The sequence below is a fragment of the Myodes glareolus genome, chromosome 21 (genome assembly GCF_982192425.1).
Source record: "Myodes glareolus chromosome 21, mMyoGla1.1, whole genome shotgun sequence".
Classification (NCBI taxonomy): domain Eukaryota; kingdom Metazoa; phylum Chordata; class Mammalia; order Rodentia; family Cricetidae; genus Myodes; species Myodes glareolus.
This window is the reverse complement of record NC_142046.1, coordinates 19,339,429-19,567,937: the sequence shown is the minus strand read 5'-3', so window position 1 is coordinate 19,567,937 and position 228,509 is coordinate 19,339,429. Positions and strand designations below refer to the sequence as shown.

Sequence of the window (228,509 nt, the reverse complement as noted above, 5' to 3'; positions counted from 1 at the left end):
ACACCCCACTGCTCCCCACCCCAAGGCTGGGGTGATGCATCTTCAGCCTGGTCCAGAGCTCCCCCCCCCCCCCCCGCCCCGCCGGGGTTTTGATGTTGACTCAGCTCTTGTCCCCCACATGTTGCCCACTGCCTCTGGCAGCAGCAGCCTGGAGACCCGCACGACCCAAGATTGCTAACCCACGACCCAAGATTGCTTCTGAAATGCGAGTTCAGGCAGACTGGACACAATAACCAGGCCTAGGGAGCAGCCCGGGAACCTTTCAGAGGAGCAGACAGACACACGTAGCCCAAGGTCCCAAGACTCCCTGGGCCTGATAACACCAAACTCAAAGCCTGCAAAGCCACCTTTGTAGCTGGAGTGGGCATCTTTGGGTTCAGTGACAGGAGGCTGTTGGGGCGACAAGCAGCTGGACCCCGGCTCCGCCTACACACTGCCACTTTGACTCTGCACGTGCTAGATATCTGGAGTAAAACACATTTTTCCCCAAGGCTGCGTCACTTGAACTTTCAGCTGGGGTGCTAATGTGTGGGAGCTATGAGCCCGACTTCCGGTCCCTGCTCCTAGAACTCCAGGTAACAAACCGTTCTGATGAAGGTCCTCTCCAGCTGCAACTTCCAATGGTGCCAGTGGGTGGTGCTGAAGAACTCAGCGTTCCTTCCACCCACAGCCCCACTTGCAAAGACAGATACCCCTCTCATCCAAAATGTACTCCAGGAAAATAGAGAAAAATTCCAATAGGTGTTCAAAAAAAAAGGGGGGGGAGGGGGTTGGGGCAAAGACTGGGAGACGGCTTTGCCCCTGGAATACACAGGGCACTCCTTGTTCCCTAGAAGGAGCATGGCAGGGAAGTGGGTAGGTAGGGACTCAGAGCTGCCCAAGCATAGCCTCACCGTCTGCAGCAAGACCACACTCTAGGTTGCTCAGACAGGGCACTAGCCAGGCAGTTCTGGAAGTGTGATTTCTGTAGTCCATAGTTCTAGAGTTCTGGGGACACGCCGACGGCCTCCCCAATCATTATCTAAGACCTGGTCCCAACATCTGAGGTTCGTTCCTGTTCCTGTGCACAGGCCTCAGGTGCGTGCTGGTCCCTAGAGATGAGGTGACGCTGAAGGGACACTAGACAGCCCCAGCATGGCAAACATGACTCTGGCAGGCTTTGCTCTTGCCCCATTCCCTCTGTCTTGTGAAAAACCGTTAGGTTACGTTCCTAAAGCTAGCCCCCAAGGTCTGGTCCTTTATTTGGTCATTTCCCCATCTTGAGGCTGACTACCAAGCTCCAGCTACCAAAGTACTGAGTCCAGCAATGAGAGTCCCCTTTGGCTACCCTAATTAACATGTCCAATTAAAATTAAACACCTCATCCTAGCACAGGCTTCCCCCTTTTACCGTTATAAATCGCCATTTCCCTATGGCCTGCACCAGTCTCCTCTTTGCCCCGTCCACACCCACCTCCGGAACAAATAACCCTTCCCTTCTCCCTTGTTCCTTTTCCCTTCTCCTTGTCCCCATCTCCTGTCTTTGTCTCTTATTCCCTGATTTTTGTCCCTCTGGGACAAACTAATCTCCTTTGTGTTGAGAACTTGGTCTTGCATCCTGAGCCAATACCGATCCCTTTCAGACTTTTTGATGTCAGAAAAGCAAGAAGTCCTCTGACCCAAATGCTAAACAAAGCTTATGCTGGCTAGTTTTTTTTTTTTATGTCTTCTTGACACAAGCCCAAAGAAATCCTACCTGGAAAAAAACCAATCAATCAATAAATAAATAAAATGAACGAATGAATGAATGAATGAATGATTGTTGTGAGAGGGATCAGCTCATATGTGGGCAGTGTCACCCCTGGACAAGTGGTCCTGGGTCTAAAAGAAAGCAAATGAGCAAGTTATGAGGAGCAAGCCAGTAAGCAGCATCCGTCCATGGCCTCAGCATCAGCTCCTGCCTCCAGGTTCCTACCCAGTTTGAGTTCCTGCCTTGACTTCCCTTAATGGACTGTGATTCAGAATATGTGAGCCAAACAAACCTTTCTCTCCCTAACTTGTTTTTGGTCATGGTGCTTCATCATAGTCGTAGAAACCCTAACTAAGATAGAGGCCAATCTGTGAGGAACCAAAATATTCCTGAGGGAGATCCTGGGTCATCCCCACTACCCCCTACCCCCCCCCCACCCCCGCCAGCAGCAACTCTCTCACCATGGGCGAAGTCCCCAAGTCAGCAAAACAAGATGGAGGCACCTCTCAGGGTGGCCTGGGTTCTCTGGGGCTCATCTGCAGCAGTCCCAACTCGGCCCCCTGTCTCACTTCCAGGAAGTAATGGTCTTTATACCATGTTGTATGACAAAACTTCCTGGGGAGGCACAACACGCATGTCTACTCGTGACAGAGCACCAAGTACAGATACCACCAAAGTCCAGCGTGGTGAACCAATGAGTTTCACTGGGGCTACTTATAGGACTGTGTGGAAGGGGTTATTTACAGGCCCGGAAGTGCCTCACAGAGAGCTGCATCACCAAAGCCCACACCAGCACAGGTGACTGGTCACAGGAGCTAGGGAACCTGGAGCACGCTGCACAGTCTTGCAAGCAGCTCAGCAGGTTAGAAAGCGACTCAGTTGGTTTAAGTCTCTTGCCAGCAGCTCTACTTGTTTCAAGGGCTTGGAGACTGGCTCATCTGAGAAGGACTCTCTTAAGTTTTATTGCTTATTCTGGGTCTGGTCAGGAAGGGGTCTGGCGAATATGTTCAGTTTCAGGGACTTCCTGAAGCTATTTTGAATTGTTTAGCTTCCTGGCTAAGAAGCTTCCGACAGGATGGAACGTTTAAATCTAGGAAATCTAGGAGGAAACTCTTATACAACATGCCAACTCTGCAGCTGGGCCACCGGATAGTCAGGGCAACTCGAGAGCAGCCTCATGGGTATTAATTTCCATGTCACAGGCACTGGGCAGAAAGGATGATACCACCATAGGTCTTGGCCAAAGTCAGAAGGCTTCGGGTTCAAAAGCACAAGGTTCTTTTCTTTTAAGATTTATTCATTTTGGGGTTGGAGAGAGGTCTCAGCAGTTAAGAGCACAGGCCATGAGTTTAATTCCCAGCAGCCACATGGTGGCTCACAACCATTTGTAGTGGAATCTGATGCCCTCTTCTGGCAGGAAGGTGTATATGCAGATAGAGCACTCATACATAAATAATTTTTTAAAAAGATTATATTTCTTAGCCAGGCGGTGGTGGTGCATGCCTTTAATCTCAGCACTCGAGAGGCAGAGGCAGGCGGATCTCTGTGAGTTCGAGGCCAACCTGGTCTACAAGAGCTAGATCCAGGGCAGACTCCAAAGCTACAGAGAAACCCTGTCTCAAAAAAAAAAGATTTTATTTCTTTATGTGTATGAAATTTTTACATGCATACATGTATGTGTACCATATGCATACCTGTGGGATCCCCCAGAAATGGGTAATGAGAATAGAACCCAGGTCAACTGTAACATGAGGGCCGGCTTGTTAGGGTTCTGTCCCACCCAGTACCCCACAACTGGCAACTCCCAAGGAAAATCACACACAGGACTCCATAAGATTATAAACTGATTGACCCATTAGGTCAGGCTACTTATTAGCTCTTATAACTTATGTTACCCCATTATCTTTATCTACGTTAGCACATGGCTCAGTACCTTTTCCAGTGGGGCAGCTTACATCTTTCCTCTCTGGTGGTCTGGGCAGAACTGCAGAGGGAGCTTCCTGCTTTCCAGAATACTCCCAGTCTCTTTGCTCCACCTCTACTTCCTGTCTGGCTTTCCCACCTATACTGCCTGCCTGGCCAATCAGCGTTTTATTAAAATATGATTGACAGAATACAGACAATTCTCCCACACCAGCCAACTGCAAGACCATCTGTCCAGCTCCCACAAAGTTATTTCTTTTCATTGACAGGTAAGGTACTCAAACTACCTGGTCTCCTAACCTTTAAAAGAACTCCCAATCCTATTCCAGACTCCCCTGCTTTGCTTCCTATCATTTTCTCCTCAGCCGGGCCTCCAGCCTCCCTTGCTGCCTTGTCTCTGACCTGCAACTGCAGAGACATGGCTGTCTCTGTGGAGTAGGAGAAGCCCAGCTGGAGCAGACGAGAGCCTGAACCTCACCATCTCTACGTAACAGTCAATATCTTCTCCTAAGCAAACAGAGCCAAGAGGCTCAAGGTTCCAAGGGCAGAGTCCAAAGATTTGCTTCCAGGATGCTTTGCTTCCAGGGCATGTTGCACACTGGTTGCGTGACTTTAAGGCTTCAACAGAACAAAGAAAGATCCCAGCAAGTCCAGCCTGACAGAATGAATGAGTTTGCTGGGGTTGTTTTCAGAAGTGAGTGATGCATGAGCAGGTGGACCTCCAAGGAGGCCCATCTGTGTCAGCCTAAAACCCACAAGACAATGTGCAGAGGGAGGGAGTGGTGGCTTGAGTCTCACATGCAGGCCTAGTGACCTTCCTCTGTCCTTCTGGAAGGGAATGCTAGCAGCCTCATCACCATAGACCTACTAACTGTACCGTTCTGCTTATTTTATTTCTCTGACTGGGCCAAAGTCTCCTATGGGTCACAACAGCACCGCTGCTTCATGAGAGTTACCAAGCTTGGAGGAAACAGTCATGCCTCAGTACCCATCTCCAAAATGGTTGTCTGTAACTGTATTCCCCAAGCCTACCATTGCTCTCCCATCCCTACACTCAGCTGCTGTATGGCCAGGAGGAGCAGGTTCCAAAGCCCCGAGAGTTTGAGGTTTGCAGGACTTATAATACTACAGAATCTTCTTATTTGATCCACACTGAATTGTAGCCCTCTATCCCAGACATAGAGCTGGCACCTCAGGATCTTCCTGTACCCCGCTCATTTGGAAGGTCCCCACACTTCTGTGAAGCCTTATGCTTCCTTTTTCTAGCTCTTCTTTCTAGTTGGCCTCTTAAGGTTTTGGGACCCATTCTGCTAGTGGCCTCATGAGAACGAATGCTCTTCTGATGTCTTTGTCCCATTCTCCACCTGAACGTTAGTTAGCTTGACTAGGTATAGAATTCTGATATGAAGGCATTTCCTGTGACCTTCCAGCTTGCAGGTCACTTTCAGAAATCCAAGGCATACATCAATTAGAAGTCCAGGAAAGCTGAATCTGGTTGTGCACTCTTGTAACCCCAACACTTGGAAGATGAAATACTTGATTGCCGCAAACTCAAGGCCAGCCTGATCTATATAACAGGTTCTGGACCCTGTATTAAAAAAAAAAGTGTCCAGGAAAACCTGTGTAAAGTTTATACAGGTCATGTGGACGGCCATAGTCAGTACATTAACACCTCTAACGAGCTGTGTACACACAGTGATGGAGATGAGGGGACCTTAATATGGCAGAGGTCATGCTTAGCTGCCAAAAGTCATGTTGCGAATGCCATACTTAAGGGCAGGGACCAATAGAGAATGATATTCCTCCATGGGCATCCTTAGCAGTTGGTTTACTGCCCAAGTGAACCCTTGGTCTCTCTCTCTCTCTCTCTCTCTCTCTCTCTCTCTCTCTCTCTCTCTTTTTTCTTCAAGACAGGGTTTCTTTGTAGCTTTGGAGCCTGTCCTGGAACTAGCTCTTGTAGACCAGGAGGACAGCCTCGAACTCAAAGAGATCCGCCTGCCTCTGCCTCCCAAGTGCTGGGATTAAAGGTGTGCGCCACCACCGCCCAGCTGAACCCTTGGTCTTTTGGGGAACTGTGTCACGACTGCAGTGAGGGTTTAGGAGGAGACCACGGAGTCACACCCCACCTAGTCAAAATATGAAAACCACCTTCGTGGACTGGGACGATGGAGACTTATCTCCATCCTTGGGGACCTAAAGATGTAGGGACATTCGTTCCCTTCACACCTCTTACCACCAATCCTGCCCCTGCTAGAGCAGAACAGATGGGAGAGTGACGGAGAAGGCTGCCCAGCTGCCCAGCAGCCGGACCATATCCTTCAGGCTGATGCTGCCACGCTGCTCAGGTTGACACGGCTCCAAGGCATCCTCCAAGCTATGCTGTGTGCGTGGCCCATCTGGCACGCTGCTCTCAAGACACATCACAGCAAGAAGCTAGGTTCCATAAAGCCCTGCTCAGACCGGGCTTCGTTCTCCTGCCTAGTTGTATAAGCCTTCTAAGAGTCACAGCCGCTGGCTTCCTCAGTGAGCAATGCTGCTAGGCCGGTTGAGCAACAGGCCTCGGTGAACCGCACACACTAAGAGGGTGGTGGCCTCAGGTGACAGATCCACGTCTGACACTCACCAGCTATGATGACTGCAAACTCAGAGATCCTGAAGCTCTGACCGTGCCAATTCCAGAGCCAGTGTTCAGGAGTGTTCCTGGGCGTCCCCTCTCCAGCAGAAGCCATCGTCCATGGTGACAGAGGAGACTGGCATCTGGCGACCTGCTCAGACTAGGCAGGCAGTACAGTCCACACCAGTGATGTGCTCTGACCATCTGCAGAGTGACAGAAGCATCCAACTTTGAGTATGTCCCTAGCACAGGAAAAGGCTCCCAGCAGGCCAGGCTTCTGTCTGAGTGGCAGGTGGATACACGAATACAGCAGGGATGGGTTTGTGTCTAGCTCCAGACAGAGAATCACAGCCCAGATTCGGGGCTCACATGAGCAATGAAGCCTCACACACCGTGATTGTCTGAATGTATCCCCCAAGTTGATGTTGCAAGAAAATCATTAAAAATTAGATAAGGTCCTAAGGGTGTGATCCCAGTCTGCCAAGGTCAGTGCTCTTATAAGAAGAACTAGCAGGCCTGGTAGTAGTGGTGGTGGTGGTGGTGGCAGCGGCACACCTTTAATCCCAACACTCTCCAGAGGCAGATCTCTGTGAGTTCAAGTCCAGCCTGATCTATAGAGCCAGTTCCAGGGTAACCAAACTGTTACAATGAGAAATCCTGAGAAAGAGAGAGAGAGAGAGAGAGAGAGAGAGAGAGAGAGAGAGAAAGAGAGAGAGAGAGAGAGAGAACAGGGCTTGGAGAGGTGACTCAGCCTGTGAACTCCTTCAGCTTTCCTACTCACAGGAGGAGGTCATTTTGTCCCATCCCCCATTCTCTCTGGTCTTTGTCAGCATATTGTTTAAAAACAGGTTGCACAACTTATGGACTATAAGTTTAAATTAAACTAATTCATTCTTTTATTTATTTTTTTGCTTTTCGAGACAGGCTTTCTCTATGTAACTTTGGAGCCTGTCCTGGAACAGTCTTGTAGACCAGGCTGGCCTCGAACACACAGAGATCTGCCTGCTTCTGCCTCCTGAGTGCTGGGTTTAAAGGTGTGCGCCAGCATGTGTGTGTGTGTGTGTGTGTGTATGTGTAAATAAAAGAATAAATGAGTTTAGTTTTTAAAAAAACCAACAAACTGCTGTTGTGATTTCAGTGGTGTTTCCAGAGTGTCAGGAAGTCTGGCCTGGAAGTAAAATTTTATAGACAGGCCAGGTGCCCTCAGCCTTGTGCATCTCCACTTGGGTTCACATTTTAATTGGCTTTAGACCCTGGGATGTCGTCATCTGTGATAAGAACATCCAGCTCTCCCCAGCTGCAGAATCCCCCTGTAAGCTTTGGTACCCTGGTCCTGCAGGAAAAATGTCTTAATTACTTTTTTATCGCTGTGATAAAACATTATGACCATGGCAACTTATAAAAGACAGTGTTTAATTGGATTCTTTCTGTTGTTGCTGTTGTTTCAGAGGGTTAGAGTCCTTGATGGCAGAGCAAAGGCAGGGCAGCACAACAGCTAGCGAGAGCTCACTTCTGCAACCGGGATGCAGAAATCCCCACCTCCACCCCTAGGACACACCTCCTCCAACAAGGCCACCCCTCTGAATCTTTCCCAAGATAACTGGGTATCAATCATCAAACCTATGGGGCCAACCTATGGTTCAGACCAGTATAGCAAAAGGGGAAAACTGAAGACCAAGCCAGCTGGCCAACTTTGACTTCTACTTTGAGAACAAGCTGAAGGAAAGCGGCCAGGGCCCCCCCCCCCTGCTCCCCCCCCCCCCACGCTGTGAAAAGGACAGCCAGGAGCTTGTCACCAGCTTGTCTCCCGCCTAGGGGTGGGAGAACAGAGACACAGGAAAGAGACCCTCTGGAGGTGAGACAGGGTTCAAGTCCTCTCTCTTGAGGTCAGTTAATCAGAAGGAGCTGCACGGGGACTTAATAAGGCACATGGAACAGCTGAGAAGTTTCCTGTCACGTGACAAGGGGAGAGAACGTCCACAGCCAGTCTCACATTGGGCTTGAATCTTGGAGGTCCAGGGAGGTATAACAAGCATCCCGGCTACATTCTGAGAACCTTGTCTCCTTGTCTCCTGCCATACTGGTCCTGCTCACAGCCCTTCAGACGTCCCTACGGGTCCCCACCAAGCTGAACATGCCACCCTATTCTACACCTATGCCAAGTTCCCATCTTGTGGCAAAGTGGCCCTCTTCCCCACACAGTTGGTGCTAGAGCTTTCATGAGATCAGACAGGCGGTTACGGGAGGACCAGGTTCCAGAGGACTTCCTTGTGTTCCCAGAAGTTTTCCAGGATCTTGACCAAAAGACTCCTGTTTCTCAGCCTGGTAGTTCTAGAGGTGTCCGGGTTCCCTGAGGTTTTCCAGTCAAATGGAGTAGCTGTCCCTGAGGGGGTTGTGACCCCTGAACCCACAGATGAGCCGATGAATCCCACAGAAAGGGGTCTGTGGGTGGGGCTATAGACAAAACCATACGGGCTGAGGCTTCATTGTATAAACAGCTGAGCAGGGTTTGGACCAACCTCCTGATCCGTCCCTTTCTCTAGCAGATAGACCACATTAGTGTGGCCCTGCTCTCTCTGATCCTGAAGATGCCCAGCCTGTTCTCACAGTGGCACAACCTAGGATTTCAGACATCCTGGCCAAGACTTAGCGAGAGAGAGAGAGAGAGAGAGAGAGAGAGAGAGAGAGAGAGGGAGAGAGAATACCCAGGTCATCCTCATGCCATGGTTGAAAAGTGATCCCAGTTATGGCACTGATGCTAAGTCCAGGAATCTGGTCCCCCGCAGCTTAGGGACAGCAGAGACAATAGTTTCTACATTCCATGCAGGACACTGTCCAAACAGAAAGATTGGCTCTGCGCTCAGCGAGTGTTTGCATGTCAGCTCTGTGCTGGGAGCTGCTGTGGTCTGGAATGTACAGTTCTGCCCCTACAGGGTCAGGTGGAGCCAGCCTCAGATCCACCCTCAAGGCTTGGCCGTGCAACCACAGCAGGCACCCACGCAAAGTGCAGAAGATGGCCCCTGTTATTTTTGCTCAGATTGATGAGTCTTTGTCCATTTCAGCTGCTATAACGAAATGCCTTAGACTGTGCAATCTACAAACAACACGAATCTACTTCTTACTGTAGTAAGACTGGGACGTCTGCGTTCAAGACGCTGGCAGATCTGGTTTCTGGCGAGAGCTACTCATTGCTTCCAACACGACATGTTTTTGTTTCACATGGTGAAAGCTGAAAGGTAAAAGCCAAATGATAGTTGCCCCCCCCCAATACTTTGGTGGTATGGCTACGTCCTACTGATGGGGAGGAATCCGTTCTGATTCAGTCATATCCTACAAGCCCCACCTCTTCCTCTATTTTTATTTTATGTGTATTGTATTTTATGTGTATTTTTATTTTATGCGTTTTGCCTGCATGTATGTATGTGCAACATGTGTGTGCACTGTCCATGAAGACCAAAAGGGGGCACTGGATCCCTGGGGCTGAAGTTATAGATGGTTGTGAGCTTCCATGTGGGTACTGAGAACTGAACCAGGTCCCCCTGAAAGAGCAGCCAGGTCTCTTAACTGCTGAGCTATCTCTCCAGTTCCAGGTTCTCTTAGTACTATCAAATCAGTTGTACAGATTTGATCCCAATCTGGGTAAAAATAACAGTATAGTGTAAGTGAGAAAAATAAAAAGGGATACATATCGGTAGGTGCTATGTGACTCAAGTTCTATAATAGCCATTGTAGATGAGTGGGCTGAGCCACTGGTACAGTGGCTAAACGGCATCCCCTGAATGGCACCTCAGAAGACACCCCCTGGAAAAAGGTGTTTGCAAATATAATGAAGGATCTCCAGATAAGATCTTAGATTTGGTTGGCTCTAAATGCAAAGACGTGTGTTCTTACAAGACACAGGGAGGATAGAAGGCCACACGGAGACGTGGGGCCACAAGCCCAGAGATGTCTGCAGAGCCCCAAACTGTACCTGATGCAGATAGCTTCTGCTCTGAGTCTCTGGAAGGAGCATGCCCTGGTAAGCACACACTGTGGGGAGCAGGTCCTGCTGCCATCTAGATCTGGGGTATCTAGCTCCAGCACTGTGGAGACATAAATATCTATTTTAAGCCACCCAGTTTGTGGTCCTTGACTGCACCAGCCCTGAGACAACCATGTGGAGGCACATGCCTCTTCCTGGTCACAGTTAATGAGTATTTACTACCCATTACATCACCACCCTCGTGCACTCCATCTCAAGATTCTGGGAGGTCAGAATAAGAGCTGGGTGGTGCATTAGTGGCCACACACACAGGAGGGCCCGCAGGCCCCCATTGCACAATCCCACTACTAGTAAGCTTCAAGTCCGTACTCCAGCATCCCACTCCAAGCCTGGGGGATCCAGAGCCTGTCTGTACAAGGAGGAACCTACTGAGTTCTGTTTGCTATAGCGGGGATGGGGGGACTGTCCAGGATTTGTGGGGAGAGAAGATGCACCTCCCTGACTCTGCTGGCTTTAGGCACCTGTCAAGTCTTTCCCACCATACACCCCCAAGTCAGGAGCATCTCAAGCAACTCAGGCCCTGGGGAGTGCATCCCTGGGTGTGTTACTCCCGCACTCACATCACTGGTCTGTGAGGGCACAGATCGGCAGGAAGCAGGACAAGGACAAGACCCACAGACAATGAGGAAGTGTAGGCCCACTTTCTGCATGTTCCACCTGCTCCTGCAGGCCCCAGGGACAGCCTAGGTGACAAAGCTTGCAACCGTCAGTGAGAGCCCCAGGAATGCTGTGTGGCTAGGTGTCTCGTGATGGCAGTGGCATTCAGTCTCACGTGGAGCTGGGGCTATTTTCCTGTGTGTGTGTCTGTGGGTATGTCATCTCCCCGAGGCTCTCGTGGGTGGGACAGGCCATTTCCTTCTTGGCTCCTATGGAAAAATAACACAGATCCATCTATCTACTTGCTCCTCCACCTCCCCAAGGCTTTGAAGACCCCAACGAACATCAGTAGGTGATTCTGTCATGGGAGGGTGTGTTTGATCAGGACAGCAAAGAAGAATTGACACCTACATCTTAAAAAAACAAGTCTTTTGGAGCTGGAGAGATGACTCAGAGGTTAAGAGCACTGGCTGCTCTTCCAGAGGTCCTGAGTTCAATTCCCAGCAACCACACAGTGGCTCACAACCATCTGTAATGAGATCTGGTGCCCTATTCTGGCCTGCAAGTATACATGCAAGCAGAACACTGTATATGTAATAAATAAATAAATCTTAAAAAAAAAACCAAAAAAAACACAAGTCTTTTCTCAGACCAGTGCAGTTATTTGGAGTCCAGGGTAAAACTGAGTACATTTTCTTACAGATGAGTCTGGCTCTCTTTTCCTTCCCTCCCCGACACGTCTCCTTTCTTCTCTGCTTCTGTCTTCCTGTCTCTCTCACACACATCCGTTTGGAATATCTAGCAGAGGCTGTCTAGGTGCCATTGTCCTCAGTTAGACTTGGACTTGGGCCAGGCGGTGGTGGCGCATGCCTTTAATCCCAGCATCCGGGAGGCAGAGGCAGGCGGATCTCTGTGAGTTCGAGGCCAGCCTGGGCTACAAGAGCTAGTTCCAGGACAGGCCCCAAAGCTACAGAGAAACCCTATCTTGAAAAACCAAAAAACCAACCAACCAAACAAACAAACAAAAAAAGACTTGGACTTGGTAGCCCAGCCAATGACCTCTGGGGTAGCCACAGCCCCCTTAAGACCCTGCAGAAACAGCTCTGCTGGGGGAGGGGCCTGAGGAAGCAGCAGGTGGAAGACAGGGTCTAGATATCCATCCCAGGGGTATTCAAATCCACTCCTGACCCAGGGTGACAGTCCCAGGACAAGACCAGGTTTAGGCTTGAGAAACCCAAGCTTGGCAGAAGACCTGGAATGAGTCACTACTGCTACCTTGTGCATGACACAGGCCATCAGGTGACGAATCAGGTGACGACCACAGGAAGTCGTCTGGTGGTGTAGTGTGAAGATGACTGGAGCTGTCATGAACCCCCTGGCGCTCACCTGACACGGGGTGATGACAAAGCCACCTGCCATCCACCCTTGGCCAGCATCAGTAAGGATAGCTATTGGTTATTGCCAAATGGGAAATCAGAAATACAAGCATTAGGAATGAGGCAGGATTCTCCATTCTGCTGCTCCAGAATCTTTACGGGTGGAGGTAACTAGGTGCCTAGCTGTGCACAGGCAAGGGAGCGGTCACAGGGGAGGGGTCAGAGGAAGGAGCTCTTTTTCAGGCTGAGCAGATACAGGAGGGGGTACTCAGAGCTAGCAGGACACAGGCAGAGATGTGGGTTGATACCCCAAGGATCCCTCCTGCCATAAGCCCATCTTGCCCTTTTGTACAAGAGTCCCCTACATTGGGCCTATTACCTCATCCCTTACCACATTCCCCATGAAAAGGGCCCTGATGAGAGAAGCTACCCTGGTGTGCCCGGAGTGAGGGCAGAGCTTCCCCAGAGTCCAGTACAAGTGTAACGGTCTTCTGATACCAGCAGTGTGCGTTGTTTACCTGGAACCATAGGTACTACGCAGGCTGGGACAGGGTTGGTCCCTTTGCAGATGACAGACCTGAAACTTAGAGAAGGTAGCTTGTTTCTAGTCACTAGGGACAGAGGTAGCCTTTAAATTCAGGTCTTTCTAACTCAGAGTCAGAATCCTCAGCCATCTTGCTTCAGAGGATCCCTGCAAATATGGACTCTCACAACCTGTGCCCCCCACCCCTGCCTCAAAGAAGAAGGAAATTGGCACCTCTTGACAATGTTGTGGCCCACATATCCCCTTAACTTCAGAACCCTGTAACACTATGTGTGGGGCTTCTTGGTTTGGTCCCTGGCAAAGGAGGGGACGCACAGGGGATTGTATGGCTGTAGTGGCTAAGGGCCTCCTAAAGCCAGGAGCTGGAGACATAAGCCCAGCCTGACCCCAAGTGGGCCACAGCAGACACCTGCATTTAGTGCCCTTTGAGGGGAACCAGGAAGTGCCTGCAGTCCAGAGCCTCCTCTGTCTGCTAGGGACCATGCTGGAGACTTCAGCAACCGTGGGTGGTTCCTGGCCAGCCACAACACCCACCCTGCCTCAGCCAAGTAAGAGCAAGGCCTGGCTCCTGTGGTCTTAGGGGGAGGCGTGGGGACAGCAGCCAGCCAGAGCCTTCTCGCCCCAGGCACAGATGGTTCTCATTGCTCCTGCCTGTTCTTTCCTAGGAAAACAAACCAGCTCGGGGCCAACAGACCAGTTTTATCTCATGTTTGTTTTTGTTGCCGGTTTTTTCTTTGCCTGAAGCCACTGTGGGCTGCGCCTGCAGGGTCTGTCTAGGGTGACCTTGGCATGGTGTCTGTCTTCAGGCCTGGGGCCAGGGCTGAAGAAAAGCTGCCCAGGATGTAGCCATTGACTGCACCCTGACTCATCCCTGTACCACTGAGGGTCACTGCTACTTTTCCAAGAATATTGGGACTGGGCTGGAGAGCAGAGCAGAGAGCTAGGTGAGTCCCAGTTGGGCTGGCTGTCCTGAGGCCTTTGGTGTGTCCATATGGTAGCCCGTGGATGGCTGGGAGTTGGCTGCCGTGAAGGCTCCAAGGCTACTCAAGCATAGATTAAAAAAAATATATAAGATAAAATAAATATAAATAAATAAAATAAATATAAAAAATATAATATAAAAGGTCCAAATCCTCAGGGTCCTGAGGAATTCAGAGGAGGAGAATAGGTAGATGAATGGGTACCAGGCTCCCAGGTGGGCCCCTGGTGTCCTACCAGTATGCTTTCCAAACAGTTGCAATCACAGGTACTGGCAACACGAAGTCTGGTGGTAAAAGCCCTAGGAAGGTAGGGACTTGCCCAGGGCCCCACAGGATCCCCCTCCCCCAAGTCAGGGAAACCATATTCTCCTAATCCTGGGTGCATCTGCATGACGCGTACCCCACAGGAGGTGACAGGAAAGGAACAGGATGTGTGTGTGACAGCCAAGGCAAAGAGGTTTCAACACCTCAAGCCAGAGTGTAGGGTGTAGTGATGTGGGGTGTGTGTGTAGTGTAAGAAATGGGGGGATAGCATGTAGGCACTCCAGGGGCTTACCAGGTCTTCTGCCAACAACAACAACAACAAAAAAGGGCATCCAGCATTGCCCTCACTAAACCTAGGACGCTCCCTGCACTGGACCTCAAAGACAGGGCCCCGCCCACCCCGCGGAAGGCGGGACCGCAGCAGTGGTGGCCGGTGGGCGCCTGCCCCTCCCCACCCTCCCTCCGCCTGGCGGCGGTGACATCACGGCTCGGGCGGGAGGGGCGGTGGCACCCCAGCACATCACTTCCTCGGCGCCTCGCGCGGACGCGCGGACAGGCAGACGGACGCGCGGACAGGCAGGCAGATCGGCGGGCGGACGGCCGCAGCGCGGGGCGGTGCTCCTGCTCGGCGCGTCCCCGACTCATGGCGAGCCCAGCCCCGCCCGCGGCCGACGAGCTCCCGGGCCCGGCCGCCAGGCGCCTCTACTCCAGGTAGTTTGAGTACCGGGATGGGGACGGGGACCCGAGCGGCGGGCGCGGGCGGGAGGCTGCCGGCCCAGAACAAAGACTGCGGCGGTGGCGCGCAACGTGGCCGGGGACGCGCCTCCCTAGCTCTGCGCAGAGAGCGGTGGGGACGTGGGGCCCAAATATCGGCCCTGCGGTAGAGGGGCTGGGGGCTGGGTTCTGCCTGTAACCCCCGTCCCGGTGCCAGAGGGGCTTACGAGGGGGGCACTCCTCCACCGAGCTCTGCGGGCCCCTGAATAGCCAGAGATGGCAGGGTTCGTTGCCAGAGGAGTTCGCCTCTCAAGCCTGAGACTGCCATGACCCGGTGCTGGGGTGACTTGGCCACGATCCAGGCTGTCATGATGGGGCCCTGCCTTCACTAACTATCCCCAGCCCCAGGCCAGCAGGACCTGGGCCTGGGCCAGGCAGGTGGGTGTGCCTCCTCACAAAGGCTTTTGCCTTCCAGGCAGGTTCACAGGTGATCCAGCGGTCTGTGCTCTGTACCCACGCCCACTGGGGATGACAGGATAGCCATGCTTCTGGCTGCGTGCCTCCCTGGTGACTCCGTCCTGATGAGGGTATTCCCCACGAGGTATTGGTTCCAGAAGTGGACAGTAGCCGAGGTGCCGCCAGTTCACTCTGGCCTCAAGCTGAACTGGAAGGGCCTGAGTGCTGGGCAGGGTCTGCAGATTGTCACTAGCCCTAGAGGAAAGCCCGACTCCCTGCTGTGAGCTTCTGATTCCCGCCTCTTCTAACCCTTCCCCAGATCTGGGGCCTCCCTGCTAGGGGCCAACCCTGAAGACATCTGCCCCATGTGAGGTGCCCCAAGCTCTCTGCCCATTCCCCCTAAAGATCAAAATGAAGGTTTGGTGGCTGGTGAAGAGAGGCTTGCCCCTCCCCATTCCACTCCGCTGCAGCTCAGAGACAGTATCACCATTGTGTGGTGTTGAAGATCAAGCCCGAGCCCTAGTCTCTGCCTCCTGGTTATAGTGCAGGGGTAAGAGGTTTGCTGGCAGCTTCTTCCTAGAGTCCCCTGGGAATGGAAGCTGTACAGGGTCACATTTACCTCAGGACCAGCCACCTGTGAGAAGGAGGTGCTATGAGGCAGTTTGTGTGTGTGTGTGTTTGTGTGTGTGTGTGTGTGTCTGAGAGAGAGAGAGAGAGAGAGAGAGAGAGAGAGAGAGAGAGAGAGAGGTTGAGGGGGGCACTGTTCAGAGTTCAGGTCTCCAAGCCATGTCAGTTGCCCCCAGTTCTCCCTGGTGGTGACTCACTAGGCAGAATCCAGGCCCTGGGTAGCTCTCACTGGTTAGGGACAGTATTCAGGATACTGGTTGAGGCCCTGAGCTCAATCAACCTGGCATCCCTCCAAGCTGAAACCCAAGCTGAGCTCAGAGGGTTGAGCTGGGACCAGATTTAAGCTGAGCAGCCAAGAGACCTTCCCACAGGGCCTTCCAGGAGGCCCATGAGCTCTTTGGTCTCCATGTAGGGGTCACAGCCAGGCCTGGGCAGCCAGTCCCTGGCTTTGATAGGCTGGGCAGATGTGAAGATTTGAAGCAGGTTTTAGAGAGGGGTCTGAGAAGAAAAGTCTCTGCCATCAGGCCCAATAACCTGTGGCCACTGGAACTAAGAAGGAAGAAATCCAAGCATGTCCTGTCCCCACGTGAGCCCCAGGGTGACCAGGGAAGCTGCATGCTGACATAGGAGCCAGGACTGTGGCTGCTCAGGTACACGGGTGCCTAGGTGAACTGGATCCACCGTATCTAAGAAGTCCTGTGGCTTTTCTGAGCTGATGCATCCATTGTCCTGGGAGCATCCCCACTCTCACTGACATCTGCCTGAGAGGGTTTCATAATTATGAGATGGGGCTGCGGAGCTGAGAAGAGCCACAAATGTGCCACCGAACTACCAACTCCGCGTGGAGTGTAGAGAGGGGCAGGCCCAGAGAGGCAGGGACACTGGGAGGGGCGGGGTAGAGGAGGGAGCCTCTCTGTTGAGACTCCCTGGTCTGCTAACACTGGGGCCAGCCCAGGGGCTTGGCATAGGGGGTCCCAGAGAAATGAATGGGCAGCTAGGAAATCCCTGCAAATCCTCTTCTGGCCTCCCAGCCCCAGAAGGCACATAGCTAAGTGCCAAGTGAGGCTGGGAAGGGAGGGGTGGCAGTGGAGCATATGGGGTGGCCTTACAAAGGCAGCCCTAGGTATGGGCAAGTCCTTTGTGGCTGCATGGCCAAGCAGTACTAGCCCCACCCACCCTACCACGTCTTTCTGTGTCTTTCCCCCAGCACTGTCCCGGACAGGACCATTCCCTATCCTAGCCCCAGATCACTGCAAACCTGATCCTCAGGTACCTTCCTGAAACTGAGGTCTCCCTTCCCCTCCAGCAGTTTCCTATTCCCACCACGCTCCCTCCCAGCCTTTCTGCTTCTTGCTCTCTCCCTCTTTCCCTGGCTGTTGAGGGGGAGGGGAGTCAGTGGTGGTGCTTCTTTCTAGGAGATACTGAACAGGGGGAGCTGGAACTGCTGTGGGCCATGGTCTCTCAAGCCATTGGTCAGGGACCAGTGCTGGGTGACTGCTCTCCGGTGAAGGAGGCAGGACAAAGATTGGGTAGCTAGAACTGGAGTGCTAAGGGGCCAGCTGGTTGTAGGTACCAGAGGACACCAGGAGCCTTAAGGGGACAGGCAAGTGGGATCAGAAGGCCAGGGCGACATGGGCAGAATGTGTCTGGCCACTAGGGAGTCTATTACTGCTTCAGCGGCTGGGATACGGCAGGCAGTACCTGGTTCCCGGTTGTTGTGATCTGGCATATTTAAGTGGAACAGCACAGGACTGTGATCTTTTAAAGTGGCTCGGTTGGTGACATGGCTTGGGATCAGGACCTCAGTGTGGAGGTGGATCCGTTGCGGTGGTGAGGTGAAGCATTGCTGTATACTTGTTCAGCAATAGGTCTGTCTAGCCAGACGACAGACCCCGGGGAGAAGTTGCTCACTGCCAGGGTTGAGGTGGTGAGGCTGGTGGGAGACACTAAGATCCGAACCCCTTATAACTTCGATCCAGAACTTCAAGGGTAGGAATTCAGGTAACCCTTGGAGCAGGCAGGTCTTTCAGAAGCCTCAGATAACCCAGTGTCTGTTCAAATGGCTGTAGCCCTTGGGCATATGGACACCTTGACAGGTGACAGATGAACCGTCCCTTATGGGTCTGCGAGGTGATGTGGGAACACAGGGGTTCCAGGAACTTCTCTGCCCAGCCACATCAGACTGGCTGGCCCCAAGAGGGCAGGAGAGGGTTAAAAGGGGAGATAGGGAGGCCCGGGGGGGGGCAGTCCAGGCTGTACCCTGATACTCTTGGCCAAGGCATTCCAGGAATGGAACCCCTGTCTCCACAGAGCCTCAGAGCAGAACTTAGTTACCTGGGGCCTGGAAGCCCTCTCTACCCACCCTGGAGTTTGTGTCTCCAGGACTAAGAGCCCAAAGTGCTGTCCAGTCTCCTGTGATTGCAGCTTAATCCCCTCATTCTCATCTCTGCGTTCCACAGCCAAAAGACATATAGCTTGGCTGGAGGGCTTCCGGGGGTGGTCCTGTCATCACTGGGATGAGGCCAAAATGGGGTAGTGGTCTAGCGGAAGGCCTCTGAGAACCCACCAGCACACTGCCCCCAGGCACTGGACTGGGCCCTGATCCTGTGGGCCTCTGTCCATAGGTGGGCATTGGTAGCTCCCCTCCATTCTTGGAGCCCCTCCCTTTGCCCTGGTTGGGCTGGGAAGGGGTCTGCAGACCCTGAGTTAGACCTGGAATCTGGAGCCTACCTTAAAGAGTTGGGCGAGTGTAACAGCAGGCAGGAGTCCTGCAGGGTGAAGAGGACTCCGTGTTCCAGGTCAGATGAGTTTGCCCATGCCAGGATCCAGGGCAGAACAAACGCCAGGGGCTGGAGAGAGTGAAGGGGCCAAGTACCAACCTTGTCCAGAGTCCTAGCTTTGCCCAGCCGTGGGACAGTCTCTCCATCCGGCATTCCGGGTTGGAGGCTCCGGCTTCCTGCCAGTCTCTGTCAGCACCAGGTGGGGTGCAGAGCTAGATTTGGGGGCTCTCGTGCGCTATCCCTATCCATCTTTTACCCCTAGTGTTGCCAGCGGCAGCTATGTGCAATCCTAACACCCCTGAAGTCCCTGGGTCCTGGGTCTGACCTGCATAAAAGTTTACCAAAGGTTTGGCGCCATGCTCCCTGCCCAACCCCCAAGGAGGACAGAAGGGCAACAGAGGATTACCTCAGGCTCCCCACCCCACCCCCATCTACCATAAGTGCTCATCCGTCCAGCCTGAGCTGCCCTTGATCCTTAGATCCACGTCATATCCAGGGAAGGCGGGAGGGAGCTGTTGAAGAGCTTGGGGTCTCCTGGAACCCAGCCTTGGAGCCTGAGATTGGCACATCTCCTGGGACCATAACCAGAGCTCTGTGATGCAGGCTACCACCACGGAGGGCCAGCCTTTGGCCCTCAGCTTGGCAGAGAAGGCTGTATGCAAGGTGGTCTATGGTGCCCCCCGCCCCCGCCCCCTGCTACTGCCTGTGGGCCTGGAGCTGTGGCTGTATGTGCAGAAGATGCGCAACCTGCAGAGAAAGAGGTGGGGACCAGGCAGGCGCCAGGCTTCAGGGCTGGGTGCCTGGGTGGGTCCAGGCATGATTTGGGAGTGTCTTGGAATTGGGGAGGGAAAGGAACCTGCAGAGAAAAAGGTGGACAGGTGGGTGCTTGGCATGGTTCAGGGGTGTCTCGTGGGGAGGGGCTCTTTGTCAGTATTCTGTCTGGTACAAAGTAACCACATTGATGCCCCTCCCGGCATATTCTCCAGGGCTTCAGCCCCAAGCTTCTTCCAAACTTTTGCTTTCTGGGTGCCAGATCTCTGGACTAGGAGGATGGCAGGGTGGAATGGCAGCTCCCCCCAATCAGCAGTACCCCCATGTAGCAGACACTCCTGTACAGTCCTCTTCTAGAGGACTACAGGACAGCAGAACGGAGCCGTGTCTGGCTGCTGACAACCATGGGGCAGGGACAGATAGGCCTTAATTAAGAAGCCAGAACTTGGCACTGGCCACAGGAGAGATGATGTCTTGTGGCTGGTTGCCACGGTAACCATGCCTCTTGTGGCCAACGTGGCATCTGATGGCCTTTCCCAGAGGGCTTGGTAAGGTGGCTGTTGGGCAGTTCAGCAAGTATGGATGGGAGTCCCTGAAATAGCAGGGTAGGTGAATAGCCCAAGGGCCTGACTTCCTGGTATCAAGGCCACATGCCTTTCCCTGACCCCTGAGAGGCCACGTGGCTCTGCTGGTCTCTGGGAGGAAATAGAGAGGAGGGGGGATCCTTGAGCCCTGGTTCAGCCAGAAGCCCATTCTCCCTGATGCCAGGTGTGTTTGTAATGCCCTGCATACCCCTTTCTGATTATGTCTGATTATGTAAACAGACAGAGATGACTCAGAGGTTAAGAGCATTGCCTGCTCTTCCAAATGTCCTCAGTACAATTCCCAGCAACCACATGGTGGCTCACAACCATCTGTAATGAGGTCTGGTGCCCTCTTCTGGCCTGCAGGCTTACATGCAGACAGAATGTTGGATACATAATAAATAAATAAAATATATTTAAAAAAAAAGAAAATAAAAATTAAAATGTCATGCCTAGGCCTCAGCCCTGGTAAGAGATGTCTGGACTGTGTGTAGAAAGGGCAGGCCTCCACAGTCTCCCTATGGCAGACAGACCTGGCAGACCCAGAGAGTGACCCTCACACTGAACAGGTTCCTAGCTGGCACAGCATGGGTGTGTGATGAGCAGACTGGGTGATAGCCAGAGGTGCCCTAGCAAGAAAAGCCCAGACTGGAGCACGAAGGCAGGTACCAGAAGCCTGAGAGTCAGGAGACAAGCTCTTGCCCACCCATCCCGAGAATTCATATTCCATTCCCTGGAGAGAGTGGAGGCGCCTGATCTTTTGGTGTCAGGAGAGAAGGGCAGGACAGCCAGTGGTTGGCTTCTGGAAAATCAAGGACCTTGCAAGTGGTGGCCGTACTGCAGAAAATAAAGTCATAGGTGCTGTGGGCTTTGGGATAACACTAAAGGGACTTGATGCCATGGCGTGGTTGGCAGGGTGGAACTTAGAACACTCTGAGCCCAGGGATGGAGATGTGTGGGCCAGCTTCTCAGGGGCCCGTTGGCTCCACCATCTAGTCACATGCCACTCTTATCTTAGGAAAGTTTTCTTGATAACACGGAATACAGAGACTGTGTTTTGCAGTTTGTGTCAAAGAACCTTAGGTTAACACGCTCGCATCTCTGTCCTTGATTTTTCATCCCTTCCCTGCACTGCTCTGGATTTGACCCACTCTTGTGACACAGAGGAGGGGCAGCATCTTGGGCAGCAAGGCCCTTGAAGTTGACTTTAAAATTATTCAATCAGGGCTGGAGAGATGACTCAGTTGTTAAGAGCATTGCCTGCTCTTCCAAAGGTCCTGAGCTCAATTCCCAGCAACCACATGGTGGCTCACAACCATCTGTAATGAGATCTAGTGCCCTCTTCTGGCCTGCATACATACAGACAGAATATTGTATACATAATAAATAAATATAAAAAAATTATTCAATCAATCCTGGTGGTGGTGGCGCACACCTTTAATCCCAGCACTCGGGAGGCAGAGGCAGGCGGACTCTGAGTTCGAGGCCAGTCTGGTCTACAGAGCAAGTTCCAGGACAGCCAGGGCTGTTACACATAAAAACCCTGTCTCGAAAAAACAAAACAACAACAACAAATTATTCAATCAGAGCTGGGTCAAATGCTACGTGTCTGTTATTTTAGTTTTTGGGAAGGTTGAGGCAAGAGAATTTGCTTGGGCCTGGGTAGCATAGAGTGATTCTGACTCCAACAAAGTGAAGCCCAGCAGTGGTGGCGCACGCCTTTAGTCCCAGCACTCGGGAGGCAGAGGCAGGCGGATCTCTGAGTTCCAGGTCAGTCTGGTCTACAGAGTGATTTCCAGGACAGCCATGATTACATAGAGAAACTCCGTCTCAAAATAACAGAAACAAAACAAAAAAGATACAGTCAGGGCGAGCTGAACAGCTGGGGCACTGTATCTGCACGGAGGCATGAATTCCCAGCAGGCATATCGGTGAACAAAGCTGTGGTGTGGGCAACAGCTGCTGAAGCACACTGTCTCTGTTGTGACCACAGAGTGTCCCAAGGGACGGGCCGTAATACTCCTTCTTTGCCCAGGATGGAGGCTTCCTGTCTGGAGCTGGCCCTGGAAGGCGAGCGTCTGTGCAAGGCTGGAGACTTCAAGGCAGGTGTGGCCTTCTTTGAGGCCGCCGTGCAGGTGGGCACTGAGGACCTGAAGACCCTGAGTGCCATCTATAGCCAGCTGGGCAATGCCTACTTCTATCTGAAGGAGTATGCCCGGGCCCTGCAGTTCCACAAACATGACCTCCTGCTGGCACGGTAAGTACTGGGGAATTGTGACCTGATGGCCTAGCCTGGTACCCTGCCCTTGAGGAGGTTAGAATCTGCAGGTCTCTCTGAGCCTGGAGAGCCCAGCAGGTGGCCCTGACCTGGAAGGGGCATCTGGGGGCCTCTTAGAGGTCTGTATTCAAGTCAAGGTGTGTGTGTGTGTGTGTGTGTGTGTGTGTGTGTGTGTGTGTGTGTGTGTGCGTGTGCACGTGTCTGTCCATGCGTTCTGTCTAGCCACCTATGCCTGCTGGGACTCTTTCCCCCTGAGACTATGTCTCTACCCCCATAGCTGTTCCTTTTCTGTGGTCTTGAGTTCAGACTTACTCCTTCCTTGCCATCTTCTCTGTTAGTGGTCTTGCCCCCAGGGATCCCCTGTTCTCCCTGTGAAGTCTAACCCCTTAAAGGTTTATGATCTCCCTCCTGCACACACCCTGCTCAAATTTCCCACCATTCCTGAGTTTCTACCCCGATGTTTCCAGTCTTATCCAACCTCTGACTGTTTTCTACTGTGTCCTACAGGGCCCTTCCCTTGTTCCACATTCAGCCCAGCTCCTTATTGGGACCTCGGAGCCACCCTGCCTTCCTACATTGGCACGGGCGTGGGGGGAAGCAGGGTTGGGAGAGCAGCCCATCCTCCCAGCCCTGCTCACCAGGGAACCCATCCTGTCCTCAACACTCAGTCCAGATCTGGTGCTAGTGGCCTGAACAAGGGTTCGCTGATGGGTGTGTCGAGCTAGCACCCCATTGCCAGGCCTTCTCTAAGGCTTTTTTGGCCCTTGCTCAGTTCAGGGCCCAGCTCGACCCCTGCCTGCTCTTCACTCCTTGCTGCCTTCTAGGGCCATTGGCGACCGCATGGGGGAGGCCAAGGCCAGCGGGAATCTAGGCAACACACTCAAGGTCCTCGGCCGGTTTGATGAGGCCATCGTCTGCTGCCAACGACACTTGGACATTGCCCAGGAGCAGGGGGACAAGGTAGGTGGTTGGCCCCTTGTGTCTTCTGCCCTTCCCATTCCTGCTGGGGCTCTCAACCTCAAACATTAGCAGACAGAACAGTGAGCCTGGCTATCTCTGCCACCCAACTGTCGGAGGATAGAAGGGGTAGGGGGTAGAACTGGGTTTGCCCTTCCTCAGGGACCTAGCAGGCCAGGGGCTGTACAACCCCTGGAAATGTACCTCGGGGTGAGTTCTCTGGGGGACTATAGAACATGCCCTCATACCTTGCTGCTGCCCACAGGTTGGGGAGGCAAGAGCCCTCTACAACATTGGCAATGTGTACCACGCCAAGGGCAAGCAGTTGTCCTGGAATGCCGCGCAGGACCCTGGGCACCTGCCACCTGATGTCCGCGAGACGCTGCACAGGGCCTCTGAGTTCTATGAGTGAGTGCATGGGGTGGGCCGGCGTCGCAGGGTGAGAACCGATGGCGCCAGGCTTGTCTGAACGCCCTTGTGGTCCACAGACACTTGTGACCAATATGTGCCGGGCAAGGACCGGGCAGGATCCCAGGCACAAAATATCCCCGCATACATTAGCCCTAACGCTTTGTGGCCACCCTTCCCCTCCCACACACCTGTCTGACCAAACCAGGCTGAAGCTCAGATGTCATCCGGACCAAAGAAGCTATTCTGAGCCACCCTGTATCCTGGGAGAACCCCTCAGTACTTTCCGACCTCAGCGGGGAGAAGCTGTAAGCTACTTTTCTGGTGCTGGGAAGGGCACAGCTCAGACAGACTTGGTTCCCCTAGGAGGAACCTGTCCCTGGTGAAGGAACTAGGTGATCGTGCGGCCCAGGGCAGGGCCTATGGCAACCTGGGTAACACCCACTACCTACTGGGAAACTTCACTGAGGCCACAACCTTCCACAAAGAGGTGAGCTGGGCCTGGGTGCTGGGGCAGGGATGCTACAACAGGAGAGCTTAGGGTCACCCCTCAAAATCCTCAACAGCTAGGCAGCCCCACTGATCCCCCAGCTCCTACTGTATTTGGTCCTGGGGTTCCCGTTTGCTCCCCTGGACACCCAGATCAAATCAGCACCTTGGGCAGGAAGGCATCCCTGGCTGTGTGTCTAGGGTTCCAGGGCTATGTGGTGATTTCTGGGATTCGGTCTGTCTGCAGCGCCTGGCCATCGCCAAGGAGTTTGGAGACAAGGCGGCTGAGAGGAGGGCCTACAGCAACTTGGGCAATGCCCACATCTTCCTGGGGCGCTTTGATGTGGCTGCTGAACATTACAAGTAAGCCCTGGGTGCAGTGGATGACAGGCCACACAGAAATGCCCACCCCAGGGGGCAGCCCCAGGGTGCACTCAACACCAGGCTCCAGAGGTGCCCCTCCCATGCTCCAGAGGGATCACTCATCACTTAGCATTCCCAGGAGCCTGCTGGGGACTCTGGCTACCCTAAAAAAGGCCAATTCGTGAAGCTCATGGGTGTCCCCGACCTGTACTGCAGTATTTAGTCACTTGCTTCCTGGGTAGAGTGGTGGCCTCTAGACATAACAGGGACGTCTGATTGGGCCTATTGTGGGGCCTATGTGCTCATCTCGTGGTTCTGGGGAGCTGTGGACACTTGGTCTTGGCTCCCCTGTGGAAGTGTCATCAGCTCAGTGATCAGTGGCCTTACCCGTTCCTTAGCCCAACCCACGCACCCACATACATCTGGCGCCACGAATGAAAAGCTGTGGCCACCTGAAGAGAGGCGTTCCCGGGGAGGAAAGGAGACACTGCCACCCGCCTAGGTACTGACTCTCTCATTCTGCACAGGAAGACGCTGCAGCTGTCCCGGCAGCTCAGGGACCAGGCAGTGGAAGCGCAGGCCTGCTACAGCCTGGGCAACACCTACACGCTGCTGCAGGACTACGAGCGTGCTGCTGAGTACCACCTGCGGCACCTGGTCATTGCCCAGGAGCTGGCTGATAGGTGTGTGTGCCAATAAGGCCTTGGCCGGGACCGGTACAGTGACTCCCCTGCTACGACAGCATGGTCACAGCAGCCTCCCACCCAGGCCTTCAGCCTATCCCTCAGGGGGACACAGTTTAAGCAAATAGGTAAATCCAAGGCTTGAAGAGGCCCTTGTCAGGACCTGGGATGGAGGAAGGTTTTTCCATCGCTTAGACCTGCATCCTTCTCCCCGTGGCAACAAATCTCATGACCTCCAATTCTGAAATAGCAGCCTTAGATGCATATCTGCTGTACCAGGCAGGGTCTCAGGGCCACAGGCCTGCGGCCAGCTATAGTGTGAGGGATTCTCTCCAAGAGCTGCCCTATCCCCAGGACTTTCTGCCCCAGGGAGGGGCAAATAATGGACGTGTCCTAGAACTAGATAGAGGCAGTGGTGGTACAACAATGGGAATAGGTTAAGTGTCTCTTTTTGGACTTGGATGAGGGAGCATGGAGCAGGGGATATTACCTTGCTGGCCATTAGGGGGCGAGCCAGGCTTTGAGCAACAGGACCCAAGGGCTGAGCCCTGAGGGCCCTATGGAGGCCTCTGCTGGCCCCAGGGTAAGCTGGTCACAAACTCAGTTGCTCAAGTTAATTCTTTCAGCAAGAAAGAATGAAAGTGCAGCTGGTTGGTGCTTTTCCCTAAAGGGGGTGAACTGGTTAGCACTGTGCCCAGGGCCCCTGGGCCCCTTGGGCAACAGAGGAGTCACTGTGCTGTTGGTACCTTATATACCAGGGTTGGGAGATGGTCAGGGACTTGGGGCCACAGGCAGTCCTGGGAGGCAGGTGTGATTGTTTAACCTTCCACAGGGTGGGAGAGGGCCGGGCATGCTGGAGCCTGGGGAACGCCTACGTGTCCATGGGGAGCCCCGCACAGGCCTTGACCTTTGCCAAGAAGCATCTGCAGATCTCTCAGGAGGTGAGCTGGGCCCACTCCCTAGGCCTCTGCTGGTGCTTCAGCAGCCTGTCGTCTCCTTCTTGGGGGACCCCACTGGCCTTTCTGAACACTGGGTTCCTGAATGAACAATTGCCACTCGTGTGTACAGGGGTCAGTGGGTCTTTGGGGAAGCAAGGATCTGTTTCCCACCCTTGGAGTCCTGGTGTCCCCTGTGTGGGGGACAGTGTTGGATTATGGGGATGCTGGGAGTAACGTCTTGGAAGAGGACCAGGGAGGCAGCAGTTCTATTGTTCAGGAACTCCCTGGACACATCCCTAGGAAGCTGAATCTCCCTCCCCTTTGCTCAGTCCCCTTCTACTGTGGACAGTGCAGAGATATCCCAAGAAACCTCCCTCCCTAACTAAGGGTGGGGCCTCAAGCCCCCACAACATCAAAAGGAACTTCTGGGATGCCCAGGTTCAGGTGGGAGGACAGGACGGTCTAGAGCAGAAGAAAGCCTGTCTGGAGGTCCCTCCACAGGGTGACCAGCCCCACATCCCCATGAGTGCAAGCAGAAGTTGCCGAAGACTGTGGCTCCCTGTGTTCCTCATGTTGGGCTTGTACTCAAGCCCACTGGTGGAGCCTGAGGCTGGTGGAGCCGAAGAGACTGGCCCCTAGGGTTGAGACAGGTATAGCCCAGGGCAGGGACAAGCTGACCGCTCACAGGGTGTCTCCCAAGACCCTGAGCACTTCTAGGGTGGACTAGAGGCCATCCAGAACATCTAGGAATAGACTACTAGAGTCGACTTCTGCTAGTGGGGACTGGAACCCGAGGGTCTAGGGTCAGCCTAGGCTGTCCGGCAGGCCAAAGATGGCTGCTGGAGCCCTGTCACCACCACCAGACCACAGTCCCAGGCCTTACCTGTCCATCTACCCCACCCCTGCTTGCTTCAGATCGGAGACCGGAACGGAGAGCTCACAGCTCGCATGAATATTGCCCAGTTGCAGCTGGCACTGGGCCGGCTGACGAGCCCAGCAGCGGCAGAAAAGCCAGATCTGGCTGGCTACGAGGCACAAGGTGAGTTCTGGTCCTGAGGGCTGGGGTCTTCTTCGTGGGCTCTGGCCTCAGCCTGAGGGTCAAAGCAGCATCCAAGCAGGGGTATGACATACCCTGAAGCTCAGAGGAAAAGACATAGGGTTCGATCAACAGGACTCATCCTTGGTTCAGGGAACAGGTCTGCTAGAAAGGGAGGCACTGACAGCTGCTCTGTAAGGGGAGACGGCTGCCCACTGCCCAGGGGAGCTCACAATGGTAGGAGAGAGACAAGTGGACACAGAACTGTGTTGCACTGTGATGTGGGGATAGGCAGGGTGTCCAGAGTTCTGGGGCACAAATGGACCCCACTGGGGCAAACCAGAGATCAGGGGTAATTTAGTTGTTACTGTTCTGTTGCTGTAAAGAGACACCATGACCAGGCAACTCTCATGGGAAAAGGCATTTAGTTGGGAGCTTCCTTACAGTTTCAAAGGCTTCGTCCTGTTGGGGGGGGGGGGGCGGGATGTGGTGGTAGGCAGGTGGGTATGGTGCTGGGTAAACACCTAAGAGTGCACACCTGACCGAAAAGTTGTGGGCAGAGACAGCAAATGGACTGGGCTGGGCTTTTGACTTGAAGCCCTCGCTCTCTCTTTGGTTTTTTGTTGTTGTTGTTTGTTTCTTTGTTTTTGTTTTTTGTTTTTTCAAGACAATGTCTCTCTGTGAGGCATTGACTATCCTAGAACTCTCTCTGAGACCAGGCTGGCCTTGAGCTCACAGTGATCCACCTGCCTCTGCCTTCTGAGTGCTGGAGTTAAACATGCATGCGCGTGCGCGCCACCACCACCTGACTGATAGGGGCTTTTGAAACCTCAAAGCCCACTCCAAGTGACCACTCCTCCAACAAGGCCACACCTCCTCCAACAAGGCCGGCTCTTAATTCTTCCTAAACAGTTCCACTGCCTAGGACCAAGCATGCAAACATAGCTTTTAACAATAGCAGGCAAAGATAGCCTTTGGGGGCTATTCTCATTTAAACCACTCCAAGGAGCAACTGTGGGGCCAAAGTGGTAGTCAGTAGCCAGGAACACCAATGACAGAGGGAGGGTGACCTGTTCTGCACGGCCCCTGAGACAGCAAGGACCTGTGGCCACCTAGAGCCCCTCCCTCCCTGATCCCGGTGGCACCGCAGGGCTGATGGCCAGAAGGCAGGAAATGGCTCCTTCCCAGCAGCCAGAGTGTCCATCATCCTGTTCTATAGGAGGGGCTTCTGGGAGGCTGGAGGGAGCCAGTCAGCGCCTGCCTGGAGTACTAATCAGGCAAAGCCACTTCAGTGACCTCATTCAGACTGATGATTGTCCCCTGCAGGTCAGACACTTAGTGAATGGAAGGACAGACTGTTCTCCACAAAGCAAATACATTAATACGAACAAAGGAGGGGCATGGTGGATGCAGGCTGCTATGCTGAGTTGGCTTCTGGAGGCCCATAGCTGCCTCCCCCCATGCCCCGCTTCTTGAGTTTCCCAGGAGTGGAGCCCCAGCTATTCATGGGTCTTTTCCCAGGGGCACCCACTGATTCCAGCTCTCAGGATGTCGAGAAGGGATACTTGCTACATGAGAGCCCCTAGTGCCTCAAACCTGGGAGTTTTCAGGGTGGACCTGGTGTGGAATATGAGGCTGGGGACAGAGGAGAGGAGCAAAGGCTTCTGGGACCCTCAGCCATTCCATGTGGCAAGGGATGCAGCAGTGAATGGGGTGGGATGGAGGAATTGGATGGTGTGGGCCCGTGGCTGGGGCTTTCCTGGAGTAAATAGCTCTGTATAGAGCTCTTCACACAGCCCCCAGCCTGTGTACCCTGAGCAGTTCTGGAAGGAGTCCCACAGAGGCAGCCAGCTTCTCGTCCTGACTCTTTTTCCTCCTCCAAGCTAAGGAAAGGGGCGGGGGGGGGGGGGTAAGTCACGAGTGAATGGCCAGGGACAAGGCAGCTCTGTCCTTCCCACATTGGCTTCTCTGCTCTGCCCTGCATGCCAGACCCTTCCCAGCTGGGGCCCCCGGAAGTCTCCTCCCCACAGGGCTACTTGCGGCCAAAGGCCTGGGCCCTGGACACTGGAGAAGTTTAATCCTCCAAGGAGGACATCAGGGAGAGGGAGCTGATTGCCCTGAAGTCCTGGGATGCAGCTGCTGAAGGCAGGCCGGCACTGTGAGAGTCTGGGTGGCCTTGAGGGAGACCCCTACTCAGGTGAGCAAGGAAGGAGCAGGGCAAGGAAGCCAGGAGAAAGCTAGACCCAGCTGAGAGACACTTGAGAAGGGCTGGCCCTGCCTCTTATAAACTGACCAGGAGCTAGGCAGGTGCTTACCCAGTAGGTCTGGTTCAGGGGGCTAAGTGGATACCCCGAAGGGCACAGACCCAGCAGGATTGGGGGATAGGTGGCCTCCTGGGCCTGGGGAATTCATTCTGCTAGGGCTGGAGAGAAGTCACAGCCAGGGGAGATGTGGCCTTCCGTTGTTAAACTCAGTCTGGTGTGGTATTTACACGTGGGTGTGGCCTGTGGGACTTAGCACAAGGCACTCATTGTGGCCTTGCAAAAGCGGAGTGATTTGAGTGGGCCGTGGGGGGAAACGTGCATTTGGGCTTTGGGCAGTGATCCATGTGTGTTTTGAGCTGAGCAGTGTACGTTTGGAACATGGTGTGCACTGTAGGTGTGATGGTGGCCAGGGGGCTCGAGGCAGGAAAAGGTTCAGGTTTTCTCTCCAGAGCTAATGGATGTAAACAGGAAGACAGACCCCTTTACCTCCCCTTGGTGGTGTCTTCTCAGCCAGCAAAGCAGCAGCCCCAGACTTCCCTAGTCAGTGGGGTACTACCTTGCCAGCTGCCTCCCCCTTCCCAGTCCCTCTGGTTGTGTGGCTGTCTGAGACCCTTATAGCACACTTGGCTATTCTGCCCACGCCACTCGGAATGCAGTGGTTTGGGGAGCATGCAAGGAAGAAAGGGAGCTAGCTCTGACCCCTGCCAGGCGTGACGAGCCTGGGCTATCCAGTGCACACAGTGACATGGTGGAAGCCCTCTGCTCTTGATGATCTGTGACCCTTCTCGTCCTCTGGGCCCAGCATTGTGGTATGAACACGGCAGCTCACTTCGGGAAATGCGCTAGAGGTCCTTCTCCACTTCATGGTCAGGGATGTGCTTTGTGCTTGTGATGTCTGAGGGGCAGTATAGGCTGTGGACTCGAGCCTTGGCCCTGTCTACCATAGTCCTGTGTGTCATTGCCCCGTCTGGGAGGCAAACCTGCTGAGAGTGACAGCCGGGCAAATGGCCAGAGTGCTGAGTCTGCTGCACAGATATGTCTGCAGCTGTTGGGGGCTGTGGAGAGGACCTACGGACCTGCAGACTCAGTAGACGGGAAGCAGATCTAACCAGGGGCTCGCTGTGTTTCCTGGCATGGAGAAGACATTAACGGGTCAGACTGACATAGGTTCGCCTGGAAGAAGAGAGCCAGTTTTTATGTCTGGAGGTAAAACTGCCACTAGCAGCCACCATGGACAGGGAATGGGTTGCCTTCCCTTGTAGGGAGGGCTAAGTCGAGGAACACACATACGTTTGGATGACTTTCCCTCAGACAATAGTGGTCAGGAGCCTTCACAAGACAGTAACTGTCCACCTTGTGTGGGTAGACATAATAGAGAAGTTTCGAGACCTTGTACTGTAGGTGGGGTGGATAGGAAGCTGAAGGAGGGTTTAGGGTCTGAGGCCTTGGTGGAGGTGTCTCAGCCAAGGAGACCTGGCCGTTAGTACTGGCCAAACCTGACCTTTTTGACTCTAAACAGAAGATCCATTTAGCTGGGTCCAGTGGGCCTCACCCTGTCTCCACAGGAGGATGCCTGTCCTGAACCAGCTGCATGCTGTGGTTCAGAAGGACTGCCTAGTCGCCACCACAGCTTGGGTCCACCCATGCAGCAGCACAGGAGAGGGCCCTCTCTGCTCTTCAGAGAACTCATCCTGGTAGTCCTATCAGGACACATGGGGACCCAGATGTCTCCATGCTCTGTGTGTTAGACATTCTCCTAACCCGGGCACGTAGTGGGCACCAAGTGGCCCATGGCTGCTGTAACTGCCCCTGTGCCTGAAGGTGCAGGGTGCAGGGGCTGTGTTGAAGACAGGAGAGACAGTGTGTGTGTGTGGGGGGGAGGTTCCTGGATGTCTAGAGCCACCCCTGTCTGTGTCAGGACTTGTTTGTAGCCTGTGTGTGCTCCCCCCCCCGACCTTACATCCCTCTCAGTGGCTTTTCCTCCTGGGATGTTTTATTTCTGAACCACTCGAGAGCAGGACACAAGGCTGTCTCCCTCAAAAAATTCCATCTTGGACAGCAGATGGAGTCACATATCCCTTTCTGATGGCCTTCCCTGTCTCACTGGGTGTGTGATACACTGTGCTTTCACTGAAGGGTGGTCTGGAGCCATCTGACTAAAGGCCTAGGGACCATGCTGGAGACCTGGCTTGCCTTGCACTAATCCCCACTCCTCCCCATTATTTGATTTTTGAGAATATGGCTCAGGATGGCCTCAAACTCACTACGTAGCCAATGGTGACCTTGAAGGTGCTGCTTTCATCAGTGTAGTGCTGACCACTTTGTCACATAATGCAACAGTGGATAGGTCGGAGGGTAGTGACCAGTTCCCCACCCCTGGCCATCACTGGCGTTCACCCAGCATTCGGCGGTGAGCCCTGTAGGGGGATGGCAGCATCAATCCAGGCTGCCGCACCTCATTGCACTCCCTGCCTCACAAGCCCCGCCCTGGGTATGCATGCACTGTATGACGTGCTCATGAGCAGTAGGTGTCCAGCGCCCGTCTGGTGACTGGAGGATGTTTGGCAGACCCAGCGAGGGGTGGGAATGGTGGCAGGAATGTTGGGCTGTTAAAGAGGTCCTGTTCTCTGTAGCAGGCCAACAGTTCCTTTGAGAACTAGTACATCACAGGCAGGAAAGAGGCTGGGTCTTCAAATAGCCAGGCTCACTATACTTCTCTCTCCCCTTCTCAGGGTCGGGGTCCTCCTAATACTGGCCCTTACCCAATGTCCCCCTTGAATTGTCCATTTGTGGCTTGACTGACCTGGCTAGCTCTCCCAAGACCTGGGCCTTGCAGGTAGTCAAAGCAGCTGCCCAGACCAGGCTCACCTTCCCAGCCTCCTTCCCATCACTGCCTGTGCTAGGAAAGGCCAGGGTGAAGTAGCTCCCCACCCCACCTAGAAATGAAGGTCAGGGACCCCTAGGGCTGGTGGTAGCGCTGAGCAGTAAGGGGTCAGGTAGTTGCTCCTTCCCATCCAACTGTGGTTGTGGACTTGAGGGCTGATGATAAGTCTCCTGTGGGAGCCCAGAGCCTACTTCAAACCATCTGCTAGGCACAGGAACCCAGAGGTTCCTCTCTGCCTTATCCCCATGTGGGTGCAGAAGGTCGGCTAGGGAGCTCAAGTGTGGCTTCATGGAGGGAATGCTATGGATTACACAGGCTGCCTTCCAGGAAGAAGGGACGCTACACGGGGCATCGCTTGACAGAGAATCCCTTGTTTGTTGGGGGGGGGCACCAAAGCTACCCCTGCTACATCCTTCTCAGGGCCTCATTTGTCCTCAATCCTTGCCTGCCTCGTCTGGTGCCCACAGCCTAGTTTTTTACATGATCCGGGGCGCAGTACCGCTGTGTTCTTGGTCTCCCGGGTCCCTTGCTTGGCTAGTGGCCTCAAAGCTCAGGCTGATGGGCTGTGATCTCTTCAAGGAGCTAGACCCAAGAGGACACAGAGGCTGAGCGCCGAGACCTGGGACCTGCTGCGACTGCCCCTGGACCGGGTGAGCTGGTGATCGGGACTGGTGGCCCGAGGGCCTGAGGAGCAGATGGCAGTAGAGACATGGTCAGCATGTGGGCTCTAGGTTAACGAGCCCAGTGTGCAGTGTGCAGCGTTTGCTGAGCTGTCAGCACCCTCTTAAGGGCCCTGTGCCCTGGGAGATAAATGTCCCTCCCCCAGCAGCCTCCAGGGAACCCATCTGTCATCGTTCCCCTGGGGGTGATCCAATTCTACCCTCTGGCATGAGCTTTCCCAGGGTCGCAATTCCTGGGTTTCTGTCTGCTCCCTGCCACTGGCCTGAGTCTGGGGCAGGGGACACAGCTATTATTGTTGGAGAAGCTGGTGGGTTTTGTCAAACCCCAGACCTGGGGGCCTAGTGTGGGTGTTATATGGCCCACGGTAGCCTGGACTCTCTGATCTTCTGGTTGTAAATAACCCTAGGGGCATAACATGAGTTCAAGCTCAGGAACACCCATGGTCACCTCTGTTGCCCAGCATTCAAAGGCTGACATCTAAGGAAGCTGGCACTCCTCAAATGTCTGTCTGTGCCCTCTCTGTTTGGTATTCCGCCCTTCAGAGACAGAGTCCCTCCTGTGTGCATCCAGGAAGGTGGGCAGCTGGGCCAGCTGCTGAGAGGGGACTTTGGTTTCCAACTTCCCTGGCTCATGTCCAACCTGCCTTTCCCTCTCCAGGAGCAGAATGGAGATACCCACCACACAGGGGACTGGAGGGGGCCAGGCAGGGACTCACTCCCCCTCCCCATGAGGAGCAGGAAGTACCAGGAAGGGTCAGATGCCACGGAGAGGAGACCGCGGGAGGGCAGCCACTCTCCCCTGGACAGCGCTGATGTAAGGGTCCAGGTGCCTCATACGGTAGGTGCCTCCTGAGTCGAGGGAACAGTTGTGAGCACTGAGCCCTCCCTTCCCTTTCTCCCACCATCCAGCCTGGTAGCCTGGGGTGGGGGTGGGGTCAAGACTGAACCGGTTGCTCAGAGAGGCAGAGCTGCTGGGCCCTCCACCTGGCCTTGTGCAGTTAAGGCACTCTGGAGTACAGAGCTGAGCTCATAACTGTACCTCAGAGAGCCCCCATGGGCATTCCAGATCAGCCTTCCTGTAGACAGGCTCTATCTTTAGGCCTAAGTTTCCATCTTTGACACCAGTCTTCAGGTAACCTCCCTCTGTATCACAGACCCCTTCTTTGCCTTACTGGGACCCTTGATACCTGGCTGTATAAGCTAATGGAGCTGGACTATACAACCTACTTTAGAGATGCCTTCTGTACCTCAGCAGTCACTTTAGAGGCTCCTGAGTGCCTGGACACAGGGGCTCTAGTGGGGGAGTCCTCTGCCTCGAGCACAGGTGGTACAGCCTGTACCCCTCAATGTGTCTCAGAGTCTAAGAGGCCTCCTGGGGAGTGGTGGCCCTGAGCTGAGGGACGGGAGAGGTGGCTGGAGATGGATGGGAAGACCCCAAGCTTGCCCAAAGAAAAGACCTTAGTACTAGGGGCAGTTCAGTGTGAGAGAGGCACATGCGCCGTCCCTAGAGTTGGGGAGTGGCATCATGTAGGGGGACATGCTGGGTGGCCAGTGTACAACTGTAGAGCCAGGTGTGGAAGGAACAGCAGGGAGCTAGCATCTACCCAGTTTCCAGCAGGTCTGGGCTGGGAGGTGCCACCTACTCCAGCTGGGCTTAGCATTGATCAAAGCTAGACTGGAAACCTGGTAGGGGGTTGGTGTGGTCCGGCAGGAGCTCACAGCACAGCCTGGATGCTCAGATCTGAGAGCACTCAGCATTCCTGGCAGCACACAGAAAGGGTAAGATGGGAAGTACAAGACTGGTGGCCAGCAGGTGGAGGCTGGGGCCTTCCAGGGCCAGTAGGTGCCCACTGTGCCTGGGCAGTATCTCCAGGCACTGGGATCTGGCAGAGGTCCAGAGGCAGAGAGTCTGTATTTAGGCTTAGAAGTCCCTGTGGAGGACACTCAGGTCCTGAGGCTCTAGGAAGTAGCTTACAACACCCTCACCCTGCCACAGGCTCTGGCGGCCTGTGCTGCATAGGGGCCTTGGTTATTCTTAGTGCCTGGAGCCCACCCTTCCTGCCGGGGCGGCTGCCTTCAACCCCACACTCCAGCCTACTTTATTCCAATCACAGGGAGGCTTTGGGGAGCTATGAAGGAAACACATAGCCTCTCATCCATGGGGCTTAAAGAAAGGTTGTAGTAGAGCCAAGGGGCCACCCTGCAAATGTCTGGAAGTCCACCTGGGGTAGCCTCAGGAGCAAAGTTAAGGGAAGAGAGACTGCTTCTCCCAGGGGCCCAGATTTAGCTTTGGAAGGAAGCCCAGGGGCCAAGGGGTTGGGTGGGAAAGGGCTTTCAAATAAGCTGTCCACCCCCACAGCCTTTAGCTTGCCCACCCACAGGCCTCAAGGGGTGTGCTCTGTTGAGCTGGGGGAAGCCAGCTCATTGTTGAGAGAGAGAGAGAGAGAGAGAGAGAGAGAGAGAGAGAGCGAGCGCTTGCACACTCGTGAGCTGCAGCAGGGAGGGTGGGTACTAGGAGAGCCCAGCCTTCTCCCTGGAGTGTGTGTGTGTGTGTGTGTGTGTGTGTGTGTGTGTGTGTGTGTGTGTATTCAACCACTTGTGAGCTGCAGCAGTGAGGGCGGGTACTAGGAGAGCCCAGCCTTCTCCCTGGATCCTATTTAAGCATCTGGAGAACACCGTGGGTCCCAGCAGCGGCAGTGAGGAGACACTTGGCACTTTGGGCAGGTGGTAGCGACTGTGCCTGGCACCTTGGCATCCTGCCTGGGTTGCACGTGGCCTGGCACCTATACAGTTCCTGATTGCTGCTGCTGGAGGGAGCCTGTGATTCTGTGTGAGTGTGGGTCCTTGGGCATGCTGGGACTTCGGTCAGCCAGGGGAGGGGTGGGCTGGGCCAAAGCTGTACACGTCTCTAGAACCTGGGCTTAAACTAAAGTAGTGGAGATTGCAGTCAGCCCTTTGGGAAAGAGCCAGAGACTTGTGGGCAGGGAACAGGGAACAGGGAGTCCTTTACAGTCCTCACAGGACTCTCTCAGACATGAGATCATGCTCCTGAGGGGTATGGGGGGAGAGCAGGGCTGTAAGCAAGGGAGCCCCAGTCCCAAGTCTCCAGCCTGGATGTGGTTCTACTCTATCTTGACAGTTGAGTGAGGGTAAGAGGAGTCTCAGAACAAATGCAAGTCCTTCAAGGGCTTCCCTCAAGCGCTCTCTCTCTCTCTCTCTCTCTCTCTCTCTCTCTCTCTCTCTCTCTCTGTGTGTGTGTGTGTGTGTGTGTGTGTGTGTGTGTAAGAAAGGGAGGATAGCATGGAGCCACTTTATAGTGCATCTTGGATCCCGCAGCTCTCCAGTTCTCCAGACATACTGTGAAGCCCCTACTCCTCGAGGAGTGCTGGCTCAGCCCAAGTGCTGCTTGTCCTCTGGCTGGGGCTGTGTATGTTAGCTTTCCTTTGCTTATGGCTCTGGTTTTTCTCCTGGCTCTGACAGTGTCAGGCTGCAGGGCTCATTTAGGCCACAGAAGGACAAAGCCTGAAGGAGAGCAAGGTCAATCTGAGGACCCAGATCCAGTAGGGTCTTTTTGCCCTGTGACTGCCCTGTCCATAGCTCCTGAGACTGGGTTGCGTTGCCTTTGGAGTCTTGAATCTAGTCCTAAGTTGGGGCTGTCTACCCGGTCTGCTTGTATCCAGGTCTCAGTTCTGTTCTTACCTCTGTGTGACCTTGGGGAGGCCATACAACCTCTGTGGCTGTGCCTCTAGGTGCTGGGCAATCCCAGGCGTGGAAAGTGCCCCTTAGGGTAGAAGTCTTCCTGCATTCAGAAGGCCACAGCTGTGCAGAATCAGGCCTTCCCAGGCATTGCTTCCTTGCTCTTTGTGTGGACTTTGATGGGCTAGCGGCAGGTACCAGCTTCTTGCAGCAGGTGGTTCTGGACCCCCATCCTGTCCATTGCTAGGCTAGAACCCCAGGCCGGGCTTCTGAGACCCAGCCTGCAGATAGGCCAGAGTTATAGCCTTTCCGTCCAAGGTTGTGAAAGCTGAGTCTGGGATGGTGCAGCCTGCTCCAGTTACCTGATGCTCAGGATTCACAGACCCAAACTCTCCCTTTGAAAGTAGCCTCCCCAACCCCATGACTTATCTGGACTCAGGACAGTCACCCATGACCTAGGCCTTAGACTAGACCCCCACTCAGCTAACCATATATTGAAGGATAGATCCAGAGCCCAGTACGGACTCCAGAAAGTTTCTCTTCAGTAGTAGGCAGCTGTGTACCCATCCTCAACCCCAGGCCCTCCCCCTCAGCCAGCTCACAGAGGACCTGGGGGTGTTAAGTCTTCCTCATACACTGGCCCTCACACCGCTGCTGTCTTCTGAACTGGACATTGGTCTACCATCTCTGTGTGGCCTAAGCCCAGAAACAGGCAAAAAGACCCTCATCTCCCCACCTGGGTCTCTATGCCCTTGGCAGTAAAAACCTATGGATCCTTCTATCATTGCAGCCAGATTGGCCACTGAGGTCACATAGCTAGTGGCTATCCTGGCTCCATGCTTGCAGAGACCAGCTCACTGGACATTGGAGGGTGACAGGATTGGGGGCCAGGTACAAATGGAGCTCTGTATGACTGACAGGGTCCTCTGGGGTGGAATCCATTCCTGAAGATGGTGGTTTCTGACCTGGGTCAGCTCGGGGAAAGTCCAGGCTGGGGCTGGGTAGGGGTGGCCCAGGCCAAGGTAGCAGCAAGACAGGAAGTGACTGAAGCTGGCTGGAGGGGTGACAGCCACAGAAGTGGAGGCATCTTGTCATGGGGGCGGCACCCTGGAAGGTCCTGAGAGCTTGTCTTGGGATAGTTAGGGTGGGCAGTCCTGTCAGTGGGTCTATGACAGAGGCACCGAGGGCTGAATCGGGGCTTCCCTTTCTATCCAGGGTATTCCCAGGGCCCCATCTTCAGACGAGGAGTGCTTCTTTGACCTGCTGAGTAAGTTCCAGAGCAGTCGTATGGATGACCAGCGCTGCCCCCTGGAGGAAGGCCAGGCAGGGGCTGCTGAGGCCACAGCTGCCCCAACCCTGGAGGAGAGGGCAGGTGAGGACAGATCCTAGGTGAGCCCACCAGCCAGACCCAGCACTAATCCTGTTAGCCCCCAGCAAGCTAGTCTGGGGGCAGGGGAGGTCAGCTGCAAAGTGCCCCCATCACCCAGAGCTCCCTCCACACTTGTCCCTGAAGCAACATCCTGGGAAGTATGTAATTACCCCACCCTGAAGAACACAGACTGTCTATGCATCTCAGCCTTTGAGCGTGTGGGAGGCCAAAGCTTTCTCCTGTCAGCTCCTGAAGTCCTGGGAGGCAGGGCAGGGGCAAGATGGTTAGGAGCAGCCCCAGGCATAGAGGACTTACTGGGGCCATATTCCCTTTGAAGAGAGCTGGGCCAGTTCGAGGTGCCAGCATTCCCAGTGGTCCCCTCTCCAGGCCTCACTTTCTGCTTGTCTCTTGCAGCTCAGCCCTCCGTGACAGCTTCACCACAGACTGAAGAGTTCTTTGACCTCATTGCCAGCTCCCAGAGCCGTCGGCTGGATGACCAGAGGGCTAGCGTGGGCAGCCTGCCTGGGCTACGCATCACCCTCAACAATGTGGAGCACCTCCGAGGCGACGGGGACCCTCAGGAGCCAGGGGATGAGTTTTTCAACATGCTTATCAAGTACCAGGTGGGCCTGCACTCAAGAGACAATGGGTGGGGTCTCTAGGTGGGCCTGCACTCAGGAGACAATGGGTGGGGTCTCTTCTAGGCCAGCCTTCTGGTGGTCCTCTGCACGCTGCTGCAGTATAGACATCTAGCAGGCTCACAGCAAACTCTGGTCTCTCTTTCTGGCCTTGTATGAGGGATGCCTGAGGAAAGATGGCACAGCCAGAGTCAGGGACCACCCACAGGTGCTCAGGCCTGAAGCCCTTCTTCTGCCAAGGGCCTGAGCATGTCCTGAGACACCAGCCTCAGCACATTTTGGTGCTAGAGGTCAGCCTGGGTTGCCAGGTCCCCAAATCCAGGGATGTCTACTTCAGCTTCCACATCTGGGCAGAGGAAGCTGAGGGTCAAGTGACACCCTGAGTCGGGAGGGAAGAAGAGCTGGGGTATTAACAGCTGACTGGAGGGTTAGGGGCAAGAATGGCCACCACTATAGGGTTGACAGGTAAAATGGAGAGCCTGTGAAGACAGAACCAGGGTAGGGCTACCATGGATGGGCTTCGGTATATGGGGTGGGGTAGGGTTAGGGTGCTGCTGAGCTGAGCCACCTGCCCAAGGCCTGGCAGCACAGAGGTGGGTGGTATGTATGTGGTGGGGTTTGGTCAGGCGCAGGAAGGGCAGGGGCCGGCACCCCACCTCTGCCTCAGGCTAAGCTTCCAGATCGCTGTTCATTCTCACAGAGACAGAACCACAACAGCGTCCAGACAACCTCCTCTAAGTCAGCTCCTCCCGAGAAGCCCCGCCCACTCCAATACTTGGGCCATCAGCTGCACCGGCTCCGGTCCCTTCTGCTCCAGGCTCTGAAGAAAAACCAAACACCTTTCAGGCCCACATCGGGACAGGCAGAGCCCGTGGTGTCAGCTGATTGATCCAAAGGAGACTCTTGGCGGGGTGGAGGTTGGGGTGATTTCCAAGGAACAGGCTCTGAGCTGTGGCCCCCAGGTTCCTCCAAGGGCAGTCCAGGGTTGTGCTAGGTTCCAGGGTAGTTTTAGGGGTACAGTCCCTGGATCAACGGGTTCCAGGAGTTTGCCCTAGGGCTGCCTAGAAGCTGCTGGCTTCCTCTATGCCCAGAATATATTATCCAGCCCTTTCTGTTTGGTTGGCCAGCCACAGCTCTGGGGAGATGTCATCAAGAGACATTGCTAGGGCAGGGCTCCTAACACTATCTCAGAACCAGGAAGGCAAGAGGCGACTGAAAACGGGTCCCACTTGGAGTACACTACTCCTCTCGAGCCAGTGTTTGCCACCCTTAGATTTTCATTAAGCCTATTGCCCACCCAGTGCTAGGATAGCCGACCCCCCAAGACCCAAGAAATGTAAGACCATCAACCTACACTGTGTCTGCCCAGTCCTCCAGGATTGATGACCAGCGCTGCCCACCCCCGGATGTGCTGCCCCGAGGCCCCACCATGCCTGATGAGGATTTCTTCAGCCTTATCCAGAGAGTGCAGGCTAAGAGGATGGATGAGCAGCGCGTGGACCTTGCTGGGAGCCCGGAGCAGGAAGCCAGTGGGCTGCACGAGCCCCGACAGCAGTGTCCACCAGGTGCCAGCTAAGGCCTCACCCCTCCAGCCAGGCATGCCCTGCCCTGGACTCTGGGGACTCAGTTGTCCACAGTGGCCATAACCCCTTGATAAGCCAAATCTTCCCAAGGCCATGATGGAGTGCCAGCTCAGTCCCCAAACCCTTCCCACTGAGCCAGATGGTGGGCACCCAGCCCTCAAGGAACCCCCATCCCAGGGTAGTGGGCTCAGGCTAGAGCTGCTATGTGGGGGAGGGCATGCTTCTGACCCCATATGGCCCATAGCTTCCTGCAGACCCTGCCCTACCCTGCTCCAGGCTGGGCCTTCAGCATGTTGGCCCCAAGCCCCGGTGCTGTCCAGACCCTTCTCCCTCAAGCCCTGCCCTGCCAAATGTGAAATTCTGCCAACTCCCCCAAGCTCCCCAGGGGAGCCTCAAAGACTCTTCTGGGAGCTACAGTGGCACGGCATGTTCTGTCCCCCAGCTGGTCCTGGGATGGCTATGCAGGAGGTACACTCTGTATTCTGCCTCACCTCCCCAGGGCAGGCCCTATCCTGGCCTGTCTGTGCCCAACTCTGCTGCAGGAGATTGACAGCTGCAAAGTCCAGACACCCTGACCAAGTAGTCCCCAGTCTTGCACTTGGCCTTTGAGGAAAGATGAACCTTTTCCAGCAGGGGGACAAGGCAAGCTTCCAAGCCAAAAACATAGGCAGGGTCTTGTCCTAGGAGGACTTGTCCTGCTGGCTGGCAGTGGGTATTCATGGGGTATCTGCTCAGCTAGATCCTCCAGTCCCCTCAGTGAACACACACCCCTTTCTACTAGGGAAATGGTACCTTGGCTTTCTCCTCAAGGGGTCCAGCGGCAACATCTGAGTTGGACACAGGGCACTGCAGTTGGGATGGAGATTCAGGCCGGAATGCTGGGACATCCACGAGACAGACCTTTGGGGACTATAGTCCCAGCTCTTGCCTGCAGATCCTGCAAGTAGCCCTACTGGAAGGTTCTGTACAACCCAGGGCCTCTTACCCTGCAGCCTAGGAGGGGGCCAGGGTAAGGGAAACTGAAGGGCCAGCCCTGTGATCCAACTTCTAAGAGACAACAGCACCCCAAGGGCAGGAACAAATACCAGAGCACAGGGTCTCGGGCGGGACGTAGTGGCCGCCTGCATACTTGAATGTACATGCGTATTTATTGCTCACATGTGTTTGCCATGTTATCCACGGGTTCTTTCCAACCCGAGAGGTACGTTTTTTGTTTTACCCAGAAATAAAAAGTCTGCCAAGTGAGTGTGGCTTCTGGTGGAATTTGTGTCCATCGGCCTTCCCAGGACATGGGATTGGCTTGTCCAGTGCAGTGTCCTCCAGCATACAAGCCATCTGAGATCATGAGGAGTATGCCCGCCCCTGCTGCATGTAGCCATGAGGGGCCAGGGCCAGAGCCTCTACTTGCTGCATCCTCTGCCTACTCCACTCTCTGCTGTTCTTCATTGTCCTGGCTTTCCAGAGATGTGGAGCAGAAGCCAGGCATGTCACTGTACATTGGAGAACACTGTGGGGACTAGCCTTCTGAGCAGCCTCACTCTGACTGGATTAGCTCCAGCCACAGGGCTCCCTTTGTTCCTATTACTGGGACTGGATTATGCCAGTCTAAGCAACAGAGAAACTCGGAGAGGGCCTGGCTTGTCCTCAGCGTTCATGTGGTGAGCAGCACCCCATGGAACTCAAGTCCATCCTGATTGGGCCCTTTGGGGAGAGGCCTGACCTAGGCCAAGGGAGGCAGAACATAGGTTAAGACCAATAAAATATCCCAGAGAAGTCGCTGGAGTCTGGAGCACTGGTGGTGGCTCTAGAGGCAGCCAGATTCTTCCAGCAGGCTGGAACTGTTCAGGTGCTGGGAGGCCAACTTGGGAAGGAGCTGCTCTGGGAAGGGCATATGGTCAGAGGGCCAAGCCACTCCACGGAGTCATGCTGAAAGCACTGGGCTGGCCAAGAGGTACTAGAATGCTGGGGTGGAATGAAGGAGCAGGCAGCTTGACCAGCTAGTCAGAACTCAGGGCTGCCATGATTGGGAACAGTGGCCCAAGGTGAGTCTGCAGGACAAGGTGAGGGTATGGACCATGCAATAATGGTCTGTGTGCAAGGTGAGGCTTCAAGTGAGACCCTGATGTCCAGGAGAGGCTCCCTGGAAGGAGAGGGCTCTGGAGCAGCAAGGCTCCAGATGGGGAGCAGCAGCATGAGAAGGCACAAAGATAAAGTCCAAACCGTGGGCTTCGCCTTCCCATCCAGAGCAGGTCCCCGCCATCTAATTCTGCACCATCAGGTCTAGCCGCCTCTGGGCCTCAAACTCTAGTCCAGACACTTGAAGGCAACAAGAAAGCCTGGTCAGGTTCCACTGGCCTCTTGCACTTGAAGGCCCATGAGCAACAGTCAGCCCGCTTTGACCTCTGCGCCCTCCACAGGGAGCAGGCTGGAGCTGGGGGCTGCTTCTGCCTCTAGGCCTCCGACAGTTTGCACAAATGACACAGGAGGCTCTGGGTGGGGATAATAGCAGGGTGTTTGCCAAGGGAAGGACAGGGGGTAATCCAGTGGAGGCACAGCCTGCAAGTGCACCCGGCCTCCCACGGCCCAGAGTGAACTGCTAATCACTAGCTGGGTCCCAGGAGACAGGGCAGCATTGTGTCACTGTCACACTCGACTCAGCTGCCTTCCCCACCCTCCTGTCCCAGGTCTCTCCCTGCCAGATGGGCTGCTGATTAATGTTGAAGGTCACGGGGCCCAGAGACTCCCGCAAAAAGCCTGTCCTGGTCTTGCATCTGCTTGTTTTCCTTAACACAAGAACATCCTGAATGCATGTCAAACAAAGTTGGGAGATGAACCACACACCAAGGCAAGCATGATATGGCCCTCATCACTGCCATGCATGTCTTCTTAGGCCCCAACACAGGAAGGAGCATTAAGAGGTGCAAGCAGCTCATGGGGGGGGGGCTCTTCTTGGATCACTCTTCTTTCTTCCAAGCCTCTGAGCAGAACCCCACAGGTTCATGGCTGCACTGAGCAGCCAGTTCTGCTACGAAAGCCATGCCTCAGGGCTTGACTTGACACTAGCTCACAGGATGGAAGCCACCAGTGCTACCCAGGAGCAGGCAACAGAGGAGGAAGTAGTGTAGCTCTGAGGAACAGAAACTGCTCAGGGCCACAGGGATGAGGTGACAGAAGAGGAAGGAAGCTCCTGAGGCTGGGGTCCCAGAGCCACAGAGTTGTTCTGAATTCAGAAAAGGACAACAGGAGCCAAGGCCCAGCACCTGGAAGTGACGGCTGTTTGCTGACAAGGAGCATGCCAGACTTGGGGTTCCAGGTGGATGGGGTAACTTCTGGGAGACGGGAGTCCACAGCTGCAGGAGTGTACAAGTCAGTGTTATGTCCAAATCTATGGGGTCCCCACAAAAGCAAACATAGGAGACTGAGTCCCATATGTAAAAGCAAAGAGCCTTTATTTTAATCAAGTTTGCAAACTTGGTCTCTCTGCATGTCCAACATATTGGAATATCTGGAGAGCCTTGAGCTCAATTAGAATTGTTTTGTTTTGGTTTATGTATACAGTGTTCTGCTGAAAGACCTGGATAAATCCAGATCCCTCTAGCAGAAAAAAATAGAGCCAAAAATCTAAGCAGGGAGAGAAGAATCAAAAATCTAGATTAGATGGTTCAGTGACTCTGTTTCAGGAACTAGCTGAAGATAAAGTTAGATTATAATCTTGAGAATAATCTTGAGAAACAGGGAGTGATTATCATTGGTATTTTTGGGATTTTTCAATGATCATTGGTATTTTCCAATGACACCCTCCCTACCCCCTTTGGATTATTGTGTTATGGTTTCTTCCCTTAAATACCCTTTCTCCCAGCTACTCGGGGTCGAACTCTCTACCCCTATGTGGAGCACTGGTTCCTGTCCTGTCAATAAACCTCGTGAGTTCCTGGGTGGGTGGGGTCGTGTTATCCTGAGACTTGAGTGAGAGTCTCCCGGCTTGGGGGGGATGTCGTCTTTCACTGCCTTCATGTACACCTGCAGGCCAGAAGAGGGCACCAGATCTCATAGACGGTTGTGAGCCACCATGTGGGTGTTGGGAATTGAACTCAGGACCTCTGATAGAGCAGTCAGTGCTCTTAACCTCTGAGCCATCTCTCCAGTCCTAGAATTGGGTTTTTATAGTAGTTAAGGTGGGGGTGAGGGGGTTCAGGACCTCTGATTGGCTGACATCTGTCTAGGGGTGTCCTGGTGAATGTGTACTGGCAGGTGATCCTATCTACAGCGGTTGGAATGCCAGGCATTTCCTTTGAATAGTCTGTTCTTGGGTGGGGGTCAGGTAATCTCAGTTTGTGGTTCCTCCTGCAGCCAGGCATTGCCTCAGGGTAAACTACTGAGCCTCAGGCCTCTATTAATTTTATCAATGGCCAAGTTCTACTCTGGCAAAGAACTTCCTTTGGGTGACCTGTCCATATTTAGCTTATTATGGCTGGCTCCCACATTCCTCCCTTCACAAGCAGCGAGACAGGACCCAATCTTGGGTCCTGCTTGCCCCTGGCAGCCAGTGTTGCACTGGGTCATCTCACCCAGTGGTCAGTGTTGTTGTAATCCAGGTAGAGACCTCATGGTGTCTTGGGTTACTGTTAGGATCTCGGAGTCTCTGTCTAACGTAATAAGTTTTTTAGTCATTATTTTAAACACCATATTCTGTAGATCTCTGAAGTATGAGGGCTGCCAATGTAATTATTCAGTCACAGATAAGGCTGCACTTCCGGGTTCTAAAGGCAGGCACGTGCGGACAGGCCCTCGGGCACAAAAGGCCCCACGTGACCCATGTGCACGCATGCGTGGTTACATCCACATATGACTCAGCTAAACCCTTGCACACATGTGTGAGTAGCCCGTCATCTGTGTCACCAGGGTGACAGTCACACCAACCCCCTGTGCGCATGTGCTAGGCAGCTTTTAAAAGCTGGACGCACCATCCTGCGCGCTCACTCGCGCTCTCTCCCTCTCTTCCCCCACCGATCCCCAGGCCTGTACGTACCCCCATCTAATAAACTCCTGAGAGGGTTTGTTGCGTGTTGCGTGCTTCCTTTTCACTTGCGCCAGGTAATTTCAGCCTAGGCACATCAATTGGACAAACCCTGCTTTTTACGGCCTGCTTTAAGTTTGACCTTGAAAACATACACAGGGAACTAAGTGAGGCCCATTCCTGTAACCTACCACATCAGCATTTTAAAGATAACTGACTAACCGAACTCACAGAAATCCACCTGCCTCTGCCTTCTGAGTGCTGGGATTAAAGGCATGCGCCACCACCGTCCGGCAAGTTAGCGGCTTTTACAAGACTAGAACTCCATACTCTGTAAAACTCATTTCGAGGGTAAGCACAGAACAAGTTTACTTCTCGCTGTTAATGCTTGTTAAGGCAAGGAACAGGTCCCAAGGTGAACTGGGAAGAGGAGGGAGTCTAATAGCTAGCATTGCCCTAGGGTAATCTCAGCTTGTGGATCCTCCTGCAGCCAGGCATTGCCTCAGGGTAAACTACTGAGACTCCAGCCTCTTATTAATTTTATCAATGGCCAAGTTCTACTCTGGCAAAGAACTTCCTTTGGGTGACCTGTCCATATTTAGCTTATTAAAGCTGGTCCCCACAGTCAGCTCTGCTCAATCTTGCCAGGGAGGGTGACAGGCGGTTCAGCAGCCTCTGGATCAGTATCAGGGCATCCTTCAGGCTTGCGGCGTACCTCCTCTCCTCGGGCAGTTAGGATTTCTTCAATGTTCCTGCAGGACAGGAAGGCAGCCTTAGTTCTGTACTGGGCTCCCTCAAGGGCATCCCATGGTCAGTTTGGGCCTGGAACACTTGTCCCAGAACCTCACAGGTACCTAATGCACCTTCACCAAATCTGTGTGTCAGGAAGTGCCACCTCACAACTCAGCAAGCAGGATGTCATCTCCCCTGCAGTGTAACCCCAGGGGCCTCGGCCATGCCTCTTGCCAGCTAGCCATCCCTGCAGTTCTGTCCTGTTCCTACGAATCAGAGCTGAGATTTTTCTGCAGCACAGGTCCAACCAGTGAACCCAGAGACCCAAGGTCTGCATGCTTATCTCAGGTTCTCTCCTCTGTGGCTCTGCCCACACTCCTGCCACTAATCCCTCCTCACAGGTCGACGCTAAAAAGCCATGAGGCAGTCATAGACTCATCCTCCTGGCCCTCCGCACTGCCCTCCGAAAAGTGGGAGTACCAACTGAAGTCTAGCACCCACTCCACAGTCTGACACATACCCATTTGCCCTGAGTTGGCAAAGGATAAAAGGCCTCCATTAGAAAGTAAAAATGCCCCAGCAAAATTCTTCAAAGACCTCAAAAGAACAGTATTCAACTTCATTTGGAAAAAACAAAAAAACAAAAAAAAAAAACAAAACAAAAAACCCAGGATAGCCAAAACAATCCTGTACAATAAAAGAATTTCTGGAGGCATCATAATCCCTGACTTCAAACTCTACTACAGAGCTACTGAAAACAGCCTGGTATTGGCAAAAGAGCAGACAGGAGGACCAATGGAACTGAATAGAAGACCCAGATATCAATCCACACATCAAACACCTGATCTTTGATAAAAGAAGAAAAAATAGGGACTGGAGAGATGGCTCAGCGGTTAGGAGCTCTTCCAAAGGTCCTGAGTTCAATTCCCAGCAACCACATGTTAGCTCACAACCATCTGTAATGAGGTCTGGTGCTCTCTTCTGATCTGCAAGCATACACGCAGACAGAATATTGTATACATAAGAAAAGAAGGAAGGAAGGAAGGAGGAAGGAGCAAGAAATATCAAATGGAAAAAAGAAAGCATATTTAACAAGTGGTGATGGCATAACTGGATAGCAACATGTAGAAGAATGAAAATAGACCCATATCTACCATCATGCACAAAAACTCAAGTCCAAATGGATCAAAGACCTCAACATAAAGCCAGTCACACACTGAACCTTAAAGAAGAGAAAGTGGGAAGTACACTTGAACGCATTGGCACAGGAAACCACTTCCTAAATAGAACCCCAGCAGCACAGACACTGAGAGAAACAATTAATAAATGGGACCTCCTGAAACTGAAAAGCTTCTGTAAAGCAAAGGACTCGGTCAACAAGACAAAACGGCAACCTACAAAATGGGAAAAGATCTTCAATAACCCATCAGACAGAGGGCTGATTGAAAAAATATACAAAGAACTCAAGAAATTGGACACCAAAAGATCACATAATCCAATAAAAAAAAATGGAGTACAGAGAACTCTCAACAGAGGAATCTAAAATGACTGAAAGACACTTAAGGAAATGTTCAACATCCTTAGTCATCAGAGAAATGCAAATCAAAACAACTCTGAGATTCCATCTTACAGCTGTGAGAATGGCCAAAATCAAAAACACTGATGACAACTTATGCTGGAGAGGTTGTGGGAATGTAAGCTGGTACAACCCCTTTGGATGTCAGTGTGGTGATTTATTAATTAATTGTTAGGAAACAACCTTCCTCAAGACCCAGTAATACCACTTTTGGGTATATATCCAAAGGATGCTCAATCGTGCCACAAGGACATGTGCTCAACTATGTTCATGGCAGCTTTGTTAGTCATAGCCAGAACCTGGAAACAACCTAAATGCCCCTCCACCGAAGAATGAATAAGAAAAATGTGGTACATTTACACAATGGAGTACTACACAGCAGAAAAAAACAACGACAGCTTGAATTTTGCAGGAAAATGGATGGAGCTAGAAAACATTATTTTGAGTGAGGTAACCCAGACACAGAAAGACAATTTTCACATGTACTCACTCATAGGTGGTTTTTAAACATAAAGCAAAGAAAGCCAGTCTATAAACCACAATCCCAGAGAACTTAGACAACAATGAGGACACTAAGAGAGACTTACATAGATATAATCTACATGGGAAGTAGAAAGTATAAAAAGACAAGATCTCTTGAGTAAACTGGGAGCATGGAGACCTTGGGAGGGTTGAAGGGGGGAAGGGAGAGGCAGGGAGGGGAGCAGAGAAAAATGTAGAGCTCAATAAATATCAATTAAAAAAAAGAAAGTAAAAATGCAGCTGGGCAGTAGTGGCACACACCTATAATCCCAGTACTCGGGAGGCAGAGGCAGGTGGATCTCTGTGAGTTCGAGGCCAGCTTGCCCTATAAGAGCTAGTTCCAGAACAGGCTCCAAAGCTACAAAAAAAATCCTGTTTTGAGACCCCCATCCTCCCCCCCCCAAGAAAGTAAAAATGAAAAAAAAAGTGAAAAAGGAAGTCTGGACAGATGGATCAATAGTTAGGTGCACTGACTGCACTTCCAGAGGTCCTAAATTCAATTCCCAACTACCACAGGGTGGCTCACAACTGTCTTATAGTGGGATCTGATGCCCTCTTCTGGCATAAAGTTGTACATACAGATAGAGCACTCAAACATAAAATAAATAAATCTTTAAAGAAAGAAAGTAAAAAGGCCATTGGAGAGATCAGAGGTCAGGCAGGCAGTGGCAGAGGTGGAGCCACGGAACTAGAGATATAGCTTGCCACATTTGGGGGTTATTCATGGTTTATCTAAAGTTCAAATTCAAGTTTCTAGATCCACATGGAAGCTGGGCTGTCTAGTGAAGCCAGGCAAGGCTCCTGAAGGGCCACACTGTAATGATCTATCCTGTCCCTTTAAGAGACAAGCCACGCCCAGTCCCTCTCCAGTCAACTGAGGCAGGCAGATCTTCATCTTCCTTCCTGCTTGCAGCCTGAGTCTCTTCCTTTTTCCGTCTCCTTCTCAAAGAAGCATCTTCTGTCTCTCCCCACTTTTCCACACTTCTCCCCTTTCCCCCTCCGTTCTCCCTCCCTCCCCTGGCTGCTCTCGGGACCTGCTGCCCACTGCCTCTGCTCGGGGACCTGCAGCGTTTCTGCTGCTGCAGCCGCCAGGGATCCGCAGCATTTTACTTAATCCATAACACACAATCCTGCTGCCTCCTATCCCACCCAGCTGGCCTTACCTCTTCCCCTGCAAGTCAGAGAACCAGCCTAGGTTGTCGGCGATGACGTGGTTGTTCTGGCAACCAGGGCACTTAACGAGGACCACAGTTTTGTGATAGGCCAACTTTGATATGTGATGGGATGACCGAGTCCCACAGACCTAGTTGGGTTGGAGAGGTGGTCAGGCCAGGTACACACAAGAAAGCCCCCTCCCGAGGGCTTACCAACCTGAGGGACAACCCAAACTCTGTCCCAGATGGTCCCACCTAGGAGAGATCCCAGTTACTTCCTACCCAGAACGCCTGTCCCCAGGTAACCTTAACCATCCCTGGAAGCTTCTGTCCCTCCATCCCTTCCCAGTCCTTCCGCAGAAGACCCCGGCCCCTTCCAGGCCCGAAGGTTACTTCCAGTCCCTTCTCTGAGAACCACGCTCCTTCAGGAATTGAACCAGCGCCAGGTTCTCTCGGCCGCGCCTACCTTGCAGGTGCAGTCGAGCTGGTAATGGCTCGACTCCACGCGCCCCAGCGTGGCCTTAGGCTTGGGTTCTGGCGCGGAGCTCGAACTCCGCCAGCCCCAGGGCCAGCCCCGCCGGCTCTCCGCGGTCGTCAGGCGAGTCCCGGCATCCCAAAGTCGCCCCGGCCCGAGATTCCGGGTCCGCACACTACGCAGTAGTGCAGGCACACGGCTCAGTGCTGTCCGCAACATCCCGTCTGCGGTCCTCGGCCGAACCCTTTTGCCACCCCGTGCTACAGAGTTGGAACTAGGCGCTGCGGCCGGAAGCGGCCCTCTTCGGCTTCCGTTGCCGCCGGGCGCGCTGCGCTCTGTCGCCCCCTGGTGTCCCTCCGAGTGCACATCCACCCAACAGGTTCGGCTTGGTGGTCATTTTATTTAGCTGTATTTTCCAACACTTGTACAACACATGTGTAACATACAGTAAAAAAAAATGCAGCATCCCTTCACAATTACACAGATGCTCAGCCTCGGTGCGGCCCGCTAGGAGCCCTCGGTGTCGGTATTGTCGCTGCCAGTGGTGTTCTCGCGGTCCCCCTCGTCCTGTCGCCAGCTGTTCTGCATCTTGCGGAGCGCCCGTTTCCTATGGGACCCGCAGTGTGAGCAGGTACACGCCAGTACCCCACCCTTCCAGGTCGTCCTGCCCGCCGCCCCACACCTGCGGTAGTTCTCGAAGCTCTCCTTGAGGCGCCGCCGCTCCTTCTCCGGGGGTTCACTGCTGCTGGGCCCTGTGCCCTGCAGAAGGAACGGGGCCGGCAGCTAGACACTGTGGCCTTCCCAGGGCCGCCCTGGGACTCTAGCAAGTGTGAAGCCTAGCCAGCTGGATGTGGGGCCTGATAGACTCCAGGCTGAGCGAGCATGGGGAAACTACCCCTTTAGCCAGACTGACTAGATGACTTCTTTGTTATGGAATATTACTTTAACTATGTGAAGATGTGTTACGTTTGTTTAGGTTGCAGAATATTACTTTAACTATGTAAAGATATGTTGCCTTTGTTTATGCTGAATTTGTCTAGTTATGTAAAGATGTGTTGCTGCTTTACCTTGTCTCCCTAAGGCACCTAACTGATCTAATAACAAGCTGAACGGCCAATAACTAGACATTAGAGGGATTGGTGGGGCTGGCAGGGAGAGAGAATGAGTAGGAGGAGGAATCTAGACTTGAGAGAGAACAGAGTGAGGGAGAAAGACAGACAGTCAGGTAGCTGCCAGACAGACAGACACAGAGGAAGCAGGAAAAATAGGACATACAAAATGAAAAGTTAAAAGCTCCGAGGCAAGGGGCTGGAGAGATGGCTCAGAGGTTAAGAGCACTGGCTGTTCTTCCACAGGTCCTTCAATTCCCAGCAACCACATGGTGACTCACAACCATCTATAATGAGATCTGGTGCCCTCTTCTGGGGTGCAGGTACACATGCAGGCAGAACACCTTATACTAAATAAATAAATCTTAAAAAAAAAAAAAGCCCCAAGGCAAAATGTAGATGAAGAGAAACAGGCTAAATTAAATTATAAGAGCTAGTGGGACAAACATAAGATAAGGCCAAGCATCATAACTAATAATAAGTTTCCGTGTCATTTGGAGCTGGTTGGCAACCCTGAGAAAGTCTGTTACAATTCCTCCCCTGTAGGAGTGTCCTTTTGTTATTGCCCCACCCCATCCAAGCACCCCACATCATCTAGGGTTCTGTCCACGAAGAGGGCCTCCTCTTCATGTACCAAACACTACCCAAATGTTACACCCCATGCATGCACTGCAAAGACCTTGTGATCTGCAGCTGTTTGGGGGTACAAGCAGAGTCACCTTCTTCCCCAAGATCAGCCATCGAGTAACCAGGACTCGAGGGGGCCCAGTCAGCCTTACATGGGTTTGTGAAAGCGGCTCCTTGCTCTGAGCCACAAAGGGCTGCTCTGGGCTCTCTCTGTCTGCCAGGACACCTGAAAGGAAGAGCTGTACTTGTGGGGTGCCCATCCTGCATGGCCACTACCTCCCTCTGCTAACAATCCAGCTAGCACTAGCCCAGGCCAGTGAAGACTGCATTTTCCAGACAGGCCAAGCCAGCCCTAGGCTGCCAGGAGCTCTCAACAGGGCTCCTACCATCACCCACCCAACCTTCCAAGCTGACTGTCACCAAACATACAAGGATGGATGGGTAGGAAAGACTCCCGGTCCCCAGGATAGTTTGCTCATGCATGTCCTAGGCCATGTCCCTGTTGGCTTGGCAACATTTATGTGTTTAGTGGTTCCCATGGGTGGGGTGGGAGCAGCCTCAGTGGAGAGCTCAGGACTTCTGGAGGTGAGAGCAAGTACACTATATTAGTTAGACCAGACTAGGTGGCCAACCCAGCATGCCCAAGGTCCTGGCTTTCAGGCAGGTGTCCAGAGAGGGCTATGAACATCAAGAAACAGTTATATCCAAGGAGGACTCAGGATGTGAGAGCAACCAGCAGACCCTCCTCCTTCCCCTCTCATTTTCATGGTGTCTAACCCCTGGCATGCCTTGCAGGGAGCTGGCTATTCTTGGGTTCTCCTCCTTTTGTGCCCACATGGAGCTCAGTGGCCTAAAGTTGGGTCTTGGGGGCTGCAGTGGGTGACCCACCTCCACACTTCTCCATCCGCACCACTTGTTCCCCTTTTGCCTCTGGTGAGAGCCTGGGCTGAGACTGAGCTGAGGAAGTCTATTTGACTTCTCAAGGAAGCTCTCAGGGCTCCTTCCTGCACCAGACACTTCCCCCCCCCCCCGCCACCTCCCATCTCCAGCTACTTCAGAACACTCTGTTCTCATCAGCTCCCCCAATTGCCATCTCCAGGACTAATGAGCCAACCATCAGACCAGAGGAGGGTCCTGTCCAGCAGCCTGCTACTGTGACTAGCATACACCCCATCTCCTTGCTTGCTGCTCTATCTATAGCGCCATTCCTTACCTCCTCATTGAGAACACCTGGATACTGGTTATTCAATCCCTCTGCAGGGGGAAGGCTGGTAGGGAAAGATGGGCCTAGGCAAGATGGGGGCTCCACACTCACTGCCGTCTGAACCACAGACCCTGAGACCTGAGCCCCAGGTTCAAATCAGATTCCTTATTTTCCGCCTGTGTTAGCCTAACCAGTTAGCCCTTCACCGCTGCCACTCCCTGCCTCAGTTTCTCTGTCCTTGCAGTGGTGTGACTACTGAGACAGAGTAAGTCACACAGCTTTGTGTGCTGAGGATGGGCCAGGGTTCTGGGAGGCCCAGGAGAGTATAGCCCATGCGCCTCTGGGCTAAGGGAGGGTCTGGCGGTGCATGGTACCCCCACCTGCTCACCTTTGTCTGAGAGCTGGGAATCCTCCTCCAGGTCCTGAGGCAGGGAGAGCTTCCAGACAGAGACAGTGCCACCCAGTTAGGCCATCCATGCTACAAGCCACCATTGCTCTTCCAGGACTAGATGTGACCTACCCCACTGCCCACTTGATCACTGTCACCCCTCCGCACAGAGGTCTTTGGGGGCTCAGTCCCAGTCGGGCCGACAGGTAAAGGGAACCCTAGCATGAAGTTCCTGTCCTAAGAGGCCAGGGTGTGAGCATTGGACTGCCCAAAATGGGAGAGAAGGGACAGTCCAGTTCGGGTGAACAGGACCACGTGGGAGATGAGTGTGGGGTCGGAGGGAGGTCGGAGGCCAGGGAGAGGCCCACTCTGTGCCCGCCCATTGGATTGCACTCACTTCCTGGGAGTTCCTGGGTGAAGTATCCTCCAAGTCAGAGCTCTGAGGCCACAGAAAAGGGAATGGGTCAGTGAGCTTCAGGGTTTCTAAGCACCTGGACATGGGGTGAGCAGGGCATAGGGAGGGCCCCATCCCAGCCCCATCCTCTAGGGAGGCCCTGAGTGTATCCGAGTCATGCCAGCAACCTCTTTAGGACCCTGACCCAGAATGTCTGCCTTTCTTTAACACTACCCCGCCAAGCCACCTGGAGGTTACGCCTGGGTCAGCCCTGCGTGCTAATTGGACCTTGAGTTACATACATCTATGTCTGTCGTTCCAGCATGAGCTCCAAAGAGGAAAAGGGACTCAGGAAGGCCCAGGCATTTTTGGAAGCCACAAGTAGGGCACCAGCCATGCCAGGCTAGGATTGGGGATGCCCCTAGGCCGATGATCCCTCTTGGAGTCTTGCACCGAGCACGGGTCCTCCCCAGCTCCCTCACTGCTCAGACCACCCCAGGCAGAGCAGACGCAGGACCTACCAGGATGAGCATGTCCATCTGTTGCTGCCTGAGCCTGACCTCGGCAGCCAGTAACCGGCCCTCGCTCTGGAACAGCTGCAGCTGCAGCTCGTCCGCCTTCTCGCCCAGCTCTCGAACCTGCTTTCGCAGCGCGTCTTTCTCCTGAAAGCTCTGGGCACACTGTGTGTGCAGTTCTTCCCGCGAGGTCATAGCCTGTAGGGATAGGAGGGGCCAAGAGACCTGACCAGTGAGGCTCTTGGCTTTTATTTGGCAGTAGAGACCCCAGACTCTACCAAAGGTCCCAGCTAGATGTCAGCCACCCTGTTGAGCAGTTGGAGCTGTTGAAATGGAGGGATTCTTAAAGCAGTCAGGGCTCTCAGTACAAAGGAACAGACACTGGGTGGGGTAGCACATGCCCAGTATCCTTGCATTTGGGAGGTGGAAACAGAATCAGTAGTTCAAGGTCCTCTTTGGACATTGTTTGAGTTTGAGGCAAGACTACGTAAGACACTGTCTCAGAACAATCAAAAATAAATAAATAAAGTTAATTTTAAAAGTAAAACTCCACAAAGAAGCAACTGAAAATCTCCATGATTGATACTCAAGGCAGTTCCTAGGGAAGTCCAGCTAAGGCATCAGACATCCCGAGTAGATAGCATGTGTCTCTGTTCCACCCATGCAGCATGTTTTTGTAAGTCCTGGATGCAGCTTGACATCAAGAACACGATCAATGCTTGGTGGTGACGGCACACACCTTTAATCCCAGCACTAGGGAGGCAGACAGAGCTCTGTGAGTTCAAGACCAGCCTGGACTACAGCGTGAGCTCCAGGACAGACAGGACTATACAGAGAAACCTTGTCTTGAAAAAGAAAAGGAAAAGAAAGGAAGAGAAATAAAAAAGAACATGATTGATGACTCTTCTTAAAATGAACACTATTGTTTCCCGGGAGAAAGTTCCATTATCCCAAGCTGGCCTAAAATTTACTGTGCAGCAGAGGATGGCCTTGAATTTCTGATCCTCCTGCCTCTACAAAGCCTGGGGTTACAGGCATGTGCCACCAAACCTGGCTCAGTTGCTACTACCTTTTGTTGATTTTGGCTTTTTGAGACAAGGTCAAACTGGCTCAGAACTCACTGTGTAATCCAGGCTGGCCTTAAACTCACAGTATTTATTTTGTCTCAACTTCCAAGTGCTAGAATTGCAGGTATGAGCTACTACTATTATTGCCTATGCCAGGGAGCTACCACCAGCTCTTCCTACCCAATGCCCTGCCCTCCACCCCCCACTTGTGCAGCTAGCAACTTCCTCTCCCCTACTGAAGTCTCCAACTTTGTCCTTACCCTAACCAGCACAGGGGCCGCTGGGACTCCCCTGCTTCATAAGTTCTTTCTGTGAGAAAGACAGGCTTTCCTGTGTTTGTTGAGACGCCCCAGGTTCTACCTTTTAAAGTTACCTCCAAGTATAAACAAATAAAAACTGCTTTGACCACAGCTCCAAAAGCTGCTACACTGGCACCGCAACACGTCTCTCGCTCTCATCTTCTGAACACAAACGTGGCGCCTACCTGGTCCCGCTCAATGGAGACCTCTTCCATCTGCTGCAGGATAGCCTCGATCCGGTCCTTGTACATCTTGGCATCCTTGCGCAAGGCCAGGCACTGCAGCTCAAACAGCTCCTTTTCCTCCATGCACTATGGGGAGCGCCACTCAGCCTCACCCACTCTCCACTGCCCACCCGACCCCTGCGCTGGACTCAGGACAACAGCTCCAAAGTACACAGGATCAGGCTAGCTGGGATGATGGGAAGGGCGCTGGAGTCCCAGGCCACAGCCGGCCAGCTTGGTCTGAGACCATGGCCTCAGCCACCACTGGTCACATTGTAACCCAAAGGGTGACCCTAGCTGTGGACATGACGCTACCGTGCCCCAGGAATTGGTGAAGGGGAGATAGTGAGGTAGATCCCGGACCCCACCTTCGGTGTACCCAGTGGGCATTGCTTGCCTTCCCTGGTCTCTCACCCGGGTCCGGAGGGCCTCAGCCTGGCGGAGGTCCTTGCGTAGGGAGAAGATGGTGTTGGCCTGCTCCTGGTGCTCCTTCAGGGCCTGGCGCCAGTCCTCCTCCAGCACCTGAATGTAGGGGCTGTTCCTGTCCAGCTTCCCCTCCTGGAGGTGGCAGAGGGCAACAAGCCTGGCCACTACAGTTGTACCACCTGGTGTGCCCAGCTTGAAGCCCCCGCAGAAATGAAGCCTGGTGTGCACTGCTGGTTGCCCTACCTGGACAGAGACCTCCAACTCTTGCACCCGGGCCTGCAACAGGTCCTTTTCCTGCTGCAGCTCCCACATCAGCTCCTGGCTAGGCCGCTGCTCCATGGCGTGCCTGAGCTTCAGCGTGTGTTTCCGCTCCACCTTGCAGTCATCCTCCGCCTTCATGAGGCTGTGCCTCAGCCGGTCCACCTGTGGGAGGTCCAGTCAGTCAGTGGCAGGCTCCTCCAGACCCCACCCTCCTGCAGCCGGGGCCAGCGATCACCTCAAGCTGCAGGTCACGGTTGCGCATGAGCGCGGAGCCCTTCTCTTCACTCAGATGCGCTAGGCGCTTGGCCAGGTCGTAGTTCTCGTCCTTGCAGCGCTTCAGCTCTCGGCTGCTGAGCTCGCACTCTTCCTTGAGCCGCTGGACGCGCTCCTGGTGTTTCCGCAGAAGGCTGTCCTTCAGCCGCAGCTCCTTGATGAAGTCGTCCTTGGAGTTCAGAAGTGCCGTCAGGTCCTGGACCTTCTTCTGCAGCTTCATGACCTCTGTCATCAGCAGCTGCGTCAGGCCCGACTCCCCTGATGCATCTGGGGACCACGCAGGGTCAGATGGAGCCTGTGGCTGTCACCTGCAGACCCTGAGCTTGTCCTCGTCCAGGAGTGTGTGCTTGAAAACCAGCCGTGTGGGGGCAGAGGGAGCAGTGCTGGTCTCCCACAGAGAGAAAGCTGGTGGGAAAGCTCCCTCAGGATGAGTGTGTTCACTAGGCCTGGTCTGCCTTGCTGCCCTCACAGATGATCTGACTGGGACCATTCATGTGCCAGTTTCTCTCTCTCTCTCTCTCTCTCTCTCTCTCTCTCTTCCTGGGACAAGGTCTCACTATGTAGTCCAGGCTGGCCTCTAACTCAGAGATCTGTCTGCCTCTCCCTCCAGAGTGCTGGGATTAAAGGTGTGTGCCAGCATGCCTGGCTCTCTACTTTTATAATGGTCTTTATGAGATGACTGAGGACTGATAGGGATGTGGCTACCCCATCAGGAGACAACACTTCTGTCCCCTCTAGAAACTGTAGGATTCTGCCCTTAACTGGATCCCGTGGAAATGGCACTTTGGAGGGGTCACCGCTTCTCAGTGACTATTCTTGGGATGGAAAAAGCAGAGAAAGGTTCTCTTTCTGGAGACCAGCAGGACCTCAACAAGCCAGGGAGCCCTGACCCTGAGCAGCTGAAAGCAGTCACTTGGTACCACTACCCTGATATACACCGTAGGGCTTGTATCAGACCCATTCACTCTGATGTAACTACAGAAGCCGGGACCCAGTGGCACCCGACTCCGCCCACAACACCAACCCACGGCTTGTGCCTCTCACCAATGATCATGGAGAAGACACGTGCTGGCTCCTTGCCAGTGACTTTCCTGTATAACTGCGGGTAGTAGAGTTCCAGACTCTCAAGGAAGGCTACGTAGCCCTTGTGGCCTGTCCGCTGCAGGATGTCCAGGAGCACACCTGCAGGTGGAAGAGACGGGGTCAAGGCCAAGGTCCGGGTAGGTAGACGCTCTGGGGTCCAGGTGGGACGGTGGAGGACTCCTCTGAGAGAGATCCCAAGCTGTGTAACCCCCACCCCTCACTTCTGGGCCCTATCTCGCAGAGGGATCTGGGCCATCACATAACGCACTCTGCGGGACTCAGTCTAGGCAGGGCAGGGTGCTGCCTTCACTCTCAGGGCCTGAACAATGGTAAGAACTCCCCTTCTCTCTGGGCAGCCCCAGGTAAGTGGGAATGACAAGGGGAGTGGACGCTTTCGCTCATATATCCTACGTGGAGATGGAGCTGGGTGGGGACCAGGTCAGGGCAGAGGAGCATGTAGCAGCCTCTGGCCACGCATCTTGGGGATCATGAGGGACTCGGGCCTGCTGGCACGGGAGCAGCCCTCACCCACTTTCCGCTTGCGGATGACCAGGTTGGGGTCACTGAGCACCTGCTCCTCGTCATCAGGGTTCAGGACTTTGCACTGGCGCAGGTAGGGTGTGATCCGCGAGGGGTCGATGACGGAGATGAGCTTCACCCGGAAGCTCTCCAGGGTGCTCCAGCACTCGTCGTCATTCTCGTAGTCTGACATGTCCTCTGTGGGCAGTGCTGACAGCTGGGGAAGAGCAGCGGAGGAAGTGCCCACCTTCCGTTCCTGCTGGGTCTGCAGCGGTCAGCCTACAAGAGGACCCAGGCCTCTGAGTGCCAGGCCACGGCTTTGGGCAGGGACACGGCGGCTCGTTCTAGGGAAATTTGAGGGCTCAGCCTCATCTTTGTTCCGCGGTTTCTGAGGGATAGCCGAGGTGCACGGATAGCCCCTTCTCAGGCCACCCTGTCAAGCTCACCTTCCCCAAGCAGCTGTCCTGCCCCTGTCACCTCAAGCTTTCTTCCTGAGTCACCTGAGTCAGGGAAGGGACAGGTTGGGTCCAAGAGAAAACTCCTTGCACAATGGCTGTCACTAGCTTCTGCCCTCTACCCTAAAGTGCTCTGGCACTCCCTGAAGGTAGATGAAGGTAGGGGGGAGTTTTTGCCCCTAGTAGCCATCCTACATGGCAAGTTCTTGGGTGGCATGGACTCTGGCTGGCCAGCGTCCAGGTTGGGGCTGAGAGGCAGGTTGGTTGGAGGCTTTCTCACTCTGCCAGGGAGCCAGGCCTGTGGTGACTTCCTCATTCTCTGACAGGCCCCGTGTCTTTCAAGCCTTCCGTTGTAGCCAGCCAGTGATGCAACAGCCCCTGGCAGCTGCCCGTGACATGGAGCTATTCCGGGGGGACAAGTGAGGGTTGGTCGTAGGAATATGTCTCTCTCCCTGCCAGGCTGGGTACACAGGAAGGGCAGGCAATGCCATCCAGTCTCCAGACATCTACTATGACTCCCCTCCAGTTTTTCGGGAGCTGGGCACCAGCAAACCCTGTGCTTTTCTGTTCCAGATGACCTCTGGCCTCTGGTCACATGTTGGGGATCAACCAGGTCAGTTGTTCGCAGTGGGAGCACTCATGTGGGACTACCCACTGCTTCCACCATGGACAGGTGACGTCTCAGTGAGCGGCTTCAATGAGTCCGGGACTGAGTGAAGGCAGCCCAGTCTCCAGCCCAGAGAAGCTGGCACCCTAGCCGTGGCCATCTTCAGAAGCACCTTCTTGTGGACATTCCTCGGAACCTTGGGCCAGTCGCCTGCCATTCCAGCCCCATGGCTGGTCACACACACACACATTGGAGGACCATGCTGGGATGAGCAAGGATTAATCAGGCGAAGAGATGAGAATGGAGGCCCCCTGACGGTAGGCGGTAGGTGCTGACTGACTGTTGGGTATAAGCTCCAGAAGAGTCCCAGCAGAGTCACCACAAGCTCCACCCACCTTCCAGAAGTGATATGCTAGCTGAACTTACCTCAGGGTCCTGTGGGAGCCACCTGCCAGCGGGATGCTGCCTGGGCTATGAGCACACCAGAAGCCTGGGTCTCTGGGAGTGTGGGGATGCTCCCTGCCTGGAGAAGGCTGTGCACTTCCTGATGAGTTCTGGCTGACGCCACAGGCCAGCCAGTCCTCCCACAGGAGGACAGCCCCTTCTGGTCTACCTTCTGATTGGCCCATCAAGGAAGAGAACAGAGGGAAGCAGAAGTGCTTAGGGAGCAAAGGAGCCCTCCCTGCCTGCCCACACGCCTAGGATGAGGGGCCTGGGGCGGCAGAGAAGCTGAACATCTGGCATTGTGTGTGGCTGGGTGGTCCCAGGCTCTCCTCCATCCAGGCTTCTGAAAGATATTTTCCAGTATGGCGCCGTGTCTCATACCCTCCCTAACATCTAGGGACAGTGGTACAGGGTAGGTGCGGCAGGACATGGTCACGACTACAGGGTAAAGGGTTTACTCACAGCCCTGAGCTTACATGCTCTGGCCACACCAGAGCCGGTAGTCCACAATATGGCCTTTAGTAGAGATGTGACGCCCCAATAACCTTCATCTCTATCATTAGAGCATTTGCACCCTATGCCTCCTTCTCTTCCAGGACATGGGCTCAACTCAGAGCTAATCCAGGGAGTTGCGAAGCCAACTAAACACCAGGAAGATTGGTCAAAGTCCACAGGCTATAGGCAGCTAGAGTCCTTTATGGACTGTGTGTCACAGCCTCTACTTCAGGGTGGCCCTTCAAGAGTCTGCTTGAGATGGGTGTGGGGACCTGCCAGCCCTGCTCAGCCAGTGTGGCTGTTTGGCAGGTGCTGCTGCCTGGACGGCTGGATTGAGTTAATAAGGCAAAAGCTCCCAGTGCTGCCGTGAGCCCCCAACTGGTCCCTTCCTTTGCGGCTTTCAACCCTTCTGCTGGCTCTTCTTTCTACCCTCTTTGGCCTTTGGGAGCCACACTGTTAGGGACTGTGCCTTGCCTGGGTTTCCAGGATGGCAAAGAGGGGTTCACGTCTTTGCAGTCACCCCAGGGAAGCCAGCACCAGGCCTCCACAGCTCTGTGTCCCCAAATAGCAAAAACACAGATTATAGTGTCTTAAAGTGTTAGTAAAAATGCCAAGCTCTCGGCCATAAAATTGAGGAGGAAATCAATACTCCAAAGACACCTGAAAAACTCCCAAGTACTCCGAAATGAAGACATCTAAGGCGGAAGCTAGAGAGAGTCACTAAAAAAACTGGTTCCTGGATGCATGATGTCCCTTAAACGGGGGCGGGGGGGGGGGCGGGCAACCACAGCTGGTGCAGCGTGCACGATGAACCACCTGCTGGCTCCAAGAGTGATCACCTGTTGTCAGCTGGCACAAGCACCAGGACCAGGTTAGTCACACTTATCCTTTCACTCTGAGTTGGAAATTTCCCACAACAGAGGATGAAGCACACGTAAGAACCACTCCTGGAGAGCCAAGGGGCCCAGGACTCAGAGAGTCAGGATCATAACAGTGACTAAGAAAAGGGAGAGGCTAGATCCAATTGGGTCTTGGGTCCATGCCAAAGACATGCCTACCATCATGGAGGGGAGCTGCTGTTGTGGCGGATGCTGGTTCTAGGAACCCCACCTTGGGAGGTGGGGCCAGCTGACACATTTTCATAAAAGTGGAAGAAGAGCTGGAAGAGCTGTTTCTCCATTCTCCCTGCTCTCTGGAAAAGTCCTGGGTGCAGGAGCTGCACCGGCAGCCGAGGGTGTGGGAGGCTCAGGACTGGCAGGTGACCACATCCCCAGATGCCGGTGGGTCCCCAGCCCTAGATGACAAAACCCACAAAAGACTATGCATTGCTTTAAAGTAAAAAAATAGACATTTACTTTATTTCTTCAAATACATGGATTCACATTTGTTAACAGTTAAGTCTATGACCATATGGTCATTGTTGTTAGAGTCCCTGTTGCTGGCTGCAGACAGGTTACTCTGTAGGCCTACAGCTTCCTGGCCTCTGCTTCCTCTCGCAGACGGTTGTGGATTTCTGGTCAGGCCTAGGCCCTGCCTCTTGCCTGGTGTAAGAGTGGGTTTCTGGCCCTTTGAGTCCTTGTCCTGAAACACAGGGATACCCTTGACAGTGCTCTCACCCCAGCAGGCCCCAGGACAGACTCGCAGGTGGTACTGCTGAGGTGCTGGCACTGCACCGAGGACAAGCAGCACAACTTACGGTGGCTTCACAAGCCAACGAGAACATCCTCGACACCCACCCCTCACAGTTCCAAAGCCTTCCTTGCTTACCCTGGCCTGAACCCAGGGACTCAGCAATGAAAACAACGTACAGCCTGGAGTTTGTGATCAGAGACCACAAGCAGGCGACCATGCTGACGGGCTGCAACTGAGACTCAGGCCGAGAAAAACTGTCCGAGAGGATGCTCTGAGGAGCTGACACCCCAGGCAGAGGGAGTAGTGCCGAGGCCTTGCGGCACACTGAGCAACATGGGCTTCAGGTAGGGAAGGACGGAGGACAAGGGGCATTACGTGTTCTAAAAGTGCCTCTAGAAGCCTTGTCCTGCCCACATAAGTTCAGCCTTCAGACTTGATATCGCTATCCCTGCCTCAGCTCAGCGGGAGGCAGAGGGAGCCCATAATCTGGATTCTGCCTCTTCCTGGTGGCAGGGTGGCAGCCTCCACAGGGACTCACAGCCTCCGTGTCCGTGTCCGGGAATGCCTAGCATGCCGTGTCCTGAGCACGTCAAGGTCATCAGAAGCATTCAGGTGGGAGGGGGCAGAGTCCTCACCAGAACCTGGAGCTCTCTGAAACGGTAAGAAGCCAGGCCAGGGAAAACAAGAGTGATGACAGTCAGAACTGGGCAGGGAATGGGAACGGGAGGACAGCCCCCACTGCCACCCCAGCCCGAACAGACAGGCAGTTGCTAGCACAAGCTTCCCCAGGAGAGGTACACGGGAGCAGCTAGGTCCTAGCTTTCTGCAGTTCTGCCCCTCGGGTAGGGTCTCCAACCATTAGCCAATCCCATGGTAACCACTCTCCTGCTCTGAGGTACTGACTGAGGGAGACAGATTCCCAGGTCACCTGGAACTAGGGTGGCATGACCAGGTGTGGAGCAACAGCTGCGGGAAGGTTCTACATGTCTAACCCTTGTGGGAAGAGGCCGGGTAGGGCTCCCTGGGAGTAGCCAGGGAGGGCAGGAAATGGGTCCTATGGGAAACAGACTGTCTTGCTAGGCCCAGCTCTGTGAGCAAGAGATGCCTGGGAGGAACTCTGTACCCACGAGAGCACAAACAAGGGCAACTCTCACCTCCACTGTACCCACAGCCCACCCCATGTGTCACGTGTCAGGCCTGCCTCTCTACCTTGAGTTTGGGTGTGTGGTATGTGCGTGGGGTGGGGCTGTCACGGTAGAAGGTTGTCTCCCTCTTCTGCCACAGCCAGCCCAGGAGAGGCAGTTTCTGCTCATGCCTTTCCCAACCAGGCAGACTGGACGAGCTTCCTCCTCCTTCAGAAACCCACAGAATGTTCCCTTGCATAACTTCCACCTGCCCAGCTTAACACTCCCAGCAAGCCAGACACACACAGGCGGGCACGGTACTGCAGGACCCTTCTGCCTGTCACAGCATCCTTACCTGTATGGCGTCTGTGGCTGCTGGGTCTGCTTGTACTCCACAGGCCAGGCAGTCCAACTGCCCGGCCCTGTCCTTGAGTTCCAGGTCACCAAGGTCTTCACTGTCACTTTCAGAATCAACAGTCATGGCTGCTGACAGGGTGGTAGGGACACTGTTGGGAGGCAGAGTGGCCAGGAGCGCGGGAAGGGAGAAGATAGCCAGGAAACGCGTCTTTAGCAGGAGGTAGGCTGGGTTGTCCCGGAATTGCCTCTGTACCAGTTCCACGGAAGTTTTTAGGGCTCCAGGCTTGGGCTCAGTTTGGGACCCAGCTGCCTGGCTGGCCACCAGAGCAGAAGCCTTCTGCTCCAAGTCCTTTTTATGGAGGAGGAGGCTGGACAACGCTCGCAAGCTGCACAGTGAAGGGGGCTGGTAGGGCATCCTGCTCCCCAGTGGGGGCACACAAGCACCTTGGCAGCCTTTCAGCCATGTCAGTGTGGCTGCCTCACTTTCCTGGGAAAGCAGACTTAGGTTCAGGGTCTTCTTTTCGTGCCCAGATGTGGGGGGCGTTTCCTGGCCCTGAGGACCTTTGGGCTCTGTGTCTGCACTGACTGGAAGCTGTCCCTGGCAAACAGGAGTCATGGCAGGGGAAGGTAGCTGTTTTGTTGGTGGTCCTACAGTCTCAGGGGCCATCACTGACTGGGGGAGGCCCACCACAGCTGGTACTGGGACAGAGAGCAGCTTCTGAGTTGTGAGCACCCAGTTGACAGGCAGGCTGGCCTTGGCTGCTAGGGGCTGCCCACTTGCCTGTGGGCCAAGAACTGGTGGTAGACTGAGGGGCTGCACAGGTGGCTGTGTGGGGCTGGGGGCTGCTGGGAGAAGGGGTGGGCCCTGATTCTGGGATGTGGCAGAGGCCTGAGACTGTCCAAGAGTACTCGGGGGGGAGCTTGTGGAGACCTGCATGGGAGTTGGGGCCAGGCTCCTAAAAGTAGCAGGGGCTGCAATCTGGGTCGCTTTATGGGAAGGATTTAGGGGAACAGTTTGCAGGGTGGGGGGCTGCTTGTCTGTGGCTGAGATCCCAGCCACCTGCCAGGAGCCAGAAGGACTTGAACTGACCATCACTGGGGCCACAGGAACAGCGAGTTCTACACTGGACGCTGCAGGGCCTGCTACCGGGGAACCCTGGGGGGCTGCCAGCAGAGGGGGCTGGAGGATCACAGGTGAGGAGATCAGCAACTGGCTATTGATGGCAGCAAGGGCCTGAGTGGCCTTCTTGGCACGGGACTCACGGAGCCGTTTTTCACGAAGCAGCTCAGATACAGTCTTGGGTTTTGGTCGGAGGCCACGTGGGGCTGCTACAGGAACTTGGAAGGAGGCAGCCGCAGGACCGCAGGATCCCAGCTGTGGACGCCCTTTGTGGCTGTCTCTCTTCGCAGTTTGCTGACCCGGGATGCTTGGGAGGAGGCAGCCTAGAGGAAGAGACAACTATCTGGATGAGACCTTCAGGCAATGTGCCCAGGAACACCAGCAAGCCTATGTGTGGAATTTTAGCTCATCTCATGGACCCCAACCCAAGGCACTCTGTTCACAGAGGGCAGCAGATGCCAGAGACAGCCCAGTCTACATTTTTTTAAAAATAATTTTTATTTTTGTGTACTGATGTTTTGCCTGCATGTGTGTCTGCGTGAGGATGCTACACTCCCTGGAACAGGAGTTGTAGACAGCTGTGAGCTGCCATGTGGGTGCTGGGAATTGAACCTGGGTCCTCTGGAAGAGCAGTCAGTGCTCTTAACTTCTGAGCCACCTCTCCAGCCCCCACCCAGTCTACATCTAACAGGCTGTGAGAGAATGGCTCGTAAACCTCAAAGATGCTCAAAACCAGGACTGCTGGCTCTCCCATCACGTGACACAACATAGTGCCTCGAGCCCTCAGTGGCTGCTCAAAGTTGAAAGTCCATGCAGTTCCAGGCCCTTCTAGCCCATTCTCAGGGCCACTGGCTGTGCTGCTGGAGGCTGTGGCTCAGATGCAGAGCATTTCCCACCATAAGAGAGAAAGATGTGGCAGATGGTACCTGTGCTGTTCTTGGCACTGGAGGATGCCTGTGAAGACAGAAAAGTCGGTCTGTGTAATCTTTGCCGGATCCCATTAGTTCTTCCCGCTCACCACCCACTGCAACTCTGGGGCTTTCCTATCTGCACTGAGCTCAGGGGGCCGGGAAAGGACAGCTGATGCTGGAGGCTTTCAGTACAGCTCCACTAAAGGCTACTGGCCAGAGCTCATCAAGTCATCACTGGACAGTGTGGGGCTTACGGGCTATGGGCACCAGAGTGCTCTTTTGGTTTACTGCTTCCCCAGGTGACAGGGCTCCAAGCTAAAGCCTCCCCCAAACTGAACTCATGAGTTTGGTTCCTAGAACAGAGGGTACTAGTGACTTGCAGAGACCAGGCCCGCAGCTGGCAAGCTACCTCCCTCAGACTCTAATCAGGCCTCCTGTGGGGCAGCTCACACAGATGCCTCCCTGAGAAGGTATGGTAAGGGATGGTCTGAGGGACAGCCAACTTTTCTATGGAAATGCCTGGAAATTGTCCTGCCAAGGAAGGGCAGAGACACCGAATCTGGGCCACCATGGGACAGGGGTCGGGTGGGGGATGGAAGCATACTTGTTCTCACTCCTTTTTTTCTTTTTTCTTTTCCAGTCAGGGTTTCTCTGTAGCTTTGGAGCCTGGAACTTGCTCTGTGTAGACCAGGCTGGCCTTGAACTCAGAGATCTACCTATTGTCCATCTCTGCCTCTCTGCCTCCTGAGTGCTGGGATTAGAGGTGTAAGCCACCACTGCCTGGCTTGCTCTTTTTTTTTTTTTTTTTTGAGGTTAGGTCTCATTATGTAGCTCTAGTTGGCCTGAAACTCATTAACAGACCAGGTTGGCTTTGAATTCACAGAGATCCGCCTGTTTCTGCCTTCCGCGTGCTTGGATTAAAGGAGTATGCCACTGTACCGAGCGTGACGTTCTTGTTCCCAGTGTCTGTTACCTGCAGAAGATGTGGTTGGGGGTTCTGGGTGCCAGGCTGGAGCAGTGCAGGTGATTGGGTCTTCCTCTCTCGAACCACCTCCATGCAGCCCGCAGTATCAATCTGCAACAGCTGAAAGATCTGAGACTAAGAACCTCCCTGCAATGATGGCCAAGGAGACTGAAGGCCCCAACCATGGCTGTTCCAGGAGTCGATCCAAACTCCTGAAGCCTCTGACTGCCCAGGAAGGCCATGACAATTTCACAGCCTCCAGCTTGGACCAAGGCTCCATGCATGCTTCTTCACCAGAATAGAAGAAAGCAGACACTGGGCAGTGGTGGCGCATGCCTTTAATCTCAGCACTCGAGAGGCAGAGAGTTCGAGGCCAGCCTGGTCTACAGAGCGAGCTCCAGGACAGCCTCCAAAGCTACAGAGAAACCCTGTTTCAAAAAAAAGGAAGAGAAGGAGGAGGAGGAGGAGGAGGAGAAGGAGGAGAGGAAGAGGAAGAGGAAGAGGAAGAGGAAGAGGAAGAGGAAGAAGAAGAAGAAGAAGAAGAAGAAGAAGAAGAAGAAGAAGAAGAAGAAGAAGAAGAAGAAGAAGAAGAAAGCAGATAGAAATCTGTCTGCTGGGTGCTTACCTGAATAAGTAATGTGAACACCGGAGTGCTGGTCAGGCGGGCACTCTCTAACTGCATCCTGATGCCATCAGCTAGAGGACAAGGGCAAAGCACAAAGTAGCCCCAGTTTTGAAGCTCCCCAAGACAGTCTGGGGCAGAGAAGCCTTAGTGTTCCACATTGCCTCTGAGAGCAGAAGGTAGGGCCCCCTAAGCCTCTTACTACCACCCCAAATCTAGCTGAACCTTGTTTCACAGGGCAGGGAAAAAAGGGTGGCCCAACTGTTCATCTTCAAACCCTTCAGCGACAGTCCTATCTGTGCTTCATGGATCGGCCTCGCCAAAGGTCCCCATCAGGTCCCTCCCCTGTGGTTCCCTCTGCCAGGAGAAGAAGCACTTCCAGGGCTTGTTCCCGCCCCAGCTCCAGAAAGGTCCCAGGAGCCCTGGACAGTACCTTGTGTTTGCACTGCTGCAGGCCTCCTAGGAGCTTGTGTGCAGGACAGGTTGATGTCACCCACCCAGGGTATCACAGCCAGCAGAAGCCTGTGTTTAAGGAGCCTGCGGTGCAAAGCCTGTCTCTTGCGTCTCAGCTTATGCTGTAAAGTTCCACGCCACAGCCGCCGCAGATGGGGCCCAGCCACACCGTCACCAGGGTCAGACTCTGAGCATGAATTAGGCAGGGGTGGCTGCCTTGGTATTTTCTTCACCAGTGTGTGGCTCTGGGTGGTTGGGCGGGTCCTGATCAACTTCAGCATTTTCTCTACGGGCACTTTCAACACACGCTGTATAGTAAAAGAGACCATGTAAGGCTGGCAGCAGCAGAACCTAGTGCAGGTGTAACACCTCCTTGTGAGACCCCATAGCATACATCATACACTTGTTACTGGGAAAGTGCTCTGTATGTAGTAAGACAAGTATGTGGTCTTCAGGAAGGATCTGGCTCAGCTCCCTCTCTATGAGATGCTCTGGTCCACACGGCGGGCAGCGCCATGGCTCAGCTAGCTGCGCCATCCTTCCAGCAGAAGGATCTGGGCAGAGCAGTCTCCGCAGCCCACAAGGCTGCTCTAGTCACTGCCAGAGCTGCATCTGGCTCCAGGCCCCAGCTCTGAGGCAGAGAGAGACAGGTGGATGCATATGAGCCCAAGAACACCTGGACTCAGCAGCTGGAGTGAAAACCGCCCACTCAGATGTGCCCTAAAGAGGATATCATGCCTTGGGGACAATGGAGGCTGCACTGTGAAGGCCACTGCTACTGTACAACTCTGAAACCAGCCCTAAGCAACACATTTTAGCAAACAAGAGAACATGGCTGTGGCCAGGTTAGAAACCAAACTGTCCAGAATGCCAGCATTAGTGACCACTAAGAGCACAGAGCACCCACTACTCCCCTTTCTCATGTTTAGGGTGCACTGAGGCCCACCTTGCTGGCTGGGTCTTCTATGTTTGCTAGGGGCTCACAGAGTGCCTGCACCTGGCTTACCTCAGGAGTGGAGACAGTGGTGGAATCTTCCTTGTGGATTCCTCCTTCCTTCCTCTGAGTGGCATCAAGAGTGTAGGACACAGCACGGTGTTCTAGGTAGCGTCCTGCCCCTTCTCTCTGGGACTGGCTGGGGGTCTGCCTGGTAGGAACCCACAGGTCAATGTCTGGTACTCTGTGCTGTGGAGGAGCCAGTGCTCTGCCGTTCTCCAGAGACTCTTCCAGTTCCATTTCTGAGCCTGAGTCTTCACTGCTACTGCTGCTGCTGCTGCTGCCACCATAGCCCTCACTGTCGGTGCTGTCGCTGCTGCTGCTCGAGCTCCACTGGCTACTGTGATGGGGCCTCCGCCTCCTCCTCCTCTGGAGATGCTGCTTCTTCTGAGGGGAGGAAAGGAGTGCCTCAGGTCTCAGCTACCCAGGTGAGCTGATGACAGGCAGGCAGGCTAGCCTTAAAGAGGTCCCAGGCATGAACACCTCCAGGGTCAGAGCACACTGTTGCTGAGGCATGTTCTCCTGAAAAGGACACGGAAGGGCCAGAACCTGCAGGCTCCCCACCCTCCCCGCCCCTCCGCCCTTGCCCAAGCACTCCCACAGGTCACGGGCTTTCCACCCGAGCAAAGCTTATACACAGAAGCAAACAGATGTCTCACCCTGGTCATTATTTTCCACTTGCTCAGACACTGGGAGCCTGACCGATGGGGCAGTTCAGAAGCTATTCGTGCCCAATGACCTGCAAAAACAACCACACTCCAGCCTTTAGGACTGAGGCTAAGTTATCAGGATGGTCGTCCCTCATGTGCTTGGCAGTTACCACTGAAGCCAGAGCACCTGTGTTTGGCAGGATCTGCATCTCAGGGTTGACCAACCCCTTGAGGAAGTTCTGGCACATACAGGTAGGAAGGCGAAGTCACTCCAGGCCTTGGTGCATCTGATGTACCAAGGTTCTGAAGAGACAATGTCAAAGCTTTGTTCCTAGTGCTGCAGAGGGACACCTGTAGGTTGCATCTATGGGGAAGTGTGACAACAGGTGACAAAATCCTTTGTATTCTGCATGTCCCAGAACTATAGTTAGCATTTTTCTGAGGTGGTATCACCAGTATCAGCAAGATTTAGCTACAAACACCCACTCCTGCCTGCAGTAAAAAGTTAGCAAATACTGCAAACACCAGTCACGAAAGATGCGAGTATCCCAGAGGCTCCTGTGCACAGAGCACCAGAGCAGCCACTGAAGACACGGGAACAGGACCAGAAGATGCCCAGAGGGTAGCACAGCTGTGACAATGTCAGGCGACATAATGACAGCAGGTGCATGTGTGCACATGAACATGGAGGCCACAGGTGAATCTTGGGTAATGCTCCTAAATGGTCTCTACCTGGTGTTTTATAGTTATTTGTGTGTGCTGTGTGTTTGTGCCAGGATGAAAGGTATGTGTCACTTCGTCTGCTTCCCAATTTCCTGTAGTGACTATCCATTCGTTTGTAATGGAGAGCATGGGGCTGGAGCTTGGAGGCAAGCCTGTCTAGCCAGCGTAAGGTCCTGGATTCCATTCCCAGCACCAGCACTAAAACAAAAGAGCATTTGCAATGGGGAGACACACTGCCGCGTGCTAAGACTGAGCATGAGGCAGAAGTTGACATCAGAAGAGCAACCTAAGATCTGAAAAGAGGCAGGTCTCCAGATGGCTGTGGGGATTCCCAGCATGCTCAGAGCCAGCAGCGACAGGAAAGACAAGTGCCCAACAACTCACCGACACCGTATTTTTCTATTAACTGGATCAGCTGCTGCTCTTCCTTTGCATTCCACCGTCCCTTCTTCAGGTTGAAATGTAATCTTCTGATGTAGCTGAAAATGGTGTGGAAACAGAGGGATAGTTTAAGACCCCACCACTGTTCCTCTGTCTTCTCCAATAATTTCTTAGACCGACACCACAGCAAACAAATAAATAAAAATAAAGACAAGCTGGACTTAATCAAACATTTAAAAATTTTTATGCTTTAAGGCAGTGGTTTTCAACCTTCCTAATGCTGTGACTCTTTAATACAGTTCTGCATGGTGTGGTGACCCCAACCATAAAATTATTTTTGTTGCTACATCATAACTGTTATTTTGCTACTGTTATGAATTGTTATGTAAATCCTGTGAAAGGGTCATTCAAACCCCAAAGGGGTCACGACCCACAGGTTGAGAACCACTGCTTTGAGGGCTCTGTAAAGAAAGGAAAGACAAGCCATCAACTGGCATACCATGCAATTCCTGCACCTCATAGGGACTTGCATCCAGAATACATAAAGACGCACAAATAACCCTCACAAGCCAGTATGCAAAGATAAGTAATTTAAACCAGGCAAGGGACTCGACAGATGTTTCTCCAAAGAGACGCACACATGTAAGAAACCAGCAGGCACAGCAGAGAGGCTCAGCCACAGGGGCTGCTGTGAGATGCGACTGTGGGAGGATGCTTCATGGGCACTTAGAAGGTGCAGTTCCGCAGAGCGAGTGACAACAGGAACACTCACACGCTGCTGTGGGAGCACACAATAACAGGGACACTTGGCACAAAGTCTCGCAGCTCCCAAAAAAGCCAAACATAAGAGTCACAGACTCAGGAACATTCCTGAAATAAGCATGTCTTGACAAACACTTGTCCAAATGGTCAAATGTTCAAGGCTCATGCACCTTTGAACCAAATGAACAGAAACACAGCATATATCAGAATGCCCTTCCTTGCAAACTCCAGGACTCCAAATTTGTATCCCTCATGTTCTTATTGACAATGATAAACAATGTTCTATAAACATTCTCGTCCAGTACAAGAGTTCCTGCCTGGGGCACTTGAGTTTTGCAGGTAGAGACTGCAACATCTCACATAATGCTGCCTCATGCTCTGGATTCTCCAAAGGCCGTGCTTTGCTCCCCAGGAACACTTGTTACTGTGCTGTCTTTTTCTGTTTGTTTGTTTGTTTTAACAGCTGCCCCTACCCATATCTGTGTGAAATATTTCACTGTGGTCTTGACTTGCATTCCTGAAATTAGTGACTGAGCATCTTTTCATGGGCCTTCTGGCTACTTGTGCATCTCTGGAGACAAGTCTACTGACCTTTGCCTGTTTGAATGGGGTTCTGTGGGGTTAGAGTGTGGACTGTAGGTGATTTACAGTAACAAGGTAAAGTAAAACATGTCTGAACAAACCACTGAAAGAAAAGGAGAGAACCCTAGTAGCCCGATGGGGACTGTCTCACCAGCCATGTGGGAGGACCCGATGGGGACCGTCTCACCAGCACTGTGGGAGGACCCGATGGGGACCATCTCACCAGCACTGTGGGAGGACCCGATGGGGACCGTCTCACCAGCAATGTGGGAGGGCATCTGCAAGAGTTGCCACTAGCATTTGACTCCTTGTGGACAACAGAAATAGGAAAGTTCTGCTTCCCAACAGCGCCACCCCCAGTATGCAAAGCGCTTGTAGACAAATCACTTTTGGGTCGCTGTCTACAGAAGTGTGACTCAAGCAAGTCGCTCCTTCAGCCAGTGTGGGCAACTCACCGGTCTCTGCATTGGGCATCGCTCCTACCTGGCACCTCTTCCCGGATTTTAAACCAGTCGTGCGCCCCATACTTGGCAACAGCTTGAAGCAACTTCTGCAGGAAAGAAGAGAATTGACAATGTCTCCACCCCGAGCTTAAAAAGGGCACACAATTGTACTTAGGATAGCCAGGCAAACTTCCTGAGTACAGTTTCCTCTGGGTGACAGACTTACAGCATCTTCCTCTGGGGTCCAGAATCCCCTTTTCAGGCTAGGATCCAAGCTCTTGGTCCAACGGTAGATCAGTTGCATGGAGTCTCTTCCTTCCATAAAGTAGACAACTGGGGACAGAGAAGACTGGAGCTCACCCATCTTACGCAGGCAATAAGCAGGAACAGAGGGGTCTCCCAGAAGCTACAGAAAAGAGTCACTTTGGTCACCAGGACCCTCACTCCCCCGTCCACACTCCCTAGTACAACTGTGAACGCTTCTACAAATCTCTGCTTCCAGGGACCTAGGCCTCCGGCCACTAGGGCTTGGAGCAGCTCAAGGGATGAGAAGATGGGGTGTGGTGGGCTTACTCTTGCGGTATGGAATATGGTTCCCAACACGCATCTCCTGGACCAGCTGGGTGAGCATGTGGTCTTCCTCTTCTGTCCACTCCTTGCGTTTCAAGGCTTTGTTGTACTGCTGGAATTTCTGCAGGCACTGGAAGGCGCTGCGGCTTGTCTTCCCAAGGCCAAACAGAAATGAATGGGCATCACTGGGCTTCACCCTGCACACGCAGAGATGCCCAGAAACAGCCCTCCAAGGGCTTCCAGGAGACAGGGGGCCTGAACTACGGGCAGCACTCTGTACAACAGAGCTCTCCTCTTCAGGCTCCTGGGGAGTGATAATTTGCTAGACCATGGTAGGGACCCAGAATAGGAGCAGTTCAGAGAGGGTTCTATGGCTTGTAAAAGAAACAACTGTGTTGCTAATCCCAGCATTTGGGAGCCTGAAGCAGGAAAAATGCCATGAGTCTTAAGTCAGCCTGGGCTACATTGTGAACTCCAGGCCAGCCTGAACTACATAGAGAGACCCTGTATTAAAAACAAACAAGAGGGCTGGGGAGATGGCTCAGAGGTTGAGAGCATTGCCTGCTCTTCCAAAGGTCCTGAGTTCAATTCCCAGTAACCATATGGTGGCTCACAACCATCTGTAATGGGGTCTGGTGCCCATTTCTGGCCTGCAGGCATACACACAGACAGAATATTGTATACATAATAAATAAATAAATATTAAAAATAAAAATTAAAAAAAAAACAAGAAAAATCCTTGTGACAGCTAACTCAGATGTCTAGACGACACTGCCAATTCCTAGAGGGATGGGAGGAGATGCTGTGGGAATGCCTCTCAAAGTCTCTCACAGGAATCCTCTGGCTCTCAAGCTCTGAGGCAGGCTATTTAGAACCTTAGAGAGCAGGGCTGAGGGACACACAGCAGATAAGACAGCCACGTGACAGCGCGTCTGCACCTGCCCATCACTCATCCCTTCAAGGAAAGGCTTCTCCAGGAGACTCACTGTCTGAGCCAGCTCACCACCACAGGGCTCGGGTGGGATGTGGTAGGTGCTCAGAGCCAGCTCACCACCACAGGACTCAGGTGGGATGTGGTAGGTGCTCAGAGCCAGCTCACCACCACAGGACTCAGGTGGGATGTGGTAGGTGCTCAGAGCCAGCTCACCACCACAGGACTCAGGGGTGGGATGTGGTAGGTGCTCAGCTATGATTTGCTTCTAAGGGTTTTCCCACAACAAATAAAAAGCAAAGAAATGCAGTAAATGGTTACATTTCACCAGACAAGATGGAATTTAAAGTTAAAGAGATAAAGTAAAGGGACAAATCACTTGCTTTCAAGCACAATTTACCAAGCAAATTAATTCCTAAAATTGTCTGTACCAAACTATACAGCATGAGACTGAGCTCCATCCCAAGCCTAGAAGTCCATGTCCTCCCAGACTTAAAAGGTTTGCAGGCCTGGTCCTTACCCCTAGCTCCTCTGCAACCAAATGCCACTCCAAGTGGCCATGAGTGGCAGCAATGGCTTTCAGTCGCTCCACCTCCTCTGCGCTCCATTCTTGCTTGTTGATGCTTGGATGCTCAGAACTCTGCCAGAACTTCCGGATCTCCTTTGCACTGCGGCCTCCTTCAAACTGCACCCACGAGAACACAGCCTTTAGAGCGTTACTGATGCCAAGCATATCAAAGACATAGGCCCACCGCAGGGTTGTCACTGTGTGCCAGCCAGTGGCTTTCGTGGCCATTAAGTGAACTGACTTGTTTGTGTAGCCAAAAGGCACTGAAGACTGCACTTCTCAGGAAGAGCACCTTGTCACGGAGGGGCCCATGAAGTCCTATGTCACTTCCGGCAGTGCTAGGCGTGCTTGTTTGTAGTTTACAGTGAGTTATGGCACAAGGGGAGGTGAGAGTTTATCGCCTAGTTCCCACCCACCCTTGGCTTGGAAGCACTGCTGCAGCTGTGGGCACCCAGGGCTGCCCGACTTACATTGATGTTGGAAATCTTTTCCCAGTCATGGTTGTCCAGCCGGTTCCCCAGCAAAGTTTCCTCTGGGAGCTGGCTGAAGGAAAGGACAAGCAGCTGGTATCATGCAAAGCTTGCAGCTCTCCCCTGGACTCAGAAGGCCCCAGCTTACTTGATGTCCTGAATCTCCTTCTCTGCTTCCTTAATCTGCTTCTCCAGGGTCTGCCTGTCCACCTCGCTAGAGACTCGGCTCTGTTTCTCATGTAAGTACTCAAGTCTGCAAGGCAGGCAGAACGGAGGAGCTGTGGATGAGATGTCCTAGGGAGACAGAAGTCCTGTCCTCTGGACTGCGCTTGTGCAAGTCTCACGGATCAAAGTTAGAAAACCTGCACAGGAACATGCTTTCTCTCCTGTCTTGGTCCCTTACCACAAAGAAAGCCCTGGCACCACCTCTGGGGCACCCCTACCACCAGAATACCACCACCCAGGGTAGGAGTTGCCAGGTTGTTTGCAGAAGCAGTCCTCTGCCCAGTCTGGGCTTCCAGGACACAAACATCTCAGGCAAGCCTGACTTAGTTCTGCATCTACTGCTACAGCAAATAGCAAATAGACCTCGTTGGAGGAAAGAGCTGGCTCGCTCACACTTCAGGAAAACCATCAGTATTGAGCACATAAGTCCAGAGATGACTGGCACCCTGTGGTCCAGCTCTAAGAGACACCTCCGATCTGGTTACTCTGTTCTTAACATTGTCACCATTATGTGGCCACTTCGCCCCTTCTAAATGACACAGGCACAGAAGGTGTGGCTCTTTAGGCACAGCTGACACCCTGCCCCAGAGTACCTCTGTTTCCAGCAACTTATCAAAACAACAATGCCCTTCATTGTGTCCTCACATCGGGCACTGCATTGTGGAGGGCCGGACCACATTCTCCATTCTTCAAGGAACAAAGGTAGAGATTGACCTCTGTGACCCCAAGGTGTGGCGGTACACGCCTTTAGTCCCAAAGCCTGGGAGACAGAGGCAGATTGACCTCTGTGACCTCAGGGCGTGGTAGTACACGCCTTTGGTCCCCATGCCTGGGAAGCAGAGACAGGCAGATCTCTGTGAGTTCAAGGTGATGTAGCACACGCCTTTAATCCCAGCGCATGTGCTACCGCTGCGTCCCTGCCTACTCCCGAGGCATCATCTGGGATAATGGGCAGCGGACCAATCCAAGAGTGACACGTCAGAAGCGAGGACTGTTTCCTTTATAAGGGCTGGGTTCCCCTCATTCTGGGTCTCCGCCATGTTGGCTGATGCTCGCTCTCCCAAGGGGCATTAAAGCTTTACTGCAGAAGGATCCTAAGTGCCCCGCGTCGTTCTTGCTGGCGAGAAGGTAGCGCGGGACACTGCATGATGCCCTTTGGCCATGTGATATGTACCCATCATCGATCTCATAAAGCTGGTTTCACAGACAGGCCCAGAAACCCAGAGAAGAGAGTCTGAGAAACTGACTGCAGCATGCAGCTAAACATGGGTGTTCCTTCTGATCTCCACACTCCACACTGGGCCACATTGCCTGGCCACCCTCTTCAGAACAGAGTAAAGGACAGACATCGACGTCACAGTGCTGAAGGGGCAGCAGGGGAATGAAAAGACAGCGCACGCCATGCTGAACCTCGCCAGCCCCAGTGCGGCTGGGCCTTCAAGTGTGGGGAAGGCTACGGCAACCTATTTCCAGACTTACTTTAGCAACTTGGGCTGAAGCAGGCGCTGCAGGCGATCGCTCACGACGGACTTCCTGAGCAAGGCTTTCTCCCAGTGTTTCCCTGAGGAGGAGGAGGAAATAGTGATGTGATGTCATGAGGCCTGGCCTACTCTACACACACACACACACACACACACACACACACACACACACACACACACACGCACACGCACACCCACTGAATCTGCTCTGCAGTTCTAGCCTACCCACTGCATGCCAGTAGGGCGGCCAGCCAGAACACCTTCCGGCCCATGATTCCACCCTCCACCCAAAGCCTGCCTCAGAGTTTTCTTTCAGGGCTAGGTATTCTAAGAATAGCTAGAGTTGGGAAGGGCTGTGTGTGGCCCAGCCTGCACCCAACTCAGCACTGGAGAGGCCAAGGGTCAAGGGGTCAGTCCCAGCGATCAAGGCCTGAAGGAGCCCATGAGGCCATGGGAGGGAAGGCCTGAGAACTATCACATATGTCTAAGAGAGGCCAGGCTGTGAGATGCTGTAGGGTTACCCTCTGTGTTTTCATGGTTGGTGGATGCCCACCCAAAAGCCTATCTGGACTTACACTTGGTCACCAAGAGCTGCTCAAAGGGCTTGATTCCCTGGGCAGCCTTCTCTCGTGTTTCTTCATTGGCAGGAGGCCCCTGTTAGAGTGTAGTGTCAGGACATGGCACACTAACCACATTCACCCTTCCAGGCCCCCACAGAGACTCAGAATCTTCCCTCCTGCCTCCTCATATGCTGTCCACATGCAGGGCCAGGCCCAAGACATCTGTACTACAAGCTACTGCTGAGTGAAACGCTCTGGGCGTGATCCACCCAGCACAAGGGAGTGGCCAGATGCTCCATGAGGCTGACATGCACATAAGGCCATGAGCACTTGCAGATCTATACTACTGACTTGCTAAATGCTGTGATTCTATTTCAAAGGAACACACTCCAAATGGCAATGTTAGCTGGAGGTCTTGACTTTTATCAAAGGATGAGGCAGTTTTAAGGGGGATAGAAAATTTTAACCCAAAAGACCCAAGGGAACTCACAAGTGTGGAAAAGAGGACAGCCCCTTCCTCCTACGACACTCACTCAACCAGTCGCTGAGAGAGGGGTCTTTACTACTTACCACTCCAGTGACCTTGTCCTTGAAGTACGGCTTCATAAAGTGGCCTATGTACATGTATGAAGGCAGGCTTTTGCCATCCTTCACCTTGGGGCATTTGGTCCCAGCCAGATCAAACAGAATCTCTTCCTGGAACAAAATTAAGGCCATCAGTGAGCCAAGAAGAGGAAGAGGGCAGGTAGTGGGTGAAAGGATGATGTGGGATTCCCCTCTGTATGCTGTGAATATGTTTATTTCCATTGGTTAATTAAGAAGCTGTTTTGGCCAATGGCTTAGAAGAGTAAAGCCCGGCAGGAAATCCGAAAAGAGATATATAGAGCTGGCAGAGCTGAGGAGACACCATGTAGCTGCCAAATGAGATAGATCCTTACCAGTAAGCCACAGTCTCGTGATGATACATAGATTAATAGAAATGGGTTAATTCAAGATATAGAGCTAGCTAGAAATGTGCCTGAGCCACTGGCCGAACAGTGTGGTAACTGATACAGTTTCTGTGCGATTACTCAGGTCAGGGCAGCTGGGAAACAAAAGAGCAGTGTCTGTCTACAGACAGATCCACTGTGAGCCCTGTCCTGGGAATCTGATCCTGTGGGACTCTGAGGGTCAGGAGGGCTTAGACAGGCCTGGAGTAGACGATCTTACCTGCTGCTCCTGGTTCTGGGCTAGCAGCTGGCTAACCTCCGCCAGCTTCTCCTGGATCACCTCCTGGTAGACCATATTTAGTTGCAGACAGGTCTCGGGGTCTTCAGGAAGAGCTTTGTCCTTGGGGTCCTCCTCTTCATTGCTGGCCTCACTCCATCTTTCTTCTCCCTGGTTAGGAGCCAGAAATAGCAAATGAAGAGACAGCAACCCCTTTCTTGTTGCCACGCTCAGGCCCAAACCCACAAGGAATACTGAGGCAGCTCTAGTATGAGCCCCTGAATGCGGAACCATGAGCTGATCCTACCGGGGCGAGGGAGGAGTTATATTTGGAAACAAAGCCCATCACCCTCAAGCCGGAGTATGTGTATCCTTTCAAATCAATATGAGATCTGCTTGTGAAGCACATGCTGGGGTTGGAAGCTGGGGGCTGGTGTACCATAGCAAGCAGCTTCCATTTTTGCAACAGACATCTCTGTGAAGCCTGAACTTCACAGCAAGTTTATTGTACTCCCACCCCCAGTACCTCAAGTGTCAGATATCAGCAAAGAAACTCCCTGAATAGCCATAGAGGTCAAAGCCTGGGAATACCAAATGTCTAATGACTACAGGGCTGTGTCAATCTAGTGAGCAGACACATAGTCCTGAAACACTAAGGGACTCTATTCCTGTTCGTTTGGTAAAGAAATAAGAAAACTGTAAAAAAATTCCCCAAACAAAATTCCTAAAATGATCAAAATATTGTTAGCAAAACATGGTTCTTCTGGTATGAACAGATCTCTGCCAGGTGCTTTTCTAAGTCATCCATGGTGACCACTGTCTAGAGGGAAACAGGAACGGCGGTTAAGCTGTGAAATGGGCCAGACATATGGGTTGCTGCCTCCCACATCTGATGTTTTCAGTGTGAGTGCAGGAAAAGCCAGCAGTTACAGTTAGCAGCCTGTCAGAGGGCTTAATTCTGCCGATAACTTTAGCTTTGATAATAGTTTGTGTTCAGGGATGAGCTCAGTGGTACGGGGTGAGCTTAGTGTGAATGAGTCCCTGGATTCCATCACTAGCACCACAAGGAGAGAACACTCTGTGATGCCTTATTTTCACAATAAATGGGCATTTGTTGTAGGAAAACCAGCAGGAGTGCAAACCAAGTCCTCTGGGTTGGTTTGGAAGGCAGTAAGCAGCAGGTAAGCCCCAGCAGCCCACACTAGTAAGCAACAATTACCAGGATGGGGACACCAGCAGTTCCTAAGTCCTCATCGGGCAGGAAATCTATAAGGAACACAAGCATACCATGTTAGAGTATGATCACAGACAGCAAGGGCATGCTGCAGACAGGGACGAGCCCTTACAACAGGGTCCCACTGGAGCGTTATCCACTAAGTCTAGAAAAAAAATCCTGGGTGTCTGGGCCATGGAGATTACTCAACCTGACAGGCTGGACTCTGGGCCCTCCCCTCCCTCCAGGATGCCACTGTTGCCTGGGGGGCCCAGGTCAGATACACATGCAGACCCAAGAGCTAAAGACTGAAGGAATGGAAGGAACTTTCTGAGGTAAAAGCAGAGGACAGTTTGGGCAAGAAACAAGAGTGGCCACAGAGCAGTTCACAGCCTAACGTAGTTAAAGGGTACACACAGGTGCTCCAGCCACGCCATGCTATGCAATGCGAGATACATGGGCATACCTGCTTCAGAGTCTGAACTGAGACTGGATTCAGAGATCTCCAAATGGGTGCTGGAGGATCCAGGATACAAAATCCTTTCGAGTTCTTGGATCTCCTGTGTTATTTTCTCTCTCTCTGCATCGATGTCCATGGCTTCACCTGCCTTCACAGTATTAAGAGACATGAGAATTGCATGTGCCTGGATCTCACCCTCCTTCAGACACAAACTCGCTGGAGATGGCAAGAGCCTGCTCAGAAGCAGGCAATGGGCTACCCAGATGGGGAGACCTAGGCTCGAGATCAGCTTGGGGGTGCTCCGAGGTGAAGTTCCTACAAGGTGACACTTTCACACCCAGGAACTCCTGTTCTTGATTCATCACCTGTCATCAACACCTGACAATGGCCCTGCCTTCCTTGTGGCTACCATCAGCATAGGTAAAAACACAGTCAACCTGTTGGCCCCTGTGCCCTTGTGTCCAATCAGAGTGAGCTGGTTACCAAAGACAGAAGGTGCAAGGCAAAAGACGTTCAGCTGCTGTGATCTAAAAGTACCAAGACCACAGCTGCAGGTGGCCCTGCTCGACACAGGGCTTTCAGAGCGAGGCTTTGCTCGGGCTGTGACCTCGCTTATCAGAACAGTACCTGGCACACAGTGCCGCCCGACACTGAGCACAAAGCAAACTCATGGGAACACTAAGCAAAGTCTGAGAGAGCAGGAAAGTGGGAAGGGAAGAGTGAAAGGCCTTCACAGAAAACACAAGCTTGGGCTGGAGAGATGGTTCAGCGGTTAAGAGTACTTGTTACTCTTCCAGAGGTCCCCAGTTCAATTCCCAGCAACCACATGGTGGCCCACAATCATCCATAATGAGATCTGGTGCCCTCTTCTGGCCTTCAGGCATACATGCAGGCAGAACACTTTTTTTTTTTTTAAAGCATGGTGGGTGAGTAGCTCTCAGGTAAAGGTACTTGCCACTAAAGCCTAATGACCCTAATGACCTGAGTTCAATCCCAGGAACAACATGATGGAGAGACCCTACTCTATGTTTTCCTCTGACAACCTCACCACACATATAAGCAAATAAACAAATACGATAAAGCTGGCTGTGAAAGTTGGAAGCTAGATGTTAAAGTTGGGTATAATGGCCCATGCTTTTAGTTCCAGCACTCTGGAGGAAAAGGCAGGTGGATCTCTGAGTTCGAGGCCAGCTTGATGTACATACAGAGTTTCAGGAAAAGTCAGGGCTACACAAAGAAACCTTGTTTGAAAAAAACCAACCAACCCCCCCCCAAAAAGGTAGTGGCACACCCCTCTTTTCTCTTTCTCTCTCTCTCTCTCTTTCTTTTTGTTTTTCAAGACAGGGTTTCCCTGTGCAACCCTGGCTGGCCTCAAACTCAGAAATCCGCCTGCCTCTGTCTCCCAAGTGCTGGGATTAAAGGCATGTACCACCACCACCCTGCTGCATGTGTTTTTAATCCTAGCGTTTGGGAGAACAGGCAGATGGATCTCTGAGTTTCAGGCCACTAGTGAAATCCTGTCACAAACAAAAATCAAACACAAGTTCACACTCAGATTCAGAAAAGAAGAGAAACATTCTGCTCCTGGCTTGACTTTTTACTACCGAAGTGTTGGCAGCAGCTTTGCCTGATTGCATCAAAACAAAGCATGTCGTTCCTGAACTAGGTGTCTTACTTCAACCAAGTTTGGTTAGAAGCAGCCAGATCTGCAGACCAAGCAATAACCATTGCCTTTGGACCCCTGACCTCCAACGAAAACGCAACGTGCGTTTTGAGGCGACAGAAATTCCATCTCCCACCCCCATCGCGCTGTGAATGAAGAAAAGGTCACATGTTCAAGCCTTCACTGACATCAGAGGTGCCTTTCTGCCTGTCCCTTCTAAGGGCATAACCCGATTCCGGGCTAGGCAATTGAAGGCTCAAGCACTCTTCGTTGCTGGATTCGATTAGCCACGCTTGATCACTGGGGCTGCGACGCATAACCAGGAAGAGCAGCGGCTCGAAGGGTAGCACTGTGCAAACCTGCGGCGTCTCTGGGCTCGGGATGCGGGATTTCCGCTCCGGCAAGGTAGTGGCCACACTGGGCCTCGGATTCCCCACGCTTCTTGCTCCGCCCCTCCAGGACTCAACTCCTGCTAGCTGCAGCACTTCCGTCCTCACCTATTAGGCCGCTCTACACACGCCACAGCCTGTTCCGTCGCCCAGGCGACCACACGCACATCACGCTTCTGGCGGCCACGAAATTCAGCAGGCTCGTACCGGAAGTTCCGCCCCGGGCACGGCGCAGAGCATGCTGGGACCGGGTCCTAGAGAGCTCAGTGTCTTCGGAGTTTCCTGGGAGTTCCGTGGTTCGTCCCTTGATGTCCTGTGGGTTTGGGTGAATGGCCAGTGAGTGGGTCGCTACGTGCTGTTACACATTTGGCGACTTTGTATCCCATAACCTGGTACCGCCTGAAGTGAACATTCATTCATTGAGGAACATTTGCCTGACCTGACTTAGACGCCAGCCCATCAACAGGGCTGGATAGAGAAGTTGGGGGCGTCTTTCTCATGTCTAATAATGCGTGTGAGTGACAGGGGCAGGGTAATGGTTTGAGGCACAAGATGGTAAGCACTTAGGAGGCAGATCTCTGTGAGTTTAAGTCCAGCCTGGTCTACGCAGCAAATTCCAGGACTATATAGATCCTGTCTCAAATGAAAAAAAGTCTGGCCCAAGGTTGGGATTGGTCCTGGTGAGTCTGGGGCTCTGAAGCAGACCTGTAGGTGCCTGGTATTTAATCTTGCCTGTACAAGGACCTGTTTGTGTGGGTCAAGTCTGGTATAAACTGTCAGGCAACTATCGTACTTGTAACTTTAGAGCCGTTTGCCTTTGCTCCATGGACACTTAGCGCATAAACCAGGGGAAGAGCGCACAAAGAGCTGTGCAGCCCCCATCTCACTCACAGTGGTGGGGGCATGCTGAAGTATGCTCTAGATGGCAACTCTGCCTCAAGTCCTGCAGGCAAAGGGAGCACTAGCCCAGTCTCCCTATGTGTCCCTCCACTTCGGGTCTGCTCTGAGTCACTGACAACAGCGGGGGTGGGGGGGAAGGGGGGTGGTGTTCTTTGTACCTGAGTTAAAGAGCCCAGTAGTTTCAAGATATCCGAAGATCTGATGTTAGGCTTCCATTCACCCAGCCTCAAAATGTGCAGCAAGGATGTGGCTCACCCATCATACTGACAATGTAGTGACTTTTGCTATGTGCCTGACTCCAAGGGTCAAGAGCCTGGGGATCTTGACAGTAGGCAGGCAATGACAAAAACGACCTCTAAAGATGCAGACATTGAGGTTAAAAGAGCAGGGTAGCTCTCAAGCATGAATCCCTGACACTGCCAGAATGACAAGACAGTATAAATGAGCTTCAGGATTTATTTAGACAAGAAAGCTGTTGATCTCAACAGGAGGGGAAAAGAAAATTTAAAAAAAAAAATCTATAGGAAAATGGTCCCCAAGCCCCCGCCCCTCAGTAAGGCACAGGGTGCTGATTATGCCTTGCTTGTCCTTGAAAAATCAGAAAGCCCAAAGACCTGGTGCTGACTCCCCAGGATGTGTGTGTGGGCCCTTTAAATTTCAGTCTGAACTGCCCTATGCAAAAGGCTCATTGACATATAACATGAATCAGAACTGACAGCCCCAGATGGCTTTCCAAAGCCGAAGGCTCACCGCAGTGAGTTTACGAAGATTTGCAATATGGAGTATCTGTGACGTTGGTTGGTGCTATGGTCCTGGTGGGAGGGCAGTATCTATCAATTGATGCTGCCTTACTGAGGTTGACAGCAGGAACCACCCTGTGGAGGTCACAACGTCAACCATCAGCTAGTGAGGTACTAAATAACAGAAAAAGGGCTTGAGTCCCTGTACAGGCTGCTCACTTCCACATGGGCTCACTTAGTGTTCAGCTTAACAAAGTTGAGGTTGAGCCCAAGTTTATCCGACAGGTAAATTCAAGAGGATAGTGGAAGAGGCTTCTTATGAAAGTGCTGATTTCAGCTTTAGTGGTTTCTAAAAACTGCTGGATTTTATAAAAATGCCTTCCAGTAAATCTGTGAGTCTATCGACAGTGGGACTTCCCCCAAAGGACTGCATGTAAACCGTCAGTGCAACTGCTGGAGAGGAGCCCACACTGCAGGGGGCCAGCAACACTGCTTAGGCCATGAAATGCTTTGCTGAAGACTGCATAATTAGGGGCATGTTTGGAAGACGTGGTGGCACAGGTCCAGAGGTGGTGCAAACTGGTGGCAGCTAGTGGTTCTCAAGAGTCCGCCTCATCTTTAACTTCAGTAATTCTGTCGATGGACTTAAGGATTTCAGCAACAAGGTTCAGTGTCTCTGCTCCAGACACCAGCTGCCTGAAACAGACAGATACCAGGGCCATTATCCAGCTGTGCATAAGCAGCCAGCAACAGATAGAAAGGCAAGGGTCCCAGCCCAGAGAGAAAGTTCCTCGGCTCAACCAAGGTTCGGCACACTGGGCTTTGTGTGCTTGTCCTCAGGCCAGCCACGCTGGGTCTAGCAGCAGAGCTCAGGGAAGATGACAGGTACAACTGACTGATGCACAGTATGCTCACTGTGGCAGTCTTCTGGACAAGGCGGGAGTTACATCATCCCCTTTATTCAGAGCTGCGGGGTCTGTAGGTAAAAGAGCTAGATTCATCTACCCACATCTTCCAGGTGAGGAGGTTCTCTGGGACAGATTAGAAATAAAAATCGGGGGCTGGAGAGATGGCTCAGTGGTTAAGAGCACTGGCTGCTCTTCCAGAGGATCAAGGTTCAATTCCTAATACCGACATGACAGTTCATAACGGCCTGTAACTGCAATTTCAGGGAATCTGACACCTTTACACAGACATGCATGCAGGCAAAACACAAATGTACATGAAATAAAAATAAATTTTGGCCAGGTGGTGGTGGCGGCGCACACCTTTAATCCAGCAGAGGCAGGCGAAATCTCTGTGAGTTCAAGGCCAGCCTGGTCTACAAAGCAAGTCCAGGACAGGTTCCAAAGCTACACAGGGAAAACCCTATCTTGAAAGACCAAAACAAATAAAAAAAAAATAATTTTTTAAATAAATTAAAAAAAAAATCCTGTCTGGCAGGTGGTGGCCCATGCCTTAAATTTTAGCACTTGGGAGGCAGAGGCAGGCGAATCTCTGAGTTTGAGGGTCAGCCTAGTCTTCAGAGTTCTAGGCCAGTCAGGGCTACACAGAGAAACCCTGGTTTGAAAAAGCAAAACAAAACAAAACAAAACAAAATCCTAAACTAGGCATGATAATGTATACCTTTAATCCCATAACTTGAGAGATAGAAGCAGGGGATCTCTGTGAATCTGAGGCCAGCCTGGTCTATACATAGTTCCAGGGCAGCCAGGGCTATATATATATAGTGAGACTTTGTCTCAAAAAAAAAAAACAAGCCAGGCACGGTGGTGCACGCCTTTAATCCTAGCACGCCAGGGCAGAGGCAGGCGGATCTCTGTGAGTTCAAGGCCAGCCTAATCTACATAGTTCCAGAACAGTCAGAGCTACCTGGTGAGACCCTGTCTCAAAAACAAGAGAATAACCCTGCTTAACTGCCTACAGTGTGAACTGGCAGGCTAGCCAGACCACTTAGCACATTTCCTTTCCTGGTCTAGTCAGGCTGTAGAGCGAGAACATCTGGTAGCCAGGCTATCCAGGGACTCACTCACTTTATGGATGCATGTGCACTGTTCATGACAACATGGAGGTTCTGCAAGGCCACATCGGTGTTCTGCTTCACCACTGTAAGGCTGGCACCCTGGCCTGACCGCAGGGCTTCATTCTCTCGCTTGAAGTTGGAGAGCTGTGTCTACAAAGAGGGTGAGAAATTAGTGTTACAAGCAACCCAGTGGCAAACTGCATCACACCCAAGAGGCACAGACTTGCACATGATGCTGAGGCTGGCCCTGATCTACTCACAACCGGTGCTTCTTGCCCTGTAGCCCATGCTGGTCTTAAGCATGTGACTATTCTTTTGCCTCAGCCTCCTGAATGCTGGGATTATAAGCAAACAGCACCATGCCTGGGGCACATTTTGTTTCTTCCCTGAACTCACATCTCTTGGACTTTACAAAGGAAGGGGCAAACAGTTAAATCCTTCTTTTTACTTACCTGGAGCAAACTTACTTCCTGTTTCAGCTTCAAGACATGATTTTCTGCTTTTATAGCTCGTTTCTGTGGACCCAAAATAAACAACACACATCACTAAGGCTGTATCAGTATAGGACACTTAGAGCAACAGATAGTAGTGAGCTAGAATCTCCCTTCCTGGTTACTCTGCCCGTGGATACCCATCCCTTAGGACCTGGGCTCTACCTCAGCTCACCAAAAGCACTGGGGACCACCTACTCAAAGACACAGCCTGTTTATAGTATCAGGGGATGCTGGCCTACCACAAAACACATACTCAGCATGGTGAGAGTCTCAGGGTCCAGCTGTGGACTCTGGCAACAGCAGCAAGTGCCCTGTCTCAGCAGCTTCATGTCCCCTGCCCACTACCCCAGAGCAGAGCCCACTCCGTACGGTCATCAGTTCGAGGTTCTGTTCGACTTGCTGGACCACTGACTCCAGGTCATGGAAGTCACTCTCCTCCTTGATCATCTTCGCTTCCAACTTTCGTTCAAGCGTCCTCACCCTCAGTAAAGGAAACACTGAATTGAGTTCTCCAGGCCACTGTCAAGGATGCTTCCAATAGCACTTTAGATTGATTAACTAGAGAAACCCACTAGCCCCATGGACGGAGCAGCTGCCTCAGGCAGCCACAAGGCGGCAAGGACCTCCAGCCATTGCTGTTTCATACTCCCAGTGGAAAGCACAAATACCATTTCCTCAAGCTCTGCCAACCAAGAAAAAGTTCAGCTGACTTGTGTCTGGTGCTTAAAAAGACTAAAACAACATGAGAAGTGTGTTTGCTGCTTTAAGGGTTAGGGATGACCAGCGGCTAGGTGCCTCATCCCTTGGAACCAAGCTCTGTGAATGGTAGAGAAGGTCTGTAAGGTGATGCCTAACTACAAGTTTACATACATTTCTGTCTGAGTTTCAGAGAAGCTCTGAACCTCACTTAGCTTTCTTCTGAGCTTAGAATTTTCATCTTTCAGCTGTAGAGAGAAAAAAAAATCCTCATTAGACACCCATACTACTGTGGAGCATACTTTTGTTCTAGAATATTTTCTTTGGTCAGTCTGCAGGTGAAACCCAGAGCCTTATGCATTTGAGGCAGGCTGAGTGTGGAGACAAATCTCACTTGCTCAACAAGTATCTTTTTGAGGCAGCGTCTCCTGTAACCAGGTTGTGCTCTAATTTGTTCCTACATGACCAAGGATGGTCATGAACTCTTGTTCCTTCTGCCCTCACTTTCCAAGTGTTGGGAGAACAGCTGTGTATTACCACACCCAGCTCCAGAACTTAAATACCCTAGGTCAATGGAACCACCTTCCTGCCCTTAGATGACCATGACAGGTGACTAATTTTAAGACCTTCCTTCATGTAGGACACTCAGCAGGATGTCCCCAGGCCAACATTTCCATTCATTTATTCTAGCTCATGCTTGTCCGACTCCACTCACCACAGTACTTCTCAATCTGCTACACTAACAGCACGGTCAGAGTCAACCAAGGGGAGAGTGCTCCACGGAGAACTCCCATTTTTTCTCTTAGTTTTCAGGACCTAGGACCTCTCAAGTGTTGGGAAAAAAATGCTACTACTGAGCTGTATCTCTAGGGGAAATTCTACAGCAGGATACTACATGACCAACTGTCTTGTCTCTGGCATTAAGTCCAGGCTGCCCAAGAAGTGGAAGACCGCAGCTCTTCTCTAGAACACTGCCCAGCTGTGTCTGGTGCCGCACAGCCCTCACTCACCGCTTCATAGCTTATCTGCAGCGTCCGCAGGTGTCTGTCTCCCAGGGACTCTCCGAGAGCTGTAAAGTCTGCATTAGGACTCCCAGCTGGAGATGCTGGAGAGATCCTTGAGTCGGTGTCACTCAGTGTCCATGGGGGCAAAGACTCAGGACCTGCCAGCTCTGATGTGTTGGAAAAAAAGGACAGGTAGGTGCCACAGGGCGATGAATTCTCTGTGGCCCTAGAAGAATGAGTCTGCTCCACAGCGGATGGCAAGTAGGCTCCATTCCACCCATCTTCTTCCTCGTCCTCCTCCAGGTTGCTGGCTCTCGTTGGGTCTTGAAAAAACGGCTGCTGATATTCCAGGCCATACCCCACGGGCTGGGAGGCAGGGGAGCTGTGGTCTAGTCCCAGTGGGTGCCTCGAGGCTTCCTAAAAACAGTGGAGACAAACATTGCGGCCTGCGAGCCGATGCTCAGCCTTCTTTATGCTCAGCTTGCACAAAGGGGCCAAGCAGCTGCTCCACCCAGCTTCTCCACCGGCTGTCCTGCTTTGCTCCCTATACTCAAACATCTGTCTCCAGAGCTGCGCGTTAGAAGAGATGTGCTTCCCAGATAGATGTACCTTCGGGTAAACTCGACTGTTGGTCGTGTCTTCTTTTGACAGGCTAAGGTTCTTGGTTTTCAGGAACTCTTTAAAGGAAAACGGATTGGCTTCTTCAAGGTCTTCAAGTTTGTCACCTGAAATAATGGACACCATAAAGACTGTTAAAGGATCCCACCACATCTTAAGTTACCATCATATTTCAACTGGGATTCAAAGAATGCTACAGAACAAAAAAGATGCCCAAAGAGAGGAGAGAACTTGGATCTCCCCCAGATATTCCTTGTCACCTTAAAAAAAAGAAAATAATGCTGGCCAAAGATCAAATCCAGGGTCCCGCACACATTCAGGCAACTGGCCTAACACTGAAGCTGCCCAGTGAATCTTCCAGATAGTTAAGGCTGACTTCACTCCACACACTCAGTTTGGGCTAAAGGGGACTCCTATAGGAGTTTCACAGCTCCTGCGATGCCACAGTGCCCAGAACTACTCCATGCCATCCCTTCTTCTGACCTTTTCTCCGGATAACCTGGTTGACCAGCCTCTACCTTCTTCCACACCTACCACACTCCAGTTACTTATGTGGGTCTTTCTCTTCCAGGTGCCAGACCCTGTAAAGTGGGCTCCCAGTGACTCGTGTCCCTTTGATGATACTCTCCACCTCCCAGGCACCTCTTGACATCTTAGGTTATTATTTTGCCCTCACACCTAGTCTCTCCAATCCTTCGGTTTCTATCTTCACTGCTCTTTTGGGCTCCAGGCACACTCATTAAACCCTGTCATTCTGATTGTCCACGGCCAGAACACTGTCTGGTACCGTGTCTGAGGAAGAGGACAAGAAGAATCACTGAACTACTCTACCTCCAAAGCGCGTCTCATGGGCTCCCGTCGGACTTTGCTTAGTACATTTCCCCTTTCCATAGCCAAAATCTGCAAAGAGACATTGTCAGCTCACCGTAATCACAGCAAGCCTTATGACTGCAGCATTTGTCCAGGGAGGTGAAGACCGCAGACCGCCTGATTCCCACTGACTGGCCCTCGTCTGGGAATGGGAGGAGGTCTCCTAAAGCTGGGCGCAGTAAACTACACACTCCTGTGCGCTCACTAGGTCCAGCCCCTGGCCTCTCCCAATCCGGTGGGCTGAAGTGGTCTCCGAACTCCACCGGACACTGACCTTCCTGCCTTGGGGCGGGCGGGCGGGCTGTGGGCAGGGCTCCCCGCGCTGTCCGGCTCCGCACTGCGGCCGGCGCCCCGACTCTCACCTGTGTCTCCTAACGGAGCCAGCACCGGGCTGGGCACATAGCACATAAACGTCGGCCGAAAGCCGAAGAGGTGGGGGTGCAGGTCCCCGCCATGGGGGCGCTCACAGTCTAGCTGGGGGAGACAAGACCGGCGCTCATAGAACGCAGGAGCTGTAAGCGACAACGAGAGCGGCTTCACCGCGGGCCGCCTCCGCCCGCGCCCCCCGGCCCGGCCCCGGCCGCGCGCCGCTCACCGTCAGGAACCACGAGGCTCCGCGTCCTCGATAGTGGGGGCGCGCCCGACCGCCGCGCGTAGCCCGACATCGCCGCGCCCTAACCCGGACGCGACCCCATGGCCCACAGCGCCGCTGCCAGCTTATTCCCGACCCGGCACGGCCGGCCGGAAGCCAGCGCCGAAAGCCGCGGGGCGGGGCAGGAAGCGGAAGTGACCGCAGAAGCGCAGCGGCGCGATGGCGACGGCAGTATGGGCGGCTGCGCGGCTGCTTCGGGGCTCTGCGGCTCGGTGCGCGCGGCCCAGGTAAGCCTAGGCGCGACCCGGCGCGAAGAATTGGGAACTCGGGGGGTCAGGCACCCTAGAGAACTGGAAGAGGAGTATGGACCTTGGAGCAGAGCTCTGAACGTTGGGCCTGAAGAATAAGCCCGGGACTGGAAGCTGTTTGGAGGGGTTAGGAGTCTGCCGGCTGGGGTCTTCCAGACCCCAAGGCAGAGCTCCGAAGGGCAGGGCTTGCCCTGGGCCTTATATGCGGCAAATGGTTTCTCAAACAGCCTGCAGTCCAGAATGGGCAATGAAGACTCAAAGATCTGGGGCTGGAGAGGCGACTCAGCAGCTTATCACCGATTGCTTCCTCCGGGTTTGGTTCTCGGCACCCACATGGTGGCTCACAGCATTCATATCGCCTCTTCAGGGGACCCAGCGCTCTCTTCTGACCTCCTTGAACACCAGGCATGCACGTGATGCACATACATACGTGCAGGCAAACCCTCAAACACATAAAATAAGAATAAATAATTATTTTTCTATTAAAAAGGATCCAAAGACTTGAACCAGCGTGCCTGAGATCCTATGGCAGAACCTGGATCCATTCTATCGCTTTACACATTCTGTTGAGGCCCATGGGATAAATTCCACTGAAGACTTCGCTGTTGATTTCTCATGCACACACATATGGGGCACATGAGTGGTCACCACTAGTGCATGTAACTGGCTGCTTGCTCTTGTAGGTTTGGACCTCCTGCACACAGACAGTTCAGCAGTGGCGCCACATACCCGAACATTCCCCTCTCTTCTCCCTTACCCGGAGTGCCCAAGCCTGTCTTTGCTACAGTTGATGGACAGGAAAAGTTTGAAACCAAAATTACCACGCTGGACAATGGGCTTCGTGTGGCATCTCAAAATAAGTTTGGACAATTCTGTACTGTAGGAAGTAAGTTCTATTGACCTATTCAAGGTGGGCTCTCTGTTTGACAGCTGTAATTAGCACGCCCATCATGGACTACTCACAGGGGAGTCTTGTTAATTTTGAAAGTTTATCCAAGATGTGAATGATGGCATATTTGGAGGTGATGTGTGGGGTATTCCTCGCCCCCCATTTTACTTTTCTATAATTTTAGAAGGTTCTGTCATGTATAAATATACATTAATGTGTGTGTGTGTGTAAGACCATCACCTAGGATAGCAGATGTGTTTATTGCCCCCATGTAGTAATGACTGGCCAAGTTACAACCATGGTTTTGAAAGCTTTCTGTTGATTAAATATGTTTTGACTATCTGACATAACCTTTCAATTTTCTTCTTATTACCAGTTCTTATAAATTCAGGATCACGATATGAAGCAAAGTATCTTAGTGGAATTGCCCATTTTTTGGAAAAATTGGCATTTTCGGTCAGTTTCTAATTTGTAATTTTTATGACTTAATTTTTTCTCTATTTAGAACTTGTATTAGTTAATGGTTCTATTGATGCTAAGTCATTGAGACATATATAATTTTGTGTGTTTGAAAGCAAAGGTAAACTTTTCTTAGTATTTCTTGGGTTTTGGATTGCTTACTTAAGCTTTCTTATTTTTATAGTCTACTGCTCGATTTGACAGCAAAGATGAAATTCTGCTTACCCTGGAAAAACATGGTGGTATCTGTGACTGCCAGACCTCAAGGTATTGTGTGTCCATGTGGAGCTGTCCTCTTCATCCTTGACCATACTCTTGGAACCCCTTGAATCAGAGAGGTCACAGAGATTAGCAGCAGGCCTGATGGAGTGCGGGGGACAGAGAGCATACCGTGCTTGTTCCTTCCTTCCCTGCCACCCTGGGAACTTGTAATTGTCCAGGCCTTGACCTGTGAGGGATGCTAAACTAGACAGGCAGGCCCCTGACAGCTGTCTGAAGCTGGCATCTTTCCATGTGGAGGTAGTCTTTATTTCTGCCAGCTAGTTATTTAGCTGGAGAGACTTCATCTATGGAGAGAGGGGAGTCAACTGTATCTGGTCCATTGTATCTTTGGAAAGCCTCACTGTGGGCATTTGTGACTCCTCTGATCTAAATCCAGCACCTTCCGTTATGGCTTATTTCCTTCCAGAGACACCACCATGTATGCTGTGTCTGCAGACAGCAAAGGCTTGGACACCGTGGTGGGCCTGTTGGCCGACGTGGTTCTGCACCCCTGCCTGACAGGTGTGGCTTTGTGACTGGGTGGTTAGGGGGAGCATCTCTCAAAAAACATTAAAGGGTTTGCTGAAATTCTCTTTCATCCTATGTGTAGACACCTAATGTCATCCATGCCTACAGAAATTTCCCTGGCATGGTCTCCATTGTTCCCTGGCCTTGCAAATGGTTGGACCTAGCGATTCCTGTTAGGATCCCAGAGGGAACAGCTGCTGGTCCCCAGCAGCTACCCTTTGCTCAGTGTCACAGCAGCCTGGCCTCATGTCATGGAGCCTGACTCAGTTGGTGTCTGTTTCCTAAGTGCCATCACATCCACCTTGTGTCACCCCAAGTGTGTGTTTTGGAACAGGCAGCAGGTGAGGCAGCTGAGCTTGGAGCAGGTCCAAGGGACTGCAGAACAGAACAAGACAAGAGACCGGGGTCTCTAATATTCATCTGCACGGCTCCCTTTAAACACAGGTGCTCTGAGGCTTCCCCTAAGAGCTGATTACAGCACCTGCCAGGCTCAGCTGCTTGGGCTTAGTGCTGTCCTCTGCCTTGTTGGTTCAGACCAAACCTTTGTTTGGATTATTGCAGATGAAGAAATTGAGATGACGAGGATGGCTGTCCAGTTCGAACTTGAGGACCTGAACATGAGACCTGACCCAGAACCACTGCTCACTGAGATGATTCATGAAGTAAAATAGGAATCCCCATGTGCCTCTCCCTGCTGTTGGCCTTACAGGTGGCGAGGCTTACAGAACAGGCTTAGCTCCTTAGTCTTTTGAGACAGTTGCTATACTGTTCATGTTTGGTCTTGAACTCATAATCTCCATGCCTCAGCTTCCTGAATGCTAAGATAGACGTGTGCCACCCCTCAAACAAACAGGGCAAACCGTAGATAATGCCCAGCTTATTTTGTCACAGATGTGGCAGTAGACCATGTTGGGGAGTCCTGCCTCAGGGGACCTGAAGTTTTCTTTCTCACTTTTGTTTATTTTCCTTTTCCCTGCCGCAGGCTGCTTTTAGGGAGAACACAGTGGGCCTGCACCGGTTTTGCCCTGCAGAAAACATAGCGAAGATTGATCGAGAAGTGCTGCATTCTTACCTGAAGAACTATTACACCCCCGACCGCATGGTGCTTGCTGGAGTGGGAGTAGAGCACGAGCACCTGGTAGAATGTGCCAGAAAGTACCTCCTGGGAGCTCAGCCTGCCTGGGGAGCTCCTGGAGCTGTGGATGTTGACAGATCAGTGGCACAGTACACTGGGGGGATTGTCAAGGTAACTCAGCAGGAAGGCGAGCAGGGCTCGTGCTATGTATTCTCCGGATATATGTGTGTGTGATTCCGCTTAGTGTACCATCCAGCACTAACAGCGTGAGGACATCCCTTGTTCAAGGCCAGAGTTGACAGGGCTGAGGTCACCTTGTGTCTATTTGCTTAGTAGAAGATTTGCTGGTCTTGCTGACACGTGTCTGGTTGGTTACAGGTGGAGAGAGACATGTCCAATGTCAGCCTTGGCCCAACCCCAATTCCGGAGCTCACGCACATCATGCTGGGACTAGAGAGCTGTTCCTTCCTGGTGAGTCCAGGTATAATCCAGGTGCATCAGTAGGGCCATGCCATTGTGACTGACTGCTGTGACTCTAAATTCCACAGGAGGAGGACTTCATCCCCTTTGCTGTGCTGAATATGATGATGGGAGGAGGGGGTTCCTTCTCTGCTGGAGGGCCTGGCAAAGGCATGTTCTCCAGGCTCTACCTCAACGTGCTCAATCGGTAGGTACCGCTGGGCTACTGCTGCTTGTGCATGGACTGTGCTGACACCTTCCAGCCATCCTGCCGCCGTCACCCAGACACAATATATCCCCCCCCACAGGCACCACTGGATGTACAATGCAACCTCCTACCACCACAGCTATGAAGACACAGGCCTCCTGTGCATTCATGCCAGTGCAGACCCAAGACAGGTAAAGACTCATCCCTCTCGTCCCACCCCAGTCTACACTCCAGAGCAGTAGCGCAGCTCTAGGTGTGGCAGCAGGAGTCTGCTACAGCTCACCCTGTCTCGTGCTCCTTTACAGGTTCGAGAAATGGTGGAAATCATCACAAAGGAGTTTATCCTAATGGGCAGAACAGTGGATTTGGTGAGGCCTGGAGCATCCCTTGCACTGGAATCCACTTAACTCACACACCTGAAGGAGCCACAGGCTGGCCATTCTACTGTGGAGTCAGTCTCCTGAGTTCTATCCTAAGGACAGTCTGTCCCTCTCAGTGGTTCTTATAGACGAGCCATGAGTTAATGCAGCAGTATACAAGATGAGCAATAATGTGGGGCCTTTTCTAGACCTTTCTTTGGCTCCATTTTATGTTGGAACCCAAGGTTGTTATTTTTCTTTGAGACAGGGTTTCTCTGTGTAGCCCTATCTGTCCTGGAACTCGCTCTGTAGACCAGGCTGGCCTCAAATTCAGAAATCCACTTGCCTCTGTCTCCAGAGTGCTGGGATTAAAGATGTGGGCAGCCATGCCTGGCTTTAGTTTTTGGTATCTTGATATTTGGAAGTTTAGCACATTTTTAGGTGTTACAGGTTTGCACAGCACTAGTGCAGTGGATGTGGTGGAGCATGTACTTTCCCTTCCCTTCTTTCTGCATAGTGCACGTTTTCTTCAGTGATCACATGCCATATACTGTCTTCTTAAGGAAAAAAGGCAGCATTATTGAAAAATAAAAAGCATAGCAAGGCAAGGTAATACAAATACATGCCTGTGACCCCAGCGGCAGGATGTCATGAGCACAAGGTCAGCCTAAACTAATATATAAAACAAATCAAAGTTTGGGGGTATGGCTCCGTGGTAGAGAGCTTGCTAGGTGTGCTCAAGGCCCTGGGTTCTACTCCCCAGGCGAGTGCTGACATCCTCAGCTTGGTCTGTCCCCTTGTGATCCTGATTCTTTGGCGCCACATTTGAAGTATACACTTGGCCAGAGGCTCGGCTGTTGTTTCTGTTGCCTCCTGTGCTCTGGATTCTGAGCAGCCAGAGTCTTTTGTTTCATCAACATCCTCTGGTTTCCTGTGTAGCTTCCCCATTGCGTGCTGCTTTCCTGTGATTCCAGAGATTGGGCATGTGTCTGTCTCGGGTGTGCTGAAGGCCTTTCCAGGGCCGTTCCTCCAATACTCAGGAGGTGTACCAGACTGGAAACTAGACTGGGAACAGCATCTCCACTCTGCCCGTCTTTGGGTACATGGAAGCCGTTTTACTGGGACATGTTCTAGTCAACCCCTTTGCCAGCATGAACCGGCTGTAGGTGACTGGTGGTGTTTCGCCCTCAGGTAGAGCTAGAGCGGGCCAAGACGCAGCTAATGTCCATGCTCATGATGAACCTGGAGTCCAGACCTGTGATCTTCGAGGATGTGGGGAGACAGGTGTTGGCTACACATTCAAGAAAGTTGCCCCATGAGCTATGCACACTCATTCGTGAGTACACACAAAAGCCTGGGTCCATTGTCTTTTTTTTGTATTTAAGACTGCCCTGGAGTCTTAAATAGACAGATGGGTCCATTGTCTGCCACAGCACAAGCTCTGCCTTTCCCAACAATGTGGCAGGGAAGACCTGGGTAGAACTCAGATTCTGTTCTGAGGTCCATCCTGGACCAGCTAGGCTCCTCAGCCCTGGGAACTAGGTGGTACTAGTGGAGCAGTGTCCCTGGGTTGGATACTGCTCATTGCAGGCTCTGCCCTGTGGCTCTGGCAGTGTGTCTCATGGCTTGTGTTTAGTTTGTTTGCAGTCTTCTGGAATTGGGTATAAAGCTTGGTACAGAACTGTAGGTGGGGGTAGCTTGGGTACTGTCACCTGTCCTGAAGACACTGAAAACAATCTGCATGGGCTTGGAATCCTCATGGTGTGGGACAGGTGCTTGTCCTGCCCTTCTCTAAAAAATTAGTTGACCTGGTTGTAGTTCTGGATGGATGGATTGCTGGGACCCCTTTGAAGACCAGGCTGTGTGTGCATGGCTGCCACGATGACGTAGTACTTAAGGATGTGGTCTGGAAAATAGAGTGGACTTAGGACAACTCATTCTGTCTAAACATGAGACTCCTCTTGGGGTGGCTATGCCCTCCCTTGTTGGATTGTTTTTTAAGTCTTACAGACTCACAGCTCAGATCGACCTCAAACTCTGGGTCATTCAGCTCGGACTGAGCATGCCTCACCCTGCCTGGCCACCTTTGTGTGTGTGAAATAGTGTTTCTGCTGCTGCACAGGGGATTTGAGACAGGGTCTTAATGTAGCCCAGGCTGATGCCAGTCCTGACCCTCCTGCCTCTCCCTCCTAAGTACTGGGATGACAGGTACTCAGCACTCCATGCAACTAAAAACTTGTTTTAAGCCACTGTAGTTCCCCACCTAATGGAAATTTATTGTGACTTTGCTCTGACTCACTCCTGGTTAGTCCAGCTATAGCTGAGTTTCTGGATCCCTCAGCAGCGCCCACCTCCACCCCCAGTTGTGGAGATGTAGTAGATCAGGGCTCCTTGGCCTGCCTTTGTGGATGGAATGCACACACAGCCTGGGATAAAGATGGAGACTCTGCTTTTCTCCTTACTGCCTCTTGCTCTCCGTTGTAGGCAATGTGAAGCCAGAAGATATCAAGAGGGTTGCTTCCAAGATGCTCCGAGGGAAGCCTGCTGTGGCCGCCCTGGGTGATTTGACTGACCTACCCACCTATGAGCACATCCAGGCAGCGCTGTCCAGCAGAGATGGGCGCCTGCCCAGGACATACCGACTCTTCCGGTAGAGTCCCTGCAGGGCCCTTGAGGGCAGGCTGCGGAGTGTGCTTCTGTGCATGGTATTGTTGGTGTGGACGCTGTATAAGGATGACTGGCTCTGTGAGCAGCGCCAACAGTGAGACTTGGAAAGCTTGAATGAAAGTTACTGTTGACACTGCACCTGTGTCTCAAGCACAAGTGGCTTCTCCGTCATCTAACAAGTGTTCTTTACTAAAGAGTGCCTGTCTGGCCACTAGAGATTCTAGAACCAGGAAGGCTGGGGAGTAGGGCGCAGACTTGAGGTCAGAGTAGAAGCCCCAGTGCTCCAGGTAGATAGAGCATTGCAACCTAAAGCATACAGGGTCTCCCAAGTATTAGGATCACTGGTGCTGCCATACTCATTCTTCTTCCTTTAAGTAGGACCTCACAGCAGAGCTCTGACTGGCCTGGACCTCAGTATATAAACAACCAAGCTGGCCTCCATTACTGGGAATCCAAATATGAGTCACCATGCCAGTTGTGCCTTCCAGTTATTTACAAAACCCCATTTCTAGTTTCCCACCTCATCTGCACTGACTTCAGTGTTTGACTCTAACTGAAATTCCCTGGGTAAACATAATGGCCGTCTAAATGTAAGTGGTCGTCACTGCACTTTGCCCCCATCCCAAGACTTGATGTTGTTCATCTCAGGTCAAACCCGGAATATTCAGGATTACCTTAGTCCTTTCTAAAGGGCCAGAGAATATCCACAAAGAAGCACCAAAGGCGGTGGTGGTGCACACCTTTAATCCTAGCAGGAGGTAGAGGCAGACAGACTCTGTGAGTTAGAGGTCAGCCTGGTCTACAAAGTAAGTTCCAGGGCAGTCAAGTGTACCCAGAGAAGCTTTGCCTTGAATGCTGCCCGCCCCCCTCCAAGAAAAAAAAAAAAAAAGCACCAAACCTTATTCAAATCAGCAATAGTAGAAGCAGCTGAGGCAGAAAGACAGCCTGTGGGAGGTTGGGGACGGACGGACATGGGAACATTTTGAGCTTCATTACCACAAATCTCAATGGGAATTTGCAGCTCGCTGATTTGACATTCTGACACTTTCCACATACATTTGAGTGGTTTATTGAAGCAGGAAGGCCTGGCTTTGCTGACATCCCACATTCTAGAAGCTGAAGCTGGCAAGTTTTATCTCATTTGTTAGCATGTTTTACTGGAGTCCCAACTGGCCACTTTTCCCAGCTGTTGCCACTTCTGGCCATGAGCAGGGACAACACCTAGCAGAAGGACCTGGGATGGGGCTGAGTAGCAGGTGACAGGTAAGACTAAAATTGTTGCCTTTGCTGGGAGGTCATAGCACACACATTTAACCTCAGCACTCGAGATGCTGAGGCAGGCAGATCTCCAAGTCTGAGGCCAGCCTGGTCTACAAAGTGAGTCCCAGGACAGCCAGAGCTATCAAACAGAAACCCTGTCTTTTAATTTAAAAAAAAAAATGCTGCTTTTGACTTCTGTTGCCCTTTAAAAACCTGGGGTTGTCCTGAGGCCCTGGGATGCATGCAGACTACTTCTTCGAAGGTTCAGTCTTTGGCCAAAAAGAGCTCACGATTAAATATATGCATTTATTTAAAAATATAAATATGGAAAAATAAATTATTTAGAAGACTAGAGTGGATGCCCCTAGGTGTCTGTACATTCAAGGCTATGTCTCTGGGATGGGGCAAGACCGAAAGCTGTGATGAGTTCTAAGCCGCCTTCAAGGTTTAGTCCACCAAGGTGCTGCCTGTGACACCACTTCTAATGCCATTCTGGGCTAGCAGCACAAAAGCAATGGTCTGAAGCTTCTAAAACCACGAGCTGATAACAGCTGTGGAGGAGAGGCCCCTTTCAACTGGAGGTTGGGAGCATGGAGCCAGGATGTAGAACCCAAAGCCTGCCAAAATGCTGGGTATGTTCCAGAAGTGACTGGCTTTGGCCTCTGAATTCTAGGTCTTGGAAGGTTTTAGGACCATTGGTTATCTAAGCTTCAGAGGTTGCCTGATCCCTCCCCAGAAGAGGAAGGAGCTGGCGTGAGAACAGGGACAAGGGGTTAAAAGGCTGCAGTGCCCCATGGCAGGAAGTTGGCTGTTCCTGTGGGGAGGGTGTAGGGCTGCTTAGGGCAAGCCTCACTGTCTACAGCTTTTGTGTGTGGCTGCTGCTTGGTGGTATATGCCCCGCTCAGAACAAATCCCTGCCATGTGCCTGTGGGAACATGGCGTAAAGAACAGGCCTGCCCCGACATAAGCATGGCCTGGCCAGCCCACTGCTGTCCTGAGGGGTGGGATCTGTAGCGAGAGCAGGAGAGCCCCTAGCCATGGTTTATTAGACCGACCCCAACATGGCAAGAGACACCAAAGCACAAGCCCAATCTCTTTCCAGTGGCCTTGGTCCCCAAGCTGCAGTGGCCAGTACTCGTGACTTCAAGACACCGTGCAGACAGCACTAGAGCTCTGATTTTTCATTGTCTGCTGTTTCTGAAGTTCTTTTGAAATCCGTCTTTTAATTCCTATCAAGTACAGTTCTCGGTCAAACTTGCCAGCGGCTAAAGGGATGCTGTGGAAAAAAGACCCATTAGAAGAACTGGCTCAAACTTCACCCAGCTGCACACCTGCTGAGCCCCATATAGGTGGACTACTATGTAGTTATAAGGTTATGGTTCATCCATCCCATCTAGGCTGCCCTACCCCCAACCACAATCCTGCGTGTGGAATACTGCTCCAGGAGCTTGCTCAACCTCGGGGACCTGAGGTCATAGAACAAGATGCTGGTTCATGGAACCCCAAAGGTTAGCAACTTAAGGGTTACAGGGAAACGCTGAGAACTGCTAGGACCTAGGCTCAGATAAAAACAACTTCATGTTAACCTAGGGGTTTGTTGGCACCCTGTCTGTCCAGTATGTTACAACATGAAACAGTGACCTGCTCCTCCACATCTAAGCCTGTCACCCCTCCCAAAAAAGTCCCCCCATCTACAACTGGTAAGGGCTCCCAGAGCCCAGCCAGCTCTGAGGGTGAGCAGCGACTTACTTGTCTCTCCCTGGCCTCACTTTCACCCGGAACAGGCCATACACAGGACGGTGGTCTGAAGTCTTGATCCCAGGGCAAGAGGAATACTTCATGGGACAGATGTCACCCTTGTGGCGGCTTTTGTATAAGACCCGGTCCTTCAGAAGAGATGGTGAAGCAGGAGCCTTACTGTTAGGAATCTAAAGACTTGTGTGGATGGCATCTATTTCCTTCTAGCCCTCTGAAAGCAGTGGGGACCTGCCTTGCCTCAAGGATGTCCCATGGTCTCACCAGGTGTCTGGTGGAAAAGCCAGGCCAGGTGCATGTGTCTCACTTGTCCTGTCCTAGCACCAGGCAGATGAACCCAGGTGTGAATCCGACTACAACCTGCTTTTGAGGGGTGGCTGGCTTAGCCCTGTAATACACTCAGACTACCCTCCACCCCCAATAAGCTGTGAGTGTGTGGTCACTGGCCTCAGGCCCGGAGCTGAGTTTTAGGCTGGCTAAGCTGGCTGGCTGGCTGCTAGTCCCACACCATTTGACATGAGCTACGGCTGGCAGGAATCCTGAGGCCAGGCTGAAGTTACATACCGTGTAGGAAGGTGTCCTCTGCTTAGAGGTGCTGTCGTAGGTGTCCTTCCCAATGTCAAACTTGTAGGATGGGAGAAAGTGAATTTCCGCCTCCTCGAAGCCCCTGAAGATGGACCCTGTAACACAGGAGAGTTCAGGGAGGGCCTGCCACACCTAAGGAGCTGCTCCCCAGGCCACTTACCTTTCTTCATCTCCCGAGTGAGCTGGTCATGTTGCAGGAGTGCCAGTACATCCACCTCTGGTTCCTGCTTCAGGAAGGCCTCCACAGCCACTCGTCCACCACTCAGGCGGAAGTTGAAGTCCCCAAACCAGAACACCTCATCAAAGCGGGTAGTGACATCCCCTGGGCACATGTGGGAGAATACATTGGTTCTGGCCTCCCCTCACCTGCTGTGGCCTGCTGACAGGTGGGTGAGCTGTAGGCCAAGCAGTAAGTCCTCCTTTGTGTGGGTCCCCTTCCCCACAGAATCAACTGGGTAGCAGCTCCCCCAGGAAGAGGCTAGTGAGGGGAGCAGCCAAGGTCAACAGCTGCAGAGGACTGGGAAGACATCTGTGTCCAGGTGCAAAGGACAGCCTTGATGCATGCAGCAGGCTAGCCATAGCCTAGCAGCTCACAGCTCAGCGAGGGCCAGGAAGTGCTCAGCGGTGAGGACTTGTGGACAATGATGGCCCTGGGCAAGCCACTGGACCTTGCGGGCTCCCATCTGCCCAGGTGCAAACCTAGTAGCTGTTTCAGTAGTGAGGACTTCATGATTCTCAAAAGTCCTCCAGTGGTTTCAGCTAAGCTGCCAGGGGCCAAGGGACAGAAACAGTCACGTGTGGAGTGCCTTGTGCAGCTACAACCCTCACCTGCACTGGAGCGGTAGGGGTTCGTGTCTGGCACATTCCGGGGCAGGGCTAGGGCTTGGATGGTTCTGCTGTAGTCCAGCAGCCGCTCGGCTACCTTCCCATCTCCAGCTATGAAGCAAACAGAGTAGACATCTGAGCTTCTCTGAAAAACCTGCCCCACACCCAGACTGTCCCCCACTACCACCCAGTGGCCGGCTGCAGTGCTCTGCCTCGGAGGACTGTGGTGACAGAAGTGAATGTCCCGAGTGTCAGGTCCTACTGAGGCAGAGCCCACCATGACCCACCCACAGAGGCCTGTGAGGAGGGGAAGCTGCTCCGAAGCCAGCATCAAGACCACATGACTGGTTTGCAAACACTTACAGGTAAAGTGAGATGTGATGAAGAGGAAGGAGGTGCCGAAAAAGGTGAAGCTGACGCCCAGGGCCCCCTTGGTCTTGATCTGAGACACGATGCGTGTAGTTACTGTGGAGCACTCGACCTCTGCACGGCAAGGAACGGGGGTTCAGGGCCTTCACGAGCACAGCTACAGTAGGTGCGCTTGTGTATTCAGACATGGGAACCTCAGAGGCTGGATCCCAGGCATGAGTGCACACTGCCAGAGAGGTTGCAGTTTGCTGTCAGGGGACCCGTATGTGGACAGGAGCTACATGTTATTAGAGCCTGTATATGGAGGTACCTAGATTCCTGGGAGTAGCAGATACAGAAGCCATGGCATGGGCTAGCAAGGCGTCAACCCTGAAGACCTGAACTCATATCTACAGTGGAAGAACTGATCCAGGTTGGCCTCTGACCTCCACATGTGCTCTATGGTGCAGGCACACACATGGGGGAAAGAGAGGGAGGGAGAAACGGAAAGAGGAGTGGTGGGGGAGAAGTCCCGTGGTGGCACCTACCTGAACAGAACCAAATGAGGTCCCTGCGGATAAACAGGGACATGTACAGGACCCCATGTGCTGCTGATGACAGCAACACATACTGAGGGCCCAGTGTCTCCTGCAGGCGTGTCTCCCACTCTCGCCTGTGAGGAGGAAGCAGGTTATATAAGGGCGTGGCCTTTAGCGCCACCTTCTCCCATCTGCTGCCCAGAGAGCCCCTGGAAGCATTCCTAGGGGCCCCTCAAATTGGGCCTTGTACTGATGATAATGACAAGGTTAATGGCATCTATGTGCGCTGTGAGACCCTTCAGACTGGCTGGCTGCAGGCCCAAACCTCCCTCTGATGGTATGTGCAGACTTCCGATCCCACCTAAGACCCACAAGAACTGTCAGAGATCTGCAGGCTGGCAGGCGTGGGCCCCATCACTACTTGGGGCCTCTGAGGACAGGTTCTCTTCCCCTAGAGCATGCAGCAGGCCTGCTGCTCTCCTCACAGGCCAGGGAACCCCACAAGTTGCAGTTAGGAGCACATAGCTATAGGATCACTTCCTAGGGACAGCAGTCAGGGTACCATGGGATATGTGGCCAGAACTGCAGCAGCCCAGAACCTGTGGATTGAACCAGGCATCTTGGTTGCTTCTGTGCTCCCTTGGCCAACTACAGACAAAACCTGAAACACCACTGATTTTAGGTACATTTCAGTGAGGCATGGGGGCTGCTATCTAGCCCCATATGAGGTCCCACCCTTCAGGCTTACAGGTCAATCTCAGTGAACTGTCCACGCAGGATGGTGGAGGCCCCAACAGTGGAGGCTGTACGGTGCCTCACCTGTCAGAGCAGCCCTCCTGAACGCCAATGACATACAAGTCCTGAGTATAGTCGGCCTCCGTGGGGAGCAGAAACTCATCCAGGCTCGCTGGGAGCTCCTGCAGTGAAGAGCCACAGAACAGTCAAGACCACGAGGCTCCCTCAGGTCTGAGGGCTGAAGCTGAAGAGCAAGCCCCTGCACAGTCATCTTGAGGCAGTCACAGTCCAGCCTCTTTTCAAAGAGAAGTTGTGTATGGCTGTGGGTTTGTTCTCCCAGGGAACTGTGACATGTCAGATACCTCAGTTTCCCTCTTTGAGCCCAAATTTGTTCACTTACTACCTTCCAGCCCGGGTCCCACCTTACCAGGTACCCTAGATTGTGCTGCATGCCACCGGGTCTGATTATCCTCCCAGGTGCATGTCCGACCCTGGTCCTTCACAAGGGCTCACAGAGATGGAGGCAGCCTGCTTGGCTATCTTTATGCCCGTGTTGTGACCAGTAGACTGTGCTGGGGTCTCTGGGAATAGGTTCCCCAAGGACATGGAGCCTTACCTCACTGTGACCCCTCTCACCTTCTGGCCCTGCATGTTCCAGGTGGCCACGAAGAGAGCCATGTTCCGGTCTGGGAAGTACCTGGCCAGTTCATCGGCTCCTAGCAGGGCTCCACTGGCCATAAGACTTCCCTCCAGATAGCTCCTGCAAAAAGAGACAAGTGAGCAGCTAGCCTCAGCGACACCAAAGCAAGCAGAAGCTCCTCTGCTCAGGACAGGTGCCTTTGGAGCCACTTTCTCCAAAGCTATCAGTCCTACAAGCCATGTGAACCCTGAGGACAACACTGACATGCCAGGCATCAGTGTCACCTCTGGAGCTGGGAATTCCAGTGCAGGACTGCTTCCATAGCAAGTCACTGTGACATCGCCCCGATTTCAGTGGAATGAAGCCTGTCAAGCTGAGACACAGTCCTAACAGTGTGATGAATCTCTTGACCTACCCAGCACACATGTGTGCACCGTGTACTAGAGGGCCTGCCCAAGCATGCTGGACAGAGATACTGGACATACGCAGTCCTGTGGGTGACTGGGTCTCTGCCCTATCACTCAACTTCATTGCCACAGCACAAAAGCACAAAAACCCTTAGAACTGATGTGGCTGTGTGCCCAGAAAGATGTGTTTATAAGGGCAACGACGTTTGAATCTCAGGGTCGGAGGGATGGACAGGCTAAATCATGGACAGAGATGGACAGTTAAGAGCACAGGCTGTTCTTCCTGAGGATCTGGGTTCGACTCTCAGCACTCATGTGGCAGCTCACAGCTGTCCATAACTCTAGCTCCAAGGAGTTTGACACCCTCACACACACAACATGTAGGCAAAACACTAATGCACATGAAATATAAATAAATAGATCATTTAAAAAAATCCGAATCTCATATAATTTTTCATGCACTGAGAAATATTAGATTTATTCTCCAGACCTTTAAGAAATGAAGTCCTGCTGGGTAGTAGTGGCAACCTCCTTTAGTCCCAGTGCTCTGGAGGCAGAGGCAGATGGATTTCTGTGAGTTTGAGGCCAGCCTGGTCTATAAAGTAAGTACCAAGATGGTCTGGGTTGTCTTTCTAAAAACAAACAAACAAACAAAAAATCAAAATTATTTTATTTGTATGAGTATTTTGCCTGCATGAGTGTATGTGCACCATGTGCATGCCTGGTGCTTTTGGAGGTCAGAAGGTGGCATCAGACCAACCTGGAACTGGAGCTATGATTGTGAGTCACCACATGGGTGCTGGGAACCAAACCCAGGTCCTCTGCAAAAACAGCTAATGCTCTCAGCGACTGAGCCATCTAATTACCCCTCACCCTATTTTTAGTGATGCTAGAGATGGAACCCATGTCTTCATGCATGCTACATGAGCTACCTCTTCCCTGAGCTACATCCTGGGCCTTTTTCAATTTGTTTGTTTGTTTTGTTTTGAGACAATGTGTTGTTGTGCCCAGGCTGACCTTCCACTGGGGAGCTTCCTGCCTCTGTCTCCCAGTAGCCTCTGTCTCCCACAATGCTTAGCCTACCCTACTGGTTTTGCCAAATTTGCTAAGAATGCAAGAACAAAACCATGTTCCTCTGAAGATCAGATTATAACCAAGTCCCTAAGATCAATGGCCGACTGAAGCCTGAACCATGCTCCTGAACCCCACTGGACAGAACATCTGATGGTACAGCTCTGTACACTTTCAGGAGGGAAACCGGGCTGTCACAGTGAGGGACCTTTTTGATCTCACCTCCAAGATGAATCGGTCACTAATGTGCTAGCTGGGTTCAGACACCAGTTGGGGTGGAGCAAATTTCTGAGTCACATATCATTAGGAAAGGACCACTGAACAAAGGCAGGCCCAGGCTAGTCTTCAGTCACTAGCCCCTAAGCCTGTGCCCCTCCTTATAGGCTGACTCTGCTTCCTCCAACCTAGGGAGACACAGTTTGTCCAGGTGGCTACAGAATGTGACTGGATAGCGGCAGGGTAGAAGCTCACTGCTGTGCCCAGCCTTAGGAAACACAGCTTCTTCCCAACCCATTTAGGGGAGGATACCCCAGATCTTCTGGTGAAAAGTGGCATTAATCCAAGGGGGTAGATACTTGTGAATTCATGGCCAGCCTGGTCTATATAGTAAGGCCTTGTCACACACATACAAAGTGGCAGGCGAGGCCTGTGAAATGACTCGGTAGGTGAAGGTGCTTCCCACCAACCCGATGGCGTAAGTTTGATTCCCAGGACCCACATGGTAGGAAAGAACCAACCCCCACAAACTGCGGTTGTGAGGTGTGCAGCAGAACTGGACAAAGTCCCTTGCTGCAGAATAATCTTTTTTGTACACTGTGAAGATGTGTCTTTGCCAAGGTGCCTTCTGATTGGTTTAATAAAGAGCTGAATGGTCAATAGCTAGGCAGGAAGAGGTTAGGTGGGACTTCTGGGCAGACAGAAAGAAGAGATGAATCGAATCTCGAATCTAGGCTTGGGAGGGACGCCAGAGAAGATGGAGAGGAAGCAGGACATGCAAGGGGAAAGGTAAAAGCCATAAGCCACATGTTAGTACACAGATTTATAGAAATAGGTTAACTTAAGTTATAAGAGCTAGTTAGAAACAAGTCTAAGCTAATGCCGAGCTTTCATAATTAATAATAAGTGTATCATGATTTGCGGGTTGGTGGTCCAAGAAAGCCTACTACAGCCCCTCCTCCATTACTTCCCAGGGATGCAATAGGGGCCCACGGACATCACTCAGACATTTTCACTTCCTGTGGATTGCCAAGGAATAATGCTTTGAATGTGGTAGATACAGTACTCTTTAAAAGACCCCTGTGGGACTGGAGAAATGGCTCAGTGGTTAAGAGTGCTTGCTGCTCTTTCAGAGCATCCAAATTTGGTACCCAGCACTCACATCAGACAGCTCACAACTGCCTATAACTCCAGCTCTGGAGAATCCAACTTTTGACCTTTGCAGTCACCTGTACTCACGTGGACATACCTACAAGTCCATGTGTACACATGCACACATGTGCTACACCTAATTAAAAATAATAAAAATATTTTAAATATTTAAAAGGATTGCTGGGGGGCTGGAGAGATGGCTCAGTGTTTAAGAGCAGTGACTGCTCTCTTCCAGAGGACCCAGGTTAATTCCCAGCACCCGCATGGCAGCTCACAACTGTCTGTAACTCAAGTTTCAGTGTTGGCCTACGGATAACTAGACGTGCTAGAAGGGTACTAGGGCGTGTCGAGAGGAGTCAGGTTTGGTGAAGAGGTGTGGCATAGAGGGCCCTACCTGCAGGCCTTCCTAGGGGTGCAGGGAGTAAGGCCTACCTTCAGCAGCTAAAGGAGACTGAATGGTGCTCCCCACCTCCCAGCCCCTAAGAATGCGACCCTCTTTGTAAGCAGTCTGTGCAGATACAAGCACCGCAGCATCTCCAGAAGAGGGCCCTGAAGTTAGCATGGCTGGAGCCACTGACTGGGAAACTTAGAAGTGACCACCTAGAGATGCAGGCAGGAACTACACTGCCAGAGATCACAACACTCTCAGAGGAAAGGTAGGTTCTTTCGGCTCTCTAGATCGAGGAAGCCCTGCTGACACTCCATTCCATATTCTGCCGCGAGGTCTCTTGTATGAAACTTTCTAACCCATAGTCACCCGTTAGTCAACCTTCTAACCCATAGTCACCAGCTCTGCAGGAGCTGTCTCCAGATTCTCCTTGCTCTCACTTCCGCACCCACCTATGTCCCACAACATGGTTACGGGAGAGACAGGCAGGATGCACCTTACAGGCCAAGAACAAGACCCCAGAAGGCGGCCAGCTTGGAAAATGAGGCTCTAGATTTGGGCAGGTCATGCACTGGTCCTGTGCCCCCAGTGGTGGATGTGGCTCATGGATTCAGGAGAGGGGAGTCAGCACTGAGAAGTCATAGGCAGAAAGGGCTCATCTTGCTTACACTCACACTCTTTTCAGTGTAAGTCCATACAAGTTCATTACTGGAGTCGGAAAGACTAAGCATAAGAAACAGAGGTAGGTCCTGTACATTCTTGGGATGTTATGGCATGTTAGAGGCCTCGGTGGACATCAGCAAATCCCCACCACAGACACTGGGACCCTGTGGCTCAATACAGTGTGGAGGCTCTCCCAAGGGCATTAGGTAAACTAGTCAAGCCTGTGGCCTTGGGATGTCACTTGGTCTAGTAGTTTAACTGGTGTCTAAATGTTCTGGTAAAATTCTGACCCATGGTCCACTGTTATGGGACAGTACTCAACCCTCCTTCATCCACTAAGAGTTGCTGAGTGCTCCTCACGGGTAGTTGTTCAATAAAAGCATAGCTAAAGAAACCTGGGACCTTCCACATAGAAAAAAACAAAGGGACCAATTTAGACACTGAGAAAGCTTCCCGACAGGATGCGAGGAAGTACAAACTACGGGAGCAATGATAGCAAGATGGGTGTGTCCTCACCTGCCTACGTACGGGATGAGGTAGAACGATCTACGTTTACAGGTTTGCAGTGTCTGTGGATGACACTGAGCCACGAAGGAAAGGTTCTGGAAAGATACAAACAGAAGGAGAAAGGCGCGATGTCTGAAAGAGGATGGGAGTCCTGCCTTATCTTCCATTTCCAAGTCTTCGGCATCCTCTATGCGAACCTGTTCACATGGTCCCTGTGCGGCTAGCCTTCTTCGCTTACCTATTTACATAGACAGTGGTCCACTATGTAGCTCAGGCTGGCTTTGAACTTGTAATTATCCTACCTCTGCCTTTCAAGCGCTGGGATTACAAGCACGAGCCACCATGCCTGGCTTAGTATGCCCTTGGCCTGATTAGACAGAGGTCTCTAGCTGACAGCCCCACCCCCGAGTTCCCCACCACTCCCTCCAAGAATCCTACCTGCTTCTGATGTCCTTGGTGCGGATGGGAGCCAGAAGGCTGAAGGAAGATCTAGCGGAGTGAATGGAGTGGTCGTCACCAGCCAGGGGGCTCCGGGGCCTGCTAGGGCCCAGGCTGCTGTGGGTCCTGACCAGCCTGGTCTGCATGCGGAGCTTGTAGTCAGCATGCTCGGGGTCAACCTTGTTGGCTGTTCTCAGAGAGCTGGAGGCTATGCTGAGGTCCATGGCGGGTGGTGTGTGTGCAGCATGCAAACTTGCCAACCTGGGGGAGCCCCCACTTGGGGAGGCCTCTCTGTGCAGGAGGTCCAAGGAGGTGCTGATCATTCCAGGAAGACAGTCACTCCACAAGGATGGGCTCCCACCCTCACTGCCTGTGGCCCTTCGGGGCTTAGGGATCTCCTGTAAAGATGTGCTGAGGCAGGGTAGGGGCCGGCTGCAGGCAGGAGACTGGGCAACAGAGTCCTGCATGGAGCCCCTGCAGGGACTGGTCCCATTCTGGACAGTCATATCCTCCTGACTACCCTGGAAACGCCTCCTTCTCCAGCCCTTGTCATCCAGGGACAGGGTTCGCTCCAACTTGGGTCTCATGGGCAGCTGTGGGATGAGGGGGTTTGCTTTAGCTTGTGGGTTCTGGTTGCTTGGTTTTGCTGGAATGCTGAAAGGAGGCACGGGGTTTGTCTCTGGAGTGTGAGGGTCAGTGGCTGGTAGGGAGCCCGGTGTTGGGGTGAGGTTCTTGTCTGTGTTTGGAAGCTGTCCCTGGAGCATTCTGCCCTCCAGCTGCCCAGGTACCTCCGTGTGACGACGCAGGCAAGCTGACTTGGACGGCATAGTCCGGACCAGGCCAGACCTCACCCACTCAATCTGGCCCTCCTAAGGAAAGAGATCCTCTCTCGGAGGTTAGTAAGCAACTCGTGTTGTCAAGGATGCACGTCAGAGGTCACCAGTTGGATGCCAAGAAAATTCGGGTGGTTCCCTTTGAGGCATGGGGCGGTCCTTTTGGAGCAGGGCCTGTGGCTGCATGGCTGGAGTCCTGAGTTCTCATAGATGCCTAAGGAGATCCGGAAAATCTCCCCGAGTCTCTCTTAGCTCCCTGAAACCAGCTTGCTGTTCTTAAAGCGATCTCGTAGGAATTGGCACCAGGGGGTCGGGGCTGCACTTCCTCCTCGGAGCTGTAGAAGTCTATCCCACACCCTGGGTGATCCCTCCACCGACCCTGGCAGAGTAGGGCAGCGCGCTCGCCGTCCTAGGCTCACCTGTGCCCACCGTTCGGTCGCAGACCCGCCGACCGGCGCCTGTTCTGATCCAGCAGGGCCCGGTGCTGGGGGAGGCGGGGCTCACCCAGTCACCGTGGCGGCTGGAACAACGACTGCTGCCCCGTGCCCCGGCCCCCGCCCAGGGTTCGCCACAGCTCAGCCTAGTGGTCACCCTGGCCCAGGCCCCGCTCTGTGGTTGCCTTACGAACTGCCCGGCTCAATATCACAACGCCGCCCACAGCGGCCCCTGGCGGCTGGAGGACCACACCCCGTGCCTGGAAGCCACACCCCTCCCTACACGAGGTCACGCCCTGTCCGACAGAAGCCGTACCCACTCCCGACAAACCCTGCCCAACCCAACAGTAGCCCAAGGCTTTGTTCACACTTTAGATCTCACTGGTCAGCCCCTCAAAACACAAAGGAAGCCATAAATGAGGTTACTTGAGAGCCCAAAATATTTTATTTAACAATTTGAATTTAGGAAAAATAGCAGCTCCCAGGGAGGAAGCTTCTTGAATCAAAAGTGGTTGGCAGTCAACACAGAGCCTGGGCAGGGTTGCACCAGAGGCAAGGATCCTGCCTGGTCCCAGTAAGGACACAAGTTGCTACTGACCCTCAGGGACAGGCCTTTCTTAGTGACCATATGGGAGCGTCTGGGCACACTCACCTATGGAACATTCTGGAAACCATTCTGTGAGTCTTTCTAGATGATGCGGGGAGCCAGAAAACCAGAAAGGGCTGTACTAATTCCACAGTCTACAATTTCTAAATTTAATACCAAACCAAACCATTTATGTTTTCTACCCAAATTACCTGCTGATTTCTATAAATATTTAAAAATCTCTGTCCCCTCCTCTTTAGAGTAAAAGGATAGTTTTAGGAACAGTCAGTGAAGCCTTAAAGCTCTGAGTCTGAGGCAGCAGCAGCTCCTTGAAGAGTGATGTGGCTGAATCAGTGGGCAGCTGCTGAGGTCCCTGATGGGCTCTCGGGTAGAGATGTCAGGTTCCAGAGTGTCTGCTAGGACACCACCTAGTCCTTGAAAGATATCTGTGCAGGTGAGTGAGTCAGCTGGAGGACCCCACACAGCCCATACAGACCCCTCACTAGGAGGGCAGTATTTTGCAGCATGCAGCCAGGTTTTGACCTGGTTGGCTAATCAGATCAGCAGCTTCAGAACATCAGCTCCCTGGGGCTCCTCCCAGTGACTGGGCCACAAGGGGAAGCTCTGAGCAGTAAAATCCACCCAGCCCTAATCAGGCCACAGAAAATGAAGTGAGGCTGGGAATTTCTTGGGGACATGCTCTGGTAATGGCTTTCCTCCCAGCCTGTGAGCCACTGCCATCTGGTGGCCCTAGAGGACCTGGTTCACAGGACAGGGCAGAGCAGCCCAAGTGTAGCTAGGGCTCTTCCTTAGGCCAGGCAGCCCAACAGAGGCAGTTCATCTCTAGTAAAGCACTCACTCTTCTCTCAGCATCCTAAGGAATCCTGGTCGGTTTGCACCATTTCTCAGGTGAGCAAGGCCCTGGTTTCCAAGGAACTGTGCTCTCCTGTGGGGAAGCCCTGTCTAGCCTCACTTCAGGAGTATTCTCAAAAGACTCAAACTATTATATCCTTAATTTGTCTAAAGTGACTAGGAAAGAAACATAGTTCTTTTACATAAAAGACTTTGAATTAGATTCATTCTATCCAGCATCAGAAAGGAACCATGGAATCAATTTTTCAGTAATTCATATACATGAGCTGTAAGGAGGGAGACACACAGTATGACCGGCTCTGGGTTACTGCCAAGTCCATCTGGGATCCACGAGCCCTGAGGCAGCTAGTTTGGTTCTTGGTGGAGAACAGTTATCTAGTCATCTCAGGGTTCCAAGTACAATCCAGCAGCAATCCTAGTTCAATGCCGCGTATTTTCTTTGGCCAATCCTTCCTGGCCTTGAATTCCCCGAGGTGACAGAAGCCTGGAACAAAAGGAACAGCAATGACCTACATGTGTCCATGCCCAGGGACTGTGCAGCAGGATGAATCTGCAGGGTAAGTACAGGGATAACTGAAAACAGGCAAGCTCTGTGTTAGCGTCAAGCATGAGACCTTCTGTGGGTGCCACGTTTCTGCTGCTCAGCACTTCTACCCACAGCACTGCAGACATGCTTTGTTTCCATCCTGTCACAGTTCTGTCAAGGCCAGAGGGCTGAGGCTAGTAGCTCTACAGAGCTGGGCCAGCTAAGGGTTCAGTGAGTCCAAGAGTAGATGTGGCCTATGGCCTTCTGTTGCTGCAAAGCACAGGGATGCTCCATGCCAGGAGAGAACACTGGCATATATTCTTCCTCCCTCACAACACTGCACTGGGATCAAAGCCAAGGAATCTGGCAGAACTACTCAACTACAAGGTCAAAAGAAAAATGAGATTTTGTAGTTGAAAATATGGACATAATTGGTGACTAGGGGTACAGTAACTTAATTAGCACAGGGGTGCCAGGACCCCCAAGAGGACTATGTAGAGACCATGACTGGGTCTAGCACAGCTGAGGGCAGGGTCCCTGTGAGCGTGAGCAAATTTAAGCTACTGTCTGTAACTCCAGTTCCTGGAGATCTGTTGCCTTCTTCTGGTCTCTGTAGGTACCAGGCATGCACATGGCATAGACATATATGCAGCAAAACACATATACATAAAATAAAAATTTAAATAAATAATAAACTTTGTTTATTTTTCTATTAAAAACAAACAAACAACCCACACACATACAAGATGCATGCCGCAGGACTGGGGATGTAACTCAGTTTGCAGAGTACTTGTTTAGCATGTATGAATGCCTGATTCAAGCCCCCTGTCCCCCAAATAAAAATGCCTGCCAAGAGCTTGTCCCTTCCACAGCTCCCCCTAACAGTGGCTAGACTACACTTCTCCAAAAGATATACAGTGCATTCCCGACTCTTCCTGGCAGAAGTACACTCGGGCAATGACTGACCCCAGAGGAAAGATGCCATTTCAGTCTTCAGAAACAGAGAATGAGGACCTGTACTCTCACAGTGGGCACCAGAAAATGGCACTACTACTTTTGATCTGGTGAAAATTTCCACCTAAAAACCGCACCCAGCAAACTCCCAACTCAGCACTTAGGGCAGAGCCAAAGGGTCTTTCCAGAGTCAACTGCTGAGGCCTGAAGCTGCTGGACAGTGTGTTACCCAGACAGAGGGATTAATCAGGAACGAAACAATGAAAGATTCCAAACTAGGGGGTCTCCTTGTTAGAACTCCTCTCAAGGAGAAGAGGAGGGAGAAGGGAGAGCTGAGGACTGGGCTGAGAGGCTGTGGCTAAAGCCATACATCCTATGCAGGAATGGAAGACTGGCAATATGGGAGGCAGCCCTCAGTCCATGGCAAGGAACAGAAAGAAAAGTCCTAAGCCTGAAGAGCCCAAAGCAGTGGGAGGAACAGAAGGCAGCAGAGGATGCAGGTTACGTCAAGTAAAAAGGCAAATCTACGGCATGAAAGAACAGCCAGGCACCTACAAAGGTGAGTTCTAGGACAGCCAAGGCTACACAGAGAAACCACATCTCAAAAAAACAAAAGCAAAAAAGAAGAGTCGGAGAAAAAAAACCTCAACTCATTGAACAGGCAAGCTAGGGCTGTGGGGAACACAGGCAAGGGTCACTCACCTGCACCAACTGAGCAGGGTTGTAAAAGGGCACAGACCCGCCTGGAGTGGCTCCTGCAGGACAGTGGTCTCCAGGAGCCTGTGAAGCACAGAGAAGGAGCTCAGCAAGCCAGTGTTACACAGCAGTTGCTGACCCAGCAGCAGACAAAAGCCACACTTCAGAAAGGACCATTAATGCGCCAAACAGGCTCTAGAGAGAGACAGCTCTGGCAATACTGGTTTTCATTACTGGATGGTTCAAGGAATAGCCAAAGTCAAAGCACCATGCAGTAAAATAATCCAAACAGAAACATGCAGACAATGAACACAGAACACTGATATTTCATTAGTGCTGGTCAAGCGGTTAGGAGACCTGGATAGTGTGCTTGCTCTACAGTCACAGGCAGCCAGAAATGCTCCCTTAAGACTTTCCGTTGAAAGCTACTGACACAGCCTGGCTCCAGAACAGAAAGTGAAGCATTCCTTGCCTCCTTTAGACTAGTCGCATGATGGCCATCACAGCCATACTCTCACTGGCTGCAAACAGACTTCCTCAAGCCTCATCAGCAAGAAGAAATCTTTCTTCCCAAGTGTTTTCCTAACTCAGGCGATGCTGACAGTATGGCTGGGGTCAGGCCCACTTCACAAGGAGCAGAGTTATAGCTCACCTGGGCATTCAAAACCCTGTGAGGCAAGTCCACCACCATGTCCAGGTAGTATCATAAACCCAGGTCCTTTAATGGAGGAAAACTGCATCTTTGCCCACATGATGCTTGAGTAAGTCAAGGGGTTAGTTGACAAGTGAAGAGGATAACAGACTCTCTAAGGGACATAGGGGCTACACAGCCAGCCCCGTGGAAGGAGGGAGCCACCAGCCACAGGTACCTGATGGAAATGTCGGCTTACTTCCTGTGAGAGCGAGCTCAGAGAGCTACAGCGCGAGAGCTACGGAACAGCAAGAACACACACAGATACAGACATGAAGATCAGCATGCGCCACTGCTCCAAGCTGCCAGCTGGGTTCAAAAGCTTTATGATGCCATTAGAATCAATGTCACTCAAATCAAGACCGTCAGAGGTAGCTTCAAATGCCCTCCACAGTTTTGATAAGAAACCATCATTACTCTTGGGGAGGGGAAGAATCTGTATAGCCCTCAGCCCACAACAGCTTCACTTTGTGACACCTCAAAATTCTGGAATTGCCAGACTACTCTGAGGGAGACCTGGCTAGAGGATGATGATGAGCAGGAGCCAAAGTGATCACACAAGTTAATGTCTTTCTGTGAATAAAATACATTAAGTGTTTCAGCCTTGCATTTCCTTTTTTCTGCACACTCGCACACATTTTTAAAGAGAGAAGCCACTAAGCAATACACTGAGCTGGCTAAGCCTCCATTCCAGGTCATCATACCTCACCGTACCCACACACGACCACACATACATGCACATGCACACACCCATGCACATGCATACACATGCCCCCCGCTTTTTCACCCATGCATACACATAAGACACAAATGCACAACACACACACACACACACACACACACACACACACACACTGTATTCATATGGTGTAGTGTGTAGTGTTCCCTACCTCTCCTCCCTGGGAGCCATCTAGTTTGGAGGGTGAGAGTTCGGGTCTCGGGGGTGATGCTGCAGAGCTCATCATCTGCTGAGGAAATATGAAATGTGGTAACTCTGAAATTCCAAAGAGTCAAAGATTTTACACCAGGCAAAAGAAAAACTGCCTGCTCCTGTAGCACAGCCTAGACACTGTTCTGACATGTCCAGGAGTCTCTACAAGTGGTCACACAGGTGTTTTCCCCAAGACCCCACTGTCCTGCTTGGAGTAGTTCTTGATGCAACAGCCATCAAATCACGCTAGGCATAGACCACAAGTCTGTGTGTGCTCCACATTATTGCCCTCCAACTTTATGGAGGCAATGAGAAGCTATGGGGTCCAGACCAGGGCAGGCTTCCCTAATCACATGGGATTTATTTGCTCTCTTTGCATTGAGATACGCCTTTTTTTTTTTTTTTTTAAGTACTGCTAGCTAATTCTTTGTTTTCTAACTTTTTTCTTATTTTTAAAATTTTGGTAAAATATATTTAATGTAGAAGTCAATTATCTACTAATCACTGCACTGCGGTACAGCCATCACCCCCATCGGCCTTTATAGTTTGCCATCTTTCCAAACTGAACCTTGACCGCCTTCCTCAGGCCTTCTAGTCTCTCTACCAAACAAATGTAGACAGTGTGATCAGAGTCATCACCTAGGTGTACCAGACACTGACCTGCAGGGGGAAAGGAATCCTGAAGGACACAGGGAAGCCCCCTCACCTTCTTCCCACTGACTGTGCATACCTTGGGTTCCAGGGTGGGCTCTGCCTTAGACTGAGCTTCTTCAGCAGGATGTGACTCCTCTGCATCTGTGAATGAGAAGGCATGAGGTTGTCAGCATCCCAATCTCTGGGACATTCTGTATAGCAAGCTACGTGAAAGGGTTCGACCGTGGACCCTCAGAGAGGAAAGGTCAATAGCCAAAGAAGTACATGCAAGCCTCTGGTCGTTTGTACCTTGGCCCAGTCATTCATTTTTATAAGGAGGACAAGGCCAGAGACTCATAGACAGAGACTAAACAGGAAGCAGGGTGGACAGGGATCAGCTAGCACATGGGCTGCCTACCTGGGTTTGGTACGAACAAGTTAGAAGGGATTGGGAGCGGAGCAAGTGGAGCAAAGAAATCCGAAGGAGCAAGAGCTGGCTCACTCCGCTGTGTCCCACTTGGGTTTAGAACATCCACATAGCGAGCTCTGGACCCACCTACCAATGAGAAGAGGAGTCAAATTCAGTTGTGCACAAGCAACATATAATATCCAATATACTCTGTTCCCACTGAGTCAGAAGAGCAATGAGGTTCACCAAAGAAGAGGTCTCAGCAGAACTGTCTATTGGGAATCTGTGGGCCATCCACTCAGATCCCAAGGCATCATCGTGTACTAGATAACTGGACAGTGTGAGCACTGTGACAGCTGTCTGTGCTCTGAATGCCATAGGACAGTGTACTACCCAGACACCTCTGATTTCTGCTGTAGCTATTACCTGCTTTTCTAGAAAACATGTTCACGGAGGCCGTGGGTGGTCCTGTAGGTCCAGCGGGAGTCACCTGGGGAACCCTGGGGAACGATGTTGGAGGTGGGGGTGGAGCCTTCTTCTGCAGAGGGAGAGAGAGCTCAGCAATGCCTTTAACACGATGGAGATCAGTGAGGACTCCCCAAAGGGAAGCAGAAAGGTGACAAGGAGTAAAGCAAATACCCCTCTCCTCACACAAGGACCTAGAGGCACTACTTACCTCCTCCTCTGGTTCATTCAAATTCACCCACCGGTTTTTCTTTTCATCCCAAACAATCTGCCAAAAATTTTAAAAGAAAAAAAAAATCAGTAGAATGAAACTAAAAAGAATTAGAATCTAATTTAGATATTTTACAACTTCAGAAAATGTCAACTCTCAGGTCTGTCCTAAGTCCCAAGACATTATACCATCAGCCAGTGACAGGCCATCACTACCTACTACCCACTCCCACTAAGCAACTGCCACACCAGGACAATACTCACTGATTTGTTCTTATCATCTGGTAGATAAGCCTCTGTCCTTTTCTTGCCAGGCAGCCAGCGAGAGAACCAGGACTCACTCTAAATAAAATCATTGGAAGAGCGTGAGGACACTTCCCAATGAGAGGAGTTCAGCACAATAAGGAGAGCATTATGTGATGCCATCTACAATAGTGCCCTGCGAAACTACATCCACAGAGACGAAATGTCAATAGAGGACAAGGGCTGAGAAGTCAGTGATCATGGGGACAGAGTGTCAGTGTGGACAATGAGGATGATGAGCCCGTCTGGGATGCTCTGACATGCAAATCAAAGAGGCTCTGCTGTGCAATGATCTGTACATTTTCACAGTGCTGGGGATGAGACTCAGGACCCTTCAAATGCCATGGAAGCACTCTACCACTGCGCAACAAACACCCCATAATCCTAAGCATATCTTTTTGTGAGACAGTAGCTCACTATGTAGATCTAGTTGTCCTGGAACTTACAGAGATCTACCTGCCTCTGCCTCCTGAGTGCTGGGATTAAAGACACGTACCAATCCTGGCTGATAAATGTTATCTTTAACAGGATGACAATATGCCACCTACACCCAGTCCATAGAAGCATTCCATACTCAAGCTCTGGAAAACAGTGAGCATCAGATCAGGCTCTTCCCACCCCAGGAACACAAGGAAGCTGAGCAGTCAGGATGGCCTCCACACAAAGACCCTCTTCCTGCACAAAGAGAATCTCGGTGATCAGAATTTTATGTCTTTACTGTTCCGGACCGTTTTATTTAAAAGGAGAAGAGAATAGCTGTAGAACAGAACCCATATTCTCAGGGATACTGGGTAAACACTGTATCCCTGAGCCACGGAAAAAGAGGCAATTGCCTACCTCTTAGGACAGGTTATTTCCTCTATGGATTCGAGGAGAAATAGAATGTGGGTTCTGTACTACAGCTATTCACATTTAATTTAAAAATTATATAAAATCTTTTCTAAAAATGAAGAACTGTATTCTTCAAGTACAAGACAAAGGAGCACTTGGGGCTAAACTTGTGCAAAGGTACTCAGCTTCGCTGGTGACATCAAGAGTCACATACTGTTCTTCTCTGGTTGCACTAGGGCTTGTCTATTATGAACTGGCTATGAATGAATCTCTAGGGAGCCTGGGTGTATCCTCAGCAACCTGGCTGTGCTTACACACACACATATACACACACACACACAATCAGAGAGAGAGACTTGTCTAGCTGCTATATGCTTTACACACTCAAGTTCACATATGCTTCATCGTGGGAAAAGAATTTATAAATGAATGTCTTTTCTTTGGCTCCAGTTTCCAAAGAAAGCTGTTCCAGGGTATTGGGCTTCCCTCCACCACCTGCCCCACCTCTCTGTCCACTAGACAAGTTGGCAGGACTGGGTTATACCTTCTTGGGCTCCTTGGCCTCCTTTTTGACAGCTTGTGCAGGTTTCTTCCCTTCTGAAGCAGGTGTCAGAGATGATGGAGCAGGTGTCAGACTGGAGCTGCCACGATCCCACACTGGGGGTGTCTCCAAGTCCTGTGCTGTTCTGGAGGAGCCCTGTCACAAGGCAAGATGAAAACTAGCTCTCCTGGAGCTCCTTGTGAGGAACTGAAGGGGGCCAAGGGAGCAGACCTCACTAGTATCTACCTAGTAGGGCACAGAACTAGTGGGAACAGAGAAGAGTGATATGACAGCATCCTAGCTGGACTTTCGGAACATTCTCAGTCTGCTGAAGAAATGCCAGCTACACCTCACAAGCACTTAACAGGGAGCATCACAGTACTCCAAGAGATGGAATATATGTGTGCCCTGAGGGTAGAGGTGGTCAGAGCTGGGAAAGATACCTTTGGAAAACATCACAACCTAAAATATCTTTCCATGAGCCAATGAACAGCTTAGTGTTAAGGTATTTGCAGCTCAAGTTTGTCAACCTGAGTTTAAGCCCCAGAACCCATGTGAAGGGAGAAGGAGAGAACCAACTCCATAAAGCTTCCCCTGACCTCCACAGGCGTGTCGCATGCACCCATACCCATATAAACGCTCCCATACACACATACACTAATGGTAAAAGATAAAATAAAGGGACTGGAAAGCTGACTCAGTTGAGTGCTATTGCTCTTGTAGAGGACTGGAGTTCAGTTCTCAGCACTCACATCTAGTAGCTCACCAATACCTGTAACTCCCCTTCCATGGGGTTCAATGCCCTCCTCCACTCTCCACAGGAACCCATGCATGCACACACACAAATAAAAACAAAGTCTACAAAAAAAAAATGGCCAGGCAGTGGTGGTGCATGTCTTTAATCCCAGCACTTGGGAGGCAGAGACAGGCAGATCTCTGTGAGTTCAAGGCCAGCCTGGTCTACAGAGTGAGTTCCAGAACAGTCAGGGCTATATATACAGAGAGAAACCCTGCCCAGGTGAAGGCATGATCACCACACAGTGAAGCCCTCCCCCCATTACTTTTCAGGAACAAGCTATCTGAAATAATAAGAGGAAGCACCTATTGAAGGAACATCCATCAAGGACAGGGTATCTGTAAAGAACTTCCAGAATGTGCCATCTGTCCATCTTGGTTGAGAGCACACATAAGAGTATCTGTACCAAACTCTGTGTGCTGCAATAACTGCAATTTTAGGGACATCAAGATGTCAGGTTCTGTTGTACAAAGGGGAGAGAGAGATCAGGAAGGTTTTCCACCTTTGGGAACTAAATCTGGAGTCTCACTGCACTGCAAGTGGGTGTTTCTGCTTTCACACCACCCGGTTCTCTCTCTCACCTCTTTCCCACCAATGTTTTCACAACTTTCACATTTGAAGAGTTAAAGCAACTTTTAAAATTAACTCTTTGTATGTGTGTTACATAACTTGTGGGGAGGACAGAGGGTAACTTGTAGGAGTTGGTTCTCTCTGTCTCCATGTGAGAATGAGCTCAGGTCATCAGGCTCGGTGGCAAGCACCCTTACCAACTGAGCCATCTCAGTGGCCCCAGCTACAACGATTTTAGAAATACTTTCTCTTTAAGAATTGAATTTAAATGCAATCTCCTTACCTTTATTACCTTCCTATTTCAGGCTAAGAACAAGGAGCCAAGGTATCTACTCAACAAACTCACAGAAAACAGTTACAACAAGATATGGGAAGTACCGGGTCAGAAAAGTTCCCACCAAACTCCTCTTCATTGAATTCTGGAGGTGAGTGTCTGACAGGTGAGCCCCGTGGCACCATGTCTGTCAAAAACAAAAGAGAATGACTGGGTCCTGGAGCTGCTGCCATGTGACAGGAGGGAAGCGAGGCACTAGCAGGGCTCAGACTGAGAACAAACTTAGTACCACACTTAGTCAACAGTGTTCTTTTCCAATACCAAAAAGGAAGGTTTTCCCAAATGATGGCATCTGTTTTGCTCTTTAGAAGCAAGCCTATGTTTTGTTTCGTTCAGATAGTCAGACAGGCACAGACAGGCACAGGATCCACCAAATTTGACTTCCAGAGAAATATTCACCACCTCTACCTGTGTAGCTCAAGGGATATACGTAGTACAGCACCAAGACAGACCCTGCAAATGCTCTGCAGTCATTCCACTATACCCTAAGTGGGCAGCTGGGCTTCAGATGGTAGTACATGGCCAAGCCACAACAAAAATTAGCATTACTGCTTCACTGCACTGAGACTCTTAATCCATTCTGTTTGGAATTCTAGTACTTTTGGTCCACATAATTTCTTCTGCCAGCTACTTCAATACCAAGACCAATACGCTCTGCTCTCAGGACAGCATCTATCCCTCAGCAAACATACCTGGGTCAGGGTTTCTGGACTCCTGGAGTGGAGGTCCACTTTCCTGGAGGCATGGTGTAGTGGGTGGCAGGGCCGGCCCAGGGTGTAATGCTGCAGGATCAGATCTGGAGGACTCTGGGAAGCCAAGCGCAGACCCTGGGGGTCCATAGGTAGGACCCAGTTCTACGGGTCCCCGGGATATTGGCACTGGGAACATTGGCACCCTGGCAAGATGAGCTGACTGGCCATCAGGGAATGTCTGCGGAGCTGCAGGGCACAGTGGAGAAGAGGAAGTCTAAGGTCACTGAGGCTGACTGCTCCCAGGCAGACACTGACTGGCACATCATGAACACTTTTCCTACAAGCTGTTCTGCAGTCATACTTCTTTTATAATGAGGTAGCTGAAAACAGCACCCACCAGTGGTCTAGAAAAAGCAGAACATTCATGTTCTAGGGGCCCAAGGGCAGGCAGGATGAGTGCACTAGTACCTATCAGTAGATGTGATGTGGGTCATAGGTTACAACCTATATCGAGTGACACCTAACACAGTGCTGTGTTGGCAGTGCACTCTCCCCATTGCCAGGGATCAAATGGACTAACTGTGCATACAGGTATCCACACAGTTCAACTTTAGAGCAAGTCCTCCCTACCAGCACATGCCTATGGTCCCAATTTCTTAGTTTAGATGAGAATTTGTGAACCACAAGTTCCGGACCAGTCTGCACAACAGAGTGAGATTCCTATCTCCCAATACAAAACAGGAATCCTGATGCAGGGAATGAACTGGGAAGAAGGAAACCAGGCACTGAGGGTAGTAATTCCAGGATGGTGACAGGAAACTTGCAGGAGTAGGGAGTGGCTAGAGGCCAGCAGCAGACTAATTCAGGAGTGGCTAGAAGGCCAGGTGGGAGGGGAGTTTTGGAATAGAGGGTATCAGGGCAGAGAAGGGCAGGAAGACCTGCCTGTTCTCAGGCCAGTTGGAGATACACGCAGAGCAGGGGCAGAATGAGAGACAGGTGGACAGAAAAGGTGCCTGCCTGACCAGGAAAGAGGTTCAAGAAACGAGTGAGAGGTCTGGGCCCCACCTTCTGGAGGAATGGGGTAACTTAACCCATCCCAAGATGAGAAAGATGGGGAGAAATAGCTGCAAGATGAGAAGCAGCGGCACTTGTTATGACTGAGTCGTGAGGCTCCACAGGAAGCAAGCGGCTAAACGGCAGCTGGAAGCAGTCAAAGGCCAGGACCAGGGGAGCAAGGCCAGGGGTGCATGAGCATCAGTGATATCGGCAGAAGAGCACCTGAAGCTCTGCAACTTCATATGCTCACCACAGGAGAAAGCATAAAGAGACAGGAGGAGGACAACCATGGTGGCATAACGCCTCAACTCTGGCAGCAAAACACTCTCTATTCCAAAGCAGACATCAGTGAGCTTGTACATGGGTATTGTAGGTCCCACCTGTGGGCAGCAGTTGCACGCTGTGCATCAAGGGCTCAGTGCTTGGCATCAGTAAAGGGTTTTCGGTCCTCAGCCCTGCCTGCTGGCTGAGTCCTGGATCATCCAACTGCTCTACCTCAGAGCCTGGTGTGTTGTGACATTGCTGGGGGTCAGTTCCATCCGGGCTCCACAGCACAGTGCCCTCCTAGAGAAACAGAGTCAAACTGCAGCCCATGCTTAACAGTACATGTGGACCCAAGAGCATTCTCCAGTGCCCTCCTGGCAACAAGGAAACTCCCACAGTATGTACACTTCTCAAATGTCACAGTGTCACCATCAAATGCTTCAGTGTGAAAACAACAGGAGTTGTGAGACACAAACCCTCTCATCAAACATCTCCAGGACAAATTTTAGGACAAGGCTGTGCTGTCAAAAGGCGTACCTGGATCTGCTTCTCCACATCCCGCAGCTGCACTAACCAGGAAGGCTCCACAGAGGACTCTTCCTCTGGCTTCTCCTTCAGCTGAGGATCGAAGAGGCATAACTGGGAAGCCATCTAAACCAAAGAGAACAAGGGTTCTTAATATTGCTGGATGGCACCAACGAAACTGTCCCCAAGTGCAACACAGTGGTTAGAGCAGAAGGAGGTCATGCGTGGGTTGTACAAAGCTGAGTGATCAGAGTGAGCCCAGAGTGGAGTTCACACTTGTATGGGAACAGCAGGCCTGCCCCAGTGCTCAGTTGGCCAGGGAAGATGCAGTTCTTTGATAGGGCCTTGGAAGGATTTAAGTGGCTCCAGATGAACCAAATTTAGACATAAGTTGTATCTGTTAAAGATGGGGCAGAGCATGAGCCTCCTTTATCTGAATATTTCCACAATAACAAATTTTTTATTTATCTCATGGACATATTTTAGGAACGGAGCTGTTAGGGAAGGGATACTGGGACCTGTTTAGAGTGGCTGTGGGCTTCCTGCACCTGTACTGGAGGCTGATCAAACTAATAAGAAAAGGAATGGCTGGCAGAGATACAACTAGGACTCAGAACTAGTTGCTGACTGACAAGCATGTGCTTTTAGCTAAGTGAAAGCAATATAAATGCAAGTTCCCTGACACAGATGGATCTTTCCACCTTGAAGCTTATGGCTGAATTTCTGCATGGGCACAGGGCACCTGTAGATTTCCTGTATTAATGCTGCAAAGCCAAAACAGCAACCAAAGAGCACTGAAGTATCTAAAGTAGGTTCTGGGTGTCACTCTGTTGAGAACTACTTACTACAACCCCATCCCCAAGCCCAGCAAGATGAAGCCTGTGTCTTTCCAGAGTTGGCACAATGCCAACAGAAAGGTATGAGGCGATCCTACCTGAATCAACTGGGTAATCAGCACTGGAGAATATGCACCAGGCTGTGCCAGGATGTTCTTGGCTATCACTTCACAGTAGTGGAAGGCCTGTGTAGCTAGTCCCATTTCAGCCAGGCGGCACAAGTAGATGAATTTAAAAACCTGAAATGACAAGTGCACCATCAATGACAAGTGCACCATCGCAGTTCTGAGGCTTCCCACTGAGTGCACTGTCACAATCCTTGGGTTTTCCATCACTCCTCAGCTCTTAGATGCTGTGCACCACAGCAGCCTCTGTGATTAGTGCAGAGTCAAAGTTGACACCTGCACTCCTCCTAACACCTCTGATACAATTAGAGGCTCAAGATTTGATGTTCTGCTGCTGCCAGACATTCAGACAACTACCTTTGTCATGGGCAAACTATTTTTATTCATTTAATCTTTTTGTTGTTGTTGTTTGTTTTCCAAGACAGGATATCACTGTGTAGCCTTGGCTGTCCTGGTACTCTATAGACCACGCTGGCCTTGAAGTCACAGAGATCCTCTGCCTCCTGAGTGCTAGGATTAAAGGCTTACACTACCACTGCCCAGCACCATGAGCAAACTGTAAACATTTCCTATTAATACAAACACATGGGCAAACTGTAAACATTTCCTATTAATACACACACATGCCCATATTGGGTCAGATCACACAATCTCATTAAAAAATACCTTACATATAAAAATGCTCTTGAAAACTAGTCTGAAATATTAAAAACAAAAATAGAAACAAATATAGCATTTTGACCAACTAACAGTATATTCAAGGTATCAAAAAACAAAACCCAAAAAAACCCACAAAACAAAATGCCTCATCATTACTTCTGTGAGAATTCAAAAACATAACCAAGCAAGCACTGGTGAGCACTGGCCACCCCACACAGCCCCTGCTCACCTGAAAATTAGGTAAGGAGCAGGTGTGCACCCCAAGAGACTGAGCATACTCATAAGCCTCCGTCCTTTGAATAGCTTCATTGGTGGCAAACTTTAAAAACGGCAAACTGTGGAAGAAGCGAATTATTCCTTTTGAAAAGTGGCCAATTACTGGCATCATCAACCACCGAGCAGGTCATCCCAAGCATGTCTCATTATGTGGCAAAGATGCAAGGCTGGCCATTTTCAAATTAACTGAAGGACAGGGGTCTTGTGCTTAGAGAAAAAGGATACTGCTGTATTGATTTGAGTCCTTACCTATGATTTGAGCCTATCAAGACAAGTTTCGTGGTTTTCTTTGTATAAACCCCAAATCCAACCTGGGCCATCAGGTAGCAGAAGTGTGCAGCATCCAGGAGGCCTTTTGATGCTGAAGAGAAAGAACCACCACATCTCATCAGTTCCTGGAACCATTCCAGGGACGGTGCCTTAGGACATCAGACTAATTAAGATGTACCATGTTTCTTACAGGTCCTGGCACAGTTCACATAGTCAGACTCTGGGGTCAATCAAATGACAGCTAAAGGCCTACCTCACACCTAACTCACCTAGGGTATCGCCCATTGTAGCCATGGTCCTAGACTCAACGTCCATGTTGTTGTTCAGGTTGGATAAAACCATTGCAAGATGCGGCCTCCAATCTCCCCATTTCTCATCTCCACAACACTACAAAGAGAACACCAAACAAATATTTATCCTTCAGAGACTATCACCTTTAATTTCCTGATGGCCAAGCCCAATGAGAAAGCAAGACAAGAAACAGGTTTCAGACAGACTCCATGATCAAAGTCTTCAGCATGCACAAATTCCACTGGAATACGGGTCTCCACTAGTGTCCTGGGGACCTGCACACTCACCGTGGATGCAGCAGGCATCCGTCCAGACATGAGCTGGTAGACAGTCTGTAGGGGGTCATTGATTGGAAGACTGTTGGCAAACCTATGTGTAAAGAGAACAGTCAGATCTTTCTCTGGTTTAGCTAGTAGAAACCACAACCTATTTTCAGCCCTTTATCAACTGTCAGAATGAAGAGGTCCCTGAAGTTTTACAGAAAATATTTTTTTAAAAAATCAATAAAGAATTCAAAACTCCCTTAACAGTATAACCCAAGAAGGGTCAAGGAAGCCTATGATTCCACAGCTGAAAGTCCCAAAGTAGAGGCAAGATACTTGAGAACCAAAGTCAGGTAATGTAAATGCATGGGGATGCACTATAAGAAAACTCACCTGGTCATGACACGGGCATGTGTCCGGCTGTCCATCTTACTTGCAAGTAGCAGGGCGTGACCCCATAAGCCATTTTTCATGGCAGATTCAAGAGCATCCTGCAATGAATTTCAGGGCTCATGAGAACGATCAGAATGCTTACTGTTAGATCAGGCAGAACCACATGCCGTCAAGCACACAGAAAAATAGGACGAACGTGGCAGGTCAAAAGGCAAATATGTTCATGGTTTATAGATGACACTAGTCTTGTCCTTCTGCCCTTGCCCTCTAGTGAGTATCTGTAGGTGCATGCCATTTTTATTCTCCCTCCTGTATAAAGAACCAGCACATCAGCTAGAAACAAGTGGCAGTACCACAATGTGAGAAATGCAGTATCAGTGTGGGTTCCCCATCCAGGTGACATTGGCTGCTCAAATACTCTCCCTAAACAAACAGCATCCTCAACACAATCTCCCTTCACCCCAAATAATCTGTGGCACAATTAAGCACTTTTGGCTAGGAGGCAAAACCTTAGCAATAGAAGTAAATATTCACAAAGTCAATGGGGTCTATGATTTCAAAGAGCTGTGAAACATCCATATTAAAATCCCAAGGACTACATATGAGTTTTTCCTAAGCATGGGGGCACACACTTATAGTCTCAGCTTCCCAGAAAACAGAGGAGACCACCATTTGAGTCCAGAAGTTCAAGGCCTGCCTGAGTAACATAGCAAGACTGTTTCAAAAACTAAGCTTTCTAGTCAGGTGTGGTGGCACACACCTGAAATCACAGAACTTCAGAGGCTGGGGCAGGAGGATCATGAGTTTGATGCTGCCCTGGGCCAAAAAAATCCTGTTTTAAAGACAAAAAACTTTTCTAAGTTGTAGTATATTTGAGAGTATATGTTTACCAATGCACATGTTCCTGGGTCAGTTCTCAGATCCAAACCAGACTAAAGCCATGACCTCCTAAGTGGATCACAGTGTGAAGGGCAGAGAATCCTAGGCCTAACAGATGTCCGGACAGAGACTTTTACGAGCCAGTATGAAGCACTGAAGCACCTCCACTCTCAGAGCATCCTCTGCCCCAACGTGCACACTTTAAGCACTTTTTTTTTTCTTTTTGTTTTTTCATGACAGGGTTTCTCTATGTGTAGTCCTGGCTGTCCTGGAACTCACTCTATAGACCAGGCTGGCCTCAAACTCACAGAGATCCACCTGCCTCTGCCTCCTGAGTGCTGGAATTAAAGGTGTGTGCCACCACCGCCCAGCTACTTTCAACACTCTTGTGCACACTATCAGCCTCAGGTATGTAGGACCCTGTCTTAACAAAAATACACATGACTGGCTTGAAGCTTCAGTCTGTAAGAAGACTTCATCCCAGGACTCTGCACACAGACAGGCATGCATGTTCTCCAAATGACTGTAAACTGAGTTGGTTAGATATCTACATGGGTCCTTCTCAGAGAAAACACTACTGATACCTTCAGAGATGGCAGGCAATGGGTCAGATATCATCCCTGAACAGCACTTGCTACAGCTGCTTCCTGGAGAAGGTTGGTCTTTTCCCTGGGTCAACAGATGGACTATAAGAAACATCTGCAGGGTTGCCTACCTTCTTCCGGCCGTACAGCAAGAGCTCACGGAACCGCTCAGTCTCCTTCTCCAGCACGCTGGTAGTTGCTGTCTGACTGTCTGTGAGAAACGAGAGCTGGGCCTCCCCTGACTCCTCCTCTTCCACTTGTTCCACGGCCTCATTAGTGAAATCTATCAAGTTTGCCTCATTGGGTGACTTCCCAGGAAGCCACACAGTTCTGTGGTCTCGTAACAAAAGCTCTGCAATGTCTGTTCCCACCACGGTCTACAGGGCCAGTGGGGACAGGATGGAAAGCAGAGTAAGATTATATTAGAAACAGGGTTTCTAGCCAGATGACAAGAAATTCCCATGCTGTCAGAGCCTGGCCAGGTCTACATAGGTAGCACATGTTAGACCTCAGGAAGGAAGACTGATTCTTCATGAAGGCAGGAACAGCCTCCCATAAAGGCTGAGGTGTCAGCTCATCACAACTCTTACACCTCCCTTTCCTCCTACTTTCCCAGGTTGCTGCCATGACACTCTTCCCAAGGAAGCATGGCATGGCAGGCTTGACACTGCCCACAGCTCAGGACAGGAATAGGAAACAGATTCCAAGACTAAAGGCAAACAGAGAGAACATTCAAAAGTAAAAGGGAACATACCCCATTTTGTCTGCATAACAGAATAATGAAATTCCAAAGAAGACTTGCAGATTCTTTGTCAATTAAACTCTCATTCTGCAAACATCTTGTTGCTTTGTTCTGTGCAAAGTTAATAACATCTACTTTGTGGGTATCATCTCTGGGGAAAGAATGAACATTCAGTGAACGGTGGTCACAAAACTGTGAGCCAAACTCAGCAGCTGCTATTAGGGCAGACATCAAGAGACAGCACCACAGGGAACCTTACTTTCCAAGAGGTCCTGGGAAGGAGCGCATCTCTTCCTGCTCAGGTGTGTGCTGCAGCAACGTCTACAATGAGAGGGACAAAGCAGCTCACAGGTACAGTCAGAACCACCAGCAGCCTGAGCCACAAGCCAATCCTGGGACCACACTCATCCCTCCACGCAGAGGGTAAAGGTGCTTGCTACAATTATATGAGTGGGAACTATAATGAAGATTTTCAATTTTTAAACAGCAAAACCTATTTTGGTCTTGACATTCTGAGGCTATAGAGTAAATGTTTACCCAGTCTTTTCCATTACTGAAAAAAAAAAAAAACCTCTCAAAACACAAAAGGCAGAAGAGCACACACAAGCAACCCATACCTAACAACCATAACACCTGCTTAAGTAATGACTTCTAGAAGAGCCAGCCTCTAAATAGAAAGAAAGCCCCATAAACCAGCGCTTCCCAGGAAAGCATGCTTTCCAAGGCTGTAGGGGGCAGAGAGCACCATGCTTACCTCTAAGCTGTGGATCTCCACTAGTGCAGGCTGTCCTTCTGAAGGCAGGTTGGGAATCACTTTAAGGAGCTGACCACCAGGACCAAACCTGGCACAGACATGAGGCACCGTAAATTTCTCAGGAGAGGTCGGTCTTGATGGAACTGAATTTGAATAAATGGCGGTGGGGGGGATGACAAAAAACACAGTGAGTTATTTGGTCATGTCTAATAGCTTCTGAACCAGACTCCCAGCTAAGCTTCAGACTGGCTATCACTGGGCACCCAAGAGCAAAAGAGGTGGGTGAGCAACTCACACACAAAAACAGTTTCTCACTGACTGGTGCTTCAGTTAGGAGAGCTCTCAGCAGCTCCTTCTAAAGCTGCTCCTTTCAGGAGTGAGTCAAAATGGAATACTGGCACAAATCAGAACAAGAGTCTCTCAAGGGAAGCTGGGCGTTCCAAGAGTGCTCACCCACATAGGCAGTGTGGGAACACAGAGAAGAGCCACCCAAGGCTTGACTGGATTCAAAGTTCCACATTAACAATGCATATGTGGTGAAGCAAACAGCTCTCAGACCCTGAACCAAACGTCAACCCAAGGGCCAGCACTGGCCTATTCCAACAAACCATGACACTGGAGACAGTGGGCACAGCATGTAAAGAAGAGCTGATTGGACTCCCTTGTTCTATCCCAACCTGATGGCTTCAGTCTGAACTGCTGAGACGCACCTTGCTCCACAGCAGGCCAGGAGGTATCTGCAGGGTAGTTGTACTCTGGAAAACCATGGGCACCAGTGAAATTGCTGGCATAGGTTCCATAGGCATAATCACCATGAAATGAGCTTGGGGCATGAGGGGCCTCAAAGGAACCGCCAGTCACATTGTGGCTTCTGTAAATCTGACTCTTGAGAAAGAAATCAAGCAGAGAAAGTGAGTTTCAATGAATGTCAGAAAGATTATGGGTACACTTTTAGAAGTAGGCAGAGACAAAATTGTAGCCAAGACTTAACACCTGCTCTTCCCCCGCCAAGCCTGCCCAGCTCACCTGGTGTGAGTGGGAGCTGAGGCTGCTTCGGCGGCTGGGCAGGCTGTGAGTGCTGCGCAGGCTCCGTGCTGAGTGTTCGCTGTGGATACTGCGCCTGTCCACTTCTTCTCCATAGGGGTCCCTGGGGAGCTCAGTGTCATCATCAAAGCTTCCCGTGAAGCGAGGGTCGTACCTCCAGTGATCATCACATTTCTCAGGCCTAGAGTAAACAGGGGACAAAGGCAGGGCAATTATGGAATACCACATAACTACCTAGGAACTTCCTAAAGATGCAATTAGCCCTCAGTGCTCACTGCCTTCCCTTTGCCCTCTATCCTGAGGCTGTCTTCATCCTGAAGAATGTTAGTTAAACCTAACCATGCAGAAACCAAATCCTAGGTTCAGATGCAGGTGATCTCAGAGAACACACTGCAGGTGCAACTTGAGGGTGGTTCCTTTTCTGGGTTATGGACAGGGTGGAGAAGGGACACTGTAGAAAGGAGGTAGAGTTAAGGTCCTCCCAAAGTTACTGGGAAGGAACACATTTGAGCCAGTTCTTCTCCCATAGGCTGGAGGTGGGCACAGGGAGGGGTAACCAACACCTCTTTCAGACACCAAGAGATTACTTCCCAGAAGCCCCAAAACTATAGCAGATTACTTCCAAAGACAGGAGCAAGGCAAGCAAGGGTACCCTCCAACTTCCTTCACACACGTGCAGTTTACCAACCTGTCACTGTAAGCATAGCTTTCCTTCCTGTATGGGTCATGTTCGGAGTCATACCAGTATCTCCGGTCCCAGGTGCGAGGATCCCTGAAGCGAGACCCATAGTAACGATCCCAGCGGCCTGGGTCTGTAAGTGAAGAATGAATGGATGAGTGCAGCAGTGAGACACTGAAGACACCCAACTCCCTGGAGCAGGTGTCCAGACAGCTCAGGAGTAAAGGACAGGCATGGCCTAGAGAAAGCCCCAGGAGCTGCCTCCTGCTGCCATGATGTGGCAGTCACTGGCTGTTCTCTCAGTACATATATCTGGATGAAAAAAAGGAAAGCCACTACAAGAGTTCTATATTAAATTCTATATTCTTTACTTTTTTAGTTTGTTTTGCCATGTGAGGGATCAAACCTAAGGCTTCAAGAATAGTCAGGTGTGTAACTAGGTACCACAGGTACAGTCCCAATATTGATAATATTTTTTAATAGTTAATCTCAACTACAAATTATACTAATTATCTTCCTAATGTAAGTCAGAAAAAAAATATAAATATTTTAAGATTTCTTTCTTTCTATGTGCACTTGTGTTTTGCCTGTGCATATGTCTGTGTGAGACTGCAGGTCCCTGGAACTGGAGTTACAGATGTTGCGGGTACTAAAGTTGAATTCAGGTCCTCTATAAGAGCAGCCAGTGCTCTTAACAGTTGACCCATCTCTCCAGTTTGTGTTTCAGGATATTTTAAGAAATAATTTCAGCAGGGTGGTGGTGGCGCATGCCTTTAATCCCAGCACTTGGGAGGCAGAGGCAGGCAGATCTCTGTGAGTTCAAGGCCAGCCTGGTCTATGACAGCTAGTTCCAGGACAGTCATGGCTACACAGAGAAATCCTGTCTTGAAAAAGAGAAAAAGAAAAAGAAATGATTTCATTAAGACCTAACTCTGAAAAGAAATATTAAGATAGCATTTTAGGGGCGTATGGCAAAAAGCCCCTTGAGAAGCACCATGTAGACCTGTCAAGGGACTGCAAGGCCTTATGGTACAACAGCATACAGCAGGGCTGCTAAGGGAACTCATAGCTTTTCCCTGGATATGTTTTGTGGAAAGGAAGTATGGAGGCTTGCAAAGTAACTGGAACTGCCACAGTGGGTGGGCTACACCTGTCACCAAGGAGCATGCATCAGCTTCATTTGACTTCTGAGCATTCAAGTGTGGCAGTGTGACTGGGGAGCCAGTCTCGCATTCCACCGCAGCCTCATTAGTTCACACTTGAGCAATCACAAGTGGACCAGGAAGTTGCAGAACTAGTCACTATTCCTCATGACAATACAACAGACACCGTGGTGTGGGTACAATGTGACTTTTCAATAAAGTTGTCAAAAATGATTTTTCTCAGATGCTAAGCGTTCTCAATTACTTTAGCTCTTGGGATAAAAACACAGACCAGTGAAAGAAAAAGTGATCTTGATTCACCTGCCAGACCATGACTTATACATGGCTATATGATCACAGGAAGTGGTTGGACAGTCAGTCCCTTGCTAATGGCTACAATTTCTAAACATACCTCCATAATCATACTGGCCGGAGTAATAATTTGCATAGTAATCACTCTGACTGCTCCATCCACTTTTAGAATTATAGTATCCTTCAGGATACCCTTGCCTGGAAAAACAAACAAAAAAGCTGTTAAATACAGTCTCTGTTTATTAAAGTAGTGAGAAATTAGTCAACCCACATACAGACATTCATAAAATCACTCAGCTGTGGAAAACGCACAGACCACAAGAAAAACAAAGACAAGACTATGGAATTCTCCAGTACATAGCTACCTGAAGTTGAGCTCATCAAAATGACTGTTGGACCATGGTCAGCAAAAGAACTGATTCCCCTTGTGTTTAAGTGCTGCATCCTAACAAATTTTTATGTCATACTGTATAGCATCAAGAAACACTAAGCCCAAAACCAATCTAAAATTCCTACTGTTCTCTCTCTCTCTCTCTCGTTTTTTGTTTTTGTTTTTGAGACAAGGTCTCACTGTGTAGCTTAGGCTGGCTTCAAACTCATGACAACCCTCCTGCCCATGCCTCCACAGTAATGGGATTACAGCTGTGAGTCACAAGAAAATGACAATTTTAGCAGCCTTTAGGGAGGATCACTAGCTATGTGTATTCAGTTTGGCCTTGCAGGAACAAATCTGTGAGGTGGGCCAGGGCCAGTAGATCAATAAGAAGTTAGCCTCTTCTATGCCCAATAAACTGACCCATGACCCCCAACTCGTTATGGAGAAGGTGAGATTTACTCAAAGGAGGGTGGAAGTGCTTCTGGAACTCTTAGGATTCTCAAAAGCACTAAACATGGTTTTTTAATTTTCTGGTAGCCTTTTGGGAAAGTGCTCAGCTGAACTTGGCTGTTTGGCTAGCATAAGAACTGCTCACCTCACTGCCCAGCCACAGAAATATCACCAGTCTGTCCTTAAAGTTTCATTCAGGTTGGCCACTCCAGACTTTCATCTGAATGGGAGCGGCTCTAGAAAAACATTTTGATATAAAGCAAATTCAAGAGCATGCCACTACCTCAACTGATACAGTTCAGGAAGAACAGTCATAAACATGAGAAATGTGCTTCCCCTCAAGCAGGTTCGACAGTGACCTTATCTCCCTAACACTGGGTATCACATCAATACTGAGTGTCCACACACACAAACTGAGGAGACAAGAGAACAGACTCTCCTGCAGGATGAGATAAATGAGAACTGAGGACACTCAGAGGACCCCAAAAGCTGAGCTGAAGGCAAAGCTGCAGTCAGAGTGACAAATTACAATGGTAGGAACTTGACCTAATCTGAGGCTCTGTGGCATACGGTCAGTCACTCTTGGAAGTTAATTCCTTTTTTTTTCCCCTCGAGAGGGTTTTTCTGTACAGTCTTGGCTGCCTTGAAACTTGCTCTGTAGACCAAGCTGTTCTCAAACTCAGAGAACCTCTACCTCTCAAGTGCTGAGTGAGATTAAAGGCATGTGCCGCCACTGCCCAGCACTGGAAGTTAATTCCTAAATGAAACTGCAGGCAGACATGTGGAAAGCAAAGCGACACAGTGGGAAGACACACTCTGGCCTGGCCCCTGTGCTCTCCTCCTTCTGCACTCCAGCAAACAGATCCACAGGCCTCCTGTCTTCTCACAGATGCTGAATCAGAAAGCTGAGCTGTATGAGTCCAAATGCTACTTCCCATCTAAGATCCCAAGAATTTTCTCACAATCTTGTGTCTGTCTTTCTCTCTGTCTCTGCCCCTGCTCTCATATGTGTATGTGTGCATTATACATGCATACATGTACATTTGCTCAAGTGTATTAGGGATCAAACACAGAACCTTACACCTATCAGGCAATACTCCAGAATTCACCTAAGCTTCAAAACTGCTATGTTTCATAAAGACCCAGAATGATCAGCTATGCATGTATGCACACAGTTTAGAGTGCACCTTTTGAGGGAGGTACACTAGGGCTAGCTAAATGGACAAAGGTTCACATGCAAAGCAGTCTGTCTTCAGACAAGTCACCAAATACCTCCAAGAACCTGCCCACAGAAAATTCTGAAAGCAAGGGCACATATAACCCCAGCAGTTGGGAGCTACTAAGCAAAAGAGTGACAACACACTTTGTAGCAAAGCCAGTTCCATGAGCACCTACTCTAGGACTTGACTAACCAGAACTGCAGGAACTGAGGTAGCAGAGTCCACAGTGGCCAAGGCCCATACTTCATTATTTTGTGCAATGGTCTGGAGAGGACACAAGATCAAAAGCAGGCCCTGGGCAACGGAGAATGCAAATGGAACTTTGACCTGGCTCGCAGACTTACTTAGAGGGCACAAGGCCAGAGTTCTTCTCAAATCTCTTCTCTATGACTACAAAAGAGAGGCATGGATAACCAATATAGGAGATATGCAAGCTCGGGCAGTGGTGGGAGCAGGGAGTGGGGTTGGTGGGGAAGAGCTTCCAGCAAAGTAGGCAGAGTCAGGCACAGAACACAGCTCGTAGTTCCTGTATTAGAGAACAGGCCCCGTATTTTTAGTCCCTATATTGATGAATCTATGGACTATGCCATCATTGTGATCAATGTTCTTAAGACTTTGCAGTCTAAGAGCTTTAACCATGCACCACCAAATTGCCAAAAGAACCAGGTGTGCCTATGACAGGAACAACCACCCATCTACTGCATCTACTTCTTTATGGCCTTGCATAGGGTCTAACCTAGCTAGGGGCTGGGGAACAAATGTTAACGAACAGCTCTGCTAGGGCTGCATGTGGCAGTGTGCTCAGTTCCTGTTTGTTCATGCTGACTAAATGGGTTTGTAGAATTCTCTACCGATAAGGAATTATTCTAATCACTAAGTTACCATCACAGCCAGCAATATAAACAACTGAGCATGAGAGTAAGCAGCCGCATGGGGACGCAGCTCCCACCTGGGAATGAGCTGGTCGGAATAGTGACTTGCTCGGGAGCTGGGCCGCTCAGGCTCCGAATAGCGATGGTTTTCGGCATAAGCAGATGCTGAGCTGTCATAGGGTCTGTATCGAGGCTCATACAGGGCATAGATATCCTGTGGAGAGAAGTTTTGGGGATTGTTAGACTCAATGAAGAGCAGACACCGAATGGTCAGGACTAGCTCTAGGTGCTCCAGATGCCCACTGTCCAAGAGCAGTATGGTGGGTAGGATTCTCTCATGAAAACAAAGTCTACAGTGCAGTCTACACCAACAGGCAGCCAGTAGACTCTCCCTAAGGCCCAGGGCAATCTTCCTCCTATAGTCTTAAACATGGAGTCAATATGAGCTGAACAACACAAATGTGCATCAGTCACTACCTCAGTAAAACAATAGGACCAGAGATCCACATGAATGAACCCTAAAACTACCGGTTTTTAAAGTCTCACAAGAGATCTCATTGTTTCGTTTTGTTTTGTGACAGAGTCTCATACTTAGCCTAAGCTGGTCTGAAATTACACTGGCCTCAAACTTGTGGAAGCCACCTTTATCAGCTTTTCTAGTCTTAAAATTACAGGCAAGAACTACCATACCTGTCTTTAAAAAATTGTACCTTATTCTGCTAAGGATTTTAGCCCCATTATAACAAAAACCATGGCCTCTGCCCTATCTCTGAAAAAAGGCCCCATAGGGCATGTGGAGGTCTGAAGAGAGATGAGGTGATAGGGGCATGAATCAGAGCTCATCCTCCATGTGCAAAAACCTTAGCTCTGCCATCAGCTGACAAGTAACATGACATCATGGGAAATGGTTCTTCTGACTACTGAGGACCACAGCAATAAGGGGACGTGGATGCACAGAAGGGCTGTGAAGCTTAGGGCTCCCAAGGAGCCTGCAACCTATCTGTGGTTCCACCTACTCTGCAGCACAAGGTCAGGCCACAAAGCTGAACTCCCTCATACAGAAATACTTATGGCTCCTCCTTCTAGAATCTAGAATTTACTAGTCTTTAGGGCACATAAGTAACTGTTTACACACGTATACCTGATGGCACACCAGGCTGACAAGAAGGTATAAGCCAGTGGCAGCTTCTGGTTTAGCTGCTACAACCCTGTTCCTACAGTTCTTTCTGACCCATCTTCCTGTACAGTGCCAGTGCCAACTGTTCTCAGACCATACACATAGAATTCAACACCACCTGGCCCCAAACACTGGAGGACTTGAGTCTTGCGCCTTTCAGTAACACAATCCACCTACCTTGAGTAATGAGGAGTCTGTGTTAGAGGTAAGAAAAAGCTAAGAGTAATCAAGCGTGTTTGCAGACAACACCATTTTAAATGACTGCAGGATTAAGCAGACCCTAAGCAGCAGCTGGAAGCTTGCCCCAATGCAGAAGGAGGCAGGAAGGAACTCAAGGAACCTCCTGCTCTGCTCCCATTCTGCAGTCACTGCTATGCACCTGAGATGTTTAGGATCCCTCAAACTCTTTTCATTATTGCACACAGATAATCTAACGTTTTCCCTCAACAATTTTATTCCCAAGGAAGGATATAAAAGATTCCTAAAGTTACTCCCATCATTGGTTTCAGGAGTTGATTATGTTGTTAAAACCATATGAAAGGTACCAGCAAATTGGCTGACCTGGTACCCAAACAGTGGAAGAAGAAAACTAACTCCTGAAAGTTGTCTTCTGATCTTATGTGTAATGTGGTATGTGTATATCCACATGCAAATACAAATACACATACACATGTACACAAATACATGTTTTAAAAAACATAAAAGAGTTGAACGTAGTGGCACACATTGGTAATTCCAGAACTCAGGAGGTGGAGGCAAGATAAGGACTTCAAAATTTCAAGGTCTTCCTTAGTTACACAAGAGACTAGATAGGACTAAAAGAGGCCTGTCAAAAACAAAAACAAAACCACCACAAACAAAAGCCAGGCATAAACCGGCACGCCTTTAAGCCCAGCACTCGGGAGGCAGAGGCAGGTGGATCTCTGTGAGTTCAAGGCCAGCCTGGTCTACAGAGCTAGTTCCAGGACAGGCTCCAAAGCTACAGAGAGACCCTGTCTCAAAAAAAAAAAAAAAGAAAAAAAAATAGTCAGGCATACCGAGGCAGAAGGATTTTAAGTTCACAGCTAACTTAACCAACACAGTGAGTGAAACAATGTCTCAAAGCACAACAACAACAAAATAAAACATACAATCTAACAAAGGCTTTTCCCTAAAGGGGAAAGCACAGCACTGAAACTGTAGCAAGCCATGAATGCCACTCTTTTTGTCAATGAGATGTTGGATTACACAAAAACTACACTGGTATTCCAAGCAACCCAACATACTACATCTGAGGACCCTCTGAAAGAAGATCTTCACTAGTGGACAAGGAAGACATTTTTTCAGGGGCACCACATGGGTCTGAAGATGGGCCACTCTTGAGAAAAATAGTATAGGAGGAGGAAAAGGGGATAGAGCAAGGAGAGAAAGATGGTTAAATGTTACTATTCTTACCTGGTAGTATAGGGAGGCCGTCCCAGGATCTGATGGGTATGGTGAAGGGTACTGAGACTGGTAGGCATCATACAGAGGCCTATAATAGTAGTAGGATGCCAAGTCTTGAGGTGCTGGACCAAAAGCATTGGGAGGTGGTGGGTGTAGCCACGGCTGATCTGACCGCACAGCTGCCTGGCTGGCGCTGGTAGATGTAACCGATGCACTGGAGGACTGTGGTGGCTGAGGTGGCAGCTGCTGGCCCATGTTGACTGGAGCTGCACTTGCTGGTGGCTGGGTCAAGCTTTCAGACTGTCCTTGTGTGGGTGGGCTTTCTGGATTTGGAGGCTCTGGACACGCTGCTTGGGGCACTTGTGGGGGAGAATTCTGTGGCTGAGGAGGCATCAGCTCTTTCTGGGCTTTTTCTAGGCTATACTGGTCCTGGGCATCTTTTGTTACCTGCTGGTAGAAATGATCCTGGTTATGCAGTCCAGGCCCAGATTGTCTGGGATGATTAGCAAAAGACTGCCGAGAAGCTGGCCCATCAGAATGAGATGGGCTATATACTCTCGCAGGATTTTCCAAAGTTCTATTTAATGTGAAGTCTAGGGCACCAACAGCTTCTTCCTGATTACTGGAGTGGTTTGCCTTATTACTATTAGGTACCAAGGTGCTGTTTGCAGGTGGCACTAGCATCACACTTGTACTTCCAGCAGGGCTATTAAACTCAGGAGGACCCTTCTCTGTATTAGGATTCTGACTTTTAGGAAATGAGTTCTTTGGAATTGGAGGGGACAGCCGCTGAACCAACAAACTGGCAGGCTGGCTAGCAATCATTTCTGAAGACCCAGAACCTCGAGGGACACTGTTAGGCAAAGATAAGCCAATGACAGCACTGGTTGCAACTCCAGACAAAGCAGCATGTTCTTCAAGATCACCACTGAGAGCCCGACTGCTGCTCACTATAGATTTCTCCCCCACCACAGGATCTCCCCAGGATTGATTCTTCTCATTAGGATTCAGTAAGGACACAGAAAAATTAATGGGCTGAGCCAAATTATAGCTTTGATCAGGCTGGGCAATCAGGACAGGTTGATTGTGCAAAGATTCAGTGGGTGGCGAGGACAGCAAACTTGCATAACCAGAACTTGCCTGCAATGGAAGGGCCTCCTCTTCTCCCACCTTGGGAGGGTTCTCAAGGTTCTCAGAAGCACCAGGAGGGTCTTGGTTCTGCAAGGGTGGCATAGATCCTGGTTTCCGTGACTGTTGTCCAGACATTCCCTTTTCTGGATGATGAATAACTTCCGAAGGTTTTGGTTTTACAGGGACATAAAGTGCAGGGGCAGCAGGGGCTAAAAGGACATTGCCACCAAAATCTGGCAGCTCATTTTGTGCCCACAGAGTTGTTGCTGGGCTCTCACACTTCACAGGCCCCTGGGCCCTGGCCAAGGGCCTCTTTTCAGGCACTGGGCGCACGGCATCCAAGGGTGGGCCAGCTGTGTGCGAAACCAGGTGTCCAGCTTCTCCAGTGGTGCTAAGAGGCAGAGGGCAGGCCTGAGGTGCACACAGTGTCTCCATGTTGTCTGGTGGCTGTTCTAGGTTCCCTGGGGTGGCATCAGATGATACAGCAGCTGCCCTATGATTCTTCTGGCGGTCCTGGGTCCCTCTCACTTCAGCTACCATGTTGGCACGATCTGCTTCAACTGGTTTCACTCCAACCAAGTGGGACTTTACCGGTTCAAAAGAACTATTTGCACTTGTCTGGAACACTCCTGTGGGTTTTGGAGGGCTTGGGGTTGAGGGCTGGGACAGGCTGCTGCAGTAATTTTGGCTTCCAGTAACCTCATCTGTCTCACCTCCAACAGGAGAAGAATCAATTTGCTTAAAAAAACTCCCTGAAGTATCATCTTCAAGTTTTCCAACTTCTTGCTGAATGAATGTGCCTACCAATTCTTGGGGTCTGGCTGATCCAGGAGGACTTCTGTGGCTGTGGCTGCTGTAGCTGGATGACACACTGTCAGGTCGTGTAGGATGCAGTGGTATGTCAGGGGCCTCGAGATTAGGCCCCCCACCTTTGGGGAGGCCCACAGTAACAGGCCTGGAGACAGCTGGCCCAGGAAGGGACCCATGTCGAAACTGATCGCTCAGAGAAGAGGGATCCACATTCAGGGTCTCACGTGGCAAAACTTCTTGATTCTGAACAAATTCTAAGTTCTCAACATTCTCACACTGTGGCCCACTAGCACAGTGGGTCCCAGCCCCTGAAGTATCACCCCATGTATCACTAGCAGGGGTCATAGTGGTCTGTCTGTCATGCTGGATGCCCATAGACTGAGAAAAATAAGGTTGTACATCTCCTTCCTGAGCAGCCTTGCTGCCAGGGCCTTTGGGAAAAGCCTGGTAAACACTGCCAGGTCCATGTGCAGGTGTTGGCTGATGGCCTAATCTGAGGGTAGAAGAGAAGCCATCCGAGTCCAATCTGTCATCAAGGCCTGCCTTTTCAGACGAGAGATTCTCCTCATTTTCTGTCTCCTCCCCTTGAAAAAACATTGAGAGAGCTCCAGAGGCTGCATCTTGCTGGGCATGGTTAGTTGAAGCCTCTGAGGGACGGTGTGCCTGGTTTTCAGGGCTAGTTCCCTGAGTGAAGGGAGTCGCATGGGCAGGGTCGAGCACATGCCCTTTACTCACTCCTGGATTCTGCCTGAACTCTGGGCTTGCCCACATATTCCCAACTCTGGAGTTCTGTTCAAAAGTATTTTTAGGGGGAAAGCTACTCAATGAGTGAACTACCTCATTTCCTTCACCACTGGCCAAGGATGCTGGAGTAGACATTAGTGGAACTTGGGGCTCATGGCTAGGCCCCTGATATAGACTAGATGGAGAGAGGAAATGGGGCAAGTTGGTAACCTGGGGCCCCATGTTTTGAACAGGTCCCTCTGGGCAGGATGAATGATGCTGATAGGAGGGCTGAGGACCTCCCTGTACTGGCCCCCACTGACCTGGCATCTGTGGCTGAGGGAAGAAAGGAGATGCTGCTTGGGTCACAGCACCATCATGTGGGGTGTGCCTAGTCATGGGTTGGTCGGGTCCAGAACCACTGTCATTCGGATGTCCCCCATGAGGCTGCTCAGGACCCACTCCTGGAATGTAGTGAGGTGGATGTGACAGCATCTGTACTCCAGGTCCTGAGCTGGAACCAACTTCAGCACTCCGGTTCATCTCCAGTCCAGGCAGTGAAGAAGGGGTAGATGCAGGGGGAAATGGACTGGTATCTGCTCTGGGCTGCGACAGAGTTTCTGAAAGAGGTTCATGAAGTCCTGGGGCGCTATCCCCAGCATTTGTGGGAGGCACAGGCAAACCAGGCCACTGAGAAAAAGCAGAGAGGGCTGGGCCAGGCAAACTGGGCAGGTTGCTTTTGGAGGAATTGCCTAGTGGTGCGTTTTGAAGAGTCTGTCTATTAAAAGCAAACGGATCCGTTACTGGCTGTAATGGGCGTGTTATGGGAGCCACTGGTGCATTAATACTGGCTGGCCTCCTGTAAGGGCTGTTGGCCCAGAACATGCTCCGAGGATTCCCAGCTGGGGGTGGTCCAGTCGCACCAGATGGGACTGCCTGAGGTGGTGGCTGCATGCTGGAGTCTTTCACTCAAGGAGATGCTGCTTATAGGAGGCAGGTGGAGTTTTTCTTTAATTTGTGCTAAAATAGAAAACAGAAGAGGAATATAAAACCTAGAGATCCCAATCCTTGATGCAATCAATAAAGCTATGAAAATAAAAAGCCTAAATGTGATTTCAATCATTTAACTACCAAGGACTCCACTTCTTCTATCCCCACCCCACATCGTCAGGAACAAGAAACGATCTTATTATTAGTCTGACACACTACCAGATGTTCCTTAGTCCTTGACCCTTCTTGAAGTCACAACTATCACACCCAGAAAGAGCCAACTCCATGCTTTTTGGAATGTTCATTTTAAAAGAGGAGTTTACACTTCCTAAAATGCAGTTAGAAAGTTACTAAGGATGTTTACTGCACCAAATGAAATGCCTGGGGTTGTCCTCTCAAACGAGTGAAACAAAGTTGCTTCTGAACACTGAAGTTGTCACAAGGCAGAGACTAAAAATCCCAAGAAAATTTAATGAAGCTTTACTGGACTCATATTTCCAACAGGAAGATCTCAACAAACCTCAAAAAAAAGGGGGGGGGGAGGCAAAATCCTCACTAGTGATTTTTGTTTTTGAACAAGGCACAATTCAAGTATGGCACCTTGAAACCCACTTTCCTTGTGTCAGAACCTTTGCCTGGCACCAGCCTCAAGAAAAAGTTTCTTTAGCTAAGCCACAGAAAAATAAAGCAAAGGCAGTTTAATTCACAGATGTACACTTTGTCCTTGAACATCTTTCTGATACTCAGATTAAAAACAAAAACAAAAAAACACTGATGTATTTTAAGTCATTTACAAAAGATCTCCAATCCCTACCTAAATGTTCTATTAACTCAGTTCCATTACTGCCCACATATACTCCTCCCTATGTCAACAAAGAACCCTATCCTGACTAGAACCATGATATGGACTACAGGGGAACTTCAATTAGAAGCAATGCAGGAGTTCGTTAAGCTCTAACTTGTTTTAAGTAACAAAGAACATTGCTGTTTCACTTTACAAGAACCAAAAGATGGAGAGCTACTCCATCCCTATTTATATGGATCTAGACCCAGTCTGGACACGAAGACTTCTTCCACGTTCCTCCCAAAACCTGGTTGGCAAGGGTAAAAGGCAGCAGAGGCTGTCTTTCATCTCAAGAATTTCAAACACCCCAAACAACTAAAAACAAACAAAAACTAAACTAAAATACAATACATTGTACATGGCTGATGCATCAGGTTATCAATAGGTTGGGTATACACTGAGCAGCTGAGGGCAACTATCTCTCTCTGCAACTAGTTTCTACATCTACAGAATGAAAGAATAAATTTCTTTTTCCTAAAGTTTCTTCTAAATTTACTCTTAACAAGATTCTACCCATAGATTCTTCTTTAAAGGGCCAATCCCTATAGGTGACTACTATAATCTAAATTGCCTAAATTTATACTTTTGTTTGTAGAAACGTGAAGTTATTTTCTCAATAGTAATAGACCAAGAGCTGTTTTATGAGCTAACACTATCATCTACAAAGAAAACCCCCAGCTCCCATGCCCAGAGCTTTTCACAATATGCCCATTTCAGGTAGAACAATCTCGTGACTTGAACATTATTGATGAGGGCAAAGGGGATGGTCGAGACAGGGCTTCTCTTTGTAGCTCTGGCTATCCTAGAACTCACTTTGTAGAGCAGACTGGCTTAGAACTCACAGAGATCTGCCTGTCTCTGCCTCCCAAAAGCTGGTATTAAAGGTGTGGGCCACCACAGACAGGGAACATAATTCTTTTACTTTTGTTTACTTACAAACAGAAAGATGATGAACTGTCTATTATTTAACTCAGGATTATAGACACTTTTATTCTGTTCAGCCAGTTATGTACTTTTCAAAAAAGCAGCTGCTTCAGAGAGACCTACTGATTTCAAAGATGCATTATTCATAAATCCAGTTCTGCAGCTCAGCTGCTTCCTATCTACACAATATATTTACACAGGACATTTGAAGTCTGACTCTGTGTAACTGAGTTATTTAAAACACATCCCCTCCTCTCAATGTCACTGACTTAAACTGTAAACTGTAAGCCAGAGGCACCCACATTAGTGAGTTCCACTGTCAACAAGCTCCCCCCCACCCCGTGGTAACTGCTAGTGATACACTTAACAGATAGACACCCTAAACACCTCTCTTCTAACTCAGAATCTGAACCTGAACCCTTTAAATGTTGAAGGAGGCATCCACAGAAGAGGAAGGGCTATACACTAAGTGAGGAAGACACAGGAGGACACAGTGACATTCACAAACGGTTACTAAATCAGGACGGAATATCAAACTCTACACAGCACCTCACAAAATAAAAATTTCAAGGGCAATTTGGAGAGTCACTCAGATAAATGCCACCAGAAGTAACCACAAGAAGAGGAACCAATCCCTACTTTGCTTCTTATCTCTAAGACACGAGCAATGAGACCCTAAGAGTACGTAGAGAAAAAGTGCAAAGAGGCTGCACTGTGCTGCAACTTGCAAAAGGACCCGCAGGGACAGTAATCTGTGAATCTGCTGTTTTTTACTGCCATAGTCAGGATGGAAAAGGCCTAGAATTAACACATTTGAAAGGAAATCTCGGTGCACGACCACTCTACAGGCCACTTAAAAATGTGTATCAGCAAAGCAGCCAGAGTTGATTCTACAGGACTTAGTGTCTGGACGCTCCAGTCATGCCGACATTCTTGTACACTTGATAGAAAACAATCCACGACCTCCCTTGCGACATCCTGATCTGCCGGCCAAGGGAATACAAATAAATGTTGCTACTCTCTGGTTCATATGAAAATGTGTCCCATCACCGGCTCTGCGGAGGAAGCCTTCGAGCCAACGGGAATCAAAAATCTTCAGAAAACAGCAAAAGTCACGCTCGACAATTTTCTGCACCTTCCTTCGTTTTAAAGAAGTTGCAGGTTTCCTCTGAGACGTCACGGTCTGGTCAGGCTAACACCTTCTCCAGTGGCCAACCAGTTCCCGCAGCCTAGACCCGGCACCGGCCTCCCGTTCGGCACGGCAATCGCGGGCCCCCGGGACAACCCACCAAAGCGACACGGCCCGTGGCCTTCCCGGTGTCTCAGCACCAGGTGACCCGGTACTGCCGTTCTCTCCAGACCTGGCGGCGTCTCTTGAGATGCTCTCGCCACTCCGGGGTAGGCCCGGTGCTCACTGCGCCTACCCGGCCTCCACAGCCTCGCCCGCCCACGGGCCTCCGCCGTGACCCACATGCTCGGCCCTCACCCGCGCAGCTGCGGCTGGCCTCTCAGGCGCCGCGGACTGAAACCCAGCCGGCGACAGCGGCGGCAGTAGGGGGAACTAGCGCGTACCCAGCAGCAGCCGCAGCCATCTTGGCACATCCGGCTCCGGTCGCCGCCGCCGCCGACGTGTCCGACGGCTACGTCAGCGCGCGCCACGCCCCTGGATCGCCCCGCCTCTTCGTCCAGTCTTTCGCTGCCTCATCCCCTTTACCCCGCCCCTATAGTCCTGCCCCCTTGGCCTTGTTCCGAACTGGTTCGTCTGCGACGCGACCTCGCCACGCCCCCTTTTGGCTCCGTACCTTCTCTCGTCCCGTTTTTCGCCCCTTCATCCTTTTGTCCCGCCCCATGGTCCCCCCGCCCCTTCCCTCTAGCGCCCCCTTTTCGTCGAGCCCCTCTTGACTCCGCCCCTCGTTCTCCTCCTGTCTTTCGCTGCCTCATCCCTTCGTCCCACCCCATAGGCCCCGCCCCCTCGCGTCAGTCCTGTACAGCTCCACCCCCGTGGCCCCGCCCCTCACCCACCTGCCGGGTCCAGAGCGCGGGCCCCGCCTCCCGACGTCGCCCTGGTTACGCCGGTTCTGTCCCGCAGACTTCCTGTTTCTGGATTTGACGAGACAGCGTTCTTCAATTGAGACCCTCAGGGAGAAACAGTCTTGAAAGATCGAAGCCAGCAACTCCACTACGTCCAAAGCCTCAGTGGGTCCTACCGCCCTCCCCTTCTTCCTCCCCACTTTTCCGTTGGATCCCCCCCGAAACCAGCCGCCGGCTGGGTGACTGCGCCTGCGCCACCCTGCTCGAATGCTCGGCTGGGCTGTCTTCTTCTACGGGTTGTACTAGCGCGTGCGCGGGGCCACATCCGTTGCTTGGTTACAGCTTTCACCTGCAGCCTGCGGGGTGCAGTTCTCCCAGCTACTGTCTTTGCCAGGAGCTGTCCGAAGCGCTCATGCCGCCCGCGGGTCTCTACCAGAGGAGAGGAACCCCAGCCTGACGCCACGGTCCTCTAATCTCCCTCACGCCGGTGGGGCGCTAGAACTCTTAGACCAGGTACATCGACAGGTCAGGCTTGCGTCTGTCGGGGCAGAGGCTCTCTGGAAAAGGTGGATGATGTCATCTGGGAAGTGACCAGGCCCGGCTCCCTCACCTGTATTCCAGAGGGCACGAAGGTGGCGCGTCTGCTAGGTCGCCTGGTCTTGGCGGACCCAGGAGGAGGAGGGAGTGTGGTGCAGCTGGCCTGCACTCAGCCACGCAAGCAGAGCTGCGAGCTCAGAGAGCCAGTTTCAGCCTGTCTGACGTGGCACTGCGGGTCACTTTGTAAAGCTAACATTTGTCTTTCGAGAGCCAGGTTCCCAGCCTCTTTCAACACAGGAGGATACGTGGTAAACTTAGTCCTAGGCCCCTAGGGATAAGCAGCAACCCCCAGCCCCAGGATGGCTAGGACTACATAATAGAAAGGTCTTGTCTTGAGAAAACCAATAATAAATAACAAAACACAAGGTGTTCACTCCCAGTTTCCCAAGGGTAAGGATGTTAGAGAGGCAGCTGGGTTCTAACTTCCTCCCGTCCTAAGATAAAGGCAGGACTCACTTGTCTGTAGTTAGGCTGGTGTCCTGCAGCCCAAGTGAATCTGGCTTCTGAGTGACACAGACTTAGTGACACAGTTTAAGGCCCAGTCTGTACCCACATGTCCTGCTTTGTTGACTGTAACTACTCTGGGCATCGGGAAAGCCAGTGGGAAGACTGAGAAGTGGAATAGACTACTTCTAATGTATATACTGACGCAACAGGCACAATCTGGGACTGCCTGGGGCCGGCTGGGCACGTGATGACTCCTGTGCCTAGAGGTGCTCCCACCGTCACCATGGATACCTTTGCCTAGGGACTCTTCATCTAGTTAGAAGTTTGGCCCAAGTCTCCAGCTCCCTGCCGTCCCATGGAGCCAGCATCCGATACAAATTGTTACAGCCTGTGTTGCACACAGGACTTTTATGCATGGAGGCCATGCCAGAATTTCCCTGCCCTTCTGTCCCTATGACCAACAGTTGGCGACATTGTAGTTTCTGTATCTCCACCCAGTCAACCTCTCCCAGTAGCTGTACTGTCTGGTGTGGTGGCCTCTGGGTGATTACATGTAGCTGGTTCACTCTGGGCTGGGCTCTAAACATAAGAGACACTAGACAGATAAGTAAGAATTCACAGTGATTCATTGCTGAGTGTTTATTGCATGTTGAAACAGCAGTGTTCTGAGTATGTCGAATAAACCCCTTATTAAAAATTATGTTTTTTTCCTCTATGTACCTAGGAAATAAAAATTCCACTTGTGGCTGGGAGTACGTTCCCCTGGGCAGTGCTGGCCTAAATGGTGTGTACGTGGCATCCCTAGTCTAGAGCTTTTAGACTCCTTGAGTGAGAAGGCCATGCGTTGCTGACTCCTATCTGACAGTGAGGAGCCGGAGCAAGCCTCTGAGGAGTTACTAGAGGAAGAGGTGAAGAGAGGGTAGCTCCTGTCCTCCAGCCTTTGTCCTGCACACTTGCTGGATGTAGCTCCAGCATCAGATGTGCTTGGTGGTCTGTGCCTGCTCCATGTGGCACTGTGCTCAGCCCCTGACCGACCCTTAGCATGGACACAGAACCTGGAGAGGAGAAAGGGTCACTGTTCAGGATCCAGGGCTCCCTGAAAAGTCCCAGCCAAAAGCATGTGAGGGCCACAGGGTAGAAAGAGCTGATGGGGAGGGCTTCCTGGGGGGGAAAGGAAATATGGCTGAGGGTGATGGGGAAGCAGAGACAGCTGTGATTTAGAGCTGTATGCCATTTGTTCCCAGGCCCTATAACATATAGGCTGCTACCATTGTGCCACCCAGGCTACCATGGGGGGAGATCCTTTCTTGAAGGTTAAGGCCTGGCCCCTGTGGGCAATGGTGGGCAGCATGAAAGGAGCACAGGCCAGCTTCAGTTTTTCACATGCCCATAGTACAGTGCTAGCTTGTAAGTGAGGCTCCATACCCAGACAGTTGTGCCTCAGTAGTCCTGCTTTCCATCCATAGTGTCTTGGGCACACTGGATACTCACTGTGTGTGTGAATGAGGGCGGACCTGTGGGCAGAAGGTGCCAACCAAAGAAATCCTAGCCACTGCATTCCTATTCTGGGTTTCTGGGAATGGGGCCTGCAGTCTTCCTTTGCCGTAGGAACGGATACACTTTGGGTGCCCACTTGTCTGGTAGAACATAGATAAAATGGCTTGAGCAATTGTTGGGTAGCTGTTATGTCCAACTGTACTGCAAGATTCTAGAAGCCATGGGGGCTGGAGAGATGGCTTAAGCAGTTAAGAGCACTGGCTGCTCTTCCAGAGGTCCTGAGTTCATCATATCTCCTCCGACCCACCCCACAATCTCATGGTGGATCACAAGTGTCTATAATGAGATCTGATGCCCTCTTCTGGCCTACAGGAGTACATATAGATACAGTACTAATACATAAAATAAATAAATCTAAGAAAAATATTAAAGGAAGAATAGTTTATTTTTATTTATTTATTTATTTATTATGTATACAATATTCTGTCTGTGTGTATGTCTGCAGGCCAGAAGAGGGCACCAGACCTCCTTACAGATGGTTGTGAGCCACCATGTGGTTGCTGGGAATTGAACTCAGCACCTTTGGAGGAGCAGGCAATTTTCTTAACCACTGAGCCATCTCTCCAGCCCGGAAGAATAGTTTAAAAAAGATTCTAAAAGCCAGAGATTCAAGGGTATTAGACAATTGCATTTCTTCACCTGTGAAAACAGCTGATTATCACAGCCTGTCCTGGACTGCCTTCCTTGAAGGCTTCTGGAACCATCTTCGTCGGTAACAAGGACTCAGAATCCACAGTAGGCCACTCCCTGGTTCTTTCCAGGTGTGGTACATGTTAACTACACTGATGGTAGCCTCCTAGTTGGGCTTATGGGTGCACGTTCATGTCTCCAGAGTCTCACGATAGGCTTGACATGTGCTGTGTCTTGGGGCAGCCTTAAATTACAGAGCCAGTAATAGGGATGAAGTAGAAAGCACAAGATGGATGTTGACATCACACTAACCCAGGACCACAATATAGCAGAAAGATCTCTCAGTTTTGTTTGGTCCCTGAGAAGTGTAGGGGACCTCTTTCCAGCACACACACAAAGGTAATGCCGGGCTCCTGCTGTATTCCAGGCATGGCAGACTGGGATTGGACAGATGACCGGCCCTCTGTCCTGGAGGGGGTGTGGACACTAGAAAGCTGCAGACATGGAACTGTGTGAGGCACTCATCAAAGCAGGGGCAGGAGCTCTTAAGGTTGAAGGGACAGTCTGGGTAGGGCTTCTATATGGCAAGGAAAGGGATCCTGGGATGTGGCTCTGTAGACTCATCAAGGGTTATTTGCCATTGGATGTTATGAAGCAAGGCAGGTCCTGGGGGCTTTTCAGCTCAGTTTGGCCTGCTCCAGAGGTAGCTTTGGGCATCCCAGACAAGTGGTGTGCTTTCCGGCTGCAACTTCTTCTGTAGGCCCCACAGCAACGTGAACATAACATTGCACGTGAATCTGAAACATGGGTGGTGATTTGCATTGCATGGGTGAACTCCCTGGGAGTCTGGGCAGGGAAGGGACAAGGGCCGGAGGAACTCCAGTGTACAAAGGGTGCCGGATGCCAAACTGACTGTGGCCAGGGATCCTAGAAAAGTGGCCTGCCAAATGCTTCTTTCTCTCTGAGCATCCATTTCTGCTTTTGGAGTGATTGTGCAGGAAACATGGCTAGATGGATTCCTTACATTCTTTCTACGGGAAGTGACCTCTCATGGATCTGGGAGTCGCTTGGCCCTGGCTCTAGTGAATGAACTTGAATGAACCGCATGCCTTTTTGAGCTTCAGTTCCCTTGTTTGCAGCATGAATCTTGGAATGGGCACTAATGCCATCTGGAGGACATCCTGCTGGCCACAGGAGCAGTAGTGGAACATTGCCAGCAGAGGGCGGCAGAGAGCCACTTAAAAATCTGACCAGATATTGAGGGCTCCTTCCAGCCTTCCTCACTTTAGTTAGGTGCAAGTGTTATACGCCCTGCACCCCCCTCCTGACCCCCACTTCCCCAGCAGCCCTCTCTGAGGGAAGTCTCTATTTCTGGATCCCCTGAGGGTTGTGGGCTTTCTAAAGACAGAAGGTGCTGCATAAATGCTCCCTGAGTTGAGCACAGTGGAGTCATAGAAGATGGTGGATTTCTAAGCTGAGGCCAGAGAGTCAAACTTCAACCTTACAGGAGCCAGTAGCAATGCTGTTAAGATAAAGGAAGGATCTTGTTCTGTATCATCCCTTCTACCTAGTCTGCTGTAGCTAAGGTCGGTGACTTTTTCTCCCCTTCCCTTTCCCAGATTAAGAAGACTGAGTTGGTGGGGAGTGAAGAAGTAGCTTAGGTCAGGCTTGTTTCTTAATGCCAACTCCAGTAGAAGTCATGTTTACTGCCTGTCTTCCCCTGCAGAGGACTCTCATAAGAAACAATACAGCGTTAAATATAGAGTCATGGAAATTACATGGTGCTGTAGAGATTGAACCTCACAAACAGTGGGATCCAAAAACCACCATGAGGTCAAAGTTGTGTGAAGGCATTAAACCATGTACTTTGTGCTACACCCTGGGTGGCATGTGCACATAAAAGCCCAGCAGCACACATGCTTGGCCGCTGGAAGCCCGGTGTCACCATCTCACCATGAGGATGATGACCAGCGACTGTATATGCTGGGCTTGACTGCTCAGGGATGCTCCTAAAATCCACGGCGAGGGCAAAATGGCCATGCTGTTTCTGGGTGCTTACCACGCTCCAGACAGAGCACCAGTTCTATGTTTATGGCCAAACCATCTACACACAGGCCTCAGAGGCCAGCACCTTACATAGGAGCACACTCTAGGGATCTTTTATCCCAGTGCTGCCAGGTCGAACATGAAAACACCAAGCATGAGAGTGGTCGGGAACCAGGGTAGAGCCACAGCTTCTTAAAGTTCAGGTAAGGAGGGTAGAGCCACAGCATCTTAAAGTTCAGGTACGGAGGGTAGAGCCACAGCATCTTAAGGGTGCATATGCAGAGACTAGAACCATCCTATCTTTAAGATACATGTGTAGATGTACATGTGTAAGGTACATGTGTAGAGGATAGCAACTCTGTCATTGATCTACAAGATAAAGAGGTTCTTTGGGAAGGTTCCACAACTTCTCTTTATATTATTATTATTTTTATTTTATGTGCATTGGTGTTTTGCTTGCATAAAGATCTTGGATCTCCTGGAAATAAAGTTACAGACAGTTGTGAGCTTCTTTGTGGTACTGGGAATTGAACCTGGTTCCTCTGAAAGAGTAATCATCGCTTTTAACTACTGAGCCTTCTCTCCAGCTCCCTCACACCCCTCTTTAGAGATCCACAGTACCCACAGCCCATTCAGCCTTAGGGATCCTGTAGTAAAGAGTCCCATTTCCCCTAACTCTGAGTTTCTCAAGATGGCATTTTTTGGTACTATATTAACTAGCACTTTTCAAGTATTGTATTAAAATACCTTTACAGAAAAATGTACCTTATGCAGGGCTGGAGAGGTGGCTCAGAGGTTAAGAGCACTGGCTCTTCTTCCAGAGGATCCGGGTTCAAATTCCAGCATCCATATGGCAGCTCGCAACCATCTGTAACTCCAGTTCCAGGGGATCTGACACCTTCACACCAACACACATGAAATAAAGTTAAATAAATTATTTAAAAAAGAAAGAAAGGAAGGAAGGAAGGAAGGAAAGAAGAAAGAAAGAAAGAAAGAAAGAAAGAAAGAAAGAAAGAAAGAAAAAAAGAAAGAAAAATGTACCAAGAACTATGCCAAGAACTTCTGCTGGGATCTTTACCAGGAGCACTATCCCTTCTACCAGAGGCCCTTGTGTGCAACTGAGGACTGGTCTGGAGTCACATGGTAAAAATCATCTTCCCATGGAGGTTCCCTGTTGGTAAGGCTCAGGACAAGACAAGACTCATGGCTGGTTGGTTCCTGAAACTGCAAGAAGATGCCAGCACTCCATTGGTTTTGGCTACAGGCGGAGCCCTGCTGCCTTGGCTGGGTCTGTGGCACTGATACCCTTGGATCCCTCTTTGTACTGGACAGAGCAATGCAGAGCCGCAGTTGGGGCCCCTCTGACAACAAGGAATAGAACACCAGTGTGGCAGTCTCTCCTCCTCCTCCTCTCTCACTTATTTCCTTTTTTATTTATCTACAGGGTCTGGCCTTGAATTCCCGATCCTATCTCCCAAGTGCTCCCAGTACCATATCTGGCTCCATGGATTGTTTTTTGCTGCTGGTGGCAGAGGTTTTGAAGTCTAAATCTTCCTGTCTAGGATGACAGTTTGAGCCACATGTGACCCCTGAGCACCTTCAGTGTGGCCAACCAACCCTAGATTCAGACACAGTGCAAATAATCATAATACCAGTGAGATGGTTCAGTGGGGTGCCTGTTCCCAAGTTGGTCCAAGTTCAACTGGTAAGAGGAGAGAACTGGCTCACACTAGTTGTCCTCTGACCTCTACATGTATGCCATGTGTGAGTATACACACATACACACACATACAAACAAATAAATATAAATAATAATAATAAAAAGAATGTGAAGTCAGTCTTTTTAACTTTGCTTATGTGGACTGTTGGTTAAATGGTAACTGTGGTATTGGTTAAACCAAAATGTATATATGTATGTACTGTTCTTTCGAGACAGGGTTTCTCTTAGTAGCCCTGGCTGTTCTGGAACTCACTCTGTAGACCAGGCTGGCTTCGAACTACAGAGATCTGCCTGTCCTTTCTTCCTGATTGCTGGGATTAAAGACATTCACCACCACTGCCAGCCAAGAGGTATTATCAAAATAAATTCACCTGCTCCTTTGTACTTTTTTTTTTGAAGGGCTGTGAGGGATTTTAAATGACCTATGTAGTTTCAGTAACATTTCTGTTGGCATGGGCTTCTCTGAATCACCCTGAGAGGCCAAGGAAGCCCTTCTTCTTCAAAAGGATGGAACCTCACATACCCCAGCACTACACAGGAAAAGGAAGGACATTCGGGGGAGGGTTGGGAGAAGGGACTAGTTCTTGCAGGGAGATGTGTGGTTTGTGTTGTGTGTTTTCTTTTTGTTTTTTAGCCCTGGCTGTTCTGGAACATGCTCTATAAACCAAGCTGACCTCAGACTCACAGAGCTCCTTTGCTTCCTGAGAGCTAGAATTAAAGGAATGCACCCGGATGTTTTGGATTATTTATAACCAATTGTTCGTTAGTTTTGAAACAGGGTTTAGCTTTGAACTTGTGTTAATCCTCCTGTCTCAGCCCCTTGAGCATTCGGTTTACTATACTTATAAGGCTCAACTTACATACTTTGAATGTTGGAAAGTGGGCCTTATAAAGTGAAACTTGGTGAAGCATACCTACAGTCGGGAGGCTGAGGCAGGAGGATCACAAGTTCCATGCCTGCCAGAGTGACATAGTGAGCCCCTGTCTCAGGCTGCTCTACTTATTGACCACGCTCTACCCTCTTGTATAGTCTATGTGTAATAACTATTCTTCTAAAGGAAAAGCAAACAAGAACGGTATAAGAGGACAGATCCCCGGGGAGGGGTGGGAAAAGGATAGTTCTTAGGGGACCCACTAGCCTATGTCCCTGGAAGATTTTGGCATCCAAGAGCCGACCTGGGTCTTGGACTCTTGAATCATCTACCTGGGTTGCTGTGTAACAGCCCCACACACTGGTTGGCTCTCAGAGGAATTCACTTTATCTGGGAGGCTGATGTCTTAGATGAGGTGCCACAGGGCAGGTTGCTTCAAGCCCACTCTCAGCCTGCAGTTGCCTCTGCTCCCATGTACATGACCACCCCTCTGTGTGTCTGTGTCACAGAGCTCATCCCCAGACTTCTGTCTGCTTGACTTTGGGTCCTGGAATATTTCTGCTGGGAGATGTCAGGACACTGTCCTGTATTCCTCCTAAACAAGAAAGACCAAGGCTGGAAGACTCCCTTTCCTCTCTGGGCTATATAGCTTCTGAGTGTCCCAATTAGTCCTTAAATTTTGTGTGTGTGTGTGTGTGTGTGTGTGTGTGTGTGTGTGCATGTGTGTATACATGTGCATGTGGAGGCCAGAGGGTGTCTTTCTCATTCTCCATTTGGGTTTTTAGTTTGTTTTTAAGATAGAGACTATTAGCTCTGGCTGTCCTGGAATTCGCTATGTAGACCAGGCTGGCCTGTAACTCACACATTCAACTTCTGTCTCCCGATGCTGGGATTAAAAGTGTATGCCACCATGCACACTCTAGTCCATTCCACCTGCCTTGGTTTTTCAAGACAGGATTTCACTGTGTAGCTCTGGCTGTCCTAGAACTCACTTTGTAGACCAGGCCGGCCTCAAAGTCACAGATATCCACCTGCCTCTGCCTCCTGAGTGCCGGGGATTAAAGGCGTGTGCCACCAATGCCCGACCCGCCCTATTTTTTGAGGTCTTTCACAGGACCTGGTGCTTCACTGATTGACAAGGCCGATGCAGCTCCAGGATCCTATCTTTCTCTCCACACCAACATGGGTTTACAGTTGTTTGGCCATGCCAAGCTTTTATGTGGTTGCTTGGGATCCAAACTCAGTTCTTTATACTAGTGCAGCGGGGATGTTTACCATCTGAGCCATCTCCCCAGTCCTCACTGGGACCTGGGGCTCACTGACTAGGCAAGGCTGGCTATCTAGTGAGCCCCAAGAATCCACCTATCTCCACCTCCCCACCTCACTGGTGCTGCTGAGATCACAGCCCTTTACCACACCCAGCTTTTTTTATATAGGCTCAAACCCAGGTTTACACAACAAGCACTCTATTGACGGTTATCTCCCAAGTCAATTTATTGATTACTTTCTTTGGTCCTGGAGATGGAATCTGTGTGTAGTAAACAAATTTTCTAGTATTGGGCTACATCCCTAGTCCTTAAAAAGTATTGTTTTACATTTCTTATTTGCTTCCAATGACATCAGAGACAGGTAGATGCTCCTTAAAAGTACTAGGCTGAGTTGAGTGTGGTGGTGCACGCCTGGAATCCCAACACTTGGAAGACTGAGGCAGGAGGATGGTAAATTTGAGGCTAATCTGGGATACCCAGCAAGATCCTGTCACAAAATAAAAGAGAACTTGTCATTGTGTCCATAGGGACAAACTAAAAGTTCACATGGTGCTTTATTTCTTTTCACAGATTGTGGAATTCTAGCGTTGACGGGTCTGGGACCGTCACCATGCCATGCAACCTCCCGCCTCTTAGACAGTGCTGGTATCCATCATGCCAAGTCAAACTTGTAGCCACCAGACACTCATACCCATTTCCCCAACCCCAGGAATGACCACTCTGTATTCTGCCTCCGTGGCAGGTTTCTTTCACTTAGCCCGATGTCCTCCCATAACTCACCCACATTTTAGTAGGGTCTTAGACCTTTGTTCCTTTCAATGGCTAAAAATTATTCCTCTGAATGTTTATTAGGGTGTATACAAAGAAAAATGGGCCATAGGGTGCACACAGTTGTGGGGATGACAAGTCCCCAGAGCTGCACCTGGATTGCCGGAGACCCAGGCATATTAATGGCTCAAATTATAGAGATCCAGGAAGGAAAGGCAGTCTCTCCGAGGGGCTCTAAAGACAGGAGAGGACTTGAGCTCTGCCCAACAGGCAGGGTGTCCCCTCTCCCTTGCTCTTTAGTAGTCTGGTTTCTTCTCATTGGCCAGAGATTTGTTCTCACAGGTGAGACTCCTGCGAATGCAAATGTTCTCACTCCAAACCCAGCCCAAACGTGTGCCCAGAGGTCAGCCTTCTCTGTGAACAGGCCATGCCCATCATCTGATGCCATTGTGGGTGGTGCTACAGAGAACACACAGGCACAAGGGCCTGCGAGGCCCTTTCCACTGTCATTGCCACTTCAGGGTGGAGGTTAACGGTGCTAGGAGAGTTCTTTGGGCAGAATCCAGGCTCAAACATTACCTCGAGGGCAAGAATCAGACAACTTATCATAATTCTGGGTGTGAGCACACTTTCTGGAACCTCTGCTATCACAGTGTACACCCCTGGGCCCAGGACGGGACATCTGAACTTGATGGAGACACACTTGTCCTCAGATGGCCAGACTCTGAGAGGAAACCACTCTCCCCCTTGTCACTTTGGTTAGAGACTTCTGTTGTGCTCCGAGGTGTGGGTCAGGTGGAGACGACCTGACAGGAAGAGAGATGATCCACACCTGCACTGTGCTGACTTCTCAGGACTAGGATGCCTTTGTGGCTAGCACTCAATGTCTTAGAATCACGGAATTTTCCAGACCTACCTTGCCCTGTTACCTGCTACCCTACTCTGGCGTTTCTGCAGTTCTCCGTCCTCCCTCTTAGGTCTGGTGCTTGCCCCAAGGCTCCTCCCCATGTTCCCTTCTGCCTGCTGCAGGGGTTCTCTGGCTAGATGAGTGTTGCTAAAATTCCTTCCCAGGGGGAGACAACACATACCCCTCCTCCTAAGGCCCTAATGACAGTCCTAGGCACAATTCCATTGACACTAGGTCACCAATGGGTTTCTTGGGCTGACGTAAAGAACATAGGTGAAGGATGTGGATGCTTCTCCACACTTCATCCTGAGTGTGGATGCTTCTCCCTGGAAAAAAAAAATCCACATTGGAAAGTCTATCCAGCAGAGCTAAGGCTTTCCCACAGTCGCACAGATGGAGACTTCGCCCACTTGTCTTCCTAGACCACACACTCTAGTCCCTCCTTGAGGTCATGCACAGTTAGGGCAGGATTGCACACAACAGACAGTATAGAGTGGCTGGATCACCAGGAGAAGGGTCCCATTACCCTCCCAACCCTTTCGGGGGGGATATAAACAGTCAACAGGTTCAGCGGGGATGACTGTCGGCAAGAGGGCACAGCTGAACTTGAAGAAGCTAGTGGTTATTGGGCCCAGAGGATAGTCATTATACAAGGTTGCCTCCTCTGATGGGGATGGAGCCGACATCAAATCCATGTCCCCCAGAGGGGGCTGCATCAGCTCCTCCGGCAGCTGTCTTCCCAGCTTGCTGTCCTGTGCGGTCAAGCTTCTAGGAATGGTATGTCCCTATGAACAAGCTTGCTGTTATTACTGTGTATGAGAGGGTTCAGATTTCGGTTATCTCACCATGTCAAGTGGTCCTTGCTCTGCCACCCACCCCACAGAGTGAGCAAAACAATACTGGAAGTTTAGCAAAATCTGTACAACCATCAACAACATTTTTTATTGCAAATTAGTTAACAAAAAAGATGAAAAAATACATCATTTTCATTACCTACAGTTTTACATGTAGATAACTTTTTTTTTTTAAAAAAGTTTCCTTTTTCTGTAAACTACACTTTATTTTATAAAACATGGTAAGAATCAACATCTTAGGATGTGTCTGGTCATACCTACTAGGAATGGCACAGACACTCACTGCCCCCCCAAAAGCCAAGAGGAGTTGCCCTGAGGAGGTGGGCACCTGCCCCTGAGCAAGCCTCCAGCACACAGTGACTGGGAGAGGGCATGGTGGACGGCAGATGGGCCATCCTGAGTTGTGCTCTTAGGAGCTACTGGTTCGGCAGCTGCAGGTCATGAGGCCTGGGTCACAGTGAGCCACGTTCTGACATTCCTCATCAGCTTGACACAGGACAGACTTGTTCCTTTAGATTTTTTAAACAAAATCCACCTTTAAACATGTATTTACAGGTACTTATTCTGCCACAGGCTTATACTTGATACTGCAAGAATCTGTTGTGAGCACCGCCCTGAACCAGGAGGGACAGCCCAGAAGCAGGCACCACCTACATTCCAGCACACTCAAGGCGAGTCCCCACCCAGGGCAGTTAGGGGATCAAAGCCCAGATTTCCTTGAGGCCTCCTCAATGCAGGCCACTCTGGCAAATCCACAATGCATATTGGAGTCCTTCAGCAGTCAGGTCTTGGAAGCCCAGGCCCACGCAGGGACAGTCCATCCTCAGCTGAGTTTGGATGATGCTGGGGCCCCACAGGAAGAAGTCCAGGCAGTATCTTTCTCCAGGGGGTGGGGTTACTCCACATGGCCCCAGGAGGCACCACATCCTGCATGGCTCACTGGCTCAAGATGTCAGGAAGGGGACAGTGGGGCAGGGCGAGGGGGGAGGGAAGTACTCCCAAGGCCCATAAACACTACTGTGGAACACGGAAGCCTGAAGACTCATGATTGGTACTGGGTAGCACACTCTGCACATGCCAAGACATCTCTTTAAACCCACACTGGTGGTTTTAGAAAAAGGTATAAACAACATCATTTTCCTTGTTTCCTGTTTTAGGTACAAAACTAACCTCTGAGCCCAAGGTGTGAAGGTCTTGGCCTGTCTCTAAACACATCTACAAATCCCAGGTCAAACCGGGAGGAGGGGGCAGTGGTTGGAGGGTGGAAGGCATCTGGGTAGACGGGGATTTCTGACCATGGCAGGTTCCAGCTTCCCTTCTGTCATGGTTTCTTTTTTGATTTTGGAAAGAAGCAATCAATAAATAAACAGCATTTACAAATCATGAGTCCTTGTTCATATTTTACAAACACACAGGGAACTTCACCCTGACCAGAAAAATCAAGGCTCTGAGAACTAGTTTATTTTCTTGGAACAGATAGGTCTTTCCCTAGTGCCATAGAAAACAATACATATAAATAAAAAGGCAGTGTTTCTGTGGAAAATAAAAGTACATAAATAAATACTAAAAAAAATGGAAATTCTTGTCCTCTTACTTTGTATAAAAACATTTTTTTAAAAAAGCTCCTTTGGTCGCCCCTGCATCCTGGAGCACTGGAAACGACTCCCAACAGGGCTTGGGAACGGAAGCTGGGGTCCTGCATCCCGCATCGCTGTTTACTTAAATGCCTCTGGAATGTGGGTGATCTGGGACGGCATGCTGGTGGGCGGGCTGGAGATGCCCTCGGACCAATCAGAGATGTTGGAATGCGGGGAGGAGCTGGACCACTGGTCAGGGGACTCAGGGGATGGGGTGAGGAAGGGGTGCTCCGGCACCTGCAGCTGATGGCTGGGGGTGTTGTCCACAGGTGAGGATGAGTAGCTGTGCTGGGAAGGAGGGGTCAGGAACTGGGTAGTGGTTATGGGCGGGACCATCGAGGAGGGCAGTGATGTGGGCAGGGCCTGGCTCTCCTGGGGCAGGATGGTGTGCACAGGCAGACTGCTGGGGCCCAGGGGCTGGACATCCGCCTGGCTGTGCTCCCCACCCAGGAAGCTCCGGCCCAGGTGCCCATTGGCTGCTGAGCTCACACTGAGGTGTGGCTGTGATGGTGGCTGCAGGTTCTGAGGCTGGATTTGTAAGTTCTGTGGCTGCACCTGCTGGGTCTGCACCAGATGGGGCTGAGTAGCCAGCCTTGTGTTGGGCAAGCCCTGGTAGATCATCGGGGACAAAGTGTTGGTGGAAAGGCTGCTGTGTAGTGGGGCCATCATGCCATGCTGGAGGCCAGCTGCCTGTGTGCTCAGCGTGCCCGAAGCCACACCCGATCGCAGTGGGTTGTACTGGCTGGGCACCATGCCGTTCTGCAGCCGGGGCAGCCACTCGCACTGGCTATTCAAGCTTGCAGGTGTACCCACGGTGAAATTCATAGCCCCTGTGCCATTGGTACTCAGCACGGTGCTGGCACTGGAGGCTACAGGCAGGTGGGAGAGACGTGGGGGCGGCGGCTCAAAGGCCAGCCGGCTGCTTCCCGCCAGTGCTCCCATCTCAGGTTTGGCCGCCACATTCAAGTGGCTGATGCCCAGGTGGGTGTCAGGCATACCAGGCAGGTGGCTGAGAGGCATGGATGGAGACTGCTGGAATGGGGAGGGGAGGAGAGGTGGAGAGGCCACGTCTGACAAGTAGCCGTGAGGCGACTCGAGGGAGTCCACAGGCGACAGCATGCTAGAGCTGTCCAACAGGCAGCCCTTGCCATCCTGGGACTTCTTCCTCCGTGCTTTGAGGTCCTTCGCTTCCTTGCTGCCACAGGCCAGCCCTTTGGTGCTGGGCTTGCGGGCCTTTTTGCCTTGGGTGGCAGACTTGAGGTTGCCCAGGTAGCCATTGGGTGAGCAGAGGGTGGGAGAGAGTGTGGGCGTGCCACCCAGGGCCGTGCCGTGCAGCTGCGGACTGCGCACCAGGTTGTACTCATCCAGCAGCCGCACGATGTCATGGTGCATGCGCTCCTGAGCAATGTCCCGGGGCAGTCGGTCCATGTGATCTGTGATGTCCCGGTTGGCGAAGTGGTCCAGCAGCACTTTGGCAGTCTCGTAGCTGCCCTCACGGGCGGCCAGGAACAGGGGAGTCTCCTCCTGCAGGACAAGAACAGGAGGCCTATGAGGGAGCTGGGCCTGGGATAGGACCTGCTGAGTCATTCACGATGGATGGCCTGGGAGGAGGAGTTAGGGAAGCAGGGGTTCCTCTTCCTCTTTTCACAGTGTGCCTAGACTACCAGGCTTGGGGAGAGGAGGGTTATAGTGGGGCCTCCCTATGTTATTCAAGATGGCCTAAAACTCAAGATCACCTTGCCTCAACTTCCTAGTGCTAGGATTACAGGCGTGTGCCACCACACCTGGCTGGACCTGAGCCCCTTTTTTAGAGAATCTAGATATATCACCTCATACCAGAGAAGGTCTGTGGGACCCTCCATGCAAGATCCATAGGGCTTCCTCTGTGTGGGGTCAGACTGCCAAAAACCTAATGAACTTCATGCCATTTACCCTCCTCAAAATGCAGGTGCAAAATACGGCAATTTGGGGACTCGGGAACCTTTAAGGAAATTCAGTGGACACCTGTCCAAAGGGCTGCCAGTGGCCGTGGCATCTCAGCTCCTTCCAGATCTGCTCTGCCCAGTAGACATAACCATGCTTCTTCTGCAAGGGGTGTGAAAGGCCTAGGAACCTAGAGAGCCGTCTACCAGGCTCTGATTCTCTTGGTAACCACTGGCCCACCCCACACCAGGGAGAGCCCCTGGTGCCTGCTGCCTGCTGCATTTCCTGCCCTGCAGTGGAGCTGGTGAGGCATGGACTTGGCACTTCTGAGCAACTAAACATAGTCCTGAAGCAGTAACTAGCCCTCGACAAACAGAGACATCAGGAAGGCAAGATGGGGAGATGCAGCCTAGGATTTCCTTTACCCCAGTAGAGGGAAGATGGCAGTGGTGGGCCATACAGAGCCATCCCACCCAAGCCCTTTGGCCAGTCCTGAGCCACTGGACTCAAGGTCATCAAGGGTCACCAAGGACAGAGGGGAACAGAAGGCAATGTTCAAGTAACAGTGACATAGGACATCGGCTGCTGCCTCACCCCGTCTCCTCGGCAAGGGTGGGTTCCTTTATCTGCTGTTGTCCCAACCCCCAGCCTCCACACTTGGGAGGTGTCAGAAGAATTATCTGTGTCCTAGACACTCTAACACCCTAAGGGGTCCCCATATGGGTGCAATGGAGTCCCTATCATGCCCCTGCGGTTAAGGCAGCCCCTTTGCTCACCTTGTTATTTTGCATGTCTTTGTTGGCTCCGTTCTTCAGGAGGACAACTGCAGCATCCACGTTGTTCACTGCCGCTGCCCAGTGCAAGGCTGACTTGCCTGAAAAGGAAGCAAGGAGAGAGGAGATTGGGTTAGGGCTGACCAGACCATGGAGTGGTTGATGTCCTCCGTAGCTGTAGCTTGGGCCTACCTAGGTCGTCCACAGCATTGACGTCCGCATGTGAGTTAATGAGGTCCTCCAGCATGCCCTCCACGGCCAGGCGTGCAGCCAGGATCAGCGGGGTTGTGCCATCATGCATGCGGGCATCCAGGTCTGTGGCTCGGTTCCGGAGCAGGATCTGGAAGGTAGGGATGGATTAGGCAGAGTGATCCAAACACAAGCTGGTCTCTCCAGGAACCAATGTCCAGCTGTTCCCATGACTCAGATGAACCCCTGAGGAAGATGGGATGTTATGGAGCTACATTCAATGTGCAGGAGGGGCTAGGGTTCCTACCCCAACCCCTGGTGACAGAGATGACCCACTGTAACCACATGTGGCCTCATATTATGGTCATGGCTACCAGAAACGTCTCCAGGTTAAAGGAGTCATGGGGACAGAAGGGAGGGGAACCAGGGTGCAAATCCCGCTCACAGCCCACAGCCATACTTGGAACTGCTAAGCTGCCCTGCTTGAGTCACAAGTGGGAGGAGTGGGAGAGTGACCTGAGTAAGGACTCTCAGCACTACCTAGATTCCTGCAGATCATACACAGATCTGTGCAAGCAATACAGGCCTGCCCTGGGCTCATCTTACCCTGTGGCTGATCTCAGCCTCTCTTTGCTGTTTCAAAACAGGGTCTTTCTGTAACGATCAGGCTAGCCTTGTGCTCACAATCCTCTCAGATTCTAGAGTGCTGGGATGACAGGTGTGCACTGCCCTGTCTGGTTTAATCTCCTCTGCAGACCGACAGTATGTAGCTCGAGTTAAGACATGATGAAATGGCAAGCTTTTTGACGTCAGGCAGGTCTATGCCCCATTGGAGCCGGCTCCAGGGCAGCCTAGAGGATGGGACCTGGTAGCCGGGGTCAACGGCTGGCAACATGCAGGAGTATTTACTAGGGATGGTCCCTGGAGACCCAGGCAACTAAATCTCTAAATCTACCCTGGCTGGCTTCAGGCTTCCAGGCAAAGGCCAGGACCAACAGCCTCTAAAATTCTCTTCCTGCCGCCATGGGCTATGCCTGCAGCCACAGCTGAACGGGGTGGGACTAGGCTGCAAGGCTATAGCACTGGTTCAGGGTCCTCAAGTCAGGCCATAGCCTATAGAAAGAAGGGCTGTACTGAGGGTAGGGAGGCCCTGCTTCACTCTGTAGGTGTCTTAGAACCTTCAGCCAGCTTGCCCAGAGAACGCAGGTGGGGCTTGATGCCCTTCTGTAACCTGGACTTTCTTCAATGTGCAGTTTCAGTGTTGAAATGCCAGCTGTTCTTGCCCAGTCACACCTGGAATTAGGGCTTGCAGGGCCTATGCCAGCCAGACCACCGCCCCAGATCAGGTCCACTGGCCCCAAGGATGCAGTGCTGCCTACCTGAAAGACACCCTGAGCATCTGCAGAAACGGCTGCATGCAGCGGGGTGCGCCCCATGTTGTCCTGGATGTTGGCATCTGCGCTGGCCTCCAGCAAGCGCTTGGCAGCATCTGAACGAGAGTATCTGGCAGCCAGGTGCAGGGCGGTCTCCCCTGTGCGGTCCGTCTGGTTGTGCAGGCTGGCGCCCTGGTAGATGAAGTCGGAGATGACAGCAGGTGCATCTTCTTCTTCTTCACTATTGCCTGTCTCAAGGCCCCCTCCACTGCAGGAGGCGATCATGAGGGGTGTGAAGCCATCTGCAGAGAGGAGAGAGACAGGGGTGGGCATGGAAGGGGTGGTATCGGCCTCGGGGAGGATCAGTACCCCGTCATGGCCATGGCAGCCCTGCTACAGCCTTCGGTTCAAGGGACAGTTGTGGGGACAGACACACCTCTCAGCACACAGTGGCTACTGGGGGCTGTTGAAGTTACCTTGAGTTTCCGCAGGACAGAGCCCTAGTCTAGCTACCAATCTGCAGTATGGGGTGATGAAGGCCCCTCCAGTTTTACCTCCTGACCTGCCCTTCAAAGAGGATACCCTTCATTGAAGATCCATCCAGGAAAAAGACAAGAAAAATGTACTTTAAAAGTCACTATTGGGCAAATGAGATGGCTCAGTGGGTAAAGGCCTTTGCTGCCATGCCAGTAAACCTGAGTTTGATCCCTGGGACCCACATGGCAGAAAGAGAGAACCAACTCATGCAAGCTGTCCTCTGACCCCCACGTGTGCACTACGGCACATGTGTGCACCTCGCAGTTGAATAAATGCCTTAAAATATAACAAAATAAGGGCTGGAGAGGTAGCTCAATAGTTAGAGCACTGGCTGCTCTTCCAGAAGACCTGGGTTCAAGCCCCAGAACCCATATAGCCGCTCACAACAATCTACAATTCTAGTTCCAGGGGATCGAATAGCCTCTTCTGGCTTCCACAGGCACTAGGCATGCACATGGTACACAGACATATATATATATATATATACACACACATAGAACCATGCACATAAAATAATATATATATACACACATATTTTATATACATATATGCATATAATTTAAAAATTCAACACTTTAACCAGTCATGGGGGCCACACCTATAAACCCAGTACTCTAGAAGCTGAGACAGAAGAATCATATTTGGGGCTAGCTTGTCTTTCAGAGTAAGACTCTGCCTCAAAAAACAAAGGGAAAAAAATCAACACTTAGATGTATTGCAAAACAGCATTTCATGAAAAAGTGTACTGTGGGGGCAGGGGGAGCTGGAGATCAGCTCAGGGGAGGTGCTGCTAGGCAGAGCTCTTCAATGAGTCAACCCTTCTCAAGTTCTACTGGCCTCTAAGTCTATGCTAGTGTGTGTGTGTGTGTGTGTGTGTGTGTGTGTGTGTGTGTGTGTGTCTCCAGTGGACTTACCTGGTCCTCGGACATTAACATCCATGCAGTCAGCATCCACCTCACCCTGAGGCGGTGTTGGGGCCATGGCAGACATGCGTAAGTCGGCGGCATCCAGGTGCTGCTGGGTCCACTGCCGGTGGTCAGTCTGATCATCCAGGTCAGGAAGCACCACTGGCTCCTCAAACTGAATTTGGACAGAGTAAGCAGAGCCTAATCACTCGGGGACCAGGTGAGAAGTGCCTCCCAGGGAAGCCTGGGAGCCTGCTGCACTTACCCGGAACTTCTTGGTCTCCAGGTCTTCGTCGCCCCACTCATTCTGATTGTCGTCCATCAGGGCACCATCTGAGGCATTCTTCAGGGGCCTGGGCAAGGGGGTGGGGGAGACTGAGCAGGGACTCCAGGGAATGCCCTGTGGCCACAGTTCAGATGGACATCCTCGACATGCAGGTGGGCTCAGAGTGAGGACAGGGAGAGACGGGCCCATGGGCTTGCAGGAGGTAATCACCCCCACCCATCCACCCACCCTGCTTCTCACTCACACACACCCCCCCACAGTGTCCACTCACTTGAGGCCGACAGAGTCCTCGCCGAGGGGCTCTCTTCGCTTCTTCTTGCTGGCCTCTGACACTTTGAAGCCCTCAGGGAACCAGAGCTGGCCATGCTGCCGCCGGCGCTTGCGGGACAGCAGAACCCCACAGCCCACAAAGAACAGGAGCACGAAGGCGGCGGCTGCCACGTACATGAGGTGCAGCTGCGAGGACACCGGAGGCTCCACCGTCTCACCTGCGGGCCGGGGCAGCAGGCAAGCACCCCACGTCAGGCGTGGTGATGCTGTGGGCCGGCGGGGGGGCAGTGGACTGGCTCCACGGCCAGTGCCTCCTCGCCCACGCTCCTCCATCCCACCCCCCAAAATAAGGTCATTTTCTACGTGATTAATCAGAATTGCAAACTATCGCTAAATTCTCTCCTGCACCAGCCGATCTGTCTGGAGACAGTGCTCACTTCTCCCCTTTCGAGGAGGAGGATTAGCGAACTTCAAATCACTGCACTCGCATTGAGCTGTTAAGACAAAGGATTTAGGGGGATTTTCAAGATACAAACTTCAACACTTCACATGACACCGATCAATTCTCTCTCTCTCTTAAAAAAAAAAACTGTAATGATTTTGAAATAATACCCAACAAAGAAAAATCAGGGGTAAAAAATGGGGGGACAAAAAAGCTCCCCCACACTTTCTGGTATATATATATATATATATATATATATATATATATATATATATATATATATATATACAACTAAGCTTTACTCATGGCTGTTACCATCCACAGGGAGGGAAGGCCATCAAGAAAATTCCAGAAAAGCACTCCCTGAGCTCTGGAGGGCAGTTGGCACAAGGAGTGAGAGACAGTCTGTGCCCCTCCCAAACAGACTCCAGCAACCCATCCCTGAAGAAGCAGGGCTGGAGAGTGGGACGCTCACTTAAATTTATTTATTTATTTATTTAGATTTTTTTTTTTTTTCGAGACAGGGTTTCTCTGTAGTTTTTGGTGCCTGTCCTGAAACTAGCTCTTGTAGACCAGGCTGGCCTCGAACTCACAGGGATTCGCTTGCCTCTGCCTCCCGAGTGCTGGGATTAAAGGCGTGCGCCACCACCGCCCAGCCAAATTTATTTTTTTTTAAGTGTGTGTATGCTTTGTCTGCATGCACGTCTGTGAACCCTGAGCATGCCTGGTGCCAGCAGAGGTCAGAAGGTGTCAGATCCCCTGGGATTGGAGTTACAGAGAGTTATAAGATACCATGTGGATTGCGAGATTTGAACCGGGGTTCTCTGCCAGTTCTCAGCCAGCGTCCTTAACTACCAAGCCTTCTTTCCAACCATGACCACTCACTCTTTACGGCCTCGATCTTGTAGGGGATATTGAGGTTGCCCAGTGAAGCCAGCGCGCCCAGGAAGGCGGCCACATCGGTGGCACTCTGGAAGCACTGCGAGTATGACTGGATACATTGCCGGTTGTCGATCTCCAGGTAGACAATGGAGCTGGGAACACACACATCGCGTTGAGATCAGACACAGCCTAGCATGCTGCCTCCATACCTATCACCCTGACCCAGACCCAGAGAGCATGTCTGACAACAATAGCCCTGCGACTGGACAGTCTCCCTGCAGCTCCTGTTTTCAGCACTTAGCAGGGGCTCATCCTACTGCCCAACATGTCTTTCAGCCTTGCCCCTTAGGTACCACAGCACCCCTTTGCTTCACCTTAGAGAGGACAATGTCCTCAGGCACCCATGGCTCTCTTGAGAGCAGTACAAGGTGCCCCACAGAAGTGCAGGGATGTGGCTTGAGGCAACAACAGGATTGGATTGGATGCTAGAGAGGTGAGGCTCTCACGCCAGCCGGGTCACCTACTCTCAGGCTGGCCTCTCAGACACAGGATTCTATTTATTTATTTATTTATTTATTTATTTATTTATTTATTTATTTATTTATTTATTATGTATGCAGTATTCTGCCTGCATGTGTACCTGCACCCCAGAACCATGTGGTTGCTGGGAATTGAACTCAGAACCTCTGGAAGAAGAGTCAGTGCTCTTAACCACTGAGCCATCTCTCCAGCCCCCCAGACACAGGATTCTAACACAGTCTCCAGTTGACAATACATTTCTAACCTCTACTGCAGTTCCAAGTCAAGGAAACCAGGACTAAGAACCACTGGGGTCAGGAGACACCAAGGTGCCATTCTGGGACCCTCAGATGCAGGGTGTTGGGGCGGCATAACTTGGCCTGGCTGGTGCTTCTCTGCCCATCCCCAGGTGGCTTCGTGAAGCATCCACGAGATGCCCCTATTTGTGCCTCCTCACTGCCACCCTCGGGTCCTCAGCTGTCAAGGCTCAGCAACAGCGCCCTCTGCATTTCCCCCCTGCCTCCTCTGCATTGTGGGTAAGGGGGCTGTAGAGACTGAGGTGCAGGCTTGGCCTAGGACGACTTAGCTCCAGGGAACACCCTGGAGGCTTTAATCAGGCTGGTCCTGATTAATCACCTGGTACAGAGTGGGGCCTCAAGCTTGGCAAAGAGTAAAGCCTGCCAGGTGCCTGAAGAGGGGTGACCTCAGCACTGCAGATCTCTTTTGACCATAAATTGGGATAAATACTATCTCCCTAGAGTTCACCTCCAAGACTGAGCTGGCAACAGGGCCCCGGGGCGCACTGGGAAACAGCCCACGGCAGCTGGATCTAGAGCACACTCACCCGCGGATGTCCATGGGGTCCAACTCCCTGCGCTGGCGGCCCCCATTGGTGCCGGGAAGCAGCGAAGAGGTGGTCCAACCCACGGCGGAGCGCTTGATTGGGTGCTTGCGCAGCTCCTCCTCTTTGCCATAGTAGGGGAAGATCATCTGCTGGCCTTCATGGTCACGCTTGAAGACCACGTTGGTGTGCAAGACGTGGCTGAGTTCCCGCAGGAAGTGGAAGGAGTTGTTGCGTAGCTGCTCAGGGGGAAGCAGCACCACCAACACCAACGTGCCGACTGCCAGCCGCTCGGGCACGTGTTCTGCGCAGTCCAATCCGTCCCACTCACACTCGGCACTGTTGCAGCCCTGGTCGCAATGGCCGTCACTGAAGTGGTCCTTGCAATACTGGTCATACAGGGGGCTGAGGGACACAGGACACACTCAGTCTTAACCCAGTCTGCGGATCTCACACCCACCCTGACCAGCCCAGACCTGGGAAATGTGCTTGGTATCCCCTAAGGGTAGGGGTAGACATTGGCCTCAGGTTCCCGGTATTCGGTCCTTCCTCCCGCAGCGACCTGCTGAGCCCTGGGACTCTGAAGCAACTCAGCCTTACTTACTTGCACTGCCCCTCGGTTTGCTGGCAGTCGAAGCCATCAAACAGGCAGCCAGCTGAGTTGCACTGGCTGTCACAGCGGCCATCACTGAAGTACTTCCAGCACTGCAGGGACTGTGTGCAGTTCTTCCAAGGGTCGTTGAAATTGAGGGAGCAGTCGCCACCATCCCAGCCACATGCATGGTTGTTGCACTGGAGGTTGCAGACCTTGTTGCCTGCGTCCACCTGGCACTCGGGCAGCTCACAGTCCTCTTCAATCGGTGGCGGGGGAATGTCTCGCCCAGCACCTCCTGTGAAGCTGTAGTCCAGGATGTGGCACAGCAGCCCATTGAATTTGGCAGGGCACAGGCAGCGGTAGAAAGGGCTCTCGGATGTGGGCTCACAGGTGCCCTGATTGTAGCAGGGGTTGCTACCCACACAGGGGCTGCTGGCCGGAAACTGGCACTCGGGACCGGTGAAGGAGCCCAAACATAGGCAGGTGGGACTGCGGGGGCCTGAGATACATGTACCGCCGTTGAGGCAGCGCAAACTGCCACAGGTGCGGGCATCATTCTCACACGTGGCGCCCTCAAAACCCTGTGGTGGAGAGAGAGGATGGCGCATTGGATCAGGGTACTAGGATTCAGGGACACCATGCATCCCATCCTAGGCCTAGCCACATCCCATGACCTATGGAAGGTGTCTGTGGCCTTCCCCCAGTAACAAGACCCTTGAAACATCCTCGCCACAGGAAGGTCAGAATTGCCAAGGGCTTTGAGACAGAGAGATAGCTGAGTGGGTAGAACCCTAGGAGTCTTTAGAGCCATGACAAACCAGGCTGACACTGGTCCACTGTAAGTGTGAATCCCTGAGGGTTAACACCCAGAGCAGACACTGCACACCACTGCCAGCTCTGAGGGTGACCCACAACATGCAAGGTGGTAACCACAGGAGATGGCAGGCAGGGTGGGGACCTGGCCCTCCTGATAAGTTCTCATGCAAACCAAAAACTGCTTTAAAATGAACACACCTATTTAAAAACAAGAGGCTGGGCTGGGACCCAGTGTCGGAACATTTGCCCAGCACATGTGAGGACCTAGATGCCCAATCCAGCAGAGCAGGAAATAAACTTCTTTTTTTTTATTTATTCTTTTATTATGCATTCAATATCTGCCTACATGTGTGCCTGCAGGCCAGAGAGGGCACCAGATCTCATTACAGATGGTTGTGAACCACCATATGGTTGCTGGGAATTGAACTCAAGACCTTTGGAAGAGCAGGCAATGCTCTTAACCACTGAGCCATCTCTCCAGCCCCCAGGAAATAAACTTCTTTAAACAGGGTCTTGCTCTGTAGCCTAAGGTAGCTTTGAATGCAGGGTAATCTTTCAGCCCCAACCCCAGAGGACTAGAATTACAGGCAGGTATGTGTTATGCCCACTCAAGTTTTATGAAGGAGCTGAGAGAGTGGGCATAAGGGAGCATGGTTCTTAGTCCCTAGCCTTGGCTAGAAGCCTTCAGGCTAAAGTACTCTGGGTGAGGGTGGGTGTGGAACAGGTCCATCCAATGTAAGATCCAGAGGTTCTGGCACCCTCAGACATGGCACCCTAGCAGCTGCACAGGGCCAGAGGCACCTACCGCAGGGCACCTGCAGATGAATCCACGGGCGGTGTTGGAGGCCACGGCACAGACACCCCCATTCTTGCATGGTTTGCCCCTGCAGCCATTGATGACTGACTCACAGCGGCGTCCTGGGTGAGAAGACAGTAAGTAAGGAACATGCCCTGCTGCCACTGCCCGTCCCCCCATTTGGCCCACCTGCCCAAGGCACGCACCAGTGTGGCCAGCCCGGCACTCGCAGTGGAAGTCGTTAACCCGCTGCACGCAGTCCTGGGTGCCATGCGGGTCACAAGGGTTGGAGAGGCACTCATTGACATCGCCCTCACACCGCTCCCCGACGAAGCCTGGTGGGCAGGTGCAGCTATAGCCACCCACCTGGTCCACACAGGTGCCATTGTTGAAGCACTTGGGGCTTCGAGTGGCAGGGTCAAGGTGGGGATGGCAGTCATCAACATTGATCTCACAGTGTACACCTGCAGAGTGACCAGGGATATGATCAGGGGACGGTACTGGCTGCACTCTGTCCTGTGTGGTCCAGCACAGCACTGAGGAGCTGGGACCCAAGGAAAATGGCACAGCGTCAGTGGAGCCCACCTTCCTACTGAGATTGGTACCACAAGGTGAGATGGGATGAGCCCTGGCTGGATCCTCCTCACCCTACCCAGGCCCCCACTCTTACCCTGTGTGCCCCTAGGGCAGGAGCATTTGTAGGTGTTGGTCAGATCGATGCAGGTCCCCCCATTTTGGCAGGGCTGGGACAGACACTCGTTGATCTCCTCAGAACAGTTAGCTCCGTGATAGCCAGCCACACACTGCAGAAACGGCACAGGCCACAGCTTGGTTGGAGTCAGGGTACACACTCAGGCCTACACTGGCAGTCCTGAATGGGGCCTCTACCCAGCAGACCCTAGGTAGGACCTCGGTAAATTAAAGTCACTGTCCAAGGTGGAGAGGGGACAACACCTGGTCCCACAGGGGTGAGGTCTTGGAGCAGGAGCTGGGTAGCATAAAGCTCTCTAGGAAGAGCACCCCGGGCCACTGCTTGCACCTCCTCCAGCACATCTGCAGTGTGAATGGATCCTGCCCAGGTGTGTGACACCTTGCTCTAACAAGACACTGGGCTCAGTCGGCCATGACACACCAGGTCCCAGCTCCAAAGCCCTCCTGTGGCAACACTCATGCCAATAACCCCCGTCCCGCCCCACCCCCCACTTCAAGACGGCCCACACCTTGCAGGAAAAGCCACCCAGGTAGTCAGTGCAGGTGGCTCCATTCTGGCACGGGTTAGGTGAGCACTCGTCCACCTCATCCTCACAGTAGCTGCCGGTGTAGCCCGCCTGGCAGTGGCAGTAATGCTTGTCTTCCTCATCCACACAGAGGCCTCCATGCTGGCACAGGAGGGTGACGTCGATGCCTGTGGGGACCAGACGAAAAAGAGCTGGGACCTGGGTCACGACTTCCAGGACTACTACTGCCCACGTCCTCCTGACCAGGTAGGCCTGGCCTGGGCCGAGCCAGGACAAGGACAGACGGGCTGGGCCAATCACCTCGCTTCTGTGCAGCCACCTCGCAGGACACGCTGAGCACATCGCAATTGAAGCCAGTCCAGCCGCTACGGCACTCACAGTGGTACTGCGTGTTGGTCTGCCAGCACTTGCCACCGTTCTTGCAGGGAGCCGAGTCACACCAATGCACAAGGTTCTGCGGATACAGGCAGGCGTCAGCCTCTTCCCCACCAACTCTGACTGCCAGGGACGCCCTCTTGCCCTGGTCCTGGCCAGCTCTGAGTACTGCAGCGGTTCTCATCCCCCTAATGCTGTGACCCTTTATGTTGTGGTGACCCCAACCACAAAATAATTTCATTGCTCCTTCATAACTGTGATCTTGCTGCTGTTGTAGACTGTAATGTAAATATCTGATATGCAGGAGATCTAAGATGCAACCCCTGTGGGGGTTGTGACCCATAGGTGAGACCCACTGAAGGAGGGCATTCTGTCCCTCCTCACCTCCTCTTTCACCAGCTCAGAAAAAATGTCACCTAAGAACTCCCAGGCACCGGGCTCACAGACATCTGCCCTGGGAGTAGTCTGGGCACGCATGGAATACCATGTCTCCCTTGCCCTCCTTCAAGACCCTCTGCAAAGCCAGGGCATCCACTACCTTCCCTTGGACATCCTCCACCAGAAGGGAGCACTGCCCCCAGGCTTCTGTGGATAAATGGCCATATAATCCACTCCACAGAAGCAAGAGCCTGGCATCCCCACCCACTGTCTCCCTTAGAAACACCCATCTTGGCATTTTCCCAGAGAATGTGGGTTCACTCTGGCCCCATAAACCCATGATGACACCTGGGAGCCCTCTCTGCTCCTGTGTCTCTGGCCCTCTGAAGGAAGCATGGCCAAGGGCTGGGCACCGGGCAGTGGAGAGTCCTAGGCCCTCGGGGTCATACTCTGCAACCTCGGCTCACCTGGCAGTTGAGGCCAGTGTAGCCCTGTGGGCAGGTGCACTTATAGGTACCATAGCTGTCTTGGCAGGTGCCACCATGCAGACAGGGCCGTGAGTCACACTCATTGACATCATACTGACAGTAGCTGCCTGTGAAGCCGGGTGGGCACAGACAGGTGAAGGAGTTGATGCCATCCACACAGGTGCCACCATTGAAGCAGGAGCTGGAGGTAGACAGGAGCAGAGGAGAGTGAGGGAGTTGTGCTTAGGTCCTTGCTAGCCGGGCTGCAACACTTGCATCACGACCAGAGATTTTACAGCACACAGGTACACGGTAGTTAAAAAGAAAAAAAAAAAAATCAAGGGCAAAATCAGAATACTATAGGAAACACATTACAAACCAGGCGTGAGATTGACATTTAACATTATGCTTCCTGGCAATCAGGGCAAAGGGGGAAATAAGATGGATTATAACACTCCTGTTTAGTAGGAGGCTCGTTCACCAATTCCTCTGGATAAACTTCCTTGTTCCAAGTCACTGGAGGTCACAATGGCCCTTTTAGGAGGGACATTGAAGCATAATGAACAATGCTGGATCCAACTCAATTAGGGCTGAATGCCCACTGGGTCTGGGCAAGACACTTGCTTGAGGTGCCATGCTGTGAGTCCCTGTGTGTCCCCCCACCATCCATTCCTTTCCCTGCCTCAGCCCAGGCTGGTGGGACCCACCTCTCGGTGCAGTCGGGTATGTTATTCTCACAGTGGATGCCGTTGAAGCCCGCGGGGCAGGTGCACGTGTAACTGTCCACGCAGTCGGTGCAGTTGGCACCATTTCGGCAGGGATTGCTGGCACATTCGTTGATGTCTTCCTCACAGAAGGTACCCTGGAAGCCAGGCAGGCAGTCGCAGAAGGCCGTGTTGATACCATCAGTGCAGGAACCCCCATTGTGACATGGGTCTGAAGGGACAGAAGGATGAGCCTTAGGGTGGCCACAGCAAGCCTCTGGCAACACCAGTCAGTGGGGCCACTCACTCCAGGCTCATCCCAGCCCTGAGCCTGAGCTCTGCTCCACATACATCCCTTCACCCAGGCCCCAAGTAGTGGCGAGACAAGAATTCACCAGCTTCGCACACCAATCATGGGGAAACTCATCTTCCTACACACACCCTGACGGTGCCAGGCATACCCTCAGTCTCTCTAAATCTTAGCTTTAACTCAGGATGGGGGCAACCCCAGAGCCCTGCACAACTCAGTGGGTCCTGACAAGGGCCAAGCGTCAAGGTTAAATACGGTTAGGCCCATGCCATCATCGTGAAGCGCCTGGTGCCTCGGTTCCGTGTCATTCAATTGGGTTGGGCAATCTAGCTGCAAAGCCTTTTGGAGCTACATTGTTGAGCCCATGTGGAGCACGCAGTGGTGCCCAACAGCCACCTCTTGGTCTGTCCCTAGCATCTGACCTGTTTCCTTCTAGGCAAGGCAGTCTGCGGCCTGAGCTGAGAGCACGGCTACCCACAGTCCTGAAGCTGACATCACTGGCGTCACTGGACGCCAGGGCTAATTTCCCGTCTCAGATTCAGCAGATCACTGCCATGCGTGCCTAAGGGACAGACGCCGAAACGTCGGGTGGACAGAGCTGGGTACCACTTACTGGGTCGGCAGTCATCGATGTCACTCTCACAGTTGCGACCTGTGTAGCCAGCCTGGCAGAGGCAGCGGTAACTGCCATTGGTGTTCTGGCAGGAGGCCCCGTGGCGACAAGGACTCTTCACGCACTCATTGATGTCAATCTCACAGGTCTGACCTGTTAGGACGAGATCCAGTTGGCTACGCTGCCCCTGCCCTCTGAGCCTCTGCCCTAGCTGGTCTATCTACCTGCAATGCTACTTCCTGACCTCTGGGGAACAGAAAGCTACAGAGTCAGGATGGGAAGGGCCACCCAAGGTCATCTCCTGCTTTTGGAGCTTCCCAGAGCAGGTGGCTCAGTACCTATGGGCTCATCTCTGGAGACTGGCGCCTACTCCCTCCTGCCCTAGAGCTAGCCGGGGCTCTTGACCTCCCACCCACCACCACTGCCCCAGTCTGGAGGAACCAGGCAAGCCTTACCCTGCCAGCCTGTGGGACAGACACAAGAAAAGCTTTCATAGTCCTCAGACTCCTTGCACACCCCGCTGTTTTTGCAGGGGCTGGCAGCACATGGGGCCAGTACCACTTCACATGTGGCTCCTAAGGAGAAAGATACGTAGTTGGACCCAGTGGGCATGACCCATAGCATCTCTCATTGAGGGGTGATATGGGGACCCTGTATGATTGGCCAGCAAGACTCTGATCCTGGGAGGAGTGATAATCACAGACAGGAAGTTAGAGACACAGCAGAAACAAGTCTCTCTCTGAAGCCACTTTCTTTTTAAGCGTATGGTATACGCATGTGGGGTATGAGTGTGTATGTAGACAGAGACAGACGTCAGATGTCTTTTCTCAGTTCTGCACTTTACTCCTTGGAGACCAAGTCTCAATGAACTGGAAGATTGTCAGTTCAGCTAGGCTGGCCATCCAGTGGGCTCCGAGGATACATCAGTCTCTGCTCCCAAACTAAATGCTAATGGGCATTTAGTCCACACCCTGTTTTCATGTAACTCGGGTCTCATGTTTCCATAGTCAGCACTCTTCCTCCATGAGCTGCCGACCTAGCCCCTGAAGCCACCTCTCGTCTCTCAAACTCCCCAAGATGAAGCCTGGGCCTTGCTCAACTAGAAAACCTCAAAACAAGACTCATACCATTACAACAGGTGGTTAAGCCTGGTGAACACTGGCCTGTTCCCATTCTAGGAAAAGCCCTGCCTGCAGCCAATCCTGAGTCTTTAGGTCCCAGAAGATTCACTCTAAAAGGGAGAAAGAGCCATTGTGGCTACACCAAGCACATCCTACTTGTTGGGGAGCAAGGGGTGCAGCCTCACGCCAGAGCAGTGAATCCGATAACCGCCTGGGGGAGCCATGTGCATCCACTCTCCTTGTGATCCAGGCTAGCTTTCCTGTTTATGGCTATGGTTGGCTCCACAGCTGAGCAAGGAAGCCTTATCTTCCTTGTCTCCCACCATGTTCCTAGCCTGCTGGTGTGAGTCTCCAGGGCCCCTATCTCTATCGGTTTCCACGGTGACCTGAGCAGACAGGAACTTTGACAGAGTTTCCGACAATTGTGCAAAGGGAAGCAGGAAGCAGGCCAGCAGGAAGCAGGTCAGCATGGCTTGACTCCTCCCGCCAGCCCCGATAGCAACAAGACCTAGAGGAACACGGGGTTCGCCCAGCTGCTGACAGCTTCCTCTCTGACCAACACAGGAGACAAAATCCAGGCCCTTTAACTTTTGTCAAAAAAAAAAAAACCCAACCAAACAAACAAACAAACAAAACCAGCATCCTGGTCACCAGCTGCCAGGCATCATAAGAGGGACCCTCCCCTCCAGCTTCAGAGACCCACTTGGGATGTCCAGAGCCCAGCAGCAGCAGCATGAAGCCACCAGTACCCAGTGGCAGCAGTATCAAGAGCTGAGAGGGTTGAGGAGCAATGTGGCCATGGCTTTCATGTTCACTGCTTTGCTCATCTCTCCTGCAAGGGGTCCACTTCTCGCCATTCCTCAGGCAGTGCCCATGGCAGGAGCTGCTTCTGTTCATCTGAACAGAGAGCTCCTTGTCTCCTCACACAAAGAAGCTGCCATCAAAGGCATCTCAGGCCCAGCCGGCAGAGGAGAGCAGCCAGGCCCCTCAGAAGCACAGGGTGGACACTGATCCATGCACTGTCTACTGGCCCCCTGGGCTTTCCCCAGAGAAGTCCTGCGCACATCTCATTCCGAGCCTGCCAGATAAACACCCGGACATACACACCCTGGTATCTGAGTCCTTCCAGGCATCCTTTATAGAGACACTATCCCTATGCCTAGGCCCAGGCCCAAGCGCTGCAGGGCCTAAGGCTCTTGGCATGGAGCAGAACCTTGTAAAATGCCTGGTGATCCCATATTCTCTCAGCCCCACTAGCTACCATCAGAGTCCATGACACCCCTAGGCTGCTTGTACCTGTATAAGGTAGAGGGCAGTTGCACTTGTACCCGGCGACATCATCAATGCAGGTCCCCTGGTTCAGGCAGGGGTTGGAGGCACACTCGTTGATGTTGGTCTGGCAGTTAGGGCCTGCAAGAAGAGGAGCAAGAGTGGGTGGGCCTGCCCCTCTCCCCTGTGCATTTACTCGAGAGAGTCAGAGGCCCAGCCTGAGACATCAACCGCTCTTCTATATCAGGTGAACCAAGAAGAGGATGCTATGGGCTGCATCGCCAGTCCCAGGTCACCGAGGGGACCCCACTCGGCCGTGCCACCCACTGCACTCACCACTGAAGCCTTCTCGGCAGGTGCACACGTAGCCACTGGTCATGTCTTTGCAGGTGCCGCCGTTGACACAAGGGTTCGACTCACACTCGTTGTTGTTGATGTCACAGTTTGTCCCACTCCACCCAGGGGCGCAGTCACACTTGTACCTATGCAGAAGACTGAGCTGCAGACCGGGCTCAGAGCCCATCATCTACTGGGACACTCTTAAGGTGAGCTGGAGATAACCACTTTGCCCAAAACCATGAAAGGGTTTCAGACAGGGACAATGTGAATGTGACAAAGTACTGACCTTCTGTGTAAAACTTTATTAGTTTCAATAAAGACTTTAATAGTCCATTCACCTATCCATGTCCCCTCCACCCTGCACTTGACAAAGGGCTGCTGTCCTTATTATAAGAGTCAGAAGACTGCTTCAGCTGCCACAGTGGGTTTAGGGTCCTTATGGATATATCTTCAGCTGATGCTGGCCAATGAGGACACAGAGCAGGGATACTGGTAAGATGCTGGGAGCTGACCTCAAGACCATTGGAGCACACATCCACCCAGCCTGTGCCTGCCCCAGGCTTCTAGCTGATACCTCCCATGCCAGCCTGCCGTACCCGTTGAGGCCATCCCGGCAAACCCCGTGGATGCAGGGGTTACTGTTGCACTCGTTGACCTCGGACAGGCACGTGGGATCGTGGTAGCCTTCGGGGCAGCGGCAGGTAAAGCCAGCGATGCCATCCTCACAGGTACCCCCATTGTGGCAGGGGCTGCCTGCACACTCGTCAATGTTGACATTGCACATGCTCCCTGTGGGTGGAGAGGGACTCAGATACCAGGCCTGCCACCCAGAGCCCACCCCTCCCTTTCTGGGCCTCAGTTTCCCCATGCTCATCTGTGAAATTCTGAGCTATGGTAAACTGCTCTATGTAGCAATGAGCCACATGACTGTAGCGCCAGTAGCTTCGGGGTCTCGTGTATTCCAGCCTAGCTACAGACTCATTAGGTAGCTGAGAACGACCTGAACTTCTCATCTTCTCACTTTCAATGTCAGAGTGCTAGGGTTACGAACATACGCCAGTGCGTCTGGTTTATAGAGTTATAGAACTGAACCCAGGGCTGCATGCCTGCTAGGCCAACGCCTCATCAACCGAGCCATTCTTCAGACTAGCTTTACTATAGTCTTGAGACCCATTCTCTTCTGCTGTCCCCCCAGGGTATCGCTGGGACAGAGGATACCACTGTCCCTCTGGCTGACAAGACCTCCTTGGACCCAGAGAAGCTAAGGATCTGATCAGATCTTAGGGCATCAGAGGCAGAACACATGCCCAAAAGCCTGGCCCCAGAGCTCAGGCCACCCCATTACAGTCTACTAGACATGATGCGGCCAGGCCTGACACTCACAGGGGACAGAAGGCACGTGGAGGCCACCCAGTCTTTCTGACATCTCCACTGGTTGGCAGCTCAAGAGCTGGGGGTGGTGGGCACCCAGCTTGTGTCATTCAGCCCTGGGACCCCTGCTGACTCCAGAGATCCTCCCAGACCTGACTCATCTAACTCTACGGTTAACCTTGACCTCTGACTTCAGCCATTCACCTGTGTAGCCTGGCTCGCAGGCGCACTCGTAGCCGTCAATCTTGTCCAGACAGGTGCCTGAGTCGCAGGGGTTGCTGGCACAGTCATCCAAGTTGATCTCACAGTTGGGTCCTAGGGCCATGTGACATGTGGTCAGTTAGCTTCCAAGCTTAGCCTTGCCCCTTTCCACCCACTGCTGGCTCTGGCCAGTCACCTGTGGTTCCCTTGAGGCATAAGCAGAGGTAGGAGTTGTCACGGTCTTGGCAGGTGCCCCCGTGGCGGCATGGCTGGCTGTGGCACTCATTAATGTTGGTCTCACAGTGATGGCCCGTGTAGCCTGGCTGGCAGAGGCAGGTAAAGGTGGCCACACCATCCTTGCAGGAGCCATAGTGGCAGGGGTCAGGGTCACATTCATCGATGTCCACCTCGCAGTGGGTCCCCGTGTAACCTAGATCACAAGAAGGGTGGGCACAGGTGAGCTTCAGGGCCAGTTACTCCCTCAACACTTAGCTGGACACACACTGGGAAACCATGGAGCCATCCCAGGGTCACTGCCAGGTCACTGATGGATGTAGAGGTATCACAGACCCTGGGATATCCTTATCACTCCTCCCCACTCTCCCCTGTCCTCTTCCCACCATTTAGCCCCAGAGATCCCGCACTGCCTCTTATACCTTCCGTGCACACGCAGGTGTAGGTATTGGGCCCATCCAGGCACTTGGCACCATTCTTGCAAGGTGTGCTGGCACACTCATCCACATCATACTGGCACAGGTGCCCGCTGAAGCCTGTGGCCAAGGAAGAGGAAATGGTTACATCTGACCGTATCTTAGCCCCTTGGTTGCTACCCACAAACCTTAGAGTTAGTTGAATGCCTGCCTACATGGGCTCCCTAAAGGGTGCTTTGGCTCTAGGTACAGATGACCTGAAGGCTTCACCCTGCCCCTCTGATCAAAGATCCTTGTTCAGCACTGCTCAGTGACTGACTGCCTCCCTGGCCCAACAGAGGGTCCTTTTTCCCCAAACCGTCTCTGGTTGCTATGGTTACAGCCGCACTAGGCTGTGAATGGGGCTCCCCTGGCTCAACCATGTCTAGGATGGCTGATTGACATCTCAGAAGGCCCAAGGCCTTGTCCGGTTCTGGGGTAGGCGAGATACCTTCCCAAGGCCCCTCCATCTCCTACTCAGTTCTTCCAAGTCCTTCCCAGCCCTATTAGGTAAGATCCCCATGCTATGTCCTCACTCCCCATGACCATGAAGAAGGGAACATGGGGAGAGCCAGGCAGGTGGGCCCTCCTATCTCAGAGGCACGGGAGCTCCTTCCCTCCTTCAGTAAATGTTTTCAGGTGCCAGGTTCCCTACATCTCAGCATAGGCTCAGTTGCCCACTGCCTTCACCTTTGAGGAAGACTTGAAAACACCCTGGTCAACTCACAAGGCAAAGTCCTCCCTCAAAGTAGTCAGGGAGGAGATCAAGAGGACACAGGTCCTGTGGTAAGCAGGTGGCCTCACCTTTGGGGCACTGACACAGGAACTCGTTGATCTTGTCTATGCAGTGGCCATTGTGCAGGCAGGGGCTGCTGGCACACTCGTCCGTGTTGATCTCACAGTACACACCCTCATATCCTGTGGACGGGAGATGGTGACACTGAGGATGGGATAGAAGTGACCCTCCCTTATACAGTCCTAGTATGCCAGCCCACCGGGGTTCGGGTCTGTATCTGCTCTGCTTTGTCCTGTTCACCTAGTCTCAGTTCCCCATGTGCTGCCAACCCTGACAGAAGTCTTACTCGAAGCTATCCAGCCTTGACTTAGTCTTCGGCTCCCTGCTCTTGGCAGCCCCCAGGGCGGGAGGCAGCAGAAACATACCTGGCATACATATACACTGGAACTCCCCAATCTGGTCCAGGCAGGTGGCATCATTCTGACACGGGTTGGAGATGCACTCATTGACATCAATCTCACAGCGGGGCCCCGTGTAGCCCTGTAGACACTGGCATTCAAAGGAACCCAGAGTGTTGAGGCACTTGCCTGCATGCTCACAGGGGTTGGCACCTGGTGGGGGAGGCACAGATGAGGGTTGATCTAGCCTTCCGTGCCCCAGCCCACGTCACCAAACTGGTGGCTCTCCAGGACAGGTCACATGCACCCCTATGTGACAGGCCAGGCAGTTCCTTCTGCCTGTGCTATGGCACCTGCACCTACCCAGAGCACATTCATCCACGTCCTGGCTGCAGGCTGGCCCCGTGTACCCGGAGGGGCAAGTGCAGATGGCCTTGCCATTGACAGGATTGGTGTCACAGTTGGATCCCTCATTGCAGGGGTTGCTGATACACGCATCGTTGAGGTGGCACAGCAGACCTAAACAGGGGAACCGTGATGAGTGCTCATTGCTTTTCCCTACTGATTGGCTCATCCTCACCCAACATCCTGAAATAAATCTCTGTGACTCACTCAAGCATCCCATAACATCCCATAATGCTTGGATCACTGAAAGTATCTTGTCAAGGTCCACCTGGCCATTAGAGCCACAGCTTTATCTGCTTTTTTGTTTTGTTTTGTCTTGTCTTATCTTTTGGTTGGTTGTGCTTTTCTGAGACAGGGTCTCTCTCATATTCCAGGCCAGACTCAAGTTTGCTATATAGCTAAAGAAGACCTTGAACTTTCGATCCACTGTTCCCTGAGTGTTAGACTGATAGGCATATGCCACCACCACCCACACAGCTCATGTGGCACTGAGAGTTGAATCCAGGGCCTTGTGCATGCCAGGCAAGCACTCTACCAGCCGAGCCACATGCCCAGCCCTGTAGCTAGGTCTGAGTAAAGCTGGTCCCTGCCACCTCACTCGCGGTGCCCCAGGTGTGTGCAGCCAAGGTTGACAAGCCAACCAAGCTTGCCTTCTCCTCGGAGACTCCACACTCACTCACCCGTGCGCCCATGCGGACACTCGCAATAGAAGGAGGCCACGCGGTCATGGCAGGTGGCACCCTGGAAACAGGCAGCACTGGCACAGTCATCGATGTTCTCACTGCAGTCTTCCCCGGTCCAGCCGTTGACACACACGCAGTTGTAGCCACCATGCGTATTGTGGCAGGTTCCACCATTCTGGCAGGCATTGGGCATCAGCTGACACTCATCCACATCCTCTGTGCAGTACTGACCTGGGAGGACCACAGAACCATCAGCCTCAGGGGATGCTATGTACTGAGCATCCTCTGTGCAGACTGACCTGGGAGGACCACAGGGCCATCAGCCTCAGGGGATGCTACGTACTGAGCACCCTCTGTGCAGACTGACCTGGGAGGACCACAGGGCCATCAGCCTCAGGGGATGCTACGTACTGAGCATCCTCTGTGCAGACTGACCTGGGAGGACCACAGGACCATCAGCCTCAGGGGATGCTACATGCTGAGCATCCTCTGTGCAGACTGACCTGGGAGGGCTACAGGACAATCATCTTCATTAGATGCTACGTGCTGAGCTCCCTGCCCTTGGCTGTGGGACTGTTAGCCACTCTCTCCAGAAAGTCTTCCCAGCTGACTTATGCAACCAGCACACCTCACCCCATTCTCCAGCCCAAAGGGCTGTCAGTCCTACTTTATCATTAACTAGTGAGCCCCCTGAGGACAACTTTGTATTCATCCCTGGGTAGCTTGCCCAGAATGCTAGACCTCTGTCTGGCTCAGTGCTGGGGACCTGATTTTGGATGTGTGTTAATAGCCCACAAGAACCAGCTGATGCTGAGCTGTGCTGACTCTAAGAGGAGGCACAGGTGCTGTCCCATGCCACCAGGGTCCTGGGTCACCCTGGGTCTCCCAGCCTGGGCTTCCCGAGCATGGAACAGAGCTCAGACCTCCCTACCACTTCATTTCGTGCAGTCTGGTGAGTAGAAGGCTGTCCCACGGAAGTCCCACATACACACCTGTCCACTCTGGTGGGCAGCGGCAATTGTAGGTATTGACGCCATCCACACATGCACCCCCATTCTTGCAGTTGTTTCCCGGACAGTCATCCACGTTTTCTTCACAGTTTTGGCCAGCAAAGCCTGTGGGACAGAGGACAGCAGGTCAACCTGACCTTAGGGGCTGGCTGAGAAGCCCTACTGGGCTTCAGTGTCTTCAGTTACTAGCTAGGCCCAATGTACTGCTCAGGACAAGGCATTTATCTATCCCTCCATGGCCTCCCTGCTCCCGTGTCCAGGTGACAGGTGACAGCTCCCTTCTAGACAGTCGCTGTGTAAAGAGCTGGCTAAACAGACGGGGATCCAGAAACATAGTGTTCTAGAAGGTTCTGCTATAAAACTACTAACAGCCTTTCTGGAAACTGCACAGTGGGTTTCTCCACAGTAAATTAGTGGGGTAGGCACTAATACTTAAAACTGCTGGAGTTGAACTAGGGCCTGGGGGTGGGACCCAGGCAGGCCTGCCGAGTCAGGACCTATGAGCTATTTTCCCTAGAGCACATCAAGAGCACCTGTCTTTCCCCCACAGGCTAAAGCAGCCCATCTAGCCTGGGGCTGGGCCCCGAGGTGTGGCCTGCAGCGTGGCCTTCATGAGGGCCTCCTCAGCAGCCAGTTAGCTATTAATCTCCTCAACTCCCGCCGGTTCAATGATCAACCCAGAAAGGCGAGTCTGGCAACAGCCAAACCTGCAGCCAGTTACTAATTAACACCCTCTCTGGGGATGCCTTTGAACCCCTCTTGCCCTTGGAGAATCCACCTGTTTGGCTCCTCCTCAAAGATTCCCCCTCCACCCCACCACCTTGCACCACAGCAAAAAGCTGGAGGCTGGGAAAAGCCAAAGTGAAGAACAAACGCTTGTCTGGGAGGGGGAGGAACCAACCAGAGTCTAGCGCCCACCTAGGGGTCAGCGAGACCAAACACTCTGTCTCCCTGCCTGTGCAAGGCTTTACTCTAACGCAAGCCACGTTTCCAGGCTAGAACTGAGCCTGGAGGCGCCCTGAGCAGTGCAGAATGATCTCACTCGGGGAGAGGACAAGAGAGCGTAAGTCCAACATGCAGCCTGGCTGGAGCCTCCTCTATACAGCATCCTCTAGGGAAACAGGGCCTGAGAGAGCACGAGGGAGCCAGGTGGGACCCAGCAAGGTACCCAGGAGCCAGAGTCACTTCAATTCCTAGCCAGAGCTCCCAGGGCTGAGTTCAGTTCTGATTTTAGTGCCCTAGATCTCCTTAGGTCATGTGCCCCTCAGGGAACCTGGTACAGGGCTACCTGAGAGCCCAAAGGGAGGGTATAACTGAGCCCGGACTGAGTCCCTTCAACAACAACTTGGGCAAATAACAGTCTTCACACAGGGTGTCCTGCTTTTAGGGGTGACCCAGCCACTAACACATCAACCTCTAAGACCTACCAGTCAAAGTAAGTAGACACCCCACCCAGCCCTTCCTTCCCTCCTGCCCACCTCCCAACACCCTGAGTTGACCCACCCCACCCTGCCAGGTGGATCGATGCCAACACCATGCACAAGTTTCTTAGACAAAGTCATTTTCTTCCAGCCCCCATGACAGACCTAGCAGTATGGCCTCTCAACACAGGTTCTAACACCTGAGATCTTCTGTGGCCACCAAGGAGGATCTGAACCCAGAGCTTTGGGGCCTACTGAGCATGAAGATTCTGTCCCAGTCCTCCAGAAAGCCTAGCTGGCCACAGAATGTGTAGGCAGCTGTCTGTTACCTCCAAGCTTGCCCAATGACTTTCAGGAAATGCACAAGCCAGAGTCTGCACGCAGACTCTTGAGGCTGGCTCTGCAAACTCGGAGCAGAAGGGAACTTCCCTTTTTCAGGGGGTAGGGTGGCCCCAGGGTTGCAAAGGGGGTGGGGTGGCCTGAGGTTACCTCCAGCAACTAAACCTATTCCAATTTCCTGAGCCCTTTCTCCCTTCCTCTCAACCGCCTGGTATGAGGAGGTCTCAAACCTTTGAGTTCTCATCCTTTGAGAGGTGGCAGAAAGGCCCCACCTCTGCAGCAACAGTAGGCCCAGAGGAAAGAACACTGCCGAGGAAGTAATGATCAATTCTCCACCCCTCAGGTCCTCAAGGCCCTACTAACCACCTTCCATCCCCTGAGACAGGGGAAACCCCAGGGACTGTCCATGACAGGTCGCTCCTCCGACAGACAGACTCACACGTAGATGCCAGGCAGCTCACGAGCTGGCTTTACAGGCAGGTTGGCCCCAGCCCTAAGAGGCTCAGGGTATAGGCAGGGTGTTTGGCAGCCAGGACCAGGGGAGTTCCAAGATGAAGGAAATACCGGCACCCTTAGCAGAAAGATGGCTTGGGGCTCACGCACCCAGCTGATGGATCTCAGCAGATGGCCCAGACGGAAATGGACCAATGAGGCCTGAAGTGTGTAGCGCCATTGAGAGTCACCTGGCTTCTGATACCTCTATCTTAACATGCTCTTACACCACACCTGAGGCTTCCTTCATGGGCACCCGCTCCTGAGAACCGTGCCCTGCTCGCCAGGCGCTCTGCTGCCGGCCTCCTCTAAACTTCCTCTACGTTCTCCCCACAAGGGGTATGATCCCTTTTCTGTACCCCTCTGGCTTGACGCATGGGTGTGGACATCCAGGCTAGAGGCCAGTATATTGAGATGGGACCTACCTGGCAGGCAGGCACACTCGTGGGTGGTGTCTCCCGTAGGGCGGCAGGTGCCCCCATTCTGGCAGGGTGAGGGGCTGCAGGGCACGTAGGGCAGTTCACAGTGGGGACCCGTATGGGTGGCACGGCAGGCACAGCGATAGGAGCCGAACTCGTTGTGGCAGGTGCCTCCGTGGCGACACAGCCCAGGGGTCTGGCTGCACTCGTTAACATCTTGCCTGCAGGTGGGGCCATGGAAGCCAGCGGGGCAGCCACAGATGTATGAAGACTCAAAGGGTAGGCACTGGCCACCATTGGCACAGGGGTTGGAGGCACACGGGTCGGCTTGCTGACATGATTTTCCTGGAGCGGGGAAGTAAGAGGGTTAGCTGTAGCCAGGGCCTCCCTTATGAGTCCATGGCAAATTTGGACATCGTGGAGGCACCAAGTAGGGGTGTTTCTTAGTAACTGATGCAAAATGTAGACATCTTTCTGCACACAGAGGCCTGGGGATTACAAGAGACCAGGTGACCACCCAAGGACAGAGACAGGAGTAGGAATGGGTAGCCTAAAATTTGTACTCGCTGTCTCCCGGACCCCACATATCTAAGCAATGGCAGCTGAAAGCATCCTGGCAGGGAGAGGGTGAATCCAGAGCTGCTGAGAACTCCCCCTTTGCTCACAGAAACAGTGAGGGTTTGAGGCTCTGACAGCTGAAAATCAGACAGTTCGGGGCTGGAAAGGGCCAGAGTTTCTAAAGAACCCCAAAGGTTTTCAGGATAGTAGATCCCTGCTTATCTTGGAGAAAGTTTGGCATACTAGAGTATCTCAAGTCAATATATATAGTAGGGTAGCCTGGGCTACTCTAAGGGTCCCAGCTATGAAGTTTACAGGCTTCTCACAGCCCTTACCTGACCATCCTGGGGGGCAGCGGCACTTGTATTCTGTGAGAGTGAGCAGGTCACAGGTGCCCCCATTACGGCAGGGGTTGGCTAGGCAGGCATTGTCCAGAGGTGTCAGGCAGAGGGGCCCAGAGAAACCCAGGGGGCAGCTGCAGGTGTAGTCCACAGTGCCACCATGGTCCACAACATGGCATGTCCCAGCATTCTTGCAGGGTGTGCTCAGGCACGGATTGGGGTCCTGGCATCGTTGGCCCACAAAGGCCCCGCTGCAGCTGTTGACAGACACACAGGGCAGTTAGCACCCCAGCCTTCTTTTCTGTTGGCCACAGCTCTTCCCACCCTGGGTAGCAGGTGCAACTGGAATCAGGCTCTAGAAGCGAGGAGCAGTGGCTGCTGGGTGGGCAGAGGTTTCCGAGGTGACGAAACTTCTGAAGCACGCACCAGTACCTCGGAGGCACTCACTTTAAAGTGGCTACTTTCACATAGTAAGTGAACTTCACCTCAATAAAAAGAAATAATAGCAAGCTGTTAATTGGGGCCAGGCTGGAGAGACAAGACCAGCTTGAATTTCAAACCGGGCAGATTTCAAACCCATGGGTCTATACTTGTGAGTGTAGAGTGAGCCATGGAGAAGGGGCCCCAGCAGGCCCAGCAGAACCCCCGGGGGTGGGGGGGGAACACTCCATGAAGCTCTCATTTGGGAGGCTGATCTGCTTTTTCTCTCCCAGCTTCTGTCATGAATATGCATCATCTGGGTAATAAAAGAGTTCACGGTTCCTTCGACTTTCAAACATCAATAGCGCAGTAAACGCGGGAAGCGGAGCAGACTGGAGAGTGTATGTGCTTTCTTCCTATTCAGTTCCTGCCCCATAGCCAGGGGGCTATGCCAGGATGCAGGCTGGTGCCCACTCTCTACAGCTCAGCTCCCAGACACCGGTTCCTCATAGCATACCCCTGGCAGCAATGACACTCCCTCAGGGGACAAATTAAATTTCCAGACACAAGTTCTCTGTGCCATGCATCTAGCAGCAGCAGCAGCAGCACCAGTCTTTGAGGACACGATGTAGTGAAGGATAGCTCTCCTCAGCTCTCTGTGGGCACTTTGGTGGGCTGAGAGCCTGCGCCATCTCTGTACAAGTGGGGGCTTCCTGTCTACATGCCTAGACTCACTGGTTCCCTGAAGGGACAAGCTCAAGGTCCACCACCGCCCCAGCCACAGGAGCCTCCTTAGCCACCTGCCTGCCTTGCTCCCAGAGCCTGGGCCATAAATTCCCCGACCCCACTCCTGCCCCGCCTTCAGGTCCCACACTCCCAGAGAAGGCTCTGGGAGCAGCCAGGCCAAGCTCTTCCCAGAGGTAAAGGCTGTGAGGCAGAACGTGCTGGCTGACAAAGCAGCCCCATGGCAGGGTCACAGCCAGGTTCTGGGTGGACACAGCCCCTGCCAACAGGCATCCTGCTTTCCAGAGGTTGCCCACCGGCATAGAGACTGTCCCTTGATCCCCAAACACCCAAAGCTGAGCCGTAACCTGCCCCAATCCCCACATCCAATGCCAGCCTGTTAGTCTCCACTTGCTTCTGAACGGCTATTTATAACCAAACCTCTGTGAGAGAGTTGGCCCCAGGAGAGACCTTCCCACTAAGAGCTGCAGGAGGCAGCTTGGGGCCTGGGGTCAGGTATCTCCGCAGAATACTGGGAGGCATCTGTCTGCTCTGAAGCCTTTCATCTGTGTCCATGGCTTGGGTATGGAGGACACAAAATGGTCACTCCGGCGACCATCTGTTGCCAGAAGCCAAAAGTCTCAAACCAACTGGCTTAAAGAAAACAAATCACCCTCCTCCCCCGGGGAGTTAACTCAAGCCTTTGCAAGAGTTCCCGCACAAATTGGGAAGTGTGTGTTTGGTGTAAGTGCTGGGGGGGCCATCTGGCTCCTCCTGCATGGGGTAGCCCTGGAGGGCACCTCCCATCAGTGTGATCAGCCACTGAAATCCACACCTGCTTCTCTGCGGCACCTAGTCTCTGGCAGAAGCACACTTGGGGAGGCAAGGAGGCAGGCATTGCCTTCGCTACTCATGGATCCAGTTACCAGTCAGCTGGAGAGGCTGCTGGGAGCCTGGGATCTGCAGGCTGAGGCTGGCCCCTAGAAGCAGCCCTCCTCTCTGGATCAATGCCCCTTTGTCGGGCAGAGTTGGCCTCAGCCCACTTGGAGAAAAGGTTTTTTTTTTTTTCTTTCCCAGCCACTGGTGAAGCTGCGGGGGAGGGGGTGTTGAGGGACAGAGGGAGCTTCATCTTCAAAGCCATGGAGCTGCCGTCCACCCATCCCTGCAGACTAGGGAAGTGGGGGGAGCTCTTGGCCAGTGAGACCAAGGCTTCAAGAGGCGGGAAGATTTCCCTGGATGAGAAAATGGGGTAAGCCCAATACCATTCTTGGTCTACAGCCTTTAAACAACCCCCGGTTAGGTTTCTTAAGGTAAAGACACTGAATGTAGCTAAAGGTTCCAGACCTGCTCATACCCCACTCCCCACCCCCCCCAGCCATGGGTTGTATTCCCTACAGCACCCTGAAAAAGAACCACAATGGTAGGACTAAGGGAAACCCGCCTAAACGGGATGTACACTTGTCAACACGACTCTGTTCTACTGGACCAGCAAGGGGGGAAAATATGGCCAATAAATCAGGCGCCGGCAGCATGGACAAAGGGCAGCAGGGAGCAGGTGCGTCTGTGGAGGGGACAGCTGCTCCTGCTGGGCGCGGCCAGATGCCAACCCCAGCGGGTGGGGCAGGAGCTGGGAAGTTGGTGGCCAGGGAAGCTCCTCCGTGGGGGAATGCAGTGGCTGAGAAGGCCCATTGTCCACCCGATAAGCCACCCTGGGCTTGGGGACACCATAGTGCAGGCATGTTGCCTGGCTGGGCCTACTAGGGTGAGGCCACCATCCACCACCAACGTACTACAGCTGGAAGACCAGCAAGTACCTGGATGGGACCATCCCTCAGATGCCTGGCACCAGATGGCAGGATCTAGCATAGGGTCAGCTGGGGAAGGGAGGGGGCAGGCCAAAGGCCCTTCTCCTCTGTTTGTGTCCTTCCTGTCTCACTCTCTACCACCTAGTCACATTCTCTCCTCACAGCATCCAGATGCCCCTAAGATGGTAAAAGGGGGCCTTGCAGCCACGGTCACAGTTGGGTTACAGCCATGCACAGCCCCCAGCATCGCTGGTTATTTGGTCCTCAGCACTGACAGGCGGATGTGAGCAAGAAGAGGCACCTAAGCCCTGCATGGGAGGCTGTACTCAACAGTGGCCTCACTCACTGGGGAGTCCCTGAGCACCAGACCTAAGTGATCCAGGATGTCCCCTCTGTTTCCCCTGTAGCAGAAGGACCCTCCCAGGACTGAAAGGTAGGACTTCCTCAGGGCAGGAGCCTGATCTGTCAGCAAGAGGAGAGCTGCCTGCGCTCTGCAATGCTCTGGCACGCCAGGCTTCCCGCAGCGGGAACCTGGCCATGGCAGGTGCGCCCTCTCCTTACTTCCTTCTTGAGGTCTCCTCAGGGCACCTACTTCTCCACCTTGCCTCTTCTCGGCAGCACACTCCAAGGCCTGAGGTGTGACCTGTGCCACTGCGGCTGGCTGCAGGTGAGTGGCAGGCGGGCTGGGGCCCTGGGCCCAGGAAGGGGGCGGGCTTCCGCACATGCAGAGGAGTACAAGTGGCCCCTGTGCCTGTCATCCCCCAACTGCTGCCTGCAGCTTTGTTGGCGGCTTCAGTATTTCCACTGCGCTGCCTCCCACCTCCCTGGCCGCGCTGCTCCATAGAAATGCGACTCCCCAAAGCATCCGGAGGCAGATGTTGCTGTGGCCTCTCACCCGGGACTAATTCTAAATTGTGCTGTTTTCCTTTCCAAACTACGCGGCCATCTGCCGCCCCCAGGGGACAGATGACGGCTCCTCCACCCCAAAACGAGGAGGGGGCAGAGGGACTGTGGTAGGAGTTTCTTAGCTCTTGCTCTTGATGGGTTTATGGTCAAGCAAGGCTAGGGAAAGGAGGAGAGGGTCTATTAGAGTTCAGATGGCTGAATGGGGGTCTCAATGCTGGGGAACCCTTCATTGGCTTCCAAGAACCTAGGGGCCAGAGAAACCTTTGGGTGAGAGAAAGCACTTCCAGTAGGGGGTGGGGCTTGTAGGACCCTCCCAGCTCTGCTTTAGCTGCTACACTCAAGTGTAGCCTCAGTTTCACAGAAGAGTTCTCTGTGTGTATGTGTGTGGGGTGTGTGTGTGTGTGTGCATGGGGCAGGGTGGTTGTTGAAGGTGGGGCCCTTGCAGCAGGCACCAGCAGACCCAAGATGCTGAGGGACTCTCACGCTGGTTTGATTCACAAAAGTACGATCCTGTCCCTTGGGGGACGCATTCACTGCCCAGGTAAGAATACCCATCTGAGGACTGGAAGGCACCATAGGTCCCTATCTGAGCACCAAGATCCTTGCTTACTCTTCTCTGGGACCAGGAGCCTGCAGGGAGACATCTGAAGCCCTGGGCCCAGAATGTACACCTCCCCACTCAGAGGCATCACTGCATACCTCAGTCCCTCACACCACTGAGAGTGTCTGGCACCGGGTGATGGTGGTGGAGGGAGCCACTGTCTTCTTTGCCTGTGTCTAGAGCTACCCAAATAGAGCCAAGATCCTTGTTCTGCAAGCTCTCACTCAACATGTGGTGGCCACACTCTTGTACCTCAGAGATGGTTCAATGTAGAAATGTAGATTCCCTCCCCGAGCCTGACTTTGGTCTCTTCAGCTGAAACACAGTGAGGCTGCCTGCCTGCCTGCCAACCTTCCCACAGTGGGTCCAAATCAGGAGCACCTCTCACTCAAACAGCCCACCCTGTAGGGTTTTCATAGGGCCAACCATCCCAGCCCCACGTTTGGCAAAGGCTTCTGGGAGTAGGAGAGAGGTTCTGGGACCTCAGCTCTTCCCTGAGCACAGGCCAATCCAAGTCCCCCCAAATCCCAGTGCCTTGCAGAAGGAAGGTACTCACAGAAGGCTGAGCAGTGGCTCAGTGGCCTGCTGACTCTCGGGTACTCTCCCTTGTCCAAAAGACAGGAGGCCTCTACAAACCACAGCACTATCCCTTCGCTTCCCCACAGCCCCCAGTGCAAAGAACACACAAGACTTCAGCTTCCTACCAAACCTGCCTGGATCCACTTATCTGAAGATCATTTACAACACGGGGAGGGGAACAACCCCCTTCATCCTCACGGTCTCTTGCCTTCATCCCCACAACCAAGTTTCGTTCCCCACCCTGACTGAGGTGTACAAGCATGTGGGCAACCACGTAGCCCAGGGCACCGATAGCCTTGCCCCTAATGGGAACAAGCAACACTGCTACTTATAGCCCGCATCTGTGGCTGCACCTATCCCGGCAGGGGTGGCAGGCAGGAATAACTAAACTGTGGTCTCCTCCCTGCCCCCGAGGCCCTGTCCCCCACTGTTGGCCACAGCAGCAGTAAGGGCTGTGGGTAGGTAGACTCCCCTGCCCCAAACATCAGCTGCTGCTGGAACTGCCTGGACAGAGGGGGAAAGTGGGTCAGGGCTGGGGCAGGTGTGGCATGTCTGCAGGTGGCTACAGGTGCCAGCCAGGACTGAAGCCAGGGCCCAGGCTTTCCAGCTCAGAGAGCCATTCCCAGCATGCTCAGCCCTTTTGTCTTCAAATCTTTCCCCCCAGTTGCATCCTTGGGTGGTTTAAAATATGCTGGAAAAGGAAGCTCAGGAAAAGCACCCGCTTCCTGGCCTGGCGCAGGGAAGCCCTTTGTGTGGGAGACAGTTGAGGTTGGAACCTGCCCTCCAGGGAAGCCACCTTTCCCACTACAGGGAAAACAATGCCCCTGGCTGCGGCCTGTGAAGGCCCCTTTGAGGGGACCAAAAGCCTCCTGGGGGAGGGGCAATCAAATAATTTCCTGGAGTTGATCTGTGGGAAGTGGAGACCCATGGGAGCAAGGGTGGGAGACTCCACCCAACCTGCCCCTTCTACCATTGGTGAAAGCATCACCCGGCAAACTGGGGTCACCAGGAAGCAGAGGTCACTGCTAGGGTGTGAAAAACACCTGCTTAAGCTCCTGCTTCTACTGAGGACAGTTTCCTGCTTGATCTTCCCAAAACACAGAGAGCCTCAAGTTTCAGGCAAAGGCCAGGAATTTGTCTTCCTTTGGCACGCCACAATGCCTGCCACCCATTCTGAGTGGTCCTGGGGACTCACAGGGACAAGCCTCTGTGTGTGCAGCAGTATCAGGAAAGGCCAGGGAGAGCGACAGGCAACAACTAAAGGCCTCGCTGGTCTGTACAGAATAGAGCTCAACCCTGTACCTGCTCAGGTGAAGCAAAGAGAGAAGAGCTTCGTCCAGAGTGAGGAGAAGCCAGACACCCCGCACTGAACTCTGTGCCAAAGCTAAAAGCAGTATGGCCCTTGCCCATCTCTGCTTCTCTAAGTAAAATAAAAACGGTGAGGGGGACTGCTCAGGGGCTACCCTGTTTTCCTCCCCAGGTCCAAAAGAGAGGACACACTCCCTCTTAGCTAAACTGGTCCTTGGAATGTAGAAGCTTCACCTCACTAGACCCTTACTCCAGTCCTAGAGGTAGTTAGGTCCATTTTATAGATGGGAAGACAAAGGCCTGGCAGGCTCTGCACACACATGCACAGTTCTATAGTACTTAATTCCTGTCACCCATGGCAGACCAGCCTTGGCTAAGAGAACAGTCACAGGCAGAGCAGAGTAGCAGAGGCTTCTTGGGAAAGAGGCAGAGGTGCCCCGGTGTCCCAAGCTGCCTCATCCCTCAGTCTAGATTGTGGCTTGATCACCTGATCTCCCAGAAAGAAAGGAGGAGGAGTCTGGCTGCAACAAAACCCCTAGGAAGGGGGCAGGGCTCTTAGGGAGACACCCAGGAACTGAGAGGTACTTGCCACTGCAAGGGAAACCTCAAAACTCCTAGCTTCCCCAAACCCCTCAAGACCTTCCCAGTAGAAGGGTCGTCTCATGCCACCCCTGTGGCCATCCTTCCCAACCGTGGGCACTGAAGACGTGGCAGTGAAACCCATGTCTAGCTACCCACTGGGGCAGAGCCACTGGCTGCTGGGCAGACAAAGAGAGACAGGCCTCGGCGGCATTCTTCCCGGAGCTCCCAGGAAACCTGCTTCAGTGAATCCTTCAGATGACTGGTTGAAGTGCAGACTGCAGCTTTGCTGGGGTCCCCAGAGGTCACCCCCACCCTTCAAAACTCAGCAGCTCCCACCCCAGCCAAATGTTTTCCAACAAGAAAGAGCTCCCCTGCCAGGGAGGTCCCCACACCCCAGGCTAGGCCTAATCCCAATCCTGATCACAAAGTCTCACAGTGTACCGGCCGTCCATGAGAAACTCTCATTCTGCCTCAGGACACAGTAAACTGTAGAAGACAGGGAGAGCCACTTGCATGTATTCTGCTCTAGAAGGAGTCCAGGGAAGAGTGGGAGGAATCTGTATGGGATCCAAGGTGACCCAGTTCAGTTGGGCTAGGACAAGCTTTGGGCTTGCAGGTTCTGGACCCTCAATTCCTGTGGACACTGATACCCCATGCCTGGCATTTTCTCTTATATTTTGGTTGTGAGCCTAACCTTTAATGGCTGAGCCATCACACCAGCCTGCCTGGCCTGTTCTCAAACATCAGTTCACTGACATCCTGTGAACTCTCAAAGCCTTAGCTGGGGTTGAACAAAACAAAAAGAACAGGCTCCATTAAGTCAGAGCAGTCCAAGGTCAACCTGGCACCCTCTGGAGCCTCATGATAACACACGAGGATCTCAAAGTGAGACCCCCAGAGACCCCAAAGACAACAACGTTCAATACACAGCAGTGAGGCCAGCCAGCACCTTTATCATCAGAAGCCCCATGGGATCCTCCACTCACCCCAGGGAGTTGGTCCTGTCTGATGAAAAGGAAGTGTGAGAATGTAGCTGCAGGCCCCACTGTGAAGGAAACATCCTCATTCTGAGCTTTGACCAGACACAGGATGCTAGAAGGGGACACGCTGGCTTAGAGGCCAAGTCCAGAGTATGTGGGCGGTGTGTGTGTGTGTATGTGTGTGTGTGTATCCAGCCTGCACGGTTTAGAGACTGTGGTTTCTAAAAACTGTGAACCAGGTCTTAGAAGCCTAGGGCTACCCACCAGGCCCAGGCCGGCTCCAGTCCATCTGATGAGACCTCCGAGCTTAACTCAGTTGCCAACACCACAGACTGGGCCAGACTCTGGGCCATGAAGACAGAATACAGTCACGGCCTGACCTGTCATATCATAGTCCCTGTGACACAGCCCCACCTGGTCTCGACTGTCAGGCTCTGAGACAGAGCTGAGGTCATCCTCGTCTGACCCTGAGAAGAGGAAGGAAGGGAGGAAAGCCCCACATCATGGGACCCCTAGAAGTCATGATCAGCCAGACCCAGACAAGAAGCAGAGGTCCATGGCACAGCAGCGGGTCAGGCACACAGGCAGCATCTGCCCCTACCCCAGCCACCTCAGGGCAAAGCACAAACCCTGGAAGCCCCGCTTTCACTCAAACCTCTCATTTCCAGTAACTGTGCTGTTTCCGCTCACTAAGAACCAAAACTGAGAGGAAATGGTAGGAGGCAGGTCCCCAAGCCTGCTGCTGTTCAGGCCGGGGTGATCTTTCCAGAGTCTACCACCCACATTTGTCCGTACGCAGAGTAACGGCTCTGGGAGCCCCGAGGGTGAACTGCTTCCCCTGGGGTCTCTCTGGGATCACGGTCTACAACAGGGGTCACTGCACACCAAGAGCTCCATCACAAGACACTGGGGCACTGGCTCTGTCAGGAAAGTGTTTGCTGAGCAAGCATGACAACTTAAGGTCAATTCTCAGCACCCATATCAGCCAAGAATGGTGGCGCACTGGGGAGGAGGAGGCAACGGGATCTTTGGGACTTGTTGGCTATTCAGTCTAGCTGAATCAGTGAGCTCTAGTACAAAAAATAAGACGGAGTGCACTACAGGACACACAGTGTTGACCTCTGACCTCCACACACATGCCAAACACACACACACACACACACACACACACACACACACACACACACACATATATGAACGCACACACAAACACACAAAACATCGAATCGGTAGGCAAAGCACCTGCTGTGCAAGCACAAAGACCTAAGTTCAAATCCCCAGAACCCAGGTAAAAATGTGGGTGTGATGGCATGTTCCTGTAGTGTAGCCCCAGCCTTCCAAGGAGGGGAGGTAGGAGAAGGACCCCTGAAGATCAGTGACCATCTGGCTGGCTGAATCGATGAGCTTCAGATTCAGTGAGAGACCCTCCACAAAAAATGGAGGTGGAGAACGGTGGAGCAAAGAAAGCCGCTATCAACTCTGTCTCCTCCCATCCCCACGTACCCTCACGCACATGAGCACACACATAAACAACTGCACCACACACCCACCCACCCCCCCACACACACACACACAGGGTCACACACGCGTGATTCTGGGCCGTGGGAAAACCTGCTCCAGGGAGCAGGCTGCCGCCCAGCTTTCTTCCTGAACCTGATTAAACACAGATGTTTCTCTAGGAAAGTCAGTGGCCTCCATGCTGCCTGCGGCTCCCTGGCCTCCCTGTGGCTGGGCTGTGATTCATACGGGGTGACCCACATGTGGTATTAAGGCAGGAGGCCCAGAGCCAAACTACGGCCTCAGTGCCTGGGTATCATCTTGGGAAGACAGTTCTTTGTCCCCCTGCTCAGGCCTAAGGACTCTTGGCGGTAGATGGAGCCACCTCTCAAGTCCTCAGCTAGTTGCACAGGGCAGAGCTGCTCGCACAAGATTGACAGCGCTTGCTGGGGGGGGGGGGGCGGCTCTGCCTCCTCAGGCCTGTGCTAGGGCTTGGGGACAGACTGGCCTCTGGCGTTACCTGTGGTAGAATTTGTTCAGCAAATTAGCAGTGTCAACAGATGACAAGGGGCTCATTTACTTAGCTCAGAAGGACAAGCACTTTAAGCACTCCAGTCGCACCAGGGACACCCAGCCAGGTGGTAGGATAAGCCAACACAAGTCCAATGACAACCCTTCTTATCTGCCTGTTAGGGCAAGGCTGGAACCAGCATTTGGCCTCGTTCCACAACTGGTGACAGTCATTCCCTACCTGTGCCTCAGGAGTGGATGAAACTCACCTGGTGGGTACCATACATAAAGAAACTGCTTGAAAAGCGGGGGACAGGAAGAAAAGAATTAGTCTAGCTAATTCACTCTAGAGTGTACATTACAGGAGCACAGGGGGAAGTTGGGAGGGCCACCTATCCAGAGCACTTCTGGCCCAGGAGCTGCTGGAAGGAAGAGATGTAACAGAAAGGCGCGGTCCAGATGTGAGGTCCTTGAGGAAGAATCCTATAGGTCTCAGGGACATGGAGGAAGCAGCCCTCAAATTCCAAGTTCATTCAACTACTTCTCTCCCCTGTACTGGCGACACTTGGAGGTCTGGATGGTCAAACTCCCACCAAGGCTTGCTAGGGAGACAGTCCTGCAGGAGATATTACACCTCTCTGAGCCCCAGGGGCAACTGAGCGGTAGTCTCTACGGCTAAGGTAAACACAGAGCTCTTTCCTCTTACAGAGCTTGGCTCTCCTCCTAGGGAACAGAAAGTGCCTCTCAAAGGTCCCAGTCCATGGAGGAGAAACCACAGCAGAAGCCAAAGGGAGGCAGGGTCAGAGCTTCCCTCCCTGCCACCCCAACACATTGCCCCACTGGCTGAGGCTCCCCTGCCTGCAGGTCCATCCAGGCTACCATAGATGCCACCCTGCGGTGGGTCTCACCCAAAGCTACGGAAGGCCTAGCACACTCAGACAAGGTATTCCCCATGCTTTACCCTTTGAAGATGAAGTTTGACCCCAGCAGCCCACTTTCCCTGGTTTCCCATCTCCTCACAGCTGGGTGCCTAAGTAGGCTGGCTGCCTTGCCTGTCCTAAATCCTAGGCATACTAAGGGCTCAGCAAAAATCCACCGCCTCCATTGTCCTGCACTGGGAACACTGACTTTACTAGGTCTCCCTTCAGGTTGTAAAAGGCCAAGGGGTTAACTGACCATTGGAAAGCAAGATGAGGATGGCTGAGAGTCTGCCACGCACACTGGGAAATGTGGGGCCTTGGGCACACTAGGCCGTTATCAGACTCACATGGGAGCATGCTGGGCCCCACTCCCCTACAGCCCCAGGTGGCAACACCGGCCCAGAGACATACATTCTGGTAGTCCCTTTAGGACTCGTCAGGAATCAGAACAGGGCTCATCCTGACGGTACCAGAAGCTGGAATCTACCCTAAGAGGAGGTCAGAGCTGGCACCCACGGTGGCTCGGAGAGACCCTAACATCTTCCATGTTCAGAAAGCAGCACTCGGTGGTCACAGACTGGGTAACTTCATTCACAGGAAATGGAACAGCAAAGGCTCAGGGTCAGAGGGCAGCTCGGTGGGTGCCAGGGAGGAGAGGGGGGCTGGCAAGCAGCTGCCTCTGGGTGATTACAAGCCTGGAACTGGATAGGTGTGCCGGTTGTGCAACCTACGCCTCTACTATGCATGCTGTTTTGTGTGTACTTTCCATGGCTCAAATGGCGCATTTTTACAAAGCGTGTAAATCCGCCACCCCAAAGCCCCATCTCCCAATTCAGTCCTCAGAACCCCGGGTTCTGGGTCAGCAAGAAAGGGTAGGGTGAGGCCACAAGAAAGACATCCCCTGCCCTCCCACCCTGACAATCACTCTCTTCACCGGTAGGGGTGTCCCCAGCCCGAGGCCAAAATATGCCCCAGCTTGCAGAACTGGCCCTGCCACACGGCTACTTTTCAGTCCTAGGTAATGCTACCTGCAACAGCCATTCTTACATTGTAGGTTATCCCTGAGCGCAGCCTAGAAACAGCAGAAAAGAGGTTATGGGGCCCTCCCATGCACAGGGGTAAACTGAGACCTGAGTACAGTTTACCACAACCAGCTGGTCTGTGTCTTCCAGTCGGCAGGTGCCAGGGTGTGCCCTGCCTGGGAAACAAGGGGGATCAGACACGTCCTGACGTAGTCACAATGATGCCCTGAAGCCAGCCGCTCGTTAAAGCTGGTGATGATTCCCCTTGGCCTCTGGGAAAGGCCTGGAAAGTTCTGGATACGCCTGCACATGAAGGTGAAAGCTGATGCAAGCTGGCCTTGGGTCCTCCACCCCCCAACCTCTTCACCCTTAGCTTCAGTTTTTCCCACCTATAAACTGGAGATGAAACACACGGGGTGGGCCAGGCCTGCAGGGAAAACCCGGCCCACTGCCACCAAGTTTCCGGGGCTGATCACGGCAGCCCCAGCTCTGCAAGGGCTGCTACCTTCACGTTTTTCAGGAAAGCAGCGTGGACTCCACTCGCCTGCAAAGCCACATCCTCTCACTATTTATAGCCGAGACACGAAGCATGTCCCTCCCCACACGATAGGGCCCAACCACTCAGCCCAGGCTGCCACTGCCATCTGGGCCTTCTGAACACCAGTGCCCTACCCCACCACAGGGGGCAGGGATGAGGACCAGAGCCATCTTCTTCCCTTGTGGAGTTTCCATCTTTGACACTGGCCATGAAACCGTGCGAAAACCCCTCTACCACCCAGTTTCTGGGGGCTGCAGCTGCCAGCCCTGCTTATCTACACCCTGCTCAGCTCCTTGAAAGAGGACTCTCCTGTCTGCCCTACCCCACCCTCTTCCTGCTGAGGTCACAGCTTGCTCTCTGTCTCTCTCCTTTTAGCGTTATTATTATTTCTTCAGTGGAAAAACTGCTGGCTGCTGGCCAGAGGCAGGGCTGCCCACAGAGACACTTTCCTTCACGGAACACCCCGCCTCTACTCAGGTGTCCCGGTACCTGGACGGCTCCCCACAGGTTCCATGACAAGTGAGGCTGGGAGGCTGTTTTTCACCTGTGCCAGACAAGGCACCGCACAGACAGGCAGGCCTGAGACAGCCTCAGCTCTCCTCCTGGGGAGGATGGGACCAACCCGAGTTGGCAAGTGACTCAACCGAACCACAGCAAGGCCAGATGACGGAAGACACATGACATTATGCTGGGTCCCTCCTCAGCCCACCAATCACTTCCTGCCTCACCCGTTTCCTCACCAAACAGGCGGGAGGGAAGTGATGGGCCAGGGATGTGACCATAACACATACGCTAGAGGAAGGGAAGAAATGGCATCAGCTGAGACAGTCCAGGGCCAAGCATGACTGATCTGACTGACCCAACTGAGAGTCCTGGCAGGCCACGGTGGGGCTGGCCCACCTGCTACATGTCACACACATGCTAGATGACTCTCTTAATCCTGAGTTGTCCTGGCCAGTTCTGGGCTATACCTGGAGTGGCGCTCAGAAAACGGCAGTTGCTTTAAAGTGTCTGAAGGAGCAGCAAGACGGCGCAGAGGGAAAAGGCAGTTACTAGACAAGTCTGGCTACCTGATTTCGATCCCCAGATCTCACGCTGACTCGTAAAAGGTGTCCTCTGACCTCCATACATATGCCTGCTGTGAGAGCACAGACAGAGAAAGTCCAAAAAAGGAAACCAAAGGAGCTGACAACTGTAGCCACGTCCCAGGTTAGAATCCTCAGAATCAAATCCAAACGGGTCCACTAGACAGTACTTTTGGGATGGCGAATTCATTCATTAACCAACTTACTATAGGAGAACGGGGACCTTGAAAGCAGCCCCATGAGCTCACCAGGGCAGCACGCGAAGGACCCTGGCATTCTAGAGTGTCCACCACTCACAGCTCCTACTCAGTCCTGATGCACCACCAATGCATCAACCCTGCATCTGCCCCGATTTAAAGATGGCGTGGCTGAAGTCATTTCTCAACTGTAGGGCACCCCAAGATTATCATCCATCAGCCCAAGCTTCTCTGGCTAGTTCGTCAGATTTCTAAATGCATTTAAAAGAAGCCCTCATCACATTGGACTTTGCCCCCAGTGACGGTGGTCTCTTAGTCTCCCTAAAACTATTCTTACGCTCCTTCAGCTCAGAGTCTACACCCCTATTTTGATCAGTGAATTCATGTTTATTCAAGTGTATAGATGCCTCCCCCTACCCCTGCTTCAAATGATAGCTCTTTTTCACCCTTCCCCCTCGGCACACATTGGGTCTACAAGGAAGCCACAGTGGTCCCAAACTTCCCCAAAGGGTCTCTGATACCCCACAGCATACAGCAGTTGCCCAGACTGTGCTCTGTCTACAGGATGCAAAGCCAGGCCTTTCCCATATGATAGCTGGCTAGCTAGACCTCAGGGGTACTGGACCTTTCCAGAAGGCACTTGGCACCAAAGGGATTCACTTTCCAATCCTAAGTTCTGAAACTCCCCGTCCAGAAGTTTCTGGGGAAATTTTTCTGGGTAGAAGAGATAATTTACAAGGCACTAATTCACTATCCTACGATTCCATTCTTCTCAGGCCTTCCTTGGAGTAGGCAACACTAGACGTCAAAAACCACTTGAGGTCATGGCTAGGTGTGATAGAGGCCTACAGGTTCCAAGCTTGCCCTTGAGAAAAAGGGGAGGCTTCCGTTCCTCAGCCAAGAGAGGTGGACCCTCTGTGAGTGCTGTGGCCAACTCTTGAGTAGGCCTCCTGAGGCCATCTGAAGAAGCAGAGAAGAGTGGGAAGGTAAAATCCACCAAGGAATAGGGGAGGGGAGGTGTCCTCAAGCATCCAAGCCCAAACCGTGAGCTGGGACCCTCCATGGATTGACTGCAAAGTCCCCTAAACCTCGCAGTGAGTCCAGACCTGTGCCCCTCACAAGCCAGGCCTAGCTGTAACCTTGGCCTCCCACTCTGTTGATCAGAAGTGAGTATCTCTATCTCATCTCATTGGACTTACAAAGTGAGCACAATGGGGCCTCTGTGGACAGAACTCCATGGAACTCTGAGCCAAACTGAGGCAAGTTTTCCGCCAAGGAGGAAGGGCCTTAGGAGCCAGTGCAAGAAGGCCTGGCACCAAAGATCTTTTCGGTGGCCTGGTTTGTACTGCATGGGACTTGCAAGCAGTACTTGCAAGTTTGGGAGGTGGGAGAGAAAGTACAGCTTCAGTTTGCCTTCAGCTTGAAAGGTCTTCACACAGATAACAAGATACAAGCTACTGGGATCGCAGCAAGCAGACTGGACCCCATGCACAACTCCACCAGATAGCGCGGCACAAGTGACTGGCATGTAGCAGGCCAGGCTGTGCCCATTGACTGGCAGGGCTAAGAAGAAACTACCCCCACCTTCCTCTGTCTGAAGTAAGAAGTAAGCATAAGAAGCCTTTCAGCCCTGCCCTGCCAGTGAGGCAGGCAGGCAGGCAGAGCAAGGAGCACAGTGGCGGGGAAGGGGGTTGTGCATTCTGGGAAGCCACGCATAATTAATCACACAGCATTAATCGCCTCCCAACAATAGCCACTGCCCCTCTACTGAATCCCAGCTGTCGGCCTCTGAATGGAAGGAAATAAGATTTAGGGCATCAAGCGTCCGTGAGGCTTCTGCAGGGGTAGAAAGGGGCCCCCCAAAAAAGCAAAAAAAAAAAAAAGTAGTGTGCATTCATTAGTGTCGGACAGAGGCACAATCGGCTTTGTCCAATAAACTGCTCACAGACCTGCTTAATTGGCTTCAGTACAGGGCGGGCCGGCCAGGGAGGTGGGGCTGCAGCCCACAGGCTGGGTACTGTAGGCAGGAGCACCCGTTGTCAAGGGGATGGGCCCTTCAGCAGATGGAATGAGGGCGCGCCACGCAGGCTGGAGCCGTTTCTGTCTGCAGCCTCCAGGGGAGGCCACAGCCTCCAGCACCTCGCTAGTCACATCAGGGAGAAGCTCAAGTTGAAGGGCACTGGCCCTAGCCCCAGTGGAGACTTACCCTGGCTGGCTGGTCCAGAGGATTTCCCAGCTCAGAACAGACCTTCCTACCCCACCCCCAGTCACGCCCATTTCACAGCTGAGAACCTGAGGCTGTGGAGCTCTGGCATGAAGTGGGGAGGTAGGGCTGCAGCTGCCAGGATAGAAACCAGACTCCAGCACTTACCCACACCCACCACCCAGGCAGCAGTACCAACAAGGACCATTCCAACTTTTCCCAACCTCACCTTGAACCCAAGAAGCAAGGAGGGGTGAGTCTTGTCTTAAAATAGGCATTTTCCACTGGCTTGTGGTGGCTCGCACTTGGGAGGCAGAGGCAGGCAGATCTCTGAATTAAAGGTCTCTACATAGTGAGTTCCAGGACAGCCAGAGCTACTTAGTGAGACCCTGTCTCAAGAAAGCAAAAACCAGAAACAAAGAAAACAAAACAAAAAAAGGATAGTTTCCTACCTAGTGTTCTCCTGCCCAGAAGAGGGCTCCCAGGTGACAGGGGGTGGGGACTCAGACTCAGTAAGTGATCCAGATTGCCCATCAAAAATAACTGTTTCTCAAGCATTTTAAATAAGAATTAGGGTACCATGGATTCCCAGGAGCCTGAGGGGGCCCATGAAGGAGTGTGCCAACCTCCAGGGGCCAGAGTAGCTCCACACGCGGCATAATTGCTGGTGATTAAGTAATTGCCAGACTTTGTCCAATAAAAGTCAGCACGTGACTGCACTCAGCCTCTGGGCTGTCTTCCGAAGACAATGGCCCAGTGTTCTGTCCCCAGAAGGAAGGGGCTCTGCTCTGACAAAAGCAACAGGTCCCCTCAGGGGCGGTACTCACACACAGGCTTCAGTGCCGTTGGCCACTTCGCACCTCCCTCCATTCAGGCAGGTCCCACTTGGCTGGGAGCATCTCAAGCCTGGGGAAGGGTCAGAAGAGAGAGGTCAGTCTGGGATCTGGGCAGCCGACTCCTCGTGGTCCTGATAGTGAATGGAGACTACTGCCATGGTGCTGTGTGCTAGAGTTACTGGAAGTCGGGAGGTGGGGGTGGGGACTTTGGGCAACCCTTCGGGATCGGGTTCGGCTCACGCGGTTTTAGTCAGAAATGAGTGGAAAAGGGATCAGCTGGCTAGGTGGCAGGTGTACAGCCCCAGTCACAGTGAGTCGAAGTGGAAAGCAATAGAAAGAACTGAGTGACTTGGGACATTCTCCCAAACTTCTTACACACCCAGCCAAAAGTGGGTGTGAATAAAGAAGTCCAGCAAAGCCCCCGACCAGCCTCCACCCTTGCCTCGGTTCAAACACAAAATACAAGGGGGCAGTAGGAGGGAGGGGGCGGCCACACTCAGCTCCCCCGATCGTGGGAAAAAGCGACAGCTGCGGAGCCCGCCACCCCGCCCTCCAACAAAGCGCCGGCCCGGGAATCAGAGCGGCCCATTGTCGCGCCAGGGCCGCCTCCTGGGGCAGCGGGGCCGCACCCGGAGACCTGCCCCGCCTCCTCCGACACCCAATACCTGTTCGCAGGCATCTCCAGAGGCAGCCCCCGCCGCATCCAAGGAGGGGGTCTTAGAGCCCGCACTTGGAAGGAATTCCACCCTATTCTCGGGAAGGAAGGGGATCTTAATCAAGCCCCTCCCACCATCATCTTAAGAAGCGCCAGAAATTAAGCTCCGATGTGGTGGCCCGAGCTGGAGTGGCACATAAAACCCCACTTTTAAGAAAAGGGCAGGCAGTTTTCCCCTCCAATTACTGGGAGACGGATGTAGTTGGTCACTACAAGCATCCTCAGAAGTCCCCGTTCGGTGATGCCAGCAGGCAAATAAGCGCCCCCCACCCCCAGGTTCCAGTCTTTGCCCGCGCAGGAGTCCCAAACTTCCAAAGTGAGTCAGTCGCACTCCCCACCCTAGGCAGCAAGCCACCAGTACATTGCCCCTCTTCGAAAGTTTGTGTCCCGCTAGGGGACAGCGGTTCCGAAACCCGGGACTGGGAATCCAGGGCACATCTCCCCCACCCCGCGCTAAGCAAGGCGAGCACAGAGCCCCAACATCCGCCCCAGCACGGGCCAGAGGCGAAGAAGAAAGAAAATAATGGTCCCAAGAAGCAACAGGAAACCAAAACCGATTCGATTCAAATCGAAAAGTAGCAGGCGCAGGCAGCCTGTCCGCCCCCGCGGCAAGCCCCAGGCACTACTGCCCAAGAGCGAGTCAGGGGAGTCTCCCGGGTCCCGAAGCCCCAGAGCCCCACACTGAGCTTCCACCGACTTCGGGCGCTCTGGGTAAAGCGAGTCCACCCAGAAAGGGGGGCTGAAGAGAAGGACCCCCCTCACACGCGAGGACGCCAGGTCCCCATGTCCCATCCGCCAGCTCCGGCTACCAACTCTGGCAGCTGGTGCCCTAACTCCCATCCACCCACGGCGCGCGCAGGGCGCAGCCGAAGTTTCCGAAGGGTGCGCGAAGTTGCGGGCTCGCAGGCGCCTACCTCTTGCGGCGAGCGCGGGCAGCAGTATTAGGCAGAGCAAGGGCGCCAGAAGCCGCGGCATGCCTGCTCGCCGGCTGCCCGCTGCCGGGGCGGCGGCCTCTTGCGGTGGCCGGCGGGGATCGGACGTACACGCGCACCACCAGCGGTCCCGCGGGCGTCCACCCACAGATGCCCTCTCTTTTCTGGCGGGTGGGCGGCGCTGGGTTCTCAGGGTCTCCCCAACCCTACTAGGCACCCCGGCTCGTTCCTTCAGTGCGCTCGCACCCGCGCTCAACGCCCGCGCCCTGCGCCCCACGCCCCTGCGCTCCCTCCCGCGGCCGAGGCACTAGTGAGGTTCAGGACTGGCGTGCGCTCCGCCCCCGAGGGGGCCCGCCCCTGCCCCGCCCCATCCCACCGCGCTCCGCCCCCGGTTTCTGAGCACTCGGAACCCCTTCGTTGGCCCTGTCCCTCCCAGCGCCCTGGTGGGCTCAGCCCCTTCTCGGGCTAAGGAGAAGGTCCCGATCTAGGACCCTATGGTCTGCAAGACAAGGAAGCGTGGAGGGGTGCAGGGAACCGGCGGTTAGGGACTACTTCTTGTTCGAAAGTTTACAGAGACCAAAAGTTTGAGCTGGACTGCGGAAGGATCAGGCTTCGTGTGTCGCCTCCCTCGGGGACATTTGGCCAGGATTTGCATTTCAATAGCCCGAGAAGATTCTGGCCGAGTAGGAAAAGGCGAAACTGGCCCGGAAACCAGCTCCGTCCCAGAGCTAGGTCTGGGACCGTGAGCAGGAGCAATTGAAGTCAAGTTTGGGGGGACTTCCGGAGCGGGAGTTTAGAAGTCGCGCCCTGACGGCGTTGGGTGCATCTGGGGCCCCACTCTTGGGAGTCGTTTGGTCTCGGCTTTAGGCAACTGGATGTCTGAGGTCAGGCACCCCTAGCCGTGACTTCCGGAACGCTTGACCTTAAAGGATAGAGACTTCGCGCCCGCAGCCTCTATAGAAGGGAGCTCGGGGCTCGCCAAGGGAACTCCCCCAAACGGTCAGTGCCTTGCTGAACAAATTGCGCTCTCGCTCCCCAGAAGGAACCCGCGTCTAGACGTTCCACGGTCACTCTTTGGTTCCTGGCTCTGCCCAACTATGGTGGCCCGGGAAAGTGCAGAACCCCAGTACAATGACTGTACCCGCGCAGCCACTCTCACGTGGTTCTCTTTGATCAGTTATCTCTCCACCTCGGTGACGGACTTGGACATCTTGTGCCAAACTGGCTAACTCTGGGCGTCCAAGGTACTTTCCTTGTCCCTATGCAATCAAAGTTCAGTGGAATCTGGAACGGACAACACCTCCCATCCCAAAACAGGATGGTGAGTGCAACACAGGATACAGCCCCAGCTTATATTGTCCTAGAAGGCTCGCTCCCAGAGCAGGGGGATGCCTAAAAGGGCCTTAAGTGCTGACTGGAAGCTGGCAGGAGAATTCTGAGTCAGGAAAACCAAAGGAATTTGGGAGTCCAGAATTTGGAAGGCAGCCCTTGCCTAAGGAGACAGAAGTGGACTCATTTCTCCTGCAGCCCTACCCATCTCCCTTGACACACCTGTTTGTAGAGGGCCTTCTAAAGGGCCAATGCAGACAGCTTGTTCAGCCCCCTCCCCTGCTCCTCTCAAAAGCTGGCCTCAAGCCTGGGGGGTGGGGGGTAGCAGCATGGGGTCAGTACCCAGGAGAAAAGGCGCCCAATGCTGCAGAAATATTTATATAACAGATCTGCGGCCCCAGAGAGCAGTTTCCATAGAAGGAAGGGCTGGCTAGCTGTGCAGAGTTCACAGACTCAAGCCTCTGCAAGTGCCTCTTCTGAGATGGGCCCTGAAGGCCTCCGGCTGCTGCTATGTGTGGCAATTATATCCCAGCCTTGCTGTAGAGGCCACCCAGCCTGGCTTGGATACAAAGAAGGTCTCAGCCTTCTGGAGTCTGGGGAGGAGTGCACTGGTCGGGCAGCATCTCCTTACCTGCCCTCCTGTCCGTCCATGGGTGCCTGTGTCTCTTTTACTGTCTTTGTCCAGCAAAGAGTATGGCTGCACATCAGACCAGCAGACACCAGGCACTCGAGGGCTCTCTTTATAGATGGAGGCCAAGCACACAGGCAGGAGAGATGCATATCCTTAGCTACAAAACACTCAAACAGCTGGACCAGAGAAAAGGCCGGGATGGGGGCAGGGCTGGAGCTGAGCCCTTAGCAAGTAGGTGTGAAGCTGTTTCACACAGTAGGCTGGAGATACTGGGCCTCCTCTTCCCTGTCTACCAGGAAAAAGGCTTAGAGAGTAAAAAAAAACAAAACAAAACAAAAAAACAAACAAACAAACAAACAAAAACCAAAGCCTGACCAGTCAGGAGAGAGATCTCCCAGAAACCAAATGGAAGTGAGGAAGAGGAAGGCCACTCCAGTGGGAAGTCACTTTTAGCTCCCTGTCCCAGTTTATAATGGGAGCCAGGGTAAGTTTCCCAGTCAGGTAAGGCTAGAGCCTGAAGTGAGGAGTGGAGAGGCAGAGTGACTAGCAGCCACCTCTTCTCTTGGGGCTCACCTCACACTATCAGTCCAGAGAGGCGCTTAAGCCTGCATTGGCTCAGTCCCCCTTCTTTCCTCAGAATGCCTGTCTGAGCTGTGACAGGTCCGCAGGGCATCCTAAAGACTGCCAGCACTTCTTGGAGCAGGGTGTCTGTAGGTAAACAAGAAAGGTTCCCATGCCAGACTCTAGACCCTTCTAAAGCACAGTCCTTTATGGGAGCACCTTGGGCCTCAGGTGCTGGATGGCATGGAGGCCTGGAACATTGGAACCACCTGCTTCAGAATACGCACCAGCATGGCCTGGTTGTCCCGGAGAGATCAGGTCTTCATGAGGGTATGATGGACAGCAGAGGCCCAGGAGCACCAGGATTAGACCTCCCAAGCCTGGATTTCAGATGCCTTTCCCTCCTGCAGGGTCTCACCTTGGCACTTGTACCCTGCAGGACCCGGCAGTGTGGGTGCAGGCAGGACGAGGCTCTCTAGTTCTCAGGATGGGCTCAGAGATGTCCCTTGGGGAATAATTCCAGGTCGAGCCAGCTCAGGGCGTGCGGTATGTTGTTTTCTGGTGTCACCTTGTTGGAGTGACAAAGGAGACAGGATGGGGAAGGGGAAAGGAAGGGCTGAGCTTAAAGGTGGTCTGTGGTGGTGAGTATCTATCCCGAGTAGAATGCCAGAAGAACAGGCAGCTATGATAATGTTCCAGATCACCATCCTTGGAATCCATCTGTTTACATTACTTGGGCTTATAGATCCAAGAATCACCCATCCCAGAGGGTGATCTTTGCTACCTCTGCATCCACCACAGCCAGGCTGCGGCCCTGCCATATCTATCAGTCTCTGTACTAGATCCCTGGATTCTGAATCAGAGCCATTAACTGACTGGCTCACTGTAGGTCTCTCAGGCCTCTTGGCCTCGGTTTCCCCCTACTAAGTGATCTGTAGATTCCCGTCTATGTTTTTGCACTTAAACACGGTGTTGAACATTTTCTAGAAGTTTGAACATCTCTCCACATGCTTTCAGTGGCCTGAACTGTTGTTCCAGATGGGCAGGCCGGGGCTGGCTCCCCTGTGACTGGCTTTGGTTATCTCAGCGGCACCAGTGGGAAAGCACAGTCTAAACCCACTGTCTTGAAAGATACCCTTCTGGTTCTGGGCCTCTGTCCCTAGACCTTTGCCAGCTAAGCCTTTGTGATACCTTGTCTTCTGCTTGGGTCTCTGAGGAAGGGCCTGGCCCTGCTGGGTCCCAGAACCAAATGCTCAGGAATGTTTGATAATTGACGCATCACTAAGGGAGGCTGAAAGGAGTGTACAGAGGCCAGCAGAAACGACTCAGAGGTCTCTTAGTGCATCTGGCATCCTGAAGAACCACTGATATACTGACCAGCCCTTCAGCAAGGAGCCAGTACCTCCCGAGCCCATCTACAAGGTCAACGGCTCCTGCATGTAGCTGGGAGCCTGCCTAGGGCCCTAGAAGCCTAAGAAGGAGCAAAAGCATCACAGAGGCAGGTCCTGCTGCTCCCCTACTGTGGGGAGGTCTAAGAGTGTGCTGCCCGGGCAAGTCCCTGAGACAGGTACCTAGTAGCTCCCCAGCAGGTGAGCTGCCAAGGCCCACATGAGGTGCACTCAGACTGCAGGCCTGGCCTACCGGGCTGGTTTACCACTGTCATCGCAGAGATAGCCTTAGGCCTGATGACCTGTACTCTACCCTCTGATGGAGGCCATTTGCCTGTCCCTGGGAGTTCCCAAATTGTTCAAAGAATATAGACTCCTGAAATTTAGCGGGTGGTGGAGGCGGTTGTGTGGGCGTGGGCATACTCTGGAGTGTCTCATTGAAGTTTATCCAGGCCCTGAGGTTCCCTCAGTTGTCCACAAAGCCTAGAATGGGATCCCTTGGTGGTCAGTAGTCACTTCTGTTACTTCCTAAGATCCCCAGGGAAACAGTGCCTGGCTGTGGCGTCATGTGGGTTAGGGTACACTGAGACGTTTGCTCGCTCAAATCAGGGGAGCTTAATGGAGGGGGAATCCCATCAGGATTGGGAGGCTGAACCCAGAAACTGTACCTCTGGGCAGGGGCTGGGCCCACAGGAAGCTGTCACCATACTATCCTGCTTATCCTGTGTAGGGTTGTGGAGCCCGGCCAGGCCTCGGGGTCTGCCCACACATCTTCAGAGTCTCAGGATCCCGGGGCCCAAGAACCCCTGCAGTGCTGGGAGGAGGGGAGCCTCCACCCTGCCTGGCCCCCTGCCCACTCCAGCTCAGAACTTTCTCCAAAAAGAAAAGGCCCCAGGGGACGAAACTGTGAAGCTCCACCCTTCGGGATCCGTACCAGCTCAGCCTAGAGGCTGAGTCACTGCAAAAGCCAACTCCTTCTTCTCTTTTCCCTCCTTTTTCCTTCCCTTTCTTTCACTCTTCTTCCTTCCTCTTCTTTCCTCTCTTCCTTTTTGGTGATAAAAATAGCAGGAAAGTTGCCTTTTCAAAAAAAAAAAAAAAAAAAAAGAGTCCTCTTTAGTTTTTCTGGGACCGGGTGGGTTTCCGACTCAAGTCTCCTGCCCCAGCAGAAATCCGTGAGGTCCTGAACCCCATTCCCTGCCCACTCTTGCCCTGGCTACGATCCTAGAGACCCCCTCCCACACATGAGTTGGCTTCTCACTGGCCTGCGTTTCCTGGAATTTGCTCCAGACACATTTAGACATGTTTAGAACTTCCGTCCTCTAGGCTCGCTTCCCCCACAGCCCCCTCTTTAACAGAAAATGGACCTGGAAATCACGGTTTGGGTTACAGGGAAGGCTGGGAGTTCTGGTGGTAAAGTAACAAGAGCTTGAACAAGAGCAGGTACAGCACATCTGTGAGCTATTTTTGGGTCTCTAGAGAGAAGGGGTAAAAAAAAAAAAAAAAAAAAAAAAAAACCTCAACAAATCCTTAAGTAATACCAGAATTCTTCTATATTTTTGCCTTGACAGCTGAGGGGAAAAAAAAATTACCGAAAACCAGAGGCACTGCTGAGGGTTGGCGTGGGAATGTTAGTTTAGTCAGCCTTGCTCAGGGCCATTTAAATAAAAACAGGCACCTCTGTGGCGATGCCAGTCAAATGTGCAAGCATGCTTGGTGCTTCTGGGACAGGACCCAGGAAGGGGGTTCAAGAGCTTAAGCTGCTTATCATTAGGAACATCTATCTCACCGGTGAATGGTGAGTGGCTGTTGGAATACTGAAAATCGGTAGAGACAGACCAGTCCTTGTGTCCTGGAGCTGGACGGAGAACTTTCTCAGCATCTCCCGGGGCTCAACGCTGAGGCTCTGAGGTCTTTGCCACATATAAATCAGAGGAATTATCGCCGGGGTGGAGGGGGCAGAGCCAAGAACGCTGGGGTGGAGGGGGCAGAGCCAAGAGACTGCAGTAGGACTCGTATTCCCAGGGGCTCCCAGTGACAGGCAAGGCAGAGCCTCTTAGTCCTTCCAGGGGGCATGGAAACCCTGGGAACCAGGGTATCAGGGCTATGCATGTGGGGCCAGGACTCCAGGCTGGTGAGCACGTGCCATGCGCCCGTTGTGCCAGGCTGGGTGCTGACAGCGCTTCTGAGCATTCCCTGTGGACTGGCAGTCTCAGGGGCCTCTTAGAATTTATTGGTCTTTCCACTCTTCTGTTCTCACCCATGAAAAGAATGCTGCTTCCCATCAGCAGAATGTGGGGGCGGGAAGGGCATATGTGACAGTCCAGGACCTTTCTAGTGAAGGACAGTGTGTGTTTGGGGGGGGGTGTCCTTGAGTCATTCCTTGGCGACATCGAGCTGGCTGGTAAGTTCCTCTAAGCCAGGGTGACACTTGGGGACAACGGGAAGGTGGCCTGCTGCAGAGAGTCTGACCTGGTCGAATCCTCTGGTTCTCAGAGACCACACTCCTGGGAGCATCTGACCTCCTTCCCTCCAAGCTGGGGGTCCTGAGTTCAGTCAGCAGCAACATCTGCCACAAACTTAGAACAGCCAATCCTAGAGCCCCTTCCGGGGAACAGTGATGCAAAGCAAATGCTGTCTGTACGGAGACCCCCTACACTCCACCTCCAGAGCGTGGGAGCCTGTGAAGCTGCAAGAACTTGTGGGGGTGGGGAGGGGACTGAGAGAGACAGAGTTTGTTAGATTTTGTAGTGCTGTGGGGACCCCAGAGCCTAGGGAACCCCAACAAGGTATGGGAGCCACAGGCAGGTCAGCAGGTCGGAGTGGGGGTGGGAGAGATGGAGTACCAGGCACCATTTGGGGTATGAGGCCCTAAAGAAGTGATGTGTGAATGAAGAACCAAGAAGGTGTGGGCAAGGGATGCAAACAGTTCTCTGCTGTCCTGGACCCATCTGAGCATCTGTGGGATGAACCTCCAGGTTTGAAGGGGTTGAAAGCTTGAGAAACTTGAGCCAGGCCAGACTGGGCCATACGGTATGACCCCACGAGACGACCCTCCCTAGTTCTGCTTTGGTTCTTCCTACCGGAACCCAGTTCCTGCATTGTCCCTTGATGTAGCTCATGGAGTGTTAGTATGTCCCTCCAAGATAGGTTGCTAGGCTCCCCTGGAATCTCTGTAGCTCTATTTTGAAGAAGATTTGTGAATGTAATCTATTAAAATAAGGTCCTTACATATCAGCATGGTTCTTTGCTGAGGCTGGCACTGTACGAGAAGAGGGAGAGAAGGCTTCATGCAGACGCATGAGGAGGAACAATGAAGATACACACTGAAGGGAGAGGGACACCAGAGCCTGCAGGGAGCGCCCTGTAGATGGCGAGGCTCTGCCACACCTCCATCAAGGCTATTGGCTCAGTCGTAATCCCAGCACTTGGGATGGAGGCAAGAAAATCAATAGTTGACTCTCATCTTTGATTTTACAGAAAAATGGAGACCGGACTCGGCTATAAGGAACCCTGCCTCAGTGAAGAAATGAGTGATGAATGAATGAATGATATCGTAGTCTCCAGAATCGAGAAATCATACATTTCCATGGTTTTAGGCCATGAAGGTCCTGGCAACTTGCTATCCTGGAAGTGGATACATTTTCATGCTGACAAGGGTAGCTCTTGACTGCCACAGCTTTGTCCAAGGCTGGCAGGAGTGTGGGTCAAGGGAAGGGAGCTGGGCCTTTCTAAAGATGCTAGGTACCTGGATCTTCTGTACCTGAGGCCTAGAAGCCTCACTTTAGGTAAAACAGCATGATACGATGCCTTAGTGTCTGTTAACCACCCACTAGGGCGGCACGCTCCAAGACCTGGCTTTCCAAAGGCAAGAGCACCTGGGTCCTGGGCCCCATGGCTTTCTGACGATACAGAAGGAACTAAGTGGCGGACTGCATCTTTAGCCGTTGTCTTGGTCTGACCAACCTTACCCAAGGAAACAAGACAGCCAGACAGGACAGGTTTAGGCCACAAGTATCCTGAGGTGGCTTTGAAGGTGCACACGCGAGCACACAAATGTCTCTATTTGACCTCCTGGGGTAACTAGACATCCTAGAAACAAAGAGAAGACTCCCAAGGGAGCTTGTCCACAGAAAATACGGACAGGGGCTGGAGAGATGGCTCAGAGGTTGAGAGCATTGCCTGCTCTTCCAAAGGTCCTGAGTTCAATTCCCAGCAACCACATGGTGGCTCACAACCATCTGCAATGGGGTCTGGTGCCCTCTTCTGGTCTGCAGGCATACACACAGACAGAATATTGTATACATAATAAATAAATAAATATTAAAAAAAAAAGAACAGAAAATACGGACAGGACCAGGATCTTGGGGCTGTAGATCATCTCTGTGAAGCCCAGCTGACTCCCTGGTAGTTCCCACTCCTATGACTCTGCACCCACATTTTCAAAACTGACTCAGCAGTTGAGAATGCTTCCTGCTCTTGCAGAGGACCCGGGTTCAGGTCCCAGCACCTCTGTGAGACTCACAACAGTTCCATGGGATATTACACTTCTACTGGCTTCCATAGGTGCTATATGGTGCACGTACACACACACACACACACACACACACACACACAAACACACAGACATGTGCAGGTAAACATATGGAAAAAATTAAATATAAACAATGGGTTTTAAAAAACTAAATTTACATCAGGTGATAGTGTCCCAGCACTTGGGAGGCAAGAGACAGCAGGTGATTCTCTGCGTTCGAGGCCAGCCTGGTCTACAGAATGAGTTCCAGGACAGCCAGGGCTGTTACATAGAGAAACCCTATCTCCCAATCTCAAGACAAAACAAAAAAACAAAAAAGATAAAAAAATAAAAAAACAAAACAAAGAACAAAAAAACCCAGCAAACTGACCAAACAAACAAAAAACAAACTTGAATTTACATTTACTTTAGAGTAGAAAGCTGATTTGTTCCCAAGAAATACTCACCTCTGAGCTAGAGACGTAACTCAGCAGAGTGTTTGCCTAGCATGTGAAGTCCTAGGGTTTGAACCCCAGCCCCATATAAAACCACACACACACACACACACACACACACACACACACACACACACACACGGTTGCTCACTCGTAAACCCAGTACTCGGGAAGCAGAGGCAGAAGGATTCAGTCTGAGCTCTCCCCCCAAAGCCTTCACAAGCCCAGTGCCTGCTAAGGAGTGTGGGAGCTGGCTTGAGGCTTAGTGAGTCCTGGCTACGGGCCCTCAGACTGGGGTCTAGCAAACAGATCTGCTTTGTGCCTCAAGCTCCCCACCATGGAATGGACCTGCTTTTGGTACCATGGGGTAAGTGGGATAACTGGACCCTCCGTGTACTGCCGATACATCTGCAGTCAGTATTTTTAGTGGACAGCTGAGATGGGGGGCCTACAATGTCCCCCTTCTCTGCCTCTGTATCCAGACTATATCCAGCAGTGGGTCAGACTGGCCAGCATGAGGACCAGGATGGCCACAGAGTCTGTTTTTCAGAGCCACTGATCAGTCAGTGTATGTGGGAAGGGCCATGGCCCAAAGTCTGTCCCTTCCTTGCCAGGCTACTGAGGCCAGTCCGGGGCCTGCCATCATGGCTGCCTCAGGACCATGCGCCCCCTTAACACCTGGCCAAGTGGTATCCCCCTCTCCTGTCTAAGACTTTTACCTACCCGCCCCCTGCCCACTTCCTCAATCCAACCAGCTATAGTTGTGGCTGTGGTTGGTGGCTCCTTAGGGAAACGGCCACCCAGCGCTCTCCCACATGCTGAGTTGTGCCTGCTGCCAGCGTTCTAGGGCCAACAGGTGTTTCCGCACACACAGGCGCTTGGGAGGACTCCAGTCCTCACCATGGGGTCAGAGGTGCTGGGGGCCCCACAGCCAGACTGCAGGTTTTGTTTGCTCTTAGAGGAAGAAAGCTTCCCCTGGGGCGTGGGGAGAGCCTGCCCTGGGGTGACTTTCTACCACCTGTCCCTGCTTAGAGGAGACCCAGGACTGTTAGACAGCATCAGTTCAGAGCTCAGAGCAGAGGGACGGTCCCAGGGCCCTGTGACAGGCGAGGCGAGAGGTGGCAGAGTATGGTGATAGGAAGACCCAGTCGGATTGTTTGGATGGAGGCTGGGAGATAGACGATGGGATCCGATCCAGATGTGGACAGTGACCGGCAGGGAGTGAGCGTGACCTGGGGTTCCGCCATGCTGGCTGTAAGGTTAACGATCTGGAGTGTCCTGTTATTCTGAGGACAGTGAGTTCCAGGATGCCCTGCTTCTGCGACTGCAGTCACACTTGCCTAGGGTACACAGCGAGCCAGCCCTGGGGAAGGCCTTTGAGTCCCTAACCGCCAGCCCCTCGTCCTTGTCCATCTCAGGGCAAGGTCACTGTTTTCAGGAGGGTCTTGTTTCCTTTGGCTGTGGTAAGGGAGACTTTTCCCAGGAGCCAGGCTCAGTTAAGTTAACCTGAGTGGAAAAGGGAGTGTTGGAGGTTGTCCCCCACCTTGCTGCAGGAGAAGTCTGGGTTCCAAGCTTGTTCTTCCAGGAGCCAGACTTTGAGGACACTCACTATGTGCCCATGGAAACAGGGTACATTCTTTCTTTCTCCTGCACTCTCCCATGGGTGGGTCAAGGATATAAATCCCAATACATTTGTTTGACTGGCGTGGTGGAGCACATGCTTAGTCTCAGCATTCAGAGCCAGAGACAGAGGCACATGGAGTTCGAGACCAGCCTGGTCTACAGAGCTGGTTCCTGGACAGCCAGGGCTGTTACACAGAGAAACTCTGAGTTGAGAAACAAAAAACAAAAGGAAGGAAAGAAGGAAAGAAGGAAGGAAGGAAGAAAGGAAAGAAAGAAAGAAAGAAAGAAAGAAAGAAAGAAAGAAAGAAAGAAAGAAAACATGCAAACAAAGACCATGTGGTTAAAAGCATAGGCTGGGCCTCTGGGCCTCAGTGGGTAGAGGGTGGAGAGCTTGCCTAGGAAGCACAAAGGCCTCCATCCCCAGCGCTGAATAAACTATAAACTGGCCCTGGTAGCACATGCCTGCACTTCTAGCTCTTGAGAGGTGGAGAAAAAAAGAATTCAAAAATCGAGGTTATCCTTATGAAAAGTTCAGATTATTTCAGCCATGTTATCTGACCATGCTTGCTTGGGAAACATTGCCAGAATGTGAGCCGGACATGTGGTAATTAACAGAGTAAGGCAGGCACTGCAATTTGTCCTTCCTCGTTCACTGAACCCTTTTCCCGTCCCCTACCAGCTCACCTGCAGCTATTGAGCAGTCCTGGGACAGGTAGGAGGTAGTCCCCTCCCCTTCCTAGCCCCTGCTTCCTTAACATCTGCAACTGAGCTGACAGTCTGAGGCGTGTGTCAGTGTGGGGATCTCACAGTTTCCTGGCTAGGCCCTGCCAAAGGTCCTGGCTCTGAGCACTAGCCTGGGAGTCACACTGCTTAGAGGCCTGCACAGGTAGCTAGGAAGTAGGCTTGGGTGGGAAGTGTCCATGGCAGACTGCTTCTTTGGTCCCTCAAGCTTGGGAATAATTTCCTACAGAAGGGGCAGCCAAGCTGGGCTGAGTCACTGAAGAGGACTGGGCCGCTAAGCCAGGGTCCAGGGTAGAGTAGGTGTGAGGTGAGCCTACCTCCGCCCGACCTATGCCCTGTGCCCTATGACCTATGCGCTGTGACCTGGGAATGAGATGGTCGTGGTTTCTGACATCCAGCCCTGACCATTCAGATCCAGGCTGGCCTCTGCGACACAGTAAACAGGAAACCCCACAGAGGCTGGAGGTCCTGAGAGAAAGGAAGGAGCAGGCCAGAGGCATCACAGAGCTTGTGAAGTCGGCAGGAAACAGTGACTTCCCTGTGCTCTGTCCGCTACCTGGCTGTGCCAGCTGTCAGGCCATCATAACAGCTCTGCTGTGGGTGTCTCAGGAGTCCACAGCCTGGATTGCAGAGCAGGGTCAGCTCAATAACACAGACAAAACCAGGGTCCCTGGCCAGCACCCTGAGGCTCCGGGGCCTGGCCTCTCAATATACACGCCTCTCCATTTAGCTCCAGTATGACTCCTTCAGGATATGCTGGGATTCTGGTCAAGCCTGCCCCAGCCTGCCCCCCTCCACTAGAGTTGTGTGGGGAAACTGAGGCCCACACAGTAGGGGGAGGTCACCAAGGTTACCCTGAGATTGGTGGTAGATGTCTGTCTGTCTCTGATTAGAGCTTACTCTGGATGAAAAAAGCTCCAGGAGGGTCAGGGCTGGGGCCCCGCGGTAGAGCGTTTGCCTAGTAAGACCAAGGCCCTGACTTACATCTCCGGCAGCCCCACTAAACAAACAAAAAGTCGTGGGATATTTTAAGCAGACCCTGAAGACTCAAATTGTCCACCAAAAAATATGAGCCTGTCATATGGGTCTGATAGCGTGAGAACTCCTCAGAATTGTGCAAGCTGATCAGTACAAAGCCCAAGGAGACTGTCAGTCCTGAGCAGCTGAGGTCCCCGCTGCAGCAAGGGCCTGGCAGTTTTCGTTTTCCACCCAGCTGGTTCCCAGATCCACTCCAGCAACCGTGGGTAGCGAGAGGCATTAGAAGCCCAAGCACCATGACCTGTGGGTTTCACCTCTGGGAGTTCTTCCTGAGGAAGCATCGTGGGAGCCAGAATGCTGGCTGCTGCGGGGACCCCTGGAGGTGTTATTTATAACCCCAGACCTGGAAGGGGACCAAATGTGTGGAGCGGGGCGGCGCCAGCTAGCTAAGCAGTGGACTGCTGACAGTAACCAGTGACGCCCGGGGAACCACGGAAAGTCCGACGGCGTGGGAAATGCTCGCAGTCATGGACTTGGATGGGAAGAGGCAGGATGGAGGCAGGCAGAAAGTTGAGCTCTGTGTGTTGCTCCAGCCAAGGAGAGCGATGGAGTCTGCATTCCAGCTTGCGCCTGAACGCACAGGAGGGAGGCCACCACCCACCAGCTATTCGGGTGGGAAGCTGCAGCCCGTCTGCTCTGGCTGAATTCCGGGTCTGTCTCTGGGTCACTGAGTGGGCTGGGGTGAGTGGGCGGCAGGGCAGAGGGCAGAGCTGTACCACCTGGACCAGCCAATCCCCATCCCTTGGGTAGACACATCCCTAGGACTAGTCCCAGCTCCTGGGGAATGCAGAGCCAGATGTGCTTTGGGGGGAGGAAGACAGTGGAGATGGGGGTGGGGGTATCCTGAACTGCTCCCATATATTCCCCAGTCCTCTAGTCCTTCTTGTCTGTTTCTACTGTTCCCTGCATATTAGCTGAGAAACATGGCATCCAAATGTCTAGGCGCCAGCCTGACAGTTCCTGAGAGTAGAGGCAAGCAGATTCCAAAGGTGGGGTAGGGGCGGCCAGGAGTGTGATGGTATCCCCACAGCTGTGGAAATCAGACTAGGAATGGGAAAGGTGGGGACAAGGCCCTTAACTCCTGAAGACCAGCAGCCTGAAGGAACCACAGACAGCCTGGGGACTGCTATACCAGGGACCACTGCCTTGGCCAGAGGTAGCAGGGCCTGGCAGGCCTGGATGGTTATTTTGAGCAACTCCAAGATAGCTCACCCATTTCCACCTCCTTTCTCCTAGCCAAGTTGGGCAGAGAAGGAATTCTTCATCTCAAACAGCCCGTCCCAGAGGTAGGTTCAGTGCCTGCTCTGGCCCCACGTTATGGGCCTGAGTTGGGTTGGTGCTTTCATGGCCAGGGTGCTTTCATGGCTAGACGTGATCAACCCTCACGTACATTCACTGGTGGGCTTCAGACCCTGGATTGAGGAAAAGCAGCTTCTTGTTTTTCCTGATACGTTATTATCACCCTGTGAGGCTTGTTTTAAGAATGGGGAAAATGAAGCCATGCATAGTGTCACACAGGAGGCAGAGGCAGGAGGATCTCTGTGAGTTCAAGGCCAGCAAGTCTACTTAGTTCCAGGACAGCCAGAGCTACATAGTGAGACCCTATCTTGAAAAAACAAAACAAAACAAAACAAAAAAGTGGTGGAACTGAGGCATCACAGAGACAAAGACAGTGACAAAACCAGCAGCTACCTTGGCACAGCTCAGAGCAGTGGTTCTCAACCTGTAGGTTATGACCCAGGTGAGGCTTGAACTATCCTGTCACCTAAGACCATCAGAATACACAAATATTTACACTATGATTCATAACAGTATCAAAGTTACAGTTATGAAGTAGCAATGAAAATAATTTTATGGTTGGGGGGTCACCAAAATGTGAGGAACTGTATTAAAGCATCCATTAGGAAGGTTGAGAACCACTGGCTCAGAGGTTCTAAGGATGCTTTGGGGTTTCTATAACTTTGACATCTCTAAAAGACATTCTGGTGAAACAGTCTGAGCCCCCCCACAAGACCCTATGAGAGGTGTAGAGGTTACAGGTGTCCTGTGGGAGCCCAGAACCCCCCTAGATCATCTGCCATCCTGACCTCTACCTAATCCACAGAGCTGGGAATGGACACTTCTCCTGAGAGCTCCAGTATCCTGGAGGCCAGCCCAGAGTTTCCCTGGTTTGGAAGTGGATGAGCAGGGGAGCTTGGGGGTCATCTGGGGAGCAGCTGTACCAGGCTTCAGTGCGTTCCGGTTTCAGGGATGGTTTAAAGCAAAGGGAAGATGATCAGGCTCCTGTGAAAACAGGCTGTACCCGGTGGTGTCCAGCCACCAGCAGGGGGGACGTGTTATTCTCACCATTAATCACCTCTGTTCTTCAGGAGCAATTACTAGACTAAGTGGGTAGTTACCTCCTCTCCTTGCTGGGTTAGCCTCCCTCAGGCTGTCGGGCTGCACAGGCGATGCCGTGGGGGAGGACACCTTGCATTTATTTCCTAAGAGAAAGTCTCCATATCCTTGCTCAGTGTCACACCAGACATACTGCTGGCTGCCCAGTCCCTACCTGGAGGGTCAGAGGAGCCTCTCCAACATCCTCTGCAGGGGAAGCTCTCAGTGACTTCAGCAAAGTCTCGGTTACCCCCTAGCCCGGCTCTTCTCACCGGAGAATTGGAGGGGTACTTGCCTCCTCTCCCAGCTGTGCGGGGCAACTAGGGCACCAGGGCAGAGGAGACCATTCCAGGTCACCTACACACAGGGACAGAGGAATGCAGAGGAGCGGAGAAGGAACAAGGAAGGGAATCGAGTTTTGGTGCAGGGTCCAACAAATTGATCTGGAGTGCTAGGCTAGACTCAGAGAAGAGAAGCCAGTGCCGGGGCCTTGGGCTGTATGAACGTCACATGATATGTCCAGGGTAGAAAAATCAGCTGGGACAGGTAGCTGCTGGGCAGGAGATAAGAGAATGTAGTCTCTCGGTGGTGATAAAATTCGTTGAGTAGCTGGCCTGGTGACCATGCTGGATGTTCAGTGTGGGACAAAGGCAGCTTCCGAGCTACAGAAATTTTCCTTACCATGGAGGGTGCTGAGGTTGAGGTCCACCCCAGCTCACGTGTCAGGAAGGAAGCCTTAGGGAGTAGGTGAGTCAAAAGCTCAGGTGGGGTATCCTGTGTGTGTGTCTACCTGCAGCGTGCCTGTGCAGGTGAGAATCCTGACTCAGTTTCTCCTTCTGAAGCACAAGTCTGTAGTGTAGAGAAGGTTTGGGTCCTGTTCTGGATATGGAAGGCCTATGCTTCCCAGGGTATGTTCAGAGACAGGGACAGCAGGACCAGGCCTAGGACACAGACCCTAAATGGGTCCCAGTTTGTCTAAGAGATAGTGGCACGGGTCTGGTGGATCCAGGCTGAGTCTGACCCTGGGTTTCTGCCTCTTCCTGTCCCCGTGGCCCCTTCCTCCAGCACCAGGCCTCTTTCCCCCTTACTGTTCCCAGGTAGGTTTAGGGAGCTGGGACCATCCAGGAGAGAAAGAGGGGAGGCCTGGTAAGCCTGAGTCAGAGCCCTAGATGAACTGGGCCACTACTAACACAGAGGTGCCCTCCATCATCACCCATGCCCTAAGGGCCCTTAACATATATGATATATATATGAAAGCCATCAGTGGTATGGTCTGTGACTCTCTGGAGTCTAGGACCAACTCTAGGGAGGGAGTCCCTGCAACATGCATGTCGCTGGCTTTGGAGAGTCGAAGCCCTCTTTCTCTCTAGGTTACTCACTCTGTTGAGTTCCCAGCCTGTTGGGGTAGAAAGCCTAGAGCGGCCCTTGAGAGCTCTGAATAAGTTCAGACCAGACCCTACTGGGAGGATCCTTGGGCTCCAGAGTTTGAGAGGAGGGTGTGTGGCCATGTTAGATTCCTGCCATGGTCACGCCATGTCCTGTCAGCCTAGGCCCTTGCCACCAATGCTACTCTGCACATCTCTGTGGCCTGTGATGGTAGGCATCCTCACATTGGCCATCAGTATCCATCTGTCTACCCATGGCCCAGAGGCACCCAAGACGGCTCAGACCTCTGGCAACAATATGAATGCCTGGTGGTAGGTGCAGCTCTCTTCCAGCCCTTGCTGTCCCTCATCCTCTGTCCTCTTCAACACTACAATTGGCCTCCGAGGCCCCTAAGGTCACCCTGCTTATCCCCCTTTCTCAGGCTCTGTCCTTGGAAAGTCTCTTTTTCATGCCTTCATTTTCCTCATGCACAGACAGCAAAACCTGCTGTCCCAGCCCTGAGTATCTCACCTATGGTGATCCCATGGCCATATGCCCACCCAGCCTGCTCCCTATAGCCAGGCTCAGAGTACATACTTCAGCCTTGACACACGGACAGCCTCCAAACCCATCTTACAGATGAGGAAACGGTCGAAGAGCAGAGGCCAACTGGCCAAGCATCACACTAGGAGCATATGGCTGGGTCGGGACTAGAATCTGAGCTCTTATCTGCCACGGGTGTAGAGTGGTCACATTCTCTTGAGACAAGCAAGAATAACCCGCTCTGTTCAGCTCCCAGAGGAGCCATCCAGACCAGCACTGCCCTACACAGAGAGGAGGAGAGCTACTACAGGCATCCAGCCAAGCACTGGTCTAGGCTGGCTACTGTCGGTTGTCTGTGAGAATTTGGGCACCAGACAGAAAAGGCCAAAACCTGGCACTCTTTACCCAGTAGGGTTTGTCCTACAGAACACCTGTTCCCAGGACAGAGTAAAGTCATGGAGAGGGGCAGGCCCACCGAGTCTGGACTCCTTACTGCTTGCATGGCCTCCCGCTTCCCAAGTCTCTGGCCTCATCCTTAGCACACTTCTGTGACCTGCCTGTCCCCTATCCGTTGATCACCCCATGCAGGTTCCCAATCACGAATGCTGCCCCTCCAGGCCCTTCTTCTTGTTGCCCCATGACCACTGCTGCAAACCTGGGGCCAATGTCTAGCAGTCTGGCTGCTCTCCCTGAGAACTGGCTCTGGGCCTCTCTGCCTGATGTTTCAGGGCCTCTGGCTCGTCTGGTTCAGGAGCATAACAATGCACCCTCATAGCCAGTGTCACATGTAAAGACAGACGCTGTAATTCCACACTCAGACTGTACTCTGAAGTGGGGATCAGCAGAGCCAGCCCTTGAGGTACAAAGAGTGAGGAGCCTCAATGTTCAGCCAATCCTGCAAGATCCCAGTTAACAAAGAGTCAGAATACTGGAGTGAAGCAAGGTTGTGCCCTTGAGGTCACTGGGCCTTGTTGCCTACAATCGCTTAGATTCTGAAGTCTTGGCATCTGGTGTCTCCCTATCATCCTGTAGGACCAAGTGGGTGAAAGAGCAGCCTCCAGAGCTTCAGCCCACCCATAGTGGGCTGCAGAGCCTTGAGCTGGTCCATTAGAGGAACATGGTAAGGCAGACCCCATGTGGCCAGATACCCAAGAGCACTCTCTGCTCATCTCTAATGAGAATGCTCTTCTTCCTCCCTCCCCATCTCCCCTGCCCCCTTAACACCTTGGGCTGAAACTAGATGCCCTCTCAGGATGGGGTCTTCTATCCATTTTACAGCGGCACTCACTAAGGCAACAGGAAGACCAGACTGTTGCTAGGAGATGCGCAGTGTAGAACTTGGACCGCTGTGCTCAGCAGGCCTCAGGCACTCCTACTTGTGTAAACTTCTCCATCTTCTCTCCTGGCGGGCATGAGTGATGAGGAGACCCAGAAGTTGGGAAGGCTGTACACTGCTGGGCTGGCCAGTGCTAGGGTGGCCCCGGAATGGAGGTCCAGGCAGTCCCATTGGCTCTAGCAACATTCATTGGACCCGTGCTCTATTCAGTGAGACACTAAGGATGCAGGCGCTCAGGCCACAGTGATCTCGAAATGGCCCCATTTCAGCCTGCCCCATATGGTGTGGAAGCTCAGACCAGGGAACTCTCCTCAGCAGAAGGGTGGGCCCACCAGCTACCAGCCTTGGCCTTTGGTTCCTTTCTCTGCTTCTGGTCCAGCACAGCAGGCCACACAATGCTTCTCACCTGTAGCTTGCACCTGCCGAACCTGCGGAGACAAGGCTCCCTTTGGTCAACACTGAACTCTGTCTACCCAGCACACTAGTGCTTGATGAAGAAATAACAACTTCATTCTTCCCACTACCCAGAGGTCTGACCCAGACTGAAGCCAATAGGAATGCAGCCCACTCCTTCCCTGCTCTCTTCTCTGCTCCGTTCCCTGCTCCTGCGCTTCAGAAAGGGTTCAGAAAAACTTTCCTCCCAAGAAAAGCCAAGGTGACAGGGTCCTGTGGGCCCTCCCTGGGGCAGGTTCTACAGCCACTCTTTTCCCAGGATGGTGTCAAACAGAGAAAGCTTTCCTTTCACTCTCGCATCTGCCTGGGGACTGGTTCAGAGTGGCTTGCGCAGCCGATGCAATGTACTGAGCTTTCCTCTAGTGTACCCAGTGTCAGGATGCCTTCCTAGGATGGGGTCAAAGAGTGTGCATGGGTAATGCTGGGAAATTCCCCAAATCACTGTTTGCAGAGGTCACCACCATGGCAACAGTGTGTGAGCCTTGGCTCCTCCCACTGCTATGGTCTTGGAAGCAGACCAGGCCAATCTGATATGTTAGCACAGCTTTAATTTGCATTTTTCTCAAAGCTCTGTGAACCAGCTCCTCTCCTGTGACGCATCTCTGCGTGGCTTTGTCTTTCCACACTCCCGTTCTTTATATTTGAGAAAAGGCAGCCTTCTGCGATGCAGTCATCAAATGCTTTCTCTAATTCGCTAAATAGCAAACTTTATTTTTGTTTGTTGGTTGGTTTTTTGTTTTCTGAGACAGGGTTTCTCTGTGGAGTCCTGGTTGTCCTGGAACTCACTCTGTAGATCAGGCTGAATCTAACAGAGACCCACCTGCCTCTGCCTCCAGAGTGCTGGAATTAGAGGTGTGTGCCCCCACTGCCCAGCCAGATTTTGACTTTTAAAAAATTTCTTATACAGTGTTGGTGTGTGTGGAGGTCAGAGGACAGTTTGCAGGAGTTGGTTCTTTCCTCCCACCATGTGAGTTCTAGGGATCAAATCCAGGCTGCCAGACTTGATAGCAAACACCTTTACCCGCTGAGCCATCTTGTTCTGGTTTATTTACTTAATGGTTGTTGTTTTGTGGAACAGTTACTGTGTTTGCAGTTGTTCCTAGATGAAACATTTCTTCTGTGTAGCTATTGATATGTGAGTTACTCTGTATAGTTGAGTTCATAAAAAAAACACTTTTCTGTATTAGATTCTTGTACATTTTTTGTCAAGCCTAGGACAAGTTGACAAGAAAATTTCTTCCTTTGTTCCTGTCATGTGTGTGGGTATGTGTGTGTGTGCGCGCACACACACACGCACACGTGTGTGCTCGTATATGGGTGAGTGCCATGCTGTCCTCATCAGTGAGTGTGTTGCTTAACTCTCCCTTCTTCCCGCTCTCTGCTCCACCCAGGGATCATTCGCCTATGACTGGTTGGGTTCTTCTCAGGGACATAAATGACACTGTGCCTCTCTGGTTACTGAGATCTGTGGGGTCTTCATTTTTCAGTGTGAATTCCCGCCTGCCCCAGGCTGAGTGAGCCATGTGGGCTCTCAGAGCTCCTAGGAGGCCCCTTCCATCTGGACAGAAGCACACACTATGCTGGGGACTCAGAACTTGTACCCAGCCGCAGTCTGATTAACAGTGAGCAAAACAGAATAGGCTTTCTAAGACATGGTCCTGAAACCCAACCATTCAGGGTTGCTCCTGAGGAGCCAGGTTCTCATAGCGAGTCCAAGGATCTCTGTCCTCCCTGATGAAGTTACTTTTAGGCTTGGGGGCGGGGCCTAGGAATGTAACTCAGCAGAGTGCATGCCTCTAAGGAAGGCACAAAGCCTGGGCTTGATTCCTATCATTGTGTAAACAGCATGGTGGTGCATTTGAGAGGTAGAAGATTGGAAGCTCTAGGTCATCTTTGACTATGCAGAGTCTTAGGTTTAACCTGGATTACATGAGATCCTATTTCCAGAAAAAAAATAAAAAACGCTTGTGAAAAAGTTGTGGAGGCTAGAGTGAAGAAAAGCAGAAGACCCTAATCATAGGCAGAAAGGGGCTAAATGGAGGGGGGACCCCGAGGGACAAGGGAGAGACAGATTGGTCTGGCTAAGTACCAGGTTCAGAGCTGAGGGACGGGTCCTCATAGGGGGACTTCTGGTCTCCCTGGACACCAGGTAGGACCCAAATGAGGATGGAACTAGTGCTCAGAGGCTGGGGGAGGGGGAGGCAGGAATCAGGGGACCCTCTTCCAACTACAGCATCAGCCCAGGGCCAGTATGGCCTGCAGCATGGCCAGTGAGGTCCCTGTTTGTTGCTGGACATTGGCAGGCCTGCCGTGGATCTTGACATCCGCCCCTCATCCAATCATGGAGCCCTCTCCATGGGACCCAGCCAGCCTCCAGCAGAGTGACAATCTCTCAGGGTCGCATGAGTCTGCCAAGCACTTTATCTGGCCTCCATCCATCTAGAAGGGTGATTACCTGGGGGGTCCCTCTACTCAGTCTGGGGTCTGGGAAATACCAGTTCCCTCCCCAAGCCATTAGGGCAGGAGGGATATGAAGTGGACTCTTTTTATGTCCCTGACTCTTTCTTCATTGACTTTTCTTTTTTTTCTCAGGTTTCTTTCCTTTAATATTTATTCGTTGCATTGTTTGGATCAGAAGACAACTTTCAGGGTCAGTCCTTCTGCCATATGGGTTCTAAACCTCAAACTCAGGAAAACATCAGGCTTGGTGGCAAGGGTCCTTACCCGAAACGCCTTCTCAAAGCCCCTCTATCTCACGTAGCCCAAGCTAGACTTGAACTGTGACATAGCCAAGGATGATCCTGAACTGATCCTACTGTCTCCACCTCCTAAGAGCTAAGACCACATGTGCACATCAGTACACCTTGCATGTGCAGTTCTGGTCTTAGAACCTGGGACTTTGTGCATGTTAGGTAAGTACTCTACCCCAGTCCTCACTTTTCATTCATTCATTCATTCATTCATTCATTCAGAAGTTGGCTCCTGACTCATTTGGCACAGGATGTAGTAAGAGGAAGGCAAGAGGAGGAACCTGCCCAGATCCCTATAGAATGACCAAGGCAGGAGGCAGAGGTAGAGGGCCACTGTACTCTGCCCAACATGACATCTTGAGGGAGTCTTGGCCTAACAGTACAGGGTTTAACCCTTATGGTGCTTTGAAGGATGACCTAGGCATAGACACAGGACAAGCAGCACCCAGTCTACAGGGGACCATGAATAGGACCATGACTACCACCCTGGCCCAGCCAGGGAACCTTGCTTATGTTTACCTGTGTGCCAGAGTCTGTCCATATCTGTGCCCACTGGTGCCTGCTGTATGTACCTTGTTTCCTGAGTTTAGGTGGCACTCACCTCTCCCTCCCCCAACCCTCTACTGGCTTTCTCTGCCTCCCCAGGCTTGGGGGATGCCTGTCCAGGCTGGCCAGCCGGCTCCTGCCCGGATCTATGGTGTCCCATCTCACTACAGTCTGCGATAAGGGTACAGCTCAAAGCCGCTTTGTTCAGCCAACAAAAGGACATTTCTGCAGCGTCCTGGGAGCCAGCCACAGGCTGGACATGCCAGGGAGGCCCCAGCCTGGTGGTGGCACCAGTTTGGGAAACCCTAGCCCAGCCCTGGCTGGGACCTGGGGGTTGGGGATCATGACTGCCACAGGCTTCCCAGGCTCTTGAACCCATAGTTGGTGTCTTCTTTCTTTGCCCGTGTGGGCTTAGCCCACAACTACTGCTACCCACAGCTCTGTTCTTGGCTTTGGGGACCAGAGCCACCTAAGCCCATGCCAAGGAGGGCAGGCCACCCATGAGGGACAGATGTGACTTGTCAGGACCCGGAAAGAAGCCTGCAGCCACCAGGTGGGCAGGAACACCAACTGTCTCACCTAAAGGAATACTCCTGCTCTAGAAAACCAAAGAAAAAAACTAGCAAACCCTAAGTAAGGACCAGAGACAGTAAGGGGAGGGTGGGTTCTCCTTAGACCCTGGTGTTGGATTCGTAGGGGGCAAACTCTCAGGTCTGGGACCTTATCTGGTAAAAGGACTTCAGATGTAGTCAGTTAAGGATTATGTCACAAGGTAGGTCAGGTCTTCGAGACAAGACACTGAGAAAAAGCGGGCGGAGTAGAGGGTGAATCCTCAACCCTGGGGCACCTTACCTGACCTCACCCGGCCTCAGATCTCTGTGGTGGAGAGAAGGAGGGCATTGATTTCTGCAGTTTCAAGACCCCCAGTCTGTGCTGCTCTGCCACACAAGCACATTCAGAGTGGGCACTGGATTTTCCAAGGAGATGCCAAGCTGGGTTATGAACATAGGTACAATGTCCTGGTGCCCTGTACCCTATGTCATGGCCAGGAGCTTCCTGGAGGAGCCCGCTAAGAACCTAGGGCTTCATCCCGGGCTAGTCAGGACCCAAGCTGGGAGCATGCTGCACTAGAGCAGTGGAAGACCTCATGTGGACGATACATGATTAACAGCCCTTACCTGGTCAGCTGCCCTGCCGGCTGCTGCAGGCTACAAGGAGCTGGTCCTCAGGGGCAGCTATTTTCCCCACCTGCTGCTCCCCTCCTCTCCCGACTGCCTGGGATCTGTAGGCCCCACCCCTAACTACTTCCTCCCTCTCTCTGGCTGTCAATTCACAATAAGCAGCTCCCAGGGGCTGTCCCTGCAGTCACCCTTGTTCTGGGTTGTCTGGAGCCAGCCTTCCTTCCACCTCAAGACGGCTTCCCACAGCCAGTCAGCTGCTCACCACCTAGCCCTTGTGCCTCAGGTCCCCCGGGTTCCTGTAGGGAACCAAGACACCCTTGCTCACAAGCTTACACATAGAATGGGAAACTGAGGCAGACCCAGAGAGGATAATCAAACTGTTGAGGTCACATCACTTTGGAAGGGTAAGACCAGACCTGGCGAGACACTGTTTGGATTCCCATCTCTGTGCCTGGTCTCTGCCCCTCCCCACACTCGCACCTGTTAACAGTACCCTGTCCTCTAGGGACCAGTAGCCTCTGCATCTGGTAGAAGCCACTCTCCTTCCCCACAAGCTAAAGTCTTCCTCAGAATCGCTTATTTCCGGGCCTTGGTCCCCCTGTGGGACCATAGTGTGGACCTGTGGGTTCCTACTCTGTGCATTGAGTGGATGGGGAAGTAGGAAACAGGGTTCCTGGGATCTTGGGTCTCCCTAGGTCCCTGAGTCCCTTTCTCCCTGCTCTTCCTAGTCAAGAGCATGTCTGTCCCTCTCTTCACCCATCCTTTCATGCATCTATGGCATGTGCAGCTCTAACCCTCACCAAGCTGGGCCTTGGGTGAGGTCCAAGAACGTCCTTGGGAACTCACTATGATGCTAACCCCAGAAGCATAGACCGTAGTCACATTCGTTTCCTCCCAGATTGAAACAATCCACCTTGCAGGGGAGCTCCTTAAACAAGAAGGTAAACAACTCAAAATATCTCCAGGAAGTCCCTGAATCTGACCAGATTCACTAGGTCCCCCTCCCTGCCAGAGTAAACTATCAACACTGAGAGTCCCTCTTAGGCCAAAGAAGCTGAGCTGCAAAGAAAACTCCTCAGAGGACAAAAGCTGCAAAGAAGGTTCTAGGACCAGACCGACTGCCTGGAAGAAGCAGAGACTGTGCATCCTACAGCTACAAGGAGAAAGACCACTGACCCAAATCATGGCCGAATTAGTGAAAACAGGCTTCATTCCTGTAGGTAGACACTTGCTGGTTTCTGTGATGTAGCTGTTCACTCTGGCAATCCACTGCACTGAAATTGTGCCCCTGCCGCCCCCAGGCTTGGAATGTCCTTGAGGTGTCCATCCCTAGGGAGGAGCTCTTCAGTCCCTGAGGCTGGACAGGACAGGTCTGGCTTCTGAATTTGGGTTGGGGCTTTTATCTCGCCGGGCCCTCTGAATGTTAATCCCACAGATGTGAGAAGAAATACCTCTGCCTTAGGGTCTCTGTTGCTGTGAGGAGGCACCATGACATGGCACCTCTTACAGAGGAAAGCATTTCACTTGCCTGGCTGTGCTTACATACAGGGCCTTCTCACTGACACAGTGGTGTGACGAGGGGCACAGGTGATGGGCGCATTGATGGGCAGAAAAGGCAGACAGTGGGAGAAAGTGCTTGCTTTTCTCTGGCACAACAGGCAGTCTGAATCTGAACCCCAGAGCCAGATCCCAAGATGCTCATCCAGGTGTGTGTGTGTGTGTGTGTGTGTGTGTGTGTGTGTGTGTGTAATTCCAAGTGGCAGGAGTCAACCTGAAGCAGCTTCTCCTTCTTTCATTCATTCAGTTATGTAGAGGGGACCTGTAAGTCTCTACTCCCCAGGGTCAGTAGCTGGAGGCAGGCTTGGCTGCACTGTGCCAAGGCTGAATTCCTGCATCTTGACAGGCACCTGTCTCTTGAGCACACACCTCTCCTTTGCAGGTATGCCTTACTGCTACCCCTGCAGGCTGCAGGAAAAGACTGAGGATGGGTGAATATGTGAAGCAGAGCCACTCACTCCATGCAGTGTGTGCTCCAGAGACAGCTTCGTGGTGTGCAGATATGTGTGTGTCTCTTCACACGTGAGGGTGCCTATGTGTGGGTTTTGCTCAAGCATGTGTATTTGTGAACATGTGTGTGCATGTGCAGATGCATCTGTAAGGCCCTATTTGCAGACTCTTAATGGTATGTGACCTGTGGTGTGTGCATGTGTGAGCATATATGTATAATTGCTAACAGATATGCACGTGTGTGTGTGTGTGTGCGCGCACACACGCACACGCACACATGCGCTGGAGAGTGGGGAGATCAGCTAGGTTTATCCTCCAGACATGGGCCTCTAGCAAGGGGTGGCCTGAA

The 228,509-nt window shown here is 52.1% G+C and overlaps 9 protein-coding genes across 35 annotated transcripts; 2 read left to right on the top strand and 7 right to left on the bottom strand.

Annotated features, from left to right (window-relative positions):
* The first annotated feature begins 14,622 nt into the window (after nt 1-14,622).
* Gpsm1 (G protein signaling modulator 1) lies at nt 14,623-41,511 on the top strand. Of its 4 annotated transcripts, none has more exons than XM_048452721.3 (14): nt 14,623-14,779; nt 22,036-22,257; nt 23,103-23,238; nt 23,501-23,643; nt 24,010-24,133; nt 24,380-24,495; nt 25,023-25,178; nt 26,011-26,119; nt 27,032-27,155; nt 32,880-32,950; nt 33,639-33,818; nt 37,892-38,048; nt 38,460-38,668; nt 40,053-41,511. In XM_048452721.3, the coding sequence occupies exons 1-14, from the start codon at nt 14,712-14,714 to the stop codon at nt 40,257-40,259; spliced, it is 2,022 nt and encodes a 673-aa protein (XP_048308678.2). In that variant the 5' UTR covers nt 14,623-14,711; the 3' UTR covers nt 40,260-41,511. The 4 variants fall into 4 exon arrangements, with proteins under 4 accessions (XP_048308678.2, XP_048308679.2, XP_048308680.2 ...); XM_048452722.3 differs by lacking the exon at nt 40,053-41,511 and adding an exon at nt 39,384-40,046; XM_048452723.3 differs by lacking the exons at nt 14,623-14,779; nt 22,036-22,257; nt 23,103-23,238; ... (4 more) ...; nt 26,011-26,119; nt 27,032-27,155 and adding an exon at nt 29,138-29,349.
* Nucleotides 41,512-45,626: 4,115 nt separating this feature from the next.
* Nucleotides 45,627-50,046, bottom strand: Dnlz (DNL-type zinc finger). The gene is made up of 3 exons (XM_048452731.3): nt 49,734-50,046; nt 49,277-49,416; nt 45,627-46,035 (listed from the first exon to the last, which is right to left on the bottom strand). The coding sequence occupies exons 1-3, from the start codon at nt 49,959-49,961 to the stop codon at nt 45,909-45,911; spliced, it is 495 nt and encodes a 164-aa protein (XP_048308688.2). The 5' UTR covers nt 49,962-50,046; the 3' UTR covers nt 45,627-45,908.
* Nucleotides 50,047-50,122: 76 nt separating this feature from the next.
* Nucleotides 50,123-59,773, bottom strand: Card9 (caspase recruitment domain family member 9). 6 transcript variants are annotated; one of them, XM_087899858.1, is made up of 13 exons: nt 59,620-59,773; nt 58,141-58,348; nt 57,574-57,711; nt 56,492-56,796; nt 56,239-56,418; nt 55,984-56,127; nt 55,531-55,656; nt 53,986-54,177; nt 53,468-53,509; nt 53,071-53,119; nt 51,571-51,704; nt 50,425-50,501; nt 50,123-50,349 (listed from the first exon to the last, which is right to left on the bottom strand). In XM_087899858.1, exons 2-13 carry the CDS (start codon nt 58,322-58,324, stop codon nt 50,250-50,252), a joined length of 1,671 nt encoding a protein of 556 aa, XP_087755984.1. In that variant the 5' UTR covers nt 58,325-58,348; nt 59,620-59,773; the 3' UTR covers nt 50,123-50,249. The 6 variants fall into 6 exon arrangements, 4 of the variants coding, with proteins under 4 accessions (XP_087755984.1, XP_087755983.1, XP_048308684.3 ...); XM_087899857.1 differs by having other exon boundaries at nt 58,141-58,410; nt 59,620-59,771; XM_048452727.3 differs by having other exon boundaries at nt 51,631-51,704; nt 58,141-58,410; nt 59,620-59,766.
* Nucleotides 59,774-61,461: 1,688 nt separating this feature from the next.
* Snapc4 (small nuclear RNA activating complex polypeptide 4) lies at nt 61,462-82,802 on the bottom strand. 6 transcript variants are annotated; one of them, XM_087899850.1, is made up of 24 exons: nt 82,645-82,802; nt 81,695-81,899; nt 79,541-79,682; nt 79,081-79,127; nt 77,865-78,032; nt 77,226-77,351; nt 76,671-76,749; nt 76,094-76,175; nt 74,538-74,642; nt 74,390-74,462; nt 73,872-74,036; nt 72,424-72,571; nt 72,077-72,183; nt 71,863-71,957; nt 70,067-70,161; nt 68,969-69,048; nt 68,322-68,696; nt 67,296-67,623; nt 66,866-66,936; nt 66,250-66,360; nt 65,292-65,319; nt 63,244-64,688; nt 62,303-62,415; nt 61,462-61,713 (listed from the first exon to the last, which is right to left on the bottom strand). In XM_087899850.1, exons 3-24 carry the CDS (start codon nt 79,668-79,670, stop codon nt 61,656-61,658), a joined length of 4,029 nt encoding a protein of 1,342 aa, XP_087755976.1. In that variant the 5' UTR covers nt 79,671-79,682; nt 81,695-81,899; nt 82,645-82,802; the 3' UTR covers nt 61,462-61,655. The 6 variants fall into 6 exon arrangements, with proteins under 6 accessions (XP_087755976.1, XP_087755979.1, XP_087755980.1 ...); XM_087899853.1 differs by having other exon boundaries at nt 79,541-79,678; XM_087899854.1 differs by having other exon boundaries at nt 61,462-62,415.
* A 126-nt stretch (nt 82,803-82,928) lies between these two features.
* On the bottom strand, nt 82,929-89,685 carry Entr1 (endosome associated trafficking regulator 1). Of its 3 annotated transcripts, XM_085681517.2 has the most exons (10): nt 89,527-89,685; nt 89,294-89,443; nt 88,893-88,961; nt 88,053-88,168; nt 87,450-87,860; nt 86,614-86,687; nt 86,113-86,224; nt 85,702-85,764; nt 85,260-85,399; nt 82,929-83,922 (listed from the first exon to the last, which is right to left on the bottom strand). In XM_085681517.2, the coding sequence occupies exons 1-10, from the start codon at nt 89,594-89,596 to the stop codon at nt 83,826-83,828; spliced, it is 1,302 nt and encodes a 433-aa protein (XP_085537643.1). In that variant the 5' UTR covers nt 89,597-89,685; the 3' UTR covers nt 82,929-83,825. The 3 variants fall into 3 exon arrangements, with proteins under 3 accessions (XP_085537643.1, XP_085537645.1, XP_085537646.1); XM_085681519.2 differs by lacking the exon at nt 89,294-89,443; XM_085681520.2 differs by lacking the exons at nt 88,893-88,961; nt 89,294-89,443 and having other exon boundaries at nt 89,527-89,683.
* A 22-nt stretch (nt 89,686-89,707) lies between these two features.
* Nucleotides 89,708-96,874, top strand: Pmpca (peptidase, mitochondrial processing subunit alpha). Of its 2 annotated transcripts, none has more exons than XM_048452735.3 (13): nt 89,708-89,810; nt 90,515-90,717; nt 91,097-91,176; nt 91,364-91,446; nt 91,868-91,962; nt 92,530-92,630; nt 92,951-93,214; nt 93,422-93,514; nt 93,592-93,710; nt 93,811-93,901; nt 94,016-94,078; nt 95,261-95,405; nt 96,554-96,874. In XM_048452735.3, the coding sequence occupies exons 1-13, from the start codon at nt 89,743-89,745 to the stop codon at nt 96,721-96,723; spliced, it is 1,575 nt and encodes a 524-aa protein (XP_048308692.1). In that variant the 5' UTR covers nt 89,708-89,742; the 3' UTR covers nt 96,724-96,874. The 2 variants fall into 2 exon arrangements, with proteins under 2 accessions (XP_048308692.1, XP_087755982.1); XM_087899856.1 differs by lacking the exon at nt 89,708-89,810 and adding an exon at nt 90,064-90,236.
* Nucleotides 96,875-97,789: 915 nt separating this feature from the next.
* Nucleotides 97,790-109,717, bottom strand: Inpp5e (inositol polyphosphate-5-phosphatase E). Its single transcript, XM_048452734.3, has 10 exons — nt 108,266-109,717; nt 103,420-103,543; nt 102,868-102,965; nt 102,058-102,182; nt 101,525-101,644; nt 101,165-101,272; nt 100,497-100,658; nt 100,316-100,431; nt 99,746-99,882; nt 97,790-99,272 (listed from the first exon to the last, which is right to left on the bottom strand). The coding sequence occupies exons 1-10, from the start codon at nt 109,090-109,092 to the stop codon at nt 99,140-99,142; spliced, it is 1,950 nt and encodes a 649-aa protein (XP_048308691.1). The 5' UTR covers nt 109,093-109,717; the 3' UTR covers nt 97,790-99,139.
* A 237-nt stretch (nt 109,718-109,954) lies between these two features.
* Nucleotides 109,955-144,777, bottom strand: Sec16a (SEC16 homolog A, endoplasmic reticulum export factor). Of its 11 annotated transcripts, none has more exons than XM_087899848.1 (32): nt 144,097-144,247; nt 138,329-140,872; nt 137,198-137,638; nt 134,664-134,800; nt 131,769-131,866; nt 130,224-130,347; nt 129,518-129,716; nt 129,202-129,376; nt 128,492-128,634; nt 127,997-128,058; nt 127,750-127,888; nt 127,127-127,372; nt 125,533-125,630; nt 125,164-125,245; nt 124,855-124,972; nt 124,565-124,676; nt 124,269-124,374; nt 123,353-123,493; nt 122,431-122,544; nt 122,010-122,193; nt 120,574-120,819; nt 119,926-120,008; nt 118,185-118,337; nt 116,771-116,848; nt 116,508-116,564; nt 116,258-116,369; nt 115,841-115,978; nt 115,520-115,584; nt 114,749-114,826; nt 114,037-114,096; nt 113,174-113,251; nt 109,955-111,475 (listed from the first exon to the last, which is right to left on the bottom strand). In XM_087899848.1, exons 2-32 carry the CDS (start codon nt 140,804-140,806, stop codon nt 111,407-111,409), a joined length of 6,414 nt encoding a protein of 2,137 aa, XP_087755974.1. In that variant the 5' UTR covers nt 140,807-140,872; nt 144,097-144,247; the 3' UTR covers nt 109,955-111,406. The 11 variants fall into 11 exon arrangements, with proteins under 11 accessions (XP_087755974.1, XP_087755975.1, XP_087755973.1 ...); XM_087899849.1 differs by having other exon boundaries at nt 137,198-137,635; XM_087899847.1 differs by having other exon boundaries at nt 137,198-139,713; nt 140,176-140,872.
* An 11,596-nt stretch (nt 144,778-156,373) lies between these two features.
* On the bottom strand, nt 156,374-203,622 carry Notch1 (notch receptor 1). The gene is made up of 34 exons (XM_048452747.3): nt 203,310-203,622; nt 201,672-201,750; nt 184,963-185,225; nt 184,076-184,414; nt 181,381-181,503; nt 180,386-180,619; nt 179,664-179,819; nt 179,328-179,513; nt 178,971-179,084; nt 178,134-178,247; nt 177,674-177,907; nt 177,481-177,591; nt 176,502-176,694; nt 175,903-176,048; nt 175,594-175,707; nt 173,632-173,751; nt 173,177-173,329; nt 172,257-172,485; nt 171,550-171,751; nt 170,630-170,783; nt 170,312-170,496; nt 169,762-169,894; nt 169,298-169,555; nt 169,101-169,213; nt 167,489-168,060; nt 166,888-167,289; nt 165,528-165,676; nt 164,202-164,418; nt 163,910-163,997; nt 163,654-163,819; nt 162,209-162,504; nt 160,833-160,980; nt 160,644-160,741; nt 156,374-159,468 (listed from the first exon to the last, which is right to left on the bottom strand). Exons 1-34 carry the CDS (start codon nt 203,368-203,370, stop codon nt 158,023-158,025), a joined length of 7,596 nt encoding a protein of 2,531 aa, XP_048308704.1. The 5' UTR covers nt 203,371-203,622; the 3' UTR covers nt 156,374-158,022.
* Nucleotides 203,623-228,509: the final 24,887 nt, after the last annotated feature.

Excerpts from the sequence above, each read along its gene's own strand:
- Dnlz (XM_048452731.3), bottom strand. The coding sequence starts at position 49,961 with ATGTTGCGGACAGCACTGAGCCGTGTGCCTGCACTACTGCGTAGTGTG. Across the intron at positions 49,417-49,733 it reads AGCTCGACTGCACCTGCAAG|GTCTGTGGGACTCGGTCATC; the intron begins GTAGGCGCGGCC and ends CAACCCAACTAG. Across the intron at positions 46,036-49,276 it reads TCTGACTTGCAGGGGAAGAG|GAACATTGAAGAAATCCTAA; the intron begins GTAAGGCCAGCT and ends CCTGTCCTGCAG.
- Sec16a (XM_048452739.3), bottom strand. The coding sequence starts at position 140,806 with ATGCAGCCACCACCTCAGGCAGTCCCATCTGGTGCGACTGGACCACCC. Across the intron at positions 122,194-122,430 it reads ATGTGGAGAAGCAGATCCAG|GAGGGCACTGTGCTGTGGAG; the intron begins GTACGCCTTTTG and ends CTGTTTCTCTAG. Across the intron at positions 115,585-115,840 it reads CTTGTTCGTACCAAACCCAG|ATGCAGAGGAGTCACATCCT; the intron begins GTAGGCAGCCCA and ends TCTCATTCACAG.
- Notch1 (XM_048452747.3), bottom strand. The coding sequence starts at position 203,370 with ATGCCGCGGCTTCTGGCGCCCTTGCTCTGCCTAATACTGCTGCCCGCG. Across the intron at positions 175,708-175,902 it reads CTGCCGAGAAGGCTTCAGTG|GCCCTAACTGCCAGACCAAC; the intron begins GTGAGTGCAGTG and ends CTCTTCTTGCAG. Across the intron at positions 162,505-163,653 it reads TGTTAATGTCCGAGGACCAG|ATGGCTTCACACCCCTCATG; the intron begins GTAAGTCCACTG and ends TCCTCTCTGCAG.
- Pmpca (XM_087899856.1), top strand. The coding sequence starts at position 90,079 with ATGAAGACTCAAAGATCTGGGGCTGGAGAGGCGACTCAGCAGCTTATC. Across the intron at positions 90,718-91,096 it reads ACAATTCTGTACTGTAGGAA|TTCTTATAAATTCAGGATCA; the intron begins GTAAGTTCTATT and ends TCTTATTACCAG. Across the intron at positions 91,447-91,867 it reads TGTGACTGCCAGACCTCAAG|AGACACCACCATGTATGCTG; the intron begins GTATTGTGTGTC and ends ATTTCCTTCCAG.
- Entr1 (XM_085681517.2), bottom strand. The coding sequence starts at position 89,596 with ATGTCGGGCTACGCGCGGCGGTCGGGCGCGCCCCCACTATCGAGGACG. Across the intron at positions 88,169-88,892 it reads CCATGAGACGCGCTTTGGAG|GTGACAAACTTGAAGACCTT; the intron begins GTAGAGTAGTTC and ends CCATTATTTCAG. Across the intron at positions 86,225-86,613 it reads TCTGAAACTCAGACAGAAAT|GGTGAGGACGCTTGAACGAA; the intron begins GTATGTAAACTT and ends TCCTTTACTGAG.
- Card9 (XM_087899858.1), bottom strand. The coding sequence starts at position 58,324 with ATGTCAGACTACGAGAATGACGACGAGTGCTGGAGCACCCTGGAGAGC. Across the intron at positions 51,705-53,070 it reads TTCCCAGCTCTCAGACAAAG|GTGTCCTGGCAGACAGAGAG; the intron begins GTGAGCAGGTGG and ends TCTTCCTTTCAG. Across the intron at positions 50,502-51,570 it reads GGCTGATCTTGGGGAAGAAG|GGCACAGGGCCCAGCAGCAG; the intron begins GTGACTCTGCTT and ends TTCCTTCTGCAG.
- Gpsm1 (XM_048452721.3), top strand. The coding sequence starts at position 14,712 with ATGGCGAGCCCAGCCCCGCCCGCGGCCGACGAGCTCCCGGGCCCGGCC. Across the intron at positions 26,120-27,031 it reads ATCTGCAGATCTCTCAGGAG|ATCGGAGACCGGAACGGAGA; the intron begins GTGAGCTGGGCC and ends TGCTTGCTTCAG. Across the intron at positions 38,049-38,459 it reads AACCCTGGAGGAGAGGGCAG|CTCAGCCCTCCGTGACAGCT; the intron begins GTGAGGACAGAT and ends TGTCTCTTGCAG.
- Inpp5e (XM_048452734.3), bottom strand. The coding sequence starts at position 109,092 with ATGCCGTCCAAGTCAGCTTGCCTGCGTCGTCACACGGAGGTACCTGGG. Across the intron at positions 102,966-103,419 it reads GGAACATGCAGGGCCAGAAG|GAGCTCCCAGCGAGCCTGGA; the intron begins GTGAGAGGGGTC and ends TCTTCACTGCAG. Across the intron at positions 99,883-100,315 it reads AGAGGACACCTTCCTACACG|GACCGGGTCTTATACAAAAG; the intron begins GTATGTAACTTC and ends TCTCTTCTGAAG.
- Snapc4 (XM_087899850.1), bottom strand. The coding sequence starts at position 79,670 with ATGGACATCGATGCAGAGAGAGAGAAAATAACACAGGAGATCCAAGAA. Across the intron at positions 71,958-72,076 it reads GGACCCCAGAGGAAGATGCT|AAGTTGCTTCAAGCTGTTGC; the intron begins GTAAGTCTGTCA and ends TCTTTCCTGCAG. Across the intron at positions 62,416-63,243 it reads CAGCCACAGACGCCATACAG|AGAGCTCCAGGTTCTGGTGA; the intron begins GTAAGGATGCTG and ends TTACCGTTTCAG.